The following is a 286,884-nucleotide window of genomic DNA, read 5'->3' on the forward strand; positions in this document are numbered from 1 at the left end:
CACCCAGATTTTAAAGAAACCATATTTATCCCCTAAACTCCCCTCCTTTATACACAAAAAAGGAAATTGGGTAGGGGTTGGGGTGGGGAAGAAGGGAAGTTATTTACTCCATAAAACAATTCTCTATAGGAGACTTTTGTTAGTTTTCTAGGACATGTAAAATGTGATCTAAGTGTAAATATTCAAATTACATTACATACAACTTTTGACATAAATAGCTATTTGTGGAATTAGGCAAACCCAAACTGGGAAAAAACAAACTGAAAAATACAGGGGTAAAAATGTTTTCTTCTGGGTGGGCCTTAATTGCCTTTTTTTCCCCATTCCAAATGTATTTTTATGTTGGGTAACATTTCCAAAAACAGGGGTGTTTTTTCTATTGTTGAAATGAAACAAACAAGTTCGCTTTTAGAGCCACAAAAATGCCCAACTGTTAGAAAAAAAAACAAAAAAACAAAAACACGTTTTCCACTGGCCGCCTGCCTCTCCTATCCCCATGCAATCTTTCCCATTGGCCCCTTTCTCTAGGAGTGCCCCTGAGGCTGCCTGATGGAACTGATTGTAAAACCATTTTGTGCAGTGAGAACTATTTAATAGTTTCTTCAAAATCACCCAGACCACACAGAATATGCCCAACCCTTGGAGAAGTGTACGTGTTTCCTCAGTATTGGATGAGGTGTACACTAACTGACCCAGGTTTCTGGGGTTTTATTTTAAAAAGAGATGGGGGAGTATTTTAAAACAGAAAGAGGAAGAAACTCTCTTAACGAAAATTTATTCAAAATTCATATCTGTATTTTGGGAGATAGGTTACAATCAAACTAAACCCTCCAAAATGAGAAAAGCAAATGTTGAGGAAGTAAGCATCACTCCATGAAAACCTGTCCTGCCCATCGAAAAGCTTCTCAGCATGGGAACTGTCGCGTGTGCTGCCCCCTTGGCTGGGAATCACGGAGCAGGATCCGCGAGGGCAAAGGGAGGCAGAGGCTCCTTGAGAACTGGCCCTGTCTTTGTCTTAACCTTCTGTGTTCCTCTCTTCACAGCCTACTTCTCTCACATACTAGGTGCTCAATAAATGTAGGACGCAGGAAGCGAAAAATCCGAATCTGCCCCCAATCCCCAAGGGCGAATGACAGGGAACGCAGGTTTCCTCAGAACCACCGTCTCCTCGGTGGGGCCACCTGACCTCAGCCGTTACGGCCCCAGCAGCAGGAGAGCAACCAAGAAGGTGAGCTGCCGGAGCCAAGATGGAGAAGAAACGGGAGAGGCAGGGAGGCGGCGCCGGCCCACAGCTAGTGGACCCACCTGACCGCGGCGCGGGCCACCCAGTCCCGCGCTCCCATTGACCAGAGGGCCGGAGCGGCCGGCGCGTGGGGCCGGGGCGGAGGCGGGGGCGGGGAGGGGCGCCGCGGCGCGAGCCCGGCCCCCGGCTCCGCCCCCGCTAGGCCTGCACGAGCCCACCTCAGGGAGCCTCGGGCCTTGCGGGGAGTGGGGGGAGGGGAGGCCGCGCCACGCGCGCGCCGCCGCTAGTTGACGCGGGCCCCGACGCGCGCGCCTCCCCCGCCCCCCGCCCCTCCCGGTCCCGGGGGCCCGGCGCGCGGCCCTGCTGACGTCAGCGGGCGGCTGGCGGTGCGGGGTGCGCAGAGCAGCTGGCGCACTCGCGCGCTGCGCTCGCCTGTTCCCCCCTCCCGGCCTGTGCGCGCGCGCTTGCTCGCTCGCTCTCCCTTCATTTTTTTCTCCCCTCCCTCCCAGCCTCTCTCCTGTCTCTCCCCTCGAGCTCTCGGCTGCCCGCGGCTCCCTCTCGCTCTCCCTCTCTCTCCGGTAGGCTCCGTCGAGCGATGCGAGCTCTGGGAGACAGCGACGCCGCCTCCCGCTAGAGACCTGCCCCCCGGCCCGGCCCCTTGCCCAGCCCTGCCCAGCGCGCGGGGGTCGGCGAAGGCGCCGCGGACGCACCAACGGCGGAGGATCCGCGATGCAAATGCACTAGCGGCACCCCCTAACTCACTCCCTCCACACCCCGCGCCGCCTCCTCCTCCGGCAGCAGCGGTAGAAGGACCCACCCTGCCCCCCCACCCCACCCTCCGCCGACTCCGGCTCCTGCCTCGACTATTATTTTATTTATTTTGGGTCGTGCACAAGCCTCAGTGCCTGCAGCCCGCGCCTCCTCGGACCGCGGGCGCCTCCTCCCTCGGCTCCGGAGCCCCAGACCCCAGCCACCTTCGCCTCGACACCCCCCCAGAGCCCCGCCAGCTGCCGCGAGTCTCCGCGGCTGGGAGCTTGTTAGAGGCTGTCTTTTTGGGGGGTTCTGGTTTCTCGACATTTTTGTTTTCAGCCAAGGGGAGGCTATCGTGATTTTTCCCCCTTTGAGCCCAGGTTCTGCTCTTTGGGGGGGGGGGCGCGCCGAGCCGGGGAGCCGTGCCAGCAGAGTCGTGCGGGCTGTGGCAGGGAAGGGGCCACCATGGGATGTACTCTGAGCGCAGAGGAGCGAGCCGCCCTCGAGCGGAGCAAGGCGATTGAGAAAAACCTCAAAGAGGATGGCATCAGCGCCGCCAAAGACGTGAAATTACTCCTGCTGGGTAAGGACCGGGGCTGCCACCCCCATCCCTCGACCCCGGACACTCTGCACCCCCCAACCAGTCCCCCGACCCCGCTCGCTCCTGGGGAGACCTGGCCCGCGAGTTGGCACCACGATGTGCCCACGATCGCCCACTCTTTAGCATGCCTTACCCCCTTCCCCCTGCAGCGCCCCCCCCCCCCCCCCCCCGTTCCCCTAAGCTGACACTCACCAATTTCCCCCCCCCACTGTCTGTCCCAACAGGGGCTGGAGAATCAGGAAAAAGCACCATTGTGAAGCAGATGAAGTAAGTCCCTGTGGTATTGGGATTTGTACTTTTATTAAGCGTAATTTTTAAAATGAATTTTATTACCTTGTTCACTTCACATCGCTCTCCAGGCCCGGTTTTTAATTCGTACACACACACACACGCCCCTGAATTTGACTCCCCTCTCCCAGGCCCTGCGTTGGTTCTGGGTCCTCCACCCCAACTCCCGGGGTGGGTGTTTTTTTTTTCTCCCCAAGGGGGTGGAGGGAAGGGGAGCGCCTGTAGTTGTATGAATGACAGTGTCCGCCATATTGATCAGAACATCACATTATTGGCATGATTATGGTCATTACTCTTGTTTGTGGGATGTTTCCTGTGTATCACTGCCTCCATTTCTGTTTCTGTGTCTCTGTTTCATTCTGCATATCTCTCTCTCTCTCCTTCTTCCACCCCTCCCCCCACTCCACATCCATAATCCCATTTACCCCTGCTCTTCTCCTGGGGCAGTGATTTTTGAACTTGGCAAAAACATGGGGGGGACACAGCCCTAGGCTAGGGTGGAGTATCAGGTGTCTGCTGTTCATGGATTTGGTGCTGAATTAGAGGCTGTGGTTTCTGCCCCCTCCCATCAAAAAGACGAATGTTTGGGGAAGGGGCGTGTGGTAGGGGCAGGGGTGGACTTCCAATCGAATGAGACTGGCACAGATGTATCCAAGGTAGAGGTGGAAGGTAGGACGCTGGATGAGAGGCTGAATGCCCGCCCCTTGCTGCCCCTTCCTTCTCCCCCACCTTTCCAGTCTTTGCTCTCCAGACACTGGCAGTTTTCGTTCACTCTCTGGCCTTTATCAATGTAGTTATTTACACTCTGCATAGGCTGTGTTCCATGTAATCTACCCACAATGCGGATTTCAGGCCCCACTTGCCGCACCACCCCCTTCTGCCTTTAGATATCAGTTTCCCCTCCTAATTAACTGGGGGTGGATTTGAGTGATGGTTGAAAATTAAAACAAAATGGGATATTCCTTCCCTTTCACACTTGCTCAGTAAGGAGCCTGGCCCCTCCTTGCTACTCCCAGGCTTGCTTCTTGCCCCATCCACTCCTGGTTAGCAGTTCCTGGTGAGCCCACAGGCAGCTTTGCTTGGGGAGGGGGTGGCTTTAGGAAAAGGGAACGCGCCTCGGGCCTCCTGGCCCTGCTGCTTCGTTGTCTTGTCAGTTCGGGACGGAGGAGTTCGTTAAGACCGTTTAGCGAGGATTCCACGTCGCTTTGCTGTGACACCTTCGTGCACACACAGCTCCTAATTAGGGGTTGCTGTGCAGTAAACAAAAATGATTATTTTTCAACTTGACAGAATAGCCGAAGTAATTGCATCCCGTAGGAAAATAATGGAAAATAAAAACCCCTTTCGCAGAAAGGTGGGTGGGAGACGAAGCATGCCTGCGATTTCAAAACCAATATGCAAAAAATCTTGCATGTGTAACAGGCATGACAAGCGGGTTCTAGGCGGCGCCATGATGGTAGGGAGTAGCGACTCGGAGACAATTTCTCCCGTCGGCTTGACATGTTCTTATTTTTGTTCTAGAGCTCCCTGGGGCTTTCTTTGCAGAGGCCCCTCGGCTTGCCGCACCCCACTGAGCTACGGGTAATTTGGCCTGGGGCTTCTTTGGAGCTTGTGCAACCCAAATGGATGGGGAGGCGGGGCCTGGGGAATTGCACTTTGCAACAAGGTGCATATTGCATCTGCCAGGAGCTCTTGCAGGTCGGTAAATGCAAGCAGCACCACACCTTTCTCCCAGCGGGGGACGTTTCAAAACTTCAGAACTCTGTAATCTGCAGTGACCGGCTTGAAGCCGGTTAGAAGCCCCAGCCACCGGAGCGGGGTGAGGTTTCAGGCGCTGCGAGTGGTGGACAGCGCCCAGCCGAGGCCGGAAAAGTCGATGAGGCTCAGCTCGGTGGCGCTCGGCTGGGCTCGGCTCGGCGCAGTCTGGGCGCGGGGCTCGGAGGGACTCGGCAGTGTTCGGAACCGAGCGGGGACCCCGGCGGAGAGAGCCGAGCTTCTTCGACGAGGGGACCGAAGGCTTTCGGAAACACTCGGGTGAAGGGAGCGGGGATGAAGTGCGGGGTAGGCTCCAGCCTGGAAATTAACTTTGCATCTGCCAAAGCAACTCCTTACCTGCTTTTCCTGAACAAGCCTCATAAACTAGGCTGATTTAATAAGTGTAAAAATATATACCGACTCCCCTGAAGGGTACCTTTCTTTTTTAATCAAAGAGAGCCACGCTTTCCAAGGAGATAGGTGTGCCATTTTAGAATGAAAATTCCTAATTGTGTAATGAAGGCTGTATTTAGACTTCCCCGGAAAAGTCTTAAGGGACTTATGGTTGGTTACACGGAAGATGGAGAGAAAAACAATTTAAAAAAAATAAAGCGTTAGATGTTTCGGATGGTTAAATCAGACGACCTGGCACTTTTTCTCTTTTCCCTGCTCTCCCCCGGTCCCCCCCCACCCCCACCCCCCCCCCCCATCATCCCACAGGACGCCTTTTTGGAGAAAGATTATCAGGCAAAGTTGAGATTGGTGTAGGTAAAACTGAATATATTTTCTAAAATACATCAGTTCTGTCTAGAAAGTGAGCAGTTTGCTCACAAAAGGTCAGTCAGAAAGATTTCTGGCCCATGTAAATTTTGCAGCTAGGGTCCCTGCGTCGTCGTGTCCTGCTGAAGCATTCATGAATGGCTGCTCTTCCTATGAGCCCTCCAGCTCGGCTTGAAATAAATCAGATCAGGGCCTTGTGCCAAGCTGGATGCAGAACTTGTTTTATTAACCACAAAATGTGGGATTGGTGTCACTGTATCCTAGTGACAAATTCCTGTGAGTCCTCCCTCGAAGAGGTGATTTTCCAGATCACCACTTGGCTGAGCATCAGTTGAGTCAGGAGAACTGTACTGTTCTCTGGGTGGGGCTGGCCCTGAAAATCTAGGTGGCGTTTACAGAACGCAATTTTGGACTTGCCTGGGCAGCACAATGGGTGACCAACTTATCAGACCATACTTAGGAGTTAATCTGGATGCTGTTTATTTCACCTGGGCAAATGCAATTAGCGCGTTCTCCGTGGGTGATGTCCTGTGAGAACTTGATGACTTCCTAACAGGGACTAGGCTTTAATGGCTCAGCCTTTTGCATTGAGAAGAAGACTATTGATAGAGAAACATCTCTAGATCCTTTGAAGTCAGCGTTTCCAAAAGAGCAAAGAGCCACTCCATTCAGCCTACCTTCTTATCCATGTTATGGCATGCTGATTATAAGAAGGACGAGACTTCCATGTATGCCCCTACTAACTGAAAGTATATGGAAAAGCCTGACTGGCAGATGCTGCTTAGAACAAAGTGTTAACACCCATATCAGCCTAGGATATCAGTACAGGGAGACTGATCTTTGAAATTCTTTTGCCTGACACATTTTGCAGTGGGAAATGTGCATCCATCAAGAGATGCCACGGGTTAAATTGTCATTGAAAACCCTGATTCCTAATACTTTCTTAAAATTTTCATTCGAACATAGCTCGCTAGGTTTTATTCCCCCCCACCTCCCACTTTCATGTGTGGGCTTCTCTGGCAACTCAGCTGGTAAAGAATCCGCCTGCAATGCAAGAGACCCAGGTTTGATTCCTGGGTCAGGAAGATCCCCTGGAGAAGGGATAGGCTACCCACTCCAATATTCTTGAGCTTCCCTGGTGGCTCAGATGGTAAAGAATCTGCCTGCATTGTGGGAGATCTAGGTTTGATCCCTGGGTTGGGAAGATCCCCTGGAGAAAGGCATAGCAATCCACTCCAGTATTCTTGCCTGGAGAATCCCCATGGACAGAGGAGCCTGGCAGGCTGCTGTCCATGGGGTCACAAAGAGTCAAACACAACTGAGCGACTAAGCGCAGCAGAACACATGTGATTGTGAACTAGTGTTTCGTAGTTCAATGTCGGATAATCCAAAACATTTCTGTACTGAGAAATAAGCAGTGATCATCGAGACAGCAAAATATAATTTTATACATACCATGAGTAATCAGTGACTTTTGTGTGTGCAGCATTTTAAATAATTTTGCTTGTTAGGAGGTCATGACCTCACCTGTGATACAGCCTCGTCATTTTTGCAGCTTCCCTGGTGGCTTAGACGGTAAAGCGTCTGTCTACAATGCGGGAGACCCGGGTTTGATTCCTGGGTCAGGAAGATCCCTTGGAGAAGGAAATGGCAATCCACTCCAACACTCTTGCCTGGAAGATCCCATGGACGGAGGAGCCTGATAGGCTGCAGCCCATGGGGTCACAAAGAGTCGGATACGACTGAGCGACTTCACTTTCACTTTCAAAGTTTTAACAATAAGTGTTAACTTTAGTTAATCACCAAACCCTCCCAAAGAACTCTCTCAGGGCATTATATGTGGAATCAACATAATCCCTTTAAGCGACTTCCCATTCTGAACAAATAGTGACAACTACTTGGACTGTCTACCTGATGAAAATGTAAAATGAACCGTGAAGTTGCTGCGGGCACCACAGTTTGTCCTCATTTGAGGTGTTGAGTTTTCTTTGATGTCCTGTTCGGGCTATCTGTTGTCTCTGGTGCATTTGGTTAATTTTTAGGGAGCTAGAGAGTCCGAAGGTGGCAATGAGGCATGGCTTGCTAGCTGGTAAGCTTTATGTAGATGGATGCGGTAAAGTGGAACACTTTGGATGTGTGTTCTTTTCCAAGTACTTGCTCAGTGCCATTAGTAAATCAAAACTTCTGGATTTGCCCGGTAAGGACGTCATTGCTCATACAAATTAGCCCTGCCCTTCCAGTAGGAAACGATTCTGAGAACAGACCCTACCAGACAGGGAAGGCGATTTTAAGATTGCCGAAAGCTGGTAGTTTCCTCCTACCAGATGACTCTGACTTTGTGATTGGGGTGTGGATTGTTTGGCTTGAGTTCAGGGCAAGCCTGTGTTCATTCAACACACTGCTGTTTGGCACCTGCTAAGTGGTAGGCATGAGTGGAGATGAGTAGCAACTTGGAACCATTACTCGGTAAAAGTACAGTGGTCTGGAAGGGTGTTTCCTGCACATCCCCAACGGGTCCCATGTTGAGGCAGCGTTCCCCTGAGAGCTGCTCTTCTAGATCTGTGGACTTGTTTCTGCAATCATCTCTTTGGCTGCTCTGCTCGCCCTCCCCTTCCTCCTGTCTCCATGTTTATCCAAATGGATGCACCTTGCTCTCTGGAGACATTGTGAGTGCAAACAGAATGTCAGATCAAGTAGCAGAAGCATTCTCTTTTGCTGATGGATGGTGCTCTCTTCCTCCTTACTGTTCACTGAGCTGTAAACACCAGCAGACCTTCCTGCCAGAAGAGTAGCCCAGAGTCCACCTGATCTCCTCAGGAATCAGCTGTGGAATTCTTGAACCTCTGTCACCTGTCGGATTCTGAAATTGAACCCATGTGCTTATTGAAAGGGTGTTGCTGATGAGATTAAATGGATGAAACTTCATACAAGATTGACAAGACTCCAGAGAAATCCAGAATTTCTAGTCTCTATTGTAGGGCTAGATTAGGTTTATAGTGCCCAGAGTTAGAGGACTGTCTTTTTTTTTTTTTTTTTTTAAGTGCTTGGAGCTCCCCAGATTATTTTGTGCATTTAGCCACACCTGCTAAAGATGGGACAGGATCACTTAGATTTTTCAGCGGCTCACAGTGCCTGTTAACACTGGAGATTTAATATGAGCAGAGGAAGGTCTTATTTTTCTGATGTATGTTCCATCCATCTAATTCAGGGACTTGGTTCCCTCTCTCCGAGGTGTTTTCAGTCTCACATTCCTTAGAAATCTAGACAGACCATGATCACAAGAGCACATTTTGATCCAAAAGACAGTAGACAAACTGCTGAGATGATTTCAAACTGAAAAAAAAAAATTTTTTTTGAAAGGATTACTCCAAAATTTGACACTAGCAAAGAACAAATTTTGACTTTGAAAAAAAAAAAGTTTTTTAAATTTTTGAATATATTTAAACATGTACTGCATGGATTTTAAAATGGCTAGCAGATGCTATACAAAGAGCACTTCACCTCACTTTATTGATTGCATTGCCATAAAAAGCTTGAAAGTGCTCAAACTCCATTCTAAGAATTTATTCCAACCAGTATCACATTCTTATTTTATTTTGTGTCTCTCATTCATGCACAATAGTGGATAGAAAAGAAATCGCCTGAGAAATGGCAGGAGGAAGGAGCAGTGGCCTTCTACTGTTTCAAAGAGATAGGTAAGGTTCCTATTGAGAGAAGTGGTTTAGTTTGTTTTTAAAACTGAGAGGTGGTTAGCAGCTTGGACTCTGTAACCAGGCTGCTTGACTTCATATCTTGACTGTACCACTCACTAGATGCCTGCTCTTAAACTTCAGTTTTTGTGCCTCAGTTTTCTTACATATGAAATGGGGTGGACGGTAAAAATAACTAACAGGGTTGTGCGCATTAAGGGATGTAATATATGAAATGCCCTCATAACAGTTTTCTAGAAATCATTTTACAATTGTCAGCTACAGTCTTGATTCCTTTGACTGATTAGTGGGTGTTCCTTCCCATATGGAATTCTGAAGGATGTGGGCCATAGCTTGCCAGAGAGCCAGAAGGGGGGCGCTGTGGTCCACGCTCAGGTCTTTTCCCCCTTGCCTGCTCTGCAGCATCAGTTATATAACTAACTGTGTTGTCATAAGTGATGTGACATTTTTGATGGCGCAGCTGCTTCAGCCCAGGAGGCTGGAGTGATGTTACAGGGAGTGGGAGAGAGCACTGGACCAGGAGTCGAGACAAGTTGCTCTGCTCCTGCCTCTCTGGGGGGCCCCGTTTCGTGGAGTAGTTGTCCTGGGGCTGCCCCAAGCTGCTTTTCTGTTCTAAGTGGTCAAGGAAACTGGGAATTACCTTCAAGTTCAGGGTCTTGAGGTCTTTGATGCAAGGTTCTAAACATAGAAGAATCAATTCTGGCTCCCTCCTGAGGGGGTTTGGGGGTACCCATGAAAGCTTTCTTAAGGCCAAGATAATTGCAGAATAGCAACCTCAACCACAAAGCTTTGTTAGCCAGGAAAGTCAGAGTCCTGAAAGGCATTTAAAGAAAACCACCTCTAACCAAACTTTTCATGCAGACATGCTTCTCAAACCAAAGAGGAGGATCTGAAAGTATCCTGTGATTGAGAAACAAGATGTTTATGGGAGGAGGGACCCAGTGACATGTTAGAGGAAGAAGTGGTTTGTCTGTGGCTTCCAGGATGCTTAGCAAAAGAGACAGCCCTGGCTTCTACCCGAGATGGGATGGCTGCACAGACAAGAAGGAACCTGCCCAAGTTCAGGTGCCCAAGCTCTATGAAGTTGGGGGATATGCAGAATGGGTAAAGGGGAGAATCAGGAGGGCTGTGTTTTAATTTTGGTTCCTTCTCTAACTTGACTTTGGGCAAGTCATTTAGCCCCCTGAGTCTGTCTGTTCATCTCTTCCTTAGGATATGGGCTGGACTTCCTCAGGCCTCTTTCAGGTTTCTAGCTCAGTAACTGCAAAGAGAAACCTGGAAGCCTGAAATGCAGGGGGACAATAGTGGGAGTATTTACCACCCACAGCTTTTTATCTGCGGAGCCATCTTTAGTTCTAATTTTCTCTACAGAAAAGAGGGAAAACATTGTGCTTTTCATAGCACCAAAAAAATTAAAATAAAATCCTGCAAGGCTAATAGTCAGTACCCTGATTTTGTCCCCCTGCTCACTTGATTTCTCAACCAAGAATGGAGAAAAGGGGAATAATATATATAAGGATAGAGCTCCATGGTCAAGAATTTACCCCGGATTCTCTGCTGATGGCTTGACCAGCAGATAGGTTTTCTGTGGAAAATTGTTACTTATAGGAACAACTTTGCCATGCTATAAGATCAACCTGGGCCGCCTGCCTTCAGAATCGTAGAGCACTAATATTTATCACACATTAATTAGATGTTGATGTGTCTGTCTCCCTTCCTAGTCTGGGTGTCCCCTCCCTACCAGAGCTCCCTAAGAGAAGGAATGGTGACTTATTTTTGCCCATCATACAGCACTGAGCCCAGTGATGCTTAATAAATGTTAATTGAAGAAAGAGAAAGAACTGAGGCATGCAAAGAATGCAGACTCATTTCTACATAGGACTGAATAATAGTATTGAAAGCCTTTGGTCTTAAACTGTGTTCATCATTTTCAGTCCCATCTGTTATCTTCATTTGTTTCTTCTCATCAACCCATCATGAAATAGTCATCAGTCCCATCTTACAGATGAGGAAGCGAGGCATAGAGAAGCTAGGTGACTTACTCAAGGTCACACAGCTTAGTAGGTGACAGCAATATGTTAAGATCATGATTTGTCTAACTCCCAAACCTGTATCCATTCTATTCTAACCCTGCACAGCTGTTACTAGATCACCACTTGCGTGGGCAATAGAGAGCTGGCAGTCTGGGACCTAGTACCATCAGCAAACGGGGTGGCACGAGCCTTGGTTGAGGTCAGTGGCTGAGAGAAGAGCAGGTGCTTGGTTGGTGCTGGGTCCCTTCTGGAGGTGGTGGTCACCATCGCGTATCACATTGATTCTCAGTGTTCCCTAACCACCATCTGGACAGCTCCTGAAATAATTTCCATTCCAGCCTCAGAAGTGTGGGCCATTAGTAGGTGACAGCAGAGAGGACCTGCCACTGAAGGCTCTGACTCTGTTGGAAGGAAGTGGTCAGAGAAGAGAAACAGGATAATAGGATATCCATCCATCCATCTGCTCACTCATAAGCATTTACTGAGCACCAGGTGTGCGTTAGACATATGTACGGAGGTATGGAGGAAGGTCTTAGTCCCTGCTCTTGCGGAACTCAGCCTAAAGGCAGATACATGTAAAACACACTTCTACTTCAGAGCAGGAAGTGTCAGGAGGCTGAGGGAGAACAGAGGGTACCTTCTCTATGTGTGAGGTTCAGGGACATTGGCCAAGAGAAATGCCATGTGGGCTCAGTCTTGATGAGTGGTCGTTAGCAGGTGGAGGACAAGAATGGCAGGCAGATGGACCAGAGTGTAAGAAGATACTGAGCTATGTCGCCACGTGGAACATGTTGGGATGTGGAATAATTTGGTGTGATTAGAGCACCATATATGAAAGGAGTGTCAAGAGATGGAGGATGAAAGATAAGACAGATCTGTCATGAAGTTCCTCGTACCAAGGACTTTGGATTTTATTCTCAATATAATGAGATGCCACTAAAGGGTGTTTTTTTTTGTTTTTTTTTTAATTGAAGTTTAACTGACATGACATTATACTAGTTTCAACTATACAGTGAAATGATTCAGTATTTGTATGTATTGCAAAATGATCACCACAATAAGTCTATTTAACATCCATCACCACGCAGAGTTAGTTTTTGTTTTTTTTTAACCTTGTGATGAGAACTTTCGAGAACCAGAAGGTTTTAAGGAAATGGGTGGCAGGGTGACTTTGCACGTTAGAAAGATCACCTGTGTGACTGGAAGGAGTCAGGTTCTAAGGTTGGGAGACCAGATGGAAAGTTATTTCTGTGACTGTTTTTCCAGGAGGGAAAAGTTTAAACTAAAGCAGTGGTAGCAGGAGGTGAGAAAAGGAGACAGATTTAAGAGCCATTTGCACAGTGGAATAATTGAATTTTTTTGGATGATCAATTGGAATGGTATTGAGGGGGCTGTACATTTTAAAGATTGTACACAAAAATGAGTCCAGGATTCCTGGCTTGGGCCACTGGTGGGATGTAGTGCCAGTCCCTGAGATGGAGAAATGAAGGAGGAAGAGGGAAGGCTCCAGAAGAAAAATGCTGACTTATTTGGTCATCTTGATGATTGTTGTGGATAGGCTAAGTGGAGATCCCTGGCAGGCAGGCGGTTGGATAGTGGGTGAGGAAATAGGGTGCACCTGAGGAGGGGGGTCAGTTTGAAATTCTGTGGTGCTTGCGGGCAGTGAGAGCCACAGGGGCCGAGTGAGAGAGGGAGAGAAGGCACAGGATGCGCACAGAGCGCTCCCCACACAGTTCCAGAAACGGAGGACCATCTAGGGAGAGGAGCCTGTGAAACTAGCAAGGAGGGAGCCAAGAGATGGAAAAGAAAAAACCAAGAGAAAGCGGTATCATGGGAGCCAAGGAAGAAAAAAATTTCAAGAAGGCTCGGAAGTGGTTAGTTGAGTCAGATACTGCCACAGTCAAATACGAGGAAGACCGTCAGATGCCCTCTGGGTCTGGAAAGTTGGCAGTGACCATGGCAAGAACAGTTTCAACAGAATGGTGGGAGAAAAGCCAAAATGCAGTAGGGTTAAGCAAGTGGGACTGAGGAAGTTGAGGCCAGAAGTGGAGTCTCCTGGAAAAGAAATTGGAGCTATATAAGGAAAGGCAGAGACAGAAGGGAGGAGAGAGGTAGTGGGGCTCAGGGAGGGTTTATTTGACTTCATTTGGCTCCCGTGGAGGGACTTGGATCCACCGAGAAGCTGTAAAGAAAGAGCCCAGACTGAGGGGGGTGTGGAAGGTAGAGGAAGGAGGAAGTGGTAGGAGGAGCAGAGCCCAGAGAGGATGGTCAGGGAGGAAGTGCAGAGTCAGGATGAGCAACTTGATCTGGACATGAACGCGCATCCCTTCTCCTGAGACTGGCAGAAAGATCATAAGCACAAGGATTGTATACAGAAATTTGGGCGTGGGATGGTGGGTACAAAAAGTTGGAGTTCCTGCCTTGTCATTTGTTTTTCTCTGTAAAGTAGGGAGAATTAAAAAGCAGCTGTGCTCATTTAACAAATACCAAAGGCTGGTAATCTCTGTTCAAACCACTCATTTGTTCGTTTACTCAATATTTATCCAGCACTGGTTGTGTTAGGCACTGTTTTAGGTGCTTGGAGATTTGGTAGTGAGCAAGTCTGCCCCAGCGGAATCAGGCCACCACTTCATAAGCAAATAATTGGACATAGTAATTGCAGACTGTGAAAGTTTTCTGGAGTCACACCTTTGAGTGAGGTCTTAAACTGTTCGCCTAGGGATCCAATTCCTGCCCTCAGAGAGTGGAGGAGACAAGTCAGTACACAGAAGAGGCAGAAGTGGAGTTTGATTCGGACAAGGGCTCAGGATGAAGCCTAGAGGCACCAGGTAGAGAAATGAGAGCTGCTATCACTGCTGATAGAAATGGGCATGTGACCAGACCTTGCCATTGACAAAATCCCATACCCCTGGCCCAGAGGATGGGGTGTGACTCAGTCCAGGTCGGCCAGAGTCCTTCTCTGGGATTTTACAGTCCTTGTGAGAAAGGAGCTCTTCCTCTGGGGCCCCAGCAAGGTCCTCACCGGATTGAATTGATGGTAGCGCGGAGCTATCTGCGGCCATGTTTCCACGTCTGCATTACTCTCTGCAGAAAGGAAGCTTACCTATTGTGGGAGAGACTTCAGGATATGGGGGAATGGAGAGGAAAGAGAAAAGGAGAGAGGGGAAGCCAGAAAGACATTTGACTATTTGGAAGGAGTGATGTTAAAGCTGAAACTCCAGTACTTTGGCCACCTCATGCAAAGAGTTGACTCATTGGAAAAGACTCTGATGCTGGGAGGGATTGGGAGCAGGAGGAGAAGAGGACAACAGAGGATGAGATGGCTGGATGGCATCACTGACTCGATGGACGTGAGTCTGAGTGAACTCTGGGAGTTGGTGATGGATAGGGAGGCCTGGCGTGCTGTGATTCATGGGGTCGCAAAGAGTCAGACACAACTGAGTGACTGAACTGAACTGATTGCAGTCTCTGAAGCAGGCTCTATGCACCGGACAGTTATGTGAACCAATAAATCCCTTCTTCTTTATATAGACTAATTTGAGCTGGAATCCTCTCCTTTACAACCAAAATCATTTTGAAAATGGATAAGGCCTTCCAGGAAGACAAAATAGTATGAGAACATAAAAGCACAGCTCGAGCAATCAGGCTGCCGTCATGGGGGTGGGGCAGTCCTGTGTGACTGGAATTAGGGTTGAGGGGTATATGAGGAGAAGTGTGTAAAGGATGAGTGGAGCTGGGTTGTAGGCTTCCCTGCACATTTGGTTTCAGGATACACTGAACCCATGGTAGGGACACTAATCTTCTCCCTACATGGTAGGATAGTAGGGTGCCAAGTTGGGAGAGCTTGAAGAGGGAGACCATAGAAGAGGCTTAAGAGCAGAGAGAGAAAAATTCTGTAGTCTGTACTAGAGGATCGCTAGGAGAGGCAATGAGGAATTGGGTGCGGGAGAGATTTTGGCAGAATAGTTGAGACCTGGTGTCCAGTTGAACATGGGGAGAGAAGAATAGATCAGAGAAGTCCCCCCAGTTTGGAACCTGGATGATAGAACTTAGTTATGCCATCAAGTTAGGAGGCATAGGAGTAGGGAGGGAAGTGGTAGGAGAAAGATGGCAAGTCAGACCACTGGTACAAATTTCAGGTCCTTCCCAGATGACTTTTGTGTTCACAGTGTTCTTGGGGAAGTCATTCTGCCATTTAGAAGAGAGGTCAGTTCTAGAAGGAGATGGGGCTGGGCTGTCCTGTGTGGTAAGACCATGAGAGTCAGTGGGTGTACTGTCCCTGGAGAGAGTCTGCAGATGGAGAGGAGGGCTCTCAGGGAAGGAGCCTCCCCTGTTGTGGAGGTGAAGCCTTTGACAGATGCAGAGGCACCTGCCTTTGATAGACACAGAAGTAGCTCACCTGGGAAAAGGGGCTGGAGGTCAGAGGAGCGCAAGGAGACCACGCCATGTGTGCTGCAGGAAGTTCTCTGTGTGTGTTCTGTTCATGGCATTGCCCCATTAGATGAAGACTGAAAACAGACCATTGTATTGGGTGGGCCAAAAAGTTCGTTTGAGTTTTTCCATAAGATGTAAAGGAAAAAGGCGATTGAACTTTTTGGCCAACCCGGAATTTGTTGATTGAGGCTATTTCTGCTGCTGCTGCTGCTAAGTCGCTTCAGTCATGTCCGACTCTGTGCAACCCCATAGATGGCAGGCCATCAGGCTCCCCCGTCCCTGGGATTCTCCAGGCAAGAACACTGGAGTGGGTTGCCATTTCCTCTCCAATGCGTGAAAGTGAAAAGTGAAAGTGAAGTCGCTCAGTCGTGTCCAACTCTTAGCTACCCCATGGACTGCAACCCACCAGGCTCCTCTGTCCTGGGATTTTCCAGGAAAGAGTACTGGAGTGGGGTGCCATTGCCTTCTCTGGATTGAGGCTGTTACTGGCCTTGGAAAGAGCAGTTTCAGTGGAGGGGAAGGGATAAACACCAAATTGAAAGAACATTTTTTGGGTGGAGATAAAGCTGAACTGGGATTAAAGACCAGTTTGACCCCAGCTCTGTCCCTGTTTGGCTTGGTGGCCTCAGGCAAGTTCCTTCACGTCTCTGGGACTTAGTACCTTCATATATAAAATTAGGAAACTGGGGCTTCCCTGGTGGTCCAGTGGTTTAGAAACCACCTTGCAATGCAAGGGACGTGGGCTTGATCCCTTGTCTGGGAAGATCCCACATGCCGAGGAGCAGCTAAGCCTGTGCAAACAGCTGTGGAGCCTGTGCTCTAGATCCTGGGAGCCGCAACTGCTGAGCCCACAAGCCGCAACTGCTGAAGCCCGCCCACCCTAGATAGAGCCTGTGCTCTGCAACAAGAGAAGCCCCCGCAATGAGAAGCCCACGCACCGCAACCAGAGAGTGGTCCCCGGTTGCCGCAACTAGAGAAAGCCCATGCAGAGCAGTGAAGACCCAGAGCAGCCAAAACATAAGTAAATCTTAAAAAAATAATAAAATTAGGAAACTGGACGGAATGATCTGTAAGCTTCTGCTCAAGTCTCGAGGTTATAATTTAAATTTTGCTGTCCAGCAGAACAGATGTTCTTGTGGTGAGGAATTCCCCGCCTTCTCCCTTGGCCATCCTCAACTGAGATAATAAATTATAACGAAATCAAGCTCTCAGAACTGCAGCGCTAATTGAGAATGAAAACTGGGACATCAGCTCAGGGAACTGTGGCACCAGGGCGTGTTGCACCCACGTGTGCACTCCACTGAGAGTGTGGGGCCCTGCGAGGCAGGGATTTGTCTCATAATACTGTCAGGGTTTGTAGGACCAGGGTCCTGTGAGGCTCTTCCGAAGGGAAGAGTGTAAGACAGAATAACCCCTGGGTTCCCCGTCTCTTTGAATGCACATGGGTGGGAGAAAAAAGGACCATGAGTCTGAGCTGGCTGCGGGGGGCTGTTCCAGCCAAGTAGGCAAAGAGGAGTTGGAGGGACCCTCAGCCTCAGGAGAGGAACAAGCCTGAGGGAACCAGAGGGCCAGAATGGGAGAGGCCTGGCTCTGTGTCCCAGGCACATTGTGACTTCATCACTGGAAAATGGCAGTAGGGAGACCCTGGTTCGGAGTTGTGGCCAGCCCTCCTACCAAATAGAAAGCCTGTTTCTTCTTTGAATCTTCTTAGAGTTTCAGCCACACAGACCTCACCAGTCCCTATTTCTTCAGCACACGTGTTCATTCTGTGAATACCAGTGGGAGACCAATCAGGGGTTGGCGTTTTCTAAGTTTCTAAGAACAGAGCTCTTAACTCTGTTCTCTAAAATCGACAGTCTCCCTGTCTTTAAGGCTCTTGCAGCTTTAGAGAAGGGGGATAGACAAGTAAGTGAATAAGCAAGGTCGTTTCATGTAGTGATATATTCCAGTAGAAGAAGCTGGGCTTGAACAGTGTGGGGTAGTTAGAGGAGATAAGGGAAAGAGAGCTGGTCAGGAAAGAGCTGAGGAAGCGGGAAGAGCATATGCAAAGGCCCTGGGGCAGAAATGAGCAAAAAGGCAGCCAGGGAGGCTGGACCTCAGGGAAGAAAAAATGTCACAAAATGGGATTAAAGAAGCTGAGAAGAGCCACCATGCAACCCAGGGAGAGACATTTGGGTTTCAGAATGCCCTAGGGGCCTTAAAACGTGGGACAACTTGACATGATGTACATATTTTAAAAAATTCCTCTGCATTCTGGAAAAAGCAAAACCATAGGGATAGAAATCACATCAGTGGTTTCTAGGGATGATAGGAGAGAAAGATTGACTATGAGGGGAAACAAGGGAACTTTGGGAGGTGAGAGAAAATACTCTCTCTCTTAATTGATGGTTACACAATTGTATATGTTTACCAAAACTCATCCAACTATCTACCCCAAAAGAGTGAATTTACTGTAAGTAAGTTATGCTTCAGTAAATCTGACTTGTAAAACGTCCATTTTTTTTAGGAATCCACCGGCCGTGCAGTGGTTAGGATTCCGTACTTCCACTGCAGGGGGCATGGGTTTAATCCCTGGTCAGGGAACTAAGATCTGGCATGCTACATGGCACAGTCAAAAAAAAAAAAATTATTAATTAAGGGGGAAAAAGAATTGCAGTAAGCTGTAACAAAATCCGTCTGTCTGCATTGCTCTGTGGCTGTTGAACGACAGAGCCAGCCTTGCGCAGCGCAAGCAGTACACCCACTGCTGGTCTTACAATTGAGCCTGTATTGTGTGCTGTTCCTGAAGGCTTCCGTAAGTCAGTTTATTGATGTGTATTCCTAGTTTTCCTGTTCACACAGTTTTCCTTTAGAACTGGTTTGAAAGCTCAGTGTGGGTGGAAAGCATCTGCTTCTTCTGTGTGGGCCCATGGTAAATGCTTACTACCTATTACATTCCTTACCTTTGAGTGGTGCTCTAGAGTGTAAACTGCTGCTTCTACACTCGCCATCACCTTTGAGCCTTACAACAGTCTTGTCAGGCTGCACAGACATTCCCGTATCCCCATTTTACAGATGAAAAAACTGAGGTGAAAGTATAGCACTATCAGGAAAGCGTGAATTTTGGAGATCTTGGCTTTGCCATTTGTTGGCGATCATGTACTTTGGGGGAAATTATTTAACCTTAGTGTCTGAATCATTAAAAAGAGATTAAAAAAATTAAACACATTGCAGATGTACTGTGAGGATTAAATACAGCAACACAGCTAAAAGCATTTAGCATAATGCTGAAGTTCCTTAGATGGTCATAGTATTTTTACTATCAGTGAGAGAGGCGAGGCGAGAGATCCCATATAGGCCATTAGTGCACGTGTGCTCAGTTGTGTCCGACTTTGCGACCCCATGAACTGAAGTCCGCCAGGCTCCTCTGTCCATGGAATTTTCCAGGCAAGAATACTGGAGTAGGTTGTCATTTACTACCCCAGGGCATCTTCTCGACCCAGGGATCAAACCCGAGTCTCTTGTGTCTCCTTCATTGGCAGGTGATTCTTTACCACTAGTGCCTCATGAAAAAAGTGATTTATTTAAGACGATGTGGCCAGGACACAATAGAGCCAGAGCCTGGTTTTTCTCACTCCAGGTGTGCCTCTCCTTCCATCACATGAGTATATTCTTCCTGGTTTTTAGTTGGTTTGTCCAGAGCTAATTACTTTTTTAATTTTTTACATTTATTTTTTTAACTGGTGGAAAATTAGTTTACAATTTTGTGTTGGTTTCTGCCATACAACACTCGAATCAGTCATAATTATATGTTTATCCCCTCTTTCGCTCCCTTCCCCCTATCCTACCCCTCTAGTCAATACAGAGTGCCAGACTGGACTTCCTGTGTTATTTAGCAACTTCCCAGTGTTTTACACACGATGACGTATATATGTCAGTGCTGCTTTCTCAGTCCCTCCTACCCTCATCTTCCCCCACTGTGTCCACAAGTTTGTTCTTGACTCAGTTCATCGGTACCATTTTTCTAGATGCCATATATATGCGTTAATATACAATACTTGTTTTTCTCTTTCTGACTGACTTCACTCTGAATAAGAGGCTTTAGGTTCATCCACCTCACTTCAACTGACTCAGATTTATTCCTTTTTAATGACTGAGTAATATTCCATTGTATAAATGTACCACAACTCCCTTATCCATTCATCTTTCGATGGACATCTAGGTTGCTTCCATGTCCTGGCTATTATAAATATTGTTGATCATTGGAGTGCATGTGTCTTTTAGAATTATGGTTTTCTCATGGCATATGCCCAGTAGTGGGGTTGTAGGATCATATAGTAGGTTTATTCCTAGTTTTTTAAGGAATCTCCACATTGTTTTCCATAATGGCTATATCAGTTTACATTCCCACCAACAGTGAAGGAGGGAGGTAATTAGTTTTTTACCAACACAGATCCTTTAGTGCAGTCATTGGTTAAGTTCGCAAATATTTATTGAGCATGCACTGCATGCTCCATGTATGCACGGGATACAATGGTGAGCCAAGACAGGCTCCATGGTTGCCCTCAAGGGCAGAGATGCCCTTAAGTTTCATTGGCATCACAGCCAACTGAGAAGTGAAGAGTGCTGAGGGAGCACCAAAGTAGATTTGGAGTATGGAAAGGCTTCTGGAGGATGTAACGTTGAATTACTTTCTTTCTTTAGCAAAAACACTTTTGTCATGACATAGATCAATACATATGCAAAATATGCATTAATCTTTCATGTTTAACAAGCTTTTGCAAAGCATGCACTCGTGTAAAGAAGATCCCCCAATATACCTTCTCAGTCATAGCTCTCTCTCCCTCACTCCCCACTGCCTGAATTTTCACGATGTTTCCTTGCTTTTCTGTATAGTTTGTCACCCTACATGCATCTTCTTATCGTAAAGTTTATTCTTATCTGCTTTTGACCTAGTCGGAATCCTAACTGTTATGTATTAAGTTGTAGTTTTCCTTCAACATTGTGTTTGTAATGTTTACTCAAGTTGTTGTACATAGCTGTAGTTCATTTTTATTGCTGTGTAGTATTTTATAGCATTTTCTCCCAAATATTTATAATTTTTCTGTGTAGCATTCACAGATATTTGTGTATACTCATGAATTTGCCAGATATTATTCAGTTCTCTGCTGTACAACATACACCATTCTATACCAGCTCTGAAGACCCTGAGTTTATTTACCCATTCTACTGTCGATGAGCCTTTGGGTTATTTTGAGTTTGGGGCATTTGTGAAGGATGCTGCTATGAATACCCATGTAGATTTATATCCTGAGGCACCTACGTTTGTAAATGGTTATTTGAAGTGGAGTTGCTGGGAATCTTCAGCGATGTTAGATAATGCCACAGTGGTTTCCACAGTGGTCACTCCATTTTACATTTGCACTAGCAGGGAGAATTCCTGTTGTTCTAAATCCTTGCCAGTATTTGGTATTGTCAAACTTTTAAATTTTTGCCTAATTGATAGTATTTCTTTGTGGTTTTACTTTACATGCTCTACTAATGAGGTTGAACAGCTTTTCATATATTTATTGGACATTGGATTTCCTTTTCTGTGAGGCACCTATTCTGTTTCTTTTTTAAAAATTAGGTTGTACTTTTCTCATTAATTTGTAGGAGTTCTTTATATGTTCTTGAGAGTAGTCCTTTTCCAGTTTTATTCATGTAAATTTTACCTCCCTTTGTCCTTTCACTTTGTTAATGATGTATTATGAGTTTTTAGAAAGGTTCTTTTTAAAAATAACTTGTTTATTCTTGGCTGTGCTACGTCGTCATTGTTACGTGGGCTTTTGTCTAGTTGTAGGGAGCAGGGGCTGCTCTCTAGCTGCAGTGTGCGGGCTTCTCATTGTGGTGCTGCTCTTGTTGCAGAGCATGAGCTCAGTAGTTAAGGCTCCTGGGCTCTAGAACACAGGCTCAGTAGTTGTGGTACATGGGCTTAGTTGCTCCTGGGGATTTGGGATCTTCCTGGATCACAGATCAAGCCTGTGTCTCTTCCACTGGCAGGTGGATTCTTAAGCACTGAGCTCCTAGGGCTCAGTGGTAAAAGAAGAAGCCTCAAAATTCTTATTTTTAATGTTAGATTTTTCAGTCTTCCCCTTTTTGGTTAGTATTTTTTGTGTCTTGTTTAAGAGATCTGTGTTTTACCTATTGATGACAAAACTTACTCTTTCTCTTCCTTTTCAAGAAGCTTGGAAGCTTTTTCCTCCCATATTTTGGTGCTCAATTCATCTGTAATTGATGTTTGTATATGGTATAAGATAGGGTTCCAGTTTCATTTTTTTCCCCCTGAATGGATACCCATTTGTCCTAGCAACACTTATTGAAAAAGAGAGGTTTTTTTGGTCACGGATCTGAATAACCACCTCTGTCATATGTCAGATGTTTGTGTACACAGGGGCCTGTTTCTTGACTCTCTGTTCCAGTCCATCAGACTCTCTATTCCTAGGTCGTTGCCACACTATCTTGATTACTGTAGCTTTATAGCAAGTCTGGATATTTGGTTTAGTAAATCCCCCCACCTTGGTCTTTGTGAGTGGTTTGGCTGTTCTCAGTCCTTTGTGTTTGCATGTAAATGTTAAAATCAATTTATGTAACACACACACATACTGCTATTGGAATTTTGATTTGTATTTCTTGCTTTCTTTCTATTCTGGGTAGAATTGATGTCTTTACATCTTGAGTCCTCCTGATCTATGAGTGTGTGACATTTCACCACTTATTTAGATTATCATAATTTCTCCTAAAATATTTATAACGTTTCCCATAGAGGGCTTACATACTTTCTGTTAAATTTATAGCTAGATACTTGATATTTACAATGGTCTTCTCCCCTTTCCTCAGTCCCAGACTCTCCGTACTCCAGATAGGAATACAGCTCAGCTGACGTGTTTTTAGCAGCAACCATAGCAAGTCTGGTCTTTTGATTGGAAAGGCTTCCTTCCTAAGGTGATGGTAGAAGCGTTTGAATTGCATTTTGTATCTGTTGCTGGTGTACGGAAATAACAGTTGGTTTTGTGTATTGATTTTGTATTCATCAACCTTACTTAATTTTTATGTAAATTATAATGTTTTCTTGTAGATTGTAAGGCCTAGAGAAGGGAGTGACTGTCCAGGTTCCTGTGGCTAGCTAATATCAGAGCAAGAATGAGTGTGCTCCCATTTCTCCCTTAACTTCTCCAGAGAGAATATTCCAAGGAAGGGTTGGGAGAAGCCAATGGGGAGAAGGAAATAATGTTTCTTGAACATTTATTATTTAAGACGTTTAATAAACATGATCGGACTTCCCTGGTGGCACAGATGGTAAAGAATCTGCCTGCAGTGCAGGAGGCCTGCATTGGATCCCTGGGTCAGGAAGATTCCCTGGAGAAGGAAATGGCAACCCACCCCAGTATTCTTGCCTGAAGAATCCCTTGGACAGAGGAGCCTGGTGGGCTAAGTCCATGGGGTCACAGAGAATTGGACACGACTGAGCAACTAATCCAGTATAGGAGCAGCTTAACTCTCCCTGGAAACAGGTTACTGGTTATCCCTATTTTAATTCTTTTTTTTTTTTTTAATTCGGCTGCTCCCAGTTGTCATTGTGGCATGCAGGATCTTTAGTTGTGGCATGTGGGATCTAGTCCCCTGACCAGGGGTGGAATCCGGGCCCCTTGCATTGGGAGCACAAAGTCTTATTCGACATTGGACCACTTAGAGAAGTCCCTGGTTATCCCCATTTTGGAGTTGAAGAAAGTGAGACTCAGAGGTTATCTGAAAGACTTGTACAGGGTCACACCTTGGTTCATAACTGAGCAGACATTCCAGAGGTGGAGGGGTCCTGTTGCTCTGTCATGTGTATACCAGTCGGCACACCTTCTACATTCGGGGTTAGAACTCTCTGGGCCTCCCATCCCTGCCATGCTGTCTTCCAGAGCCCAGCCCTTGCAGATCTGCGCTGCCACTAATGAGGCCGTCCTAGCGTCTTTGGACTCAGGCAGGCCTGCTTTTTGTCAGCTCTTGGGTTACATTCCTACCCAAAGTCCTAAAATCAGTTTCCACCTCTGCCCCACTACATAGTTCCGTCTCAACTGAGAAAATGAGTTCACAGCTTGTTGGGTTCTAGGAACCAAATTAGGTGTTGCCCTGGGCCTCTCGTTTCAGTCCTGGCTTGAAAATACGATTGTGGTTTTTATGAGCCTGCTTTGTTATACAGTGAAGTAGAGAGAATTTATGGTCGAAGTCCTTCCCAGCACCCCTGCCCCCAATCTCGCCCATTGGCAGGGGCTGCCTGCAGGCAAGGAGGTTTGCTGTTGCTGGCTGTGCAAAGGAATTGTGCAATGCTCTGTTTGTGAACGCAGCCCAGCCGCGCTCTATTCAGTGTGACAGCTTCCTACTCGGGAACACACGGCCCTTCATGGGGTGACTGTAAATTATGCAACCCCAGAGCTAAACAATGAGGAGTCGTGGGGAAAAGGAAGGGACCAGCTGGATTGTAGCCTGGACCTGAGATGAGAGCGTGCAGACTTCGGCTGCTTGGCGATGGATGGGAGGAAGGTCTTTGGCAATTGAGAAAAGCCAGGAAGTCCTGTCACAGTGCTACTTGTGAAAGCGAGTTTTACTTTGTAAAAAAAAAGTCAATGTTCCTTTCAAGCTCTATTTATCAATTCAGGGAGAGGTTTAGAAACTAGGAGGGACATTTGCAAAAGAAAGTGGTCATATGGTGTTACCAAAAGTAACTGAATGCTGAACACTGTATTTAACCTTTGTCCTGGTGGCCCCAAGTCATCACTTTTTGCTATCGCTTTGGTGCTAAAAACCAGCAGTGCCCCTGAGGGCAATTGATGGGCAGACTGTTTCCTCCCTACCCGCCCTCCCACACCCTGCAAATGGTCCTGGAATATAATTATTTCTGCTTTGATATGCTTTATATAACTTTCCCATCTCTTCACTTGCTGTCATCTGTCCCTTCTTGCTCTTTCAGCGTTCCTACCTCAGATGTTATTTCCCTTGCTTCTTCTACCCTGAATCTGCAGTGGCCTGGAATGAAATGACTGGCTTTGTCACAGTCGTGTGTAGGGCAGGAAGAAATAGGATATAAGCGAGGCCCCGAGGAACTCTTGTAGAGTGCTTATGCTGTGGTACTTGGACTTTCCGCGTTTCTGCTTGCTTATGACATGGGATTAGTATGTAAAAATGAATTGACAGCCATGAAATGCTTTACAAATGTATACAACGATGACAAGGTTCCTATTGTACAATCTGCTGCTCGGCGTTCCTTGTTGTCCGTCGTGGCTCCTAGCAAGGTTTTGACTCATGGAGATTGCTGGACATGTGGCTCCCAGATAAGAGCGATGTCCTGTCGTCTGTTGTCGCAGATGTTGGCCTGACTGCAGCGGCAAGGAGGCTAATGCGAAGAATCTCTGTAGCAGAAGTGCTCTGCTTGGCCCTTTCTGTAAAATGGCATGGGTGCCATACAGGGTCAGACTGTATGGGAGGGTTCCTGGGGAGCCCTCCCCAGTGGTGGGCACCACGGCCGTATGCTCACCTGCATGAGAACTTAAGGTCTCTCAGCTCAGCCAGGCCAGATGTATTTGCTACCTTCTGGTCAAGATCCGCACTAGCAGTTCTTCCAGGGAAGAGGGAGTGTGAATGGCTATTTTCAGATGTTTGTGGTCTTTGCCCTGAAGTGTGTGAAACCAATTGGTTAAAAAGCTTTCCACCAACGTTATCGTTCATTCATGTTTTTACTCTGCAGGTCTTTATTGTGCTCATACCTTGTAGGGAAGGGGGATAAATGTGGAGGGGTTTTTCAAAGAGGTCAGGAAGGTCACACCAAGAAGATGAAATTGGAGTAAAGACTTGGTGGAGGGGAGGGAGCCAGCCGTGTACAGTGGGGGAAGAGTGTTGTTCAGTCCAGTTGCTCAGTCGTGTCCAGCTCATTGCGACCCCATGGACCGCAGCACCCCAGGCTCCCCTGTCCATCACCAACTCTGGAGCTTGCTCAAACTCATGTCCATCAGGTTGGTGATGCCACCCAACCATCTCATCCTCTGTCATCCCCTTCTCCTGCCTTCAATCTTTCCCAGCATCAGGGTCTTTTCCAATGAGTCAGTTCTTCATATCAAGTGGCCAGAGTATTGGAGCTTCAGCTTCAGAGTGTTGTAGGCACAGGGAATAGGAAGTGCGGAGGTGCTAGGCCAGGAGTGTGCCTGTGTGTGGGAGGGAACCACAAGGAAGTTTCCATAGCTAGAGTCACAGATGAACCAGGAAAATGGGTGCCAAGTGGTTACTTGGAATGTGGTCTGATCTAAAGGCGAGGTCAGAAAGAAAGCTCCCTGACAGACCCTTGCGGACCCTTGTTTGTGGATATGAGGACTGTTATTCCCCAGCAAGACCTGGTGCCTGGGGGTGGGGAGCCTTGGTGATCTGTGCACGTGTGTGTGTGTGTGTGTGTGGTGTGTGTGTGTGTCCTGACAGAGGAGGGATGAAAGAGGGAAGGAGCCCTCCCAGGGATGAAGTGGGTGGACTCTACATGGCCTCGGAAGGACAGTCATTTCTGGCTGGCCTTTAGGAGACAAGCACAGGGTCAAGGTGCAGATCCCTGGCAGTCAGACGCTCAGGGCAATCTTCTCCAAGTGTAGCCCAAACGCTTAGTGGTGTGCAGGTGAACACATATGTTAATATGTTTACTTTCATGTGTTTTAGGACCAAAGTCCCTAATACATCAAAACCACGGTCTTATAGATAATTATAGTGTAGAATGACGTTTAAGCAGAATTTTTTTTAAAAAAGAGAATAAAAATCATGCAGTGGCCAAAAAACAAAAACGATGCTGACTCTGAGCAGCAGTTCCACCCTCTTGAGGCTGGGGGTACCTGGGCAGAGCTCCTCCATGTCATCTTGGGAGCAGCAGCAGTGTCTCTTGTCCCCACCTAGGTCCGTGAGCCACCACCTTCTCCCCAGCACCTGCCTGCAGGTGTGTCTGTCCCACTGCCTGCGCCTAGCCAGGGCCCCTCACGGCCATCTCTGGCTCAGCCTTTCTCTGAGTCTGGTGCCTGGAGTCTTCTCTCACTGCCCTGTGCAGCCACCTCAAGTGGGTCTGAAACCCTACCCGCCACCCAGATCTCGAGCCCACTCTGGGATGCCCACCTCTGGCATTCCTCCATCTCTCCATCTGTGCTGGAGGCCCAGGCAGTCCCCTGCTGTCTTCTGTGTGTGTAGGTCCGGCCTCTGAGGACCAGCTCACTCTCTTCTGCTCCACAGGCCGTTGCTCTGTACGTTCGTTCACCCATGCCAGGATCTCTGTTCTCCAGATTGTCTTGTGCATGAATCCGCACCATACTGTGCAGCATCTTAATATACTGTCATGGTCGTGTAGAGATTCCCCGTTTACCTGGGCGTCATTCATGCATGGTGCACGCACGTGCAGTGTTCCTAGAGCAGCCCTGCTCCCGTGAGCCTAGTGGGGCGCACTGCACCTGAGCTGTGCGCAGGAGGTCGCGTGGGCGGGAGGGCACATGTGCCTGCTTTGCTGCCAGCCCTGCCTGGGTGGCATCCTGACTGTGCCACCTTCCAGTGAGTAGGTTGGAGGCATGTAGGAAGCAGAGAAGAAGGTATGTAACCCAGCCCCGAAAAAAAAGTGAAGGTGTGGTCGCTCAGTTGTGTCCGGCTCTCTGTGACCCCAGGGACTGTAGCCTTCCAGGCTCCTCTGTCCATGGCATTCTCCAGGCAAGAATACTGGAGTGGGTTGCCATGCCCTCCTACAGGGGATCTTTCCGACCCAGGGATCGAAGCCAGGTCTCCTGCATTGCAGGTAGATCTTTACTGTCTGAACTACCAGGGAAGGCATATAATAATAATTATAGTTGTTATTGTTTACCAGTTGCAAACATTTGGTACATTTAGGACTTGTTTCCTCATCAAGGTTGTAACCTTCCTGTGGAGGGAATCTCAATTCCTACTTTTTTCTACCCCACTAGCCAAATAGGTCCATGGTGTGCACTGAATATTTGGGGCCGATTTACACCATCAGTAGAGCAGCAAATTTACATTGCTGTGGGTTTTCTTGTAAATCACCTATTGGGCCTGGAAGAAGTGTTCACAACTCTTATATGAAACTCCACTATACATGTGTGCTATGTATTATTTGTGTATGTGGGTCCCCAGTGAATTAAGGCTGGCTGAGCATATGAAGGCACAGCTTTTTATTGAGCACTTACTGTATGCAGTGGGAGGGAAGGGCTTTGCTGCCCCTACTTCTTTGGAGGAGACTTCCTCTCTGGTTGCCCTGTCTCCTCTCTCCAGAGCCTAGGCTGGCTCTTTGCTCCTTTTCCCTACAGATCTTGAAATTTTCAATTCCTTCCTGCAGATGCTAGAACCAGGTCCAAGCAGTAGAAGAGTTTGCGGCAGGGCTCCGGTGCTAAGCCCTTCCTTCCTACACTAGGGGCCCAAAAAAAAAAAAAAAATCTAAAATAATATCTTGATCTAGGCAGTGGTTACACAGGTTATAATTGATAGAAATTATGGAGCTGTATACCTAGGATTTTATGTCTTGAATGAATGCAAATCATTCAGTCCTGTCCAACGCTTTGCAACCCCATGGACTGTAGAGTCCATGGAATTCTCCAGGCCAGAATACTGGAGTGGGTAGCCTTTCCCTTCTCCAGGGGATCTTCCCAACCCAGGGATCGAACCCAGGTTTCCCACATTGCAGGCTGATTCTTTACCAGCTGAGCCACATTACTATATGTAAATTACATGTCAGTTTCTTAGGACTTCCCTGGAAGTCCAGTGGTTAAGACTTTGCCTTCCAATGCAGGGGTTGTGGGTACTATCCCTGATCGGAAAGCTAAGATCCCACATCCTCGTGGCCAAAAAACCCAAACAGAAAACAGAAACCATGTGGTAACAAATTCAATAAAGATTTTAAAAATGGTTCACATCAAAAAAAATTTTGTTTCTTGAAAGGTAATAATAGTGCATTCTATTAAGCAAAGGAAGGTCCAGGAAACTAAGTGATGCTCCTTTGAGTCTATCAGCCTCAGGAGAATCTAATGCTGGGGGGAGCAGGGAGCAGTACTCTGTGGGGGACGTGTTTGAGTACTCAAAAGAGAAAGGCATGCCCCATACTGCCTAGATTTCCCCCCTCACTGCTGGCGTCAGCCATCTGTGAACCCCCCTCATCCCCCACGTTTGCAGCTGGAGGTGCAGAGCTGGAAGGAGATACCCCAGCACCCACTGTAGAGTCCGTGAACCGCCAGCACGTGCGTTCCCGGGCACAGCCCACTCTTGTGCACAAACCTCCTGCCACTGGGAAGTGCAGGCACTCAAGTCCTGTCTCTGCGCCTTGCCAGGCTAGAAATCAGCAAGTCTGGACCCTCAGTAAGCCCCTCGGAGGGTGAGGGGGTCATCCCCTGTAAAATGGTCATAAGACATGTTATTTCATATGGTTGTCAGGAGCAACAAACGAGATCCTGAATGTGGAAGTTTCTGATAGACTCTATAAGCAAAGTGGACTCCCAAGCCCAGCTTCATTCCTGGGTTTTGAGGGGCAGTAAAGCCCAGTGGTTCAGTGTGCAGGTGCTGGAGGTGGACTGGCCTGCCTGGCCCAGCCGCTTACTACCTGCGTGACCTTGGCAAGCTGTGCACCCTCCTGGTACCTCAGTTTCCTCAGATGTGAAAGGGGAGTAGTGACAGCACTTGGCCCACATCGTTGAGCAAAGGATTAGACAAGTAAATCCAGGTAAAGCACTTGGATCAGGGCTCAGTTACGCAGTTCATGTTACCATAGGGCAAGATTCTCTGGTAAGCCTCGAGAGGACATCTTTAGTGGCCAGAAAAAAAAAAACAAAACAAAAACCAGAACAGGTCTTATTTGAATATAACTGTTTCATGCACTAGCTATATTTTGCATGATTAGGGAACTTGAGATTATTTGCTATATTTGGTAACTTTTTCATCCTGGAAAACCTTTAATCTTTCTAGTTTGTCTAATAAATAAAGGTCCCCTGTGACGTGTCCTTGCTTCAAGAGTTTCTGCTGCAGCATCAGTTGTGAGCACTCTGATTTACAATTCAGCAAAAAGTGACGGACTGGGGATTCTTGTTCAATTCAAGGTGATTGCTGCTTAGTCATTTTTAACAGGACACCAGATTTAGCTAAATGCTTGCAGTGAGGGAGTGTGCATATCAGCTCAGGACGCTGCTTACACAGGCCGAGCCTCTGCAGCATTGTGTTGTGTGAGCCTGGCTTCTAGAAGCTCATACACGGCTGACGCAGTGGCCTCTGTGTTGCCCAAGGGGGCGAGGGACCCCTAGCACTAGAGTCGCATCGTTGACTCTCTCTTCACCCAGGTTTTTGGTGAGTATTTGTGAAGGCCCAGGCTGGGGACTGTAGGAAAATGCAGAGAAGGAGTAAGAAGGCCAGGTTCCCTGAAGGTCTGCCAAGTGGCAGGTGTTGTATATGCATTAAGATTATTTAGTCATCAGGCATTACACCGAGACTTAGGTATTATGACTCCCTTTTTACAGACGAGAAGACTAAAGCAAGGTTAAGTCAGTTGTCCAGGGTCACTGTCTTGCGGTGTAGCCCAGGCGCTGAACTCAAGAGCTTTCCTAGGACCCTCGGTTGTACTGTCCCAGGGCTGCCATTCCCCTCGTGTTATGTATGCGTGACATCCCCAGGATCTTATTCCTGAGTAAACATAAAAATCAAGTAGCAGGGGACTTCCCTGGTGGTCCAATGGTTAAGAATCCACCTGCCAGTGCAGGGGACCCAGGTTCAATCCCTGGTCCGGGAAGATCCTACACGTCGTGGGGCAACTAAGGCCGTGCATTGCAGTGACTGAAGCCTGTGCGCCGTACAGCCCATGCTCTGTAACAGGAAGAGCCACCACAACGAGAAGCCCTCGCACCACAGCTGGAGCGTAGCCCCTCCTCGCCACCCCTGGAAGAAAACCTGCAGACAGTAACGAAGACCCAGTGCAGCCACCAATAACTTCTTACTCTTTAAAAATAAAAAATGAAGTAGGCGAGATAAAACATAAATAATTCAACCACAACACATGACATAAGTCCAGTAAGGGACAGAGCTGTTTGTGTGCCGTGGAGGGCAGAGGCTCTTACTCAGGGGGAGGCAGAGGAGATGCCAAACAACTCGTGATCCGAAATCAGTTCTGTTGTGCTTTGTGCTCTGATCCAGATGTCCAAGTGTGTCTTTCTGATACTCTTGGAATTGCCGTAAAACAGCTATCAAGCTGTGCCTGGCCCCAGGTGGGCTCGGAAAGTCTCTCAAACGTCCCACTTCTTCGTTTCCTCCCTATGCTCTGCGGGAGATGGGCGTTGCCCTACTGTGCTAAGGAGAGCTGCTCCCCCCTGAAAACTGGATGCCGGGCCGGCTCACACTTTCTCGAGCAAGGAGGTGATTTGTTTGTGGGCCTCAAATGTCTTTCCTGGTAGGTGGGGACAGACCATCACCCACCCTTTGGGTGCTCCCCGGGGTGTTGAGTTGTAGGGAAGGGTAGGAAATGAGGTGTCAACATCAGTGGAGAAAAGGGATAATGTTCTCCTGTGGTGATAAGTTGGCAAGAAGGGTCCCAGCATAAAGCTCTGCACAAAATGAGGGCTTCCTTGTGGTCCAGTGGTTAAGAATCTGCCTACCAATGCAGGGGACATGGGTTCGATCCCAGTTCCGATTTGATCCCACAGCTGTGCGGTAACTAAGCCCATGCGCCCCAGCAAGAGAAACCACCACAACGGGAAGCCAGAGCACCGAAACGAAGGGTAGTCCCCGCACACAGCAATGAGGAGCCCAGCACAGCCAAGATGAATAAATTAAAAAGCTACACAGAATGAGAGATGATGAGACCTGATGGTGAACTTGGGGCGTAACCATGCTATCCACCGTGATAACTGACTCCGTGGGCTGGCTCAAGAGGAGCATTTGCTGGGCACCCATGACAGCTCAGCAGTGACTCACGGCTCCCCGTGGCCTGATTCCCTAGGTCAGGCTCCAGGTTATGCATGATCTGGCCCTTCCCGCCCCTCCAGCCTCTTTCCTTGCCTTTCCTCCTTGTCTGCTGAAACCACGCTGATCTTTCCTCGGTTGCTGTGACAGATTCTGCTTGCTCACTTTCATCTCCAGGCCTTTGTCCATCCTGGGCCTTATTCCTGGAGCCCCTTTTACCCTGCTCTTTGCCTGGCCAATTCCTACTCCCCATCCAGGCCTCAGCAGAGACATAACTTCACAGAAGCCTTCTCTGAACCGTGGGCCACTGGCGTTTCCCTCGCACATGGAACAGAGCGACTTTTCTCTTGTGTCCGATAATGAGATCTTTCCTTCTGCCATCTTCTGCCCTGTCTCCAGATAAAGGAAGGAGAGGAAATCTAACTTGTCATAGGTCAAGGAATGCCCCAGAAGTGAAGACTGGAGCCAGTACCTCTTGACTCTTGACGCAGGACCGTGTCCACTGCCGCCTTCTGCTTTTCTGTGTGGCTCTGATTTCCTGGGTTCTCTGGAAGAATCCTGAAAACCCCCGACCTGTGAAATAGCCCCTGAGAGAGAAGCATCTGGAAGTGTGTACTACGCCTGGAGCAGCCGGAAAGAACCCTGCCCCATGGCTCCTGTCGATAGGGAAGTCCCTAGTGCCTTGGGCTGTCCAAGATCTGAGAATTTGAATCAACGGAACTCGAGGAGGCCTGGTCAGTCCAAACATCCAACAGAACAGAGAAAAGTATATGTCAGCCTGATGCTGAGAAACAACGGGTCTGGGCTGTTTGCTCCAGAAACACGACAGGAGAGGTAGAAAATGACAAAGCTCCCCATAGCTCTTTGGACAGCCCTGCAGGACAGATGGTTCTGGCCTCTTTTTGCTGGTGAAGAAACTGAAATTGGAGGCAGACCTGGTACCAGGACTAAGATCGCCTAGCCTGGGGATCTGCCAGGATACCCATCCGACTGCAAAAATTCATCCTCTATCTCCCCCACGTCCTTTTCCTCCTCTCCACCCCCCTGCCTCTCCCATGAAGAAATCACCTCAGGTGGTGCTTTCAAAATCATTCTTTTAAAAATAGTTTACCAAGAACCTACTATGGCCGGGTTCCATGACAAGTTCCCGGCTTTCAGAACAAAGTGGTACTTGAACTTACCAAGTATTTCTCAGAGGCTCCAGGAGGAGTTTAGGTCCTAAAACCAGCATTCTTAATGTCTTTTGGGTCTCAGGTTGCTTTGAGAAACTGATGGAAGCTGTGAAGAGTATCCTCAGAAAAAACAGAATCTCTTCAGTCTCCTGCATTGTTTTGAGTTGGTAAAAACAGTATTTGTCTATCGGGGTTAATAGTCTCCCAAAGGCAGGCTGTGGGTCTGCCACACCTGGGCTTGATTGCAGATTAAGAAACTGGACCAGATAAATGGGATTATAGCCTTGTTCTTTGAGAACAGCTATTGGTTCTCCCAAGGCAGCTTGTCACAGTGAACAGAGGCTGGGGGCACGGCTGTGACTTTGTAGTCATGGTTCTCGTTTTGGCAAAGTTGTACACGTGCCAGTGTCCCATGGTCTTTAATTTTTCCTCTCCTCAGGGTGCGGGAGGCAACCGAGGCAGAGAGAAGGATAACCGGCATGAGAGCCAACAATGGTGCTCAGAGAGAATGCAGCCATTGGACCCGAGCCTTCAGGGGGTGCGGGAGGCTGGGGGGTGGGGGAGGAGGCCAGGTGGGGTGTGGGAGAAACTTAGGAAAAAAGCACAGAAGTTTTGCAATGGGATTTAACAGCGTTTTAAAGAGAGCTCAACTTTGAGATGAACAGGAGGCTGAGAAAGCCTTTATAAGGTCTTCCTAAATGATGCTGACAGCTAAGAGTGGCATGCCCCTGAGAGTCTATGATTATCTCGAAGGAATGATCTTTATGGGAGCCTTATTAAGCACAGAGCGTGTCAGTGGGAGGAGCAGCACAGTGTTCACAGCTCTAGAGGGCAAGTGAGGCAGCCTCCTCGATTTGCAGTGAGCTTTGCAGCCCTTTCCCATTATTTCCTTAGCAGACTGTGGGGCTGGTAGAAGACCCCCTTGCTCCCTAGAAACCAAAGAACACTAGGGTTGTTAGCGCAGGACATGGTGGGCTTCCCGTCTAAAGGTATCCTTAAACCCTCAAAAGAAAAATAATAACATAAAATAAGCCCTTCCTTGGGCCTGGAGTTTGCCCCTCTACAACCAGGGTGATGTGACACTCTAGAATGCCCACCCCCTCCCCCAAGCTCTGGGGCCCTGGGATTCCCTGGATCAGTGGCCTCCAAGAAAAAGCAGGAAAGCCATGGCCTGGTGAGGTCTTCTCCCCATTCACGTGTGTAGGGAATCTGCCAGCCCTGCCAAAGGCTTACCCTGGAGCCCGGCAGCCTGTGCGTCCATCTCAGGTGGAAATGCAGACATGGAGTGAGCAGAGGATAAACCCAGAGGAGATAGGTCTGGGGAGGGCAGGAGAGCGTGGAGTCCAGTCCCTTTTTGATAACACAGGGAAGCAGTGCAGCGTCACTTAGCTGCTAGACGGTAGCGGCTGATGAGCAGGGTGACAGTAGGATCATATTTTGAGGGCTTGCTGTGCACCAGGCGTACTGAACTGATGTCATCTCGCACTCTCCAGGGGCTTCCCAGGTGGCTCAGTGGTAAAGAATCTGCCTGCTAATGCAGGAACGCAAGAGATGTGGGTTCAGTCCCTGGGTTGGGAAGGTCCCCTGGAGGAGGAAGTGGCAACCCACTCCAGTATTCTCACCTGTAAAAATCCCATGGACAGAGGAGCCTGGCAGGCTACAGTCCATGGCGTCACAAAAGAGTCAGACACAACAGAGCAACTGAGCACCCATAGACACACATCCTCTAACATCACAGCGTGGCTGAGTGTCCATGTATGCACAAGGTCCTCCATAGAATGCAAACCTTGAAGCCCCAGCACCTGGCTCCAGTGCCTGCTGAGTGTGTAGCAACTGTAATAGTTCTCAATGACTGCTGCCCACATATCACCACAAAGTGTCATGACTTAAAGCAGGACACAGTTATTCTGTTAGCAAGTTCTAGGTCAGAAGTCTGGTACAGGTCTCACCAGTCTAAAATCAAGGTACTGGCAGTCTGTGTTCCTTTCTGGAGTCTGCAGGGAGAATCCAGTTCTTGCTCTTTCTGAATTATTGGTGCAATTCAATTCCTTGCAGTTGTAGGAGTCCCACTCCTCCTCTTGAATGAAACTGAGGGCTGTCCCTAACTTCTGGAGGCCACTGCGCTCATTGGCTCGTGGCCCCTTTCCTCCACTTTCAGAGCCAGACGTGGCTAGTTGAACCCTTCTTCATTGCGTCTCTCTGATCCCTCTTCTAGCTCTGCATCTCTCTCTGACCCAATTGGGAGAGCTCCTCTGCTTTTAAGGACCCATGTGATTAGATTGGGCCTATCTGGATAATCCAGGATAATCTCCTCTTCTCAGTGTCCATAACCTTAATGACATCTGCAAAGCCCCTGCAAAGGTTCCAGGGATTAGGGTGTGACTGTCTTTGTCACAGTGACTTAGGGAAAAGGGCTTGTCTTCCTGCTTTTGTTTGCCATTTCCCCTGGAGAAGGAAATGGCCACCCACTCCCATATTCTGGTCTAGAGAATCCCATGGACAGAGGAGCCTGGCGGGCTATAGTCCATGGTGTTGCAAAGAGTTGGACACAACCAAGCGACTATCACTCACTCACTCCTGGTTTTGTGCGGTGAGGAAGGTGATGGTGCTTGCCTCTGGGTTGTGATACTCAGTCCAGGCACCTTGGTAAATGCTTTGTTGGTCTTTGTTGTGGGAATTGTCACCAAATCTGTTTTGTATTGAAGAAACTGAGACTTAAGAGATGTTAAGTATCTTAACTATGAAGAAGATTCAAAATTCCTTGAGGGAAAGGACTACATTTTATTCATCTCTGACATCCTCCATGGTACCTAACACAGCACCTGGCCCAGAAAAGATGTTCAGGGAAGGTAGGTTGGATGAATGACTGAGGACCAGAAAGAATGAATTGTATGAGCACCTTCAGACGCAGAGTGTCACAGATGGAGGGACTCTTAGAGGTCACCAGTCCCAGCCCCTCATGCATAGCTGGGGATCCAAGGCTTCGTGGGGAAGGGCCCTCCCTCCCGTGATGCCTCAGGGAATGGCAGAGCCCAAAACGGAGCCTGTGCCTCCGTGACTAGTGCATCCTCCTCTGTGCCAGGCTGTGTCCACTTCTGTTGGGCTTTCTAGACCCTGTGGTCTCAGCTAGGCTGGCAGCCAGTCCTGTGGGATAGAGGTGTTGACTCTGACCCCTGGTCCAGCCTTGGAGGGAGGATCTGACACAGATGAGTGAGAGCCCCCATTCTTTCTTCCTGGAGGTGGCCTGTGGCAAGGCATTTCTGTAGTTTGTTCCTCAGGCTTCAGTAGATTCCCTAGGCAGTGACGCAGTAGGATAGCAAGCAGATGCCTCACGCTTCATCAGTGCCCCTTGCTTTGATATAAACTGCACGGCAGAGTCAAGGAACCTGAGTTCAGGCTGCTCACTTAGAGTGTTATGAGACCAGGGACCATTTGGCTCTTTGGGGTTCGGCTGCACCATCTCTAACCCATGTGGACACCTCCAGGGTCCCAGGTGACGACCCTGGGTTTCAAGACCCTTTCAGAGAGATGGTTTGAAAACACTCACATCAGACTCCAGGACTGAGATGCAGTGTTGTTCCCAGGGCCCCCTGGCTCTGCTCAGGCTGAGGGCAGCTCAGCAGCCAATGAGATCTTTCCGGGCAGCTGGTGGTGTCCCCTGTCTCCATGAGAGCCAGCTCAGGCAGGCTGGGTGGTGCCCAGTATCTCCGGGCTCTCGGCTGTGCCAGGCTGCCCCTGACACGGGGCAGCCACGGGAAAAGCCGCTAACATCTCTCTAGAGCAGAATGTGGCATTTATGCTGTCTCACTGGAATGAGGGCTTTGTCATCGTGTCTGGTTGTTGGAGGAGAGTTGAGCAAAGTCAGAACTCTTCTTTCTTGAGCAGCCCGTGTCAAGTGTTACAGTGTCAGCAGTAGCAGGAGGAACGGAAGGTGCTGTGGGTGGGACCAGGAAAGGGGTACTAATGTGTATTCCTACTGGGTGCCAGGCCTGGGCTCAGCGCTCACTTTGACAATGGTCCCTTGAGGCAGGTATGATTTTCCTAGTCTTACAGGTGGGGAGATGAAGGTGGGGAGGTGGCGACTCCCTGGTCCCTCGGCGGGTAGCAGTTATTTGGGCTCTAACTAGTTGAATCCGAGCTTCACTTGGTTGTCAGATCAACACCAAGGTGTGTGCCTGCTCTCCAGATCTGATGGGCCTGGAGCATCTTCCCCCCCTTCTGATGGGAGGCTGGAGTCCATTCTAGCAGAGAGGGGCCGGGCAAAACAGCAGGTTCATTACCACAGCCCCACTTACCAGTGATGCTGTATGTGCTGTGTGTAGTGCTCCAGCACTGGTAACGGGGCTCTAAGAGGAAGAGTCAGGGTCCTCAGCCTCAGGGAGCTGCCATTCTGGTTTCAGCAAGACAGACAAACACACAGACAGGAAGTTGCGGGTACCCAGGGCCAACCAGAGGATAAGAGAGGGAAGTGTGATGGTGGATAGCTGGGGAGTGGCTTTAGCTAAGGTGGTCAGGGAGGCCTTCCTGAAGGAGTGAAACCTGAGCTTAGACTCCAGTGGTGAGAAAGGGGCAGCCCTGCAGAGACCTGGGGAGAGAACTTTCCAAACAGAAGGAACAGGACAGAGGTGAGCATGATGACCTGGAGACGGGAAGACTGCCAGGACTGAAGCCCAGTGAGTGAGGGAGAGGGCAGAGGGAAGGGCCCTCAGGAAGTTTCTCTGAGCATGATGAGAAGCTGTTGGAGGGAGTTAATTAGAAGAGAGATGCTCTGATTGGTACTTGGAAAGTTCACCCTAGCTGCTCTGGGGAGGATGGTGGTGGAGAGGCACAGAAGAGAGCAGGGTGACAGGAAATGGGCCATTACGGTCTTCCAGGTGGCCAAGAGTGGGTGGCGACTGGGACCTGGGGTGTGGTGGTGGACCGTGAGACATTACTGGAATCAGGCTATTTGGGAGGTAGAGTCAATTGGGCTTACGTATAATGAGGACGATGGGATGCCAGAAAGCCAGCTGGGGTGGGAGGGAAGCCCACACTAGCAGTGGGCTGGTCTCTGCAGTGTAATATCCCCACCGTGGTTGATTTCAGGCTCCCAGTTTCACAGTTAGCTCTGTGAGCCCATCCTTGCCAGCTCCAGCACACTCCTGGGTTCGGCCTTAGGAGGGTGAGGAGGTGGGAACTGCTGAGAAGCATCCCGAGGTCTTTGGTCTGAGTGTCTGGGTGGCAGTGATGCCGTCCATGGAGCTGGGAAAGACCAGAGGTCAAGAGAAAGAGGCTGGGACAGCAGTGGGGTAGTGGTTCTTCTCTGGCCATGTTACATTTTAGATGCATGCTTTAGATCAGACCAGCTTCCCTGGTGGCTCAGTGGTAAAGAGTCTGCCTGCAATGCCAAAGATCCAGGTTTGATCCCTGAGTTGGGAAGATCCTCTGGAGAAGGGAATGGCTACCCACTCCAGTATTCTTGCCTGGAGAATCCCAAGGACAGAGGAGCCTGGCGAGCTACAGTGCATGGGGTCCCAAAGAGTCAGACAGAAATTAGTTACTAAAAAACAACATCATATTAGTTTTGTAAGTTCTGGGCAGTTGCATGCTTTATCTCATTTTAATGCTAGTCCTTCCAGTACCTATCTATGAGTTTGCTGGTTTCTTCTCCATGTACAGAACAACAAAAGGGGCCAAAAAAATTGAAGTGAGGTTGCACAGCCAGTGAATGGCAGAGCTGAGTTTGAACTGAACTGGTTTGATGCTGCCCCAAGAGTCTAACCACTGCAGAAACCACTCCATCCTCAGCTCTATGCTGCTCTTCTTAGGATGTTGCAAGTGGGTCTTTAGAATGTTTTGCAACAGTCTTCAGGCTAGAGATTACAGTAGGGTTGACCACGCCCACCTTTGGCTGTGTTGTGTGGGATGGGGTTTTTTGACAAGGGGGAGCTTTTCCTGTTTGAATCATTTTGTTTTATTGGCCTAAAAAAAAATAGGAGAAAGATGTAATTGCCTTAGATGAGAGTGTATTCTCCCCTGCCACCCCCACGCTCCTCCATTCCCTCCTGTGTCACCACCTGCCTGCTCTGCCCATTACTGGCTTGGCCCAGGAGGCATTGAGGTGTCCCTAGCTCAGGAGGAACGCAGCTGTGGTGGCCTGCACAGGGGCTCTTGGTTTGGTCCTTGCACATCAGGGAGTGAGCCGCCAGGCTCCTGTCCCGACCCCCATACCTGAGCCTGCCCCCAGGGTGTCAGGGGTGTTTGATTTGCACGTTCAGTGGCTCCCTTCCAGAGCCAGCCACCAAAGTCACCCTGTTCTTGAGCACTGAGAATTGTGATCGTTTGAGTCAGTAAAACCTGAAATTGTCCCATCCCAGCAATATTGCTGTTATTAATTTGCTAACAAAATGAGGCATGGGGGCCTTGTTTGTCTCTGTTCACAGCCTTATGGCCTGTCTTGCTGGTGATATAATCAATGACATGGTGCACTTGAGCATCACCCAGCTCGGCTGGCACTGAGTGAAGCTCCAGGGAGGAGCTGAGAGGCACGCACAGCCAGCTGCTGTGGCTGCATCTGCCTGGCTCCCTTGGATCGAGAGGGCCGTGCTGGGCTGGGTTACCCGAGCGGCATAGCAGGGTTGATGGGAAGGCGCCACCCCAGAGCTGGCATGACCAGGTCGCCCCGCACACTGCTCTGGAGCCGACGGCACTTGCCTGAGCCAGGGAGGGAGGCCAGCCTGCCTCCATCTGGGCAGGTTCTTGCATTCCAAGTGCAACCGGAGGCGAGAGATCCTGGGCTTGGTCAGAGCCCCAGGCAGGCTGGACCGAGGGTAGGTGGAGGCTGACCTCTCGAGCAGCAGGACTCTGCAGGCATTTCAGATTCGGCCTGCAGAAAAACATCTTTTTAGTACAAGGTGTTTAAGTCTGTATTCCCAGTAGGTGTATTTTAATATTATGTAAATTAAGATACTTAAGGACAAATAGAAAAGTTAAGTAAAAATGATAACACTTTCTCCTATGCCCCCATAGGTCCTGGCAGTGGGTGTATTTTTATATTATGTATATTAAGATACTTGAGGACACATAGAAAAGTTAAGTAAAAATGATAACACTTTCTCCTATGCCCCCATGGGTCCTGGCAGTGGGTGTATTTTTATATTATGTATATTAAGATGCTTCAGGACAAATAGAAGAATTAAGTATCAATGATAACTGGAAGTGATAACACTTTCTCCTATGCCCCTATGGGTCCTGGCGGTATCCTCCCCTCCCTCTTGCTGACCTAGAGCTCATGCAGCCGGAAGAGCATCAGGGCGTCAGAATCCTGGGTGCCGAGTCTCAGGTCTACTTATTAATCACCTGCATGCTGTGCACACGTCTCCTCGCCTCACTGGCTCCTGTCCTTCAGGTCTGTGCAAATGTCACTCTCTCAGTCCTTTTCAGAACCTCCCCCCAACATCCTATGGTAGATCCCAGCCCACTTTGTAGTTCCTAGAAGTCCTTACTGCTACCTACGGTGTTTATATATTGTGTTTGTTTGCTGTCTGTCTTCCCCCACGTATGCTCCAGGGGAGCGGGGCTTGCCTGTTCTGTGGTGTGCCTGGCACACAGTAGAAACTCAATAAATATTTGTTGGTTGAATGAATTAACCTCCTCTATGTAATGTAATGCTGCTTAGTGTACTTTTGTGATGGAGGAGAAAGAACCAATAACTTTAATGCTTGAAAAGAGGATTTAGAGGGTGGAAGTGGAATTGTCCTAAGGGGTATCTGCTTTGATGGAAAACATCACTGTTGCCTTTAACCATGGTTGAGGGTCAAGAGCTGCAAGTAATTGAATCTCTGCTGACTACCAGGTGCTGTTCTAGGAGAAGATGGCTAGCTAGGTAGGTAGATAAAAAGAAATAATTTAATCTTAATAATAACCCATTGCGGCAAATTCATTATCTGCATTTTACAGATTTTAAACTTGAGATTCTGGGCCTCAAGTTTGTTTTGGGGTTAGAGTGATTCTGCTCTGAGCCCACCTCCAAATTGTTCTCAGTCAGTCGCCTTGGGTTTCAGAGTGTCAGGACCTGGCCACAAAGAGGTCTAAATAGAATCTCAAGCACAACTAACTCCAGAATGCCTAAACCCATGGGGCACAGTTCAGACACCCAGTGAGTACCAGTGGAATGAAAGATAGCCCAGGCATTTATACCCCTAAAGCTTGTTAAGGTTTTCTACCAAGTAGCCTGTGTGATGGAGAAGGCACTGGTGACCCACTCCAGTACTCTTGCCTGGAAAATCCCATGGGTGGAGGAGCCTGGTAGGCTGCAGTCCACGGGGTCTCGAAGAGTCGGACATGACTGAACAACTTCACTTTCACTTTTCACTATCATGCATTGGAGAAGGAAATGGCAACCCACTCCAGTGTTCTTGCCTGGAGAATCCCAGGGACGGGAGCCTGGTGGGCTGCCGTCCATGGGGTCGCACAGAGTCGGACACGACTGACGTGAGTTAGCAGCAGCAGCAGCAGCCTTTGTGGTAAAGAACCATGCCAGGTGGTACTAGTGGTGCCATCCCAGGTGGTGCTAGAGGTAAAGAACCTGCCTACCAATACAGGAGATTTAAGAGGCACAGGTTCGATTCCTGGGTCAGGAAGATCCCCTGGAGGAGGGCATGGCAATCCACTCCAGTATTTTTGCCTGGAGACTCCATGGACAGAGGAGCCTGGCAGGCTACAGTCCATAGGGTCACAAAGAGTCGGACCTGACTGAAGCGACTTAGCAGCAGCCCTTGTGGAAAAGGCTGGCGAGTGTGCACACAGGAAGGTCAAAGGGCAGCACCTGAAGCAAGCTCAGAGATTCTTTGATGTCTAGCTTTTCATTTTAAAAATTTAATGTGAATTTTTGTATTGCCTTTATATTGTAAAACAAACTCCCCTTTTTACTATAAAAATGATGCTTTTCATTATTTAGCAACCTCCATTTTGTAATTTTTTAAAAATTCCAATTAAAACTGCTGCTCTGTGTTCAGCTCGTTCAGGTGGTACGCTCCTGGTGTGAGTTTTGTGCACCCAGGGGACGTTCAGCCCAGTGTGCGGGGGCCCCAGTGGCACCTGGTGTGGAGCCTGGTCTCTGGCACAGCCCTCAGCAGGCTCTCATGCCACTTGTCCCTGGGTAAACACGGCCTGTCCAGAGGAGACGGCATGTTCGCTTCCAAGCCCGGGCCATCTGTTGTTTCAGACCTGCATGGTGGCTGCACCCAGTCGGACGGGGCCTTCAGCAAACAGTGCCTTGGCAGCCCCCTGATAAGGGGTTGCCTCTCAAGCAGATTTTATAGCTCTGCCCTTCATCCCCAATCAGAGAGTGGGCGGAGAGAGAATGAAATATCCCTGAAGCTGTCGGAATAATCTTTAGAGTCTGTTTTATATAAACCAGAGGTCCAGAGCACGGTACATGAAATGGACCGCTGAGACTCGGCCCACAAGACTTTGATGTCGGAGAGCCGAGGGCCTCCCAGAAGAACCTCTTTGTGGGTTAATGCTTCAGCGACTGCGTTTCCGATCGTCCTCTCCGGTGTGGGAGTGATGGCGTTCCCCTGACTCTTAGAGGTTTCTCCACTCTCTGGGTCTTTGCCTCTTCCTAGAAACTCAGTCCGTGCCAGTTCAGAGCCACACAGTGGTTTAGGACTGGAAGGCCTCTTAGAGACCCTTTAGGCCTCGCATTTCACAGATGGAAAACTGAGACCCGGAGACAGACAAGGAGGCCCCACCCCACTGTCATCTGCCAGTCTGCAATCCCACAGTCCAGGGCTGTGGACTAGGGGCCCTGAGTATATGTCTCTGCTGGGAAAGAGCTGACACTGTTCTCTTTTCCTCTCTGGTTAACCTCCGCCCCATGGATCCATCACAAAGCCAGGTCCCAGAGACACAGTGAGAGGGGAGGAGAATGGGATGTTCAGGTCCATAAAGAGGATGTTGCTATGACCTGGGCAGTTTGACTTACTCTCTCTCTGTGAAGGGCTCGGTTGGTCCCTGTTCAGACCTCTCCATGGCCAGGCAGGTCTCCTCACACTCTGAAACCCAGGGCGACTGGCTTTGTGAACAGTCTGGAGGTGGGCTCAGAGCAGAGTCACTCGCTGCTCCAGAATGACTCCCTTCATTCAGGTCTCTGCCCAAATGTCACCTCCTCCAAGAGGCCTTCCATGATACTCTACCTTTTAAAAGAGCATTCTTCATCTCCCACTGTTCCCATACCCTGCTTTAATTCCTCACTATGACCACCTCTCGCGTGCTTGTTTGTCATTTTCTGTTTTCCTTCTCTAGAACATAGATTCCTGAGAGCCCAGTGCAGGTCTGTTTTGTTCTCTGCCGTATCCCCACAGCCTGGAAGAGTACCTGGCATGCTCTGTTGCTTACTAAGTATTTGTTGACTGAGGAAAAGAAGGAGTACGGGAATAGGAAGGACGGGGTACAGTGCGAGGGTGCTGCGAAGGTGGGAACAGAGGGGAAGGCAGTGTGCGGGCCCTAGGGGCTTTGCGGGCCGTGGAGCACCCGAAGGCGCTGATGGACTGGGAGGGGGCAGGGGGGCGTGGGGGAGGAGAGGCAGCGACAGGGGTGGGGACTGGGGCCAGACCCTGGGAGATAGAGGGCGTGCCGTGCCCTCTGAACCACCTAGACAACCCCGAACACAGAACGCTCAGAGCTGCTTCAAGGCGGTCGTCTGTGATTCTTTCCAGAATCACCAGGCTCAGTGCTGGGTGCTGGCACATGAGGTTGAGTGTTTTAGGTTCCCTACTGGCCCAGCCTGTATTTCTGCAGGAGCCTCTGCTCCTTTTAGGCGTGATGTCCTTCCCACTCTGTAGGGCAGGGCCCCTGGCGAGAAGGTACCTGGTCTCAGGGGACACGTGTGTCTCAGCTACTGTGTCATCCCCAGCACTGTCCACCAGTACTTCTGGTGACAGGTCAGAGGGAGAACTACAACATGGGAGTTGGAGGGGCCCCCAGACCATCTGGTCCTTCCCCATCTGTTGCAGAAGGGCGAGTGGGGCCCGATGCCCAGTGTGTAAAGACCCTATGTAAAGGGCACACAGCAAGACACTTGCAGAACCCAGACGAGAACCTTCTCCCTCACTTTTTTTAAAGTTCTATAGTATTGCTGATCTTTTGATGTTCCCTCCCTCCTATAGCCTCCCCTGTTTAAAAACATCCCCCAAACCCTGGCAAGGACCTCCTGCTGTCTACTCTAACATGCTTGACCCACTGAAGACTTGTAACTCTGGGGTAGTTGCTGGAGGAAATTCATGCATCTTCAAAAATTGTGCCCAGTAAGAAAAATGGGACTTCTGGCAGAGAAAGTGGTTTCAGTGAGTCAGGTGTTTCCCAGGTTCATATTCCCTGGAATTCTGGTTTCCTGAGCCTTGAGCCTTTATTCTACACCTCCCCCCAAATAGTTGTACAGTCAAGTGAGAAAATGCTACCTCCTGCATCCCTGTCTTGGAGAGACACAGTGGTCTTTAACATATTAGATGCTCTGAGAAGTTCTGTAGTTTAAAAAAAAAAAAAACCAGCAGCTCTTTGTGTATAATTCAGAGTTTCCCACACTTGTTTGACCTCAGAACTCTTTCTGCATGAAAAACTGCTGGCCTGTCTCAGAGCTGGTCTTCATCCAACCACAGACTAACTAGATCACTCACACAAGGTGGTGTCCAGCTTTTGCTGTTTATACACTCCTGGGTTTTTTTTTTTTTTTTCCAGCTTTAATAGTAAAAATATATTTTCAAAAATAGGTCATAAGGCCTTTTCAAAAGGGGTGGGGTCCCCTCCGATCAGCCTTTCACTGATTCTAACTAGAAGGATGGAAGAAAGCTTCACAAAGATATCCCCTCTTCTTTATATCCTGTGATTCTGTTTTTATTGTCCTAAGAAAGCCCACAGGCACTTTCCATTTCGTGAGTAAAACATGTTCTCTACACTAATGGCTTTCAAGACAGGCCAAAAAGGATTCCCCGTTGGGAAATGGCATCAGTGATGCTCACATAGCTCAGGAGTCAGAGCGTCAGAGCGTTAAGTGGGTCTCAGTCCTGCCTTCCCCATGGGATGTTAACTTCTGTCTTTCTGTTTCCTCCCCTGTTAAGTGGGATGCTCTTGGTAGGGTCTGTGAGCCTTTGGTTGTCTTGAGGGTTACACAGGATCCATGTCCAGCATTTAGGTGGTATCCAGCGCAAAGCCAGGGCTTACTGAGAGTGCCCCTGTTAATAATCACCCCTGCATTGAGGGCTCTGCTTCAGCCGGAGCTGTGTTCTGTTAACTCCTATACCCCCGGTGTCTAGAACAGGGGCCGGCACATAGTTGATGCTTATTTGGTAAAGATGCTGGTTGAATGCCTGAGAAAATGAACAGATGGCCTGCCCTGTGTGGAAAGCAGAGCACCTTTCTGAGAGTCAGATTCCAGCAGAGCAGGCCCCTGGGTACAAGTGAATGACCTTCCGTTGGGCAGGGCGGTGGTCTCCTCTGCCTCGTCCTTCCGGCCCACAAATGAGAGGATGCAGGTCACAGCGGGGAACCCAGAAGCGGGAGGTGATTTCCTGGAAGGTAGTGGTGTCATCTGAACGTTGCGGGCTTCGAGGTTCCAAGCCTCGTGGATTTCTGTTCTTGGTGACTACTCGAGGTCTGTGTTTCTCCCAACAGGAGAGTGTTCAGCAGGAGAACTGCTTACCTAGGGAGGGCCTTCGCCAGAAATTTGCTGCCAGGTGTGGAGTGTGGGGTGGGCTGCTTTGGGAGGCAAAGCACCCCCGGCTGTCCAAGGGGGCCCCAAAGTCCCTTAGCCCGTTTGACATCCTAGCCCCCAAAGGTGCCACGTTTGTTCCTTCCTCTGTGAGTTGGCACCACAAAGTGGCATGCGAACCCTTGGCCTGCTGGTGTTGACTTTACCCTCTCTTGAGAAAACAAAACCGAGGCACTGGACCAAAACAAGCAGTGCAGACTCTGTGCCGACCAGGCTCTGGTGGGAAGTGTGTTATTGATTTGCCCCTGGCTGCTCTTTGCCTTCAGTTACCCAAGCTCTGCCTGTCTCCTGGGCTGGGACATTAACTCCACTCATTCCATCCAGACACCTATACCCGCTTTGTTGTTACTCCTGACGGAGCCAGGGTTCTTCTCCCAGAGTTAGGGGCTTCTGAGGACTGTGAGTGGCCCAACCCCCTAGGTCTCTGCTCCGGCTGGACGTGAGTGGTCACACCCCTGGCCCACCCTCTCTGGCTGGAGGACCCAGTAGCAACCAGTCTGTTCAGGGAGAGGCAAAGGCCTGAGTCATACTTGTATGCTCTGCCAGGTCCATGGCCTTGGCCCCTGGCCCAGAATTGTCCTCAGGTTGGGGAGACTTATGGCCCAGTCTTATGGGTGCAGGTCTCCGTGGAGGGGGTGGCCTGCAGCTGAGTGCCGTCTCTCAGGAAGTGTAGCTGGAAAGAGAGGTTACTGTGATTCAACCAGGCCTGAAGTTCCTCGGGCCCTCCCATGGGGTTCTGATGTCCAGTTTAGGGCGCTCTCACCAAAGACGGACGCCTGGATGCACCTGTGAGCCATTTCAGCGCTGACTCAGCTCTCAGCTCTGCAGCTTCCATTTTCCCAGTCCTGGGCTCAGTTGCTTCTCGAACCCAGAGGGTGTTCTGTGAGGGGCTAGGAGTTCTCAGGTCCAGACTTAACCAGCCCTCTCCTCTACCCTCCCCACAAGACTCCTGCTCTAGTGACCTCCAGGGATGTGCAGGGGGCCCTTTCCAAACTCACAGATTCTCCAGTAGAGTACCCCAGCCTTAGTAGCCAAGGAAACCACCTTGCTCTCTCCCCACTGTTGTCTGTCTGAGTCAGAGACCTGTCTCCCTTGGGGTGGCGAGCACACAGCCATCTGCAGCTGGCCTGCACCTGGCTAGCTAATGTTCAGCCACCTGCTTGCCCAGAAAATGTGATTTGTGTCTCTCCCCCAATACCCCACACCCGACCCATCAGAGAGTTTAAATGTGGTGCCAGTGCTTGAGTTCTAGAAATGACACCATTCTCTGACCAGGCAGAGATGCCTCACCACAACTCACAGCTCTCAGGGTGGTTTGGAGGTGGGGGAGAAGGTATTAAGCTCAGCCTTCTGAAGGCTGATGATGGAGGTACATCCTTTGTCCTATCATCTGGCTCCCTCAGAGAAATTCAGTACTTCCCTCTGATCACAGGGGGGGCTTTAGGATGTTACTGAAAGCTCAGTCTGTGTAGATCATCCAGAAACTTGAGATAGATTGAGACTTACTCTTAGACAAGATGGAGCTTAGAAGAGCATGCAGCCTGGCCCGTTTACAGATGAGGAAGCTGATGCCCACAGAGACCACAAGGATGTAGAGAGCGCTAGGGCACCTGGAGGGTGGCCTGAGTGAGCAGCCCCCGCTCTCACAGCCTCTGCCCACACCCCATTTCCCCTCGGCTCATTTAGCATATTGTTGTTATTTAGTTGCTAAGTCATGTCCAACTCTTTGTGATCTGGCTCTTTGTGGACAGTATAGCCTGCCAGGATCCTCTGTCCATGGAATTTCCCAGGCCAGAATACTGGAGTGGGTTGCCATTTCCTTCTCCAGGGGATCGTCCCAACCCAGGAATCAAACCCTGCATTGTAGGCAGATTCTTTACCACTGGGCCACCTGGGAAGCTCCCTTTACAGCATGCACCAATCTAAAGCTTGTCTCCAAAGGTAGTGCTTATGGTGAGTTACTTACTAGGAGAGAACTGTCTATTTCCATAGGATTTTGATGGAAATGTGTGTAGAGTATGCCCCACCCTCCTCTGGCCTCCCTGGCTATTCTTCTGTGGAGACTGCAACCTCTGTGTCCTTTCACCCTCTGCCCCAGCACCCAGCTGTCTGCTGGGGAACCTCACCTTACAGCTAGGCACTTGCCCTGTTGGACTAAGATGAATATGCATTGATTCTGGTGGGAGGTTAGGTATTTATGTTCATCACTTGACCTGTGTGGATCTCATGGTCATATGTAAAATAAGAGGAGAAAGGGAGTGGCACTTTATGTGCGTGACTTGAGTGAGTCTCTTTCATTTGAAATAATCACAAAGGCAGATCAAGACTGCCCTGTTTAGGACTTCCTGGTGGTTCAGTGGCTAAGACTGTGCTTTCAATGCAGGTAGCACAGGTTCAATCCCTGGTTGGGAAACTAACATCCCACATGCCAAACGGTGCATGGTCAAAAAAAAAAAAAAAAAATCATCTTGTTTTTTATCTGAGATGGTGACTCTTGAGTCATAGCACATTTTGACACAGGGAAGCTAAACATCAGTCTTAAGATATAGATGTTGTCAGCCCAAGTCTCCCCTTGATTTGAGGCAGTCAATCTTTACTTCTCAAGTAAAGTGGAAACAGTGTTCTCCCATCACTGCTTCCTAGATCTTTCCTGAAGTTGCCAAACTGATGGACCTTTACTGGCAAATCCACATTGATCTACTTTAAGGAGAAGAAGTTAAGGGTATGGGAATACTCACTGTAGTATAAATTGAAGAATCTCACCATAGGCAGGACTTGCAAGATGGATCATGTTGGAGAAAAGGGAGACTCTGTTAAATTGTATCTTTTTTATTTCCCCACCACACACACACAAGTATACACACGCTCACAGCATTCAGTTTCAGCCACGGAACTCACTGTCAGTAGTAGTTTGGAAGAAAAGAAGGGCAAGTAGAGGTGCCCTTCCTAGGGGCCTTAGAGATTCCGAGCAGTGACTGCCCAATATGTCTGAACAGCATTGATTCAGGCCAGCCTGGTCACTTTAATTGGCTAAGGTCAGAGAAATGAAGTATTAGGCTTTGGTTCTCCTGCAAACAAACCTCCTAATTCCCAGTCGAGTGCTGTGTTTCACTATAATGTGTTACTTCTCTCCTGGAGTGACCTTTCCAAGCTGGTTCATGACTCACCAGAGCAAACTGGGTCTCCTGGCGCTGTAGTCACACAAGCAGCTTTGTTCCCAAACTCAGTGGTCCTCTGTGATCATCACACACCTTATGGTTTTGAATGATTTATCTTTGTTTCTCAAAGTTAGCCTCATCAATGGAGACTCAAGTTTTAACACCATTAAATATTTTCAGATTCTGGAAAAGGCAGTCAGAAGTACTTTGTTGTTGTTCAGTCACTCAGTCATGTCTGACTCTTGACCTCATGAACTGCAGCACGCAAGGCTTCCCTGTCCTTCACCATCTCCCTGAGTTTGTCAAACGCATGTCCATTGAGTCGGTGATGCTATCTAACCACCTCAGTCTCTGTATCCTCCTCCTCCTCCTCCTCCTCCTTCCTTCAGTCTTTCCCAGCATCAGGGTCTTTTCCAGTGAGTCAGCTATTTGTATCAGGTGGCCAAAGTATTGGAGTTTCAGCTTCAGCATCAGTCCTTCCAATGAATATTCAGGGTTGATTTCCTTTAGGATTGACTGGTTTGACCTCCTTGCTGTCCAAGGGACTCTCAAGAGTCTTCTCCAGAAGTGCTTTAGCCAACGGCAGTGTTGGTGGAGTATGTGGGCTTGTGCATTTGGGTGTCTGTGTCTAGTTCTACCACTTACTGCTGGGTGATCTTGGAGAAGTTTATATACTTTATCTGGGCCTCAGTTTTTTCATCCAAAAAATGGGAGCAATAATAGGACCTAATTTATAGAGTTGTTGTGAGAACTGAGTTGTATGCTGTACATAAAGTGTTCATTAGCATGTTGCTGGCACATAGAGAGCACTCACAGAATATTTGCTATCATCATCATCATTTTATTCTTTGCTCTCTTGTGTTTAGATTGGTCTCTCTTATAGCTGTAGACATTATCACCCAATGCAGATAAATATGAAGAATCAAAGAACTAAAGAGTAGTGACATTAGCCTAGTGGGGTGTGTGCAGTCTTCCAACAGACATTTATTAAGCACTTACCTGTGTGCAAGGCATAGAGTGCACGTTGGGATGAATAAGACAGATGTGATCCTACTTTCATGAATCCTACCCTCTTGGCGGGGAGACAGGCATTTAATGGGTACTTAACAGTGTGCAGAGTGTTACAACACGGATGCCCTGTTTCTGACAGAGGAGGGAGAGGGGAGAAATCACACATCCTGGTGGCCACCGCCACTCTGCCAGCCAGGAGAATGCAACAGTCTCCCTGGAAATCCATCTGGGTAAATTTAACTCTAGGGGGAAAAACACAGCCGTTCCATTTCCAAACTGGAATTCTCCCCCATGTGTTTTTGGGAAGCGCAGATGCCTTGGCATTTCCCTCTAACAATAACAGAGATTGTTCACAATTATGAATGGTTTTGGTTGACTTCAGCTCCAACAAAACCATGAATCATTTCATAACTCCTGAAATTGCAAAGAAATAACAGACACTCTGGCTCTAGAAGAAAAAAAAAGAAAGGACAAGTTATAGAGCACAGATTCGTCTAATTAAATGTGAATTCTTTTTTGTTTGTTTGTTTGTTTAACAGCTGCATATAGCAGGGCCAGCTGGCAATGGATAAAAAAAGCCAGTTCAGTGTCTGGGTACCTGGGGTACCACTTGCACAGTCTCGTGTGTGTAATCCGTGACTGGCTATCCATAACCTCCTCTCTCCATCCTTCTTAAAGCTTTAGGCCAGAAGCATTATTTCATACATTTTACCATGTTCTAAGGAATTGAGGGTAAAAGGAAATACATGGGCTGAGGCTCGTGTGACAGGGACTCTCCATCATGAATTCCAATCCCAGATCCCCATTGCACAGACACCCTTAGGTGGGACCACCTTTTCGAGCAGGTTTTTTGACTCCTCCTGATACCAGGCCATAAGATGAAATTTTCTAAAGATGGGGTAATGAGGGTCAGGCTTTCCCAATTTGTGACAGTCTTATGAAGTGCCATTTGAGGGACAGGCTAGCAGCTTCTTCTCTTCCCTCCTAATCTAGAAAGGTGCATCTTTTCTTTAAAAAAAAAAAAAAGAAAAAAGGTGCATCTTGGCCGTAACCACCCTGACGCCCTTGCCCATGCATGCATTCAGAGGCACAGCTGGGTTCTAATATCCCAGAACTGAGACCAGATGGAGAGTGGGGGCAAAAACATGAGAACAGTGTCCCAGTCTCCAAATCTTGCCTTCCATTGTATTGACATTCTTTTTTGATGTTAGTAATGTTAAATGCTGTAAGAATTTCTTGAAAAGGTGCTTCTTTTGGAAAACAGGTTCAGGGGTGCCAACTCTGCTTCCAACCCCTGGTCCATTTCCACCCTGGAGAGTACAAAACAGACCACAGTAGACTCAGACTCATTGGCATAGCATATCCTAACACACACATTTATCCTTAATAACACAATTAATACTTTATTGTCGCAGATAAATTAGAGTATTACAGACGTCAAAATGGAAGAAAATTAATATAACCTGTATTCCCACTATGCAAGGAAGCCACAGTTGGCATTTTGGGATATGTAGTTTCAGACTTCTTTCAGTGCAGGAATATGTGTCTTTAAACAAAAATTAATATCAAACTGAACACATAATTTTGTTACCCCTCTTTACATTCAGTATACATGCTGAACATTTACCCATGTCAACAAAAATAATGGCATATCCCTTTGTACTGCACTCTTGGCAAATCTTCCTTTTATTTCTCTCTTCTTGCTGTCAGAGACAGAGACAAGAAAAAAACACACTTCACTGTTGGGTTGCAGACTCACATCTTCAGCACCTCTAAAAGTTTGCACTGACCCATCACAGACACTCTACCTAAGACCCTTCCCTCTCTGAATTGTAATTATGAGCATGCTCAATCCATCCATCAGTATCAAGGTAAAATGCACCTGCATCTTTGGCACCATGGAGACGGCAGGAAGTTGCCTTGGGTACCACTTAGAAAACCTACTCAGATTTTCTTAACAAAGGGGACTACATTTTGATAGAACTCTCTTTGGTGATTAGATACTTATAAAAAGAAGCCAGGTCAGCATTCCCCTTCCCAGCATAGGCTTCCTGCAGCTGGAAAAACCCTTCCATGGACAGAGAGGGTCCTAGTGACATAGTGAACAGGCTTCTCCAGCTGCCGAGCCCACAGGGTCTGGTAAGACACCACTAGATAAGAATATCTGTCCCCTTTGGAGCCTAAATCCAGAGGTGCTGAGGCATCACATTCTTCAGGTTTTAATGAAGAATTGTTTCAGTGATGAGTTCTATAGATAATTGCTGAATGTGTATTATTCTGGGAGAAAAAGAAGTTAAGAATTTCCATATTTAGAACAAACTGGTTAATGTGGGAACTACACACGTAATCCAGGTGCCTAGACCCTTGTAAATGTCATTCATTATCACTGGATCCTTCAGCCCTGGCTCTGTTTTCCAGAGTAGATGAATAAGATTGCCATTTATTCATTGAAAGATAGAACAGATAGCATACAGCATCTGGGGAAGGTCGCTCTGCAGATGCTGTGATAGTGCCTTTAAGGGGTTTGGTGGGGGAGGGTTTCAGTAAGTGTCCTTGAGCTACTCAAAGAGGGAGTCCTGTCTCCACAAAGGTGCTTGCAGGTCAAGCTTTTTAAATCAGAAGAACAACTTGCCATTGTCCCCTTGGACCACAGAAGATGGAAACGTGGATGGTCTGGAAAGTTCAAGAGGAGGCTTCATACAACACAATCTGGATTCAGGGCAGGGGCCCGGCCAGCTCCTGATGTCTGAGGAAGGCATGGGGCCTCTTCTCCAAGTGCATCTGAAAGCCACCTCATAGCCCCTGGAGAAGTGTCATCTTGTTGCTTTCAGCTCAGTCTGTGCGGGGCTCACGAAAGGCAGAGGCAGACTTGGAGACCCTTTCTCTTGTGGACACCATTCCCTGGACCCTCTTTGTCCACTGAGTTATGGAAGGCATTGTGCTGCCCTCCATATCCAAACCGTCATTGGGCGCCCCTTCTGTGGCCTCGCCTCCAAGTGTCTACAGATGTGAACACCTGTAACTTCACCGCCTGGGGTGGTATCAGTTTTCAACCACTTCCCTAAAATGTCCTGTCAATCCATCATGGCCCTGTGTAATGCTCTTAGTAGGTGGTGGGTCCCATATGTATATCCATTTAAGCATGTCAGTTTGGTGGCATTTCTTCTGTCATCCTGAGCTTTGATCTGCATCTCATATTGGAATCTCATTTTCCCCATTTCTGTAAACTTGCCAATTCCTTCATGGATCCCTATTCAAGGTCCTAAATGGAGCTCCATGACTTTGTTTAATTGATTGGTCTTAGATTGTGATTACCTCTCTCAAGGCTCAGGGCTATTCATAGCCAGGTGCTCAGGATGACAAGATTGTGAGCTGTGAAGTCAGCCAGGGTGTTCTCCTGGAGTGGGGGCATCCTTCAGAGCCCAGGTGTGGGACGGGTATTTGGAAAGTTTAATAGGACAAGTTCTCTATGGGCTCTGCTTTGATTCAGCTCAGCTCAGGGAGGCCAACCTTTGTGTGGAGGGACAGCGCAGGTGAGAGTCAAGGTCAGGGTGCCTCCAGAGGAAGGGTGCGCCTTCCAAAGGGCGGCGTTGGCATCATCCAGCTCTCTCTAGGGCTCTGCGCTCCATGTGCTCTGTGCGCTTGGTGGTCTTGGGGAGCAGGGGCAGGCCTTGAGCACCAAGCAGTCCCTTGACTGCATCCCAATAGGAGCCATGCAGGACTCTCCGGTGATCCTCCTGAGCTCTGATGCTGGTCCTGCAGAGTTTTTCAGGGTGAGTTCAAAGCACTTTGGGTGGGTGGCAGTGCCTGGTGCCTGTGTTGTGACTCTCAGCATTAGAGAATGCCAGGATGGTTGAGCAGTAGAGTTGGAGGGTGAAGCGTCCTTTCTTGAGCCCCTTCCTCAGCCTGGTGTGCAGCATTGGAGATTCAGGGGTGATGGTACCTAGCACAGCACTCCGTCACTGAGTGGAGGGAAGTGAGCCTCCTTCCCATTCTCTTTCAGGCCTCCTGATCAAGTTGAGAGAGTTTCAGCTGGGCACTAGGATGTCTTTAAATCCCTCCAAGTCTTGCTAATCTTCTTTTTTTTTTTTAACAAAGAGCATTTTATTCTATGATCTTAAATTTTGCGGTTTTGTTTCTACTATTTGCTTTCATCATTATCTCCTACTTAAAGCCTGTGATACTGGTTTTTTCATTTAAGGCAGTCATATAAAATTTCTTTTTTAAATAATAAGATACATCTGTTTCCAGTGTGCAGAATTAAACTACTGGACTAATCAAGTAGGATGGTATGTGGCTATGGCCAGAAATCATGAGGGTGGCCCTTGAGTGACTCAAGTTGGAGAAATGCTAAATAAGAGCTACTCTTTTCCTTACCACGCCACCCAATGTCCCTTTCTTGCCAAGGCAGCTCAGAAGGCATTTCAGTTTGAGTGTGTGTGGTTTATGTCACTCACGGGAGCTCCCGATTATAGGCCTGTGCGAGCTGAAGGGAGTAGAGGTCGTGCTGTCCTCTGGCAGAGACTTCAACCTTGAGCCTCACTAGGAAGCCCCACTTGGGAAAAAGCAAAGTCCTGGACTCAGGAGTCCCTGTAGCAAACCTGACGGCAGCCTGCATTCTAGCGTGGTTGCCAGCAGAGTTAGGGGTGCTGTGGAGGTCACTCAGCCTGCTCTCCTGCCAGCCTCTGGGGCCCAACCAAAAGCACTTAAGCAAACGTGTATTGAACCCTTATTATGGGCTGGCACGTCACATGAGTTGTCTTATTTACTTCTCATAATGGTAAAAGGTAATAGTAATAATAGTAGTAATAAGAAGAGGAGAAGGAAGAAAAAGATGGGGAAAAGGTTAATATTTATTGAGCACTCTACCCCAGATGATCTACAGATTCAGTGCTGGGCCTTTCAGGATCTCAGATGCCTTCTTTGTGGAAACTGACAAGCCTATTCTAAAATTCATGTAGAATTTCAAGGGACCCAGGATAGCCAAGACAACCCTGAAAAAGAAAAAGAAAGTATGACCTGTACCTCCCAATGCTACAAAGCAACAGTGATCAAGACAGCATGGTCCTGGCGCAGGATGGACATATGGGTCGACGGAATAGAAACAAGAGTCCAGAAATAAACATACGCATGTGTGGTCAACTGGGTTTTACAAGGGTGCCTCATTCAGTGAAGAAATAGTCTTTTCAGCAAATGGTGCTGAAACTGAATAGCCACATACAAAAGAATGAAGTTGGACCCTTACCTCACACCATGTATGAAAATTAACTTAAAATGAATCAAAGACCAAAACATAAAAGCCAAAAGTATAAATAAATAAAGAAAGAAATAAATCTTCATGAGTTTAGTAAAGAGTTCATAGACATGACAGCCAAAACACAAACAATAGAAGAAAATATAAACTGGACTTTATAAAAATTATAATTTTTGTGCTTCAAAGTACATCATCAAGAAAGTGCAAAGACAACTCAAAGGGTCGGAGAGCATATTTGTAACTCATGTATCCAAAAAGGGATTTGTATCCAAAATATATAAAGAACTCTTAAAACTCAATCATAAAATGGCAGATATCCCAATTTAAAAATGGTCAAAGGCTCTGAATAGATAGCTCTCCAAAGATAACATATGAGTGGCCAATAAGCACATGAAAAGATGCTTAACATCATTAGCCATCAGTAAAAGGCAAATCAAAACCATTTAACACTCGCTAGGATGGCTAGAATCAAAAAGATAACAGCTAGTGTTGGTCAAGGATGTGGAGCAGCTGGGACCCTCATACACCACTGATGGGAATGTAAAGTGATGCAGCTGGAAAGCAACCTGGCAGCTCCTCCAGTGATTAAACATAGAGTTACCTTATGACTGTACAGCGTGACTTTATGACTTCATGGTTGGAGAACAACCCAAGTAGACAAATGGATAAGCAGAATGCAGTATATCCATACAACAGACTGTTATTCAACTATAAAAAGAAATGAGGTACTTACACATGATACCAATGGATGAACATTGAAAGCCTTATGCTCAGTGAAAAAAGCCAGTCATAAAAGAGCACATATTATATGATTCTGTTCATGTGGAGGTCCCGAATAGAGAAATTGATAGAGACAGAAGGTAGATTACTGGTTTCTCAGATGTGGGGAAGGGTGTGGGGGAAGTGGGGGAGGAAGAGGGGTGGTAACTAAAGGCTTCAAGGTTTCTTTTTTAAGTAATAAAAATGTTCCAGAATTGACTATGGTGATGGTTTGCACCTATCTGTGAACATACCAAGAATCCTTGAACTATATGTTTTAAATAGGTGAATTGAATGATATGCTAATTATATCTCAATACAGCTGTTAAAAACATTTATTGAGTCTTACTAGGTGCCAGGCAGAGTTCTAAGCATTTGTGCCCACATTAACTCATTTTGTTCTCACGATCACCCAATGAGGTAGGCCCTGTGGTATGGATATATTCCCCCACTTTACAGCTGAGGAAACTGAGGCAGAGTTGCCCCGGGAACTGTTCTCAGCTTAGCAAATAAGGAAAATGAAGCACAGGGTTCAGTGCTGCATCTCTGCCCATGCAGCGAGTGCAGAGTGAAGAATTGCAATCGGGTACCAGACTCCTGCTCTCAGCCACTCACCATGCGGTACTAGAGATAAAGGAGGGGGGGTCACTATCCCAGTGGGTTACAAAGAGAAAGAAGCCCCAGAAACACTGTCTGGACGACCATCCGCACTAATTCACTCTGCGACTTTGGTTAAGGCAGAGCATTACTGGGCCTCCGTGCCTTCATCCCTTCAACCGTGTCTTAGGCTCGATGCAAGGAGGGGTTCTTGAAGGTACTAATGAGGATCTGTGGACAACCTTTAGCATTAAAAAAAAACAATTCTAGCAGGATCCTATCTATTATCAGGCCTTGCCGGCTAACGAGACCACAGAGCGTCTTTGCTCTTGGCTGGAATTACATCCAACCAGGGCGGTAACCCTGGTTACCTCCGGCTGATGAGAAGCTCTGATTAGCAGTTACATATCTGACTCTGCTTAGCAAGAACAAGAAACTGAATCATGCATTGCTTGAGAAGTGCCGTGAGGTGGGATAAGCCTGATTCAGAGCCCATTTGGGGCCCCTGGGTGGGGACGGCCAGTTGCAGGTCAGAGAGCTTCCACCTTTCTGTCAGACAGTGACTCTCCAAGGTCATTGGATCCCCATGGGACTTGTCCTGTGCTGGACCCCCAGCTTTCTAGTCACTCAGATCCTAACGAAAGAAGCATTCTCTTACTACCCAGGAATTCCCTGTGGAAGATGGGAGCCCAGGTGGGCAGGAGTGGGGTGGGGAAGCAACCGCTGTAGCCAGGCTGGGCGAGCACTTTGCTGTGAGGAAGAAAGGCAGGGCCCTCCGTGCTCTGAACCACCAGTTTTTCTCTTACTGTAGGCAGAGGGCAAGGCCCGGGCACTGCTCATCAGCGCCGTCCTCCGCCGTGCCTGGAGGGCTCTGAAAGTAAGCCAGGTTGGGAGTAATGGCCTCGCGTTGGCTCCAGCACTAGTGTTCTCTGGCACTAAGTTTCCCAACACGGTCTACTAAAATGTTCTCCATTTACTAAAGTAGTGCCTGTAGGATCGGCCTGGGCTAGAGCCTTAGGACAACTGAGGCAGGAAGGAGCCCTCAAACAACATTTATGTTATAGATGAAGAAGCCCTTCGGGTTTGTTTAAAGAGCTGCCTCGACCACCACTGTTGGCCTGGAGAGAGGTGGTGGCCTGCCGTCGCTGCTGCTGCTGATCCGATAGTCAGGATCATTTTTATCCATTTGCAGGAATCAGCAAGGACTGCTGCTGCTCCCTGCAACTGCTAGACTCAGTTTGGGTGGAATTTATCACAGCCTTGGTGTTCCACTTGATTCAGCTTGGCTGGGGTGATGCTCAGGTCTTTTGTAGAAGAGTGCATGGCCCTGGCCAGTTAAAGAGTGGCCTGCCCTAGAGTGGCCAGAAAATGTTGCTCACTGACTCATTCGTTAACTCACGGACGTAGCAGACCTTGCCCCAGGAACTTGGGGAAGTACCAAAGCAGTTCTTGTGAATGTGTTCCTGACCCAGAAAGAACTGACGGGTGTACTGAGGAAGGTAAACGCATGTACTCATTAAGGCAGAAAATATTTGGACCAGTGGGAGGGCTGGGGCACTTGAACAAAGAAGGAGCAGCTATGGGATTGCTAGAGGCCCACGGGAGGTTTTCTGGAGGAGATCTCATTTGAGCTGCCCCTGAGGGATAAGTAAGATTTGGGAACTGATATGGTGTACTTTCTCTGTCAAAACACGGCCCACTGAGAACAAAAAAACAAAGCAGTTGAGACATTCCCAGTGCCAAGACTGGAAGCTGGAGCTGGACAGGGAGGCAGGAGGGGGGTCCTTGAAGGTTTCCAGGATAATCACTCCCCTCTTCCCCTCTCAGTGCTGGGTTTCCCATCCTCCAAATGGTGGGGCTGATGAGACAGATGGTCAGCCACTTCCTGCTCTGACTTCTGAAAATCCAGTCCAGGCTGCTTGTTTTTTAGGAGCACTCTGTGTGCAGCTACACGCATTAGGTGCTGAGCATGACCACGCGCTGTGCTGAGTGCTTTGTTTGCACCAGCAACACCCAGTGAGGCTTAGAGATCAAGTCGCTTGCTCACCAGGTTCATCCAGCCACTTAGCAAATAATGAAACGTCTGCGTGCCAGATACTGCCCTAGGCATAAAATGTTGAGCAGCGCAAACACACCCTGTGCACCTGTGGGGCTTATAAAGTTTTATGGAGGAGAGGGACACTAAACACATGAACGGATGTTCTTAAAAACTGCGGAAAACCAATAGGTCTGTAACAGATTTGGCGTGTTCTGGTAAGGGGCAGTCGGACTCAGATGCAGATCGTTCAGAGCCTCTTCTATATAGATTGCCCAGCCTCTTACCAGCTGGGTAGTCTTTGCAGGGCCCCTGCACAGTCAGGGACAGAAGTCAGGTCTCCACCCTCCTAGGTCACTGGCTCCCTGCCACTCGGGTTACTGTCTCAGGATACACACCTGTCCGCACGACTGATGGGAAAACATGGCTGACTCCTACATGCCCTCTTTGAGGGGAGGTTGGTCCTAATACCCAACTCTCCTTTCCATCCACCTTCTAGGAGCTCCCAAGTCCCAGGTCTTGCTAACACAGTTGATAAGCTTTCCTCAAATGTCATGTCATGGAAAACTCCTGCTGAAATCTGCCGGCTGCAATCACAAAGGGCATCAGCGAGAAAACCTCTTCCATGGAGTGTCTATGTTCATGGTAACGTACCAGGGTTACAATCCAAGACATTGGAGTCCGGTACACACAGGCCAGGATCCTGTTGCAGGCGTCCCTGGGCCCTGCCACTGCCTGCAACAAGAGGATGCTGGATGTCCAAGTTCAGTGTCTCTGGCTAAAAGCAGCTCTAGGAAACTTCCCAGCTGGGGGCCAATAAGGACAGGGAGCCAATGTGTTCAAGAACCAAAGGCGCTTTTCTCTGCTGGGATTGTGCTCAGGGAGAAGCTCATGGCACTGCAGCCCCCCAAACCTCTGCTGTGCACCTTGCCCCCCAAACCCCTGCCGTGCACCTTGCCGCCCAAAGCCCTGCCGTGCACCTTGTTCTCTGTGCTTCTATGTTCTCCCTCATGTGACAGTCCCTCTGTGGCCAGTCCGCTGGCCTTTCTTCCCTACTCACCCTCCTTTCCTTGCCTACAGCCCCTCCCCCTAGTACAGCCCTCTCATCTCTCTGCCCTGGACATCAGCGTCTTCAAAAAGATTTTCTAAAGAGCAAAACTGTAATTTATGTTTGTTAACTAAATGAATTAATCACTGAAGCCTTTTTATTATGTAATGTTTTGCCCATAAAAAGAATATATGACATCAATATAAGGTATTAATAAAATGCCCATTCTCCTGAGTTAAATCTCCTGTGCGGCCCTTCCCCAGAGTAACAGCCTCTCTAACTGGCAATGTTCCCTCTTCCCAGTCTTTACAAAGAGGTCCCACTTGGTCATATGGTTCTAGAAACACTTCGAAAGCATTTCTTATCAGAGATAATCTTAGGTAATGACTCCTCCTCATCACACGCACGCACACACACACACACACACACACACTACACTGTCCAGAGTACACAGGCTGGCCATCCTGAGTAGAGCAGAAGCCCCTGAACTCTGCTTGCCTGCCTGCCTGCGGTGCATGGTTTCCCTTACCTGGAATAACCTCTGCCCACACAGCCCACGTCTCTGCCTGTCACGCCCACCTCTTGTTCTAGGCCCCGGAGTGTCATGGTTTTCCAGAAGCCTCACCTGATTTCTCCAAGCTCTGCTCCCTCCTCCTCTGAGCCTCTTTAGAACATGGCTGGTTTTTCCTTTTCTCTTGAGGCAACTGACATATTGCTGCTTTCTATTAAGGTTGGTTTTTCCCGATCTTATCTCACACAGTGCATTATAAGCTCCTTGTGGACAGCCCTGTGCTGAGTTTGCAGGGCCCAGCAGAGCGCCTTGCACATAATGGATGCTCAGTGCGTAACTGGAACAGTCCTCCTCCAAAGCCCACCTCTCACCCTCTTCCCTGAAATCCTATAAAAATAGGTACCTCTGTGTCTCCCTCGGAAGTTAGGGGCTCCTTAAGTAGGAATGTGGTCAATTCTTGAAATATGCTGGCTGGGTAAATGAATATTTGTAATTATTCTGCCCAAGATTGAGAATTACACTCAGTGCTTCCTAAGGCCAAAAGCCATTTAACCTATATCACTTCTTGATAATTAACCCCCACTTGATAATTAACGCCCATGTAGTGATATTCAGAATTAGAAATGAAATAGCATGTAAAGTTAAAGCAATTTTGATGAAAAATGTGCATTTTCACAAGCACCAATTGAAGATTGTGGTTCTCTGTTATTCATAAAGTTTTTTTGTTGTTGTTGAAGTATATTTGATTTACCATGTTTTGTTAATTACTGCTATACAGCAAAGTGATTCAGTTATACATATGTGTGTGTGTGTATGTACACATTCTTTTTTCAATATTCTTTTCTATTATGGTTTATCATGCTGCTGCTGCTAAGTCACTTCAGTCGTGTCCTACTCTGTGTGACCCCATAGACGGCAGCCCACCAGGCTCCCCCATCCCTGGGATTCTCCAGGCAAGAACACTGGAGTGGGTTGCCATTTCCTTCTCCAATGCATGAAAGTGGAAAGTGAAAGTGAAGTCGCTCAGTCGTATCGCAGCCCACCAGGCTACTGAATATAGTTCTCTATGCTATACAGTAGGACCTTGTTGTTTATCCACTCTGTATATAAAAGCTTACATCTGCTACCCCAGTCTCCCACTCCATCCCTTCCCCACCCCCCTTCCCCTTGGCTATCACCAGTCTGCTACCTGAGTCCGTGATTTCATTTCTGTTTGATAGATGTGCTCATCTGTGTCATAGTTTAGATCCCACATCTAAGTGATACCATATGGTAGTTGTCTTTCTCTCAGACTGACTTTGCTTAGTGTGATCATCTCTAGGCCCATCCATGTTGCTGCAGATGGCATTATCTCATTCTTTTCTGTGGCTGAGTAGTATTCCTCTGTGTGTGTGTATATGTATAGATATAGATATATTGGTTGGCCAAAACGTTCATTTGGGTTTTTCCATAGCATCCTGTGGAAAAACCCTGATGAGCTTTTTGACCAACCCAATATGTGCCACATCTTCTTTAGCCATTCATCTGTCAGTGGCCAGTTAGGTGGTTTCCATGTCTTGTCTGTTGTGAATAGCACTGCTATGAACATAGGGGTACATGTATCTTTTGAATTACAGTTTTGTCTGGATATATGCCCAGGAATGGGATTGCTGGATCATATGGTAACTCTATTTTTAGTTTTTTGAGGAACCTCCATACTGTTCTCCACAGTGGCTGCATCAACGTACATTTTCACCAACAGTGTAGGAGGGTTCCTGTTTATAAGGGTCTGAAGTCTCCCTGTAGATATCTTTGGTGATAAGGGGTTCTGAAGGAGATTTTGTCTGCACGTCTCACTTGTTGGCACCTTTAACAAAACACCAGCTGCTTTGTTTTAAATGACACTGCTAAGAAGAACATGTTCAGTTCTTTGAAATGGTTATTGACCTTTTGGTCAAAAGGGTTATACCTTTAAATTGGACCGTCATTAACAGTGGTTAGAGAGTTTAACATACAAAAGCTTCCACCACCCATAACTGCTGTTTCTGTTTTTCTCTGATACTTTCCAACCCTTGTCCATATGTAGCAAAGAAACTTTCATTTCTGCCAGGAATGAAATTGAAGCGGTGATGTGATCACATTGTAGACAAGCTTTCTGAATACCTACAAAATCCTGTGCTGAGAGTGGTGTGTGCTCAGTTACTCTGTGTGACCCCATAGACCGTAGCCCACTAGGCTCCTCCATCCATGGGATTTTCTAGGCAAGAATATTGGAGTGGGTTGCCTGTTCCTCCTCCAGGGGATCTTCCTGATCCAGGGATCAAACTTGCATCTCTTGCATTTCCTGCATTAGCAGGTGGGTTCTTTTACCACTGAGCCACCGGTTCAGGATACAAAAAAGAGATTGTCCCCTGAACAGATGTCTACTTGGTGTCTGCTCTGTGACTGGAGCTGCTCTGGTTCCCAGGGTGCCACAATGAATAAGGCGGAGCCCCAGCTCTCAGAGATGGGGAGGCAGGCACCAAAGAGATTAAAAAAAAAAAAAATAGCACGTTGCCTGTGAAGAAAGATAAAGCCAAGTAAGAGAGATAGAAGGAGTTGCTATTCTAGGTGGATTGTCAGAGACATCCCCTCCAAGGTAGCTTTGAAGCAGAGATTTGAAAGACATCTGGGAGTGAGGGAAATGTTTTTGGCAGAAGGAGCAGCCAATACAAAGTGCAAAGGCCCTGAGGTGGGAGCATTTCTGATGCGTTTCAGGAACCAACAGAGGCTTGGGTGGCTGGAGAGTGGTGGGCATGGGATGGGGAAATAGGAGGTCAGGTGAAGATGCAGGAGGCTGGGGTTGGCCATGTTGGAGGCTGCAGTAAGGACTTGGACTTTTATTCTGGTGTGATGGTGCCTTTGCAAAGCACGAACTTCACTGTGGAGAACAACCCAGGGAAAAGGAGTGGGCCCAGGGAGATTACTGGGGGCCTGAAGGAGTTGTTTGAGAAAGAGGCTCTGGTGGCCTGGACCAGGGCGATGGTGATCTAGGGCTAAGGCAGTAGAGTGGTCAGGTTCTGAGGGTGTTTTGAAGGTGAAGCCAACAAGATTTCCTTTCCTACTGAATGTGAGTGTGCAAGAGAGAGGAGTTGAGGGTGAATTCAAGATTTTGACCTGAGTAACTGATAAGATGGAGACGCTGCTAAATAAGAACACAGGAGAAACTGGTTTGGGCAGCAAAATCAGGAGTTTTGTGTGGTAATGAGAAGCTGGGTGAGCCTCCTCCTAAGTTTGTGGCAGACAACCCCCAAGTGTGGCGTCAGCATCTCCTTGACACTGTGCTTCAACCCACACCCAGGAGGAAGACTTTTGCTTTCCTGATGTTGACAGAGAATCCAGTGAGGGTGTGCTGATTAGGGCAGTGCTGGGGGACAGGTGGGATCTGGGAAGGTTCCAAGGAGGAGAGGAGCTTGAAGTGAGCTTTCATATCAGGTGGCTGTGGTTGCAGGTGACAGAAAACCCAACTCGAAATGTCTTAAACCACATAGGAAATGACTAGCTCACATATCAAGAAGTCTGGAGAGCAAGCTATCCCAAGGTTGCCCAGTGCCGCCGTCAGGGACCTACGTCTTTCTGTCTTTTTGTTCCGCTAGCCTTAGCACTTAGCTGGCACTCTCACAGCTCCAGGCATCCTGGCCTCTCACACCTATATCCAAGGGCATTCCAAGGAAGGAATTCTTGAAGAACTCAGAGGCAGTTAGAATAGCAGGTGCACTTATGCAGAGGGCGGACCGTCCTCAGCTTAAACCCTGTGCTGGGGCCAGGTGTCGTCGATGGCTCTTGGGTAGAAGATGGAGCACACAGGACAGTGTCTTCCTTTGGAAAACACATCCTGAAACTGTTTTTGTCATTCCCGCCTTCATTCAGGTTGTGCATCAGACTCTTTGAGTTGCAAATGATAGACATGCCTACCCATCACTGAAAACTGTGGCTCCAAGGACTTGAAAGATACCGTCAGCACTAGTGTCTGTCTTCTCTGCCTTCCTCTCTGTTAACTTTGCTCTCAGATGGGCTCACCCCTCAGGGCCATGAGATGTGGCCTCAGCTTCGAATCCCGTGGGAACTGTGTTTCCTTACTGGACATCCCCGGAAAAGGCTTACTACTTATGCCTCTGACTGGCTTGTGTTCCTATCCTTGAATGAACCATCATGGCTCTGGGGAGTGCAGTGTGCCCAGACCCCACCTTAACGACACTGAACAGGAGTGAGTGAAAGGTAGCACTCCAAACTCTTGATGATAGAACAGTCGGTAGTCCCAAGCCACAAACATCAACCCAAGATTCTACCTCCAGGTTCAAGATGTGTCTCACATGTTTTGTTTTGACATCCCCTTGTGTGTTTACAGTCTACAGCAGGCTATCTCAGACATGTCAGTCAGTCCTCACAATACCCCTATAAAGGTGGCGGGGAGAGATTTGGGGACTATCCCACGTTACAGGATGGGGTCAGAGAACTTAATGACTTACTCTGAGTTTTCCAGGTAGTAAAGACCTTTGAACCCAGGTCTTCTGACCCCAGGTTCAGTGTTCTAATCTACTCTGCCAGCAAAATTGCCCATTACATCGAAGACTCACTGTGAATCTGTGTGCATATTTGATGAAAGAAGTTCTTTAAACTGCACAAATGAGATCAAGTTGAAGAGTCAACTCAAGGAGTCCCTGTCACTTGAAGGCTCAGGATATGTAAATGGTAAAAGAAAGAATGTCATTAAGTTCAAGGGCATGTTTTAATGACACTTAATTAACTTCTTTAAAATAGCAATTCTTTTCCCCTTCTGCTGAGATAGGTCCTGGGAAGAAGGATTGTAATATCCCCAGGTGGCTAAGCACCAGGAGAATTTTCCTCACAGCCTCCTCTGTAAAGAAAAGCTTGGGGACTTCCATGGTGGTCCCGTGGTTAAGAATCCACCTGTCAGTGCAAGGACATGGATTTGATCCCTGGTCCAGGAAGATGCCACATGCCATGGAGGAACTAAGCCCATGTGCCACAACTGCTGAGCCTGCGAGCTGCAGTTACTGAAGCCCGTGAGCCCAGAGCCGACGCTCCTCAACGAGGGAAGCCACTGCCAGGAGAAGCCCGCGCACCACAAGGAGTAACCCCCGCTCGCCGCAACTAGAGCAAAGCCTGTGCAGTGACAAAGACCCAGCACAGCCAAAAATAAATAAATACATGAAGTTATTTAAAAGCTAAAAAAACTTGGCTGTAGCTGAGTCTCCTCTCACTCCCCAGCCTCGCCCTCCCCTGGCCAACATGCAAACCATTGTCAGCTGAGGGTGCTACAGCTCGTGGGCCAGAATTCAGTCTGTCCCCAAGGTTGGCACCCCGAGCTTTTTCCTGCAGGAGTCGATTCCATGCCAAGTGGGGCTGTCTGCCCACCCCTATCTCTCTCTGAGCTCCAACTGCAGTCCATTAGCCAAGCCGCCACTTTCTCTCATGAACAAGTGGCTCCAGGGTGGATTCTCAGGCACCCCGTTAGATTTCTGGGTGTTTGGAAGTATTTTTCTGGGATCTTAGACGGAACCAGAAGGCTTCAGGCTTCAATTCTCTGAGGCCCTGTTGTACAGACAACAAGTTAGACTTGTTCTCTCCAGGAGGAGCAGTGGGCAGATAAGTTACAGAGAGGGTAAGGAATCATCCTCCCACTTGCACAATAGGGTCACGCGGGGGATAGAGGGAATTCTCGCATCAGACGAGCTGAACAGGCTGGAAATGTGTTCATGATTCACTGAGCACATAAATGAAGGCCCAAGGTAATTGTAGGTCCTCCACTGGCTCCCCACTGGTTATTACCCTCCGGATGACAGAGCAGCAGCGGGACCAGGTCTTCTGACTCCTCGTCCCCAGGTTGGCCCCCCGATGCCAGGCTGCTGGCAGGACCCCCTCAGATGAGGGTTAGGGGAAGCCGCGAGTCCTGTGCTGGGCTGGCAGCCTCAGGCTGCTAGGCCCTGGGGGAGCGGGCGAGCTGGGCTGGCAGTGCCTTGGTAAGAGCGCAGGCTTTGGGGTGAAACAGAAGCCGGCACCTGCCGCCTACTACCTGTGTGACCTTGAGCGAGTGAGCTCATCTCTCTCAGCCGCCACTTCGTCCTCTCTGACATGGGGGTAATCATCGTACCCTCCTCAGGAGTTGTGGTGAGGATGAAATGAGATGGTGCATGTGAACCACCGAGCACAAGGTTTGGCACAGAGTAAATTCCTCAGTGTGTTCAGGCAGTGAGACGCTGACCTCTCCCATCCCGTGTCCAAGTCCTGCCCAGGGTCTCGGGAGCAATGCCCGGGTACTAGCCCTCTCTGAGGAGCGTGGCATCACCTAGCCGGCCATGCTCATCCGCGTGCCCGCATCAGGGATACTCAGGCGGGCTCCCAGATGCCCGCCTCACCTTCCTCCTGGCCCCAGCCCCGGCCCACTGTACCTTCTTCTCAGGGGCAGCTTGGTGGGCCCTGTGTTCACGGGGGAGGGACGCCCAGCCGCTTTGCTGAACGGTCCTCCCACAGCCCCCAGGGCCTGTGTGGCGGGTGGAATCAGAGGAGGCGCTGTGCTGGAGCCAGTTTCTGAGGTGGCAGTGGGGCTTCCGGGGATGGGCCCACCTGCTTGCCTCGCTGGCCTCACGCCAGGAGTGTAGCTAAGGAGTTGCTCCTGTCTGACCTCTGAGTGGCCGATGAGCCAGCAGCAGCTGCTGCATCTGGAGCCAAGTGTTGGAGCCTGGAACAGCGTCACCCCCCGCTTGGGGGCCCTCTAGCCTGGCCCAGATTTTGGCCAGCTCTCTCGAAAAGGCTCCCTGGAGGACCCTGGGTCTGGTGCCAGGACCCATCACCCCCGCCCTCTCTCCCCCTGGCCTGCCCGCAGCAGCGTGTGACTCCTCTTATCACAGAGATTAGCGGGGAGGAAGCCGGCATGTGGAGACAGAAGGCCGAAGGTGAGCCCCGCCGCGGCCGCCTGCCCGCTGCTGACCTTGAGAAAGTCACATTTGCTTTCCAAACATGCTTTTTTGCCTGGAAGAGAGGGAGAAGAGAACAGCTATCCTTTCTCTGTAATAGGGTATGTGTGAATGTCACATAAAATAACCATAAAGCAGCACTTGGTTGTTTGAGAAGATAGATGTTAAAGAAAGTCAGAGGTGAATCTGAGAAATGAAAAGACTCTTTCCAGCCCAGTTAAGCAGATGCTGACCACTCTTTTCATCTATTCGGAGTGAAAGCAGGCACTCTCCCTGGACCACCCTGCTAGTTTCAAGGCTGAAACTGCAACTGCTGGGTCTCGCTCAATTGACCCTCCAGTGGGAGGTCTGCACAGGCCTGGGATGTCTCGGAGGCCTGGCCCTGACCTAGTGGGCTACATGTTTCTGTTCTCCTGTGAAAGTGGAGCTGAGGGATGCGTGGGTGACTAAGTGGGATAGGGAAGCCAGCACTGAGGCCCTACCTCCTCCCTAGCCTGGGTAGGGGTGGGAGGGAGGTGTCAGGTCTTCCTGGAATTCAGCTTCCAGTGAAAAACGCAAAACAAAACAACCTTGTTGAAATTTTAACTGAAATTTGTATTAAATTTCAATATATAAAGGAAGAGATTTTAAAAATAATACCTATTCCCATTCAAGAACATATATATTTTCTTCAAATCTGGTTTTATAGCCTTTAGTAAAAAAATTTTTTACTATTATTATTTTTTAGTAATTTAAAAAAAATTTCCTTTTGGCCGCTTTGGGTCTCCCTTGCTGCCTTCAGGTTTTCCCTAGCTGTGGAGAGTGGGGGCTGCTCTCCTGTTGTGGTGCGTGGGCTTCTCATTGCACTGGCTTGTCTTGCTGCAGAGCACAGGCTCGAAGGCACGGAGGCTTTAGTAGTTGTGCCCCATGGGTTTAATTGCCCTGTGGCATATGGGGTCTTCCTAGACCAGGGATCAAACCTATGTTTCCTGTGTTGGCAGGTGGATTCCGAACCACTGGAGCACCAAGAAAATCCCCAAATGTCTTTTTTTGAAGTATATCATACCTAGTGCGGGCGTGCTAAGTTGCTTTAATTGTGTCCCACTCTTTTCAACCCAAAGGACTATAGTCCGCCAGGTTCCTCTGTCCATGGGATTCTCCAGGCAAGAATACTGGAGTGGGTTGCCATGCCTTCCTCCAGGGGATCTTCCCGACCCAGGGGTCAAACTGCCAGTTCTTTGCCACTAGCTCCACCTGGGAAAAGACACAAGCCCTAATGTACAGCTTGATGGATTTTCACAGGGTGAACACACCGGCGCCCGGCTTGGCCTGCACTCCTCTCTTCACCATTGCCTCCATGTCCTTGACTTCCAGCAGCTTAGGTCGGTTTGCCTGTTGTTGCCTATTCTGCAAATGGAACCATTCAGTGTGTGCTCTTCTGTTTTTGTCTTTTACTTCACAGTTGAGACTTATCCACACTGTTGGGTACAGTTGCTGTTTCTTCTCGCTGCGTATATTATTACGTTGTGTGACTAACCTCAGTTCTTTTCATTCCTTCTCCAAGTGATGGGGATGACTTCTAGTTCTGCCCTATCACCAGCCATGCTGCTAGGATCATTTGTGTTCATAGCTCTGGGTGAACTTAGGCATGCATTTCTCTTGGGTACTTGCCTAGGAATAGAACTGGTGGGCAGTAAGATTTTTATAGTTTTCTTCATGTAGGTTCTGTAAGTTTCTTGTATAATTTATTCTTAGGTATTTATAATTTTGTCACTATTGTAGATAGGCTATTTTTTAATGTTCTCTTTTTGGTATTTATGACTAGGAAAAAAATATTAATTTTTGAATATTTATCTTGGATCCAGCCACCTTACCAATTCTCTTATTAATTGTAGGAGACTTTTTTTTTTCTTCTTTTTTGCAGTAGTCTCTTAGATTTTCTGGCTATCCAAATATGATCAAAGAAATTATTTTAGTTCTTATTTGATAACATTGATACCGCTTTCTTGCTATACTACTTTAGATAGTAGTGGTAGATCATGATAAATAATAATGCTGATTACACTCATCCTTATCTAGTTGTACATTTTAGTTAAAATCATTTAAAAATATCCCTGTTAATAATCATGTTTGCTACTGGATTTTGATTAATAGTTTCTATTTTGTATAAATCATTAGCTTCTATTCCTGATTTGTAATGAGAAATTATCTAAATTTTACCAAATACCTTTTCAGCATTTGTTAATGTGACTTTCCCATCTTTGTGGTTGCCATGGATAATGATGTTGGACCATTTTACATTTCTGGGTTTAGTTGTAACATGTTTTTTTTCTTTTGATACTTAACTAGATTCAATTATGTAGATAATTTTTGCATCAAGTTTAATAAATGAGAATGGTTTATAGTTTTCTTTCTTGTGCTATCTTCTTATTTTTAATAGAGTTCAGTGGCTTCATAGCACTAATTGGGGAACTCTCCATCTTTTAGTATGACCTAGAATCCTTGACGGAGAAGGCAATGGCACCCCACTCCAGTACTCTTGCTTGGAAAATCCCATGGATGGAGGAGCCTGGTAGGCTGCAGTCCATGGGGTCGCTAAGAGTCGGACATGACTGAGCGACTTCACTTTCACCTTTCACTTTCATGCATTGGAGAAGGAAATGGCAACCCACTCCAGTGTTCTTGCCTGGAGAATCCCAGGGGTGGTGGAGCCTGGCGGGCTGCCGTCTATGGGGTCACACAGAGTCGGACACAACTGAAGCAACTTAGCAGCAGCAGCAGAATCCTTGAAATGATGTTGCAATTATCTGCCATTTAAAGACTGGATAAAATTAATTGACTCTATCTGGCACTAAATACCTAGCACCATTTTCAATAGTAGATCTTTGATCATTTTCCAGTTTTTCTATGATAATTTGTCTTTTCAAATGTTCCTTTTCCTCTTGGGTCAATTTTAGTAATGTACGTTTGTCTATGCAATTACCAGATTTTCAGGTTTGTGGCCACGTGGTATTCTTTTATGGTTTTGCTTTTCTCTTCTGTCGCTTTGGTTGGATCTTCTTTCTCATTTCTGATCCTTGTAAGTTTACTCTTTTCCTCTTAGTCTCATGAAAGTTTTATTTTACTTATTTTCAGTTTTGGCAGTTATTTATACTCTCCACTCTTCTACTATATTTTAATCTTACTAATTCCAGCTTTTAACTTACTAGTTTATAATCATGTTTCTTCCATTTTGGTTTGTTCTTTTTGTAATCTCTTAAGAAGAGGACCAAATTTCTTTATTTTTCATATTCCTTCTTTAATCATAGAGGCTTTGAATTTCGCTCTGAGCGTGACTTTTGCTCTGTCCCATGGGAATTGATATGAACTACCTTCTAGCTACTTTGTCATTTCCCTTATGATTTTCTCTTCAACTAGATTTTATCTAGGAATGAGCTCCTTAATTTCTAAGTCAATATTTTTCTTCTCACTTTTTTCAATTTCTAGGTTTATTGATTGTGATTAGATATTGTGATGTATAAAAGCTCTCCTTTGTAAAATTTATTAAGGTGTTATCTCTTCAACCTAACATGTAATCAATTTTTGTAAACGATCCAGTCCATTAGAATAGTTTATTTTGTGTTTTAAGGGGTGTAGGTCCTGCATATTTCTAGAAATTCAAATTATATAATTCGTTTTCCTTAGTTAATATTTGCCTATAAGATTTGTCCATTTCTGAAATAGACATTTTTTAAATTTTCCATCAGCTTTTTGTTTATTCCATTTCTGATACATGTTTTATATATTTAGTTTCTCTGTTGTCTAATGCATACAAGTTTCTGATGGTTGTTAACTTTTTCATAAAGTATTCCTTTTATCATTCCAAATACCTTCATCCTCTGCATTATTTTTCAGCTAAAATTCCCCTTTATGTAATTAATTTTGACACTCATGCTTTCCTTTTGTTTGCATTTGCCTGGTATCTATTTGTCTTTGAATTTATTTTCAACATTTTTACATACCTTTATTTAGATTCTTAAAAACATTGTGTACCTGGGTTTTGTTTTTTGTTCTGATTTTTCAATCCAATCTAACATCGTCTTCATTAACTGATGTACTTGATTTTATTCCTTCCATCTTATGGTATGTTTTTAATTTCCTTCCATCACTGTTTCCATGTTTTCTTTTCTCTTGTTTGTGCTGGTTTGATGTATTAATAGTTGCTTTGCATTTCCCTTGTCAGTTTGGATGTTCTCTACTTTTCCATCTTATTAAAGGTTACATTCTTTCCCCCTTGATTCATAATCAAATGCATATTGCCCTACTATTATTTGAAAGCAAGAGAACACAAATAACCATTTCTCCTTGGGAGTTGCTCCATTTCTTCTCTCATTTTGTCCACTTCAGTGGGATGAGACCTTAGAGTCACGTCCCTGACCCCTGCTTAAGATGAGACCTTGGAAGACTTTTACTCCCTTCCTTTTCAACCCTTTGATTTTGTTAGGATAATTTAATATTTTTAGCCGTGGGCTGTGGTTGGAATTTCCCTGATAGTATGTCCCTTCTATTTTCAGAGTCCTCATTTATTGGCTCTGTTCCCAGAGAGTCCACCTTTCTCCATTCAGATTGAGGAGAAAGGGGAGGGAGCAAGCGTGTGAGCAAACATCCATATCCATCATGCTTTCCTGACCTGTTCACTTTCCCCATGTTGAGTTCTGTTCTGGTGCATATATGTTGCCTTAAATATTTTCCATAGGTGGGATGTGTGGGTGATAAACTCCATGGACTCTTCAGTTCAGTTCAGTTCAGTCACTCAGTCATGTCCGACTCTTTGTGACCCCATGAACCGCAGCATGCCAGGCCTCCCTGTCCATCACCAACTCCTGGAGTCTACCCAAACCTATGTCCATCGAGTCTGTGATGCCATCCAGCCATCTCATCCTCTTTCGTCCCCTTCTCCTCCTGCCTCTATCTTTCCCAGCATCAGGGTCTTTTCCAATGAGTCAGCTCTTCGCATCAGGTGGCCAAAGTATTGGAGTTTCAGCTTCAACATCAGTCCTTCCAATGAACACCCAGGACTGATCTCCTTTAAGATGGACTGGTTGGATCTCCTTGCAGTTCAAGGGACTCTCAAGAGTCTTCTCCAACACCACAGTTCAAAAGCATCAATTCTTTGGTGCTCAGCTTTCTTTGTAGTCCAACTCTCACATCTATACATGACCACTGGAAAAACCATATCCTTGACTAGATGGACCTTTGTTGGCAAAGTAATGCCTCTGCTTTTTAATGTGCTGTCTAGGTTAGTCATAACTTTCCTTCCAAGGAGTCAGCATCTTTTAATTTCATGGCTGCAATCACCACCTGCAGTGATTTTGGAACCCAGAAAAATAAAGTCAGCCATTGTTTCCATTGTTTCCCCATCTATTTCCCATGAAGTGGTGGGACCAGCTGCCATGATCTTAGTTTTCTGAATGTTGAGCTTTAAGCCAACGTTTTCACTCTCCTCTTTCAGTTTCATCAAGAGGCTCTTTAGTTCTTCTTCACTTTCTGCCATAAGGGTGGTATCATTTACATATCTGGGGTTATTGATATTTCTCCTGGCAGTCTTGATTCCAGCTTGTGCTTCTTCCAGCCCAGCGTTTCTCATGACGTACTCTGCATATAAGTTAAATAAGCAGGGTGACAATATATAACCTTGACGTACTCCTTTTCCTATTTGGAACCAGTCTGTTGTTCCATGTCCAGTGCTAACTGTTGCTTCCTGACCTGCATACAGGTTTCTCAAGAGGCAGGTCAGGTGGTCTGGTATCCCCATCTCTTTCAGAATTTTCCACAGTTTATTGTGATCCACACAGTCAAAGGCTTTGGCATAGTCAATAAAGCAGAAATAGACGGTTTTCTGGAACTCTCTTGCTTTTTCGATGATCCAGCAGATGTTGGCAATTTGATCTCTGGTTCCTCTGCCTTTTCTAAAACCAGCTTGAACATCTGGAAGTTCATGGTTCATGTATTGCTGAAGCCTGGCTTGGAGAATTTTAAGCATTACTCTTGCATATCTGCAATTATCTTTTGCCTTGAAAAATATACAGAGTATTTGAAGGGCTTTGCTTCTCTTTTCTGAATGGTTGGTAGATGGTACTCTACTCTTTCAGTTCGTAGTGTTTCAGAGGAGAAGTCAGATGTGTTATGTTTTTTTCTTTATAGGTAATATGTTCTTTCTGTCTAGAAGCTTTTAGGGTTTTGTGTTCATCCTCAAAGTTGAATTTTGCCAGGGTAACCTGTTGTATACATCTCTTCTGGCCACCCTTCCTGGAACTCTGAGTCCTTTCGGTCTGTAGACTCTGGTTTTTTTCTTGGCTCCAGGAAATTATCTTCTGTGTCAATAGAATTATCTTCTGTTGTTTCTTAATTACTGGCTCTCCTCCATCCATTCCATTTCTTTCTTCTAGAACTCCTAATATTCTCAAGTTAGATCTCCCTGGGTCTGTCCTCCAGGTCTTTTATATACGTTGTTGTTGTTCAGTTGCCAAGTTGTGTCCAACTCTCTGAGACCCCATGAACTGCAGCACGCCAGGCTTCCCTGTCCTTCACTATCTCTCTGAGTTTGCTCAAACTCATGTCCATTGAGTCAGTGATGACATCCAAGCGTCTTATTCTCTGTCACACACTTCTCCTCTTGCCCTCAATCTTTCCCAGTATCAGGGTCTTTTCCATTGAGTCAGTTCATCACATCAGGTGGCCAAAGTATTGGAGTTTCAGCTTTAGCATCCGTCCTTCCAGTGAATATCCAGGATTGATTTCCTTTAGGATTGACTGGTTTGATATCCTTGCAGTCCAAGAGACTCTCAAGAGTCTTCTCCAACACCACAGTTCAAAAGCATCAATTCTTCAGCGCTCAGCCTCCTTTATGGTCCAACTCTCACATCCATACATGACTACTGAAAAAACTATAGCTTTGACTATACGGACCTTTGTCAGTAAAGTGATGTATCTGCTTTTTAATACGCTGTCTAGGTTTGTCATAGCTTTTCTTCCAAGGAGCAAGCGTCTTTAATTTCATGGCTGCAGCCACCATCCGTGCATTGGGTTGTGGCATGCAGGCTTTTCTCTACTGTGGTGTGTGGGCTCTAGAGCACAGGCTCGGTAGTTGCAGCACATGAGCTAGTTGCCCTTTGGCATGTGGGATCTTAGTTCCTTGACCAGGGATCCAACCCACGACCCCTGTGTTGAAAAGCAGATTCTTAACCACTGGACCTCCAGGCACATCCCCGTCCTCCAGGTCTTTTATCTTTTCCCTCATGAACCCTGTCTCTCTCTACTTTTGTTCTGTACTTGAAGATGCTTTTTCCTTTTGGTCTTCCAGGCCACTAATTCACGTCTCAACAGGGACTCGCCTACTATAGTTGGAAAGTCGTTTATGTCTTCCCTGACTTGCTTTAGGACACGTGTGATTTTCTTTTTGACCTGTCATTTGTCTCTTGGAGCACGTGCACTGTTTATTCTGACTGGTCTTTTTCTGCTGGACTTTGAACATGTTGTGAACTTTTCATTGTTTCTGGTTGTAGAGTCCAGAGTCAGAGCTCTCCCCTGTAGAGTGCAGCTGCCCTTGCCCTCTGGGCCAGTGGTGTCCAGAAAGGCAAGCCAGTGGTCTGCTCCTGGGATACCTGAGAGGAATCTCTTCCCCCCGGGCTCCCTGTTCTCCTTCAGCCCCAGGGGCAAGGGGAGTGTAGCCCACTTATTCGGCTCCTTCTGTTCCTGAGGTCCAAGAGACCTGGGCCAACCAGGCAAAGCCAATTTCAAACTCCCCATCCCTACCCCCAGATTACCCCACACAGGCCAGTTCCACAGGTCTCTCATGGCCAGTCTCTTCCCAGTACCTACAGCTTTTGATTCTTTTTTTAAAACTTTTTATTTTGTATTGGGGTGGTACTAGTGGTAAAGAACCCACCTGCCAATGCAGGAGATGTAAGAGACGTGGGTTGGACCCAGGGTGGGGAAGATCCCTTGGAGGAGGCCATGGCAACCCATTCTAGTATTCTTGCCTGGAGAATCCCATAGACAGAGGAATCTGGCAGGCTATAGTCCAGGGGGGGTCTCACAGTGAAGCAACTTAGCATGCATGCATAGCCAGTTAACAATGTTCTGATAGTTTCAGGAAAATAGCAAAGGGACTCAACCGTACATATACATGTATCCATCTATTCTCTGCTAACCCCCCCTCCCATCCAGGGTACCATATAACATTGAGCAGAGTTCCCTGTGCTATACACTAGGTCCTTGTTGGTTATCTATTTTAAATATCAGCTTTTGATTCTTGCTCCAAAGCTCTCTTAAACAGCTCTTGAGGTAAAAGAGAGACCCTCACCCCAGTGTTTCACTTTTATCTCCCCCATGTACCCCCATCCACCCAAAGCCCTCAGCAGTTCTCTGGTTCAGGATCGGCAGAGAGATTAGAGATGCTGGTCTCTTTCAGGATATCCTGGCTATCCACTCTCAGTTTCCAGTAGGTCTGCTGAGACTGGATCACCCCTTCGCCTCCCCTTCCCCTGAGCAGGCTCTTGTTGTGAGTGGCCCCTGGCACCCTAGCATCCCTCCACACTCTAAAGCCCCCTCCACTCCTTTGTCCACTTGAATCACGTCAGATGCTGGACTAGATTCCAGAATCATATGCTCCAGGGTCCCTTGCATTGTAGACTGGGTAGTGCTAATGCTCCCAAGATGATTTACGATAGGAAGAAGGACCCAATTTCTCTAGCACTGAATTCATGACTGAAAAAAAATTTTTTTTTTCTCAATTCTCTTTCATTTCTTCTTGAGTTGGATGTTACTATGTCTGTGACACCTCTTTAACACTTACACATCTTCCTTTTAACAAAAAGGAGAGCATGCTCAGAGTCATTGGTAGGCAGCAGGATTTGCCTTAAGCTGGGGTGGGAGGAGGAGAGATTTGGTGGGAAAACCAGTAGTTCAGTAAGGAATCCATTTAGTCTCTAACGCCAGTGTAGATGTTTGGTTGGCAGGCCAAGGTCTGAGCCCTGGGGCACCCCGGTGTTTAGAGACTAGATTCCTTCCTCCCTGCCATCCCATGCATAGATAACTTTCCCACTGGTTGGCTAAGTGCCTTCTTATTGGCTCGCTCGAGAGATTTGCTTCCCATCACTTCTGAAGCACTTCTCGGCAGCCAAAGCCACGTGATTGTCATTAGTGCTCCATGTGTCTGACCACGCAGCACTTAAGTGCAGCCATGGACTGTGGCCAAGCTTCCAGCTGTGCAGACCCTCCTGGTTGGCCGTGCATCTTGTCAGATCCTTGGCATGTGTCATACCCTTCAATGAGGCGGCATTGAAAGATGGGAGCAAGCTGGACCTGTTTCACAAACTGGAACGTGGTTCCCCATAAACTCCAGGTTCCTCGGGCCTGTCAAATTCCTGGCCATATTTGTTATTATTATTCCCACCCATATTTATTAGGATAACAAAAAAATCGGCCATTAGTTTAGCACTTTTCCTCCCTAGCAACATGCTGGTAATGTTTAGTCTACCAGAACCGTGACTAACACCACCAACTGGGGTCATAGTGCCCACAGGGCCAGCAGGCAGTCCACCGAGGGCTGCGGATCACTCAAGAGCTCTGGTCCTGCCCGCCACAGGAGCCACAGTCAGGTCCCACCTGACAAGGCAGATCAGCATGTCCAGTTTTTTTGTGGAGAAACTGGAAATTAATATCTCTTAGAATTCTCCTGATTTATAAACATTCGCTCCAATTAAAAAAAAAAAAAACTAAGCTAAACAAAAAACAAAACCACTGCGGGCCAAACAAAACATCTCTCTCTCTGGCCCAAATCCAGGGTGCAGATGGCTAGTTGCAGGCCTCTGCTCTGGGACAGTGGGCCAGATAGTCACTTCGATTCTCATGCCTGCCCCATTACTGTGAAACGGGACCACTACCAGGGTATTAGGTTGGAGGTAATAATCAGGACCCTGCTTCCACCTGCGGCTCTGCTGCTAACCAGCTTCAAGACTGGCCAAGCAGTAGGTTAACCTCCCTAAGCCTCAGTTTCCTTATATGTAAAACAGGGATAACTGTGTTCCTTATCCCTGAGATGTTTTTGTTACAAGGATTAAATGAAATATTATATATAGATGCCTAGTACAAAGCCGGTGTTAAGTCAATAGGAACTATTAGTATTGTTCAAATAGTACCTGTAAAAATGCTTGGAAAACCCAAAAGGGAGCGCTGGGTCACTTGTCAGTGTTCTGTGTCGTGACTCGCCAGCCAGCTCAGAAAGCCCCTTGCCATGTCTTGACAGCAGGGCTGGCCTGAGAACGGCCTCGTTCAGGCCTTGCTCCTTTGTTTTGTTCAGGGTCATGATGGTAATGATAAGATTTCTGAAGCCCTGAGACTTGCTGTCGATGAAGGCCCAGCGCCACATCCCCACAGCTTCCCCTGGGGCTGGTGTCAGAGGCTCGCTGCCCACCACACCCCGGCTCTGACCCACACTAGGTCTCTGAGCGGCCCCCTCCCGTCCCAGGATCGAGGGGTGCTGAGGAGACAGAGGGAGAGCGTCTGTCATCTCTTTGGGGAGGAGTGAGGGGTTGGGCCGGGTGTGGTGAAGGTTTAGTCTGACGTTGCGCATGGGAGTCCCACACAACCCTGGGCTCCAGAGCCCTGCTGGGGCCGCTCCTTTCCCTGTGGACCTCACGGTCCAGGCTGTGCCCGCACGAGCACTGCCGGGCACGTGTCTGGCTTCAGACGATCCTTGATCTTAGCCTTAGAGCATGGTGATGGCCTTGAAGCAACACACCCCACTCCAGGAAGCAGGACATTTGCTTATACATTCTTGCATGATCAACCAAAGAGTCCCAGGGACGTTTGGTGATCCCCATGAGCTGGCCAGTCTGTGTCGGAGCTGGGGATGCTGGAGCCAGTGCGGGAGGAATGGCCTGGCTTTCAAGGGCATGGGCAGCGCCACTGCCTGGCACTGCAGCCATTGCCCTGGAATAGGACCTGGTACACCATCAGCTTCACACATGCTGGGAATGCTGCCTCCTCGTTGCAGGGCATGATCTGCACTAAAGGGGCAAAGGCTGTGCCTTGCACTAAGGAGATATTGGGGAAGTGCTCACTGAATTGAAGACCATTCTTGGGAGCCCTGTTTGGGTTCACATTAGATGCTGGAAAACCGTGTGTCTTCTCTGCCTCTTCTCACCATCCTTCCGGGGCTCTAATCACCCCTGCACCCAGACCATGCTGACCAACATGTGTGTGGGAGCTTAAGCTCTTTGAATGCAAAAGTGTCTTAGAACAGCTATCTCAGCAGTCAGCTCTGGTGCTAATAAACAAAAATAAATTTGGTGGGGACACACAGTGTCAGGGCCTCCCAGGACAGACCCATTCATTCATTCACTGTTCACTGCTTCAGCACCCAGGGGTCTGGCTCTGGGGCAGGAGGAAGAATCTGAGCTGGATTCTGCCTTTGAGAGGCTTTCCATCCAGTGAGAGGGGCTGAGATGTGTCATAAGCAATAGGAACATCAGGTAGAGAGCGGTGAGTAGAGCAGACGCAGTGCTGTGAGGGGCCAGCAGAAGGGTCAGGGCAGGGCATTCATTTGATGAGGATTAAGCTGTGACACTGCAAAGGGTTAAAGACGTATAGACTAAGGGGCCAGTGTGGTCATAGTCCTAGAGAAGGGCATGGCAACCCACTCCAGTATTCTTGCCTGGAAAACCCCATGGACAGAGGAGCCTGGAGGGCTACAGTCTATGCACTCATATAGAGTTGGACATGACTGAGCAACCAACACTTTCATTTTTCATATGGTTATAGTAACCTCCTGATTGTGGGGACCCCTTCCCAATGCCTTTCCCCTCCTTTCCAGTTGGTCAGAAGTCTTGCCCCTCACTAGTCTGGTCTCCTTCCTCTGAATGTGCTTGATGACATCAGTATTCCTTGGAAATTGTGGTCCACAGGCTGTCCATACCATAGTTAGGAGCTTGGGCTTTTGGAAACACCCGCCTTTACCTGCTGCAGGACCTTGAGAAAGTGCATGAACCTGGCTGTGAGCCAGTTTCCTCATCCGTAAGATGGAGCTGACATGAAGATTCACGCAGCTGTGCTGAACTGGATACTGAGAGCTGAGGTCCCAAGGGTGTTGGGAGGATTGAATTCGTGAGTGTCCAGCCCTTCCTTGGCACAGTGCTGGCACCTGGGGGGTTGGCAGGTGCTGGCCATCCATGGTCTTTCCTAGGACCCGGCTCCTTGCTCCTGGTATGGCTGCTGCTGCTAAATCACTTCAGTCGTGTCCGACTCTGTGTGACCCCATAGACGGCAGCCCACCAGGCTCCACCGTCCCTGGGATTCTCCAGGCATAGAACACTGGAGTGGGTTGCCATTTCCCTCTCCAATGCAGGAAAGTGAAAGGAAAGTCACTCAGTCATGTCTCACTCTTTGCTACCCCATGGACTGCAGCCCACCAGGCTCCTCCGTCCATGGGATTTTCCAGGCTGGAGTAGGGTGCCATTGCCTTCTCTGCCTGGTATGGCTGAGCAGTGCAATTCCAGTGGGCTTCGAAGATAGGGAGTGTGCATTTTTCTTTTGTCTCTACCTGAAATCCTAATGAGGAGAGCCTGACCAAGTGGACATATTCTCAGGATGGCAGCTTGTGAGGCATCCCAATGCACTGCTTGATTTCAGTGTGAGCCCATGTGGGGCTTAATTCACATTTAAATCCCTCAGCTGCCAGCCTCTGGACTAGGCAGGAGCAGGTCTGCTCCTCAGCAGCAGCTCAGAGATCACGATGAAGCACTAGGCTCTACTTACCCTCCTGCAGGCCTCACAGACGAGCAGAAGAACCATCAGCTGAGCCCCAACTCCACGACCTGCCAGCCCCAGCCGTGGCCAAGACAAGGCCAAGAGGGTACAGCTCCGCCCCACCTGCAACCCAAGTGGGTGCCTTCGACCTCAGGAGGAGAACACACGGCCCCACCCCAGATCCCTGGAGAGGAGAGCTGAAGTGGGAGCTTGCAAAGTGCTGTTTGCAGACTTTGTCTTTTGTGTCATATGCTAGTGGTTTTGCATTAGGATCTTGGGTCTGCCTGAGAAAGTCTGGGGTGGGAAACCTGGACTGTTTGAATTCACTGGCATCCTCTCTGGGCCACATCCACCGCCAGGGAAGAAAGGCTGGCTGGGCTGGGCTGGGCTGCACGTTTCTTGGACTATATTTCTCTGTCTGGCAAGACAGGCCCTCACTTGGAAATTACCTCACTTTCTTTCAAAGACTCAACAAATGGGTGACACAGGGAACCAGAAGAACATAGCTCACGTGGTACCATCAGAAAAGTTCAGGGGCCCAAGGACAGATGGGTTCCTTTGTCTGGGAAGCTGGTGTGGCTGCTGACTACTGCCGTTAGGTTAGGTCTGGGGGAGACACGTGAGTTACTCTGGAGAGGAATGTGAATTCAGACTGCCATTTGGCTGGCTTCACCACGACCGTTTCCCTGGAGGGCAGGAGAAATGCAGTTTCCCCAGGGAGCCCTGTCTCAGTGACCTGTTCCTTTTGCCTTGAAGTCTCCTCTTTGGCGGGGAGCTGAGAAGGGCCTTTTTGTTTGTCTCTTTGTCTCAGAACAAACGCTCACCTAGCACGGTCCACCATCTGGGGCAGTGCTTGGGAGGCTCCATGGAGGATCTCAAAAGCTGCCCGCTGTGTGCGGGCCAGGCAGCCCAAACCAGAGAACAGGAGGTGCTTTCCATGCCCTCTTTGTCTCTGCCGGTTGATGGTGGTGTTTTGGTGTCCTTCCTGCCTGATCAGTGGGAAACAGGGAAAGCAGAACAAGTCCTCACCTAAAAAGAACAGTAAGGGAAAAACCAAGAGCCTTTTAAAAGTCTTTTCCAGGCTGCCTGGGTCTGTGATCTAGAAGAGAAGCAAGGAGAGTGAAGTTCCTGATTTTAGGTGGGGTTGGGGGACAGCAGAGTGTGCTTTGGGAGCTGCTGGTCCCTGGAACATGTAGGAAAGAAAGTGATCCCCACGTTGGCTTAGCCACTGTAAGGTGGGATGGGGCAGAGACTTTCCTGCAGGGCTGTAGCCCGCAGAGCCCCCAGAAGTTACCAGTTACCAGCAGTGTGCAGTCACTGCGCCCTCTTTCACATCATTGAGTCTCTGTGGCTGGTCCCGTGTCCTGCTGCCATCCTTCCAAACAAACTCCCAAGGGCTAGACAGTATATCTGCCGTCATCACAATTTCTGGTTGCTAAGAATCAAAACCTACCTCTCAGTGACTGAAGCGCTGAAACACGTTGGCTCATGTCACTGAGTAGCCTAGGGATATACTAGCATCAGGCACGGCTGGATCCAGGTGCACTCAGCACTGACTGGCCAGGTGTGAATCAGAGGCCCACCTCTGGAACTTAGGCTTGGGACAGGGAGATTCTGCAAAGTGGGAGGAAGGATGGTTCTCCAAAGAGAAGGAGAATAGAAGCTGGGCGAGCAAAACCAGCAGCCACCACACCAGCCCTCATTAGCTGTTTACAAAGCTCACTGTTGCTCACAGGCGTTTTCCACAGTGAGTCACCCGTGCACCCCACAGCGAGTGGTGAGGGAGCCAGGAGGAACCCAGAGAGGAGCCCTCCCACGGACTGTCAGAGTCCAACCTGGTCTCCTTAGACCACAGAGCCTTCCGGGTGTGTCAGAAAGGGAGATGTTCTAGGTGGCCATCTCATCTGTGAGCTGGCGGCCAGCGACTGCGGGCTCTGGTGGTCTTTGCTGTCTTCTCTGGGGTTCATGAGACTGCGTCCCAGGGCTAATGAGCGAGGTCATAAATGATAAATGAACATGCTGGAGGCAGGAAGGGTTTCTTCCCCAAGGATTGAACAAGAAGAGCAAAGCACTGCAGCTTCACTCACGCTTTCTCCACAAAACACAAGCAGAAAGCTGTGCAAACTGCCCCCTGGCGTATAACATTATCCATAGACTAGACATAACGCACTAATAAGAATACTTCATTTCATTATCTCAGAGGAGGAGGAAAGGGCAATCCAGCAGCTGCCCTCATCAAGCAGATGGGAAACCAGAAGCGTTGCTTAGATTCAGGCAGTAAAATCGACATTGAGCCAATTTGCCTTACTTGCAGGCTTTTACTGTGTTTAACGAAAACTCACGTCTTTACATAAGGCATCATAAAGCGGGCTTGGGAGCCACGAAGCTCTCTGTCATCTTTGTAGCACAACCAGTGAGTGTCACAGCTGGGCTTCAAAACACGACTGGATTTTCCCAGAAACGATGTGGAGTGGGCAGTCTAAGGTGTCTGTCCGTCCTCACCCTTCCTTAGAAAACCTACAAGAACCGGGATATTAATGTTCAAGGGGGGTGGGCCCCTGCTGGTGAGGAAGGGAGGGGTTCTGGTTAATCACTAGGAAAAGGGCCACAGTTTCTGGGTCCTCAGGAAAAAAACTGTTCAGCACCCAAAGTGGCAAAGCTGGGTGGAACGCTATGAGGTGGCGCTGGGCCAGGGAGGAACGCCTGTTTCCTGGCTCACAATTTAAAGCCTGTGTCCCTTTGCAGAGAGGAGTCATGTGTAGAACCTGCTGTCTTAGAGCTGCCAAGGTCCTAGGCTCTCACTTGTTTCATTCAGCTCTTCAGCCAGCGTTTATTGGTCTCTCACTGTGTGCCCAGCGCTGCTGATGGTGCTGTGGTCAGTGAGACCGATGGGGTCCCTGCCCTGAGGGAGCTCACCGGTATGTGATGAAACAGATAACATACATGTAAATCTATGTTATATGAGGTGATGGGGCGATTTTGACTGTTTTGAAGGGAAGTAAGATGAAGACAGGAAACTATGGAGGGCCTCTTAGTGGATGGAGGAGGTGACCTCTGAGCAGACCTTAAACTCAGCGAGAGATGCAGCCCCCTATTTCACAGCTCCTTGATATTGTATCCACCAGGAGCTGCTTGGATTGTTTGCCTCCCCCGTTTTGTGATTTGTTTTACCCCTAGAAGACAGAGAGGTGACCACAGAGCTTGGTTAACCTGAGTGAAGCAGGGTGACCACAGGGAGTTGACTCTACCCAGGCCCGAAGCTGGCATCTGACCAGTCCTGGAGGCTAGGGCAGCACACGTGGAAAGTGAATCCAGTGGTTAGGAATGCACTTTGCAGTGCAGGGGACACAAGTTTGATTCCTGGTCAGGGAACTAAGATCCCACATGCCGTGGAGCAACTGAGGCCTGACTCAGCTAAATAAATAAATACTTTTTATAAAATGGACCTGGAGCCCCAGGGACTCACTCCAGCTGGTCAGTAGCAGAGCTACAACCAGACCCCCAGCATCCTGAGTTACCAAACTGGGGTCGAAGCTGCCACAAGAAATGCCGGTGCTTTCTAACAACACAAGCATGGCAAGAGCCAGGGGCTGAAATCTGAGGGTGGGTTAGGGGGCCAAAGGTGTCCTCACAGGAGGCTGGCAGAACTTCCTCGAAGGACTTCCTCGGACCCCACGGTGGCGTCCCAGGCCAGGGTGGATGGGGCTGGCCAGAGGCCCCAGCTCTCTGGGGCCTCTTTCCTCCCACTTCACCTGAGGTCACAGTGCTTGTTAGTGACCAAACTGCATAAGAACCCAGGTCTTCTGCCTCCAAGTTCAAGACATGATGATGTCTCTAACCCAAGGCTGGGGTCCCAGGAATCAGACCACCCATGCTACCCAAAGGAGGAAAAGGAACAGCCCCGTGAAGGCAGTGCTGAGAGCATCACGCCCCCCACCCCACTCCAGTGAGAGCCCCTGTGCCCACCCCACCCCGCCCCCCGCACCGGGAGGCTTGGGAGAGGGCAAGGTCCACACTGTTTTCCAGATAATGGCTGCAGAGGCTGTGTGCTGGAAGCACAACAAGTCCCGGCCTTGCCCCTGGCTCTGTCTGGTGACAGTTGGCAGCTGACATCTTTGCTCCTGGCCCGAGTTCCCCCTCATTAAAAATGGCATCTTTATAACAGATTTCTGCAAGTCACTGTCAATAGGACGGACCCCTTGTCTTGTGCCAGTCATTCCCCTGGGGGATTGGTCTGCCTGATACTATTCTTTTTGCATTCCCTCCTCTTCTATGTTATTCTAATATTAGAATATCAAGTTTTAAATCTAACCTTAATTACTAAGGGATCTTATTTATTTTTTTAGATAATTTTTCTCATACCATACAACGTCACCCCACAGTTACATGGATGGGTTTCCAATCAAGTCTTGCATGTCTTCTTTACAAACAGCTGAAAGACCCCATGGTGCTCACATGCTTCACTCGAGCCCGGCCTGGAAGGCCAGGAGTCGCTCAGCCTTTGGCTTGTTCTGTGCAGGTTTCGTAGCTTTCTGCCTTCCCTGTGAGGGGTAGGCTCACAAGCAGCCCAAATGGCCCCTGATAGGGGTTTGGTTGAATGACACAGGGCCCATTCAGATGATGGGACCCCAAGCAGCCAGACAACTCCTGGTTTTCTCTGGGGAAACAGTAAGCAGATGGACTCCTGGGTGAGAGGACTGAAATTTACACTCACCTGTGGATGGGCCTTCCCTCCAGGTGATGGGATGATGGCTGAGTTTTTCCTTCTTGTTTTCCTAGCTGTGTGAGTTGGACTCTATGAGTGTTCCAAGAATAGGCCTTTCAGGCAGGACTGGAGAATTCAGGGAAAGAGAAGGGAAAGCTGCTGCTTTAAAGTGACTTTTCTGGTGGTCCAGTGGTTAAGACTCTTCTGTTTGGTTGCAGATGGCTCAAGCTCAATCCCTGGTTGAGAAACTAAGATCCCTGTATGCCATGCAGTACAGCCAAAAAATAAAGTGGTCTATGCTTAGAGCAGAACTGGTGGAAGTCAAGATGGCTCAGGGCGGTACACAGATGAACTTTTTAAAAGAATTTTAATAGGTGACTGCGTAACGTATTTTTTAAAAATTTAAGTAGTACATTAGCCTTACATATCAGGACCCCACTTGTTCTCTCTGACCTCATCCCCGCTACTTTCCTGGCTACTTACTTCATTCCAGCCCAACTGGCTCCTCACCATCCTTCTAACACACAGGGTGCCCCAAGACATTTGCACAAGCCTGAAATGCTCTTCCTCACATATATGCAAGATCCACTCCATCTCATCCTTCAGGTCTCAGTTCCACATGTCACCTCATTTCCTGGCTCCTAACTCTTGACTCCCGTTTTGTGTTTATCACTGTGATGTTTATTTGTTTGTTTACCAGACTGTGCGTCCATTGAAATTAGGGCTATGTGTGACCTGGTACCCACTGCCTTGTGGGTGCAGTGTGAACGTCACCTGGCACCTAGTGTTCATCTCTGCAGGTGAGAGGAGGAGGAAGAGGTGGGAGACTGGACGCAATAATCCCGAGGTGGCTCCAGCTCGGCCAGTCAAGGAAACAGCCTTTACGCCTAAAGTAGAGCAAAACTTCCAGCCTCCCATGAGGGGCTTCCAGGTCTTAGCGCCTTTACACTCTTGGGACTCTGGGAAATCAGAGTCAAGGACCCAGCATCATTACTTAGTAAGACACATGCGTCATGCCTCTGCCCAGCTGGTGGCCTCTGAGCCAGTCATTCACATCATGGATACCCTCTGGCTCCAGTCCCTCACTCATTTAGGCCAGGGCACTGCTGCCCTGGATGGGTGGGAGACCTATGGCCTGGGAGGCAAGGCACGTGGTCTACCTGGCACTGGTTAGTCTGTGACTTTTAAATAATACTAGCGACTGGCAGTTACTAGGCCCAACTGTGTGCCAGACCTTCCCCACACGTGCTTTTGTACTATGGACAGCCCTGCACAGACAGGCATCATCCCCGTTTTTAGAGGCGAGACCTAGGCCCACGATGGTTAACTTGCCTGTGGTCCATAGGGCTAATGAGGAGGAGAGTCAGGTGTACCCGTCTCCTAACGGGTGCTCAGTGTCCATTGTAGAATGCATGAAATGAATGACTAGTGTGCTCCAGGGGATTTGGCTGCTGTGGGTCCTGGAAACACCACCCCCACCCCCACGCCCCTACCCCTGCCCTCCCCAGTCCCTCTGGACCACTGCCGACTGCCCTGCTTCATCTTCAGTCTTGGTGGCATCCACCAAACTGGGGGCCAGAGTCTGTCCTGCAAGTCACACCTCATTGGGCACCAGACTTCATCAATGAGAGTATGTACAAGAACAGAGTCAGTGGGGCTCCAACGGAGGGGTGGTTTCAGTGTGGCCAGCCCCACCCCCCATACAAATACACACATCAGCTTGGGTGCTTCCCCTCTGCCCTGCCAACCGCAACCTGCTCTGCTGGTCCTGCCAGTGCCCGTAGCCTGCCTGGTGTTCATGGTGCTTCCCCATTGAGTTAACTTGCTGTTTGTAGTTCACTATGAGACACAATGAAATCCTCCCTCCAAGGGAGCATCAGCCCTGTGCCAGCACCAGACCCAGACTGGCCCTCCTGACTGGGCTCTCTGGCTTCTAGTCCCACCTGCCGGTCCATGAAGTGCCTTCTGTCCATTTAGCACAATTTCCTGGCACCCCATGTGCCAGCCAGGGGCTCTGGAAGACATGCAGAACGCACACTGACCCTCCACGGTGCCGCCTCTGCCTGTGCCATGTCTACCCCCCACCCCCACCCTAAAGTCCCGTCTCCCTCCCTGTCTCTCCCACCAGCTCCTGCTCCACTTGGAATGCTGCTTCCCCAAGAGGTGGGCCCTGCACCCACCCCGCACCACTGCTAGGTCCTCCTTTTGTAGCTCTTCATAGTTTTATTTTTTTCTTGGGTAGCACTTACTCCGGTTATAATTTAGATAACCATTTTTAAAAGTATCTCTTGGATATCTTACCTTCCACATTCGAGCTCCACAAGGGCAGAGCTTCACATTGATCGGGTCACTCTTACATCCCCAGTACTTACCTGGTACATACATGTATGTATGACGTCCATACATACGTCGGTCCCTGAAAAATATGTGAAAAGTGAATTAGGGACAGGATGAAGAAGCTTACAAAGTACCCTCTGAGAAGCCTCAAAGATGGGAACTAGAGCTTTTAAGACAGAAGGGGAAAAAAAAAATCTTTCCGTTTTACAGTTGATTGATGTTTTTCTCACCTGGTATCACCCATCACCTCGCCTGTCTCAGGGGTGCACTAAGGTAGGCAACAGGCCTGTGACACTGTGTAAGAGTCTCTGGAAATTTTGTCCCTCCTCTACCACGAGCTCACCACGTGACTGTAGGCATGTCTATCCTCTCTAAGTCACAGTCACCGACCCAGGCAGGGGGCATCATGGTGGGAGCATGACCTTTGTCATCAGACTGTCTCAGGGTTGATTCAACAGTTCTGCAGCGTTACTAGGAATGTTCTATATCCCTCTGACCTGCCATCCTTAGGGTGGTGGCATTTAACCTCATGGGCACAACATGGCTGCCATGGCTCCAGTATTTACTTCTTCACACAACCACATATAAAGGCAGGAAGCCACAGAATGGCTGGTTGAGGGACAGCCAGGAGAGGGGGACAGTGGAAAAGTGAGTGGACCGGAAAGCAGTTCTCAAAGGCCTCTCACTGGAATAAGAAGAGAAACTCTTTCTCAGGGACATTTCTAGCTAACTCCGCTTCAATCTTACTCACTTGAGCTGGTTCACATGGTCACTTTTAGCCGCAAGAGAGAAACGGAAGGGGACGCACCATGATAAGTTTTCCTTATGACTGTTGGGTGGCAGTCAGCATGTCTTGACACACACACCCTTCAGTTAGTTCAGTTCAGTCACTCAGTCGTGTCCAACTCTTTGCGACTCCATGGACTGCAGCACACCAGGCTTCCCTGTCCATCACCAACTCCCAGAGCTTGCTGAAACTCACATCCATCGAGTCAGTGATGCCATCCAACTATCTCAGCTTCTGTCATCCCCTTCTCCACCTTCAGTCCTTCCCAGCATCAAGGTCTTTTCCAGTGAGTCAGTTCTTCATCAGGTGGCCAAAGTATTGGAGTTTCAGGTTCAGCATCAGTCCTTCCAATGAAAATTCAGGACTGATTTCCTTTAGGATGGACTGGTTGGATCTCCTTGCAGATCAAGGGATTCTCAAGAGTCTTCTCCAACACCACAGTTCAAAAGCATCAATTCTTCAGTGCTCAGCTTTCTTTGTAGTCCAATTCTCACATCCGTACATGACTACTGGAAAAACCATAGCTTTGACTAGACGGACCTTTGTTGGCAAAGTAATGTCTCTGGTTTTTAATATGCTGTCTAGGTTGGTCATAGCTTTTCTTCCAAGGAACAAGTGTCTTAATTTCATGGCTGCAGTCACCATCTGCAGTGATTTTGAAGCTCCCCAAAATAAAGTCTCTCACTGTTTCCATCGTTTCCCCATCTATTTGCCATGAAGCGATGGGACTGGATGCCATGATCTTCGTTTTCTGAATGTTGACCTTTAAGCCAACTTTTTCACTCTCCTCTTTCACTTTTATCCAGAGGCTGTTTAGTTCTTTGCTTTCTGCCATAAATGTGGTATCATCTGTGTATCTGAGGTTATTGGTATTTCTCCTGGCAATCTTGATTTCAGCCTTTGCTTCATCCAACCCAGCATTTCTCATGATGTACTCTGCATATAAGTTAAAAAAGCAGGGTGACAATATACAGCCTTGATGTACTCTTTTCCCGATCTGGAACCAGTCTGCTGTTCCATGTCCAGTTCTAACTGTTGCTTCTTGATCTGCATACAGTTTTCTCAGGCAGGTCAGATGGTCTGGTATTCCCATCTCTTTAAGAATTTTCTAGTTTGTTGTGATCCACACAGTCAAAGGCTTTGGCATAGTCAATAAAGCAGAAATAGATGTTTTTCTGGAACTCTTGCTTTTTCGATGATCCAGTGGATGTTGGCAATTTGATCTCTGGTTCCCCTGCCTTTTCTAAATCCAGCTTGAACATCTGAAAGTTCATGGTTCACATACTGTTGAAGACTGGCTTGGAGAATTTTGAGTGTTACTTTGCTAGCGTGTGAGATGAGTACAATTGTGCCAAAGTGAACATTCTTTGGCATTGCCTTTCTTTGGGATTGGAATGAAAACTGACCTTTTCCAGTCCTGTGGCCACTGCTGAGTTTTCCAAATTTGCTGGCATATTGAATGCAGCGCTTTCACAGCATCATCTTTTAGGATTTGAAATAGCTCAACTGGAATTCCATCACCTCCACTAGCTTTGTTCTTCATAGTGATGCTTCCTAAGGCCCACTTGACTTTGTATTCCAGGATGTCTGACTCTAGGTGAGTGATCACACCATTGTGGTTATCTGGGTCATGAAGATCTTTTTTGTTTAGTTCTTCTGTGTATTCTTGCCACCTCTTCTTAATATCTTCTGCTTTTGTTAGGTCCGTACCATTTCTGTCTTCTATTGTGCCCATCTTTGCATGCAATGTTCCCTTGGTGTCTCTGATTTTCTTAAAGAGATCTCTAGTCTTTCCCATCCTATTGTTTCCTCTATTTGTTTGCATTGATCACTCAGGAAGGTTTTCTTATCTCTCTCTGCTGTTCTTTGGAACTCTGCATTCAAATGGCTATATCTTTCCTTTTCTCTTTTGCCTTTCACTTCTCTTCTTTTCTCAGCTATTTGTAAGGCCTCCTCAGACAACCATTTTGCCTTTTTGCATTTCTTTTTCTAGGGGATGATCTTGATCCCTGTCTCCTGTACAATGTCATGAACCTCCGTCCATAGTTCTTCAGGCACTCTATCAGATCTAACCCCTTGAATCTATTTGTCACTTCCACTGTATAATTGTAAGGGATTTGATTTAGGTCATACCTAAATGGTCTGGTGGTGTTCCCAACTTTCTTCAACTTAAGTCTGAATTTGGCAGTAAGGAGTTCATGATGTGAGCCACAGTCAGCTCCCAGTCTTGTTTTTGCTGACTGTATCGAGCTTCTCCATCTTTAGCTGCAAAGAATATAATCTGATTTCGGTATTGACCATCTGGTGATGTCCATGTGTAGAGTTTTCTCTTGTGTTGTTGGAAGAGGGTGCTTGCTGTGACCAGTGCGTTCTCTTGGCAAAACTCTGTTAGCCTTTGCCCTGCTTCGTTTTGTACTCCAAGGCCAAATTTGCCTGTTACTCCAGGTATCTCTTGACTTCCCACTTTTGCATTCCAGTCCCCTATGATGAAAAAGACATCTTTTTTGGGTGTTAGTTCCAGAAGGTCTTATAGGTCTTCACAGAACTGTTCGACTTCAGCTTCATTCAGTATTACTGGTCGGGGGATAAACTTGGATTACCATGATATTGAATGGTTTGCCTTGGAAATGAATAGAGATCATTCTGTCATTTCTGAGATTGCATCCAGGTACTGCATTTCAGACTCTTTTTTTGACTATGACAGCTACTCCATTTCTTCAAACAGATTCTTGCCCACAGTAGTAGATATAGTAGTCATTTGAGTTAAATTCACCCATTCCAGTCCATCCTAAAATGTCGATGATCACTCTTGCCGTCTCCTGTTTGACCACTTCCAATTTGCCTTGATTCATGGACCTAACATTCCAGATTGCTATGCAGTATTGCTCTTTACAGCATCGGACTTTACTTCCATTACCAGTCACATCCACAGATGGGTGTTGTTTTTTGCTTTGGCTCTGTCTCTTCATTCTTTCTGGAGTTATTTCTCCACCAATCTCCAGTAGCATATTGGGCACCTACTGACTGGGGAATTCATCTTGCAGTGTCCTATCTTTTTACCTTTTCATACTGTTCATGGAGTTCTCAAGGCAAGAATACTGAAGTGGTTTGCCATTCCCTTCTCCAGTGGACCATGTTTTGTCAGAACTCTCCACCATGACCCATCCGTCTTGGGTGGCCCTACACGTTATGGCTCATAGTTTCATTGAGTTAGACAAGCCTGTGGTCCATGTGATCAGATTGGTTAGTTTTCTGTGATTGTGGTTTTCATTCTGTCTGCTCTCTGATGGATAAGGATAAGAGACTTATGGAAGCTTCCTGATGGGAGAGACTGACTGAGGGGGAAACTGGGTCTTGTTCTGCTGGGCAGGGCCATGCTCAGTAAATCTCTAATCCAATTTTCTGTTGATGAGTGGGGCAGTGTTCCCTCCCTGTTGTTTGACCTGAGGCCAAACTATGGTGGAGAAGGCAATGGCACCCCACTCCAGTACTCTTGCCTGGAAAATCCCATGGGCGGAGGAGCCTGGTAGGCTGCAGTCCATGGGGTTGCTAAGAGTCGGACACGGCTGAGCGACTTCACTTTCACTTTTCACTTTCCTGCATTGGAGAAGGAAATGGCAACCCACTCCAGTGTTCTTGCCTGGAGAATCCCAGGGACGGTGGAGCCTGGTAGGCTGCCGTCTATGGGGTTGCACAGAGTTGGACACGACTGAAGTGACTTAGCAGCAGCAGTAAACTATGGTGGAGGTAATGAAGATATTGGTGACCTCCTTCGAAAGGTCCCATGCATGCACTGCTGCACTCAGTGCCCCCTGCCTGTAGCAGGCCACCACCAACCCACGCCTCTGCCAGAGACTCCTGGACACTCACGGCCAGGTCTGGGTCAGTCTCTTGTGGTGTTACTGCTCCTTTCTCTTGGGTCCTGGTGTGAACAGACTTTTGTTTGTGCCCTCCAAGAGTCTGTTTACGCAGCCCTGTGTAAGTTCTGGCGGCTCTATGGTGGGGTTAATGGCGACCTCTCCAAGAGGGCTTATGCCATACCCAGGTCTACTGCACCCAGGGCCCCTGCCCCTGCAGCAGTCCACGGCTGGCCTGTACCTCCACAGGAGACACTCAAACACAGTTCTGACTCAGTCTCTGTGGGTTCTCTGGGTCCTGGTGCAGACAAGGTTTGTTTGAACCATCTACTCTGCCATCTTGTAGAATGTCAACCCTTCAGTTGGCCCTTGGCAAATGCCACTTGTTACTGTTAACTCTCATGTTCTCAGCACCAGCTTTCTCACTTGGCCTGGAACAGAAGTCCTAGGCAGGCAGGGACCAGGCTGAACCCAAGTGAAACACGTCAGGAAATTCCTAATGATTGATGACTACCCCTTGTTACTCGATTCTTCTCTTCTGTAAAACACTGTTAAATAGTGTCTGTCTCCCACTGAACATGATTTGTTGTTCTTTCAAATAACAAACACACATTTTTAATGAAACAAAACATAAGAAAGTAAAAAAAAAAATCAAAAGTGATCTTGGTGATAACCATGTTAAGCATCCTCCTGTGTCATCTTTTCTCTCCCCCGCCTTCTCCCATCTCTTACCAACATCATCACACACAAATCTAGCTTTACACAGATGGCTGTGCAGGGTACACTTTGGGCTATACCTGGTGTTTTCATCTTATAGTCTTGTTCAGATCCAGTGCTCCGGTGGGTTCTTTGAAGCCCCTAATTGCTGGTATGTGGTTCATTAACTCACTAGTATCTCACTGCTGACTGTTTGCTTAAAGCTGCGTTCTCTGGAGCCAGGGTGGTCACTTCCCCCCTTCACTGGGGAGGGCGGTGGCTCCAGGACCAGAGCCCTGTTACACATCAGGTCTCCGTGACAAAGGGAAACCCTCCTCAGTGGTCACAGCAGTGAAGCTCTGAGCACCAAGTCTAACCCAGGCAGCCTGCTTATGATCAGAAGCACCTTCTGTCACCTCATGAAGCAGTCCCCATTCAGGAAGCTCAGCCTTTCACTTCACTGCTGCTCCTGTGATGTTCAGTAGGTGAGTAAGCAGATTCTCCGCTCCAGTCTGGTCAGGGCCCCCTCCCCCCTGCCTAGGCTTCCTTCTCCCAGGGGGCAGGGGTTCTCCCATAGTGTCCGACCTCCCTGCTGCCCTGCAGCCCCTGGTCACTTTCTGTCCTCAGGAAGACAGACACAGGACACCCTGTCCTTTCTCCCTCAGTCCCACTCACCAAATACAATAATAACAGTCCTAGTAACAGCTGCACTGACTGCTTCCTGTGCTGGGCCCTCTTCTCTACATCCACAACCCAGTGAGGATACTTACTGTTGATTACCAAGCCCCTCTCCATGGAAAGTTAAGGAAACTGAAGCACCAGGCAGTGAAGGAAATTGCCCAGTCACACAGCTCAAGTCTGGCTCCAAAAGCACCCCCTTCGTCTGAACTCCTAAGGGGATTATCGTGGAGGATGGAGTGACAGTCCCAATGCAGGGGAAAGGGTGCCGAGAAAAGGAGGCAGAGAAGGGGCATTTAATCCACCGTGGAGATGGAGTGAAAAATCGTGTTCCAGCAGCTTAGCGTCTGTGAGTCTGTGAATCTCCAGAAGTTGGGCGGAGGGGTGTGTGTGGTAAAACTGTGTGTCTTGGTGCATTTGTCACAGTGTCAGAGGCATCTGTGATTCAGAGAGGGGGGATGGCTGCCAGGCCAGATGATCTTCCAGGGTCCCTTCCAGCTCCCAAGCCTGTGATTCTGTGACCATATAAGGCCGTGGTGCCTGGGGAGCCTCAGTGCTGCGGAGTGCAGTCCTGTGTGGAGAAGGGGAAGCAGAGAGCAAAGGGAGCCCCAGCCCAGGCCCCCTGAGGGTCCCCAAGACAGCAGAGAGAGGAGCAGGGTAGGGAAGGCTGGGGGACCCTCCCTGGTCGCCTCTTCCCAGAAACCTCACGTGAGCTCACTGCTGCCCTCCCGTGCTCTCCCCGTCTCCACGTGGGTTCTCCTCCCTCGGATGCGTTGCCAGGTTTCCAGAGTCCTGCCAGCAGGTCCCATCCAGAGTCGGACACTCAGGGCTGCAGAGTTAGCCTTGCTTGCTCCTAGGTTTCTTCTGCTCTGGCAGCTTGGAAAACCCCTCAGAGTCCCTGATTCCTAGTACAAGTATACTAGGAGATGACCTAGTATGGAGTGGGCACCAATGCTGCATCTAGCCTGGTCTACCTTTGTGATGCTAGCTCTGCAGATGTAAGGAATCCAGTGGGTTCCCACTCCACCCCACCCCACCACACACACACACACACACACACCTACCTGTCTTTTTTGGCGAGCTCCTTGGAGAGGGGCAGATCTTGTGCCCCAGTGTAATCTTGCTTGTGGAGTTACATCCCACGTTCTGAGTTCATAGAACCACCCTGTGTCAGTCTATTCAGAGCCTACCCTGTGTCAGCTGATAAGGATAGCGGGAACTGAGATGGAGGGGATGTGGTACCTGACCTCCCAGGACCGACAGACAGGCTGCTGGTATGGACAGAAAGTTAATAAACAAGTGTACTAGGAGATGGCCTCCCAAAGTGTGAAACATGTTTTGGTCATGACTGTGTTGGTGTAAGTGACAGAAACCCAAATCAAATGAGTTTATGCAAAAATAAGAGGGAGTCAAAGAGCTCGTGTCACTCAAAAGTGTCAGGACAGGTCGCACTTCAGGAACAGCTGGATCCAGTGACTCAGCTGCTCTCTGGGGCTTGATTCTGTGCCTCTGTCACTCAGCGGTGCAGATGGACCTCAGTTTGTCTGAGGCTGCTGCAGCGTGAGATGCTGGAGCTGCCACTGACTGTTACTAAGGTGCCCCCGGCAGACTCATTCCTGCTTTCCAGATCCCATCCTCATCTCTTCCAGGGCTAGACTTGGGCTGCCACAGGAAACCCGACTTCCCCAGGCTACCTCTCCAACCCCTGTGCCTCCTATCCTCCCTTCCTTGCTCCACACTCCTTGGACTGATATAGGAGGTGTTTTGATGCTAACTTTGTGTGTGAAATCTCTGGGTTCTCAGGGAACCTGGATATAGGAATCCTAGCAGAAGAAGCAGTCCTGCATCTCAGCATCCACTTGGTGGGCACAAGCACGGCCTCAAATGCCACTGTCACCCTTACCAGCTGTGTGACCTCGGGTAACTGGGTTAACCTCTCTGAGCCTTTGTTTCCTTTCTCTGTTGAGCGGAGATAAAAATAATCTCCTAGGATTGTTTTGAAGATTAGATGTGATAGTACATGCAAAGCACTTGGCACGGAGAGTAAACCCTTGAACATTAGTGGCTATTGTGGTTCTGCTTCTCTTATACCACCAGTGAAGGAAATTCTCTTTAAGGGACTTTGACTTTAGAATGAAGGTATCATTACTAATAGCTACTATATATTATTGTTGTTGCTGTTTGTTGTTGCTAAGCTGTGCCCGACTCTTTGTGACCCCATTATAGCCCGCCAGGCCCCTCTGTCCGTGGATCCCAGGTGAGAATACTAGAGTGGGTTGCCATTTCCTTCTCCAGGAGATCTTCTCAAACCAGGGGTCAAACCTGCATCTCCTGCATTGGCAGGTGGATTCTTTCCTGCTGAGCCACCAGAGAAGCCCACCATATATTATATACTTACTATGCAGTGAAGTGAAGTGAAACTCGCTCAGTCATGTCCAACTCTCTGCGACCCCATGAACTGTATAGTCCATGGAATTCTCTAGGCCAGAATACTGGAGTGGGTAGCCTTTCCCTTCTCCAGAGGATCTTCCCAACCCAGGGATCAAACTCAGGTCTCCTGCCTTGCAGGCAGATTCTTTACCAGCTGAGCCACAAGGGAAGCCCAAGAATACTGGAGTGGGTAGCCTATCCTTTCTCCAGGGGATTTTCCCAAACCAGGAACCAAACTGGGGTCTCTCCTGCATTGCAGGTGGATTCTTTACCAACTGAGCTATGAGGGAAGCCCTAGTATACAATAGGCACTTTACATTTATTTCTCACAATGACTTCTTGAGTTGGAGAAACCAAAGCCTGAGTAGTTAAATCCTTTCCTAGCAACACACAGCTCACGAGTGATGGAGTTGGCGTCACCCACATTTTTCTGACTCCTCAGATCTGACCACTGCTCTACTCTTTTCTCCCCGGAATGAGACGGGAAATAGAAACAAAAGGGGCCTTAAGTGATACTTTTAAGGATAAATGATTCAAATCAATGCTGAGGCAGAGTTGGGGGAGAAGAATGTGGCATGAAAGAAATACTAAAGGACTTTTACTAAAAATGTGCAGCGTTTTTCTCTGAATAGTAGCATTATGAATGTTACTTACTTTCGGTGTTGTTATGCATGGTGCAGCTTTTCTAGGGTTGAGTCAGTGGGAACGGAAGGTATAAAATTCTACCCTGAAGCAAGAAGCCCAATTTTAAGCTAGTATAAGCCAGCGTGAACAAGTTATGCAACCAGTAATCATGATGTGAGCAGTTTTTGCCCAAATTGCATCATTTTTGTAAGCCCCAAATGAAGCTTTCTTATTTTGGGCTGCCCCAGGCACCTGTGAGGCCTTCCAGGCAGTATTTGGTCTAGTCTACGCCGGTGGTTAGAGACCCAGGTTCTGTTCCGGCGTTTGGCTCTTACTGTTTTTGCTGACAGCCGTTAGGCCAGTTACTCAATCTTACTCAGTCTCAATACAGATGGATAGAATAAAAATTACCCTCCCTACCTTGTCAGGTGGTGTAAAGGTTAATACTAACAGGTGTGAAAAAACAACCCTAGTGGAAGGAAATCCTGTAGGCAGCCAAGGGGATAGAGAGCATTCCCAGGAGAGTAGCAAGGCTGGCTGGTCCAAAGCAAAGCGTGGGAAACTCCTGGTGCCGGCTTCTCGCGAGAGTATGTCATGGGAACCAGCAAATCCAGGCTGCACCTCTCGGGGCACCCAGAGTTCCCACCCTCTGAGGAGAGTCGGCCATGAAGGCTTTTGAGTGATGGCTCTAGAGTTTACAGTATGTATCGTATCAGGCTTTCTTTTCAAGTAACACTATGCTTTGTTGTTGTTGTTTAGTCACTAAGTCACGTTTGACTCTTTGTGACCCCAGGGACTGTGTGCAGCCCCCCAGGCCCCTCTGTCCATGGGATTTCCCAGGCAAGAATACTGGAATGGGTTGCCATTTCCTTCTCCAAAGATCTTTCCGACCCAGGGATTGAACCTGTGCCTCCTGCATTGACAGACATTGGCATACAGATTCTTTACCACTAAGCCACGAGAGAAGCAATATGACGCTACTTCTTGTATAATATAAGAATTGTTCAGCAGTATATTTCCATTTTACCCCTCCCATCCTTTGTGCTATCATTGCATAGATTTTCCTTCTACATGTTATCCTATGTATGTCACAATACATCTTTCAGCCTTTTTCCTCTCTCTGCTTCAGTTTAGATGGTTATTTCTATTGCTGTGTCTTCAAGTTCACTATTCTTTGGGGTGTCTCATCTGCTGTTAGTCCCCGTCAGTGAAATTTTTATTTCAGATATTGCATTTTCATCTCCAGATACTGTTTTATTCTTTTTTATATCTTCCATTTCTCTACTCATTACGTTCATGTTTTCCTTTAGTTTCTTGAGAATGTTTTTTTTTTTTTTTATTTTTAAACTTTACAATATTGTATTGGTTCTGCCATATATCGAAATGAATCCGCCACAGGCATACATGTGTTCCCCATCCTGAACCCTCCTCCCTCCTCCCTCCCCATACCATCCCTCTGGGTTGTCCCCAAGCATGCACCAGCCCCAAGCATCCAGTACAGTGCATCGAATCTGGACTGGCGACTCGTTTCATATATTATATTATACATATTTCAATGCCATTCTCCCAAATCATCCCAAGATAGCTGTTTTTGAGGTCTTGTTTGTTAATGCCATCATCTCTGACACTTCTGAGTTTGCTTCTGTTGACTAATTTGTCTCCTGGTTATGGATCACACTTTCCTCCCCCTTTGCATATCCAGAAATGTTTTTGTTGGATGCTGGATACTATGAATATTAGATTGTTAAGGGTCTGGATTTCACCGTCCTCATTTAAAGAGTGTTAGATTTTATTCTGTCACGCAGTTATTGACTTGTGGGTCAATTTGGGTTTTTCTTTGAGGCTCATTTTTAAGTTCTGTCAGGGCAGGTCTAAAAGTAGCCCTTACTACCGAGGAGTGAGCCTTCTGGGGTCTCTGCCAAGTGCCCTAGGTGTCTAACTCTCCATTCTGACTAGTGGGGACTTGCACCACGCTCAGCCTCGGGTGAGCTTTGGGACGGGTCTATCTTAGAAGCTCCCTGACGCATGTTTCTTCTCAAGTTTGTAGAGTCTCACTCGATTCAGCCAAAGCCTCAGAAAGACCCGCAGTCAGATACGTGGAGCTCTCTGTCTCGCTGTCTCTCTCTCCTCTCCTCTCTTTCCTCTCAGGTACCCTGCACCTCAGCCTTCCAGAACTTTTCCCTTTACCCCATGCGCTCAGGAAGGCGGCTGTGATGTGTGCGGGTCCTCCCTCCCCGAGCTGAGGTCTGGCGGATGCCTCCAGGCAGAAAGCCAAGGCGATCACAGGACTCATCCCTCACAGGTCTCGCCACGCTCCCTTCCCTTCCATCCCAGATCACAAGTCCTGCACTGCTTATTCTCCAATGTCTGAAAGCCCTTGTTTCACATATTTTGTCCAGATCTCTAGCTGTTTACAGTGGGAACTAACAATTCCCTTTGAGATTCCCTCCAGGGTAGTACACATCCATGATGCAGACTGGATGTACGCTCGAGAAACTTGTACAAAGCCGGATTTAGGGCTAATAAAAGACAGTGAAAAGGCAGTGGGGTCATTTTGATCTGCTTCTTAGAGAAGCTCAGGATAAAGACTCAACCCAGCACCAAGTCACATTTTATAATAGAAACTGTTAATATCCATCAGCTGACCTGGGGATAAGTAAAACATGGTATATCTGTATATGAAATCTGGTTTGACAATAAAAAGAAAGGGAGTACTAATGGATGCTTCAGCACGGATGAACACAGATGAACACGCCAAGTGAAGGAAACTAGTCACAAAAGACGACACTTGGTCTGCATATATGTGAAATGTCTACAGCAGACAAATTTGTAAAAACATAAAGCAGATCAGATGAGTGGTTGCTTCCTGCTGGGGGTGGGAGATTGAGTGACTGCTAATGGGTACAGGATTTCTCTTGGGGAGGGCAAAAACATTCTGAAATTAGACTTAGAGATCACTGCCCAACCTTGTGAATATACTAAGGAATGTTGAATCTCACATTTTCCACGGGTAGATTATATGGTCTGTGAACTCTATCTCAGTAAAACTGTTTATAGAGAGAGAGACTCATTAGCAGTGTTCTCCAGTACCGAAGGACACAAAAGGCTGGAGGAGGGCTGCAGAGGTAGTAAGGGAGTCTGAGCTTTCACACAGGTGGATGTACACGTCGCAGGTGGTCTTCAGTCTTGGACTGAAAAACGTGACCACAGGAGAGTTTGCAGTTTATTGGCAGATGACTAATGTTGGATGTGTGTGTGTGTGTACGTGTGCATGCGTGCTCAATTGTGTCCGACTCTTCATGACCCTATGGACTGTAGTCCCCCGGGCTCCTCTGTCCATGGGATTCTCCAGGCAAGAATACTGGAGTGGGTTGCCATTCCCTTCTCCAGGGGATCCTCCCAACCCAGGGACCAAACCCACGTCTCTTGCATTTCCTGCATTGGCAGGTGGATTCTTTGCCACTGTGTCGCCTGGGAAGCCCCTAATGTTGGGTGTTAGTCTTAAAATCCAATTGTCTTTTCTTAATTACCTCAACCGTGAGCAGATTCTTGCAGAGTCTCAGTTTTACCCCCTTTCTAGTTTTCTCTGGTCCCTGGGCCCTTGTCAGCAACGGGCACCATCTGCAGGGCACAGGAGCCTCAGGGCATGTCTGGCCTCAGCCTTGACCCCAGCCAAGCCTGAGCACAGAAGGGTGCTGAGTGTCGCGTGGCCTCCAGGAGCTGCAGTGTCACCTCTGTGTCCTCCGTGTCAGGTTCAGAGCCACCAGAACAAGGGCGACACAGTGCTCACATCCCAACCGAGGGTGGAGAACAGGCCCCTCCTTCTGCTGGCTCTCCTGTTGTCAAAGATGAAGGTGGTTCGTTTGAAGTGAGTGACCTTAAGCAGTGGAAGTTTGCTGTGAGAGAAAAATGTGTTCTTCATCTGCAGGCTTCTTTCAGGGGTCTTCAACAGTATGCTCCTGAGTGGATATTTAAGCTAAAACCCTGAGCTTTGCTTAAAAATACTATTGGCAGGACTTCCGTGGTGGCTTACTGGTTGAGAAATCTGCCTGCTGATACAGGGGACAGAGGTTCAATCCCTGGCCTGGGAAGATTCCATACGCCTCGGGACAGCCAAGCCCGTGTGCCACAGCTACTAAGGCTGCACCCTCGAGGCCTTACCCCACAACAACAGAAGCCGCGCATTGCAACTGGAGAGTAGCCGCACTCACTGCGACCAGAGAAAGCCCACACACAGCACCACAGACCTAGAGCAGCCAAAAATAAATAGTAAAATATTCATGACAAGCATATATTGAGTGCTCAATGTGTATTCTGAGTGCTTTCAAGTGTTATTAACCCCTTGACTGATCTTGCTTCCACGGTATGTAGGGAGTATAAAGAGACTGCATTTCTTTTTTTCCACAATTCTGTGTTTCAAATTAATTTTCGGTAATTCAGGTAGATTTACCCTTCAGATATTGTGGTGTGACCATAGCAGCTCAGTAACTCAGCATCCAGGTTGGACCAGGCCCTCAGCCAGCTAAGCCAGGAGGTTGGCCAGGGACCGGCGGGGAGAAGGGAAGAAGAGAGGGGAGGGGAGGGCTCCCATGTCTGACGGCGCTCGTTGCCAGGTGAGGCCAGCGCGCTCATCATACGTGCTGTGTGTGGTTTCTCTCTAGGATCATCCACGAAGACGGCTTCTCTGGCGAAGACGTGAAGCAGTACAAGCCCGTGGTCTACAGCAACACCATCCAGTCCCTGGCAGCCATCGTCCGGGCCATGGACACTCTGGGCATCGAGTACGGTGACAAGGAGCGAAAGGTAGGCCGCTGCGCCCATGGGCGCGGGGAGGAGACGGCCTGTCCCTGCTCCCCGCCATGTCCTCTCTCTGAGGCCGGGCTGCCGTACGGGGACAGGACGAGACTGTGCTGTGTCACCAGCCAGGGCACCTGTCCATCTGGCCAGTACAGCCCAACAGGGGGCTCCAGTGGTGGGCAAACCGCCATAGCATGATTGCCGATGGAGATGACAGACCCAGAATTCCAGGGTTTATTGTGTAGATGAGAAAGGGTTGGTGATACTGCCCTAAATCGTGACCCTCACAACATTGTCCAAGTACATGCCCTTGGGCAACTCACTTGAACAGAAAAATATATTTTTTAGGCACTACAAGCCCTACCTGGCCACCATCTGCCCTCCTTAGGGGAGCTTTCCTTTCCTTGCCAGTGGTGGGGGCAGCTGTTTGAATCCACTCTCTTCCTCCTTTGCACCAGGGGGCTGTGTTTTCTGCCCCTCCAAGGTGAGTCTGAGGACCAGGCGCACTCTCCTTCCTGCAGGAAGTTGACATCCTAGAACAGGGATAGTTTTCAGTTGAGTTTCCAGGCTTCTGATAGGTGGTGAATGGAATAAGTCATAAAAACTCTTATTTGCAAATGTCTGTGTTCACTGAACCTTACACAGCTATACTGCTGCTGAGTCACTTCAGTCGTGTCCGACTCTGTGCAACCCCATAGACGGCAGCCCACCAGGGTGCCCCGTCCCTGGGATTCTCCAGGCAAGAACACTGGAGTAGGTTGCCATTTCCTTCTCCAATGCATGAAAGTGAAAAGTGAAAGTGAAGTAGCTCAGTAGTGTCCGACCCTCAGCAACCCCATGGACTGCAGCGTTCCAGGCTCCTCCATCTATGGGATTTTCCAGGCAAGAGTACTGGAGTGGGGTGCCATTGCCTTAAGCCGAATAAAAGGGGCAAGGGAAAACAGCCTTGGAAAATTCTCTAGAGGAGTGGCTCTTTATCTCCTGCTGGGACGCTGAATCCCAACCGTCCTCTCCCTATGACCTGGAGTGTGAGGTGGGGAGCAGGTGGAGGCCACCGAGTGCCTGGGCCCCTCGTTGAAGCCTCTGGATAGAGAGCGTTAAGCTCCGATTCCCGTGTGGTGTTGTTGTGCACTGTGTATACATCCTTTCTTTGCCAAAAAATCACCTCCCTCACAGAGGAAAACCATCCTCACCTTCACTGGGTATGATAAATCATCTGTGACAGATAGCTTTAAATGTAAAATTCAATATTTTACGCACAAAATCCTAATTCTCTGCGACAGTCATCCCAGCTCAGGCATTGCCTCCCCCCGGAGGAGGGGAAATTGAGTGACGGAGGATGTCCAGGGCCAGCCTGGGGTGGGGAAGCCAGGCGCTGCCCCTCAGGGAGGAAACCCTTCTCCCTGGGGATGGGCTTTGGTTTTGGTCACAGAGCCAGGGCCGTGGAATGAGGGACACTGTGAGGTCTTCAGTTCTGTTTGCACTAAGAATTCATTGAGACAGTGTGCCAGGCCTTGCTGGAGATGTGTGTGTATGAGTCACTCATTCGTGTCCAACTCTTAGGACCCTGTGAACTATAGCCTGCCAGGCGGCTCTGTCCATGCGATTCTCCAGGCATGAATGCTGGAGTGAGTTGCCATTTCCTTCTCCAGGATAGTAGAGCTGGAAGACCAGTCAGCAAAGAGCAGCTCAGATCATCAGATGTAGCCAAGACAGGTTATCAGTAGCCAGACAGCTTACGGGACTTCATTCATTTTAATAATAATGGTCACAACAGTAACACCAATAGCTCTCTTGTACTGAGCACCTACTAGAGGCCAGGCATTGTGCCATAAGCACTTTGCAAGTATTAACTCACTTTTGTCAACTTGGGCGGGTGTTAAAGCAGAAAATGCCCGGTCTGATCTTCAGACATGGGACAGGCCTTTGGTCTCTCTATCTGCCTTTCAGCCAAAGAAAGCTTGGTGCCTGAATCTCAGTTAACCAGGTGACAGACACAGTGCAGAAGGCTCACATGTCCATAGCACACACTTTACACAAACACACACACCCACCACAGCAAGCGAGACCTTCCAAGAGCGTGTGTGTTCACTGCCACGCCCACCTCTCAAGCAACTCTTCCTTCCTCAGAACCTCCTGCCCTGATTATAACCCAAAACAGCGTGACTTTGAAATGCTTTTCTCCTTTGGTTTTGGAAAACATTTGTTGTTCCTGGAGGATTTTGTTTTCCCAGTTTATTATCCTGAGTAGAGAGATGGTTGCTTGGGTATTGCTAGGAACATAATGTGTTAAGGTCTATACTGGGAGAAGGCAATGGCACCCCACTCCAGTAATCCTGCCTGGAAAATCCCATGGACGGAGGAGCCTGGTAGGCTGCAGTCCATGGGGTCTCTGAGGGTCGGACAAGACTGAGCGGCTTTACTTTCACTTTTCACTTTCATGCATTGGAGAAGGAAATGGCAACCCACTCCAGTGTTCTTGCCTGGAGAATCCCAGGGACGGGGGAGCCTGGTGGGCTGCCGTCTATGGGATAACACAGAGTCGGACACGACTGAAGTGACTTAGCAGTAGCAAGGTCTATACTGTGGGCCCCTTGGCCTCTGTGGCTGTTTCTTGTGTGGTGGAGACAGCCCTCAAGTAGAGGATTGGGAAAAGGTCCACTGAGAAGGGAGACCAAGAACAGAACGGGTACTCCCTGGAGAGTCCCCTGGACACGGAGGAGCTGGAGCCCAGTCCTCTGTCGGCAGGTGGCACCACGGCACTCAGGCTTGTCAGGAAGTCCTCCAGGCCCTGGGGCGTCTCCTCCTGTTTTATTTCACCTTAGGCCACAGTGAGCTGGGCAGCTGGAGAAGGTGTTTCCTGGGAGTGGCCTAGTGTGGCTTTGCTGTCTAGGAGCTGCTGCAGGGACCGCCCCCCCCTCCCCGCCCCCAGCCTGCCTATGTATCAGCTGTGGGGGGTTTGAGGGATGAGGTGGAAGGGGGCAGCTACTTCACACTAGGTGGCCAGGGAAGGTTCCCCTGAACCTGAAAGGGATATTTGTGATGAAACGACCTGAGAAGGAGCCGTGGGAGGAAGAGAGACAGAGGCTCCAAGCAGACACCACCAGGCCCTAAGAGAAAGTGAGCCTGGTGAGTTGGGAGTGAGAAGTGGAAAAGAAAAAAATGAGGCACAGAGAGGCAAAGTGATTTATCCAAGGTCATTCAGCACAGAATCCGTATTTATAGATTTGTAACCCTAAGGAAGCTATGATCCATGTGGCTCAGGTCCAGGGCAGAGTCCCATTTAAAGAGGCACAGTACAGCCAGGCAACATAAAGCTTCAGAACCCTGTTCTTCGGAGTCTCTCCCAAAACATGGAAAGGCACTCAGAGGACAGCCCCCACTGCTCTTCTCACAGGGCCTTTCCTGTCTTCCTCGGGTCTGTCCCAGTCCTGCTCTCTTGAACTGCTTTCTTCCTAAGTGCCCCGGACACCGTCTCTCTACCCACCCCCACAAGCCTGCCAGGCTTTCCCCTCCTGTCCTCTTTCGTCTTCTCGCTTGTCCGTCTCTGCCTCCTGCCGCCTTCTTCCCTCTCCCCCTCTCCCTCCGTCCCCGTCTCCAGCTGTCTCTCGGTTGCTCCTTCTCCCTAGGTCTCTCTTCCCTTGCTCCACCTCCTTCCTCCGCCTCCTCCCCCTGCCTCCTCCCCGCCTCTCTGCATCTCCATCTCCCTCCTTCCTCCCCCCTCTCCCTACTCACCCCAGCTCATTGTCATGTAAATTGTCCTAAACTTTTGAGAGGATCTTCCCCCTCCCTCTTCTCCCTCCATCCTCAGGCCCAGGGCCTGCATCTGCATCACAAAAGCAGAGTAGCTTGTCTGGCAGAACTGGCCTCAACCCTGACACTGGAACAAAGTCTGGGGGAAACTGGACGACTAGAGGATTAGGAGGTTCGTTTGGGCAAGCTGAGGATGGGGAAAGTCTATGAACACTCCCTTGTGATAAATTTGATCACACCCACGTGTATATAGAAATACACACAAAATTTATGTGCATATGCAATATATACTTGCATATGTAAAGCACATTATAATGGGACAATAGCAAAGAAATAATGCTTTGAACTTGTGTGAGGCTTTATTAAATTGAAAAACCCTCTCATTTTCATTTTTTCTTTGTGCACATGCCTATTTCTCCCACTAAATTTTAAACTCCCTATGGGGAGAATATAGGTCTTATCCATCTAGTACAGTGCCTGACACAAGAAGTACTGGATAAACTGTGTTCCAATCCCGGTTCAACCACCAACTGTATGGCCCTGGGTACACTATTTAGCTTCCTCAGTATTTCTGTCTGTAAGATGGGCATAATTCTAATACTGTCTCCTTTCCTCTGGTGTTAAGGTTAGATGAGGTGATGCACATGAAACGCTGGGACAGTGCCTGACACGTACAGCACCTAACCTGCAGTCCGTGGCCAGTGCCCTAAGCGGGACTAAAGATCAGTGCTGGTGCTGGAATTGCCACCCAGCCTCTGACGGTTCACCAAGGGGCTTCGTTGGAATGCCCCCTCCCTGCCCTGAGATGAGACATGGTACTCTTTGGGGAGGCAGAATCAGATTTCACACTTAGATTCCAGAATGTCATCGGATCTCCTCTGGTAAGAGAAATCTTGCCGTTTAAGTCACACAGTGGAGCGCTGAACACGGTCTCCTTTTTAATCAGGGAAATGCTGTGATGCCGTCTCCACGGTGCAGGGCTGTTTACCCTGCAGTTCACAAGAATTCTGAAAGAGACGAAAACAAGGATGCTGTCTAGTCTGTATCTGCCTGAGTTCCTTGGGGTCTGGAGAAACCTCAGCGGTCGTTGTCAGGTCTGATGGGGGGCTGGGGAGGTGACAAAGGCCCAAACCTGAGGCCGGAAAGAGGCTTCCTCCAGGCAGCAGCGTGTATACCACCATGCGTTGGACGCCGCCACTCTTCAGCTGTAGCAGGCCAACCCCGGCCCAGCTCTGACCCTTTGCCCACCCAGGCTACAGAGCTCAAAACTCCTCCGTTTAAGACCGTCTAAGTCTGCTGCTCCATTTTGCAGATGAGGGCCCCACCTGGCCCCAACAGGAAAGAGACTTACTCCAGGGATGACGTGGCAGGCCCGGGACTAGAACTTGAGGTTTTCTGAATCTCTGCTCAGTTCTCTTTCCATCTCAGCAGCCTGCCCAAAATCACTCAGCCAACCTGGGGCCTCATTGTCTTTCGTTTGGTGGGTCAGCCAGTCATCCCACAAATACTCAGTGAGCAGTCACAACACCCCAGGCAGACAGTGCACAGGAAGGCAGGGTTAGATGCAAAAATGAAGGAGGGAGCCCACCCTTTGATTTGCAAGGCCTCCTCAGCTCTGCAGGGTTCAGTGCAGCCAGGTTGGCTTGCTTCCTGTCATCTAAGACTGGATCGGGCAGGCCCTGGGTTTGGGGCAAGTGTCTGTTTTTTAAGCTCTGCCGTAAAGAGTGCCACACCTGGCTGCTAGTACCTTGGCCCAGATTGGCAACACAAGTGGCTCTTCCTGGCCCTCCTCCAAAAAGACCAGCTCAGAGGAACGGCAGGTTTTAAGATGGGAAAGGAAGAAACGGGGGATTAAAATGCCAGGTTTTGAGATGGCGCTCCAATGCCTCTCCTCCTTAGCCTCTTCTTGGGTTTCCACAGCTGAAGATGGTCGCTCCCTCTTCTGAATGTGGTCATTCTGGAGCTCCAGCCCCAGCCGTCCCCTGGCACTCTGCAGCCGGACAGGGAAGGAGAGGAGCCTGAGGGCCAGAATGGTCTTATCTACCTGTACATTCACCCATTCATTCATCCACATAGGTGTTCCTGCAGGGGTGGGCAAGACCCAGTCCCTGCCACCAGGGCGTAGGCAAGGAGGACAGATGCTTCGGTAGGCAATGGTGTTTTCTTTTGATTTGTTTTAAATTTTTATTTATTTGTTGGCTGTGCTGGGTCTTTGTTGCTGTGCACAGGCTTTCGCTAGTTCCGTCAAGCTTGTGGTGTGGGGGCTTCTCCTTGCGGTGGCTTCTCTTGTTGCAGAGCACGGGCTCTAGGGCACTCGGGTTTTAGTGGTTGTGGCACACAGGCTTAGTTGCTCCACAGCATTAAGCCACAGCACGTGGAATCTTCCTGGACCAGGGGTCGAACCTGCAGCCCCTGCATCGGCAGGTGGATTCTCAACCCCTGGACCACCAGGGAAGTCTGGTAGACAGTGTTTTTTCTTTTCATCAAAATGTGGTGATAATGATGCTCCTCAGGGGGTTGTCTTGAGGACTAAATGACTACTAGGTGCAAGATCTTAGAGTAGAGCCCGGCACCCAGTAGGTACTCAGGAAAGCTTAGCTGTTATTAGCATTGTGTGCCTTGAAGCAGAGTGACAACTACTCCAGTTTTCAAAGGCAGCCCCCTGGCAGAGGGCAGGGATCTGAGCGCTCATGGGAGGAGCCCTGCCTTTGCCTGGGTTTTGTCCTGCTGTCAATGCCCATCCTCAAGAATCAGGAAAGCTGGAGCCAACTTGGGCTTCTCTGTGTGATTGGCATTTAATGAAGGGGTGCTCATGAGAAGAGGATGGTTCTCCTCCAGAGAGCTTTGAGGGCTAAACAGAAAACCATTTTTCTGAATCTTGATAAAATGCTGAGCCCTTCCCTGCCTTCATAAGTCAAGTGTTGAGAACACATGAGGATATTTCCTTGTCAATGGAGGGTCATAGTGGGCCTCAAGGTTCTCTCCATGGACGTCAGAGATTGTGGTCCAGGCCCAGAGACAAAGGACATTCCAGTAGAATGTTGGGCCTAATATGCTACCCCAGGACATTCGTATAGACACCTTCCTTTGAGCAAGTCATAGAGCTCCTCTGAGTTGCACTGTGTAAGTTAGGATGTATTTGGCTGCTAGTGAAGACCGCCCAACTGTTGGTGTCTTTGACGGTAGGGACACCGTCAATTCCTGGACAGGGACTCGCGAGAGATGGCAGCCCCGGGGCTCCTTGCAGCATCAGGCCTGGGTCCACCCTGCAGGGCCCTCTGGGTGCTCGTGGCTCCAGGTAACACCTCCCACAGGGACTCCAGGGCAGGAGGAGAATGCTGGGTTGCCTAACTTCGAACCACACATCAGCCTAGTGGGGAGGGAGCTGAGGAAAACAAAAACATGGCTTTTTTTGGGGGTCTAGTAGGACACAGAGGCAAGAGAGAAGGGGGCTGGGGGATGGCACCGGTCACCGCCGGCCACTCTGCCTGTGAGCTGTCATGGGGATCTGTAAGAACGTGGAAGCAGATGTGCTGAGTCGGTGGGAAGTCCAGTCTGGAGGCTAGAAATGGGGGTACGATGGGGGAGCTACTCTGGGGAACGTGTGCTCCTCCAAGCTGGGACAGAGGTGGTAGTAGCTTCTTCTCTGGTTTCTGCCTTTGTTTGCCCATTTTAGTCTTTTCTGGCCAATACATCAACAAGACCATAGATGGGTGGCTTAAACAACAGGAATATGTTTCTCACAGTTCTGGAGGCTGCGAAGTCCAAGGTCAGGGTGGCAGCAGATGAGATGTCTGGGGAGGACCCCTTACTAGTTCACAGACAGCCATCTTCTCTCCGTGTCCTCTTGAGACGGAAAGACTGGGATTGATCTCTGGAGTCTCTTATAAAGGCACTCGTCCCCTAATCCCCTCCCAGACGCCCCGCCTCCCAATATCAGGACACTGGGGATTAGGTTTCTACATAGGAATTTTGAGAGGACACAGTCGGTCTATAGCACCCATGTCAGAAGCTGGAATGTTGTCCTGAGGGGCACTGGGGACGAGAAGATGGTTGGTGGCAGGTAAATCTCCTGGCAGCGCAAAGCTGTGGCAGAGTGTCTGGGAGGAATGTCCGTGTAGAGGAGCCTGGGGTGGGGCTCGCTGAAGAGAGCAGGGCAGTCCACCCCGAGACCACCACCCACCCGGCCTGGCGCCCCAGCTTCCCTGGGCGGGCTGGGTGACTGCCGCGCCTGGCCTCCATCCGGCCCCTCCACGTCATGGCTCGTGGAATGGGTGGGTGTTCCGGCCTGCGCCTCGGCCAGGCTCCGCACGTTCATCATCTGTAGAAAGAGGTGTGGAATTTTAGAAAGAAAAAAGGAAACCTAACGACTCCAACTAACAGTAAATGAAAACCACAGGCAGTGATGTCTTGCGCTTGTGTCTCCTCCCTCCCTCCCTTTCTCTTTCTCTTTCTCTCTCTCACAATCTCTCTCTCTCTCTCACAGTAGCGTACACTCCCCTCATCTGTCTCTCCCTGTAAGCCCTCTAATGGGGAAAAAAATGTTATGACTGTGAAAAAAATAGTGAAAAAAATGTTATGACTGTGCAAGTGAACATTTCCGAGCATCAGGATAGGGGGTCCCCACTAGTGGCCTTTCCCTTGAGTATATGGGGGGCCCACATGATGGCCCTCAGTCTACCGTTATCCCCTGCATTTCCACCAGCTACCCACAGGAAAGCCAAGAGCCTCCTCTTTGGAGCAGGAGCGTAGGGGGCACATCTTTTGGGCTCAAGGTGGCAAACAAGCTGCCAAGGATCTTGCCCAGCCTTGGAAGACATAGAGGACAGCTCAGAGAGGCCTGCCTGGCCAATGCTCATGTGTTAAGGCTCCTGGCATGTTGAAAAATAAAGAATTCTTAAAATAAGGCCACAAAATTGTATATTTTAAATGGGCTTCCTCTGGTGGCTCAGACGGAAAAGAATTTGTCTACAATGCAAGAGAACCCGGTTCCATCCCTGGGTTGGGAAGATCCCCTGGAGAAGGAAGTGGCAACCCACTCCAGTACTCTTGCCTGGAGAATTCCATGGACAGAGGAGTCTGGCGGGCTATAGTCCATGGGGTCACAAAGAGTTGGACACGACTGAGCGACTAACATTTCTAAATGTATACTTAACAAATTAATACTTTGGACCCACCATTAATGCAATGCAGTATAATTTTGCTACCCAGAACATGGTCAGAGGATCTATAAAAATGTTAGTGCACAGTGCAGGGCTGGTTGCACGGCCCCATAGGGGACACAGGTTCAAGCCTTGTGGTGAGCACTGTCACTGTTCACCCCGGAGGGTGGTCTCTCCCTGACCATATCTGTTGCCTAATTTGATCCAAACCCCACATTGGAGCCCCTTGTGGATGACGGACCCTTTCTGAGGGACCCGGTGTTTTACAGAGGAGCCAGGGGGACCCAGAGGTGGACTTTGGCTCATTGTGGGGTGTCATGGGTGTGTCGAGGCAGCCGTGTGGGTGAGATCGAGAGGGTGGCCGCGGAGTGGTGTCTGGGTCCCTCCCCAGCTAGAAGGCCCCGCGCTCTGCCTGCCTGGGCCGGAGGGGTGTAGTCCCACACAGGCAGGGTGGTGGTGGCTTCCCCAGGAAAACCAGCGCCTGTCTGCCCTTGTCATAACCACACACACCCATCTTCCTCTTTGCTCAGCTCCTTCCCCTCTTATTTATTTACGCCTCCACAACCTACCAGGGTCTTGCACCACTGCTGAAGACCCTCTCTGGATAAGATAGGACACTCTTGGTCACCAAAAATAAGAAATACAATCAAACTGGCTTGTGAAAGCAAAAAAACACTCCCCGGGGCCAGGGAGGAAGAAGTCCAGAGGGCCCGCTGCAGGAGAGGCTCCGCCAGCAGCTCTGATGAGCTGCCCTGGCTCCTCTTCATCTCCTCTGGCCCCCGCAGCCTTCCTGTTGGACCCACAAAATCACTTCTCATCCTGCAAGAAAATGGCTGTCACAGTTACATCACCACTTCCTCCCGCTCCCCCCTGCCCCGACCCTTGAGCATCCCTGAATGTGCAGAGCAGAGGGTGTACCCTTGTACACCCTTCCCTGAGAAGCCACTTAGATCCTGGGAGTTGCCCTCTCTCCTTGGCCCCACTGAGATCATATGTGCATCCCTGAACATGCCTGAGCCAGTCACTGTGACCAAGGAGATGTGGTACTCTGATTGCCTGAAGGGTTCCTGGGACCAGAGTGAATTCCCCAGGAGCTCATGAAACAGGAAATGGAAGCAGAAGAAAGAGATGCTGGGGAGGCCACCGTAGTCATCCTGAATACTCTCCTTGACTTCAGCGCTGCCCACTGTGCCTGATTCATATCGTATTGGTGGATGGCCAGCCACGCTCAAGCTACTATAGCAGGATTATGACGCAACCCAGTTTGGCTGGAGCCAGAGCTACTCCTCCCCCGGTGGCCTCTCCCTCAGTGGCCAGCCAGGATTCCGGGTGTAGCCCCCAGCCCACCACTTACCCTTCCTTTCTCACCTTTCCGCTGGGGCTGCGGCAGGGGGTGATGGCAGAATGGGAGATGAAGGCAAGTGGAAGACATGGGCCCATGTGTGGGAATATCTCCTGGGAAGACTCCGGTTTCCCTGAGCCAGCAGGGACCTTAGCCATGTGCTAGTCAAGGCTTAATTTAGAGCCACACCAGTGCAGTTGCAGAGGGCCATGCCCAGGGGGAGGCAGCTCGGCAGGGGTCAGAGCCAGGGCTCGGAGTCAGAGATATAACCTTGAGTCTTGGCCTTGCCTGTCATCAGCTTTGGACTTTAGGGTGGTCACTTGGCTCACTCAGCCTCAGATTCCCCATCTGGAAACCGAAGGTAGTAATAACAATGACCTACTCACAGGGCTGTTACGGTTGAAGAATTCATATATGTTGAGGGCTAAGCATGGGGCCTGGCACGCAGTAAGTGTGCAGTAAACAGCTCTTGTTTTCATCTTCCTCTCACCCACACATCACCCCCTGGCTGGTGAAGGGAGAGCCAGGACTAGAAGCCCGGCTGTGACCATTGTTCCAGGCCGGGGAGCAAGGTGTGTGCCCTGGCCCCTGTCCCTCTTCCTGGCTTTGCAGGAGTGGAGCTGAGGAAGGCTGCTCCTGAACCGGGGTCCTGCAAGGCCCAAGACAGAAGCCAAAAGAGGTAGACCCAGGGAGAGAGGAGGCAGGACCCCAGAGAGGAGAGAGGCGGTTGGCTCTGGGTGACAGTCCCCCAGAAACACTTGAGATGGTTCTTCCTGAGTAGGAAGGTTGAGCCCCATCAGGTGTCCCAGCGTCAGTGGGGCGCCTGGGCCAGAGCACATGCTCCCTAAACGGTCGCTGCTTTGTTTCTTTGTATTAAGGCTGTCCCTGATCTGAGAACACCATTCCCACCATAAACCCTACCTAGTCCCTGTGGCTGTTAAGTATCTTTTCCATCTCCTGGGCACCTTCAGCTTCTCTCTCCCTCTCTGTCTTTCATTGGTTGTCTCACTTGTTCTTTTTTTTAAGTCCTTATTGAATTTATTAGAGTATTTCTTCTATCTTATGTTTTGGTTTTTTGGCCGTGAGGCATGTGGGGTCTTAGCTCCCAAACCAGAGATCGTACCTGCACACCCTGCATTGAAAGGTGAAGTCTTAACCACTGGACAGCTAGGGAAGTCCCCTCACTTGTTCATTTGAGAAACGTGCTGTGGCCTTCTGTGCACTAGCAGTGTGTCAGGCACTGGGTGAACAGAAATGAGCAGAGATGAGCAGACTGGCCTCAGTTTCCTCATCTGTAAAATAGGGGTGTTTTTTTTGGGGGGGGGGTGTTTTTATACTTAGGACAGCACATGCCACAGACAGGGAGTCCTGCCATGTCACGTGCTTGTCCAGGCACAGCGTGAGCATGTTTCTAGCTCTGATGGGCACAGACCCTTCTGGCTCAGACAGCAAACACGCATCACCCAGCGCAAGCGCTGGCCGTCAGCCCCTCTACGTCCTCGCTCCCGAGTGAGCCCAGGAGCAGCTGACGGCCCTAGAGGAGCTGCAGATTAGGAGCGTTTGCACAACCAGACTCTCCTCCCCCGGTGTCTCTGGTCCGAGGTCCCCGGGGCACAGTCCTGAAATAGCTCACTGCCAAATTAGGTCCCGCTTTTCCAGCTCTGTGGGCACCCTCCCCCTTCTTGCCCAGGCCTCGGTCTTCCTTCCCTTCTTCCTGCCTTACTTCCCTGCCGGGTGCTTGGACCAGCTGGTGCCCTTGATGACAACCAGCCGAGGAGAGGAAGGCGGCTCTCTGTGCCCAGCTCTGCAGACCAGGGTGACTGCTGGGGGCCCAGGTGTCCCCCACCCCAACCGCAGCTCTTCTCAGGGTCCGGGTTGTGCACCTGAGTGAGCAGTACCTTGATTCCCGGTTACGGCCCTCGCTGGGGCCACATCCAAGCGTCCCCTCTGCAGCAGGGAGCCTCATGATAAGGCCTCAGCCTCTCGTGTCTTCTCATGTGGAACCACAGCGTGCATCCTCTGAGTGAGGTTCTGTGTGTCATGGGGCACAGAGCACATGCTCAGGAGTCAGGCAAGTGCAAGGTCAGCACTGGATCCTTTTATCTTTGTGGCCTCAGGCAGGTTCCTTAAGTACCCTGAATTTGAACCTCAGTTTTCTCCTCTGTAAAATGGAAATAATATCAGTGTATATCAGCCAGGGTGCAGGTTTCCCTGCTGTTACAAAGACCCCTAAGTAACAGTGGCATAAATAAGATGAATACACATTTCTCTCCTGCCTGAGCAGCCCGGATGTGGCACTGGTCAGGCCCTTCTGCCCAGTTGCTCTGTTACACTCAGCGTCTCTGCCTCCGTTCCAGGCCTGAGGTGCTGCCCCTGCTACCCCTCCTAGCCTGTGTTGTGCTGTGTGCTGTGCTTAGTTGCTCAGTCGTGTTCCATTCTTTGCGACCCCATGGACTGCAGCCTGCCAGGCTCCTCTGTCTATGGGGATTCTCCAGGCAAGAACACTGGAGTGGGTTGCCATGCCCTCCTCCAGGGGACCTTCCCAACCCAGTGATCAAACCCAGGCCTTCCTCATTGCAGACCATGGGGAAAAGGGTGGGTTTGGCTTAGGGAAGGTCCTGAGTGTCAGGGTGAGGAGTATGGATGCTCATGGCCTGGACCGGGGGATGTTTGCATTGGGGGAAGAGCCTGCGGCCAGCAAGGGCTCCATGGAGACCGCCTGGCGGGCAGGAGAGGTGCAGGCCCCTCCCTGGACTGTGTTGCGTCATGTCAGTGTGCTTCTGGTTTACTTCTTCTCCAAGACCCAGTGGTATGGAAGGTCCTGGCCCAACACATCAGAATCTCAGATCCTCTTCCACCAGCCACTCAGGGGCAAGCCTCCCTGCAGTATGAGAGTCCCATGGTGCCCAGCGCCTCCTGCTGGACCTGCAAAGGGCGTCCTGTCCCTGGAGGCCCCTTCTCTTCCCGCGATGCTTCCCTTGTCTGTGTATCCACATCTCTCACTGTCTGCAGCAGCCCTACTAGAGTTTGATCCCAGCTTTCTCAGTGCACACTTCGCTGTGAACCTACAGTTTTGTGCTGGAGGAATCGTTGACACTCCTCTGGCTGGGATTCCTCAGACAGTCATCCTTCGATGTGATGGAGCAACACTCTTTCTCATTGAGTAAGTTTGGGGGCACGGACTGTGTCTGCTCTTGGAAAGCCACGAAGGCACTCAGAGCCCAGCAGAAAGGAGGCTTGTTGTCGTGGGTCTCATCCAGAGTTTCCTAAACTTTTGGGGTTTTTTGGAGTAATCCTATGAAGTTTTTGGTTCACGTACTGTTGAAGTTTAGCTTGAAGGATTTTGAGCATTACCTTGCTAGCATGTGAAGTGAGTGCAGTTGTATAGTAGTTTGAGCATTCCTTGGCATTGCCCTTCTTTGGGATTTGAATGAAAACTCACCTTTTCCAGTCCTGTGGCCCCTGCTGAGTTTTCCAAATTTGCTGGCATATTGAGTGCAGCACTTTCACAGTATCATCTTTTATGATTTGAAATAGCTCAGCTGGAATTCGATCACCTCCACTAGCTTTGTTGGTAGTAATACTTCCTTGGCCAGCTCCTGGGGGCTTGCCAGCCATAGGGGTGAGCAGGTGGAAAGACCACTCTAAGCGTCGTCATCTTCCGGAGTGTGCAAGGAAGCAAGGCCCGTTATCCTTGGGCTATAAGTCCTAGACATTTCGAAGCTGGATGGGGAGAAGAGAATCAGATCTAGCCTTTGTGTGGAGGCTGTTTCTCCTGGAAAAGCTGGGGAGGTGGGAGATCACAGCCTCCCCCCTCCATCCCAGCCCTTCTCTTACCCGCCACCCAGCTGGATGGGGAGAACACCCAGCATGGGGACCCATCTTCCCTCTCTGTGACTCTCTGGCACATGGAGGGGCAGGAGCCCAGTCCTTCTGGGCCCCCCAGGAATTTAGGGAGAGGCCAGGGTCTTTGTCAGATTAGGGTCAGACTTGAGCTGGAGGTGTAGCAGGCCTCAGCTCATGGCAACCCACTCCAGTATTCTTGCCTGGAGAATCCCATGAATAGAGGAGCCTGGCGGGCTGTAGTCCATGGGGTCGCACAGAGTTGGACACGACTGAAGCGACTTAGCATGCACACACGCAGGCCTCAGCTTATGGCAGAAGAACACTGATGCTTCAAGGAAAGCTGGGCTTCGGGCCCTGCCCCCAGCCTACTCTGTGGCCTCAGGCAAGTCCTTCATCCTACAGTTGCTACTGAGGAGCCAGAGGGCCTCTAGATCTCCCCTCTACCTTGCCCCCTCATTTCAGTTCCATAACTTCCAGAAAGTTCTGTAAATGCTTCTGGCAAAACTTAAATGCTCAGCTTAGGTGATTGCCAAGCCCCCTCTTCCCTTGTATCCAAAAGAGAAAGAATCCCCTGTGTTGCAAAGGTGGCACAAATTAAAGGCTGACTTGTCTAGGGGAGGAAGTGGTGCTGGACAGTTGGCAGGCAGTAGTCAGCGGTGGAGGCGGCCCCACTGTGGGCACCAGGATGCACAGCTTGGGGCCAGGGCCTGGGGCTGTAGATATGGGTGCAATGCCAGCCTAGGAGGAGCCTGGTGTGGGGTGACACGTGGGCCACCAAACCACGGGCATAAAGCCATTAAATCAAGCAGAAAAACACTTTTTCTGCTTGATTTAAGTCAGGTATCACTGTCGCCGCATCTGTGTCAAGGGTAAACCGTGTTGGAGGACTGTGGGGGGAGATGAACACGAATGGCCCTGGGAAGCTGTCAGCTTCCCTCTGATCACTAGGGCAGGCTCCCTGGGGGCCAGAGAGTGGACGGTGGATTTCGGGAGCCATTTGCTTGACGAAAATGAGATGGCAGAACATACAGAGCCGGTTCAGGGTTGGGGCATGAGGCCAGCAATGCTTCTGGGCTTCATCACAAACGTCGTGCACACAATTCATTGACTGACCCACGCCCTCAACCCAGACCTCACGGTTTATGAACACAAGGAGCTCACAAACTTGCATAGTGCTTAGGCTCACTCTCTGTAGCCAGCCTGTCCACTCGTGGAGCCCAGTGCTGCTTTCTGTACCCGACGTGACCTGGGGGAAGGTACCCATCTGCTCTGTGCTGCTTATTTTTAATCTGTAGAATTGGGATAATACCAGTTCTTAACCTCATGCCTGGGACAACAACGTGAAGGGCTTGAACAGTGCCTAAAACACTAGTATGCAAAAGCCCTTTGTAGTCAGCTCAGACTGCCATAACTAAACATAGACTGGGCAGATTGAACAACAGAAATGTATTTCTCACAGCTCTGAAGGCCAGAAGCCCAATATTGAGGTTCTGGTCCAAATAGTTTCTGGTGAGAGCTCTCCTTCTAGCTTGCAAACAGCCACTTTCTTACTGTCTCCCCATGTGACCTTCTCTAGGTAAACACACCTGCAGAGAGGGCAGGGAGTGAGAGCTTTCTGAGATCTCTGATAAGGGTACTAACCCTATCAGGTCAGGGCCCATCCTTATGATCCCATTTAACCTTCATTCCTTACTCTTAAGTACAGCCACACTGGGGGTTAGGGCTTCAGCATACGAATTTTTGGTGGACACATACACTCAGTCTATAACACTCTTACCTAGAAGATTTAGCCTTTATGATCTACTACCGTGATTTGGCCCTTGGTAATGAAGTTGCCTGGCATATATGAGGTCTTTAGCAATTACACAGCTCTGTGATGAGCCCCTTAAGGGGAGGAATCCTTTGTTTCTCAGCTCCAAGCCCTGTGTTTGGCACAGAGGTAAACCCGTTTTACTACCGCCATCTTTGTGCTCTGGACCTCCCACCTGTGGGGCAGGTATAACAGGTGTTCACACATGAGGAAACTGAGGCTCAGAGAATTCAGATGACTGGCCCAGAGTCAAGCAGCTAGTCAGTGGCAGAGCTGTTCTTGGGCCCAGATATCTCAGAACCTGGCCCACTGCCCTTTCTGCTGTGGATATGACCCCCATGAGTTCAGAGGCAAAAATCGGATTGTGGAAGACCAGAATGGATTTGGATCCTGACTTGTAGAGCCACCTTCTTCATAGACCATCTCTCAGGCCTGAGTTTTCTCAGCTACTGAATGAAAAGCACACATCCCCCCTCTGGAGTCTGTGCAGCAAGGAGAGCAGGTCACACGGGGGACACGTGCGAGAGGCGATACCTACTAGGAGCTGGCTCTGTGCATCTTCCCCTGGAACATGGACCCTCTTCAGACAGGACACAGAGGACAGGCACCCAAAAAAGAAACCTCATACCCGAGCAGCCACCCTCAGCCCCTGGCCACCCCAGTCTCCTTTCTGTCCCTGTGGATTTGCCTGTTCTGGACATTTAATTGGAGTGAAATCATATGGTGTGTCCTCTTTTGTGTCCGCCTTCTTTTCACCCAGCATTATATTTGCAAGGGGCATCCAATGTTATACATCGAATAATATCCCATTGTATTGGAATTTGGATATATCAGACTTTGTTCATGTGCGTATTATTTGATGGACCTTTGGCTTGTTTCCACTTTTGGGCTATCCTAGCAATCATGCTGCTGTGAACATTCATGCAAAAGTTACTGTGTGGTCACACTTTTATTTCTTTTGGGTGTATACCTAGGAGTGGAACTCATGGGCCATATGTGAAGTCTGTTTTTCTGTTTTAACTTTCCAAGGAAGTATATAACTGTTTTTCAAAGTGGCCACACCATTTTTTATCACCATAAGCAATATGTGAGTGTTTCAGTTTCTCCACATTCTCACTTACATTTGTTATTTGTCCATCTTTTTTATTGTAGCCATACTATCGGGTGTAAAGTAGTGTCACAGAGTGGTTTTAATTTGTGTTTCCCTAATGACTAAGGCTGCTATTCATGGGGTCGCAAAGAGTCGGACACGACTGAGCGACTGAACCGAACTGAATGACTAAGGATGTTGAGCATCTTTTCATGTTATTAGCTATCTATATATCTTCTTTGGAGAAATGTCTATTCAGAATCTTTGTCCACTTTTTAATTGGGCTGTTTGTCTTACTGTTGAGTTGTAAGAGTTCTTTATACATTCTGGATACCAGTCCTGTATCAGATGATTTGCAAATATTTTCTCCCCGTCTGTAGGTTATCTTTCCCCTCCCTGGATGATACCCCTTCAAGTCTACCCACTTCTTCCCCTAAACCTTATTTGGGCGTCTTTCTTTCTTTTTTTTCCCCTAATATTTATTTATTTGTTTAGTTGCACCAGGTCTTCATGTGGAATCTGCAGTCTTCATTGCAGCATGTGGGCTCTTTGGTCTGGATTGAACCCAGACCATCTGAATTGGGAGTGTGCATTCTTAGCCACTGGACTGCCAGGGAAGTCCTGGTCCTCCTTCTTTTCTGGTCTTACTCATCTTTTTCACCAGCTCACCTGGAGCTACAGGAACTGCCTCTTCCTTGCTTTGTGGACAACGTTCCCAGCAGGTTCTCACCCAGTCAGCAGCCCCAGCCGCACCCAGACTGTGGTTGCCCTGGGTTTGAGGGCTCTGTGTTGGTCAGACGAGTGCTGCCCACAGGCCCACAGGGTGAGAGTGGCAGAGTAGAGAGACCACCATATGCTAAGCATCCACTGGGCACTTGATGCTTTGCTCACATCATCCCACCGCATCTGTAAACAATCTTGAAAGATGCTAGTATTTTGTCTTCCCTGCACAAACTGGTGCCAGGGTTTGCTCTTTGGGTTGTGTGGCTGCAGAGCATGTGTGTGGCTCACAGGCAGCAAGTTTGCCTCTGCTGTCCTATTTGGTAAATGTCAACTCCAAGAGGAGCCCAGTGTTGTTCAAAAATCCTAGAGGATGTATTGGTCCCTTCCTAATACTAAGTCCCAGGATAGTAGCAGCAGAGTTTCCGTGACATTCTGAAAAACGCCTGACTTCACCTGCTGTACCAACCAACCCCTAAATCTCAATGGTTCAACACAGTAATGTTTCTTGTTCACATCACTACCTAATGTGAAAGGTGAGGGTGCTCTGGCTGCCCTCTGCTCAGTGGCTCTGCCAGACCCCCAGCCTTGGGGTCTCCTGATACGAGGCCAAGCAGACAGGGAAAGGAAACACATGGATGGTTGTAAGGAAGGTTAGGGTTGAGGTAGGGACAGGTCACATTCCATTGGCTAGAACTTGGTCATCTAGTCACACCCTGCTGCCATGGGATCTGGACAGTGTCTAGCTGTGACCTCAGGAAGAAAAGCCAAAATGCTCTTGTCACAGGAAGCCAGTGTCTGGCACAGCCTGTGGATGGGGATTTTAGCTCAATCGCCTCCAGCTAGTAGAAGCCCCACCTCTCCTCTGGTGAGAGGTGCATGTTCCTGGCTCTCCTGGCCCTGTTTATCTCCTCCTCAGTGGGGACCCAGCAGAGTTGGGGCCACACAGTGAAAGAGCAGCGCTTCTCTGTGACCCGATGGAGTAAACCTGGACTTGGCTCTTGGTGGTGGCTGTGATAAAGCCTCCCTGTCTCCTCTGTCCCAGCTCCGTAGAAGCGGGCTGCCTTCCAACACCTACATGCATGATAGCCCTGGAACTCTGATTCCATATGCTATGTTCTAGGAGCTTCTGTTAATGTCATTTCTCGAGCTGTTGTCTCTCAAGTCTCATACACACACTTTGGTGGATGTGAGCTACATATAAACCTTTGATTTTTACTGTCATTCTATGTCTGTTGTAATGGGTACTAGAAAAAAGTCACATCAAACTCATAATTTCACACAAATAACCATTGAAGATGAGGCTGCTATCAGGGCTCTACTGGCATGGAAAAAGAAGTGACTCATGAAGGACTGAGTTTGGGAACATGGCATAGAGTGAAAAGGCTCAGGTGCTAGACTGCCAGCTGGAACTGTGGTTCCAGGGCTGGCCAGCTGTGTGACCACCCCGCACCGAGTGTGTTCATGCAATGTAGACAGAGCCTAGGGTGGTTAAGGTGTCAGACAACGGACAGCAGTATCTGGCGTGTGTTACGAGTTTAGTATGTGTTAGGCATTAGGACACATTGCATCGTGTCACTGACTGTGCCCCAAATCCTGTAGTAGCTGTTATTACTGCCATTTTAGAGATGAGCAAAGAAAGGCTAAGTCACGTGCCCAACTAGCAGCAGAGCCAGGCTCTGTCCCCCAGTGTGGCTGACTCCCAGGCTGGTTTCTGGGGGGGCGTCCAGTCATGGCCCCGGCTCTGGCACTAACTTAGGAGTCCGTGTCTGCAGGCCTCATCCCTCTCTGAGCCCCTGTATGCACGGGGCAGGAGGTCCGCTTAGTGGCTTGTGCAGCACCCGGCTCACAGAATGTAGGGCTCTGTCCTCACTTCACCCACAGCAGAAGCCTTTGCCTAAAACAAATAAAAATAAAACAGAGCTGGACCAGATGCGATCTCGATGCCTACAGACTTTGCCCGTTCCTGACCCCCTGCCTGACTGTGGATTCTTGCTGTTGTCTCTTTCCACAACACCTGGGCACTTTATTGTGACCAAACTTGAGGTGTAACCCAACTATGAATGCTCAGTTGTGTCCAACTCTTTGCAATCCTATGGACCATAGCCCGCCAGGCTCCTCTGTCCATGGCATTCTCCAGGCAAGCATACTAGAGTGGGTTGCCATTTCCTCCTCCAACCCAAGTAGAGGCCATCATTTATCCACCTAATTATCTGTTGATGGATATTTGAATTATTTCTCTTCTAGGGCTAATGTGAATTAATACTGCTAGAACACTGATGTACAGGTTTTTATGTGGACATATATTTTCACTTCTCTTGCTACTTACTTATGAATGGAATTGCCCGGTCATCTGGTAAGGATATGTTAACTTTATAAGAAGCTTCCTAACTGGTTTCTGAAACGGTTGTACTCTTTAAACCACGAGCATTGTAGGAGAGAGTTCCTGTTGCCCAGTACTCTCACCAACACTTGGAATTGTCAGTCCTTTTATATTGTAGCTATACTAGTTTGTCGGAGAATGCGATGGCACCCCACTCCAGTACTCTTGCCTGGAAAATCCCATGGGCGGAGGAGCCTGGTAGGCTGCAGTCCATGGGGTCGCTGAGGGTCCGACACGACTGAGCGACTTCCCTTTCACTTTTCACCTTCATGCATTGGAGAAGGAAATGGCAACCCACTCCAGTGTTCTTGCCTGGAGAATCCCAGGTTCAGGGGAGCCTGGTGGGCTGCCGTCTATGGGGTTGCACAGAGTCAGACACGACTGAAGCGACTTAGCAGCAGCAGCATGATAGTTTGTATGTAGTAGTATTTCATTGTACCTTTAATTTTCATTTCCCTGATGACTAGTGGTATTTGGCACCATTTGTATATCTTCTTTATAAACTATCTGTTCATACCCTTTTATTCTTCCCTTTTCATGGGTTGTTAGTTGTCTTATTAATGAGTTGTAAGAGGTTTTTATTTTTTATTTTTTGGTGGGGGTGGGGGATACATTTTTATGCTTAACATGTTTTCTGCTAGTCAGCAATTGTAAAGAGTTTTAAAAAAAAATCTCTCCTGGATGCAAATGCTCTGTTGGATATATGTATTGTGACTATTTTCTCCAGTCTGTGGCCTCCCTTTATCATGAACATTTTTAAGTGGATTAATTAATAAATGTTGATTCGTTGACTCTCAGGTTTCCATCTCTAGCTCATACCTCTCTTTTGAGCTTGAGGGACCCTTTTCTTATTCCTTTGGCTGCAAGGTCCCTTTATCTGCAGGTGAAGAGGCAGTGTGGCGTTAGGGGTAGACCTGTGGACTTTGGGGTCAGGCCGTCCTGGGTCCAAGTCCCGGCTCCAGGCCTCACGAGCAGGCAGATCTTACCCTCTGCTCTGAGCCTTGCTTTCCTGGCTTGGAAAAAGGGGGACAATAAACGATCATTCCCTTGGGCTGTTGTGAAACTTAAGCATGATGATGATGGTAAAGCACCAAATGAAGGCCCAGAAAGGCTGAGCTATACCTGTTGGCATGCCTATCGTCAGGGGGGCGATGTGCCCTCAACACTTGGGCTCCAGCCCAGACCAGTCCAGGTGGCAGAGCCAGCTGTCTCTGTCCTCCTCCTCTATGTTGAAAACACCACGCTCCTCACCATTACCCAGGGCTGGACACCTCAGACCTCTCTGTTTCCTCCTGTGCCCCACTTCCCTTTCCAGAAGGGTTCTTGCACCAGCCCCTTCCCCTCTCTGCCCAGCCTCTGCCCCAGGCAGGCCTCCTTCGCAGTCTGCATAGCTCTGGGAAAAGCTCCTTACCTAGACGGTCTCCCTGCCTTCTGCCTCCCCCATCTCCCACCCTGCGTCGCCAAAGGCTCCTTTTCTGAATCTGAACCCTGAGGCCCCAGGGTGCATGTTTGGGGGAGACCACTTTGTGAGGGTGGGGCTCAGCGGTCACCAGCTTCTTCTCTGGTTATAAATAACAGGCTCTATTCTTAGGCTACCGCGAGTTCTTTCTCCTCCTCTACCTCCCAGCAGAGCCTCCATCGGAGACCTTGGCCGTCCTTCCTGGAGACAAGCCATTCCTTGGCCTTTGGCAGGACCCATTCCTTTGATACGTGATCAGAAAATTCAATTATAAAACCAATTACCAATTTCCTGAGCTTCACAAGGGAGACATGAAGGTTTGATTAAGTTTGAGTTCCTGTTGGGCTGATTGCCAGCAGAGGCCACATGGGCTTGTGGGAAATTTTCTTGTTGATTCTGTTTTGTTTTGTGGCTGCACTCTTGGGGAGAGAGGGGCCCACTAGTTTTGTGTGGTGGGGTTTTTTGTTTTTTTTTTTTAACCACCCCTCCAACTTGCTAAATGGCTTTTCCCCTGTTGTGATGCATGAGATGTAAATCCCCCAAAGACCCGTTGCCAGGGTGACAGGCTCTGGAATTGAGCTCAGCTAAACAAAGTCCTTTAGCATTGAAGGTTGAAGCACTCATTTCTCATGCAGAGTTGGGTTCTAGGGGCCCTCAACGAGGCTGCGTTCAAAGTCGCCCAACAGGGACAGAGAAGGGGTTGTCTCACTGGTCACTGTGGAGTAGCTTCAGCAGTGTAGCTGGGCTGTCTGCTTCCAGCCTCTGCCCAGGGAACACACAGATGCTGAGGCCAAGGATCGGGGGCCAAAGCCCTGGAGCCCCCGAGCTGCTTCTACCCAGCTGATAACGTCTCCCCAGAACCTGCAGGGTCCTAACAGCCAGGGTCAAGGGCAGGTGGGGACTAGAAAGCAGATCTTCATCTCTAGCCAAAGCACCTGGTGTTTTCAATACTTCTGGGCACCTGAATGGAGCCTGCGATGGGGGCTGACCAGGAGTCCAGGTCAGAGTCTTGAGTTGGTTCTAGGGTCCAGGTTCCCTCCCTAGGAACAAACAAGAGGATTCAGTGTTTGGAAGCTGGAGCCATCCCAGGACTCTTCCTACAAGAAACTCATTATCCCGAACTGGGAATGAGGCCCCATTCAAAACTGTCTGCCCCGGACCTGAAGTGCTCCAATTAGAGATGCAGCCCTCTGGGTTTTAAAGACTGTTAAGTCTCTAGGAAGCCTGGTTGAAGTACTGATACCCCTCGAGAGAAGATCATCTCCCAGTGGGGACTGCTAAGCTAAGTCACTTCAGTCATGTTCGACTCTGTGTGACCCCATAGACGGCAGCCCACCAGGCTACCCCGTCCCTGGGATTCTCCAGGCAAGAACTCTGGAGTGGGTTGCCATTTCCTTCTCCAACGCATGAAAGTGAAAAGTGAAAGTGAAGTCGCTCAGTAGTGTCCGACCCTCAGCGACCCCATGGACTGCAGCCTTCCAGGCTCCTCCATCCATGGGATTTTCCAGGCAAGAGTACTGGAGTAGGGTGCCATTGCTCTCTCCACCCAGTGGTGACTAGCCATCAGCAAACTGAGAAAACGGCCCTCTGGGAGTAGGATATGGGATTCCCTAGGCCCAGGGCAGAGTTGGGTGACCTCCACCTGCCTCCCTCAAGTCCAGGCCCACAGGTGACCCCTCAGACGGAAAATGCTCGCACCTCTGCTGTCCACACGGTACCCCACACCTCACAAAGCACTCCCAGCCCACCTCACCACACAGCGGCTTCATGAGCCAGCCACCCTGACCCCGCCGTTGCACTGGGGTTCCGAGGGGTCAAGTGCTGTCCAGCCCCACGCTGCTGGTGAATGCAGACTCTGCCCTGGCCCTGGGACTTCGCGTCCTGCCTGCTCCTCTGCACTTGCAGCCTCCAGCCGCGCTGAGGCCACCGACACAGCGCACCTGCTTTGTTTGACTGGTTTGCTTTGTGTGTGTGTTTGTTTTTACAAGGTGAGAATTTTTTGTAAGGCTTGAATTTGGGCTTTCCCCCCCCCCCCCGCCCCCGTCTCTCTCTTTCTCTTTTAATGAAACTGTTACAGCTTCCCAGTGGAGTGGTAATTAGGAAATTCTGGGTTAGTCAGCTAGGCAGAATTGACAAATAACCAGGCAGTGCTAGATGGAGGACTCTTTCCCCTCCTTTGAAATTTAAGTTTTGCCAGATTGAGGGGGGACAGGAGAGAAGTTGCAAAGATGGGAAATTGTGTGTAGCTGGGCTGGACCATTGAGCGTGGACTCTCTCCTTTATGGAGAACTAGACAAGAAGAAAAAGTCAGTTATCATTGCATATAGCATGATTGTTTGAAAGGCGCAGATGTGAGTAGGGTGGGAAGGGCAGGGGAGCAGGTAAGGGAGGAACCCAGGTTGGGGTCTAGGCTTTGACAGGAGACTGGCACCCCACCTTACACTGGTGGGGTAAGGGCTCCTGAGCAGGTCCCTGGAGGGACCCCGCCTTTGCCCCTATGCCACTTGTACTTCTGAGTGACAGTGATGCCAGCAGGACGGTAGCCGCCGTGTCATGTAAGGAGCACATGCAGGCAGGCCCCAGGCCAGACGCTGTTTGTTTATGATGTCCTTCATTTCCATTCTTCATTCTAATAGTGACATGTTTATTATAATATGAATCCAAAAAGTATGTAGCCCGTTTAGCTCATAATTACCCAGATATTAGAGTAAGGCCAGTGTAGGGACTTAACTTTTTTAAAAAGTGAGTCAAATGAAATACATACTACACAGCTAAGGCCAGGAGTATTACACAGATTGGGAAGACATGATGAAAGCAGAACAGAAGGGAGTGAAGTTGGGGAAAGCGTGCCTGAATCTGTGGGTGCTAGGTAGGTGATGTGATTATGCTCGTTTTACAGCTAGGAAACTGAGGCTCAGCAAGGTTGAGTGACTTGCCCACAGTCACACAGCTGATTGGTGGCAGAGCCAGGACCAAGCCCCAGGCCTGCCTGACTCCAGAGATAGGTGAGCAGCCCCAGCAAGGCTCAGAGCCCACAGCCCAGGTGAGTATTCTTGTCTCGGTGCTCCAGGTGAAGCCCCCAACGTAGGGCCCCGAGCCAGCTTTCCTGGGACTGTGGCTGGAGAAAGAAAGCTTTTCTAGCTTCTCGTTCAAGGGCTGATGGAGATGAATTCCACTTGAAAGGGGGCTCTAGGCTTGCTTCCTCCAATCAGTCGCATTTAATCCTCTCAAATAAAAGCCTTTTCAGAAAGCACCTGGCACACTGCTGCATGTGACTGGCAGAGCTGCGATGCCCAGGACCGTCTGTGCCTGCGCCAGCCCCAGCCCAGCTCCACCCAACCCCGAGGGCCCTACTGGTCTCCCTGTCCTTTCTTCCCTGGCCTCTCCCAGCCCTTCCTTTCCTTCTTTCTTTCTTGTCTCTGAATTACTTTTTCCAATAAGTCGCATACTCAGTATATCAAGTAACTACCTGAATGATCTCTGAAAGACTCCTGGGGACTGAAGGAGTCTTTATAAATATAAGTGCATTTGTATTGATGTGGGGCCGAGATTTCAGAGCAGTATGAAGTTCGCAGGGGGAGCTGGCCGAATAGCCTCCTCCATGCAATCTAGATGGTGATGAAACAGCAGCTTCAGCAGGGTGAAAACTGTCACACGAGCAACTTTGCAAAGTCTGTTACTCCCCTGGGAAAAACCAGCCCAGTTCACCCAGGCCTGGGGCAGCTGCAGTCAGACAATCAGAACAGATCTTGTGGCTCAGAAACCATTGTGGTTCCCATGTTGTATGGTCAACTGGGCTCCTAACTGGGGATTCTGGGGCTGCCGCCCTAGAAATAAAAGGCAGGCAGTTGGTTTGTGTGTGTGCTTGTGTGTGTTTAACCAGGTTCTTTCTCTAAAGAAAGAGCTCTTTGCTTTTGTCACCTCTCAAAGGGGCCTCCTACAATCCTAAAAAGGTTACACTAAAGACCCACTATATGCCAGGCACATAAGCTGCTAGCTGAGGCCTGTGGAGAGAGTAATTCTCACTGAACTTAAAGAGTTGCATGGAAACATATACACTGACATGTGTAAAATAGATAGCCAGTGGGAATTTACTGTATGACACAGGGAACTCAAACCAGGGCTCGGTGACAGCCAAGAGTTTAGAGATAGGAAGTGAATATGTAAACAAGAAGAGTTGAGAGAAGAGACACCAACAAGTAAACAGGAAAAGCCAGATAGTGCTCAAGCAGTGCAGAAGATTTAAATAAGAAGGTTCCATGAATGGGTGGTACTGGAAGTCAAGGGGGTAACCCGCCAGCTCCTTGCTGCAGCTTGTGCTGTGTGACACAGTGACAGCTGCCACCCACCGACAGCTCATCATGTGCCGGGCTCTGTCCTAAAGGGCTTACGTTATTTCCTTTAACCCTCCCAACACTCTAAGAGGTTGGGACTGTTGCACAGATTTAGGTGGTAAGGCTTGGTGAGGTTACACAGACATCTAGTAAGAGAGCCAGACCAAAATCTAACGTTCAGTTCAGTTCAGTCACTCAGTCGTGTCTTACTCTTTGAGACCCTATGCACTGTAGCACGCCAGGCTTCCCTGTCCATCACCAAGTCCCAGAGCTTACTCAAACACATGTCCATTGAGTCGATGATGCCATCCAAACATCTCATCCTGTCGTCCCCTACTCCTCCCACCTTCAGTCTTTCCCAGCATCAGGGTCTTTTCCAGTGAGTCAGTTCTTTGAATCAGATGGCCAAAATATTAGAGTTTTAGCTTCAACCAGTCCTTCCAATGAATATTCAGGACTGATTTCCTTTAGGATGGACTTGGTGGACCTCCTTGCAGTCCAGAGGACTCTCAAGAGTCTTCTCCAACACAATTCAAAGCATCAGTTCTTCGGTGCTCAGCTTTCTTTATAGTCCAGCTCTCACATCCATACATGACTACTGGAAAAACCATAGCTTTGACTAGATGAGCCTTTGTTGGCAAAGTAATGTCTCTGCTGTTTAATATGCTGTCTGCTGCTAAGTCGCTTCAGTTGTGTCCAACTCTGTGCGACCCCATAAATGGCAGCCCACCAGGCTCCACCATCCCTGGGATTCTCCAGGCAAGAACACCAAAGTGGGTTGCCATTTCCTTCTCCAATGCATGAAAGTGAAAAGGGAAAGTGAAGTCGCTCAGTCATGTCCGACTCTTAGCGACCCCATGGACTGCAGCCTACCAGGCTCCTCTGCCCATGGGATTTTCCAGGCAAGAGTACTAGTGTGGGTTGCCATTGCCTTCTCCGAATATATGCTCTCTAGGTTGGTCATAGCTTGTCTTCCAAGGAGCAAGTATCTTTTAATTTCATGGCTGCAGTCACCACCTGCAGTGATTTTGGAGCCCAGAAAACTAGTCTCTCACTGTTTCCATTATTTCCCCATTTATATGCTATGAAGTGATGGGACCTGATGCCATGATCTTAGTTTTCTGAATGTTGAGTTTTCAGCCAACTTTTTCACTGTCCTCTTTCACTTTCATCAAGCTCTTTAGCTTTTCTTTGTTTTCTGCCATAAGGGTGGTGTCATCTGCATATCTGAAGTTACTGATATTTCTCCCGGAAATCTTGATTCTAGCTTGTGCTTCATCGAGCTCAGCGTTTCTCATGACGTACTCTGCATATAAGTTGAATAAGCAGGGTGACAATATACAGCCTTGATGTACTCCTTTCCCGATTTGGAACCAGTCTGCTGTCCCATGTCCGGTTCTAACTGTTGCTTCTTGACCGACATACAGATTTCTCAGGAGGCAGGTCAGGTGGTCTGGTATTCCCATCTCTTTAAGAATTTTCCAGTTTGTTGTGATCCACACAGTCAAAGGCTTTGGCGTAGTCAGTAAAGCAGTAGATGTTTTTCTGGAATTCTCTTGCTTTTTCGATGATCCAGCAATTTGATCTCTGGTTCCCTTGCCATTTCTTGAACATCTGGAAGTTCGCCGTTCACGTTGAAGCCTGGCTTGGAGAATTTTGAACGTTATTTTGCTAGCATGTGAGATGAGTGAAATTGCATGTTAGTTTGACCATTCTTTGGCATTGCCTTTCTTTGGGATTAGAATGGAAACTGACCTTTTCCAGTCCTGTGGCCACTGCTGAGTTTCCCAAATTTGCTGGCATATTGAGTGCAGCACTTTCACAGCATCATCGTTTAGGATTTGAAAAAGCTCGACTGGAATTCCATCACCTCCACTAGTTTTGTTCATAGTGATGCTTCCTAAGGCCCACTTGACTTGCATTCCAGGATGTCTGGCTCTAGGTGAGTGATCACACCATCATGGTTATCTGGGTCATGAAGATCTTTTCTGTATAGTTCTTCTGTGTATTCTTGCCACCTCTTCTTAATATCTTCTACTTCTGTTAGGTCCATACCATTTCTGTCCTTTATTGTGCCCATCTTTGAATGAAATGTTCCCTTGGTGTCTCTAATTTTCTTGAAGAGATCTCTAGTCTTTCTCATTCTGTTGGGAAATCTAAGGCTGCCCATGTCCAAATGCTTCAGTGGGTAAAATGCCTCCCTCTCCAGATCTCATTTTTCTCATCCATAAAAATGGGACGATTCTGTCCTCAGCTTATCCCTGAGAAGCAAAGAGAGCAGTTTTTAAAATATAAATTTCTGTACAATAGACCTGAAGGTGCCCTAGATGGAGCTGATGGCATGTCTGTGGTTTTACAGATGTTCGGGAGTTTTCTGAGACCCTGTCAGGGCTTCCAGTGGAACCGCCAGTGTGAGGAGTTTCCCTGAAACCTCACCTCACTTAGCTAAAGTTAGCCTTGTCTCCCACTCCCCTGTCAGAGTTCCAGGGAACAGCACTTCTAGTTCCAGAAACCTGACACCCGCAGCCACTGGTCCCTGAGGTTGCGGTTCTCACTGCTCACTCGCTGCCAAGAGGCCGCAGGCTCACCTCTCTCAGCCCAGTGCCAGGTCTCATCCCTTGGACCTCTGGGAGCACCAGCGTTTGCCCGCGTGGCCAATGTGAGCACAGGCTGACCCGCGTGGCCAGTGTAAACACAGGCCGACAGCAGGTGCTGACAGCGGCTGATGCTTAGCCACAGGCTGATGGCATCGGATAGTTACAGTGACCTAGAACGCTGAGTCTGGGCCCCCTTAACCCTGCCACTGATGGAGGGTTTTTGATGTTAGCCCCCTGAGAGTATTAATGGAAAGTGTAACCCACTTCATCAAGTACCTTGGGGTGACTTGGATGTGCTTCTAAGGATCAGAGCCCTTACAGACGGGGTGCGGTAGAGCCAAGAGCACAGGTTTTGGGAGTGAGAAAGATCTAGACACACCCCACTCTAGCTTCCAGGTTTGGGACCATGCCATTTATTTGCGTCTTCATCTTCCTCTGCCCTGTTCTCATTTATCCAAGGGCTGTAGGAGGTAGGGCCATTCTTCGCTTAACCCTCTAAGCACTTACTAATCAGAAAGTAGATAATTTTGTTCATTATTACCATGTGTGTGCATCTGTGCACAGGGAGACTGGTTTTTTGTTTTGTTTTTCCGTATTTGTTTGTGGTTTCTTATTTTGTTTTGGTGAGTTATTTTTAACCAGCACCCTGACTTGTACATGTTTTACTGTGCATTCCTTCCAAGTGGGACACAGCCCTACCGCTCTGCTTGATTGAGGGGTTCAGTCACAGCAGCCCTAGGTATTCGTGACTCATAGACCACAGTGGCCATTATGTTGCATTCTTACTCTGTCAGGCCAACTGCCTGACTGCGCTAATGTTGAAAACACCCAGAGTCCTATGCCATTGTAATCCCATGTCACAGAAGCCAATACTGAGGCTCAGAGAGGCTGTTGGCTTGGTCCCAGAATCCAGGGGGTCTCGCCACGTTGCTGTCTGGAAACATGACTGTAGCTGAAAGTTCTGGGGCCCTGAGTGCCCCCACCCAAGGGTCCCCTTACCCCATCCAGACTGTGGCACCTGCATCCCATCTCACTTTGATGTGAGCTGTCTTATGCATGTGTAGCTCAAAATCTGCCCCTTCAAGCTCCACTGACAGCCCCATCCCATCCTCAGGATTCAGTTCTTAGAGACTCCAGTGCCAGCCCTGAAGTTCCCTGGGCCCCAGCTACTTGGCAGTTCAGACAGTGGCATCTCCCTAATGGGCTTCACCCACACATCCACACCTTCTCTACCTGGATGGGCCCCACGTCCCAGCCAGCCTGAGCTGAGTCCTACCTCCTTGCTGGGAGCCACCAGCTGGACCAGAGAGGACCCTGCAGCCCTTCCCCTCTGTGTCTCCTGTGTACGTTTTCCAACTTGTAAAATGACAGGCGTGGAGACGGCATCACTTCTGAGGGTCTCTCCAGTTCTACATTACACACCCACACCGTCCCTCATCTGCTGACGGTGGTGGCCTCCTTGGGGTTCTCTCTATGGCCACCGGCCGAGCTCTCCCACACCCCACCTGGCTGCACAGAGCAGCCAGAGTGAGCTTTCAAAACCAGAATAACCTTTCTCACCCCTCCATTAAGCCATCCCATGGTTTCCCACCAAACTTGGGATGAAAGTCAGACCCCTTGTTGTAGTTGGCAGCGCCCAATGGTGGCTGGGGGCTGGCATGCTGGCCGCTGCTCAGAAGGCGCCTGGAGCACAGGCGGCCTGCTGGCCCACCTGCTGTTAGGCCCTGGTACCCACGTCACCGATAGCGTCCCTCTGTGTCCTAATCCCTCACCCAGCCCGTGTCCTCAGCTTGGTGCTCAGTGCTTGCCCTGACATTTCCCTTTTCTTACGTGTCCCAAATTATTAAAAACAGGTGCTTTACAGTTAATTGAATGAATCATGGGAAAATCATTTTTTCTCTGTCTATAAATAATTCCACCTTAGATTTTTCTGGGAGGATACAGTGCTGTGACGAGCCCCCAGCGTGCACCCGATGCGCACCAGCGTGCTCACAGCCTCAGCTTGCGCATGTCCTAGTGTCACTGGAACTCCCTCTGGCCCGCATATGGGGTCCTCCAGGGTCCCTCGAGGTGCGGGGGTGGAGAAGGCCCACGGGAGTCACAAGCTGCCTTCCAGTGCAAATGCTGCCTCTTCTCGACAGTGAAACCACCCCCAGAGGGATCAAAGTCTTGTTTTCAAGACCGACACACAGAAGCCCATTCGGCAACTCACTGGTGCGACTCACAGCTGCCGAGTGTCGGCCCTCAGGGGAGAGGCAGGCGTGGGAGCTGGTGCAGCACCTTCCCAGAGCAGAGACTTCCCCCCCTCGCCCCAGCATGTCCTGGAGCAGGTGGGTTACAGGTGTACCCAGGGAATCCCCTCCTGCGTGTGCAGGAGGTGCTATACAGATCATCATTCTCCACTGGACCCTGTCATGTTGAGGGACCAGCCCACAGGAGGCAGAGCCTGAGTGGGCATCGTAGGTGGTGAGCTCTTGGGGAGAGATTTCAACGTTAGGGGCAGGGGAGCCCCTCACGACTGCTGGACGTGTTAAGCACTTGCACGCTTGTGCAGCGTCACACAGTGTGATGGTTTCAGCCGCCTCAGGGTCACGTCCAAGGAGAGGCACAGAGGCAGCCTGTGTGCTGCACTGACCCCCGGCCCTCTTCATGCCTGGCGTCCCTGCCAGTCAGTCCCAGCACTGAGCCTGGCCCCGGCGTCCTGTCTAGATGACTGTGCGTCAGGCGGCCCTCGAGTTGAAGCCAGCTCCCAGCTCTGGTCTGCCCGGTTGTTGTTTAGTCGCTAGATCATGTCTGACTCTTTGCGACCCCGTGGACTGTAGCCCGCCAGGCTCCTCTGTCCATGGATACTGGCATGGGTTGCCATTTTCTTCTCCAGGGGATCTTCCTGACCCAGGGATTGAACCTGCATCTCCTGCATTGTAGGTGGATACCATTGAGCCACCAGGGAAGCCTGGTCTGCCCAGTGCTGGTCCCTTATTTCAGAGCCTGGCAAGGGAGAGTGAACTGGAAGGCCACATGGGAAAACACCCATCTTACACCGCAAGTTTGTAACCCTGGCTGTAGCGCTCATTGGCTCCTTCCCTAGCAAGTTCACTAGTCCCACCAGTGTTAACCGAGCACCTGCTGTGTGCCCTGCTCAGTGGTAGCTCCTGAATGCACGAGGGAGCCAGACTTAGGCGCTCAGGATCCAGAGAGAGGAAACACATGCCCTGGAGGGTGGTGATAACCACCCTCATCCGGGGGAGCAAGACTCGACAGCCCCAGGCTTCGGTGGGGCCCTTGTCTCTGCCCCAGGTCATCCTCAGGGGCTTTGCTGGCCATTCTGGATGCCTGTGTTCTGTCACTGCTTGCTGGAATCCTTGCCCCAAATTCCAGCCTCGTCTCCAGGGCTGACCAAGACCCATGACATTGAGGCAGGCAGATCCTCATCAAGCCAGTATTTTGGGGATATCATTTATCATTTATTTAGGGAGTTCATGGAAACCCTGGTTTTCTAGGTTTTCTATTAATGGGCATTTTTTTTCTACACTGTTCCAAATCAGGGATATATTACCTGCACCAAACATAGCCTCGTGTTTCACTTTGGGGAGCTGGCTTTCATGTCCATCATCTGTAACAAGAGAACCCTGGTTCCTCGTAGTCCCTGAGGGGAGAAGGGGCCCATCTGGATGTCATTACACAGTTAGGCTCAGAAGTCAATTTACAAGTTCCATTTTGTTTTTCTCTTCTTTCTCCACTTTTCTGCAGTTCAGTTTTCATTTGCAGGACTCCCAGCTAGACAACTTCTTGGAAGGAATATGAGAGGATTCGAAATGTAGACAATAAAACAAATCCCCTCTTCCCTGAAAACAGCCCTACACCATGCACAGCTCAGTTTTAGAATTCCACGGACCACCCAACTTGGCCTGGCAGGGAGCCGGTCCCCGCGTGTGTGCCCCGCACGTGTGTGGTTGTATCCCTATTCAGCTGGCGGAGCTGGGCACCCAGGAAGGACACTGTCCAGCACTGCTAGACCTGAGCCCGCTCGTTCCCCTGTGGTTGCTCTGGAGGCATCCAGGACACGGGGGCTTCTGTCCACACCTGTGGCATTGCAGCTCCTCTCATGACTAGTCTGCCCCGTAACTGCTCTCCCCAGTTTCCTGTTGAGGTGCGCAGAGACCTTGAGACCAGGCAGTCCCTCGTCTGCTTCCCAACCCCGTCTTTGGTTCACCCTGGTGCTGCCAAGCCTTCCAAGGACAAGGAGGCAACGGCACCTGGTTCCCAGCTCCATGTATGTCCTGGAATTCATTTATTTCTTCATCCCATAGGCAGCACCTTGTCAGTGAACAAACTAGTCAGCAAAGCAGATGCAAGCCCTGCTGGTAGGGAGCTCACAGTCTCTCTGGGAAGGTAAATAGCCAGTAAATGAATGAATTCTAGTACGTAAATAAATGTATCTACTTACACACTGCAGTAAGCTCTGTTAAAGGGAATAATGTTGGCATGAGAACAGTAGGAAGCACCTGCTTGAGATAGGGTTGGGGGTCATCAGGGGACGATCTCTGGGTGGGGGAAGTTGGGGGAATGTTACTTTTAAACTGAGAGTGGAAAATAAGAGCTGGTCTCTCAAAGTCTTAAGGAAGCAGGAGGAACCGTGCAGAGGCCCTGGGGTGGAAATGAGCTTGGCAGCTGTGTTGCAAAGCTGAGAGGTAGGGAAGGGTGGCCAGGAGGTTCAGGGAAATGAGGGCAGGGGAGCCTTGGGATAAGGTTCAAGGGGAGGCAGGTCCCAGATCCTCGTGGCCTTGTAGGTAGGGTTTGGAATGGTGGACAGAGAACCACCACTCCCATCCCCAGGAGACCCCATCTTGGGTGCTGTATTTGTTTGCTTGGGCTGTCACAGCAAGGGGGAGGCTTAAGCAACAGTGCCTTTTCTCATGGTTCTGTAGGCTGGAAGTCTGAGATCCAGATGCCAGCAGAGCTGGTTTCTCCTGTGGCCTCTCTGATGGGCTTGTAGGTATCTGTCTTCTCCGGGTATCCTCACATGGCCTTCCCTCTGTGTGTCCCTGTCTCCTTATGAGGACACCAGTCATGATGGATTAGGGTCCACTCGAATTACCTCATTTTAACTTGTTGTTCAGTCACTAAGTCGTGTCCGACTCTCAGCAACCTCATGGACTGAAGCACGCCAGGCTTCCCTGTCCATCACCATCTCCCAGAGCTTGCTCAAACTCATGTCCATTGAGTTGGTGATGCCATCCAACCATCTCATCCTCTGTCGCCCCCTTCTCCTCAGGGCCCTCAGTCTTTCCCAGCATCAGGGTCTTTTCCAATGACCTCAGCTCTTTGCATCAGGTGGCCAAAGTATTGGAGCTTCAGCATCAGTCCTTCCAGTGAATCTTCAGGGTTGATTTCTTTTACAATGGACTGATTTGATCTCCTTGCAGTCCAAGGGACTCTTAAAAGAGTCGCAGCACCATGATTTGAAAGCATCAATTCTTTGGCACTTAGCCTTTATGGTGCAACTCTCACATCCACACATGTGGAAAAATCATGGCTTTGACTATACAGACCTTTATCGACAAAGTGATGTCTCTTCTTTTTAATATGCTGTCTAGATTTATCGTAGCTTTTCTTCCAAGGAGCAAGCATCTTTTAATTTCGTGGCTGCAGTCACTATCTGCAGTGATTTTGGAGCCCCCCAAAATAAAATCTGTCATTGTTTCTACTTCTTCCCCTTCTATTGGCCATGAAGTGATGGGACCAGATGCCATGGTCTTCGTTTTTTGAATGCAGAGTTTTAAGCCAGGTTTTAGTCTCTTTAAAGACCTGAGGTACTGAGTGTTTAGGGCTTTAACATGTGAATTTGGAAGGACACCATGAAGCTCATAACCTGACCCCGTCTTTGAGGACTGGGTTTGGTTGGGGAACAGCATAGTCAAATGCCCCCAAGGCAGAGGAGATAGTCCTAGGCCGCCCACAGTCTCTTTGTTGAAAGAGCTAATTAGCAAATGTTTAGGGGCATCAAAGACTTAATGGCACCAAACAGACGTTCTTATCCTCGGTTAATCAGAGTCTTTGAGAGTTGGAATGGGAGTGATTCAGTGGTTATTACTGCAGGTCCCCAGTAGCTTACACTTGGGGGGACATTGCCAGGCAGGGCAGAGTCTAGGCAGGGAAGTAGGTGACAGACTGGATTAAGGAAGGTGGCTAGGGCTAGCTAAGCCCACGCAGGCACCTTCGTGTTTTCTCCCAACCCCTAGCATAGCCCCATTGCCTAGGTGAGAGGCCCAGACGGCCTGGTGCTGAATTAACTGGAGGGAACTGAATTAACAACAGACCTCAGGACCTGCCTTCCTCAGACCCCTCAGGTCAGTGAGTTCTCAGCTTCCAGAGCCAGGGGGGCAGCTGAACCCCAGCTGCCAGAGAATTGGGCATGTGCAGGTGTCTGCAGACTCACAGATTAGCCTTGGTGAGACTCACAGACTCGCTTTATGCCAAAGATAAAAATAAGCAAAAGGAGGGAAACATCCTAGAGAAATTACCTTGAAATTCAGAAAACATGAAGCCAGGCTTCATCTAATTAAGATGACATTTTAAAAGGGGGTAGGGGGGACAGGGGACGCCTCGGTGGCATTTTAAATTGCAAGCTGATTGTGTGGCCTCTGATTTTGGTTCTGAGCCATTTCCAGTTGGAACAGAGGACCCGACTTCAAAGGTACCGCCTACCGCTGGTAGGGGGAAGAGGGTGAAAAGAGCAGCGGGGGGCCTGGGGCACACTCTGACTGAGACTCTGGCAAAGGCTTGCAGGCTGGGCCGGGCCCCGCCTACAACCCTGGAGGACCTGCTGTGCCTTTTAGGGGATCAGTGGAGCCGCTCCTGGGAGGACAGCTAATTGAGGCACTGGCCTTGTCCTTGGAGAGTGAGCTTTTGTCCAGCCTGGGCCAGCCTGGGGGCGCCCACCAGGCAGAGCTCTGGCCTGGGCTGGCCGCAGGTCTCCCCACTACTCCAGTCTCTCCCTGGTACCATAGAAACAAACAGGCTTGGTTCTCAAGTAACAGTCCCTAGCGCCCTCGTGGGAGGGGTCTACTCCCTCCAGGGGACTTCTTTCTGCCAGCCTTTAAGGCCTAGCAGGTGGAGAAGGCCTGCTCCCTCCTCCCAGAATCCTGGGAGCGGCAGGCCCAGTCCCTTTTAACTTAGAAGGCAGGTGGGTGGATCTCTGAGTTGGAGGAAGTTGTCTGACTGGCCCTTCCCCAGACACAAGATAACTGCTCCCCGGCTCTCAGGACACGGCGGCCTCAGGTGTGTGCGGAGGCAGCTGCCCTTGGGGGCTTCTGCATGTCCTCCCTGCTTCTGTCCTCCCCGAGTCACCTCAAAAGATAGCATTACTCAGCAGACTTACTGTAGCTCAGACTACTAGCATTGGTCTGTACACATGCTCACATGAATGCACTCCATGGCTGAAGCATTTCACAGTTCAGAGAGCACATGCCCCCAGACCCTGGGTTCTCACAGAAACCCTGGGGGGAGAACATGACATGGAGACCACCACCACTCAGAGCCAAGGAGTCACAGACTGTCGAAGTGATGTGCCCCCATCTTTGGAGGCCAGATCCTTGCATTTGCTACAAATCTCATGTGGACTCATGTCACTTGCTCCACTGGACTCCCCTGCTCCCTGCCCCCACTGCCCCCAGCTTGTGACCCACCTGCTAGCTCTCTGTTCCACACCCTCCCTCTGGTCTCCATCTCGCTGTCTCAGCCAAGGTCTTTATCCAGTTCCTCTGCAGGGAGATGGGTTGGCGAGGCGGCTGATGAGCCAGAGTTGGGTAACAGATGGAAGGAGTTCTAGTATGTGGGCGGGTGACGTGGCCTTGGTCACACCATAGTCTGGGGCTGTGGAGGGTTTCGTGATGGTGATTAAGTGCTCTGGGAAGTAGACTAATTAAAGGGAGGGAGACCTGGAGACTCATGGGACCCCTAAGGTCCTCCATACTGGAGAGGGGGTGTGGCCTTGGAGGGGAGTCAGACCTTTCTGGGGAAACATGACAGTTCTTGGGGATCAGTTGCTGCAGGAGCAAAAGAAGTGAAGAGGATGGAGCTGGCCTTGGGGCCTCCATCTTGTGTGATGGAAACACAGAGTTGCCTTTGAAAGGCAATGTGTCCCCAGAGTGGTACAGGTGCTCCTGAGGGGGTTGGGGTTGGGGGGGGGGTCACACATGTTCACCTAGGGCTTCCTGCAGACCACTACCTTCTGTTTGAATAGTTTTGTTTTTTCCCTTCACAATTATTTTTCCTTTTTAATTTTTATTGGAGTATAGTTGATTTACAACTTGTGTTTCAGGTATACAGCAAAGTGATTCAGTTATACACTGTAGATTTTTTTCCAATATAGACCATTACAGAATATTGAATAGAGTTCCCTATGCTACATAGTAGATTCTTACTAGTTGATCGATTTTGTATATGATAGTGTATATATGTCAGCCCCAGTCTCCCAATGTATCCCTCCCCTCCCCCATCCCCTGGTAACCATACATTTGTTTTCTACATCTGTAACGTTTGAGTAGTTTTGTGTGTTTTAACATATATTAGAAAAATTAGCACACCAACCTCTGAGTTCGTGGATTATTGTTGAGGATAAGATTTTTTTAAATGTATTGATTTTGGTTGATTTACAATGTTGTGTTAGTTTCATGGGTACAGCACTATGACTCAATTATACCTATGTACGTATATATGTTTTTTTGTTTGTTATTTATGGCTGTGCTGGGTCTTTGTTGCTATGCGCATGTTTTCTCCAGCTGCGGTGAGCAGGGTCTGCTCTCTGGTTGCGGCGTGTGCGCTTTTCATTGCAGTGGTTTCTCTCGTTGCAGAACGTGGGCTCTAGAGCACAGGCCTCAGTAGTTGTGGCACGCGGGCTTAGCTGCCTTGATGCACGCGGAGTCTTCCTGGCCAGGGGTCAAACCCATGTCCCGGCTTTGGCAGGTGGATTCTTAACCCCTGGACCACCAGAGAAGTCATATATATATATATATATATATATATATATATATATATATATATTTTTTTTTTTATTCTTTTCCATTATAGATTATTACAAGATGTTGAGTGTAGTTCCCTGTTCTATACAGTAGGTCCTTGTCGGATACTATTTTGTATATTGTACTGTGTATATTTTAATCCCAAAGTGCTAATTTGTCCCTCCCCAGCACCCCCCTTTGATAACCATATGTTTGTTTTCGGTGTCTGTCGCTCTGTTTCTGTTTTGTAAACAAGTTCATTTGTTTCATACTTTAGATTCTGCATATAAGTGATATCATGTGATATTTATCTTTCTCTGATTTACTTCACTAAGTATGATCATCTCTCTGGGTTCATCCATGTTGCTGCAAATGGCATTATTTCATTCTTTTTAATGGCTGAATAATATTACATCTCTTTTATAGGATAAGCTGGGTTTTTTTTTAATGAGTTTATTTAATGTCACTTTTAAAAATGAAATAAGCAGCAGTGGTCATTTGCTGGTGCAGCAGGAATCTTGAGCCTGAGGTGGGCAGGAAGGCCATGATGGAGACAGTGAGATGGGAAACCAGAAGTCCGGGCGAGGGCTGGACTGACCAGGAATGTGCTGAATGGAGTAGAGGAGACAGTGAACCCAGGGTCACTGCACAGAGGAGGGGCTGGCGCTATCTGGCCCACCAAGAAGGTGATTTGTGAGAGTAAGAAGAGTTTTGAGGACTGAAGAACTTAAGTGTCCGGTGGAAGGACAGGAGCCCACAAGGGAGGCAGGGGAGCTCTCTGCCCAGGAAGCAGCATGCACAGGACCCAGAGCTCCAAGAGAAGGGCGTGAGCAGAGGGCAGGCAGTGGGGGAGGCACTGAGAGCGCTGGTGGGAGAGGAGACAGAGGCAGCGGGACGGCAGGAGGAGTGGGGACCGGAGGACAGCAGCCTGGGGGGCAGGGCCAGAGCAAGGTCAGCGTGCGAGTGCCGCGGGAAGGTGAGAAAGAAGGCCCCAGAGAGGGAGTGAATGGGAGATGTGGGTGGGGCGCGGATGAAACATCCACAGAAATGGCCTGAGAGGACTGATGTGGGATGCAGGGCACTGTGACTTCCCTTTCAGGGTTTGGCTGAAGTTCATGTGGAGGCTGGGTGGAGTCCCAGAGGCCTGAGAGGGGGCAGTCCTGGGTGTGGATTCAGTGGTCCCGGGGACTGGGTCCTTCTGGCCTCCCCACAGGCAGGCAGAGAGGACAGCCCCCCTCACTGGAGGGCAAGTGCCCACTCAGCCACGGGGATGCTGGAGACAGGTGGGCAGGGTGGGTGCCCTCCCTCCTTCATTCTGTCCGCTCTGCAGGCCTGGGGGTTGGGCACACACCATCCGCTCCCTACTCCCTTCCAAGAGAACGTTGGCAGCTAGGAGACCGGAAGTCACCATGACAACAGAGCTCCTTACTTACTGGGCCAGAGCCCCTGGTTCTTCTGCATCTGTATCCAGGCTGTTTGAGGCGATCATCTCTTAACAAAGGTGAAGCCTCAAGTGGGCTGCTGATGGTGGGGAGCCAGGGCAGAGGGGGTAGACTCACTACTGCCACCTCCCCACCAGGAAGGCAAAGACACTCCTCCATCCCCCGAGAACATGCTACATGCCTCTTACAAGCTGGGACTGCCAGGGAGCTCATTCCTGTTGGAAACTAAAACCAGGGAACCAAGGAGGGAGGCAGGGACAGAGAAGGAAATAGGAGGCCTGCAGCTGGTGGAAGCTGGAGCCTGTGGCCCGCCCCTAGTCCTGTGATCCCTGCCAGCCAACAGCGACACACCCGGTAAATCAGGGTGGCTCTCCAGGCTTCATGGGACCTGCCAGCGAGGCCCTGATGGTGGGAGGAGGGTCCGGGCCAGCAGAACTGTAAGTGAAGTAAGCTGTACCCAGCCTCCCTGCCCAGGGCCTGCAGCCGGCCTCCCCGCTCCAGGGCTTGCTTCTTCTGCTTCGTGTCCTGAGGACACACTGGCTGTGTGCCCATTTTGTGCTGGGCACTGTGGGATGGCCCTTCCCAGTGAGTGGACACATTTGAGCTCACATGATGGACAAACATTGATTTTTATCTCAGTTGGACACGACTAACACTGAGCAACTCACGCTTTCACTTTTTGTCACTTCAGTCTCATGGAGAGGGTGGTGTCTTGCTCACTGAAGCAATAAAAGAGGGATTCAGTTCAGTTCAGTCGCTCAATCGTGTCCGACTCTTTGCGACCCCATGAATTGCAGCACACCAGGCCTCCCTGTTCATCACCAACTCCAGTGTTTACTCAAACTCATGTGCATTGAGTCAGTGATGCCATCCAGCCATCTTATCCTCTGTCGTCCCCTTCTCCTCCTGCCCCCAGTCCCTCCCAGCATCAGGGTCTTTTCCAGTGAGTCAACTCTTCACATGAGGCGGCCAGAGTATTAGAGTTTCAGCTGTAGCATCAGTCCTTCCAATGAACACCTAGGACTAATCTCCTTTAGAATGGACTGGTTGGATCTCCTTGCAGTCCAAGGGACTCTCAAGAGTCTTCTCCAACACCACAGTTCAAAAGCATCAATTCTTTGGCACTCAGCTTTCTTCACAGTCCAACTCTCACATCCATACATGACCACTGGAAAAACCATAGCCTTGACTAGATGAACCTTTGTTGGCAAAGTGATGTCTCTGCTTTTGAATATGCTATCTAGGTTGGTCATAACTTTCCTTCCAAGGAGTCAACGTCTTATAATTTCATGGCTGCAGTCACCATCTGCAGTGATTTTGGAGCCCCCAAAAATAAAGTCTGACACTGTTTCCACTGTTTCCTCATCTATTTCCCATGAAGTGATGGGACCAGATGCCATGATCTTCATTTTCTGAATATTGAGCTTTAAGCCAACTTTTTCAACTCTCCTCTTTCACTTTCATCAAGAGGCTTTTTAGTTCCTCTTCACTTTCTGCCATAAGGGTGGTGTCATCTGCATATCCGAGGTTATTGATATTTCTCCTGGCAATCTTGATTCCAGCTTGTGCTTCTTCCAGCCCAGCGTTTCTCATGATGTACTCTGCATATAAGTTAAATAAGCAGGGTGACAATATACAGCCTTGACATACTCCTTTTCCTAAAGTACCAGGTAATTCATAACTGAGGGCTGAACAGAGGTCAGAAGTCATGTAGGGAGCAACAGCCAGGAGAGGAAGAACACTGGAGCTTGTATTGGTCAGAGTACCACTAGCTGCTGCAACAAGTATGCCCCAGGGGCTTCGTGCGTCAAGTGCGACAGGCTATGTCTTGCTCATCTAATAGTCTAGGCAGCTGCTCTCAGTGGGTGCGTGGCTCTCCGCATGGTATTCATGACACCGAATCTTCCGTCTTAGGGCTCTGTACCCCCCCTAGTCTTTGTCACCCTCTGCATTCAGGGGCAGGAGGCTCACGTGCACACGAGGGGCCAGGCCCACGAGTGGCACGCTGTGCCTTTACCCTCCACCGACTCCTGCGCATCTGGGAGGCAGGCTGTAGCCCGCAGGAGAGTCCCACAAGAGGGCCGAAATGCAGCCCACCTTCTTCTCACTGAGCCCTGTGTGTTATCACTCAGTCGTGTTTGACTCTTTGTGACCCCATGGACTGTAGCCTGCCAGGCTCCTCTGTCCATGGGATTCTCCAGGCGAGAATACTGGACTGGATTGCCACTTCCTTCTCCATCACTGAGCCGTGAGGCCTGAAGAAAACTTCCTTTTTCTGACCCCAAGGAAGGTGCCATGTGGACGGGCCTCTACCCTGGCCAGGGATGGGGGCACAGGGCATGGAAAGGGGTGAGAGGGGAGGGATGGGGGCACAGGGCATGGAAAGGGGTGAGAGGGGAGAGAGCAACCTGAGCCCGGGCGGCACTTTTGGCGCCCCCTTTGGCACCCTGCCACTTCAGAGAGTGAGGCCAGACCCTGGGGGTGCGGGGGCCGTGGCTGCCCCTCTTGCTCAGGGAGCCCTGTGCTGCTGCTCCTCAGCATCGGGTTGAGCTGAGGCCTGGACACTGCCCGGTGGGCACCTGACCACCTTGCCATGCCCAGGTCTGTGCAGCCTTGTCCCACCCCCCATTGTGGTGCCCATGACCCCCCGGTGTTCACATCAGGTGGTGAGACTGGCAGGGGCTACGCGGAGAGGGGAGGCCTCCCACCCTGATCCCCGCCTCAGAGGAGGCGCCGAGGTGGTGGCCCTGGGCTGAGCAGCTCCCTCTGGGCCAACTTCACATGAGAGTCAGACCCCCCGGGGCTTCACTCAGCCCCCAGCCTCCCCCATCCCTGCACTCCTCTTGTGGTTAGGTCTGGGCATCCAGGGAGCTGGCAGCCAGCCTGGCCCCACTGTGACCTCCCCCTCCTGCCCGCCCAGGGTGGCCCCCTGGACCCTCTGCTGGGGCACAGCGGCGGGCGCCACCCTGCCTCGCCATGTTTTGGTCGACCCGCCTATTTGTTACCCTTGTTTTTTACACCTGTTGCCATCCCACCTACCTCATGTAAACACTGCAGCATCAACAGGCTGACGCCAGTCCCCAGGGTGGGCACCAGCCGGGCCCCCAGGGAGCTCCAGCCCCTTAGCAGCAGGGCAGGGCAGGTGATGGCAGCAAGTGTGAAAGTATGAAACTCCGAGAAGGTAACATAAGAGGCAATCTCGATGGCCTTGGGTGTGATGATGCCTCTACATACGGCACCAGACACAATCCATGAAAGAATTGATAAACCAGACTTCAGAAAAATTAAAAACTGTTCCGTGAAAGGCGAAAGTCAAGAGTATAAGAAAACAAGCCTTGGACTGGGACAAAATATTTGCCCCCCCTAAAAAAATATATATGTGTGTGTGTGTGTGTGTGTGTGTGTGTGTGTGTGTTCAATAAAGAGCTTTTATCCAAAGTATACAAAGAACTCTTAAAATTCAACAAGAAAGCAAACAATCTGATTTTAAGATGAGCCCCAAACCTTAACAGACACCTCACCAAAGAAGGTCTATGGATAGCCAATAAGCGTATGAAAAGGTCCTCCACATCATATGTTGTCAGAGAAATGCAAATGAAAGCAAGAGGGAGACCCCACGACACACCTACGAGTGACCAAAGCCTGGAACAGTGACCACACCAGGTGCTGGTGAGGGTGTCATGCAGTAGCAACCCTCAGGCCTTGCCGGTGGTCCAGTCACGCTGGAAGAGCTTGGTGGTTTCTTACAAAACTAAACATACTCCTACCATACAAGCCAGCCATCGTGTTCCTTTATATTTACCCAAAAGATTTGAAAGCTTATGTCCACGCAGAAAGCCTGCACACAGATGTTTACAGCAGCTTTATTGATAATTGCCCAAACTTGGAAGCAACCAAAAAGTCCTTCAGTAGGTAAACTGGGGTACACCCAGACATGAAATATTATTCAGCACTAAAAAGAAACGAGCGATCAAGTCATGAAAAGACGTGGAAGAACCTGAAAAGCATATCATTAAAGGGGAATAACCTAATCTGAAATGGATCCATCAAATTATACTGTATGATTCCAACTACATGACTTTCTCTAAACGGTAAAACAGTGGAGACAGTAAAAAGATCAGTGGCTGCCAGGGGCTGGGGAGGAACAAATGAATAGGTAGAGCACAGAGGAGTTTTAGGGCAGTCAAAATACACTGTATGATACCACGGTTATAGATACACGTCATTATGCATTTGTCTACACCCATGGAATGTGAGTTGGATCAAACTCCGGGAGATAGTGAAGTTCAAGGAAGCCTGGTATGCTGCAGTCCATGGGGTTGCAAAGAGTCAGACTCGACTTAACAACTGAACAACAAGAAGAGTGAAACCAAAGGTTAACAACAGGCTTTGGGTGATTATAATATGTTGGTATCGGGTCATCTTTTTTTGTTTGTTTAATTAAGTATACCATTGTGAGTGATGTCAGTAATGGGGGAGGCTCTAGGGTTATATGGGAAATCTCTGTACCCTCTTCTCAATTAAGTCTTTTTAAAAAATCCATTGGTTTACTTTGCTCTTTGAATGGGTCAGCCATGCCAGATTTTTGACATCATTTTGATCATTTGGAAAATAGTGGTTCAGAATTATGCACATCTTCCAAACAGTGACACTTTTCAATGGAGAATATAAGAAACTCGCATTTGTTAACATCAGTGTCTGTCTTACCAGAAAAGTCTTCAGGTGTTGGAAAGCTGTCAAACTTATGGTATTAAATACAAGCTTTCCAAAATTCTGGTTCTTCCCTTGGAAGCTGGAATTTTTTCATTTTGGTAGCAAATTTGTTAGGTGTTTTCCTTGAAGCGATAGGCTAGCTTGATATTTTAGAAACTTGTCTTCCAGAGACCAAGTCTGAATTACCTATATTTGTCTGTCGGTCATTCTTTCAAGTTCAAGTGGTGTCTTGTGAGAAAAAGGAAGCATTTTGGCTGGCGGGGCAGCCTTTCGCGTGCCTTCCCTCAAGACAAGCACCACCTGCAATTTGCAGGACCCTCCCCGTTTCATCAGAGAATATGAAAAAGACATGTGTGCCACAGGAGGGCTTTCAATTCCCAATTTTGACTACTTCCTCAGGGACAGTCTTTGTTTCTTAATGCTTGTTTGTTTTTGGCTGTGCCAGGTCTTAGCTGCTGCACGTGGGCTTCCCTCCAGTTGTGATGAGAAGGCTCCAGAGCACAGGAACTGCGTCACAGCAGCGCACGAGCTCCATGGCCCCTGGGGCATGTGGGATCTTAGTTCTCCGACCAGGGATCAAACCCACACACCCTGCATTGGAAGCACAGAATCTTAACCCGCTGGCCCACCAGGGAATTCCCGCGGACATTCTTAAATGTCTTGGGAAACCAGCACTGGTTTTACTGTGACTGCGCGGTGGCAAAGAATAGAATGGCAGTTCGTATCATTTGGTGCCACTACTTCCTGCTGAAGGGTGCTGTCTTGTCTCTCATCAGTTTAGGCATTAATACCTTCGGAGAGGCCAGTAACATCGTCTAAGAGTTAGGAAAACAGTTTTGATCTTAGGGACCCCTCAGAGGTCCCCAGGGGTGTGAGAACCACTGATCCAGCCAACCCTGTCCTTGTGCCTTTGAGGACAGAGCCTCCAAAAACAGATGAGACCTGCCCAGGGTCAGAGCATGGACGCCTGATGACGTGCTCCTTGTCAAACAAAAACATCATCTCATCACTTTAATGGATGGTGCGGGGACTTTCGTCCCCAGTGAGGAGACAAGGAAAGAGAAGGGGGTGTCAGCAAATAAGCCTGAGGAGAGGACCCACCCACCAAGCTTGCTGTCCCCAGGGCCCGCCAGCCTACTGTCACCCCTGCCATCTGCACATTGCTCCAGCTTCCATCTTTTCTCTTCCATAATTGTGTGTTAATATCTCACAGCCGAGGTGGCTCTAATTAAACTCCTCAGCATCGTCACAGTGTGTTCTGAAGAGCCGAGCTTGGCCGTTATCACTTGTCTTTCCCTTTGACTGCGCTCTGTGTGGGTAATTTCATTCTGCCCTTGTTCGTTTCTTAGAAACTTAGCCTATCCAATTTTAGTTCTTTTCTCCTGTCTTAGAACATTGAGCTCAGGAGACAGAGGGTGAGGCTGTGGGAATGTCTGCCCTGCTCACCTTAAGGTTTATTTTGGCCTGATAGAGCCTGCTGTCCTCCATGCACCCCTCACTCCGGCCCCCACCCAGGGGGGAAGGGCAGCAGGAGAAAGTGGCACCACATGAGGTGGTAATTAGGGTCTTGGACAAGCGTGCATGCCCACTCCATCCTCGGAATCTGAGGAGGTCAGAATCCGTGGTGACATGAACACACCGCCACCCTTGGGCAGCTAGGACAGCCGCCATCCTACACCCCCTGCCTGTGCCAGGACACCCCCCTGCGCTTGGGCCAGCTGTCACCTCTGCAGTCCCTGCTCCCGCCATCTACACTGGCCTCGGTGTTACCCTGCCCCATACCCGCCAGTCTCCCTGCCCCGAACCTCTGTCAGGGTGGCTTTAGGAGACGCACATAGCAGCTTCACCTAAGACCGCAAAGCTGGCGAGAGGACTGGGGGCCCGAAAATGTCCCTGGTCCCACCCTCTGGGAGTGTTAGCATCCGCTCAGTAAGGCTTCCTCCCCGAGCTACCAGTCGATGGCCCAGGCTGCCCCCAGCCTCTCCCCTGGGGGTGGGAGGTCCACAGTTCATGCTGGGCTCAGTCTGTGTGCGGGCTCCTGAACCACCTGTGTGGGCTTGGGTGCCATTCTTCATTTCATGTCTAAGGGCTGCATGGACTCTGAACCCACCATTGTCCACAGGCCCTGTTGATGGCCCAAGGGGTGTCTGATGCCCCCTGGCAAGACCCTTAGCTTCTCCTTTAATTCCCCCCTCAGGGAAGGCCAGTCTCTGAACGGTGCCTGCCTTGTGGGCACAGCCAACCTACGACTGCCTGTCTTCCAGATGGACCCCTCTCACCTCCCCTGCCCGCAGCAGTGTGTCCTTGAGGAGTGGCCCTCACTCAGCGGCTGCCTCCTTGGAGGAGCCTCCCTGACTCCAGAGCTTGGTTAATGTGTCTGAGCCCCCATCGGACAGCAGGCTCCGGGCGGGGAGCGGGGAGGCAGTTTCCATACCCTGCTGTCCGCCATGTCCCCTGCGCCCAGTCCTGGGCTCAGCCAGCCTGCTGAGCCGACATTTGCTGCTGTAGCACTGGTCCTTCTGCTGAGCTTGGGCCAGGGCCAGGGGTGGGAAACCACACCAGTTACAGAAGCTGCCACAAAGCTTCTGAGTGGAAACTTTTAGGTGTGTGAGAGCTAGAACTCAGATCAAAGTCATCCCCACCCCCACAACCCCTGGTTCTTGAAGATACATAGTAAACCAGCGGGAAAAGCTGCTTCTATAAACAATTGGAAGATCCAAGGGTTTTGAGACTGAAAAGGGTGTGATCCTTCAGAAAGTAAGATTCTTGGGACTTACCTAGTGGCCCAGTGGTAAAGAATCTGCCTGCCAATACAGGAGTCATGGGTTTGATCCCTAGTCCACATGCTTCAGGGCAGCTAAGCTTATGCACCCCACAGCTGTTGAGCCTGCATGCTCTAGAGCCCACACTCAGCAACGATGAGAAGCCCACACACAGCAGTGAAGACCCAGCACAGCCAAAAATAAATTAAAAATTTTTAAAGATTCATTAAAAATAAAATAAGTGAGTTTCTTTAGAAAATCCAGTCTTCCCCTCGCCCCTTCAGAGGCAGCCTGGGCCCCAAACAGAGAAAGCTCATAGAGGGGCTTAGGACAAACACATCCCTGAGGAGCCCGGTGGACCCAGCTGGAGGCCTTAGGAGAGTCTTCCTTTACAAGGCCCTGGGCTCCTCCTGACAAAGACCAGACCTGGGGACAGAGTGAGGGGCCATCAAGGGGGCAGCTCTCCCCTGATGTGTTCAGGGCTGGGGAGAGGCAGGCTGTCTCTCCCTATGCCTAAAGATTTCTCTTTCTGGCGAACATGAAAGTTCCTAAGGTGGGGACCTCACTGGGTAGTCGGTGTACGTACAGTGGATAAGTGAGTGACTGGGTGGATGGACAGTTGTATGGCTACACAGATCAAAGAGGAGTGAAAGGGATGAAGAGGGTGCACACGTGAAGAACGAAGGGATGGACAGACGCTATGAAAAGACAGATGGGAGGCGAGGGGTGACCGGGTGGGTATGGGAGTGAGTTGATAGATGAACAGGGTGGCTGATGGGCGATGATGTCATGGGTGGGTGGACGCATGACGTTGAGGAGGTAGGTACCCTGGATGGGGCCGTGGGATGTGTGGATGGATGGATGGCTGGAGAAGGGATGGGCACAGCCGAAAGGAGGCAAGATTAGAAACAGCAGCAAATCCTTGGATCTGCTGTTGCATCTTTCCAGGGAGACAGGAAGGTTCCCTTCACTGAGACAAATGGTAGACCCGTGGGGTCCTCCAGCTCTCCTAGAGACCCTGTCTGCCTGACAGCGTGCTCCAGGTACAGGCCTCACTAAGACAGCGTTTTCCAGGTACAGGCCTTTGCTAAGTCTCAGCAAAGAAAGAGCCCCATGCGTGCTCAGCTCCCAACTGCTAATTGCCTATAGTGCCCCAGGTTTTGCCACCAACAAAAAAAAAACCCTCACGAATGTCTGAAGTACCCCTGGGGGGACCACGTCCACTGAGAGTCACAGCTCGGGAGCCATCTGCCAGCCCAGGGCCAGGGAAGCAGGGATGAGGGAGTGCACCCCTCTCTTTCTCACCCCAGCGGCAGCAAGGAAGGGAGAGACCAGGACCACAGCGTTTCCTGAGATGCTGAGATCTGGGTGACATGAACAAAGTGCCTGGAAAGGTGCCCCCTGCCATTCTCCACCTGCTGACCTTGCAGCGCACAGGCTGGGCCTCCAGCAGCAGGGGTCTCTCGGCCCCTTTCACTTGAGGAACAGAGTTGGCAACCATGCTCCCGGCCTGGCCCAGCCCTACCTGGTCTCTTGGGCTGGGCTTGTGCAGCAGCCCTGCGTCTCCTGTTGGCCTGTGCACTCCTGCCCCCTGGCGGGAGCTGAAGCTACTGCAATGCACGTGGCAGGACAGGGCAGGATGGCGATTTCCTTTGCAACCAGAGGACTGTGCGTGTGTGTATGTACGTGTGTGCGTGTACATACATGCACACACTCACACTTCACCGGGCCTAAAAGATTAGAGGAAGAAAACTCTGAAAGATCCAAAGCAGCTACTCAAACGGAAGGGGTTATTATTATAATTACTATGGTTATTGTTATCAAGATTATCCTGCTTGCCTGAGAAGTCTTGTACAAAGCAGGCTAATTTTATGTCAGCTTGTTGTTTGTGTCTCAGGGACCTCATCTTTGCTTATAATAACTAACATTTGCAGGGCTCTTTATGTTGCAGAGCTGTGTCACATCGATTTAGCCTTTCATCTGCGCAAACAGCCCCGCGAGGTGGGAACTAATGAGAGCAGAGGCTCAGGGAGGTTAAGTGGTCTGTCCAAGGTCACAAGTCTGAAAAGCAGCGGAGCTGGGATTGAACCTGGGTCACCTGACTGAAAATCCCTGTTCGCTTCCCTCCCATATCCTTTGCATTTTGTCTCTTGAGAGGGAAAGGCTCTTGTTCATACTTTAGCTCTAAGCCCCTTTGCTCTGAAGAGAGGGGAGGAGTTATGCAGACGCAAGTGCTTATCATGCACTCGGCCGTCCCAGTTTCAGACGATGCGTCCACAGTGGGCCGGGGGCGGCGGCGGCAGCAAGGACTGGCAAGGCCCTGCAGTTTCTGACATGTGAGCAGATGTGTGTGGTATTGGTTGCCAGTGGCTCAGCCAGCTGATTCCCACTTCCCTTGGTCACCACTCACCCTGCAATCACCCCCGGTGAGGCACAGAACAGACAGGCACCAGCCACATCTCTGAGAAGGGTGAACAGGAGACATTAGGCAAGAGGAGTGGGTGCGGGGGGCTCTCTTGTGGTCCAGGAAGTGGGAGACGGGCAGGGCCATGGGAGCCTCCAGCCCTCCTCATAGTATGGAGATGGCTTTCAGGAAGGAGAGCCCCTCAGCTATGGACGCCAATGGGCAGCCCCACCAACTGGCCCCTGCATCATGGGCGCTGCTTTCCAAGTACACTTATGGCCAGTCCCCAGGAGCCCATGTCCTCCTGGTGCAGGGGGCCTGGCCTGTCTGCTGCAGGAGGGACCCCTGTGTGCTGCCAGTTCAGGGGGGCAGCTGTCCCCATCACCTCCCCGGGCACCCTGCTCCCCAGAACTGACCCAGAGCAAGACTACTTCTGGGAGGCACCCTGGCAGAGCTCCCCACCCCCCTCAAATGCTGGAGGTGCCCCCTGTCTCCAGGCACTGCTTCCTCTCCCTGCCCACCCCTTCCTCCAGCTGCTTATGGATGCGGTGTCCACAGGAGCATCTCCACCATTGTGGAGCTTTCCAAAAATATCTCACCTCCACCTAGGGCAGCTTCAGAGCATGTGTATGTCAACATTCATGTGTGAACATTAAGATATCATTTAGCCAGAAGCCTTGTACCGGCTCTGATGAAAAGAAGTGTCAATGCTGATTTTAAATCACTGACCTGGTGAGGAGAATCCTGCAGGTGGCCCTGAGAGTTAGTCACAGACTCTCCTGTGCCCCAAGCCTCCTGATCCAAAACCCATCAGAATGGCGTCTTGCCTGCAGTTCACAGTTCGAAATTCAGGGTCCCAGACACGCGTTTCTCAACGTCTCACCCCTTCCTGTGGCCCCGGCCCGCAGGCATCCCGAGGGCGGCAGGTTGGCCTCCTCATCTCCTCTGGTCCCCAGGCGGCTGGGGTGGTGGGGCCCGGCCCGGCCCGCCCCTCAGGCCATCCTGTGCTAGTGCACTATCTGCTCCCACGACAAGAGGGAGCCCTGTGAAGAAAGCGATGAGACTGCCACCCTGGTTTTCAGGGGAGGACGCTGAGCCTCAGAGAGGTTAAGACCCCACTCAAGCCAGGAGCCCAGGTGTGGATGGAGCCTTGAGCCTGTGGCCTGAGCCCCCCAAAGTCCACATGGAACAAACTAGAAGCCCAGGGCAGGAGTGACCAAAGGGGGCTGTGGGAAAAGGAGGGAGACTTGTTGGGGGTCAGGGGGCATGGGAACCGGATGTCACAGCATGGGCAGCCCCAGCAGGTGGACAGCGGCGGCCGTGGAGGGCCGGGCACACTGGGCACATTGTACCTGCTGGACCCACGCCACGGGCACGTGTGTCTGAGGAAACGCGGCATCTCGCACATTCACTGGGAGCGCCCCTCCGTCCCTGGAGGCCATGGAGGAGAGAAAGGCCCACTCCCTCACCACTGTTTCCCTGGCCCTGGGCCAGCAGATAGCTCCCTGACTGTGACCCTCAGTGGGCGTGGTGCCCCACAGGGGCATGTTAGACACTTGTCTGTAGCAGTGGCAATAATTGGCCCGAGGCTGCGTTGTGTGACAGAGCCCGCAGTGACGAATGTCCTGCACTCAGCCCACCACGCAGGGACCACTGGGCACGGCGTCAGTGGACAGCCTCCCTCAACTCCTGTGTAAAACTGTCTCCAGGAGCCCAGCAGACAGCCCCTGGGACGTGCCCAGTGCCCCCAACCCGTCTTGGTGCTCCCCCAACAGGAACTAGCGCAGCATGTGGGCCTGTGCATGTGCCCAGGGCATGGTCCAGACAGGAAGAGGGGAAGGGAGTCAGATGCCAGAGGAACTGTGTGGACCGCAGTAATGGGAGGGGTCTGCCTGGAGGAGGTGAGCCTGGTATTGGTCTCGACACACCAGGAAGTGTAGCACTCTTTGAGGTTATTGTACAAAAGTACACCAACCAAACAAAAACACGTCTTCAGGGTTAACAAAGAGTCAGAGGACTGATTGATGGAGGTAGCTGGAAAGCCAGAGATGCGTGTGGCTGCAGGTGCAGCTGGATCCGGGTGTTGACGTGTCATTGGGACTCGGGGTGCCTCCCTCTCTCAGCCCTGCTTTCCTCAGGGACGGCTCCACATTCAGGTGGGCCCTTCCTTGGAGGGTCTCTCCTGATAGTTTATGCAGGTGTCCTGGGGCTGGTCAGGTTAGTCTCACTTGACGGATTGGGATTCTTTATCCACCCGGAACTGCTCACTAAGGGCAGAGGGATGGATTGGCCAGGCCCAGACTGTGTGTCCATGCCAAGACTGTGGGACAGAGGCCACCCTACCTGGACTGCTCAGGCTGAGTTGGGGAGGAGTGCTCCCCTTCAGGGGAGCAGAGGCTCTGGTATCAGAAAAGGAGGGACTGGAAGCCCCACCAGTGGAGGAGGCAGCCGTCCAGCAGAGAAGGGTGCAGATCAGAGGGACTGGGCCCTCTGCAGCCACCTCGAACCTGGTCACCACCAGCAGTGGGAGCACAGGGTGTGTTTTCTACAGAAGCTTGCCCCAGCATCCTCCACTGAGCAAATCTGCACAGGTGGGGCTGCCCCAGTCCATGCATTTTCTGTGTCACACCCCCTGCTGCCAGGACAGCTGGGCATGCTCTGACCAGTGCCATGGGGACTGTAGCTGAGAGCAAGGTGTGGGAAAATGCGCCCCCCACCACCACTGGCCCAGGAGGGGACTCGGACAGGAAGGTCAGGCCCAGTGTGAGCCCCACTCTCCCAGGGCCCCAAAGGCAGGAAAACAAAGGGATAAGGGGCCCCCTCTGGCTCTATTAATTGCTTGTTAGCTTGACCCCCACAGGGCTGGCCAGGCCTGGCAGCCACCATAGTCCTCCAGGTGCATTGGCATGACCCCTCCTTCCCGCCACCCTCACCCTTCCTTCTCTCTTACCCATTGCCCACACCTTTGCTCAGGGTGGTGAGGTGAGGGGTTGGGCTGGGTACCAGTGTCTGAGATGCAAGTCAGGGCTGTCCCCTGGAGCACAGTGGGGATAACCCTGGGTCCAGGCAAGTCCAGGGCTGTCCCCTGGAGCACAGTAGGGATTAACCCTGGGTCCAGGCAAGTTCGGGGCTGTCCCCTGGAGCACAGTAGGGATTAACCCTGGATCCAGGCAAGCCCAGGGCTGTCCCCTGGAGCACAGTAGGGCTTTACCCTGGGTCCAGGCAAGCCCAGGGCTGTCCCCTGGAGCACAGTGGGGGTAACCCTGGGTCCAGGCAAGCCCAGGGCTGTCCCCTGGAGCACAGTAGGGATTAACCCTGGGTCCAGGCAAGCCCAGGGCTGTCCCCTGGAGCACAGTAGGGATTAACCCTGGGTCCAGGCAAGTCCAGGGCTGTCCCCTGGAGCACAGTGGGGGTAACCCTGGGTCCAGGCAAGTCCAGGGCTCTCCCCTGGAGCACAGTAGGGATTAACCCTGGATCCAGGCAAGCCCAGGGCTGTCCCCTGGAGCACAGTAGGGATTAACCCTGGGTCCAGGCAAGTCCAGGGCTGTCCCCTGGAGCACAGTAGGGATTAACCCTGGGTCCAGGCAAGTCCAGGGCTCTCCCCTGGAGCACAGTAGGGATTAACCCTGGATCCAAGCAAGCTCAGGGCTGTCCACTGGAGCACAGTGGGGGTAACCCTGGGCCCAGGCTCTCCCACTTGCAGCATGTGACCTTGAGCCTCAGTCTCCCCATCTGCTAAACAGGATGGCTCCCCAGCAGAGCTGTTGCTGTGGTTGACCTAGACACACTGTTGTTGAAATGGACGAGATTAGAAGACTTGGGAGACGTAGTGGATGGAGTGAGAAACTGGGGTCGTGCCTGGTAGTAAGATGCCGAGGACCCGTTCATCTCACAAATAACTGCAGAGCACCAACTGTGTACAGAGCATTGTGAGATGGGGGTGCCCTGAATAATCGGAAAACCGAGGGACAGGCACACGCAACACCAGCTGTGACACATGGTATGGTCGGTGCACCGTGGGGGCAGACTCTACGTGGGGGCATAGAGGAGGGCTTCCCTGAGGAAGTGACGTTATGATGGAGAAGGGCAGAGCCAGGGAAGGATGATCTGGCTGGGTGGAGCACCCTGAGGTGAGATGACCCTGACTGCTTGGGGAACAGAGGAAAGGCTGTGTGCTTAGAGGACCAGGAGAGGGAAAAGGTGGGAGGAGGGTAGAGCAGACAGCAGTCAGGCCGGGGCTTTGGAGGTCATGGTAAGGAGTTTGAATTTAGAAATAATGGGAAGCTATTGAGAGTTTAAACAGAGAGAGTTATTGTATCCGTTAGAATTAGGTTTGACTGTGAATATCTGAGACCTAGAAAACAGTGATTTAAATGAGCTAGAAGTTTAAAAAAAAAGTAAAAGTGAAAAAAAGAAAAATGCAGAAGGTATGGAGTGTCTACAGAGCTGTCAAGGACCTGACTGTTTTTAGATCGCCAGTCCACTGTCCCTCGGGTGTAGATCTTATCTTCATGATCCATGATGGCTGCTAGAGCTCAGCCATCACAGGTTTCAGGAAGGAAGAAGTGAGAGAAAAGGGGTGCATCTTCCCTTTACAAAGCCTTTTGCAAAGACCTCACTACACTTGGGCTGATCTCTCCATGGGTAGAACTGGTCACATGGTCACATTTTTGCCTCAAGCAAAACAAGGAGATGCCATCTTTAAGTTGGATATCAGTGTCCCCAGTTGGAAAAATGGGGAGTTCTTTTTCTACAGCCTCCCTGCTGACTGTGGTGTGGAAGACAGACTGAAGAGAAGCAAGAGGGAGGCAAGGAACCCTTGGGAGGGGGTCCAGGAACAGCCAGGAAAAGACAGGGAGTGGCTTGGACTCAGGGGTGTCCCGGAGGAGATGGGGAGAAGTGGATATGGGGATGGAGGTGGGTGACTTGAGTCTTAGTGGTTGGGCCAATGGTGGTGCCATGCACTGAGCTGGGCAGACGGGAGAGAGACAGAGCAAGGGCCCATCGAGAGGTGTCGCCAGCACAAGACCCGCCACCACCACACCTCGGTGATGGGGTGCAGCCGGGAGGACAGCTCCAGGCTGCCCTTCCCCAAACCGTGTATCATATCCCCCTGGAGTGCAGTTCCCAGGATTCCACATCAGACATAGAGGAGCACCAAGTGGCTCTGGAAGGCCCAGGTTTCTAAACCACACCCTCTAGTGGCCTGGCTGAGGCATAACATGGCTCTAGGTGGGAGGGTGTCTCCCTCTAGCAGGAAGTCTGGCCCTGCCCACCACCCTCAGGTCCCAACTCCCTTCTCTCAGGATCAGGCAGAAACCTTGACAGTGGGGTCCAAAGGAAGAAGTTTGGGAAACTGGCCAGGTTTTTCCCAATCATTCCTCACACGGGTGAGCCTTCCCGAGGTCATGCGGGCACACAGAGCAGCATCAGCGTGTGGGCCCTGACTCACAGGCCTGTTTTTAGCCCCGGGTGGAGGCACCACCCCTGCTCACCCACCCCTGTCTCCCTGAGTCACCGCCTGCTTAAGGCACTCAGCGCCTGGGTCCCAGAGCCAGCTTTCTGGTGGCTGCCCGCAGGAGAGGCTCGGGTCCTGGAGAGGGGCCGGGACCCAGGCTCTCCTGGTGGGAGACTTGGGAATCCGAGGGCTGGGGTCTGTGGGACACTCACCCTAGGGAGCTGGGTCTGGGCTGGCATCATGGGCATGGCCTGCTGGCCTCCAAGCTAGTTACAGCTTCCTTCCCAGGGCAGGCAGGCAGGAGGGGACACAGTGCCTGCACCTTCACTTTGACCTGCTGCATTAGGCCCTGACGTGCGAATAGCTACTGAGCTGGACAGCTCGATACTGAAAGTTTCCACGGAAGGCTTTGCCCCCGACATACCTTGGTAGAGACCCATGGACAGAGAAGCCTGGCAGGCTGCAGTCCGTGGGGTTGCACAGTCAGACACAACTGAAGCAGCTTAGCACACAAGCACCTTGGTAGAGAATCTTTTGTCAGCCATGCGCCGTCCAGGTGTTGACCTTGCCCCCTTCCTTCGTGTCTTTCCCACCCCAAAGGCCACCTGCAGATTGCTGCCTCCTGCTCACTTCCTGAGCCGTGACCTGGGGCGGGGGGGTGGGTGTCTGTCTCTCTTGCTCTCTTGGAGGGTGGTGGGGTTCAAAGGACTCGAGAGTGGGGTCACCGACCAGTGATCATTGTTGTGCCCACAAATAAAAGACTCTGTCCGTGTCCTCGTCTCCTCACAGGCCGACGCCAAGATGGTGTGTGACGTGGTGAGTCGGATGGAAGACACGGAGCCCTTCTCTCCAGAGCTGCTCTCTGCCATGATGCGACTCTGGGGCGACTCGGGGATCCAGGAGTGCTTCAACAGGTCCCGGGAATATCAGCTCAACGACTCTGCCAAATAGTGAGTGTCCTGGGCAGGCGGGAGGCCACCAGCAGGGCAGCGATGCGGCGTGGAAGGGGCTGGGGGTGGGGGCGGTGGGGCAAGGAGGCGTCCTGGGCTGAGGCTGCAGCCTATGTGAGATGCTTTGCCTTGTGTGTCAGGAAGGAAGGAGAAGGGGCATCTCCTCCTGCCCGTCCCCCGACCCCAGGATGAGGAGGAGGCCAGGGAAGTCGGGGGCACAAGAGACAGCTAACAGCAGGGCTCCCGGAGGGCCAGGGCCATCACCCGCCTGCCCTGGAGTGGGCTGGGCCCCCCCAGAAGGAAGGTTTTCAGTGCAGCAACATTTTTTTTCCCCTGGAGAATCCTTGACCCCGTAAGTACTAATCAAAGGCAACATAGGCAGAAAATAACTTACGTGGTTTTCTTTTTGAGAAAACAATAAGCTTTCCATTCCTCTATCTTTAAAAATAAGGAATATGTAACCCATCAGATAAGTGAAATAGTCAGGCATACACTTTAATACTGCATTACAACTAATAAGGAAAAGTAGAGGACAGAGGGGAGAGATCGACCCCAGGGCAGGAAAGAAGTGGGGGTGAAGCACTGAAGGCCAGAGAGAGTGGGTGGGCAAGAGAGGAGAGGGCAGAGAGGTGGGCCTTCCAGTGACCACGGGGCCACATGACTGCCCACTGCAGCCTAGTCACTCCAGGCGTCTGGAGGTTTACATGTCCTTGGCCCCTGGATCGGGGGCTCCAGGGAATGGTCCTTAGTGGTCAGGGATGCGTCTTCTGTTTGAAGACACTGGGATTGCATTCCAGCTTTCAGAACACGCACTCACATTTAGACTCGTGCCCAGGTTTTCAGTGGGCACCTCTGGGCTTAAACCCCGCTGCGTTAGGACACATGCGCTCTGACACTGATCTGCTCAGCCTCCTCTCAGCCGGGGCCTCTTGCCCCCCAGGACACACCAGCAGTGGTCTGGAGAGGTTTTCAGTTGTCCTGACGAGGGTGGTGCTACCGGCATGTAGTGAGTAGAGGCCAGGGATGCTGCTGACTTCCTAGAGACACATCGTACAGCCCTCCACAGCAATATCACACCCACAGTGTCAGTAGCGCCCAGAGTAAGAAACGGTGGTCTCCCTGATGCTGATGTAGAGGAGGCCAGCGCTGAGAAGGCAGCCTCCACTAACAGACACTGGAACGTGGCCACTCTGCACACCTAGACTGTCCCGGGGGCAAGCGCTCGTGTCCTGTGAGTCCCAGGTGGTGGTGAGCTAGGCTCCAGTCCCTGAGGAGCCCCCAGGACACCTTGGTGGCAGGGATGTGAGCCCAGAGGCTCAAGTCCACACCTCTCTCTGTGCACGCAAATCATAGATTCTGACCCAGATGTCCCCTCAACCCCCAGCCAGTCAGGCCTGGAGAGGGTGCCCCCTTCCTCTCCCACTCCCTGCGCCCTGCTCAGCCTTAGTCCAGACCCTTCCCATCCCCCCACTGCCCTCAGGGGCTGCTGCTGCTGCTGCTGCTAAGTCGCTTCAGTCCTGTCCGACTCTGTGCGACCCTATAGACGGCAGCCCACCAGGCTCCGGGGCACCTCAGGACATCAAATCGTGCTCCCCACTTAAATGAGCACCACTTAACTGATCATAATATCAATCCATTGCAAAAAAAAATTCTTTTTAACAGTATGGAAAGATATAAAATTCATAGTGGACTCCTCCTCCCAGGCCCGTCCCCGTCCCACTGTTAACTATCTCTGTTTGTCCCGGTGATGTCCAGAAAACCTGACCTGCCAGCTCTCAGTGGTGTTTAATGGCTGCAGCTGTGAAAGCTGAGGAATTTAGCTCCCCTCCCTCCCTCCCGTTTTTCCTTCCTTCCTTCACTCTTCTCCACTTCCACCCCCAGTTTTTGGCTAGTTACAGGGTTATTTTTAGTTCTTCTGGTGGTTACCTTGATAAGTCAAAAGGAGCGACTTGAGTGAGCACTTGTCAACTCCCCCAGGTGAGCCGAGGAGACGGCCCTCTGCTCTCTGGGAGGGGCTCTGCCGAGGGCAGGGGGGCCCACAGGCAGGTTCCCAAGGCCCTCGAACACTTTCTGGTCCAGGGTGGCTTTGCTGTTGTAGTTTTAGCTGCTAGCCTTTGTCTTCTGACAGAATCTGGGGCCTGAAGTAGATTTATTGTGATGGAAGGGAGAGAGAGCCCTAACAGGGCTGTCGCCTGGCACAACTCTGGGTGACATACACACCTCACACTCCCCTCACACACACACATTCTCACATACACCTCACACACAGCTCACACTCACCTCACACACACACATTCTCACATACACCTCACACACACACACACACACACACACACATTCACACACACAAATTCTCACACCCTAACAGACACCACATACTCTCACACTCACCTCACACACACACATTCTCACATACACCTCACACAGACACACACACACATTCACACACACATTCTCACATAACCTCACACACACACATTCTCACATACACCTCACACACACCTCACACACACACATTCTCACATACACCTCACACACACACACACACACACATTCACACACACAAATTCTCACACCCTAGACAGATACCACATACTCTCACACTCACCTCACACACACACACACACATTCACATACACATTCTCACATAACCTCACACACACACACATTCTCACATACACCTCACACACACACCTCACACACACACATTCTCACATACACCTCACACACACACACACTCACACACACAAATTCTCACACCCTAACAGACACCACATACTCTCACACTCACCTCACACACACACATTCTCACATACACCTCACACAGACACACACACACATTCACACACACATTCTCACATAACCTCACACACACATTCTCACATACACCTCACACACACCTCACACACACACATTCTCACATACACCTCACACACACACACACACACATTCACACACACAAATTCTCACACCCTAGACAGATACCACATACTCTCACACTCACCTCACACACACACACACACATTCACATACACATTCTCACATAACCTCACACACACACACATTCTCACATACACCTCACACACACACCTCACACACACACATTCTCACATACACCTCACACACACACACACATTCACACACACAAATTCTCACACCCTAACAGACACCACATACTCTCACACTCACCTCACACACACACATTCTCACATACACCTCACACAGACACACACACACATTCACACACACATTCTCACATAACCTCACACACACACATTCTCACATACACCTCACACACACCTCACACACACACATTCTCACATACACCTCACACACACACACACACACATTCACACACACAAATTCTCACACCCTAGACAGATACCACATACTCTCACACTCACCTCACACACACACACACACATTCACACACACATTCTCACATAACCTCACACACACACACATTCTCACATACACCTCACACACACACCTCACACACACACATTCTCACATACACCTCACACACACACATTCTCACATACACCTCACACACACACACACATTCACACACGCAAATTCTCACACCCTAGACAGACACCACATACTCTCACACTCACCTCACACACACACATTCTTACATACACCTCACAAACACCTCACACACACACATTCACACACACAAATTCTCACACCTTAGACACCACATACTCTCACACTCACCTCACACACACACATTCTCACATACACCTCACACACACCTCACACACACATTCTCACATACACCTCACACACATTCTCACATACACCTCATACACACACACATTCACACACACAAATTCTCACACCCTAGACAGACACCACATACTCTCACACTCACCTCACACACACACATTCTCACATACACCTCACACTCACCTCACACACACACATTCACACACACAAATTCTCACACCCAAAGACACCACACACTCTCCTCACGCACACACACTCACACCCGACCTACACACCACAGACACACTGTCACATACACCTCACACACACACCACTCACACACACACACACACACCTCACACACATATACACACATATACCTCACACACACACACACCCCTCACTCACACATACACACACACTCTCACACCCTAGACATACACCCCACACACACACACACCTCACACACACACACACACACACACACACACCTCACACACACACATATTCTCTTTCACACCCTAGACATATACACCCCCCACACACACACACACTCTCTCACACCCTAGACAGTGTGAGCGGCTCCCCAAGGCCCAGAGCCCAGTCGCCACATGTCCCCACCCAGCCGTGGGGGGCAGGCCAGCCGGCCTCTCACGTTGCTGGGAGGCTCCAGGGCTCAGGGCGAGGGGACGCCATCTGGCCTAGGTCTCCCTCTGTCGTGGGTCTTTGAACATGGCCGGCACTCCATCTCCCCTCTGAACGATGGCTCCAAGACGGGTCCCGGAAGCCCAGAAACCCCAGCACCCGCCAGCCAGGGCTGTAAAAGGTAGTTATTTCCATAGTTTGGGAGGATCATTGTTCCCCAGACCCGGGTCCCCACTAGAGGTGTGACTGGCAAAGCACCCTTCTGGTCAGAGCCCTCCAGAGTGAAAGCCCAGGCACTCACACTGAGCTCAGGGGCCCGCTTGCTGTGCCATCACCTCCGTCACCCTCTGCAGCCTCACTGCTCGCTGCCTGCCCTGCCCTGCCCCGTGCACAGCCTCTCCCTGACTCCTGTCCAACGCCTGCAGGCCTGGCTCCTCCTCCAGGTGTGGCCTCTGCACCAACTGGTCCTTCTGCTGGACCACGAGAGGCTCATCCCCTCACTGCCCTCCGTCTCCTCTCGAATGTTGTCCTGCTCCACGAACCTTCACCAGCCACCTGATACCAAACAGCGGCCCCCAGGCGGCCTTCCCCTACTGATAGTCTGAGTCTTCCCTCCTGACACTTACCACCTCCTGACGTGTTGTACAGCTTAAGTCGCTCAGTCGTGTCCAACTCTTTGTGACCCCGTGGACTGTAGCCTACCAGGCTCCTCCATCCATGGGATTCTCCAGGCAAGAATACTGGAGTGGGTTGCCATTTCCTTCTCCTTACTTCTCTGCTAATTACCTCATGCACACACAACCCCAGAAACAGAGGCTCCGGGAGGGCCCCAAAGCACCCGGGACAGTCGGCAGGCAGTAGACACAGTAGGCACACAGTCCCCTGAGCGCAGCCTCCACCCTCCCATGGCTGCCACCCTGCATGAGGCTCACCCAGCAGAGAGAGGGAGGGCCAGGCTGTCTGCCTAAAGGAGGGTTCCCGAGCTGGGATGGGGCCAAGACCAGAGGCTCCCAGCCCAGGTCTCCAGCTGGGGATGAGAGGAGGAGGCTCCTGAAACTGGTACCACTTCTGGGCAAAGGCAGTGTGGGCAGGGGAGAGACACATACAGAGAGGTTGGGAGGACCTGCTCCAGGCTGAGGTTGAAGGCCACCCACATGCCCATGGGCCTGGCGAGGAGGCTCCATGGTGGCCAGGGCTTTTAGGTCTGCTCTGCCATCTCAGCCTCCCTCCTTCCACGGCAGAGAGGAGGCCTGGAGGCCTGTGTAAGAGCACTGGCTCTGGAGTCGGGCAGACCCAGCCTTGACCCCCGTAGCAGTGTCGTCCCCTTTCTAGGAGTGTGGCTTCAAGCTCACCTTCCTGAACCTGGGACCAGCATCAGCTATGTTTACTTAGGGAGAATTCTCATAAGGATTTGAGGCAGCTTGGATTGTTGGTTTACCAGTGGACACCCTCCTTGGTGAGGCGTCTGCCCTTCCCAGCCCCGCCCTGCCAGCAGGTCTAGAGTGGGTGCTTACGAAGCTGGCCCCTCTTGCACAACCTGGGACTCCCACATCACGCCATGACTCAGACGCTCGTGGTTGCTCCCTGTGGGCTGCGTGGGACTCTCCCTGCACAGGCGTGGGTAGCCCAGCTGGCCCTGGGGGTCACTGAATCTTCCTGCCAGTCTGAGCGAGCTCCCTCCTTCCTAGTTTCCTGGATCCTAACCTGGCTTAGGGTTCAAACCTTAACCCATACCAACCCCTAAAGCCTTCCCAGCGTGTGGCCTTGGAGGACCAAATGCACAGGCCGGGTCTGTCTCCAGGGCAAGTGATGGCATGGCAGGAGCCATGATGCCTAAGGTCCCAGTGAGGCCCTGCCCCTGCCTGTCTGTGTGGCTTCTGGTGCTTCTGTGATGCTTCCCAGGAGCATCAGATGGGAAGATGTGACAGCCCCCTGGTAAACCTGAGGAGTGCGAGAGGCGGGTGGAGGCGCAGAGGGCCTCTGGGAAGCACTGCAGGGTATGGTTAGGAAGTGGGATCCCAAACCCTGACTCAGGGCTGGGCAGGCACTCACCTTCATTAGAAAACCTGAGTTTTCTAATCTAGGAAATAATACATTTACCTTAAGAAATTAAGGGTGGAACATGATAATGCACAAAAAGACTAAAACCTAACTTTAGCCCGTTGTTATTTTAAGATGAAGAAATGACAGTGTTAGAAACACATGTGTGCATGCTGGGTTGCTTCATTCATGTCCGACTCTTTGAGCCTATGGGCCCACCAGGCTTCCACGGGGTTCTCCAGGCAGGAATACTAGGATGGGCTGCCACGCCCTCCTCCAGGGGATCTTCCCAACCCAGGAACAAACCCAAGTCTCTTACATCTCCTGCATTGGCAGGTAGGTTCTTTACCACTAGCACTGCCTGGGAAGCCCATAAACATGTTAGTCTCATTGAAAAGTCTGACCTTGTCTGAGCGAGCCTGGAACCGTGCACGAAGCCCTTGGTCTGAGTCAGAGGCTCTGAGTACCTGAGGCCGGTTCATGAGCATCTCTTCCTCAGCTCCACCCCATGCCTGGCCCTGGACGGGTGATGCCATCCCTCCCTGGCTTGGGTCGGGGCTGGCGCTCTGGGAGGGCAATGCCCACACCTGGTCCACGGTCCCCGTGTGCTGCCGTCCCCAGCTACCTGGACAGCCTGGACCGGATCGGGGCCGCCGACTACCAGCCCACCGAGCAGGACATCCTCCGAACCAGGGTCAAAACCACCGGCATCGTAGAAACCCACTTCACATTCAAGAACCTCCACTTCAGGTGAGGCCCAGGGAGACTCCCCAGCCCTGGAGAGGGTGCCGAGACACGGGCGACCCCTGCCTCGGCCTCAGCTCATCTGGAGCATTCCTGTCTCGGGGAGCTCTCAAGTTGGGACAAGCATTGGATGCGAGAAGGGACCTGTGTGTGCGCCTCTTTGCCACCAAGGTCGGGGGCTGCGGTGAGCAGGGAGGCTTCCTGGCAGAAGCGTCCTGGAGGGGGGCTCTGAGGAACAGGGAGGATTCAAAAGGACAAAAGAAGGGAGTCCTGTCCCTGCGTGACTTCCGAGGGGGAGGATGGTGGATCACCCAGGTGGTCTTTGAAGGCGTAGAGGCATGGGGAATAAGGGCGGGAGAACCTAAGCGACGTGTTTTGTGTGACCCAAGGACCCATGTCATCTCACAGCTGGAAAGGGCTTGGAGATCTGCTGGCCCACCCTGTCCAGGTATATAGGGGAAACTGAGGCCTGGAGGAGCAAGTCTGTTCCCCAGCACAGAACACAGCTCAGGCCCAGGGTCTGAGCACCATAGGGGTCATAGCACCACCTGGGGCAGCTTGCATGCCCTGAGGCCTGGGTGCCCCTAGCTGCCTCCAGCTGCCTCCCAGGTGTGGTTTCTGGGTGTTGGGTGGAGCAGGAGGAGAGGCCAGAATGGCTGGGACAGTAGACCAGTAGACCCGTGTGGGGCCGCTGCCTGGCCCTGCCCAGCCTGAGGCCCAGCCCCTGCCTGCTCGCACACAGACAAAGGGCTGGGGTTCTGTCTCCATCCCCGTGAGGCTGCCTGAGGCCTCCCCTGAACCCGAGGAAGGCAGGGATGGGCCAGGCAGCCCCACGAGATGCCCCTGTGCTCTAGTCCCTCGGTCTCTCCCACTCACCGCTCTGGGCAGAAGGTGTAGAGCTGGGGTCTCCCTACCCCCACCCGCAGCTCTCCTGTCTTCCCAACAGGCTGTTCGACGTCGGGGGCCAGCGGTCTGAGCGCAAGAAGTGGATTCACTGCTTCGAGGACGTCACGGCCATCATCTTCTGTGTCGCGCTCAGCGGCTATGACCAGGTGCTCCACGAAGACGAGACCACGGTGAGTGGCCCCCGCCCGCCCGGCCTCAGCAGCCCACGGTGGCTCTCGGGTGGAGCCGGCTGTGGCGGTAGGGGGCTCCTTTTTTGGCTAGGTTGTTCCCACCTCTCTCCTGACTTCAGCCAGTTGCCTCATGATGCCAGTGCAGTGAAGGCAGCCGTGGGCCCCATGCTCAGAGGCTGTGTGCAGATGCCAGGGGTCGGGCAGCAAGAGCCTCTTCAGTAAACACAGCAGAGTCACAGAAGCCGTCAGGTCAGAACCAAGTTAAGCAAATCCTAAATGAAACCAGGGTGCAGTCAAGCAAGAATGTATGTAAGACAGAAATAGCAGTTCTTAGCCCCGACAGCCCTCCCTGAGCAGTGGACGGGGCTGGCAGAGGGTTGGGCCATGGACCAGGGCTCATGGTGAGTGACGGGGTCGGGGGGCACAGGCCCCTCCCCTGGAGGGCGCCAGCCCGGGTTCCCACCTTCCGTCACTGCGTCTTCAGTCTGGGCCTCGGTGAACTGCCAGGCTGGGGGGAACTTCAGAGGGGGGCCCTCTCTGCAGGGGTGCTGTCTTTCTCTGGGCCTGGCCCTGGTTTGCTGCTGGATTCAGGGAGCACCCTCTCTGTCTTAGGGGTGTAACCATTATACCCGCCTGGTGGGGTGTGGGCAGTGGGGTGAGAATCTTCAAGGATTTGGAACCGTCTCTGGCTTAGCAGCCCTGGGCTGGTATTCGTGTCGTCCGTGGGGGTTGTCCTGAGCTGGGGGCCCACTGAGCTGCCCACAGAGAGGTGGGCCTGGTGGGGTCTCAGGAGACAAGCACCCGCTGAGGTGGGGCTTCTGGGCCGTGGGGTCACATCCTTGGCAATCATGAGCTCTTGTGTGTGATGCAGGCAGGCACAGAGCCCTGGCGCTGAGGTTTTGGGACTGGGGTCATCACGGTGGGCCTTGAGCAAGGCTGTCTTCTTTCCGGGTCTGTCTCATCGTCGGTCCTGCCTGCTGGTCCCACGGGGCTGCTACTAAGGTCTGCTGGGCTATGGGAGGAGGCGCCGCCGTTCTGAGAGGTCGGGGTTATGCAGTGACGGTGCTGTGGTTAGATGGGGCCGGAGCCACTGGCCGGGTGGGCCGTCAGGACTCGCGCTGCATGCTGGCCTGTCCCCCTTGCCCTTTCTTCTTTGGTCCCTGGAACACGTCTGAGCGGGGCATCAGCGGAGCCCCACAAACCCTGCCGTGTTCTGGGGCGAGGCTCTGGGACCCCAGCTGTGCGGCTCTTTCCAACGCCAGCACTGTTCTCAGTGGCCTCAGGAGCTGTGGTGGGTAAGACCCCCAGACCTGGACCCACTGACTATCCTGAAGGCCAGGTCGGCTCCCGCTGCCCGCATAAGGCACCGCGCACAGAGACCACCCCAGCACATCTCTCACTGATCCACTGTTGACCCTGCTTCTGGACCCACTGTTCACAGTCCACCTGGCCACCGTGTGGTCTGAGCTCCATTTGGTTCATCTCTTCTCCTTGCTATGCCTGGGAGTGGGAAGCAGGGCTGGTGCAGGAAGCCAATTCTGCCCTGAATTTGAAAGAAAACCAAGCAGTGGAGTGTCGAGGGCCCCAGGCCTCTTCCTGGGGACCCGTCTGGCTCAATCCCAAGCCCCAAGTCCCTCTCAGGAAGGGGCGCGCGCTGGCCTCCGGAGCATGGGCAGAGCGGAGGACCTCGGAGCAGATCTGGCAGCCACGGAGTCCCAAGCTCTGTGGCCCACAGGCCTCAGGTGAACCCGGCAGGTACGGGGCCTCACGCTCAGACGGCCCTCCCGGTCTGCCGGCCTGCCAGCCCTCGCTCTGGATCAGGGCCTGTTCTGGAGCGCCTTCCTCCTCGCCTTCCTACTTTCACTGTCTCTCTCCCATCCTCTCCCTCGGCTCCTTCTCCCCCGTTTCCCTGCCCTTCTTCACAAAGGCTGGGTCCGAGGACCTTGGGGAAGCCACAGCGTGTGGGGTCGCGAATGGGCTCTTCCTGGGTTCCTTTCCACCCGGGAGAGAACAGCAGCCTCTCCAGAGCTTGGGCGTTGGCATCACCACTCGACAAGAGCCCGCAGAGGCGGCTCCTTGCCATGGTGCCAGTGAGAATAGCGCCCTGCCTGTGTGTCCAGGGCCTGGTGGACATAGCCCGGGGTCTAGCGCCACCGCTGGCACCGTGGGAGCGTGGCGGCTGCTCCACCTGCTCCTCTGTAAAGTGGAGCCCACGGCGAGCGGCCTCTGGGCGGCTCTGAGGACCCCTGGGGCTGGGGGCTGTAAGAGTGCCTGCGCTCGCTCGGGACCCTTCGCGTAGCAGATGGCAACTGCAACACAACTCTGCCCAGGAGCTCCACTTGAGGCCAAGTGGTGGGACTCGCACGTGCTGCCCCCGGGAGCAAGAGCTCCAGCCGCTGACCCATCCTTAGTCATCCACCTTTCTCTTTGGTCAGCCCTGCTCCGCCCTCTCAGCCCAGACTGGCCGGGGTGAGAATTGGGGCTGCCTGAGAAAAAGGTGTCTGGGGGCTCCTGGAGCTTGGCCAGGAGCCATGGGGCTGGTGGCTGCCCGCCCACCAGCCGGCCACCCTGCCCGCCACAGCCCGGACCCCCGCGGCCCTGGGCCTCACTTGCCACAACTTCTCAGCAGCAGCACCGTCACCGCCGCCTGCAGGGCCTTAACTTGGCAAACCAAGGCCAAACCCATGAGCAGATTCTGAGAGACGCTGCAAGTCGGGCAGGTATGAAGCGCCTCCTTCCAGCTGAGACCGTCAGCTAAGAGTTGAAAGCAGCAGGTTCCCAGGGCACCGCCGGGTGACTTTGCTGTGAAGCCTGCCCCTACTCCCGCGTCCCACCCTCCTCACCGGCCGGCCTAGGCTGGTGCGCCTTACCTTGCATTCCATCTCCAGGCACACGATCCACAGCCCCGGGGCGGCCGTGGTCTCTGGAGCCTGCCCTGGGGGCCCAGACGGATCAGCTTGGACTTCCTGGCCTGAGACTGGTTGAACTAATTTGGAGTTTTGGGGGTTTTTTTCCCCTCTTTCCTTCTCATGTTTTCTGGGTTTTTTATCTTCCTCTCTGTTTTAATCTGTTTTGTTGGCTTTCATCTTGGGGTTCTTCTGGCCCCTCTACTGGGAAAACAGTCTCGATAAGCAGCTCACACAGAGCTGCCCCCAGCCCAGCCACGGCCCAGGCAACCCACCCGGTCCCCAACCAGACCAAGGCCACAGCAAGAGCACTCCCCCGACGCTGTCCCCCTGGTGTCTGCTTCCAACTCTGGATTAATGCGAGGATGCCTCAGTCCTCGGTTAATGTTCCCCAGCTGAACGCGTGCATCCTCCCGCCCCTGCTGGTGGAGCCGAGTGCGACCCCCTGTAGTGCCGTCTGCATGCCCCGGGGTCCCACGTGGGCTGTGGAGGGTGGCGGGGTCCTGCCCCCGCGTGCATGGTGCATGTCCCCTCCGTGGTGGGCTGGAGTCCTCCGGCGACCTCACTGCCCCCGCCCGGGTCAGCCCTCTCTGGGGAAGGGGCAGTGTTCCCCTGCCCTGCCCTGCTCCTTGCTCCACCCCCACCCCACCCGCGTGTCGAATGCAGCAGGGACCAGGTCCTTGTCCTTGTGGGTCCTCGCGTCTGTGTTCCTGGTGGTGCGTTCAGCTGTGTTGGCAGACCGTCCCTTTGCTTGTCCCGCTGTGTCACTGGCCGCGGTGGGTCAGGGCCCCGGGCGCCGCATGGGCCTCACTCGCCTCTCCTCCGTTCTGTTGCAGAACCGCATGCACGAGTCACTGAAGCTCTTCGACAGCATCTGCAACAACAAATGGTTCACGGACACGTCCATCATCCTATTTCTTAACAAGAAAGACATATTCGAAGAGAAGATCAAGAAGTCCCCGCTCACCATCTGCTTTCCGGAGTACACAGGTAGAGATGGCCGCTTCCCACAGGGGCTGCAGGGGCCTCTCAGTCCCCCTTCACCATGTGCTGCAGATGCACCAGGCTCTGCCCCAGAGGATCCAGCACAGAGCCGAAGGCGGGTCCCCTGCCTCCCTGTAATGTGCTGTAGCAAGGGGCCCGGGGCAGCCAGCTGGGCTTCCTAGTCAGTGGAAGCAGGGCTGAAATCCTGGCGTGGCCACTTACAAGCCCTTGACCCTGGCAGCCTCTGGACCTCAGCTCGGTCGTCTGTATGTAGAGGCTGTCAGTACAGTGGTAATACCAAGATGATGCTGGGGTGAAAATGGGGCTTTGAGCTAGACAGCCCAGGGTTCCTGCCCCCACTCTGCCACTCACAGCAGGTTATACAACCTCTCAGAGCCTCAGTTTCCACATCTGTGAGATGGGTAATCACCGTGATTATCGATCCCTTCCTCCCAGAGTTGCCAGGAGGACAAAGTGAGCAGGAATGAGCTTATTAGCATCGCAGTGGGCGCATAGTAAGCGCTCACTGAACACACTTTTGTGACCGTGATTACAACTGAGAAGTACCCTGAGGGCACCCCCACATGGGTAGTTATGAGTCAAAAAGCCTACTGGATGCGAGAGCCTCATGAACGGTCCTGCTCACACCTCCCTGCAGAGGACGCCGTGGCCGGCAGAGGCCACCTTTGTCACAGTTGTGGCAGGGTCACCTGGCTGTGGGTGGGCGGGCAGCCTGACCAGGCCCCTGTGGAGCAGCAGCGTGGCTGGAGTAGCCCACAGGCCCACTGGCTCTTCAGGATGGCCAGGGCCTGGTCAGAGAGACAAGTGGAAGCAGAAGTGGGCATCTCCAGCCTGCCCAGCCCCCAGCCTGGAGAGCACAAAGGGAGTCAGAGTCCCAGCTTGGTGTAGGGGAGCCTCCAGGCTGAACCCCAACTCCCCAGGAGTGGACGTGGGGGCCACGGCTCAGAGCTGGGCAAGTGGTGCAGCTCACTGTCTCTCCCCTCCCTTGAGATTCGGCTGACAGCCCCCCGGGCCAGACCCCAGCAGCACACGGCCAGAGGCGGGCTGGGCTCAGTACCCTGTGCATACACCAGTCGGCCTCTGTTTAGTCACATACGAATTGTGGAGGGTCCGTGCATCCAGCCCTAGGTGGCCGAGACTGTGACCCACAGGGCAGCAAGAAGCAAGGGAGTCAGTCACCAAGGCCAGTTTGGGGCTGATGAGGTCCCAGGGACCCTCTCCCTCACCTCCAGCACAGATTTAGGAAAGAGCTGTGGTCTAGAAGGCCCTCCAGGCCAGGCCTGGTGGTCTGTGCCCCTATGCCGAGGGGCTAGGTACCCCCCATCCCCGCAGACGTGCCCCTCCCGGGTTTCCGGTCTGCACTGCGGCTCCAAACCAGCCCGTTCCTTCCCTCCCTCCCTCCCTTGGTGGGTCTGGCAACACTGCCTGGGCCTGTGGAGGCTTCAGGCAAAGCCAGGAGTCCCTTCTGTTCCTCCCTGAACAGCAGCTGCTCTCCTGAAACCCCACAGAGCAGTGTGGCAGCAAGTCGGGGGGCCAGACAGTTCTTCAGCCCTGGAAGGTGGACGTGACAAGGAGGCAGGAGGGGATGAGAGGAAAGAGGCCAGGGCAGCTCGCAGGTGCTGCTGAGTGTCCACCGGCTTGCCCAGCAGTGGCCAAGGGCATACCCATCTGCTCCAAGGAGTGGCCATTGGCAGAAGACAGCCTGCAGGGGCTGGCAGACTTCTGATCCCCTGTGAGCGCTGGTTCAGGCTTCTTTGGGCAGGACCCCCAGGAAGGAAGCCTGTTTGCGTCAGGAACCTGTAGGTGCATCTATAAAAGTTGAAACAGGAGTTCCCTGAAACAGCACCCGAGCCTTAGTGCCGGTGAGGCCCACTGAGGTCTGCGCTCTCGCTTCCTTCATTGTTTTTAAACTGGACATGAGCTGCAGACTGGATTTCATAACCCGCTGTTGATTGCGCTGAGCTGTCGTTAGGTTCCTCCTGCAAGGGAGTCACTAAGGGGCCCCCGGTGTCCACTCCCTGGCCTGTGGCCTGACTGGCACCTGGGTGGGGGCCTCGCCTCACCAGCTGCCGACCTGGTCTCTCCCGCAGGCCCCAACTCCTTCACAGAAGCCGTGGCTTATATCCAGGCCCAGTATGAGAGCAAGAACAAGTCCGCCCACAAGGAGATCTACACCCACGTCACCTGTGCCACCGACACCAACAACATCCAGTTTGTCTTTGACGCCGTGACGGACGTCATCATCGCCAAAAACCTTCGGGGCTGTGGCCTCTACTGAGCCCCGGCCCGCTGCCCAGCCGCCTGCCGCCCTGCTGCCCCAGCCCACCCTGGAGCCCACGCTCCGCCACCTCCCAGCCCACTCTCTGCCCTTGACAAGGAAGCGCCAGCGGCTGGCACCAGGGGGGCTGGACAGGAAGCGCCCTCTGGCCACCCTGGCCCCAGACGCCAGAACACGTGGTAACGGGGCCGGTCGGGAGGCCGAGTGCCCACACCTGCCGCGATGGGCGACTCGCCAGCCTCTGCTTCGTCGCCGGGTCTTTTCCCTGGGGGACAGGGCTGTGGGGTCAAGGCCGCCGGAGTGGGTGTGTGCTCTGTGCGATGATTCACGCTCGAAGTCTTGGGGTCTCCTCCTATCATCTGAGGCTGTGCAGAGGTGGGGGCGGTGGGAGCCACTGCTCAGCTTTTCTTGGGGTCTCTCTGGTTGAGGGCAGCTCCGTCACCAAAAAGCCAGGGTGGGACCAGGCCACCAGCCGTGTGTGGGTCTGAGGGTGCTCAGGCCTCAGCCACTGCCTCCCTCCTCCTCCCCTTGGATCTCTGCCCCCTGGACGCCAGCCCTTCCTTCTCTGGGCTCCCCAGCACCCTCCTGGGGAACCCCCACCCCCGACTCTTGTAGGTCTGCAAATGCTCCTGAGACTGACTTCTTGCAGAGGTGTGTGGGGGGTGGTGGGAAGGTCGAGTCCCGCGGTGCCTGGACAGAGGTCGGTGGAGGAAGGCCGTGGGGAGGGGAGGCCCAGGGGAAGTGGCATTTGTGTTGACTGCCGTGGGGGCCTCACAGCCCACCTTTGCAGGCCCAGGGTGGTTCCTCTACTTCTGCCCTCAGCCAGGTCTCGGGCAGCCACTCTGGAGTGTGAGCGGATATGCTTTTTTGCCTTGAATTCAGGATGAATCCAGTGCAAACCTGCCGGGGTCCCAGGAGGCCTGGGGTGGAGGAGGCCCGGGAGAGGTATGGACACAGCCCCTGTGGCCAGTGTCCCAGCCTCCTCCTGTCTTGGTGAAGAAAAGGAGAGTCTGTTTGCAGCCTTTGGGGTCCTGCCAGCTCAGGGGGCAGAGGAAGGCACGTGGACAGGCTCACCACACTGGAGTGCCCTGTGAGGGGTACAGCCTGGCCCACACACACCCAGTCCCCTCCTCTGGACCAAGAGTCCTCAGAGCCCTTGGAGGAGCTTTGCTCCTGAGATACCTGAGCAGAAAAGGGTGGGGTGACTCCTCCTGCTGACTCAGGCCCTGGCTTGCCTGGGATGGTGAACACACCACCCCCTCTCTCCTGGGCGCGCCTCGCTGGCTGATGCTGCCAACCCACAGCCTGGCAGACACCCCATGTGCTTGGGTGGTGGCTCTGTGCCTTGAACGATGGCTCTGCCTAGGGAGACATATGTGCCTATGGGAAGAGAGGGGCTACCCCTCGAGGGGGCTCCAGCTCCTCCCTCCTCAGGCCCTCTGCTCCTCCAGACCCCACACGGGCTCTGCTCGGTCCCAGGTCAGGCAGGACCCCTGAACTCCCAGCGCAGCCCCCGACTGCCCTGCAGCCAGGAGCCCTGGGCTTCTTATTTCCCACAGGCAGAGCTCTGGGTGGTACATGGGAGAGCCAGGGCACCTGCCCTAGTGCCAAATGCCCGCAGGGGTGGCTGAGCCCCGTCCCCCACCTGGCTCTCCATTGCTGCCCCTGGTCTCATGGAACTCGCCAAGCATCCAGGCCACAGGAGCCACCCTGCCAGCCCAGGTCCGTTTCGGTCTTGTCTGCCTTGCTGTGTGCTGTGCCTTGTACCGGGTGCTGGGTCGTGGCAAAGATCAGGCCCCTGGAACCAAATGCCTCCGTATCCCGTGTGGGCAGCCCAGCCCTGTCAGGCCATCTTGCCCAGTGCTGAATACGTCACTGTTATTTCCGGGCACCACCACCCTGGGTATGACCAACTGTGCCCCTCAGTCTGCCCTATGACCCCCAGGCTCAAAAACAGCTGACAAGCCCCATCTCTAAGGCCGTCATCCTAGAGATGGCGGTCACCAGCTGTCCTGGGCAGCAGGCAGGTGGGAGGGCCCCAGACCCCAGCCCACCCTGCCTGCAGCATTAGGAAGCTGGGGAGTAGGCTGCTTGGGGCCTTCCTGCCCCTCTGTCCCCTGGGCGGCCTCCCCTGTCTCTACCCTGCTCAGCTTCTTGTGCTGTTCCTGCCCTCTGACCCTGGCCTGCCCAGGGGTCCCTGGCTGTCTAGTCACAGCCCCCACGAAGCAGGTGTCTAGGGCTGAAATTCCCTCCTGTCCACTGCATCTCCCATCCGCATCGTTACAGGCAGCTCCACCCTGTGGAGGAGCAGCTGAGGTGACAGATGAGTTTTGGCTCCGTCGTGGGTGTGGGGGTGCTGGGGGGCGGTGTTACGAGTGACCAGACTGGGTGGCCCCATGTGTGCCCCACCAGAGGCCATGCTTCAGACCTCTGAGGGCCTCTGGTCATCAGGCCAAAGATAACCTGATTTTGGGAGGGGTGCCCTCGCCGAGCCCGTGAAGGCTGCACCTGCCGTCTGGATTTGTAGGCAGCATCTGTGTCCTGCGCCGATTGCCCCGGAAAGAGCGGGCGCTTGGCCTTCCCACAGAGAGCAGGGAGAGGCCCCAAGGCGCTCTGGCCTGACTGGAGGAGGCAGTGCCTGAGGCCCGCGGATGGGCTCGGTGGAGCCTGTGGGCTCTGCCCTGAGGAGGGGGCAGGGTTGCCCCAGCCCTGAGCAGACAGCACGGCTCGGGGCCTCTCGCCAACAGCTCGGACAATACGGTTCTGGGGCGTCCTTCCATGGAGCACTAGAGGCCTAGCACCCTGGCTCCTGTCCTGTCTGGCTGCAGCAGAGCCTGGGGGCCCATGGCCAGATGGGGGTAGAGGCACAGCTCGGGCAGACAGCCACCCTGGTATCTGGTGCTGGGATACCCTGGTATCTGGGCCTCCCAGCGCCCCCCCCCACCATACCCAGCTCCACGCCCCAGTGACAGAAACTGGAGGCACCCCGCCCCCACAACGGTCCTCTGTGACTCCACAAGTGCCCTCCCTACCTGGAGCCCCCACAACAAGGCTGTCCTTAAACAGCCTTGTCCTTAAACAGCCCTCCCCAGCGGGGAGGACCCAGGCATCACCTTGCCCAGGCCCTTCCTTTCTGCCGGGGAGAGTCCTGCAAGGGGAGAGGTTATCCCCTGGCTTCACCCCTCCCTGCCCTGGGACAGTTTCTGCCTGGTGCATGATCCTGCCGGTTCTCCACTCTGGCCCACATCTCTCCTGGCCCCTCCCTCTTCTCTGGCCTGACCCAGGGCAGGCCAAGCACATGCCTCTTGGTGAGTAAATCCACTGCAGTCCGGGCCCCAGCCTTTTCTCCAGACCAGGCAGTGTCCTGCCCCGTCTCTGCGAGTAGGGCACACGGAGCCTCCGTGGGTGGCCCCTGCCCTTTCCTGAGCCTTCTGGATGCCTTCGGGCACAGCCTGGCAGTTCTCAGGAACTGAGGCCCGAGGCTCCAGCTCCAGGGCCACCAGAGATTCAACCTGGGGTGCCAGAAGCCAGCATCCCCCAGATAGTCCCCCCGACATCAACCCACAGGCCTACAGAGAGAAGGGTCCAGCTGCCCACGGCAATGAGACCAGACAGGACAGCCAGATCAGGAACAGGGTCTGTGAGCTGCTGCCCCGACTGCACCCCCACCCCCAGAAAGGCAAGTCTCAGCCCTCTGGGCCAGAAGCAAAGTAAGGCCTTCCCTTGGGGGCTCCAGGCAGACCCCACCCCAACAGGTGAAGGCCCCTGTCAGGGGAGAGCCTGGCCTGGGCAGAAGCAGAGAAGGCCCACCCAGACCCTGTGCACTCAGACCACCAGCCTGAACACACAGCCCGTTCCCTGCAGAGCCAGCGGCTCACAAGCACCGCTGTCCTGTGGCCTGTCCTCTCCTTGCCCCCCACGCCCCTGCACCCCCATACCTGCCACCTCCCCTAGCAGCCAGGCCCTTCACCTCCCTGTCTCCTCTGCCTTGGTCCCCCTGCATCCTCCCCTCCTGTGCCCGGCAGAGGTGGACCTGGGCACCCCCTTCCTTCCTTAGCAAACCTCCTATCTTAGGTACAGTGGTCCCACCTCCCAGCCCCACCCCCACCCCCCCCTTATTAACTGTAATTTTGTAAGAAGAGTGACTCTTTGGTTTAATAAATCTCTAGTCATTGTAATAATTTATTGGCTGCCGTAATGTATTTATTAGTCACCTACCATTAATAAAAAGTGCCAGCTTTTTCTAGTGTGAGTGTGGTGTGTTGTATCAGTGCCCAAGTTGCTTCCGCCGGGCACCGCCCCGCACACCCCATGTCCTGGGGCTGGACTGTGGGCCACCCGGCAGAGGGCACAGTGGGACAGGGCAGGGGGATTCCAGGCGCCAGGGGGTATGGTGAGGGCAGAGGCTGCCCTGTCTATCCAGAGGGCTTGGCGCCGGCCACTGGCCACACTCTGCTGGTGAGTGGGAGAGACAGGAAGATGACACTGAGCTGGGGTGGGTGCTGTTGCCTGGCTGTGACCCCTGGCTTCCTTCTCTTCTCTCAAATGTTGACATCTCTTCTGAATGTGTTCTGGCATCCATGTTCTCTGGGCAAGCATGTACGCACAGGCTGGGCTCTTGGTTCCTTGGCAGTGGGTTCCAGTGTGTTCAGAATGATGAGTGGTGAGGCCTGTGGGGTGAGGAGAGGGTCTCAGCGCCGGCGCCTCCCCTCCCCACCACCGTCCCTGCATCTCCCTCCGTCCAGGCTCACTCCCCAGGTCTGACGGGGAGCCTCACTGCCTGCGGGCCCCTCTCCTGCTCTGTGCCGCTCGCTCGCTCGCTCGCTCGGAACCGGGACCTCTTCACGTGTGTGCACTTTCTCTCCGCGACTAGACTGCCCTCTCTGCGAGCAGGAGCCTGTGCTGGTCATTCCTGCAGCCCCACAGAGGGCTGCGCACAGACCCCGCTGGTGTGAGCGGGAAGAGCGCCCTCTCTGCAGCCCCGGAGCGGGGAGAGGCCGAGCCTTAGCCGAGTGGGACTTGAAGCCGGGAGCTGGCCTGAATTGTTCCTTTGGACCAACGCTTGGCGGCCTCCAGACCTTTCAGCCCAGCCCATGTGCGTTATGCTCAGAGTCCCCACTCTCAGCTCAGGTCTCCCTGGTGGCCTCTTCTGTTCCTGGGAGTGCCATGGGCATGTGTCCCCAACATGCCCCCCCGCCACGTCTATAGATCAAGTTGAGCTAGTTGGGCAGCGAGGTGGGAACTTGCCTCTGGCCGTGGGCTTCCAGCTTGTGGTTGAGCAGCTGTAGGCCCAGGTGCTGCTGTGTGGTGGGGAGGCATTTCCTGTTGAATCCTTGGCTTGGAGCGGCTCTGCTCTGTTTCCCTGGTGGTCTGGGGACCCTGGGTGTTCCCAGCCCTGGCCCCGCGCAGCATCCGCATGACCTCCCAGGAAGCCTCCGCCTGCCCCCTTCTGAACAGGCTCCACTGAAATGGCACCAGGTGGAGGTGTCACATTTTCTCCACTCGAGTGTGACTGTGCAGTGACCAACCGGCAGAAACCGGGTGGGGGATTGAGTAGGAAATGGACTGGTTGAGGCCAGGAGGGTAGTAAGACCATAGGAGTCTGCTGGATTTGTGTGGCGCGTCCCAGAGGCTACAGTAAAACTGTTGTCTAGGGGCCCCTGAGGGGCAGCTGAGACCCGAGACTGCCCCCTCCACCAACTGGCTTTGGCTGTAAGAACAAGGGTTTGGTGCCAATACCCCTTCCAGGTCACCAGGATAATAACCCAGCCATGCAAGAGATGACCAAAGACACACAGGGCCGGCCGTTTATTCTGACCATTTATTCTGGAGCCCACAGGCTACTCACACTGGCCAGAGAGACCCATTGTGTTGCAGAAGCTGTGGTCTGGCCCAGAGTTGGGGGCACGTCTCTGTCCTTCCCAGTCCCAGCCCTGTCACCTCTGTGTCCCCTAAGGATTAATGGGGTTAAATGACATGAGGCAGGGAAGAGCTGGCAGAGTGGGACTCGGTGACAGGTGGTGGTCACTTCACATTCAAGCAGCCCATTCAGCTCCACTGCCTGCTCGTCTATCTCCGGGGATAACGCCCAAGGACGCCCACACCACTGCTCTGCTCTCCGGTCATTTGCTTCAGTCGTCTTACTTCAGAGGGAGCATGCAGCCAGGAATTACTCCTGGGCTTGAGCTGCAGACCCACGGAGCTGGGCTTGCGGATCGGACAGGGGTCCCCCTTCCCCTGGAGAAGTAGTTCACGAGGGAGCCACCTTCCCGTGCATAAATGGGTTAGTTCATAGAGAAGGGGCTGCTGAGAAACAGGTTAGAATAAGGCCATCCTTGCCCAGGGCAGAAGGCTGTCCCCAGGGTCCTGCTTGATTGGGAGTGCACAGCCTTTTGGTTCATTTGCTAAACAAACTCCTGTGTGCAAAGCAGTTCTGCACGGCTTTCAGCTCTCGTGACCCAACCTGTGGTTGAGTTTGACCCAGCCCGAGGGAGTGCAGCCATCCCCCAGGCATGTCTGCAGGCAGCCTGGGCAGTAGCATCTCCCCAGTCCCTGGAGGATGCTGGCAGGAGTCTGGCATGACCCTTAGACCACAGGAGAGGCCTAGAGCCCCTCTCCGCTCCCGGAGGACACCCCCACCCACAGGTTAGGCCCAGCAGGAAAGGTGTGGACCGGAATGCCAGAGCACAGATCTCACGCTCTTGTCCAGCAATCCCCCCAACACACACACATGCCTGGAGACCACACACATGCACATACAAATACATGCATGCACTTGCACAGACCCACCTGGAGGCCACACAGACGCAGGGAGACCCTCTCATGGCTTCGGACTCTGCAGGGGGAGGGTTGGTCTCCCTGTCCTCAGCCTCTCCCAGGGAGCCCTGGTTGGTTCCCAGTCCTCTCTCTGCCACCGGCCCTGAGACGGGGGTATGGGTTGCTCTGAACACTGGACACAAGAAGCACCGTGCTGTGCAGGACGTTCTACCTGTCAGCCTTCCAAGGAGCCGTGGGGGCCCAGCAGCCCCTCCTGAGCTGCCAGGTAGCCCTGATCCTCCCTTTCCTGCCTAACTGTCGTCTTCTCTTTCCCTGTCTCTCTGTCTGTCCCTCTCGCTGTCTGTCTGACTCTCTCCCCCTCCCCGCCTGGGGCTGCAGAACCGCATGCACGAGTCTCTCATGCTCTTCGACTCCATCTGTAACAACAAGTTCTTCATCGATACCTCCATCATTCTCTTCCTCAACAAGAAAGATCTCTTTGGGGAGAAGATCAAGAAGTCACCTCTGACCATCTGCTTTCCCGAGTACACAGGTGGGTGCCGCGTGGGCCTGCCAGGGACCCACGTCTCCCGGGCATCTGGCAGGTGGGGTGGGGCTAGAAGAGGCGAGGGTGCTGCCCTGGGCGTGGTGGGAAATGAACCTTCATGATGCACGCATGTTGAGACCAGATGACTCGGAGGGACATGGCAGGATCGGGAGGCCGGACCGACCCCGATTCCCCTTCTGCTTTCGTCCTGGCCTCCCATCTCCCCAGCACCCCTCCTTAACTCCTGCCCTAGGCCTCTGCTGGGCCACACAGCCCATTTGCCTGCACTAGAGAGGGTGCACGCGTGCCTGAGGAGCGGGGCCTGGGCCGCCTCAGCCCTGCTCCCCACCTCCACCAGCATCCCACCTACCCTCTCCTGCTCTCCCTCCATCCTGGGCTTTTCCCCAATCAAACCACCCCGACTCTGCAGGCCTCCTCCCGCCCCTCCTGTCTGCCTCTCTTCCACGCCTTCTCGGGGGCTTTTCCTTCCCAGCTGGCTCCAGGGGAGTGTGTCACACACCCCTGTGATAAGGCTGTCTCTGGCAGCTGATGGAGGCTGGCTGTGTAGGGTGGCCCAGCTCTGAGCTGCTGCTTAAAGGCTGGAGCAGCATTGATGGGAGGCCAGAGCCCAGCCTTTGTCACCCTGGGGACTGGCAAGCTTCTAGAGGCTCCTCAGGAGGCAGCAGAGGATGTGTCTCGTGGGGCTCAGTCGGGAACCCTCTCCCTGCCAGCCCCAGGGCAGAGGCTCAGCTCCCAGGGTGACGTGGGTCCTCAAACCCAGCCCTATTCCAGGAGCAGTGGATGCTGCCCCCAACCCCCGCCAACCTTTTCCCTTACTGGGGCGAGTCCGCCCTCACCCTTGGGTGTGGAGGAGGGTGCACTGTTCTGAGCTCTGCCCGTCTCCCTGTGTGAACCTGCCGGCTACCCGCCCTCCCCAGGCTGTAGGGAGGCTGAAGCAGCCTCTGGAGCCAGACCACAACCTGGGGCAGGTTAATCGCCGGTGTGTGTGTCATCATCAGGGCCCCACAGTAGACAGGAACCCCCACCGCTTGGGGGGAGCGTGGGGAGGAATGGAGAGGATGGCACCCAGTGCCAGGCCTGCTCCACGCCTGCCATCAGCACCTCAGTACCATCCAGAGGATGGACACCACGAATGGGGGGACTGGCCGTGTTTGAGGTGCCCTCTGCGGGCGGGCCAAGTCCAGGAGGGCACAGGGCAGGGCCAGGGTGGGGTGAGCCAGGCCGTATCCCCTCTTGGCAGCCACCTCTCCCAGCCCCAGCGAGGACCTTCAGGACTGCTTGGGTCTTCAGAAAGTTGTGGTCACTAGATGGGGCTCGGCAGGCCCTCTCAAGCCAGTGCCACCTCCGAGGGCTCTTCCTTGTCCCCAGGGACCAGGTGCCCCTGGAGCCCAATTCAGGACACAGCCTGAGGAGTGGTCAGGCTCATTGCCGGGTTGTGTGGGGCTCTGGGCACACCCAGGTGAAGTCAGTCTGACTCTGGGAAACACTTGAGTGCTTCAGGATCTCCAGAGGGATCCAGCTTGAGTTCGGAGAACATGACAGGTGACAAATGGTCAATGAGGTGGCCCCTGGGGGTGCCTAGGCCTGTGGGGACAAAACCAGCTGGTGTTGGGATATGTCTCGGGAGCTCTGAGGGATCGTCGGGCTGTGTAAGGGCACGGACTCAGTGGACGCTGAGAAGGGAGGAACGGGCACCCTCAGAGTCACTCCTGGGCACTTTTCACCTTGACGGGTGCCGTCTTGGCCCCCTCTGCATGGGAGGGCCCTTGGTGGGGTCCTCCCTGGGGCTGTCTAGTCCCTGAGCTGCCCCCAACTTAACGCTTCACTGGTGGCCAGCCAGTGGTGGAGTTGAGGCTCTCTGCCCTGTGGGCTGTCTGGAGCTGGTCTCCGCCCTGACCCCCACCCAGGGGTGTCCCCACCCCTTAGCCCTGACCCCTCACATTTAATTATCTGGCTGCAGACACTTGCCAGCGCCCAAGTTGCAGATCCCCCTGTGACTCACTGGAGACTAGAGCAGCTGAAGGCGGGTGGAGGAGGTGTAGCCGCCCACCCTTAACGTCAGACTGTATCCTTTCCATGCTGGCCAGCTCCTAGGGGCACTGAAGAAAATGGGGCAACTATACTTGGACAGGCTTTTAGGCAGTTCTGGGTTGGTCCATGTTTTTTTTTTAATGTTGATAGAAAACTACAGAATAGAGACATGGGGCTTGGGTTGCAGCTCGTGGGCAAACTGTCCTTACGTCACCCAGATACCCCCACCAGACCCTGGCCAGGACCGAAGGAGCATCCGAGGAATTGGGGGGCCAGTGGGGCCCCAGTTAGTATTATAATACCACCAGCCCCTCAAACTTCCCAACTTGGGGATGGAGGGTACCCATGCCCCCGTCCTGGTCACTCACTTTAAGCATGGGGACTGCTTAAAGACAGTCCCTGCCCTACCGGTGGAGGAAGCATTGAGGAAAGTGTAGGCATGGCACCCCGCACGCCCAGAGCCCCCACCCCACCCGGAACAGCTGCAGCAGGAGCAGCAGGACTGGTTTGGACCAGGGCTGAGTGCTGTGAAAGGCAGACCTGCAGGCCTCAGAGTGCTCCTCTAGAGGGTGGAGGGCTAGCCTGTGGCCACTGTCTGCCCAGGGCCCGTGGGGGGACCGCTTGTGAACACAGAGGGAAAGACCTGGGAAAGCCAGGCGATCGCTCAGCTGTGTGTGGTTTTTAACGTGAGCTGCAACTCTGCCTTGGAGGAGGGCCCCAGGCAGCCTCCTGGAGAAGGTCACGGCTGAGTCTCTAGCCCACCCACCCCCAAGCCTGCTCTCACCAGGCCCTCCCCCCACCCCGCTGTGTCTCCTTACAGGCTCCAACACCTATGAAGACGCCGCCGCCTACATCCAAGCACAATTTGAAAGCAAAAACCGCTCACCCAACAAAGAAATTTATTGTCACATGACTTGTGCCACAGACACAAATAATATCCAGGTGGTATTCGACGCCGTCACCGACATCATCATTGCCAACAACCTCCGGGGCTGCGGCTTGTACTGACCTCTTGTCCTGTATAGCAACCTATTTGGTAATGATTCCAGCACTCACAGAAAAGCTTGCACACATACACACACACCCCACCCCTCCCCACTAACAAATGCAAGTTGGTAAACAAATTCCAAAAAGGCATAACAAACCTTATATATATAGACAAATATATATATTAAAGTTTTTTTAGTCTGTACTAGAAAGAGCTTCAGACAGAACTGACCACCATTCCATTGCTCATCAATTTCCTGGGACAGCACCTGAGCGTGCGCTTACGCACGTACACACACATAGACACGCACTGCGATACAAGTCCTGATTTGGGAGTCCGTCCTTTTAAGAATAGCCACATGCTTTCACGCTCTGAGACCCACCCATTTCTGTGAGCAGGGGGAGGGCAAGGAAAGCCCTGGCCTCAGTCCAGCCTTTTCTCTGCTTCCACCTGCTCAGGCTGTGTGCTCTTGGTTCTGTCCTGCACTTGTGTGAATTCCAAAACTGTTTTTTTTAAAAATGGCCCGCACCCCAAATGTCTCCCTGCCCCATACTTTGCAACAAGAGAAAACTTTAGGATGCTTCTCTTTTGGGTGGCGGAGGTTGTTAACTTCAAGAATTTAGAAGAATCATTGCTCCGACAAATCCACTGTCTCCTGAGTTTTCTTTATTCATGTTAACAAGGCAAGAGTCAGAGAAAAGGGAGACTTGGTCTGCTTCCCACATGCAGCTGAGCGGAGGGGCCGTCACAGCACAGGGTCACCTGCAGAGCTGAAGCCTCTCCTCAGACTCCCCCTCCAAGACGGCTGGGGCAAGGTCCCTGGGCTGAGGCCTCCCAGGGGGGCCCGGGCAAGGCTTCCCTTGGGTTCTGGATCCCCCCTGCAATGCTGCCCCATCCTGCCCCCACCCCCACGTCATTAAACACGCTGGAGGGTTTTTCGGTCGGTTGGTTGGTTGGTGTTCTAAATCAAGGAAAATGGTCCGACTGGACCCCTTGTCTCTCTCTCTACAGACTGCTTCACGGACTCTTTGCTGTTGACGATCTCCTGGTAGCATGACATTTTGGCCTTTGTTAAGACACACAGCCTTTCTGTATCAAGCCCCCTGTCTAACCTACGACCCAGAGTGACTGACGGCTGTGTACTTCTCTAGAATGCTATAGAATCCGGCTTTAGTTTGAGTCTTTACATTTAGAATTTGAAAGGAAAGGAAGAACATTTCTCACATGCTTTGTAGTGTTAAAAAAAAAAAAAGGATAAAGGAAAACTCACCATCTCATCCATCTTTTTTTTTTTCCTTTGTGAAATAAACACACGCCTGCAGCCTCGCCCACCCCACCCACCTGCAGAGGTGCCGCCTGTCCACACCCTGGGCGCTGGTTCCCGGGTGTGTGCTCAGGCCTGCTTTCCCAGTGCAGCCTCCACGCCCACAGCACCCCGCTGCCCAGCCCCGAGCCACTCAGACCACACGCTCACTCGGGGTTTGTACAGATAAAGCACAGCTCTCACTGGCCAGTAGCCGCCCCCAAAGGATACAGAACATATACATAACTAGAGCCCAGTAGAAAACAGTTTTCCCCTCACTCCCTTCCTACAGAGTCCCTTTATCATTTTTTATTTTTAGTTGTTCTAGGTTTTGGTTTTCTTTTTGTCCTGATGAGCACTATGCATTACACACCAGATCAGCTTTCGTAGTCTTTGGGAACCGGGTTGTGGTTTTTCCTGCTGACACGTTCGCTTCTCCGTCTCTCAGATGGATGCTCCGTGTGTGTGTGTGTGTGTGTGTGCACATGCGCACACCCCTCCACCTTTTCCTTTGTTTCAGTGACCTGTGTTCGCTCTTTCTCATGTGGGGATGTTTGTGCTGCAGATAAAAAAAACAAAAATTTTTAAATACCACAAGATGGAAAAAACAAAAACAAAAAAAATAAAAAAAAAAAGATGGAATGTAATGTTTACATGAAAGCCACAGTTCTCATGATCAGTCCAATGTCATTTCTACTTTGACTAGTATCCAAACCCCAAACCTCTTCACGGTTCACTTTTAAGACAATATTTGCTGAAGAAGACCAGTCACAGCCATTTCAGATAAAGAGGCAAAAAGACAAAATACAAAAAATTTAAAATGCAGAAAAAAAAAAAACTTGGAAAAAAAAAAAAGGAAAAAAAAAGCCCACGGGTCTTTCTAAGCCTTTCTATTCCCAATCGGTGAGGTTTCTGTGATATCTTACACACTGCCAGTCTACTTCTCTGACTAATGGAAAATTCATGTGTAGCTCAATAAAGAGAATGTTTGTCTGTATTCCTGAGTCTCACCCTTGGGCTTCATTCTGACAGGAAAGGGAAGGAGGGACTTGACTGGGCCACAGACACTGGGAGGCTGGTGCGTAGGGCTTGTGAGTGCCAGATTAAGTACCCTTCATCCTGGACCTTCCCCATGCCTGTGCCAGTGTTGCCATCAAGGGGGAACCGGCTGAGCGCAGCTACCTGAGAGCAGGGCAGGTAGAGGAATGGGCCACTCTAGCCTGCAGTGCCCCCTTCCTCCTGGTCCAGCACCCCCTCATTGGAAGGGCAGGTAATCCCAAGTCTCCTAATACGTGATCCTGTACCCCGGGCTCCACCACAGCATAATGGGTGGTCCCAAGGATGAGGCCAAACTGCCCCAGCCCTCTGCACCCAAAGGGTCATGTGCACTCAGTCAGTTCAGCCTCCCCTGTTGTATCTGGATGCCAGCAGTCCCCAGCAGGCCTAACACGGGACGACTGAGACCAGCACAGCCTGGCGCACGGAGTCGGTTCTCGATTCCTCTGGGTTGCCACGTTTCTGCTGCAATTAAACTGCAAGTCAGTTGAGGCCGGGACCTGGAGGGAACACAGCTCAGCAAAATCCTTGTGTCATGTCCTTGGATCACTTAGTAGCCAAGCAGTCAAGCACTCCACCCAGGAGATGGCAGGGGCTGGGTGAGGTCAGTTAAGCAGAATCCTCCACACACCAGCAGCCCAGGAAGGCCTCTCCCTGGCACTGCCAGTGGCCTTTTAAATCTGGTGAGGATGGAGGGTAGGGGCTGATACTGACTGCTGCAGAGATCGTGGAGTAATAAGAGGCTAGTCCCCTTCTGTTACAAAGAATGGATCCAGGAGCTCCTGAGCCAGGACAAGCCTGCTGGTGAGCCAGCCAGGCCCGGCCCTCCCCCAGGGCTTTTCCCACCAGCTTCCCTCAACACAACTTATCTGCAGAAGGAGGCGCACCATCTCAGTTGATGGGAACCCTGTGCTGTCAGGACTTGACTGAGAAGCTTGACTTCAGGACACTGGTCTGGGGGGTGGGGGGTGCGTTACAGATGAAAGGCTGAAGGATACCATGATTTCTACACGTGGCATCACCTGAATTTCTCAAAAAAGGAGCCATAGGGTAACAGGGTCCTTGCCCAATTTGCTTGTGAATTCTGTAGCTAAAAACAACAGACGTTTCTTTGCCCTTACTTAAAATGGAATCCAGAAGCATTTTGCTATGAAAGGGTGCAGGGAAAGACCAATTCAATTATTAGAACAAGACACGTGGGGGTGGAGCCTATGCGTCATGGTTTCCAGATGCTCCCCAAGTGACTCTAATGTGCAGTCAGGTTCAGAACCACTCCTAAGAAAAAGAAGGGGTGAGGAGACAGGAGATGAAGGTGTCCAGAGGCAGGCAGGCTGAGTTGTCCCTTGACCTAGCTGGGCAGCAGGGCCAGGGCTCCTTGTGCATGCGAGGCCCTGCTCCACAGAGCTCTCAGCTTTACCAGAGAGGACCAAATCTGCTGGCCAAAGATCGAAGAGCACACGATCTACCCAGCTCAAGTGGGAAGCCAGGTCCATGCGGCCACCTGCACACCCAGAATTCACATTAACAGAACTAAAATATCCACGAAGATCATGGATCTCTATGGTACATAAAAGCCTCAAAATTAGAGAGGAAAAAAACCAAACTGGGAACCCAAGATGTCAAAAGGGTCAAAAGAAAATGAAGGGAGTGAGGGAGACCACTTCCAGAAGAGCCCAGAGAGGGCAAGGGCACCTCCACCACCATTCACAGAGCACCCAAACGCCCTCTGCTTACAAACCTGAACCAGCTGCCTGGCCTCCACTGCGAGCACGCTGGAGAAGCTGGCACAGCCAAGGGGCTGGGGGCGGGGGGCCACCCCATGGAACTGGGGGGCTGGCCTAGCATCCTGCCCTTGCCTTTAGTCTGTCCCAGATATCCCCAAGAAGTGACAGAAGCCAAGAGGCAGTAAGTACACAGAATCCTTTCCTATGCAGGTATAAAATCTCAGGGTGAGTTTAGGACTTCTCTTTTGGGCTCGTTTTAAAGGTATGTCTCTCCTGTGATCACTGTCATGCTGTTGTATTCCATTGTTTCAGGACTCTCTAAAATTGACTCCAAAACATTCTCTTTTCACACATCTGAAACATAAGAACACATGGAACTGGTGTCATCTTTAAAGGTGCACATCACACACACATAAAATTATAAAGAAAAACCCACCAACCAAAACAGAACACACGAAATCAAAACACGACCTAATTTCTGCACTTCTGAAGAAAACTGCCTGAGCTCCAAGCCACACACAACACCACACTAGGACAGTTTGCTTTTTATTATTATTATTGTTGTTGTTTTACAGTAAAAACAAATAGCTATGCTCTCAGCAAAACAAATTTAAAAAGAAAAAAAATCACAGAAATTTACTAACAGCATTTCAAGATAAGGCTTTTGAAAGATTTATTGAAATAAATTATCTCAGCCTAAACACGTACTCATCGCTCTATTTTCAGTTACTTCTCAACATCCTAAAAACTTTGTTATGTAAAATACATTTAACTTTGCCAATTTTAGGTAATACTGGATTCTTCCCAAAAGGACTACCATAAAACTATGCTTTCAAACATTAAAAAAAAAAAACCTTAATCCAGTAGGACATAAAACTGAACTATGTAAGCTATGATTGCGTGTTTCAAACCCTTCAAGTGAAATTTGTCAAGGATTTGAAAAAGTTCAGATCTGGGTCTGCTCCAAGGCAGGTGGACGCAACACCTTACCTTTTAACCAACACAGTTATGAAAATGAAGGGTTCCAGGGAAGAAAGATACAAAAGGTATCATTTATTTCTTCAATGAAGCCCTCCAAGAAGTACTCTCCCATCCCCCAAAGACCAAACCCACAGCCTTTGGCACTGCCTAATTGACTTCACCAAGGAATTAAAACCACGAACCAAAGCTTGCTGCTTAACCCTGTCAGTGCTGACCTTCCCCATGTCTGGGAGCAGGTGGGCAGGGGACATTGAAATACAGAGAGGAGAGGATGGACACACAGGGCATACTCATAGATGGAGGAGCACCAGCATTAACTGAAGTAAAGCCAGCTCTGGACAGGGCTCGGAAAGTCCCGGATATCCTGGGACACAACTGTCACCTCCTCACACCACATCCCTGGGCTTTCCCCTGCTCTGCTCCAGGTATTGAACCAAACACGGTTTTTCCATGATGCCCCGCCGGCCCAGGGGTCCAGAAGCCCGTAGCTCTGGCCTCACTCTGACATTCTGAATGCCTCCTCACTAAGAACAGCAGCTGGACAGCAGAAATTCCCCAGCGGTGTGGAGTCAGGCTCTGGCTGTCCATCTGCACGCTGCTTTGTATGGATCCCCCTGCCTCCAACCCCCATCTGCTGCACCACGCTTCCTGCCACGTTTGGAGCTAAAGACACCGGCATCTGTTATGACTTCTGCATAAGGCAGTCATGGACATTGCCCGCTTCAGGTCTTTGGTTGCCCACTTCCTCCTGATCCTCCCCACCCCTCCAAAGTCCAGTCAATGCAGAAGAGATCATGCCTAGAGTTAAAATGTGCAGTGTTTCTAAGGGAAGAGAAATGTCACATAGAAAGTATTACAAAAAAGGATTAAATCTGTCAGCTGTCCAAACACTATTAAGACCACATGCTTTATACAGCGGTGATGCAGTCAAGCCCGCTTCTTCACACAGCAGGCACAACTGGGGACAGGCCTCTTCAGCAGGCCGGGCACGCGGCTCTGGCGGAGGCAGCCGAGGAAGGCAAGGCAGCGCTAGGAGGCCTGCTGCTTCTGAAGTCTCCGCTCGGCAGCAGCAGCCAGCATCCTTCGACGCAAGGTCACAGGGTCAGAGGTTGTCCCTTCTGAGGGCAGGCAGCTCTCTGAGGCTGAGTCATCTTCAGAGCTTCTGTTCAAGAAACGCCTACCAAAAACCAAAGGTGCACGTGAGGGACCCAGGGAGCTCTGGAAGGCAGGCATACAAAAACACACAACATGCTTCGGTAATTCCCCCTTCCCCGTCAGGCTACGAAGCTGCCACTCAGCACCACCCCATAAACGAGACACCCCGCCCTGAACGGAGGGGCAGAAGGTCTCTGCCGTGGAGGCTGCTCAGCCCCTCCCTCTCCTCCGGCCCCCCACCGTCCCCACAACTAACACACAGCGTGAAGTCTCTACTCACCAGCCTGGCGCTGGGCACCAAACCCACCCACGGGAACAAAACCCCAGCCCTGTCACCAAATGTTTAACTACCGAGTGCCTGCCAAGTCAAGAGAACACTCTCCCTCTGGCTGCCCCTACCCGGTGCTGGGCCTTGTGGGGATGTGGCCGGTGCTCCGGGGCTGGCCATGCACAGAGTGGCCAAGACGGAGGACTCGGGAGCTGGGCACCAGGCTGGCATGAGGCCCTCAAGGCCTTGGTTTCTTCAGCTTTAAGTCTGTTTAATGGGGATAATCACCGTGCTCCCTCTTAGAATTAAGAGGAAGAGAGAGTAGCTAACATAAAGGGTCTAGACCACGCTGGCACAGAAGTGCTAACCACGGGAGTGTGGGTGAAAGTGCCCACCGGGGACGCTGGCAGCGCTGGCCAGAGGCTATCGGGTGGCCCAGTATTACCAGATCCTCTGGCTGGTGAAAGTGCCCATCGGGGACGCTGGCAGCGCTGGCCAGAGGTTACTGGGTGGCCCAGTATTACCAGATCCTCTGGCTTTTCAACAGAGACTTGAAATTGGAAACTGTAGGGAACAGGCGCTAGCTCTCCAAACCCAGCATCTATGGCAAGGGCTTTCAGGCCCCGGGCCTGGACGGCAGGTGCCCCCCAATGGCACCGCAGACCTGCTCACCTCCGCGCCTGCTGCAGGAGGTCATCCTTGCGTTGCACCAGCATGCGCTGCCTCTCGTCTGCGGACTTGGAGAAGCGGCTGCCCCGGGCCTCAAAATCCTCCCCCTCACTGGGCTCCGCTTCCAGCTCGCCGAAGTCCAACGCCTCCTCCAGCCGAGGACTGAGGTCCAGCGGCACCCGCTCGGTCTGGACACAGGAAGCAAGGGGTTGCCATGAGCAATCCAGTCCCCACCTGATTGGAGCCCCTCGTGATGCTCTTCTAGACCCCAAAGGAGACAGGCTGCCAGGCAGGGACCGACAAACACATGTCAGCAGACAGGGGTTCTTGATGGGCAGGGCCTGACTCACCACGGCATGTTTAACATTGGGGAGTAAGTGAAGGATTACTATATAGAAAACAGAAGCACCTTGAAACTGTACTCTCGGAAGACACACAAGTTAACTACTAATTTGTTCTGGGAATTTTCTGTTCACCACTACTTACAGCTTTAAAATTTCAACAAGTTACCACATGTACTACACAAATTTTATACCCTCATTTGACTCTGAGAACAGCTAGGCAGATAAGAAGGGTAAATTCTTAGTATCTTTTTTAAAACAGACATGAGATACTGTGCTTGAGTCACAGGATGTGATAATGGGGCTCTCTCCATTATAGCTGCAGCTGTGAAGGTCAGGACAGTGCCCAAGGCCCTCCGCAGGCTCGGTTAGGGGCCGTCTGTGTTGCTCGGGCTTCCAGACCCAGGCTGGCCAGCATCAGCCCAAGGTGAAGACAGAGTTGAGGAGCAAGCGGCTGAAAGGCCTATTTTTAAGAGTTTCGGGTGGGAGCGCTTCTCCAGCTTCTCAGATCAGCAAGGGAGGAACTTCAAGAGAATCCTGGGGCCTGACTTACATGCCCTAGATGTTGGGGGACATGGGGGCCGGTGATGACTAACACGCACCTGAGAAGCCTAACAGGAAGAAACTGGTTTGTAGCAGATTTTAAAAAGGCTTTGATGGGAGCAACTTTAAGGTCCGCCAACCATAAGGCACTGCTGTGTGTGCTCTGGGGAGGAGACATGGGTCCTACGGGAGGATCCAGCCCAAGGCTGCTGAAAGACTGCCCAAGAGGGCCACTGGAAGGGGTGAGGGGGCCCCATGAAGTAAGGGCTGGCTGTTGAAAGACAGTCCAAGTTCAAAGGAAGAATACTCAAGGTTTCTGGTGCTAGACAGGACAGAAAGATCTCTAAAGTAACAGCTGTAACACACCCACCCACCCACCCACCCTGGGGTCACATGGCCCATCCTAACCCTCTCCCCTCCTGAGTCTGATCCTAGAGGAGTTGGGAAGAAGAGCCAATGAGTGGAGGTGGAGGCAGAGATGGAAGGAAGGGCATGGAAGCCCACCCCCAGGCCCCCACAGGCCTCCAAGCCTGACCCATGCAGGCCTGAGCTTGGGCAGAGGGAAGGCCTCGAATTAATGGGCAGAGCTGATCGGCTGACTGGGCTAAATCGAGGTGTTTATTAAATGACTGTCTGTTTTCCAAGAACTTATTATTTCCTGAGAACAGCCAAAAGTGTTATATAGCAAGCTTCTTTGTGAAACAAGTACTTTCCTTTCACTACATTAAAAAAAAAAAAAAGTCAGAAACCTTCAGGCTCGCTCTGAAAAGAAAGTTGGGAAATCAAGACAAATTGAATGTGCTGTACCCACCCACAAGGCCACCCAGTAAGCCCAGCCTCTAAATCAGAGCTAAGCCAGCTACAAAACCTGGAAAAGCAATGATCCCCTTCTTCAGAAGCCAGACACTATTTTACAAATACTGCACAACCCAGCTACAGATTCGGACATGAACATTTTAACTCAGCAACAGATCTGAAGAAGTCTTAGGAGTGTTTAGTGTTTCTTGTTTGTAGGGAAAGACACGTGAGGTGAAAGCGGCTGCTCCCAGAGCCCTGACTCCCACTGGAGGGAAGGCGGTGCTGTCCTCGGACCTCTTCCCTGTGTGGGGAGTCCCACACATCTCACGCACACAAGGAAATGCAAAGACAAGGTTGCTTGGGGATTTTCAGTCCCTTAAGAAAGTTTCCAGCATGTATGGTCATTGATAAGCAAATGAGAATTACAGAAAACGAATGTGAACTGGCACCCCCAGGCTGTAGGGTGAAGAGCTCGGGGTGGAGGTACCTCTGCCCTGCACCCCGGACAAGGGAGCTGTTTTCGGTTGGGGGCACTCACCCCAGGTCACCCAGAGTGGTTATCTAGACAGAGTTGGTTCCCAAGATAACCATGCTTCCCCCCATCCCAGGGGTCTCCTGTTTGTGAAATGTGTGGAAGTTCCTGCAAATGCTGAGCTCAACAAGAGAGGTGTAGGGGAGAATAACCTGATGACCTCGGCTCTGGAGAGTGGGCCCGCGTGGTCACCCCAAGTCCTGGGCCCAGCCCCACCACACCCTTCCTAGAGCTACACTCAAGTTCATGGTGGCAGGCCCGGCCAGGAGAGCATGGCCCCTTTCTCCTCCAGGTCCTGAGGACAGTCCCCAGGGAGTGGGCTGCCGGCCACACCCGGGCACAGTGAGGTCTGTTAGCCTCACATGCTGAGATAGGACTGGCACACGGCCTGCTCACTACTCGAGCGCTGTCACACCAACATCAGAGGTGGATGAAGCCCACCGCCAGGTGCCCACCCCACTCCTCCACGCTGTCTAGGGCACAGGCCTTACCTGAACAGAGGCTTCTCCGTCCTCCTGCTCGCCGTTTGGCCTTTCCACAGGGCTGTTCAACGCGGGCCTGATGCTCTCTGACCGCTGAAAGAGAGACAGAAGCACAGACAATGCAGAGCCGCTCTGAACTCAAGGAACAGGTACAGGTGGGGCTGGGGGTGGCGGGGAGGAGCTACAGCCCCAGCAGGCTGAGTTCAACTAATCCCCGGCATCCAAGACATGAGAATGCTGGATTAATGACCCGACAAAGGAGTCCGAGGCCTAAGTCCGAGAGTTATCAGTGTTTAATTTCCCTTTCAGTAATAACAACTGCATGACAACAGCAAACGCAACAGCAGGACAGACAGGACACTGGAAAAGCCCTGCACGGTCATCTCATCCGCCTCGACGTCCTGCCAACCGGTGTCGCTGTCCTCACACTCAGCCAGGCTGAGCCCCCGGCCAACACGGCAGACGCCTCGGGACCTGCCCTCACCCCTGCAGGCCTGTCCCCTCGGTGCTGGCTGGCCGCTTTCTGTATTTCATCGCCCAAGGACTCACTCTGGCTGTGTGAGGGAACTCTGCGCTCCTCAGAGGAAGCCCTCTGCCGACAACTGATGGGAACTGGTGTATAGTGAATTCTGCACTGGATCCCAGAAGGCTCCAGCGGCCCCGAGCTCTAGACACCCTCGATGCTGACCTGCTGGACAACAAATCCTTAACCCACCTCACGGTCCCACCTGCTGCCTGTGTTTCCTAGACTCCTTCCCATGGTTCCCAGAAAATGTTAGTCACTCAGTCATGTCCAACTTTACGATCCCATGGACTACAGTCCGCCAGGCTCCTATGCCTATGGAATTCTCCAGGCAGGAATACTGGAGTGGGTAGCCATTGTCTTCCCCAGGGGATCTTCTCAACCCAGGGACTGAACCCAGGTCCCCTGCATTGCAGGCAGATTCTTTACCATCTGAGCCACCAGGGAAGTACTGCATGGTTCCCAGAACACTTCTCAAATTAACTACTGGCATCCAAATCCTTCTCAGAGTCTGCTCCCAGAGCCACAGCCAGTTCCTACAGGTAAGGAACATACAGCCACCTCTAATACCTCAACCCCTTCGACTACCAATTCCAGGCTTATTCCCTCTTCAAAGATTCTCACATTTTAAGATTTTTACTAACAGATTTCCATGTTTTGGTATATAAAAACTGAGTAATTTTTTGGTATATGATAGCCTGCATGTGGCTCAACCACTTAGTCGTGTCTGACTCTTTGTGACCCCATGGACTGTAGCCCGCCAGGCTCCTCTGGCCATGGGATTCTCTAGGCAAGAATACCAGAGTGAGTTGCTGTTTCCTCCTCCAGGGGATCTTCCTGACCCAGGGATGCAACCCACATCTCCTGCATTGGCAGGTGGATTCTTTACCACTGAGCCACTTGGGAAGCTCTTATGATACTCTAATCACATATTCATTCCTTGGTCCTGCTGGAAAGCTTGTCTTTAAAATGTCAATACTTCTTGTACCCATCAAAGAGGTTTTATGATGGGCCAGGAGACAGGACCTTTTTTTAAAAAGTCAAAACTACAAGCCTCACACAGAGAGGAACTATACCAGTGGAAAGCTACACTGATGTGCAAAGCCAGCTGAGGACAAAGGGTGCTGTCTCCCACGCCAGGGCTGGCAAACCGCAGCCGATAGGACAAGTTACTCCAATGGTTTCTGTAAATAAAGTTTGACTGGAACACAGTCGCATACATTCATTTCCATATTGTCCACGGCTACTTCAGCACTGCAGCATGGAATTAAGAAGTTACAACAGATAATGCATGGCTTGCAAGGCCTAAAATACTTCAATCTGCTAGAAAAAGACTGCCAATCCTTGCCGAAAAGTGAACTGATACTATGACTGGTGAGGGCAAACTGGTTTGGGGTATACATCTGCATAAAAAATCAGCCAAATGTTTGTGTCCTTGTCTTCAGCCAAGCCTCCTGGATGAGTCTGTTCTCAATCATAATTTGGAAAGTTAGGGAATTTACAGAAACCCTTCATCAAGTCATAAATGATACTCAGCTGTTAAGTAACTAAAAAGTTAATTTAGAAGATTAAACCTTGGTAAGGACAGAATTCACTTGTCATGCCTGAACCCTCAGTTTACCTGTGTGGGAAAAGGTACTTGAATCCGTCCTTCCAGAATGTTGTCTGTTGTTATTTCAACTGAGCGTGTCAGCTGGAGGTCTTGTAGTACCAGGTGGTATGGCACCTGGGGAAACATCTCTTGAATCTGATGAGCCTGGAGGGAAACAAAGAGGCCACAGAAGCGGTCACTCCCAACAGTTACTCCCTGAGGTCACGGGGTGAGGCAGGCTCTGGGCAATGAACCCGGTGACCTGCCGTGAAAACACAAGGACGGGGGCCACTGCCGTGCTGCAGATCACCCTCACACTTAGGACTCCTCCAGAAGGCCAAACAGAAAAGTTGGTGACGGCATCAACTCCAAATAAAAAAAGCACAGAAATACGACTCTGAGGCAGACTGAATTATAATATTTAGCTTTAAAAAGTGTTCATTTTATTCAATCCTGGGTTTTGGCACCAAAAAAAAAAAAAAGCTCAGTAACAGGATACAAACATATTCTCCTTAAAGTTATATATTCCTAGAAGGAACAATAGATGAAATTCAAATGTGTTATGTGAAAGATGTTCCACTCAAAAGGCTATGCGCTGTAAAACAGTGACAGTGTTAGTTGCTCAGTCGTGTCCGACTCTTTGCGACCCCACAGACTCTAGCCTGTCAGGCTCCTCTTTTCCTGGGATTCTCCAGGCAAGAATACTGCAATGGGTTGCCATTCCCTTCTCCAGGGGAATCTTCCCAACCCAGGGATCGAACCTGGGTCTCCCACATTGCAGGCAGATTCTTTACAATCCAAGGATTCCATTTCTATGACACTCCAGACTAAGCAAAATTATAAGGGTAGAAAACTTATAGGTGGTTCCGAAAGGCTGGGGGTAGAAGCAGAAGTGATTACAAAGGGGCACAATGGAATCTGAGGGGAGGGGGAATGGAGCTGCCCTGCACTTTGATTATGGTGCTGTTACACCACTGAATGGGTCTGACGAAACTCATAGAGATGGTTACTAAAAACTCTGAACTTACCATATGGGAGTTACACTTTGCCCAGCAGGGGCGGCGGGGGTGGGGAGGGGGTGAGGTGCAGCTAAGATTCTAAAGAATGTAATTGCTAATACTGCTCAAGAGCTAAAGTTCTCAAACTGCACTCTAGAAATGTCAGAGGCCATCAGGGCTCTAGGTTGGCCACACGTACAGAGGGGAGCAGGCGGAGATCTTGCACGCCACCACCTGGACTTTCATTTGAGCAGCTCCACATTTTTTTCTCATGCATGTATATTTATTTTATAAACACTTATATTCAGGGTTTTATATGTGGAAAAAGTCCCAATGATCAAAAGAAAAAATGAGGAGGAAAAATATAACTGCCTCGGGGAGACAAGAAAGTCTACTGTTGGGAGAGGACCATGTTGTCGTAACTGTAGAAAGAGGGGGAATGTGTCTCAACGTCAGACCGAGAGAGGAAAGACCAGGCTGAAACCTGCTTAAAGTTTTGCTTGGGTCACTGTTGGGGCAGAGAGGGCAAGACACGTGTGTAGCACAGAAGGACCTGGTGCTCTGCTGTCCTGGGATCCCTGTATTGTTTCTATGAACATGAGTTGATAATCTTTCAAAACCCAGGTCAAGTCAAAGCTAACTGGGCAACAGTCCACAACAACCTGGATAATCAAATAACATTCTTCTCTATTCATAAACAGCTCCCTCTTCATTTCCCAAATTAAGTAAGTCCAAAGCATTTCTCCCAGAAAATGCAGCAAACGATACATTAGATCTTTATAAAAAATATATTGTGCCAGTAAATTAGTTGTGCTAAAAATAGACTATTCCAATCCACTGTGGATGGGGAGGAAGAACACCAAGACCTGTCTGTCTAGAATTCTAAACACATCAACTTCAAGGTAATTCTCATTCCTGGGAGGTTTATGCGCCCATGGATTCTGACTTTTTTTAAGGGGGCAGGTGAGGTGATCAGCCTGAAGAGCTTCAACAGCTGACTGAGCCTTAAGTACCCACGCAGAGCATCGGGGCGGCCACATTCCCAGGCCATCTGCCCTCACGACGTTACTCTCTCTCTCTCCGCTGATGACCTGACTGAGCGCTTCACTGAGACAGCAGAAGCCAGCAGGAAGCCTGGTCTTTTGTAATGGTCAAAATAATATACAATCACCCATCTTAACCATTTTTAAGTGTACAGCAGTGTTAACTACACACACACTGCTGTGCAAGACATCTCCAGATGCCTTCATCTTGGCAAGACCACAACTCTAACACCCACTTAATGGCAACTCCCCACTCCCCCTTCCCCAGGCAGCCATTCTACTTCCTGTTTCTAAGAGTCTGAGTAATTTAGATACCTCATGTGAGTGGAATCATGCAGTATTTGTCTTTTTTGGTAATTAGCTGATTTCACTTAGCACAATATCCTCAAAGTTTTTTGGCTGGCTGAATCATACTCCCATTGTGTGAACAGACCATTTTCATAATCCATTCATTTCTTATGGACACGTAGGTTGCTTCTACCTAAATGGTTACTATGAGCCATGCCTTTAAAAAAAAAACTGTTTCTCAAAATGACATGCCTGCAGCCATGTCCATTCGTCCCCCAACCAAGGTGAATGAATGCCTCTCTCCTGGCTCTGGCGCCCACCCCATCCTCCACCTCAAGAACTGTGCCTTCAGTTAACTTTGTTCTGTACCATCAATCTCTCCCCGTCTAGTGATCATTCCTATTTGCAAACCAAGCATGCTTTAGAATCTTTTTAAAAAGACTCTTGGGTACAGAAAAGAACTAAAAACAGGGTCTCAAAGAGAGATTTATTTGTACACCCATATTCGTAGTCCCATTACTCACGATAGCTAACACATGGAAGCAACCCAAGTGTCCACTGACAGATGAATGGACAAGCCAAATGTGGTCTATCCATACAAGCGGATATTTATTCAGCCTTAAGAAGGAAGGAAACTGACACATGCTACATCACAGCTGAACCTTGAGGACACAAAGCTTAGTAAAATAAGCCAGTCACACACACAAAAAATTTATGATTCTGTTTAAATGAGGTCCTTAAAGTCAAATTCATAAAGAAAGGAGAATGGTGGTTGCCAGGGGCTAGGAAGGAGGGAATGGAGAGTTACTGCTTATTGGGTTAGGGCTTCAGTTTTGTAAGATGAAGAGTTCTGGAAATGGATGGTGGTGAGAGTTGCATAAAAACATGAATATATTTAATACCATTGAACTGTACACTTAAAAGTGGTTAAGGGTATGGTATGTGACTCACTGGAAAAGACTCTGATGCTAGGAAGGATTCAGGGCATGAGGAGAAGGGGGCAACAGAGGATGAGATGGTTGGATGGCATCACTGACTCAATGGATATGAGTTTGAGCAAACTCCAGGAGACAGTGAAGAACAGGGAAGCCCGGTATGCTGCAGTTCATGGGGTTTCAGAGAATCAGACACGACTGAGCAGCTGAACAACAAACAACAAAAAGTAGAAGAAAAAAGATGGCCCGTGGGGAAAAGAAAAAGAATACACACTTCGCGCTTGCTTCTGTGTGTATGTAAACACTGTGAAAGAACACAACACAGAAAAAACTAATCAAAATTGTTATTCCCTGAGAGGAGGGAGTCTGGGCAGATGGCGGCAAGGACAGGAGTGTGACTTCACCAGATACTCTACAGGTTTTGTTTTTTGATTTTGGGGGTGTTTTTGGTCATGGCTCAAAGCAAGTGGGATCTTATTTCACTGACCAGGGACGGAACCTATGCCCCTTGCAGTGGAAGTGGAAGCATGGAGTCCTAACCACTGAACCACCAGGGAAATTCCCTACAGGTTCTGAAATTTGTGGATCAATGAATGGCCTGCTCAAAATCTTAAAGAAAAAAAAAATCAACCAAAACTCCTCTGATGGCACACCCCTATTAAGCAACCACCTTACTTCTTTGTACCATCTTGTAACACACTGCCAGCTACTGAGTGTCTTCAGCTCCCACTCATTTTCCCATCCAACAATCTAGAATTCAACCCCTCAAGCCATGGAAACTGCTTGTTCCTCTCCAGCTGATAACCACCTCCACTCTGCCACACTCAAGATGCATCTCTGACTTCATCTGCTAAGAACTACCACACACCTGACCTGCCTCTTCTCCTGCGGTTTCCTTCCTTCCCAATCGCCGCCACAGCTCCTCTCTCTCTGCCAGACCTCAGCCCTGAGCCCTCTTCTCTTTGTGAGCCACCTTCTTTCCCCTGAAGAGATCCAGTCCCCTACGACGTAAAGCTCCCAAATGTTTCTCTCCAGCTGGATCTCTTTCTTGAGGTCCACAACTGTCTACCTGACATCTCTACTTGGCTGACTCACGGACACCCCAACATCCCCAGCCAAACAGAAGGCTGAGGTCCTTCACCTGCTCCTCCCTCAGTCCTGCCCATCTCAATACCTGGTACAACTGTCTGCTCGGTTGCTTAACGAAAACCAACCCTCCCCTCGCCCCACTACCCTACATCCAAACCAAAAGCACTGTCAAGTCCTATCAGTTCATTTTCAAAAAGCCTTCAATCTGCCATTTCTTTTCATCTTAATTCCCAAAACCCTGGTCCAAGCCACCATCCTTTTTTGCCTGAACTACTGCAACAGCCTCCTAACTGGTCTTGCTGGTTCCATTTCCACCCCATAAATGTCATTCTCTCAGAAGTAAATTATCCTCTGCTAACGGTCCTATCAGTCACAGTCACCTGGGGGAGGGGAAAAAAAGCCCCAAATGGCCCACTAACAGTCATTTCATTACAGAATCCAAACTGCACTGTGGCCTACACATCCCCAAATGACCTGCTCTGCAACCTCGATTATGTCACAGTCTTGCTTTTGATCCACACGCTCCAACCACAATCACTTCCCTTAGTTTCCAGAACATTGTCACCTCATGGCCATGCACCTGTTTCCTCTACCTCCTTTTCACCGTTCCTGTCTCAGCTTAAATATCACCTCTTGAGTCTTCTCTGAATGTCTCTTCTAGAACAGTCTGTGCTCACCACTCAACATGACCTGCCCTACAGCCTGCAAAGCCCTCATCCCCACTGGCAATGACCTCGTCTATGTTTACAGTCGGTCTCCCTCTCTCCCCACATGAAGAAGTCACACTTCTCGAAAGTAGGACTCCTGTCCACCCTGTTGACACTCCAGGTGCTACGCAATTTGTTGAAACAGCACAGAGCCCATCTTAGGAACAGGCTTTCACTACACATTTGTTGAATAAATACACTAAGATAAGTTAATGGACAAACAAATGAACCAATGACTTTCTAAAGTACTGGCCAGGCCTGCCCATGTCAACCAGAGGCCCTATTCGGGCAGGAATAACACAGTTTAGATTTTTAAGACTCTTGCATTTATCATCATAATGAACACTAAATTTCATTAGTGAATTAGTGAATCAGTGAAGATCAGATGACAAAGCTTTAGAAAATACACAGAATCTTGAAGTATTTGGACAATATCCTTGAATGAGCCAAGAGCATGCGCAGCATCTCATGGTGTGTGTGTTTGTGTGTACAAACACACACACTTACGTCCACAGCCATATATGCATGTATAACGGTGTGTGTTAATGTATACTCAGTTATTTATTTGGGGAAGGGAGGAGATGGAGTCAAAATAACACATATGGTAGGCCTACTACAATTTTTAACAAAAATCATATCATTCACTCAAGTCAGTAACTCCCCAAATACTGGTGGTGAAAATTAAGAGGCGTCCCAAGACTAGCGAAGATCACAAGAGTGCCCCTAGCAGTGCTCAGAAAAGGGCACATTATCTGCCACATCAGTAAAACGAAGGCTCGCTTCCAAACCAGTTTCAATTTTTTTTCTTGGTAATTATTTAAATTTTGTTTTAAAGTTTTTACAACGTTATATCAATTTCTGCCATACAGCCACGCAAATCAGCCATAATTATACATACGCCCTCCTCTCCTAGCCTCCTTCCGCTCCTCCCGTCCCATCCCTCCGGGTGGTCACAGAGCGCCACACTGGGCTCCCCGGGCTGCACAGTAACCTCTCAGCAGCTCTCCACCTTACACCTCTGAGCGAACATGTGCTGATGCTGCTTTCCCCACTCGTCCCACCCTCTCCCTCTACATCTGTGTCTCCATTCCTTCCCTGCAAGTCAGTCAGTTTCAATTTTAGAACACAGGCATTGAAGTGGTCCCGATGAATACGATGCCCCTGAAAACCCTGTCATTTTGCCAGAGCAGAGTGAGACCAGCCAGGTCACGCACATGGCACACGCTCTCCAGCATCTCCTTCCCTCCTGATTAATAAGCTCCATCTAAAAGCAGCGAGCGCTCCTTACCATTGCATTGAGCTGGGAATTGCTTGCCTGTGTAATGCCTAGAATGTTGGTGGTGTGCATCACTTCGACTGAGAAACTCGGCAGCCAACTCGCGATCCGGGACCCTGAAACAAACGAGAATCCAGGGCAGGTTTTAGAGGCCTCCCTCCTCACGTTAGCTACCACGTGAGTGTCACTACTAGCCGGGCTTCCTTTACACCAGGCCTCTGACCAAGTGTCAATTCTCACTAAAACCCCACCTGGGTTTATTATTATTATTCCTATTTTACTCTTCTCAGGGATTTGACTCCAGTGCTCCTGTTGGTCCCCAAGGCACTCAGAAGTTAGGTAACTTGTCCAAGATCCAGCATCTAGTTATGGTGGCCAGGACCTGAAGCCACACAGTCAGGTTCCAGGACACTTCACTGCCGGGCTTGCCCACGCCCCAGTGGCCCTGGACCCACACAACACGCCATCCCTCCCACAGCCCGCACCGTCAGGAAGGTGCTCAGGGCTGCAAAGTTGCTACAGGAGCCGACCTTTCACTCTTCTCTTCACACTACTCATAAACACTACTCATCAGGGGACATCATTTTCATGAAGTAGTTTCTACTTAATAATCTGGTTTAAAGACTTTATTTTTCTCATTCAAAATGCTTCTCCAACAGCACTACAACACAGGCTGTTGGACTAAGAAGTCTGCTGCTGCTGCCATGGCCCTAAGGAAGGGGAACCTAAGCTATAAGATCATGGGTGTCGGCACGAAAACAGTCCCATATCAAGCCACACATTTAAGTAGGATTCCCCTCTCCTTCAGAAAGGAGCACTGAGGCCAGCAGTGTAGAACAAGCTCAAGGGCCACTCAAAAGTCTTGCCTGGACAGTTTGTGCCCAAGAAAAAGCTGGATACCTATTTCATGTACTTACTAAGGAGAAATAAAGTTGCCTTTATCAATTTAGACTAGGTTTTCAGTAATAATTCACAAAAAATAGCTTACATAGCCAGAACCCATGTCCAAGATCCGCTTGTCTATTTCAGAAGTCTGACAAGGAAGAGGCCTTGATTAGCAGCCACAAAGCAGCCCCTCTACACCTGCTCAGCCAGCCGGCGGTCACCATCCCCTCTTCTCAGAGATGGACTCCGCTCCTCTGGTCCTTCCTATCAGGGATTTCAACGTGTTGCCACTCCTGCTGTGCCCCACCCTTGGAAACTCAAATCAGAGATGGGAAGAGCAATCTTCCTAAACAAATAGTCTAGGGATACCTACTTTAGAGTAGGAAATATGAACTCAGCATTTAGTGGTATTGAAACTGATGAAAAGCAGCAATGGGCCAATGTAATGTGAATTAAGGAATGATAAACCAGTTCCTGATATGGTGCCCATGATCTTAGAATTTTAAGTGTCGTTTTATCACGAATACAACTCTTTCCAACATTCTGGAAGACTGAACATTCATATCTCATGGACAAAGCAAGAGGCTTCCAGCTCTGATTCTCCTCCTAGTACTCACTGGAATGACTGTTCAGTGACCCTTCATTATAGGCTTAAGTATTATACCAGTGTAATAAATTATTAGCAACGGTTAACTATTAAAGTGATTAAGCTCACTCCTGCAGGCACGGCTGATTCAACTGTAACTGCTTTCACCTCCCTGGACCCCCTTCCCCGCAATTCGCACAGAATCTAGCGAAGTGCCTGGTATAGACTACCCTCAGTGTTACCCATACTCACTGAACACTGTCAATTCAAACTGAAACGTGTTATTAAACTAGCCCGTACAGGACAAGTTATAATGAAAACAGTGTCCCCTAAGAGGAGAACACCCTGTGGGGGGTTTTAGAGGTTGAAACCAACTAACCGTCGAAGTGGAAGAAGTGATTGTGTTGGTTTAAGCGAGGTCTGCCTTCGGCTGCCGCCACAGGAACCAAATTCTCATCCAGGTTCTCTCCTGGATGGTCTTCCCGGACACGATTATTGTCAGCAATGTTAAGAGACATCCTGCATGTGGGGCAAGAGGTGTCTTGTTCTAGCCAGGAACGAAGACAGGAGCTACCAAAAAGTCCAAAATAAGATATTCTTAGCATATTTTGCAAGAATTCACCAGAAGTATTCTGAATATATCAGTGAGTTGTAATTTTACTTTCTATTCACCATTAGCAAGATTTAAACGTTGAGAAACACTTGCTGACATTACTTCTGGCCCTGCTTCACCCTAATGTACTTCTGGTGTATCCTGCTCTGAACATCAATTTGTTAACGTACATGGTCATCTACAAGTTCCCAGGCATGACCCCTTTTCAGTAAGACTTCCTCATACAGCTCACCATTTTCCTCTCCAGCTCAATCTGACTAACTTCCAATCCAACACCCTTGCCTCTCACGTCTTTGAATCCTCTATTCCAATGATCTGTTCTCTTACTCTACTTTAGCTACGCATTAACCCAGACTTTATTTTTCTGGGCTCCAAAATCACTACAGATGGTGACTGCAGCCATGAAATTAAAAGACGCTTACTCCTTGGAAGGAAACTTATGACCAACCTAGATAGCATATTCAAAAGCAGAGACATTACTTTGCCAACAAAGGTTCGTCTAGTCAAGGCTATGGTTTTTCCTGTGGTCATGTATGGATGTGAGAGTTGGACTGTGAAGAAGGCTGAGCGCCGAAGAATTGATGCTTTTGAACTGTGGTGTTGGAGAAGACTCTTGAGAGTCCCTTGGACTGCAAGGAGGTCCAACCAGTCCATTCTGAAGGAGATCAGCCCTGGGATTTCTTTGGAAGGAATGATGCTAAAGCTGAAACTCCAGTACTTTGGCCACCTCATGCGAAGAGTTGACTCACTGGAAAAGACCCTGATGCTGGGAGGGATTGGGGGCAGGAGGAGAAGGGGACGACAGAGGATGAGATGGCTGGATGGCATCACTGACTCGATGGACGTGAGTCTGAGTGAACTCCAGGAGTTGGTGATGGACAGGGAGGCCTGGCATGCTGAGATTCATGGGGTCGCAAAGAGTCGGACACGACTGAGTAACTGATCTGATCTGATCTGGTCATAACCTTGGCCTTCTCATTAAATTTGTGACTTCAAAGCTCTTATTCCCCAGCTTACTCTCTCTCTGCCAGAAGAGTGTATGACAGTAATGTTCCAAAATAATAAATGTGGAAATTCAACTCTATCACATTTTGAAATAATAAAGTACCTATAATTCCTGTTTGTGATCATGCAACTATTAGCCAAATAAATTATATTTTTAAAAGTTCACGTCCCTTTAATCAATACCCTTAAATCACACTTCTAGTTATACCAGCCTTGTGTGGGGCTCCAAAAGTACGTAAAATCCTTGCCTTTCAATAATGCTACAGGTGAAACACATTTTCATAAGCAAATCTAATTTTACTTCATACTTCCAGCTCAAAGGGATCAGTGACCTAAAGGTAAGGGATAAAACCATAAAACTATTAAAAAAAACTATCATGAACTCAGATTTGGCAAAGGATTCTTAGATCTGACACTCAAAATGTGAGCTACAAAAGAAAGAATGGGTAAATTGGATTTCATTAGAAAATTAAAAGGTACACATCAGAGGCTATTACCAAGAAAGTGAGAAGACAAGCTATCAAATGGGAGAAAATATTTGCAAATCATACATCTGATAAGGGTTTAGTATCCAGAATACATAAAGAACTCTTACAACTCATCAACAGAAAGAAAAACAACCCAAATAAAATAGGATAATCTGACTTCAACAGACATTCTCCAAAGAGAATGCACAAACACACCAATAAGCATGTGAAACAATGATCAGCATCACTGGTTAATAAAGAAAAGAAATGCAAATCAAACCACAACGAGAAACCACTTTACAACCTTTAAGATGGCTATTATCTAATGTAAAATGTAAACAGGTATACTAGCTATAGAAAACAGTACGATAGTTCCTCAAAAGCACAGAATTATCACATGACCCAGCAATTCCACCTCTGGGTGTATACCCTAAAGAACTGAAAGCAGGGTCTTTTTTATTTATTTTTTTTTTTAATTTTTATTTATTTTTAGTTATTTAGTTGCAATGGGTTTTCTCTGTGGCATGTGGGATCTAGTCCCCTGAAAAGGGACTGAACCCAGGTTCCCTGCATTGGGAGCTCAATGTCTTATCCACTGGACCACCAGGGAAGTCCCTGAAAGCAGGGTCTTGAAAAGAAATGTGTACCCCCATGTTCGCAGCAGCATTATTCATGATAGCCTGAGAAGGCAGAAACCACCTAAATGTCTGTTGACAGATGAATGGAGAAACACAATGTGATACACACACACAATGGAATATTGTTCAGCTTTAGAAAAGAATGAAATTCTGACACGTGTTACAACATGGATGAACCTTGAAGACATTTAGTTCAGTCGCTCAGTCGTGTCCTACTCTTTGTGACCCTATGAATCGCAGCACGCCTGTCCATGGACAGGCCTCCCTGTCCATCACCAACTCCCAGAGTTCACTCAAACTCATGTCCATCGAGTCAGTGATGCCATCCACCCATCTCATCCTGTCGTCCCCTTCTCCTCCTGCCCCCAATCCATCCCAGCATCAGGGTCTTTTCCAATGAGTCAACACTTCGCATGAGTTGGCCAAAGTACTGGAGTTTCAGCTTTAGCATCATTCCTTCCAAAGAAATCCCAGGGCTGATCTCCTTCAGAATGGACTGGTTGGACCTCCTTGCAGTCCAAGGGACTCTCAAGAGTCTTCTCCAACACCACAGTTCAAAAGCATCAATTCTTCGGTGCTCAGCTTTCTTCACAGTCCAACTCTCACATCCATACATGACCACAGGAAAAACCATAGCCTTGACTAGACGAACCTTTGTTGGCAAAGTAATGTCTCTGCTTTGAATATGCTATCTAGGTTGGTCATAACTTTCCTTCCAAGGAGTAAGCATCTTTTAATTTCACGGCTGCAGTGACCATCTGCAGTGATTTTGGAGCCCAAAAAAATAAAGTCTGACACTGTTTCCACTGTTTCCCCATCTATTTCCCATGAAGTGATGGGACTGGATGCCATGATCTTAGTTTTCTGAATGTTGAGCTTTAAGCCAACTTTTCCACTCTCCTCTTTCACTTTTATCAAGAGGCTCTTTAGTTCCTCTTCACTTTCTGCCATTACGCTAAGTGAAAAAAGCCAGACATAAAAGGACAACTATTGTGCGATGTGCTATTGTGTGATAGCTGACAGAAAATAGAAAGGTAGTTGCCAAGGACTGAGGAGAAGGGGAGACTATGGAGTTATTGTTTGATGGGTATAGAGTTTCAGTCTGGGAAGGTGAAAATGTTCTGGAGGTGGATGGTCGTTGCCCGACAATGTGAATGTACTCAATGTCACTAAACTGGTACACTTAAAAATAGTTAAATTGTAAAATTTATGTTAGGTAAACATTTTCGAGGGTTTCCCTGGTGGCTCAGACGGTAAAGTATCTGCCTGCAATGCAAGAGACCTGGGTTCAATCCCTAGCTCAGGAAGATCCCCTGGAGAAGGGAATGGCCACCCACTCCAGGATTCTTACCTGGAAAATGCCACGGACAGAGGAGCCTAGTGGGCTACAATCCATGAGGTCACAAAGAGTTGGACACAACCGAGCAACTAACACTTTCACTTCATACATTTTTTACCACAACAAAAACATCACATTTGAGAACTATCATTAAAAAAAACCCCACCATAATGAGATACCACTTCCAACCAAAATGGCTATAATAAGAAAAAACAGAAAACAAGTATTGTTGAGGATCTGAAGAAACTGGAACCCTCATACGTTGCTGATAGGATGTAAAATGGTGCAGCTGCTGTGGGAAAATCTGCTGGTTCTTCACGGAGTTAAACATAGAATCACCCTATGACTCAGCAATTTCACTCCTAAGTATATACTAAAAAGAATTAAAAACAGGTACTCCAACAGATACAGACATCTGTTCACAAATGCTTATGTTAGTAACAGCGTCATTTGGAAGAGTAAAAAGTGGAAGAATGGAGGGCCCATCAATGGAAGAATGGATAAATAGGCTGTTCAGTTATTACAAAAAGGTTTAACTCAGTCATAAAAAGGAGTGACGCACTGAAATGTGCTACAACTTGGGTGACTGAAAATTTTATGCTTAGTAAAAGAAGGCAGTCACAAGAAGTCACATATTGTATGATTCCTTTCATACGGACTTTCCAGAAAAGGCAAACCCACAGAGACAGGGAGCGGATTACTGGCTGCCAGGTAATGAGGAGAGGAAGGAATGGGGAGTGACTTACTGTAACGGATATGGGGGCTATTCTGGGGTGATGAACAAGTTTTGAACTTGCAGAGGAGTGGTGGCTGTACCACACTGTGAATGCACTAAATGCCACTGAATTGTATGCTTTAGGACTGCTGATTGTATGTTATATGAATTTTGCCTCAATTTTAAAAACTAAATCCTAAAATTAATCTAATTAAATGCTTGAAAACATTTCTTCTGGAGTGAAATATACTCTTTTGAGTTATTCTTCCAAACTTTCTCCAAGCTCCTTAGGAACTATCTGAAAGTTTTTGAGAAATGCGTGTGTCTCTGGTCTTTCAACCTCATCAATCAGCACCACCATCCATCCAGTCGCTCAGCCGCAAAACTAGAAGACTCCTCGACACCTTACATCCCCACTCTCTCACAGCCAGTCTGCACCAGGCGCCTCCTGCTCCTCCTCACGCCTGTCCACCCGCTCCTGCCCCTCTTCCACCGCTGTAGCTCACACGCCTCTCGGAGCCCATCTGAACCCCAGCAGCCCTTACTAACTGGCCTCCCTGATCTTCCCCAGCTGCATATCTGACCCTGAACCCCTACTTTAAAACCTTCCACTGCCCTCAGTTCCCTGCAAGGTGACTCAGGCCTGTGTCTTCTGCCTCAGGGCAAACACCACTGCCTCCTCTGACATTCTGAGCTCCTGGCACATGGGTTCTCTTTCACTCCTTGGATACTCCCTTTTGCTTCAGTAATGTTCCCTCTGTCTCAAAGGCTCTTCCACCTGATCCCTTCTTCTGATGCCTTCACACCTACTCACTGTCAGAGTCACCTTCTCCAGGTGTCAGATTGCTTTGTCACAAGCTCTCAAGGACCACATTCCCTTTCTTTAGAGCACTTGTCTCAATTTATCCTTACATGCTCATAAACACTCCTGCTTAATTCATGTCTGTCTCCTCCATTAGGCTGAACGCCTTGTGAAACAAAGACCACCTCTGTCATTTTAACATTATTTCCCAGAAGCCAACTCAGTAGCCAGCACATTAAAAAAAAAAAAATCAATAAATTTGTTGAGTCATTGATACTCCAGCTCCAAAGTCTTTCTAACATTAAAAAGGAGAAGAAAAACTATTTGGGAATACAAAATAAAGAAAGGAAGATTTAAAGATGTAAAGATTATAACTTTCTCAATATGCAAGACTGATCATAGATACAAAAGGTCAAGAGATACCTCAAGGTCTGTCAACATGAAAAACATCCAATCTACAAACAGAATAATTTAGGATTTAGGTTGAACAGTCACAGTCCATATGAGAGCTCTAAAAATGAACAACATTAGGAGGTGAGGACCGCAACAGCGAGAGACAAGGGCTCACAGGGGACAGAAGAGCCTGTACTGCACACAGATCTAGTCCAGCCGTGGAGGTGTTGTAATCCCTGATGATAGTCACAGTTCCGGGCTGCTCACTGTCTCTGGTCTGATCCCCATCCCATCACACCACCCTGGTGTGTGTTTCTATGTTGCTTCTGGGCATGCGTGAAATGCACAAATAAATATTCTCACCCCAAAAAAGGTGAGAAAAGGGAATAAGCTATTGGAAAGCGAGGATTCCTCCACCCCCTTTGTTTTAAGTCTTAGGGGCCTATGTGTTATACCTCAGAGCTTACACAGAGAAGGAATGTGAAGACAGCTAACACATCCAGAAATTGAGATGGCAAACTGAGTAGGGAACAATCCTGCCGTGTAGGGAAGAGGCTGAGAAACAAGGCAGACACCCCCAGGCCCCCCACCTGACTCAGTACCAGCACCTTGGCCAGTCTGAGGGAACGCGCCCACTCTTCAGCTAAGGTTGGTCTTAAGCCCCGGCACAAGAAGCATCCTCGTGGCCTGGACAGAACACCAGTCCCATGTGGCCCCTGCCAAGCTCCTACTTGTGGAAAAGATGTCCACAGGGCAGTTTCCTCGCAGCCTGCATGGAGTCCCAGCAGATGGCGCAGTCATCGTTATTGACAGCCAGCTCCTCTGGAGTTGCCACTGCAAACCTGTAAGGAAAAAAACGGAAACCATCGCAGAGGGCACCTGGCAGGGATCTCTGTCAATCCCACAAATACTGAGCATCACTTGCGTCACAGATTTCACCTTTCTAGCAGCACACTTACAGAGGAATCATGTTCACCATGAAATCTCCACCCACGGAAACCATGACAACCATGCTCTCTCCAGAGATCATCAAACAGCAAGAAACCAATACACAGAAACCGACTGTGTCGTAACACGACGGCCCTCGTTAGTGATGACATGAGCGCACATTTCTGGGTAGATTAGAGGAGTTAAGACACCTCAGAGAGCCAAACTGCTCCCCTGGACACAAAAAGGATGCCTGTTAAGCTCACACCATTCAGGCTTGGTTTAGCCTCAGGATGCCAAGTGAACAACCTCAGTGAGGTTAAGAGTGTGAGAGACAGAATGTGTGTTTGTGTGTGTCTGTGTGTGTATGTAAGCATGCATGTGTAAGGAATAAAAAGAGCAGAAGCCCAAGGAGACTTCCATTTAATAATAATGATGATAAAAATAACAATGTAATAAAAGAACCTAATATTTACCCAGTACTGTTCTCAGTATATTATGTTCATTATCCCACTGAATCCACCCAACATTCCAGGAAGAAGGTATTGTTATTATCCCTAGGCTTAAGCAACCCAGGCACAGGGAGGTAAGTAAATTGTCCAGAGTCACACGGTAACTAAGTGGGCTTCACATCTAGGCAGTCTGACTCCCGAGCCTGCACTTTTCACGATTCCATTAACAGCTGAAAAAAGCGGGGATATAACCCGGGATCTGTTATTATTAAAGATCGCAAATGTGTCAACATGGGCGGCATCAACCTGCTGACTCACCTGGCTTCCATGTTTCCGACCACTCGCAAATAGTTCTTGTGCCGGCGGATGCGACGCTGTACTTCATGAAACAGGTAACGCAGCTGCATGAAGATGACCAAGCTGGCCATGGACAACCAGATGTTGCCAAATAACTTGATGAGAGGGACAGAGAATAAAATGTACAATAAAGGTCAACGCGAACTGGCTAGCACCAAGGGCCAAGGCAAGCAACGGAAGGTCTGAGTCGTGGGTAAAGGTGAGCAGGAGCAGCCACTGGGGAAGCAAATGCGCATATTCCTCTCACGACTCTCAACACTGCCCATGCTCTGGGGCCTAGTCATTCCATCCACAGCCATCTGTTCTGAGGAGCTCATCAGAAAGTTTAAAGCTTTATGCCAAATGATGTACATTCATGCAATTATAAAACAGAAAACCAGGAAACAGACCAAATGCCCAGTAGGGGAACAGTTATACTGTGAACTCACATAATGTAATATTGTATACTCATTATATGTATCATAAAATATAATTATATCCTATTATATTTTATATATAACATTTTGAAGATTAATAATATGGGTAAATAATATTTTAAGTGAAAAGAGGAAAAAAGTACTTCAAAAAAAACTAACATGTGACCAAAAAATTATGTAAAGATGTGAAGAGGCAAACAACTGAATAAAATCTAAATACCCTTATTATGGGAGCAGGGTGTTCAATGGCTAGGGGTCGGGGACTGAAGGAAGGAAAGTGGTCAAAACGTACAAACTTCCAGTTGTAAGATAAAAACTTAGTGGGGATATAACATACGACATGATAACGAGTTATAACAGTGCTGTATGCTGCATTTCAATCAAATCATCATACCCTGTCGTGGAATTTTTATCTTAAAGGTATCAAAATGATTGAGAAGAAATGTTGCTAGCACAGGAAGATGCACATAATACAACAGCTACAAAAACCTAAGCTATAGGCCCGATACATGATGAATACATGGCTCTGAATAAATAAAGAAGCAGTAACCACAAAAAAAAGTCAACACTTAACTTTTGACATTTGTTGGGGGGGGCTTTTTTTTTTTTAAAGTACGTTTTCAAAGTCATTTTTAAAAAGTACACTTAGAAATGTGCTATGTTCAACTCTCAAATTTTTAAATGCTACTTTGACCGGCTTATGATATAAACAAATTGCCCACCAAACATGTTGATTCTCACCATTCTGAGATCACTGAAGTGCTAACCAGGGAAGCAGGTTTTCAACATGGTGATTTCTTGCACACCAAAATAAAATGCAAACAATGAAGTAGGAGAAATTAAGAATAAAGACTTTGCTTTTAATTACAAAGATGGAACATTTACGCATCCATGAAGCAGCTAACACTGTGGGAGTCCCCTTTACCACCTACAAAGTAACTGCTAAATATCAGAAGCCACAGAATCTATGAGGAGAGGAATTCTCTTAATACCATGCTAAAAGAATTATCTACTGACTTGGTCAGCAGAGTGAGTTAAGTCTCCTGGGAGGACAGCAAACACCTCTTGAGCTGGGCACCAAAGCTGTTCCACACTGTTTTACACCCGTTGGCCAGAAAGAAAAAAAAAGGGGAGGGGCACAGTTGCATCATTTTTATAGTCTTTTAAGTGGGTCATCCACAAATGTTTCACTTATTAAACTCTGTACAAAACAGAGTTCCTGATTCTAAAAAACTTAGCTCTCTCTGTTGGAGTTCCCTCTGGGAAACTTACCAACATGTGAATATGGTGCATGAGGTCCAAGGACAAGAGAGTGAGCTCCATGACAAAATCTGTGTAATAGACATACGTCCCCTTTCCTTCCCATGTCCCTTCATGGTTGAGGTCCCAGAGGTGAATTACGTATCTGCCATGGACAGAGGAGAGTCATGTTAATGATTTACTGTCACAACTGAATTTGTTTTAAATAGGATACACTAGAGTCATATTTTTACAAATTTTTTACATGTTATACTTTAAAATCAACTGTACGAGTAGACCTCCATCACCTCCCTCCCAAATTTCTACTCACCGTAAAATCACATGAGCAGTCCTCACTGTCACAAGAAGAGACTATTTTAAAAAGAGAGATTTTTTTCCTTTTAGTAAAGTTTAGGATTGTTCAGACCAAATTAATTTTTGCAAAATGATAAAAGACAAACATTTCTCAGTTCAATTAAAAAGCAGGTTGTTCAATGGCTGGGGAGGGGTGAGGGGGACTTGGAGGATGGTAGTCACAAGCTACCAGTTATAAGGTAAACAAGTACGGGGATGTAACGTGTAACATGACTACAGGCAATAGCGCTGTATCGTGTACTTCAAAGTTATGCAGAGAGGACGCCCAAAAAGTTTCATCACAGGGGAAAAAACATTTTGGGGGAATTAAGAGGATACTTATTGTGGTAATAATCATTTCACAAATTATTATCATCATTATGTTGTACACCTTAAACTTATACAGACTGTATATCTCATTAAAACTGAAAGAAAAAAAAAGCAAGTTACCAACCATTTTAGTTCATGTGCTTCAAATTTCCATGCAATATTCTCATGACCTAGAAACTCAACTTTTATTGAGCCTTTTCCTGTTAATAGGTGACAACCAACTACACCTGTCCAGCTCCTGGGGATGCCTTCCACAATCTTGAGGTCACTGAGTTTGACAATCACTTCCATTTTGTACAGCACCGAGTCACTGTAATTGATAACCCGAAGAGGCTGTCTGAAGACCTGGTGACCATATACCCAAGGTGAGGTTTAGACCCTACTATCCTAGACAATCTGCGAGTCCCTGCTTGCTGCAAAATGCCTTCTGCACCCTGTTCACTGACACAGAAGAAAACCGAAAGCAGGAAATCAATAACAAAATAAGACCTTCATAGTATTCTGTATTATAGAAACTGATGCTAAGAAAAGTTTCCTCTTAATCTAGGAGAATTAAACATAAACATTCTTAGAGATTGGAAAACTTTCATTTACAAATAGAAAATATTCTGCACAGAAGAGAAACACTATAAAAAAATTATTTAGTTCAAAATATCAAATCTATAACATGATAATGTATCTTAAGAACTTAATGACCTAAAATAAAAATATGTACATGACCCAATAGACCTATTTTAAGCATCTTTATTTTTAGGTATACCTTTTTTAAAGTTTGGCCTAGTAGTAATTAAAAGCTCAAGAAACAAAAAAGGAAAACAATGTACTTACACTACATTATACTCCAAAATGAACACTATTAAGCAAAATAAATTTTAATCCTATTCTAACAAATTCCCAATTAGCAGTTTAAACTCACAGTTTTGATATTAGCCATCTATTGATAGTGATACTAGATATCTATTATTTCATTCTTTCATTAATAGCAATTATGGACAAGATAAAAGTGTTTTTCCTTTGGCCTGAAAAAAAAGCAAATATAGCCACTGAAAAGAAAGAACATTCAAATAATCTGATTTCTACTGAATAGAAATTGGTATTTTCAGAAAGGTTTTTAAAAGTACATTTTAAATATACATGAATATCTCAGATTATTCTCTGAAAATAATATAGTTTCCATATTTATTGTATTATTCTGTAAAATCTTAATTTATGGCCTATCTAAACTAACCAATTACAGGTGGTAGTTAAGTCACTAAGCCAAGTCCAACTCTTTGCAACCCCCTGGACTGTAGCAGGTCAGGCCCCTCTGTCCACGGGATTTCCCAGGCAGGATTACTGGAGTGAGTTGCCATTTCCTCCTCCAAACCAATTACAGGGTATTTCCCTATTGTTACCAAGCACTGCTTCTTAAGGAGAAAATCTTTCCCACTTTGAAGTCATAGACCTTGGATTATGCTAATTTGACCACTTTGGAACTTTTAGCAGTTCAGCTGCCATGCCATTTTCCCATCCATAAACAGGCATGTAAGTTATTTACAACAATCCCCAGTGTACAGTAAGCACTATGTATAACCGCTGGCAAAAATAATTACAGCTGACCCTTGGGCAACAGAGGAGTGTGTAATTTATCGTTGGCCCTCCATATCCAGTTCCTCTGCATCTGTGGATTCAACCACCCAGGGACCGGGTAGTATTTCCTCCTGAAAAATATCCACATATAAGTGGACCCACACAGTTCACACGTTGTTCAAGGGTCAACTGTACTTTTTATTAGGTTGTAGCAAGGATTACATGAAAGAACATACATAGAAGCATTCAGTACCAGAACCCAATCTAAAACAAAGGAACTCCAAAAATGTTTGTTAAAATCAAAGACCAGCTATCCATCATGGGTGAAAAGTAATCTGTCAACCGCCCTCTAGCTTCCTTGGAAATACACGGGAACACAACCAGAGCAAAGGCCTATGTCCGTATCTTACCTCTGCAGCCATGAAAGCTAACGTGTGCATCCCATGGGTGTAGCCTGTGACGCAACAGACGACTGCTAACCCGCAGCAGGAAAGCAGCATAGCGACCAGGAGGGACAGAACTCGGCCATGGCTACTCATGGGGGTGGTGGGAGAAAAAGAAAGCTGGAAGGACAAAACAGAAGACAGAAGCTCATTCTTCAGCATGGCAGGGTTAAACCTGACTGAGAAACTCAAGGTTAATCTTGGTGTCTTTGTTGGGACGTCTGCACAGAACCATTACCATTACCAGATGGCCAGAATTCTCCAGCCAACCTCAATATGAGTATGCGCTGATACCTTGAGATCTTCACCATTTAATTTAGGGACCATAACAATATACATGATATTTTCATCTCAGATTCTCAAGAATCCTCCTACCGGTGGGGTTACAAGCCTCTAGAAGCACCTTGCCAGAGTTCTGTCATTCTCCCTCTGGCTTCAACAGGACTCTGGGCAACACCATGTTCTGTAGTGCTCTTTCTCAATCTTGCTCTAATCCTAATCCCTCAAAGTCACCTGGGGGGACATTCCTAGCCTGTTCACAGCTGGGACAACTGAAGTGTACTCCACGTGAAGATGGACCACTATCGTCGTGCTACATTAACGGCACACAAGCAGAGGCAACAGCTTGGAGGGGAGGTCTGGAGCTGTGACTCCTGAGCAGGAAACTGTAGATACCAAACCAGCTGGGGAGACAAGCAGCACCGTTCATGGCCCGGGATGGGGGCTGAATTCTCAAACAGCTCAAGGCTGTGGAACTGAGATCAGCTCACAGAGAGGTGCAAGGACCACCATGGTCCATGAAGACTGTGTAAAGAAGGGGGCAAAGAGCACTGTGCGGTGGGCTGCACAGAGCAGTAGGATCACAGGTGCCCACTGGCTCTGGATCTATGAGATTAGTTAGGGAGCACTCAGGAATGAAGATTCTCCCGCACAACTCTGTAGCCAAAAGGCAGAACTTGTACCCAGACAGAAAAGGATGCACTTCTCCAGGGACCAAGGGAGCAAAGGGAGCTATTTCAGCACTGGCCCGGGGGTGGAAACAACATAAACTAGTCAGAAAGAGTAGCCCCAGGGGCCAGAGTAAGAAGGGAGAAAACGGAAGGAGATTAGAAAGCATCTGGAAGAGATCAGCTATTTTTTCAGTTTAAGCTTCCCTTTCACTCCGATCAAAACAGTTTGTGTTAGGTGAACTGACCCTACATGGGCTGTCATGTAACACTACTGGGGAGGGAAGAAAGCCTCCTGAGGGGACACTGCCCCTGCATGCCTTGGCTGCTGCAGAAAATTCCTCAAGAAACAGGCAGGAGGTGCCTGAGCCAGGAGCCTTCCGTGGGACAGCCGTCCTGCACACGCATGTCACGGCTCATTCGTATGACACCACTCAGACCTGCCATGTGTATGCCTAAGCAGGAAAAGAAGAGCTTGGGTAAAAACTCACATATTCAAACCGGTCCTTGCAGAGCTGAACCATCAGGTGCAGAAATACTAGTCCAGCAAACCACAGGCACCACATGACCACTTCTTCCACTGTTTGGACATTCAGCACCCCGAAAATGAAAATGAACTTGTAGAAAATAAAATTCCAAAACTTGTCTTTGAGGTGCTAAAAAGAAAAATATTTGTAAAGGTGAGTCCCATTACACCTAATCCGTTCTAGAGACAGTAAGCTGGCTTTTAAGGAGGAGAGAATATTCTATTCTGTTTTCTAACGCTTGTCCATGACAAAACCAAAGGCAAAGAGAGAAATGAGCCCTGTGAAGAACAAAGGTAAGACATCTACGAAGTAATCTATGGATTCTGGATTGAATTCCTCAGTCAGTTATGGAATTTTAGACATTTAAGAGTGTAATAATATTAGTTTAGTATAATATTATGTGTTATATAACAAAATAAAACACAGAATAAAAAAGAATGGTGACAGCTACAAGTATCATTTTTACTACTTCTGCTCTCTGAATTCTTAAAACAAAAGATTAGACATTCTTTTTTTTTTAAACATCCTTCAGGTTCAAAAATAACATATGCTAATTTTCCAGCCATAATCAATAATGTATGAAAAAGTACAAAGGTAAAACAAAAATGATGACTTAAGATTTTCATGCAATTTTCTTCCTAAATGTAAAACACTGATGCCAATGAGCACTGTCTGAATGGACCACTTTAGGGTTACAGATGGTCACTGAAATGTTTTCTCACCATTCAAAAAATATTGCAATGAATATCTTTGTACAAGATTCTATTTTCTCAGCAATCAAAGGTTATGGATGTTGTTATGGTTTCTAATTATAAATGTACACGCCCACATAAGTGTATCTGCTTCACTGTACTCTTTCTTACACTGAGAATGTCCAGTTTTAAAAATATTTACCGTCCTGAAAAAAAAGAAGGGCAACAAGGAGCATCAACCCAACAGATATTAAAAAGCACCATCAAGCACAGTGGTGGAACTGAGTGCAGAGAAGGATGAAAACACGGCTCCTGAGTTTACTTTTATATAAAGTTTTTAAACTGTGTAAACGTTTCACAAATTCAAAATTTTAAACAGAAAGAAAAGCAAAATTGAAAAAAAAAAAAAAAACAGAAATAATTGAACCCATGTGTGGAACACATTGATAACAAGACTATTTAAAAATAAGAGTTATTTTGAGAACTTTAAAACACTGTACTGTGCCTAGATACCCTTTGTTCAGAGAACAAAATAAACTAGGAATCCTTAGTGAATGTCTGTTTCCAGATCTGGGGCAGGAAGCATGAGGTGAAGCTAGAACATTCTGTGCCCTGGTTCTGAACCTTCAATCCACCATCTATTTCCTATGTGGCTTTGGTTTCCATCCCCATGCTTTGGTTTCCCATCTATAAGACAGATCTTATAACAATAGCATATATCTCATAGAATTGTTGGGGGAACTAAGTGAGTTAATACATATTTTGTGCTTAGACAAATGCCACAGTAGGCATTAAGTGCATTAAAAAAACATCCTTGCTCTACACTGCCACTTAACAGTTTAATATTTGTCCCATTTTAGGTATTCAATGTCTTTGTGCCTAGTATTTACTTTACTTCTTCAACTTTAAGCACCCAGAGAGTAAACCCATGTCAACTCTGTAGTGTTCTAACTCAAAACAGTGCTTAGTAAATACTGCAGGGTGACACTGGTCAAAATGGTCATCACAGAACAACATGAAAGACGTGATCTATACAGAAAAAAGAGATGAGTGACAAATGTGCCGATTATGATTACCGCCAGGTATTTAAAAAATCTCTGTAATACCTCAAGGTGAATTTTCTGCAAATTCTGAACTGGTAGTTAGCATTTTAGGAGACATAAAGTGGTACATAAGGCCCACTGGTGCCAGAACAATCCACCAACAATTGGATGGCTTGCTTGGCCTGACTGATTTCTGGCCCACAAGTCAAAGTTTTACTTGAAAACAGAAGCATCAAAGAAAGCTTTTGGGGACTTCCCTGGCGGTCCAATGGCTGGGGGCCCAAGTTTGATCCCTGGTCAGGGAACTAGATCCCACATGCCACAACTAAGACCTGGTGCAGCCAAATACGCAAATTAAATAAAATTTTTTTTTTTTAAGTTTTTGTATGCTACCAAAAAAAAATGTTCTATTAATCCCATCTGGGAGACCTCTGGAGTTGATATTTTGCAGAAAGTGCTCAATACTCACTAATGAAAAATTGGGGGGAAAATAAACAGCCCTGCTCTTCACAGCATCCAAGGGATCAATCACACAGTAACTGCATTTTAACTCTGCCCAGGACCTCAGCTGACTTGATAACAAGAGATTTGGGTTGAAAAGGATATGTAAGGGCTGAGGCCACTGTGTACTGTTAATGTATGGACAGTAGGTTTTTGTGTCTTACCACTGGAATAAGACAAAGTACAACATAGTTCTGTTCATGTTATTGTTGTAAAGGCCAGTTCTAAAGTCTTACTTTAAAACACACCATTCTACACTCTATCCACTAAAATCCTTTGGGGAACTGCCAATCTGCACAGTATGTTCGTGGCATTAATTCTTTAATGAAAGCACATCCTGCTCATACATACATTCTGAGAATAATGTTCAAATGTCAGACTATCTCACCTGAACATTGATTTGCAAAATGAGGAATCTTAATATTCCTTTCCAAAGGGGAAAACTAAAATCTCTCAGTAAATTCCTTTGGAAAAGTACCCATATTCTAAAGAATGATATATATACGATTATTCAAACAAAAAAAGTCAGAGCTTCTTTCAGAATTACCTCATAAATGTCATGGCGAAATAGCAATCAAGAACAATACTGGGACAGCCTGGTTACACTGAATACAGACTGTGGACTACATGAGGTATTTTACCAATGCTGAATTTCCTGATGTTGATCCTATGGTTATGTAAGAAAAGCTCCTTGCTCTTAGGAAACATATACTGTACTATTTGAGGTTCTATATGATGCCCCAGTTTACTTTCAAACAGATCAGAAAAAAACATACAGATAAAAGGTGAATAGATACAGATATTTATATGTAGATAAAAGGTGAATGTATATAGATATAAATACTTATATATAGATAAAAGGTGAATATATATATAGATATAGATATTTATATATAGATAAAAGGTGAATGTTAGAATAGATGGGGCAAAAAGTTAATAACTGAATCTGGATAAAATCTATATGGGAGTTCTTCATACTATTTGTGCAACTTTTCTGTAAGTTTGAAATTATACCCAAGAAAGTTTTTGTTTTTTTAATCTAGTCACAAGAATGCATCCTTGCTGTGTGGACTTACCTGTCTTTCGCTCACTCGGAGAGGGCCAAACACGATACACTGGATTAGCTTAGCCACCAACATCAAGATGCAGCAAGCAGTATTTACTAGAACCTGTACACAAACCAAAGAAAGGAAGTTTATTTCCTCTTGTTGCAAAATAAATGCAGCTCTAAAAATTTTCTATTGGGAATTCAGCCAACATTTCTAATGACTGAACCTTTCCAGTTTTCTACCAGTACAAGATCAGTAGCATGTGAAGAGGCACATTTTCATGGGTGGTGGGGGTATGGATGAGGAGTGGGGAGGGAAAGTGCCAGCTTGGTGGTTAACTCACAGAGCCTGTCCCAATGTGTACCCTTCGAAGGCCAGCATCCCCTTCAGTCTTAACTGAATCGAGCGTAAACTCTGTACTATATGTGTAGAACTGTATATACCTTAGAAAACCGTATCTCCAAGGCATATCAATTCTCACATTAAGGTTTTGAACAATCTAGAAGAAAACTTTTCCAGAAAATGTTGTTATCTTGAACAGTAAAAGTCCAGCACCCAAACCTCCTACACTGCTCTGTTCAAAAACAGGAAATAGGGAGAAGAGGGTGAATGGTCACAAAGAGTCCACAAAGATCATGGAGAACTGAGAATCAAAAACATACACATTTTCAAATACACTGCAATGGGACAAAAAATACCTGTGCTTGGTGTTGGCCTTGAAGGAAAGGTTCTGGGGCATTCGAGGGGGAGCAAAATCAAGAAAGCAGGAAGAAAACCGGCAGGAGGAGCTGAGAACTGCGACCATGAGACGCCAGAGACAGTGCAAGGCCTTCTTCACCAGCAAGCGGAAAACTTCCTTAGTGATGAAGAAAGCCCTCACGCCTAAACAACAGACCTAATGCTCACAAATGAAACTGCGGGCTGCCCCAACTCAGAAGTTAGTCTGGCACACCACCTTACTGATGCTCCAGTGATTTTTAAAACCAAAGAATCTGAAAAAGCCAAAAGGACCTTGATGCAGAACTGTACAGGGGACTTTTAGAGCAGATGAAAATGAACACCAACGACAGGAAAGACTACTTCAATCTTTTTTTGACTAAGTGTACAGGAAGGTGGAGGTCCCAGATTCCTCTTCCCAGGCCATCCGTCCCTCTACTTCTAAAAGAAGCAAACGATGTTTTAAAAATGAGTAAATAAAGGAAGGTGACAGAAGAGGGTAATATAAGGAAGGAAACTCCCTAGGACCTCTTCAGGTTCCTCTTTGTACGTGACATTACCCAGCCCTTTGGTAACCCTGATGCATTATGTATCATGAATGGTAGCCCTGATTCATTACAAAAGAATAAATTATGTTTAGTTACATTCTGCCTGTCTAATGGGACAAGGAAGTATGGGATGTATTTTCAAAGAACTAAAACAAAAATAGTGCTGAAAAATGAAACTGTTCCAGTAATTAATTTCTTCAGATAACCAGAAAAAAACCCGAAATTAGCTATCCAAAACATCCTAACCTCCTTAAGTATTGTGGAACAGCCCTATTCAAAACATTCCAACAAACTGGATGGAATACTAAATTTTAAGGGATGAAATAGATGTTTAAAAGGCTCATCTTCCTTGTGCTCTAAATCCGTCAGTGGGAACCCCAATCATGTCAGTTAAGGAAAAAATGCTGTAAGACAAAACTACAACCACAGTCCCTCATGCCATATGCCCCAGCCGAACTGGATTTTTAAAATCAGCCAAACACCCATTCTCAGCCTAATCACAACACAATTTTTTAAAAAGTCTTCCTGTTTTTGCAGGTAGGCATATGAAATGCAGAAATAAATTCAACATATTTAGCACCTACATGTTAAAGGTATGTGGGAGGTTAAAAGAAAGGAGGTTGATTTAGACCCTGCACTCAAAGAGCTGTTAGGATCTACAGGACACAGAACTTGGTTAACATCTAACAGGCCAAGCCAGCTGCTCTCCTGAGGACAACAGGAGAAATCAAATTTAGGGTCACTCAACCATTTCTCTAACCTAAACAGCTTTCTCACATACCCTGGGGTACAAAATAAGCAATAAAGTATTACTTCTCAGTTAAAACTTTTTTTTTCAGTTTTCCTAAGTTCAAAAATAAGGTATAAAAACTCTGTAACTCTGATTTACCAAAAAAAAAAAAAAAAAGGCGAAAGTCTCTGATAGTTCCATCAACAGTAGATAATCAATTCTATTTTAAATATAAATGGAAGATTTGAAAATTAGCATGGCTAAGAAGGGGAAAAGAGACTGATACTAGTAAACTGATATTAGGAAGAGATTTTACATAAAAAAGAAAAAGATAATATTTTGTGAACTTGATATGAAAGTGAAAGCTATACAAGATTGGAAGTAACTAAAGATTTTAAGATCATGAAAAAGGGCTTTTAAAACACCTCGGTTCAGTTCAGTTGCTCAGTCGTGTCTGACTCTTTGTGACCCCATGGACTGCAGCACGCCAGGCCTCCCTGTCCATCACCAACTCCCAGAGTTTACCCAAACTCATGCCCATTGAGTCAGTGATGCCATCCAACCATCTCATCCTCTGTCGTCCCCTTCACCTTCAATCTTTCCCAGCATCAGGGTCTTTTCAAATGAGTCAGTTCTTTGCATCAGGTGGCCAAAGTATTGGAGTTTCAGCTTCAACATCAGTCCTTCTAATGAACACTTAGGACTGATCTACTTTAGGATGGACTGGCTGGATCTCCTTGCAGTCCAAGGGACTCTCAAGAATCTTCTCCAACACCACAGTTCAAAAGCATCAATTCTTCAGCACTCAGCTTTCTTTATAGTCCAACTCTCACATTCACACATGACCACTGGAAAAACCATAGCCTTGACTAGACAGACCCTTTGTTGGCAAAGTAATGTCTCTGCTTTTTAATATGCTGTCTAGGTTGGTCGCAAAGAGTTGGACACGACTGAGTGACTTCACTTTCACTTTTCACTTTCATGCATTGCAGAAGGAAATGGCAACCCACTCCAGTGGTTGCCTCCACTCTTGCCTGGAGAATCCCAGGGACAGGGGAGCCTGGTGGGCTGCTGTCTATGGGGTCGCACAGAGTCAGACACGACTGAAGTGATTTAGCAGCAGCAGCAGCAGGTTGGTCATAACTTTCCTTCCAAGGAGTAAGCGTCTTTCAATTTCATGGCTGCAGTCACCATCCGCAGTGATTCTGGAGCCCCCAAAAATAAAGTCTGACACTGTTTCCACTGTTTCTCCATCTATTTGCCATGAAGTGATGGGACTGGATGCCATGATCTTAGTTTTCTGGATGTTGAGTTTTCAGCCAACTTTTTCACTCTCCTCTTTCGCTTTCATCAAGAGGCTCTTAGTTCCTCTTTGCTTTCTGCCATAAGGGTGGTGTCCTCTGCATATCTGAGGTTATTGATATTTCTCCCGGCAATCTTGATTCCAGCTTGTGCTTCATCCAGCTCAGCATTTGGCATGATGTACTCTGCATATAAGTTAAATAAGCAAGCAGGGTGACAATATGCAGCCTTGATGTACTCCTTTCGCAATTTGGAACCAGTCTGTTTTTCCATGTCCACTTCTAACTGTTGCTTCTTGACCTGCATACAGATATCTCAGAAGGCAGGTCAGGTGGTCTGGTATGCCTGGCTCTTGAAGAATTCTCTTCTACTTACAGAAAAAAATGTCAATTTCACACATACTGTCATTCCAATACAGATAAAAATTTCAAAACTGACAGAGCCTTGAAAATCTGAAAATACAGGAAGAAACATAATTCAAGCTGTCTTCATTTAAAAGTAAATCCCTGGATTAACATATAAACACTACCATATATAAAGTGCTTCCCTGATAGCTCAGTTGAGGTAAAGAATCCGCCTGCAATGCAGGAGATTCCAGTTCAATTCTTGGGTCAGAAAGATCCAATGGAGAAGGGACAGGCTACCCACTCCAGTGTTCTGGCCTGGAGAATTCCACGGACCGTATAGTCTCGCAAAGAGTTGGACATGACTGAGTGACTTTCAATTTCACTATATATAAAACAGATTAGCAACAAGGACCTACTGCATAGCACAGGGAACTCTACTCAATATTCTGTAATAACCTATATGAGAACAGAATATGAAAAAAGGGATATATGTAATGTATAACAACCACTTAGCTGTACACATGAAACACAGCGCTGTACATCAGCTATATTCCCATATGAAATTAAAAGCAAACTGCAAATCAGATCCCACTAGGTCATCAGTGATATTCTTACAGGAACAACACTCCAGTCCATATTTAAACCAATAAAACCATGACAAACCTTCTCACCTTCAAGAATCAAAATGAGACTCACTTTCAACAGGCCTAGTCTGAACTTCTTCCTTACAGACCACAGTAAAAGCACTAACCTCCTTCTACAATCTTCCCTTGTGGGCAGAATCCAAACTTCCACGTAAGTAAGTTTAAGGAGCTCACCGGAACACTGTTTATAACACCAGAAAAACGGAAAACAATTACATGGCCATTAGGCAGAACAGTTCAATAAAGTGTACAAACAGCCATTCAATGGAATACAATGAAGCCAGGAAAACTAACTCAGCAGTTCTACATTTACTAGCATTATACAGAACCTTCAGGATAACTTGCTCACTGTAAAAAAGCAAAGTGTAGAAATGTGATTACTATGCTACTTTCTTACTGTGCTATGACTTAGTGACTAAACAACAACATATATACCATATTGTATACATACTATATATATGTGTATAATATGTTAATGCGAACTGTGTCAAGGACTTGATCAATCTGGGTATTTCTTAATTTTCTACTTAACACCAGCACTAATTACAAGAAACTGGTAAGGGCCACTTTCAGGGGAGGGAGGCAGGTAAGAGGGAGAGGGAGATTTACTTTTCTTTGTACACATCACTTGTGCACCTTCTGCCTTCTGTACCATGAGCATACATCATTTATTAACTTTTTTAAGTTAAAAATCTATTGAAAAAAAATAATCTATTCAAGTTTAGAATCTAACCTGATCAGTTCTGAAGTTTCACATTACTTTTCTCATTGTACCATGGGAGACAGACAAGTAACAAACCCAAATTGGGCAGCCTAAGTCACAAGTTAACCTGGTATAACACACTGTATTTCTACTATATTAAAATACTTCAGAAAAGATTCTATCTATAGCAGTGTTAAAAAAAAAAAAAAAAACTTATTATTTTTTGAAAATCTCACCAAATGCCTTTATTTTTTCTTGTCTATACAAAATAAAAACAAGTTTTGCTAGTCCTTGAGTAGTCTTAACCAAACAGACCAGGAAGTTATGACCCAAGGAACCCCTACTGAATCAAGCTTAACGTAATTCCCTTTGCTCTAAAGGCCCCCTAAGAAAACTTTTCTCCCAGAACGGCTCTACTGTTCACCTAGAAGAAACAGAAACTGAGTCATGAGGCAGGCTGGTCTGCGAGGAAGAGAAGAGGTGCTAAGAGACAGCCTGGCCACGTTTATCACTGTGTGACCCTGCGGGTGTTTCTGATTCTATAAAATGCTGGCTACCAATGGGTGCATTCCTGGTGGCTCAGACGGTAAAGCGTCTGCCCACAATGCAGGAGACCCAGGTTCGATCCCTGGGTTGGGAAGATCCTTTGGAGAAGGAAATGGCAACCCACTCCAGTATTCTTGCCTAGAAAACTCCATGGATGGAGGAACCTGGTGGGCTACAGTCCATGGGGTTGCAAAGAGTTGGACACAACTGAGCGACTTCACTTAATGGGGCATTATTTATGACCTTGTGACAAAATGCCATTCAACTCCCAGGAACCATTTCAAGGATACAACAGATATGGATGTTACCTAGTCTCCTACTTAACACCAAAAACTACCTACCTCCCATCCCCACCCCGCCACATACACACAAACACATCTTTTATCAGTGTCCTCTTTTAGGACACTCAGTTCAGTTCAGTTGCTCAGTCATGTCCGACTCCTTGCAACCCCATGAATCACAGCACGCCAGGCCTCCCTGTCCATCACCAACTCCTGAAGTTTACTCAAACTCATGTCCATCGAGGTGGTGATGCCATGCAGCCATCTCATCCTCTGTCGCCCCCTTCTCCTCCTGCCCCCAATCCCTCCCAGCATCACAGTCTTTCCCAATGAGTCAACTCTTCACATCAGGTGGCCAAAGTATTGACTTTCAGCTTTAGCATCAGTCCTTCCAGTGAACACCCAGGACTGATTTCCTTTAGGATGGACTGGTTGGATCTCCTGGCAGTCCAAGGGACTCCCAAAACTGACAGAGCCTTGAAAATTTGAAAATACAGGAAGAAACATAATTCAAGCTGTCTTCATTTAAAAGTAAATCCCTGGATTAACATATAAACACTACCATATATAAAGTGCTTCCCTGATAGCTCAGTTGAGGTAAAGAATCCGCCTGCAATGCAGGAGATTCCAGTTCAATTCTTGGGTCAGAAAGATCCAATGGAGAAGGGACAGGCTACCCACTCCAGTGTTCTGGCCTGGAGAATTCCACGGACCGTATAGTCTCGCAAGAGTTGGACATGACTGAGTGACTTTCAATTTCACTATATATAAAACAGATTAGCAACAAGGACCTACTGCATAGCACAGGGGAACTCTACTCAATATTCTGTAATAACCTATATGAGAACAGAATATGAAAAAAGGGATATATGTAATGTATAACAACCACTTAGCTGTACACATGAAACACAGCGCTGTACATCAGCTATATTCCCATATGAAATTAAAAGCAAACTGCAAATCAGATCCCACTAGGTCATCAGTGATATTCTTACAGGAACAACACTCCAGTCCATATTTAAACCAATAAAACCATGACAAACCTTCTCACCTTCAAGAATCAAAATGAGACTCACTTTCAACAGGCCTAGTCTGAACTTCTTCCTTACAGACCACAGTAAAAGCACTAACCTCCTTCTACAATCTTCCCTTGTGGGCAGAATCCAAACTTCCACGTAAGTAAGTTTAAGGAGCTCACCGGAACACTGTTTATAACACCAGAAAAACGGAAAACAATTACATGGCCATTAGGCAGAACAGTTCAATAAAGTGTACAAACAGCCATTCAATGGAATACAATGAAGCCAGGAAAACTAACTCAGCAGTTCTACATTTACTAGCATTATACAGAACCTTCAGGATAACTTGCTCACTGTAAAAAGCAAAGTGTAGAAATGTGATTACTATGCTACTTTCTTACTGTGCTATGACTTAGTGACTAAACAACAACATATATACCATATTGTATACATACTATATATATGTGTATAATATGTTAATCTGAACTGTGTCAAGGACTTGATCAATCTGGGTATTTCTTAATTTTCTACTTAACACCAGCACTAATTACAAGAAACTGGTAAGGGCCACTTTCAGGAGGGAGGCAGGTAAGAGGGAGAGGGAGATTTACTTTTCTTTGTACACATCACTTGTGCACCTTCTGCCTTCTGTACCATGAGCATACATCATTTATTAACTTTTTTAAGTTAAAAATCTATTGAAAAAAAATAATCTATTCAAGTTTAGAATCTAACCTGATCAGTTCTGAAGTTTCACATTACTTTTCTCATTGTACCATGGGAGACAGACAAGTAACAAACCCAAATTGGGCAGCCTAAGTCACAAGTTAACCTGGTATAACACACTGTATTTCTACTATATTAAAATACTTCAGAAAAGATTCTATCTATAGCAGTGTTAAAAAAAAAAAAAAAACTTACTATTTTTGAAAATCTCACCAAATGCCTTTATTTTTTCTTGTCTATACAAAATAAAAACAAGTTTTGCTAGTCCTTGAGTAGTCTTAACCAAACAGACCAGGAAGTTATGACCCAAGGAACCCCTACTGAATCAAGCTTAACGTAATTCCCTTTGCTCTAAAGGCCCCCTAAGAAAACTTTTCTCCCAGAACGGCTCTACTGTTCACCTAGAAGAAACAGAAACTGAGTCATGAGGCAGGCTGGTCTGCGAGGAAGAGAAGAGGTGCTAAGAGACAGCCTGGCCACGTTTATCACTGTGTGACCCTGCGGGTGTTTCTGATTCTATAAAATGCTGGCTACCAATGGGTGCATTCCTGGTGGCTCAGACGGTAAAGCGTCTGCCCACAATGCAGGAGACCCAGGTTCGATCCCTGGGTTGGGAAGATCCTTTGGAGAAGGAAATGGCAACCCACTCCAGTATTCTTGCCTAGAAAACTCCATGGATGGAGGAACCTGGTGGGCTACAGTCCATGGGGTTGCAAAGAGTTGGACACAACTGAGCGACTTCACTTAATGGGGCATTATTTATGACCTTGTGACAAAATGCCATTCAACTCCCAGGAACCATTTCAAGGATACAACAGATATGGATGTTACCTAGTCTCCTACTTAACACCAAAAACTACCTACCTCCCATCCCCCACCCCGGCCACATACACACAAACACATCTTTTATCAGTGTCCTCTTTTAAGGACACTCAGTTCAGTTCAGTTGCTCAGTCATGTCCGACTCCTTGCAACCCCATGAATCACAGCACGCCAGGCCTCCCTGTCCATCACCAACTCCTGAAGTTTACTCAAACTCATGTCCATCGAGGTGGTGATGCCATGCAGCCATCTCATCCTCTGTCGTCCCCTTCTCCTCCTGCCCCCAATCCCTCCCAGCATCACAGTCTTTCCCAATGAGTCAACTCTTCACATCAGGTGGCCAAAGTATTGGACTTTCAGCTTTAGCATCAGTCCTTCCAGTGAACACCCAGGACTGATTTCCTTTAGGATGGACTGGTTGGATCTCCTGGCAGTCCAAGGGACTCCCAAGAGTCTTCTCCAACACCACAGTTCAAAAGCATCAATTCTTCGGCACTCAGCTTTCTTCACAGTCCAGCTCTCACATCCATACCTGACCACTGGAAAAGCCATAGCCTTGACTAGATGGACCTTTGTTGACAAAGTAATGTCTCTGCTTTTGAATATGCTATCTAGGTTGGTCATAACTTTCCTTCCAAGGAGTTAAGCGTCTTTGAATTTTATGCCTGCAATCACCATCTGCAGTGATTTTGGAGCCCCAAAAAATAAAGTCTGACACTGTTTCCACTGTTTCCCCATCTATTTGCCATGAAGTGATGGGACCAGTTGCCATGATCTTAGTATTCTGAATGTTGAGCTTTAAGCTCAACTTTTTCACTCTCTTATTTCACTTTCATCAAGAGGCTTTTTAGTTTCTCTTCATTTTCTGCCATAAGGGTGGTGTCATCTGCATATCTGAGGTTATTGATATTTCTCCCAGCAATCTTGATTCCAGCTTGTGCTTCTTCCAGCCCAGCGTTTCTCATGATGTACTCTGCATATAAGTTAAATAAGCAGGGTGACAATATACAGCCTTGACGTACTCCTTTTCCTATTAGGAACCAGTCTGTTGTTCCATGTCCAGTTCTAACTGTTGCTTCCTGACCTATACGTAGGTTTCTCAAGAGGCAGGTCAGGTGGTCTGGTATTCCCATCTCTTTCAGAATTTTCCAGTTTATTGTGATCCACACAGTCAAAGGCTTTGGCATAGTCAATAAAGCAGAAATAGATGTTTTTCTGGAACTCTCTTGCTTTTTCCATGATCCAGTGGATGTTGGCAATTTGATCTCTGGTTCCTCTGCCTTTTCTAAATCCACCTTGAACATGTGGAAGTTCATGGTTCACGTATTGCTGAAGCCTGGCTTGGAGAATTTTGAGCATTACTTTACTAGCGTGTGAGATGAGTGCAATTGTGCGGTAGTTTGAGCATTCTTTGGCATTAGAATGAAAACTGACCTTTTCCAGTCCTGTGGCCACTGCTGAGTTTTCCAAATTTGCTGGCATATTGAGTGCAGCACTTTCACAGAGTCATTTTTCAGGATTTGAAATAGCTCCACTGGAATTCCATCACCTCCACTAGCTTTGTTCATAGTGATGCTTTCTAAGGCCCACTTGACTTCACATTCCAGGATGTCTGGCTTTAGGTGAGTGATCACACCACTGTGATTATCTTGGTCATGAAGATCTTTTTTGTACAGTTCTTCTGTGTATTCTTGCCACCTCTTCTTAATATCTTCTGCTTCTGTTAGGTCCATACCATTTCTGTCCTTTATTGAGCCCATCTTTGCATGAAATGTTCCCTAGGTATCTCTAATTTTCTTGAAGAGATCTCTAGTCTTTCCCATTCTGTTGTTTTCCTCTATTTCTTTGCATTGATCGCTGAGGAAGGCTTTCTTATTTCTTCTTGCTATTCTTTGGAACTCTGCATTCAGATGCTTGTATCTTTCCTTTTCTCTTTTGCTTTTCACTTCTCTTCTTTTCACAGCTATTTGTAAGGCCTCCCCAGTCAGTCATTTTGTTTTTTTGCACTTCTTTTCCATGGGGATGGTCTTGATCCCTGTCTCCTGTACAATGTCACGAACCTCAGTCCATAATTCATCAGGCTCTATCAGATCTAGGCCCTTAAATCCATTTCTCACTTCCACTGTATAATCATAAGGGATTTGATTTAGGTCATACCTGAATGGTCTAGTGGTTTTCCCCACTTTCTTTAAGTCTGAATTTGGCAATAAGGAGTTCATGATCTGAGCCACAGTCAGCTCCTGGTCTTGTTTTTGCTGACTGTATAGAGCTTCTCCATCCTTGGCTGCAAAGAATATAATCAATCTGATTTCAGTGTTGACCATCTGGTGATGTCCATGTGTAGAGTCTTCTCTTGTGTTGTTGCAAGAGGGTGTTTGCTATGACCGGTGTGTTCTCTTGGCAAAACTCTATTAGTCTTTGCCCTGGTCCATTCTGTATTCCAAGGCCAAATTTGCCTGTTACTCAGGTGTTTCTTGACTTCCTACTTTTGCATTCCAGTCCCCTATAATGAAAAGGACATCTTTTTGGGGTGTTAGTTCTAAAAGGTCTTGTAGATCTTCATAGAACCGTTCAACTTCAGCTTCTTCAGTGTTACTGGTTGGGGCATAGTCTTGGATTACCATGATACTGAATGGTTTGCCTTGGAAACGAACAGAGATCATTCTGTCGTTTTTGAGATTGCCTCCAAGTACTGCATTTCAGACTCTTTTGTTGACCATGATGGCTACTCCATTTCTTCTAAGGGATTCCTGCCCACAGTAGTAGATATAATGGTCATCTGAGTTAAATGCACCCATTCCAGTCCATTTTAGTTCACTGATTCCTAGAATGTCGACGTTCACTCTTGCCATCTCCTGTTTGACCACTTCCAATTTGCCTTGATTCATGGACCTAACATTCCAGGTTCCTATGCAATATTGCTTTTTACAGCATCGGACCTTGCTTCTATCACCAGTCACATCCACAACTGGGTATTGTTTTTGCTTTGGCTCCATCCTTTCATTCTTTCCGGAGTTATTTCTCCACTGATCTCCTGTAAAATATTGGGCACCTACCGACCTGGGAGTTCCCCTTTCAGTATCCTATCATTTTGCCTTTTCATACTGTTCATGGGGTTCTCAAGGCAAGAATACTGAAGTGGTTTGCCATTCCCTTCTCCAGTGGACCACATTCTGTCACACCTCTCCACCATGACCCGCCTGTCTTGGGTGGCCCCACATGGCATGGCTTAGTTTCATTGAGTTAGACGAGGCTGTGGTCTGTGTGATCAGATTGACTAGTTTTCTGTGAGTATGGTTTCAGTGTGTCTGCCCTCTGATGCCCTCTCACAACACCTACCATCTTACTTGGGTTTCTCTTACCTTGGACGTGGGGTAAGAGACGGACCACGACACTGGGATGTTACTTTTCTGCAGGCCCCCAGTGACAAGTATAAAATGCCAATAATGCATTCCCCTCCTTATTACACTGATAACTGTGTTCCTCTTTTCACAACATCGAGGAAATAAATGAGATTACATATATAAAGCACATAGCACACATCTAACAAGCAATTAAACAGCTATCTCCTCCCCCTCACTCTAGAGATTTTTCCTGTATTTTTGGGTTGTTTATTTAGGCTTATGTCCTATCATTTACAAGTTTAGTCTTTTTCTTAAGTTGCCCCAAACATTTCTAGAGCTAACATTTTTCTCTCGTCTTTGGAATATTCATCTTATCAACACTCAAACCTAGCAAATTACTTTCAGTTCTCAAAGTGTATAATTATGTGAAGATGGGCTCTTTAAGGCAAGAGTCAGAAACTTTTTCTCTAATGGGCTATTAGACAGCAAATATTTTAGGCTTTGTAGGCCACATGCTCTCAGTCACATACTCTTCCTTTAAAAAAAATTTTTTTTAATGTAAAAACCAATATTAGCTAATAGGCCAAATAGGCAAACAAGGTTTGCTAATCTCTGCTCTCAGTGACCAGTTCTCTTTTATCCATTTTCATTTTCGATGACTTTTTCCTTTGACATTTCTATTTCAGCTATTCTATTTGCATCTAATTAAATCGTCAGAACCTTAAAATTTGTTCCATGTTTCTATTTCTCTATTTTATCACTTCCTGCTCTTACCATTTTAAAAGCAAAAATAAAAGTGGAAGAAAAAAAAAACAGAACGGAACAGGAAAAAACAAAAAAACCAGGAGAAAGTAATGAAACTAATGAGTAAGATTAGCAAAGTTGAAAAGCCAGAGACACCTGAACAATTCAAACGAGGACGGAAAAGGATCAGGAGATGCTTTAATGGAATGGACATCTGAACAACGTAAAATTAGCCTAGAAATAAATAACAAAACGAAACCTAATCTGGAATGGAAGTTCTAGAAAGACATAGAGAAAAAAACAATCAAGACAAATCTGAGTATTTGTTAGAGTAACAACACTGAGAACCTCCCCTCAAACCTGTTCTCAATATCCATGCCAGAGGGCCACCGGGAGAGCTCTGCTCAGAGTTGGAGTCTTTGGTCACTACATCTCCTAGCCTCTTCCCATTCTACATAAATCCATCTTCCCCACTGCTGCCATAGGTCCCCCCCTGAAGAAATCGTCTCATCATGACAGCCCCTTCTCCCCTCCACTCCCACTGAAACCCTTCTGCCCATGAAATAATGTTCACACTCCTTAATAGAGCAGGCAAGGTTTACATAACCTGACCTTCACCCCCTACCCCATCCTCTCCCTGATCACCCCATCCTCTCCCTGATCAGTTTCTCAACCATTAACGAGCAGAAAATCACTAGGACATTAATTAGAATGAAGACATATTCCTAGCTATATTCATCTAAACTGTGCCCTATGAAAATAAGTTTTAGAGATGAATATGCAAAATAATAGCTAGCAGGATTTTACAAACTGGCAGAAAGATCAACTGATTGTTTTTGTCTTGCTTGGTTTTTAAAAACTCAATGAGTGTCCTTGGGCAGGGCAAAAAAAAAAAAAAACCAGGGTCCATTTTAATAAAGACTCCACCTTGTATTCACTTAATTATGCTATCTGGCAGGTCTCAGAGGAAGGCTTTTGAGATTGCAACTCCTATTCCGCTACTAGAGCAGAAACTTAAGTAATGGACGATGAGGAAAACTGATAATGCACACATGGAAGGTCTGAGGAACCAAGGAAAGCCAAGATGAAAGTGTGAAAACCACAGAGGAAAGATGGAAGACCAGCAGCAAGACCAACTGAGAAAGGAAAAAAAATCATCCACAGAGAGGAAGAAATCATAAACTCACTGGAGGCAAGATCTCTGTTGAAAAAGCTGGGAAGAAAAGGAAATTTTCTTAAAAATCATAATTTTCACAGAAAATCAACAGGCTTTAATGTTTTATGTTTATGTAATGTTTTATGAAGAGGTGCTAACCTTGGAACTGGAATGAGTTTTGTACAAAGAGACTGGGGCGGGGGGCGGGGAAAGGGGGAGTAATCATTAAACAATACTGCTGCTGCTGCTAAGTCACTTCAGTAGTGTCTGACTCTGTGCGACCCCACAGACGGCAGCCCACTAGGCTCCTCTGTCCCTGGGATTCTCCAGACAAGAATACTGGAATGGGTTGCCATTTCCTTCTCCAGTGCATGAAAGTGAAAAGTGAATGTGAAGTCACTCAGTCCTGCAGGACTCTTAGCGACCCCATGGACTGCAGGCCACCAGGCTGCTCTGTCCATGGGATTTTCCAGGCAAGAGTACTGGAGTGGGGTGCATTGCCTTCTCTGATTAAGCAATACTAGTAGTTGTTAAACACTATAGCAGTTCCATCTCAAAGGCTTACTTGTATCTTATACTTAAATATATATATATATCAAAGACTATATTATAATCTCAACATTTGACAAAAGCACTCTTCACATTACTTTGTTTATCTGCCAATTAAAATGCAAAAAACAGATTTTTAATAATCTAGGTTTAACAGACATTAAACAAGAGACATGGGTTGAGTTTCTTCTCTTCTCCCTTCTTCCCTACTGTAAGGTTCAGCTTTACACAGCAGTGCAAGAAGGGAACCTCACCCTTCCCTGCCTTCTACTAATCTCATCAGAAGGACCAAGAGACTTAATCTACACCCACAGAATTCATAAATCCCACTGCTTCCTGATGAGGCACAGTGGGATTAATTACAACAAATGAGCTGTATATCATTCTGTATATTTGTAATATTAATCCCAGTCATTTACAGCCAACTCTCAACCGAAATGGGAACTTAGAGGAGACAAGACTCAAGACACCACAGCAAACCCTAGGGACAGACTTTAGTCCCAGAACAACTTTTTCTGATCACTGTGGGATTTCTATGAGGCATTCAAAGGCCAAGGTGGAAACCAAGTTCTTTAGCCAAAATACTGTTGATCTGCCCGCCTGCAATTATCTGTTCTAATAAGTGAAACTAGCATTTATGCCTCCTAAACGCTGCTTATCTTACACTGGCAGACAAACTGGAAACCTTGTTTTAACATGGATCACTAGCAGGAGAAACCTTGAGTTAAAATGAAGAGACATCTCTCGACTCCAGATGTTTTGGCTGCCTTCAGACATCAAAGGAAACTTTCATGAAATCACCAGGTAAAAGCAGCAGGAAAGGAAGCACAGTCTGTATTTGTTGTACGTCCACTCAAAGAGGACAGTCACATAACAAAGAACAAAAAAAAAAAAAAAAAAACGCTGTGGGAGACGGTCTCTCTCCAAACAACGTCCAAACACACCCAGATGCCCAAAATTCTCCTATGCTCAACATCTGAAATTCTGTCTCTACACGTGAAACGCGTCTCCCTGCCTGACCGCGTCCGAAAAGCCTTCCCAACTCCGGGTAACTGACTGCTCTTTGAGGTCTTCCAGTTCACTTCCTGGTGGTCCCTCCGCAACCCCAACTCGGCCCCCCATATTTTACTTTCCCCCCTGATTCCCAACCCTCCCCCACCTCCCTCCCCCACCTCCTCCCCCCGCCCGTCCCTGGCCGGCAGCCGCGTTCCCTTGCGCCCCGCCCCCTGCGCCTCCCCAACCCCGTCCCAAAGTCCCTTCCTCAGGCCCTCAAAGACGACCCGCCCCCGGGGACCCGGTCCCCCTCACGACCCCACCGCCACACCCCAACCCTCACCGGGTCCCACGGAAGCGCGTACGCGGGCGGGGCCCCGCCCCACCCGGCCTCACACTCCGGGGTCCCGGAGGGAGGGGACCCCGGCCCCAGCCACGCCCCCCACAGATAATGGGTGACATGGCGGCCCCCACCCCTGGCCCCGCTCCGCTCGCTCCTCCTCGGCGGCCCGGCATCCTCGCTCACCCACACGAACAGGCTGTCCGAGAGCAGGTACTGGGCCACGTCGCGGGCCCGGGGTCCCCCGGCGCTCGGCCGGACGAGCGCGGCCGGATCTGGCTGCACCGGGGCCGTTACCGGCTCCGCCTCTGTGGGCCCGGGCCCGGCCTCGGGCTGACTGAGAGCGCGGTAGGCGCTGACGATGGTGCCGAGCAAGGCCAGGCCGCTGAGGCCCGTGTAGGTGCGGAGGCTGGGCCAGGGGAAGCGCTCGAGAAAGAGCAGCGGCATGGCGGCAGCGGCGGCTTCCAGCCCCCAGGCCTCCCTGCGCTGCGGCCGGGTCCCGGCGGCCTCGCGAACGGCGCCCACGAGCTCTGGCGTCGCTGCCGCCGCCGCCGCCGCCACCGCGCCGGGCCGGGCCGGGCCGCTCCTGGCCGCTCCGCCCCGCGCCGCTCCCGCTGCTGCCCCTGCCGGCGCGGAAGAGCCTCGGCTGGCTCGGGGCTGGCCGCCGCCCCCAGCAGGGTGCGGGCGGGACGGGCGCGGGGGCGCGGCCTCGGTCCCCCGCCCCCAGCGGTCGCGCTGCCGCCTAGCTGGCGGAGGCCCCGGCCGCAGGCCCTGCGGCCCAGCACCCAGCATTATCTTCCGCCGACACTCTAGCTCGGCCTGGCCCGCGGACGCTCAGGGCACCCGCCCTGGGCCGGGGCCAAGCGTCACTCAGGCCCGACGGCGCTGACGGGCGGTCGAGCGCTGGCCGCGTGGGCCCATCCGCGGGACGCGGGGACCCGGGCCACCGAGCGTCCGGCCACTTGTCCTGTTTCCTTACCTCCCCGTAAGCAGGTTACCCCAGAGCCTCCCTGTGGGCCTGGGAGCTTCCCAAGTGGTGAAAGAAGAGACAGTGCTTAGGGAATAACAGAGGCCCTGGCCCCATGGAAGGACAATCAATCAACACTCTTAAATTCCTCGCAAATAAAATTTCTGCTGTTCACTAGTAACACCCGGCGAAGTCTAAAGTGAACCTGATTTCAGTTCAGATCAGTCGCTCAGTCGTGTCCGACTCATTGCGACCCCATGAACCGCAGCACGCCAGGCCTCCCGGTCCATCACCAACTCGCGGAGTCCATCCAAACCCAAGTCCATTGTGTCGATGCCATCCAACCGTCTCATCTCATCCTCCGTCGTCCCCCTCTCCTCCTGCCCTCAATCTTTCCCAGCATCAGGGTCTTTTCAAATGAGTCAGCTCTTCGCATCAAGTGGCCAAAGTATTGGAGCTTCAGCTTCAACATTAGGAAATAAAAATGTGTTCCCTCATACATCAGGTAGGAATGTAACATAGTGCGGATACTTTGGAAAGTGATGTCAGCGCTTCAAAAAGTTTAAACCTAAGAGTGACCATTTGACCTTGCAATTCCATTCCTAGGTGGTATACCCAAGGGAAATGAAAACACACTACCACACAAAACGTCCACACAAATGTCAATAACAACGTTATTCAGTCAAAGTTAGAAACCACCCTAATGTCACTCAAGGGATGAATAGATAAATAAGGGATAATCCCCTAAAATGGAATAGTAGTCAGCCATGAAAATGAAGTAGGGAAACATGCTGCAAGCACAAAGCTTGAAAATGTGCTGAGTGTAAGCATACACACAAATGGTTGCATAGTGCGAGTCCATTTATATGAAATGTCCAGCATAGGCAAAAGCATAAAGTAAGTTAATGACTGATGAGCAATAGGGCGATGAGGAAACAGGTATAAAAGCTAAACATGGATTTTTTTTGAGGTGATGAAAATGTTCTAAAATTTTGGTGACTGTAGCAGAACTCTGAATATACTAAAAATCTTTATTTGTATAGTTATATGGTGAATTATGTAAATTATAGCCCAACAAGGCTGTAACAACAAAAAAGACAGGAAAAAAAAAAAAAGAGCTACGGAACAAAACTGTTACCTTGGGGGCTCTTATTCCTTGTTGTATCTCCAAGGCCTTTACAAGTGCCTGATGCAGAGTAGGTGTTCAGCAAATATTTGTCGAATCTTACAAACTTTCAAAGGCAAAAGACTAAATTATGTTCAAGGTCTCTTTCATGCCTAATCTAATGCTAAACGTTTATTAGTTAGAAAACAAAAGATGGTTCAGCTCAAGGGTATTACTATCCAATTTGCAATATTTAGAAACATTCTATTAAAGGCCTTGTGATGAACACAACAGTTTGGCTTTTACCAGGGAGGCAGGATGAGTGCCTACGCGCGCGCGCACACACACACACACACACTTTTTTATATGAGATCTGTATGATTATACTTTCAATGCCCTTTGATTCTCTATCTGCAGCCATTTGACTAAAATGCTAAACTTCCAATTGTATTGGTAAATTAAAATTTCATTTTGAAAAAGGGATTGTAATTTTCCACAGAAGTAAATGTTCTACTTTATCTGAGCCCCCATAAATTTTAAACCACACTATCCTACAATCCACCTTCAATCTAAGTCACAATACAGTTACAAAATATACACCAAACTTGTCAAATCTTAATGGGCTATTAAGATACGCTGATGACAGCACCCTTATGGCAGAAAGTGAAGAGGAACTAAAAAGCCTCTTGATGAAAGTGAAAGTGGAGAGTGAAAAAGTTGGCTTAAAGCTCAACATTCAGAAAACTAAGATCATGCCATCTGGTTCCATCACTTCATGGGAAATAGATGGGGAAACAGTGGAAACAGTGTCAGACTTCTATTTTTGGGGGCTCCAAAATCACTGCAGATTGGTGATTGCAGCCATGAAATTAAAAGACGCTTACTCCTTGGAAGCAAAGTTATGACCAACCTAGATAGCATATTCAAAAGCAGAGACATTACTTTGCCAACAAAGGTCCGTCTAGTCAAGGCTATGGTTTTTCCTGTGGTCATGTATGGATGTTGGACGGTGAAGGCTGAGCACTGAAGAACTGATGCTTTTGAACTGTGGTGTGGGAAGACTCAAGAGTCCCTTGGACTGCAAAGAGATCCAACCAGTCCATTCTAAAGGAGATCAGTCTTGGGTGTTCTTTGGAAGGAATGATGCTAAAGCTGAAACTCCAATACTTTGGCCACCTCATGCGAAGAGCTGACTAATGCATTGGGAAAGACTCTGATGCTGGGAGAGATTGGGGGCAGGAGAAGGGGATGACAGAGGATGAGATGGCTGGATGGCATCACCAACTTGATGGACGTTGAGTTTGAATGAACTCCGGGAGTTGGTGATGGACAGGGAGGCCTGGTGTGCTGCAATTCATGGGGTCCCAAAGAGTCGGACACGACTGAGTGACTAAACTGAACTGAAGGTACAATATTCTACCATCTTGAATTCAAAGTGCTATACTCTGAATTGTATTTTGAGAGAAGCATTACTAAGTGTTAAAACTAGGCAACCTGTTTTCTGGAATGACATTGTGTTTAATAGTAGCTTTTAACATTTGATTCTGACTATATAATAAGCATGGCTTCCTTGGTGGCTCAGTGGTAAAGAATCTGCCTGCAATGCAGGATAAGCAGGTTCAATCCCTGGCTCAGGAAGATACCCTGGAGAAGGAAATGGCAACTCACTCCAGTATTCTTGCCTGGGAATCCCATGCACAGAGGAGCCTGGCAGGCTACAGTCTATTGGGTCACAAGAATCGGATGTGATTTAGTGACTAAACAAAATTTTATAAAGTCTAAATATTAAGCTTTCAGAAGCTTGAAATTTCTGAAGATTCAATGAGAATATGTGACATTAACCCAACTAAATAAGGTTATTTTTTGTTTGCATTTTAAGATTTTAGATGTTGGTGTCTGGACATTTTACTAGGGTAATAATTAGTATTTGTTCTACCAACATTTTATCCTCACCCACTCCAAGTAGGTAGCCAGGCTTTGCACATCCTTCCCTCAAGGATTTTTTTTTTCCCCAAGGATAGAACCCATTTTCTAAAGTCAACCAATGCTCTTGGTTCTTGGTGCTGCTTCCTGCATCATCACAGGAGCAGGAAAGGAAACAAGACTCAGAGGGATGAATACCAGTGTGCCTTGGAAGGTTGGACCATAAGCATAGGGGCCACTTGCATCATCTGGTTCTAAGGCCTGTGTGACAGGGAGCCAATTGGATGAATATTCATGGAGTCCATGATGGTAGCTAGTGGTCTCCCCACCTCCACCTTCATTTCAGACTATCATTTATCCTTCCTGGATTCTTATGACTTTGGGGAGGCCCCTACTCCCAATAATGACTGAGACTGAATTCCTTGCCATCTTTATGGGATGGGGGCTCTGATCTGGTTTGATTTAAAGGAAATAAATGTAGCATTTAGATAAACCAGAGTTGTGAGGATTCATTATTTAGATATATTATTGTTTTCATTTTTTTTAATATCCAAAATCCTTCTATATCCATGACCTCATTTGAATTTCACCCTGCCATGAGAAAGGCTGAGTAGTTTTCGTGTTAAGGTTCTGAACAGCCTAGGAAACGAACCTCATCTAATCCAGTAGCCTTCAGTGTTTGCCCACAGAATTCTGTTGGTGTTTTCATTAGCTTGACCAATGTGTTCCACTACTGAATCCAGCAGAGGGGAAAAAATAACCAAGTCAAGTTTGTAGGGAAAAAAAGTAAGCTAATGGGAATATTACAACGTGTAGCTTTTGTTTCATAATTTTTCATAGCTCTATGGTGCCTGCTGTAAAATATACAAGTAGTAAAATTTTCAGAAAAACTTCACAATAAGTTTATCAGGTTTGTTCAACCTTTGTTCAAGGCTATGGTTTTATTACACATATTCTCAAGTTCTGAGTTACTATTACAATGATGGAATTAAATTACAAAGTGTTACAGAAGTAGCAAGCATGGTGTCACAGACCATCATGACCTTCAAGCAAATCTGATTAAAAGAAAAAAAAAACAAAAACTGAAGTCAATACTCTATGGAAACTGAGACCTCCAATGATATAACACAGTTAGCAAAATTGTATGTCTACTTATAAATGCCAGTCTTCAAGTTCCAAGTCCTTAAACATTGCAGAAAATGACCCTTTCACCTCACAGGAAACTGAATCTGCCTAAGACCACTGCCAACACACAAGGGAGGAATGTGAGCGGAGGGCAACACAGACGTCCCAGGTCTCCAGGTCCCTGCTGTTACGCAAGTTGTCTCTTACCTAATGTAATGGCCCCTGGCCAATGATACTGAAAAAGAATCACGCAGGATTTCTCATGGCACACTATGGTTAGTAGCCACACACAAAAGTCAGAGTCATTCTGTTTTAATTTTTTTATTGAAATGACAATAAAATAAAATAAAATAAGAACAGTGAACATTTTAATCAAACTTTAACTTTACAATTATAAAAATATAACCAAAACTTCAGTTTCTTTTATACATTTTTCTATAAACCTAACGCCAGAATAATTCTCAAAGCCAAACTATAAATGATTCTTGTACACTATGATGTGAACACAGCAACCAAAGTTTAAGTTTTTAAAGCACTGATCTTTCCCTTAACAGAACATGATACATTTTCCCAACTTAACTCTAGTCTCACAATACAATCCAACACTAAAATACAATTACATCTTAACTGGCTTAATCTAGACTTAGGTTTTAGTTTTCTTTTTCCCCAAAACAAGCTAGATAAATACAATACAAGCTAATATTAAAGTGTGTTTTATGGCTCAAGTCAAATTATAGTATTATGCTTTGCATTATGTATTTAACAAAAGCAAATAGCTTCAAATGAGTCCAGTTTAACCCAAATAATGAGTGATGTAAAACATGTGGAGTAATTATGGGAAGCCGAACCTTACACTTATAAAAGCTGACCCATATCAAAGTCAAAGCCCACTAAGCCTCTTCTGGCAAATGCAATATGCAAAATCTCACGCTCTCAGAAGTGGTCTTACTGAGGGGCATAAACTGTTCCAAACACTATGAATGAGTGAAAACATCAAGTTTGAGGAACTCCAAGGAGGAAAAGGTACTCCAAGCATTTCATCTCAAGTGACTAAGCAGGTACTTTAAAGAAGAGGCATTAAAAAACTGAAAGCATAAGAGTCACACTATTTAAGGGAATTTTAAGTGAATGACTAGCTGGTTTGCTGAATCTGAGCAACTCCACCTCTCACTTCTGACTAAACATATAAGAAAACAGACTGACTAGTTTGGTTATGTTTGATCCAAATAAAATACTAATTCAACAAAACCCTTAAACATAAAAAAGGAATTACTGCAACACAAAATGCTGTAATAATTACAAGGGAAGACAACAATAAAAAGTAAAAAAATCTTTTAACTGTTGTCAAAAGATGGATTCAAACACAGAACTGTCATTATGCTATTTTAAGTATCATCCACTTATTAAAAAAACCATAAGTCTTCATCACATAGAAAAAAACACAAATTTCGCTTTTCTTCAAAGGGATGTCAATCCTAAATATGATTTATAACATTTGAGTAAAACTTTATTTTTTTCCCCTCAATCTATTGAATACTTTCCAATGCCATTTAGTAGTTTTATATAGGATATGCACTACTTACTCAGGGAAAAGATCATGACATATATTGTAATTATACAATGCAAAAGAAGGCTTTCATTTACAAACAAACCTGGAAAACAAGGCATTCAAACATATAAGTCATTTAAAACTAGTCAGTATTGATTATGTAAAGAATTGGAATGAACATTTTAAGACTGTTAGTTCTTGAAGAAATGATAAGAACTTACATATCAAAGTGTTAATTAAACAGTACCCTGTACCCTCTTTCTAATGGACTACATCAAATTTGAACTTCCCCAGTTCTATTTTCATCAGGAAACCTAACGAGAGCACTGGGATACAACTATAACAAGTTCAAAAACAAGTTTTAAAATGTGTTTGAATTATGAATTTTAACTCAAAATCAGATCTTATATATTCCAGGTTAGTAACTCCAGCTTACCATTTTTCTCACGTAAGCCCCAAAGTATGGATGACTCAAGCACTTATATTACTGGAAGTAATGATCAAGAAAGGATTTCTAGGTCAAAGCTTGAGTTACAAAAGAACATGAGTGGCCTCGAATCGGATGACATTTCAACTCTAACACTCCTTACTGACAACACTTCAAATCACACCACAAAAAAGTCTGCCTCTCTTCACCTTCCCCAAAGGGCATGAGCTAACACACCTCAAAGTGGTCACCATAGCTTTCCAATTGGAGGCCAGAAATTTGGAGGCCAAAAAATTATGGAAGGTAGGCTGGAGACTGAGCCATGTCCATCTCTGCCTTCCCCAATCTTGTAGGATGCATCAGTGAGCTCAACAGTAAAATTACAGTTAGCTAGAAACATGTGAATGTGAAGCAGAACAGCAGAACTGTTACACTTGAAGGAGGGGGACTATCCATAGAAACAGGCTCTTTCAAAGGCGATCCCTGGTCATTTTTGGTCCGGGAGACAGATGCTCACCTATTAGTAGGCACAGTTATAGCCACTATTAGATTCACAACCGTGTGAAGGTTTCTTAGGACCTCACCTAGTTGAATGTTTAAAATTGCTCAGTTGCTCTCGGTCTAAATAGGAAGCCTATTTTCTCAAGCCTAAATAGGAAGAATATAGGATGTATCTTTCACGTCACCCAATATTTAGGAGACTAGCTCTGTCATCAGTACCATAAAGATGCACAACTAACCAAAAGTTCATTTCTATCTATGAAAAACATAACTAGCAATCTATTTTAGTAGCTGCATCTTATAAGACTTCCTTTACATTAAACCTACAATCAACCGTTTATAATAAGGCATACACAATGTACTATTAAGAAATAACAAGGCCAATTCTTTTGCCTTAAGAATTTTTTTTTATTCCCTCAAATTTGATCCTAATTTAACTGTGCTTTTAGGATTCTTAAATTTGGTATTTTTCTCTTAGGCTGACAAAATCTAATTCTGATTATTCCAAAATATTTTTGAAAAGGCTTTATGTCACTTTTTAAAACCAAACTTTCATCTCATTGGCTATAACTCCACATTAATTGAAATAACAAACTTTATAATCCAAGAGTTCAAAACCTAACAGACCCACTTTTAGAAACTTCCTTCACAGATCACCATTTCACCACAGCCATAAAAATAATTAAGACACATAATTTCACAAGAGCACAGATAATGAATACTTCCCTTATTGGGGGGGGGGGGTGTTTAATTGAGCCCTGGACCTCTTTTTATACCAACTCCCAGGTCAATCTTAACAGTTTCCTGTATGGTTAACGTCTGTTGCTTGTGAAATAAGGTCTAGCTACGCTGGTACAAAATGTACTCATCAATAATACACTTGGAGTTCTGCTGTGATATAACTCGTAGAGAGTGTAAAATTGGTATAGCAGTTGCACCTTGGATTCAATCAAACAAATGCAGTTCCCCAAAGTAACAGACAATCCTCATCACAAAAATCTACAACATGGTCTTGGGAGTATACCCCCAAGAATGGTATCAGAGCAAAGAGTCCCACTTAAGCCTTCGCTTAAGGCTTGACTGACCTTAATCAGCCATTATATCTTAACATTCACCTGTCTAGTTGGGGAAAAGGAATCCTCACCTGTAAGAATTTTACAAGTTTAATGTGAAATTAAAAAACAAAACAATAACAAAAAAACAAATAGAAAGAAGTCCACTTTCTTTAATGTTGTACAAAAAATATTTGTGTAGAACCAAAAGTAAACTAAACAATATCACATTTGTTTACAGCACAATCTAGCTTTTCATATTAACTTTACTATTCAGACAATAGAAAGTAGGTGCTAATTTCAGGACTGGGAAAGAGATAACATCAAAAAAACTTCAGGGACGTTTATTCTACACTGTGTATAGCTGTGCTCACAGAGACGGCTTCTCTTACTTCTCTGCTGTGCAGCAACTCAGTTGTATATAAAATTGAACCTGAATTTTAAAAAGAACAATATCTTTATTAAAAACAATATTATTTACATTTTTTCTACATTAGATAAATTTATCTGGACATTTAAACTCTCCCTTGATATTTTGGGCATTTTCTACATAGACACCCTTTTCTTCCACTTGTCATATCTTACATTCAATGCTGCTGAATACTTATAACTTAAAAAAATTCTAATAGTGTAAGTTTGATTATCCACTTTCCTTGAAGTAAACATTTTTATACCTCATTGTATTCTGACCACCCAGCACAATTACTGTTACCTTACAGTGTTTAAATAAATGAGTAACATGACTCTTTTTTCATATCCCATACTTCAATGTATAACCCATCAACAGACCAAAGCACAGGAACAAAAGATGAAGTCTGACTTCAGTGCCAGAACAGAAAGACCAATTTCACACTTAACACGCTTTCACAGAAGGCCAAGATCACAACTGAAATTGTTTTTAAAGTAACATTTGTTAAGCATTTACCAGGTGCCTGGCATTATTCTGAGCACTTTATTATATGTTATTTCACCTAGTCCTTATAAATCTTTGAAGCTGGGTCTACCACCCCCTTTACAGGTGAAGAAATAGGTATAATAATTTGTTAGAGACCACACTGCCCGGAAGCAATGATAGTGGAATTCAAATCCACACACAGACTGTAGAATCCATATTATTAACCACTATGTTATTCTGTGAGTCCTATCTGTTACTGACAAGGACCTCAACCAGCATAAGTCAATTTAAAAAACAAAACAACACACATTTCTCATCACTCCATCTGCCTTAAAAAAATAAATAAATAAACTCCATGTAAAAATTCAGGACTCAATCCTACATGCCCCAACTTGGACCTGAATAGATTTCCCAATGAGTAATGAGAATACTCATTACGACAAGAGATTCAATTCTCCACAGTTTCATATACATAACTCCCATCACATTTATTATACATTGTCGACTACGATTTTACCATCTCTTCTTTTATGATGATTTCAAACTTACCTGTAGAAAATACCAGATTTGGAAAAGAACAGAAGCACCAATACCAGAATGTCATGCTGCAACTTAAGGTCTGAGGACACAGTCATCTTTGGCTTAATCTACATAAGACCTAGGGATCCATCTACTGTCTTAGTGTCCTTGAAGACCAAAATTTATGAACTATCCCTCCTCAAGTGGCTTCAATTATTTTAAATCCGCCAGTTTAGATGAAGCAAACACAAAAAGCCCAACTTTCCATACCTGCTCAAAAGCTGGGGGAGACTAGAAATGATGGGTCCATATCCAGGTGCATTGTCATACAGTTCAAATAGCGGTGCAGCTACCAGCTTGTAATTTTTAGGGACTGCAAACAAGGCTAAAACAAAAACAGTGTTTACTGGCTAAAACAAAAACAGTGTTTATTGGCTAAAATAAAAACAGTATTCATTTTCTATACTTCCTTGTATAATCACTGCTTCTGCTTCACTAGTAATCACCAATTTTACATTTGAGAAACTTCTGAGGAAAAAAATAATTCTCATTAACACATTTTGATTGTGTCTTTTAAGAGAAGGTCAGTCACAGCTTTGAAATGGACTCTAAAGAAATCCATGCTGTTAACAACCAAGAGCACCTTATGAGTGCTGGCTCTGGGAGAAAGGAGAAGAGACTCTTGATATTCTAATTTATTTTGAATTCCATTTTAAAAGTACCAAAAATCAGAGTAATTAGTTGTTAATGTGCACAACAGAGCTAAAGACTCTATTATAAAAAAATCAATTCATCTGTCTCCTAAAATTTTATCACAATGTGAAATTAATACCAGCAGCTAAAGTTATTAAAAATACTATAACCTGATATTTTTGGCTCCAGTTATTTACTCTTCCCCGGTAACATAACTGGCATATCCAAGAAAAACTAGGTAATTGTGGATAAAAATGGTATGTGTTTTTAGTTTTACAATAAATTCCCAAATTCAAGTAACTTGAGGAAAAACCACAAATAGAGGTATCCTTGAAATTACACTATAGAAGTTTTTAGATGGCTGCCTTCAAAAACAAAGTAACTTACCTTTCTCTTGAAGCTGAACCAGAAACAACTTCTTATGTTCCTTAGGTTTTGTAATATGTGCAGGAATATATGGATACTAAAATAATAAGAGAATAATTTGTAGTTGCCAAGCCATCCCTGACACCTCCCATGCCTCCACTGACCAACTTCTCCCATTTCAGACTTTAAGCTCAAGTATCAGGCCTGAAGACCAACTTCTTTATAACCCCAATAGAATTTGAACGTGTACACCATGGCTTCATCTATTTATTACGTGTTTATCCCCTAATACAGTGTAAACTCCCTGAAGAAGAACCCTTTCTAGTTTTCCCTTTACCTAACAGATCTGGTACCTAACAGATGAACTAATAAATATATGCTTTAATAAATATAAAATATCAAGCAGTAAATGATTCAGTCACAGAAACAATTATAGGTTGACAAGTTTAAACACAATGAAGTCTGACATAAATAATTATAATAAAAGTTGTCTTTTAAAAACATATCATTACAAATTTAAATTTGCTAGAATCCTGATGCAGACCATGTTTACTAAATAAAAAGTTTAAATACAATAAGGTGCTCGACAGGAAATTTCTCCCCACAATTGCCACACACCCCACATGTGACAATGCTGCAAGAACACTGGATGAGCGGTCTCTGTCAGCTGAACAAAGTCAAATTGTTTGTGAAAATGGAGAAAATATTTTGAAGAATGCAAAGGAAAAAGAGAAGTACAGAGGGAAGGTTGCTACCTGAGAATGAAGAATTTTACACAAAGAATTCTAAAAGCCTAAGATAAGCTTTCTTCTGCTGCTGCTGTGCACACATAATGAAACCTCTCCTGCATCTCCCCATAATATATTCAGAGAAGCCTACTTTCCTTTTTGAAGTATTTGAGGGCAGGGGAATTTAAAAAGTGCTAAAAACAGGCATAATGGGAAAGGAGGATAAAAACAGAGGCTGCCTAAAGGAGGTTATCAGCATTCCCATTTCTGTAAGAAACTTGTGCAGAGACTAAGTATCCTTCCCAGAATGATACAGTTAAGCAATGATGCCAGGATTCAGTTGAGTCTGTCCAACTCTTACCTAACTGGAAAAGCCTATTCCCACTGTGCCATCCCAATGGGACCTAAACAGTCCTCCGACTACAGTAATCCCTAGGGTATAATGAATCAAGACAGCTAGCTGTCTCAGGCTTTGGAGGTACCATACATGATCATGAAAACCATGCACACTGGCATCAGAGAGATCCAATGAGGAGAGCGTGCTTCAAAACAACAAAAGGGTGGACAGCAGGGATGGAGCAGTCAAAAGGAATAGGACTGCTGAAGTATGACCATGAGCTAATTGGTGGGGGTGAGTGACAGCTAATGGGATTTGTTCACTTTTACTATGCTATTTTGGTACATATTTGAAATTTTCCTTTAAAAGAAAAAATGCTTGGCTTTTATTTTTTAATTTAAATTAATGAGAGAAAAAAGGAAATCTCAAGTCAAATTCTCTTACAAACTTTCTAAATGGCTAGAATTAAATCAGTTTCCTACTTCCCCAAATGTCCAGCAAATATAACTGAACACTGACCTGAGGAGGCTCAAAATTTGGTCTCCACCAGTTGCCAATGCAGTCATCGATAACCCAGTCTTGCAGGACTCCATCTTGACGACCCAATATCTGTCAAAAAGAAATGTCAGAGCCGGTAAACTAAATATACATACCAATGAATATCCTTCTTCAGTGAAGAAGGTATTTTTCACAGCACTCCTAATAGAGATGAATAGCTAATATGCTCCCATATAAATTTCCTTTCTACAATTTATCTGTGTCATTCTGCCCAAGACATAAACTATTAGTTCAAAACTGGCAAGCTAGCATCAACATAATGATGGAGGACCAACCCATCTGTTCTATGCCTTGGCACTGAAAATCAAAGATTAACTACCTATATCAACCAACGGCATAGAACAGTTTTCTAGAATCAACTATAGCTTTTTTAAACCACCCACCTAACCAAGCTATAGAAATAAGTATGCAAAATTCAGTTTTCATTTCCATAAATCTGTATAAGATTAAACGTAACTTAATCAGAGTTATGCTCTACACATTTTAATTGGCCAAAAATGGTTTTACAAAGTTCATGATGAGAAAAAGCAGTTAACTGTCCCATTTTACCATTCCCACTGGCTACAACTTTCAACTCTTAGCCATTTCCCCCCCTGATATTTGCCTCGTTTTTAAAAGCATTCTTCTTGTTTTTAAATAAGCTGTTTATCTCAGTTTTAGGTTTACAGAAAAGTTGAAGCCTAGAACTAAGGAAGCCCTAGAACTCCAGCTGTGAATCAGAGCTGAGAGCATCTACAGATTGAAGAGACTTCCCAAATGTCCCACAGCCAGTTTTCCTACTATTAATATCTTACATTAAGATAGCGTATTTGTCACAACCAAGGAACCAACACTGATAACCTTATTATTAACCGAAGTGCATATTTTCATCAGATAACCTTCATTTTTACCTAATGTCTTTTTTTCAGTTCCAGAATCCCACCCAGGATATTACACTATATTTGCATTTCTCCTCAGGCTTCTCTAAGACTGACAGTTTCTCAGACTTTCCTTATTTTTGATAACCTTCACAGTTTCGAGGAGTAGGAGTTAGGTATTTTGTTTTCTAGAATGCCCCCTATTAGACCGAGATTTCAGATTTCAGGGAATTGGGGAAGGAAAATCACAGAGGTAAAGTTTCATTCTCATCACATCATTGCAAGGGGGTACATTCCATTAACATGATTTATCATTGATATTAAATATTAACCTTGATCACCTGGCTGAGGTAGTATCTGTCAAGCTCTCTACTATACTTTTTAATAGTTACATTTTTAATATTCTTTTATGACCATTTCTTGATTGCTTTTCATTTTTAAAAACCTTTAAAAAAATTTAACACCCTCTACTGTGGAACAAGAATTTAGATCTTAAAACCATATTCCTCACTCATACTTTCTCTTCTACCATGCTCCCATTGTCGGTATTTAAATCAACATTCAGTATTTAATATGACTTGGTGAATCAGCAGAGCATTTATTAAACTATAATTACACACCCCTATTTGAACAACTATCCTTTCCTTCAGAGACAATACTCATTTCATTCACTATCACTAATTCATTCCCCACATTCTCCACAAGTTTAAATTTCTTCTCAATTCAAATATTATTCTATTTTCCTAAGAGACATTTTTCTATCATCCTGCTTCAATCTGTAGTTGCTCTCAGCCCTGATTCACAGCTGGAATTCTAGGGCTTCCCTTGTTTTCTCTCCTGTGTTATTAGATCCTCTCTATATTCTTAACCCTGTCCCTTCTTTCTTTCTTCATTCTTTCATTTAGTGGTGAATATCCTCCATCCACTAGCTTCCTAAAAAAAGGTATAAAAGACATCACCTTTATAGAAACTCTGCTGGGCTGGAAATAACTTTATCTGCACACTTGACTTATAGTTTGATTAGATAAAAAAGTCTCAGATGGACACTACGTACTTTCAGATTTATGAAGGTATGCTCCATGACTTAACTTCTGGTATTGTTTCTGGGAGGCTGATGCCATTTCTGACTTTAATGTTTTTGCATTTAACCCAGGTCTACCCATTCCTTGTCCCCAACTTTGGAAACTTTCAGGATTTTTCTCTTTACCCTTTTTCTAGAGAGAAGGCCAGTAGGTCTTTTCAATCTGAAAACTAATGATTAGGTTTGGGAAACTTTCTTGAATTATTGTTTTGCTAATTCCTTTTCCTCTGTTTTATTTATCCAGGTTAGATTTTATTTTTTAATTGAATTATAGTTGCTTAACAATGTTTCAGGTGTACAGCAACATGATTCAGTTATACATATACATATATATATAGCCTTTTTCAGATTCTTTTCCATTATAGGTTATTACAAGATACTGAATATAGCTTTCTGTGCTATACAGTAGGTCCTTATTGTTTCTACAGTTTATACTGATCCTTTTCTCTTACCTATGTTCTTTTTGTTCTACTTTCTGAGAGATTTCAACTCAATTTTTTAACTTATTACTCAATTTTTAATTCTGCCTTTAAAAAAAAATTACTCATGAGTCCTTTTTTGTTGGCTATATAGTCTTTTCTAATGGCACACTGTTCTACAGATACAATGTCTCCTTTTATCATATCAATAATACTAATTATAATTCTACTGATAACTGAATTTTCTGTTTCTGCTAAGTTCCCTTTGCTTCTTTTGCTCTTTCCTGTTTAGAAGTTTCCCCAAAAGCCTGGTGATACTGGATACCTGCTCGCAATTAAGGGTAAAATAAGCTGCCTAACTGACAACTCTGTGTACATGAGTGACAAGGCTACCCTAGTTCTTTGGGGAGATTCCCAAATATTATCTATCATCAAAGTATTCTTTGGAACTCTCCATTTTCTCCAGGGCGGTGGGGAAACCCTCTAATTTTCAACCTGGGGTATATAAACTAGCTGTTAACACTATCAGCCTAGTAGAAGTCTCACTATCCAGGCTGTAACTTCACTTATTCTCCCCACCTCCTTAACTTTTTCATTGCTTAGTGTTTTCCAATTCAATCTCTACCAAGAATTAATCAGCAGCAGTCTTTGCCTAAAAGTAAAGTAGGGAAGATGATCTAGGTACATCAATAATCCTATGCAGACTGCCAGTCAATTCAGCTTTCAGTCCATGCACACCCCCTCTTTCACAAGTACCCCCAATTCCTAAGCTTTTCTGATGTTCTAGAGTGCTGGGTCCTTGACTGCCCTTCTGGGAGACTGAGGTTTTGGCTAAGTCGATTATGATTCGCTCATCTGCCTTCTACCTTCAAACACTTTTTCCTTGTTACCGTCTCATTTTACAATCCATCAACCTACTGGACTTTTATCTTTCTAAAACCCCTTTAATGTTTTTTTTGGTGGAGTTATAAGAAAAAGCTTAGGTAAGCAGGTAGGTTCAATCTACCGTATATAAATGAAAGTTCAAACACAGCACAAAATTTAAGACTAACACTGCATTTTAGAAATACTAAAAAACAAGTCAAAGTGGAAGAAATACAGGTTTTAGTTTTGTCTCCTTTCTGTATTTGCCAAGGATTTTGCACAGAATATGTACTAGTTTTGTAACTAAGGGGGGTTGCATGCTAAGAAAGAAAACTATTTATTAATGAAACAGCCTACAATCTCAAAAACCTCCGGCATCTATATGCATCTAGCCCCAAGTCTTTAGAGACAGACATTAGAACAGCTTCTAAAAAGTAGCACAACCTGGGCAAAGCCTAAAAGGTATGTGCAAAAATGAAAATAGGTATGTAACAGGAATCATTCTCCTGTCAAAATTCCAACACCTACTCTGGAATAAAATTACCTGCATTCAAATCTCCAACTTCACCACACACTAGCTGTAAAATATCAAGGAAGCTACTTGCACTTTCTGTGCCCTAATTTATCAGTAAAACAGGATTAACAGCACCCACTTCCTAATGCTATTATGATGTTTAAACAAATTATTGCATGTAAAGCACTTAGAACACTGCTTAGCAATCAATACTCAGTAAATGTTGTTTTATTAACCATTATTGCTACATCAACTATTTCAATGGAAAATAATGCTATGACAAAGTATAAGTTCAACTTACAGAAAATAAACATTGTACTAACACTCTAAGATTTATGTTTTATTTACAGAAAACTAAATATTTAAAATAAACTCATCCTTTTCAAGGCATAAAAAAATCTGACTATGCATTAAGTTGACGGTATTTAGATGAGCATTAATGAAATCATCAAAGTGGTTAAACAGAAAAATACCTCTGTCATTAAGCGTTTTAGTCCTTCAACTTCATCTTCTCCTGGATTAAGCTCACCACCAGGTCTGTATAAAGGTTAAAATTTCAGCTTTCAACTTGTATTAACAATTTTGGTTAACAGGAAAAACACAATAATTACTACTTCTATCAAGTAACTTCGTAACACATTTCGGTGTCACGTAAGGCAATTAAAGCAAACAAATGTCAAATGGAGGGGGAAGAATGTGCTAGAAAACGGAATTCATGTCCATTCACGAGATTCACAGTACACAAACCCTAGTCTTAAAATATGTACCACAACATAAACATCACATAGTTGCTGGAAACCAGTACATCCCGATTTTTTCTCTCTGGAAGTTATCTAGTGATAATGGAGTCTAGAAATGCTGAGAGAGCAGTGGACCCACATTCTCTAGATCTGAAGAATGCAGCATTTTTTAAGAATTCCAAACTAAGTATATGAGAACACTCTTTTTGGTATAATCTAGTCAAACAGTTGTGGACTAAACATACTGAGAGATTTATAAACTTAAATGAGAAAACTAAATAATCATCTATAAAAATGTAAAGCATTTTAAGAATAGGAAACACTATTGATCCTAAGCAAGAAATAAAATCAGTTGTTCTCAGTAATGCTACAAAGACATCTAGAAATTGAACTTGGACTCGTTTGTTTCATAGGGCTTGTCTCAAGCTCAGTCATTAGCATCAACAATACACAGAAACATGAAGATTTCTAGTTAGGCCATTCTAGTTAGACCATAGTTCATAAATGAACACTGCAATGGAGGAAAAAAAATGCTTTTGAGTTTCTCTTCCAAGACTCCAATAACAGCCGTGTTTGTTGAGACAAATGACTAAAAGCTAAAGCTGTATTTTAAAGCTGCATAAAACAGCCATCTTACTCAAAGTTGTTCATTTCCAATGACACTTACAATTTGAAGAACGTTGTTCCCAGCTGTAGCAGTAACACATGGGGTAGCCGGTGCTCATGGACAATCAAAACCCCTTCTACAGTCCTCCTCATGCCAATTTTATCAAATTCCTCCCTCATGCGCTGAAATCTGGCTGCAACAGAGCTGTCCTTCTCATAGAGGGGTTCTTTTGTACCAAAAGTGTAATTGGTAAGAGGGTACCTGTGATCCAAAGACAGATATCTGAGAACTGTAGACAATAAATTACTAGGACAGACACCAATCATAGAAAAGAAACCTTGGTAAAAAGTGTATATATATATTGCACTTAGAGACAAAGAATTTGAAAAAAGTTAAACAACTAGTTAATAAGACAGCAGAGAAGGAAATGGCAACCCACTCGTGTTCTTGCCTGGAGAATCCCAGGGACGGGGGAGCCTGGTGGGCTGCCGTCTCTGGGGTCACAGAGAGTCGGTCACGACTGAAGTGACTTAGCAGCAGCAGCAGCAGAGATTAGAATCTAGCTCTCTGGACTCTAAAGCCAGAGTTTTCATTAGCTCAATGCTGTTACTTCCTACTTGAACTCTCAAGTATAGATGAAGGGAAGTGAAGTTTCGTCCGACTCTTTGCGACCCTGTAGACTGTAGCCTACCAGGCTCCTCTGTCCATGGGATTTCCAGGCAGTAGTACTGGAGTGGATTGCCATTTCCTTCTCCAGGGGATCTTTCCAACCCAGGGTTCAAACCCGGGTCTTCGACATTGTAGACAGATGCTTTACCGCTTGAGCCACCAGAGAAGTCGAGGTCAAGTATAGATGACAATATCCTTAAAGCTCTTAAATGCATAGAGGAGTGGCTATCTGAATAACTGGCTGCTGCTGCTAAGTCGCTTCAGTCGTGTCCAACTCTGTGTGACCCCATAGATGGCAGCCCACCAGGCTCCCCCATCCCTGGGATTCTCCAGGCAAGAACACTGGAGCGGGTTGCTATTTCCTTCTCCAATGCATGAAAGTGAAAAGTAAAATTGAAGTCGCTCAGTCGTGTCCGACTCTTCACGATCCCATGGACTGCAGCCCACTAGGCTCCTCCGTCCATGGGATTTTCCAAGCAAGAGTACTGGAGTGGGGTGCTATTGCCTTCTTCGAGAAACTGGCAATCCTCTGGTATTAGATGCTAACATTGTCAACCTGGCTAATGTGCCCTTGGGCTCCTCTACCAATCTAATCATAAATTCTATTAATTATGGGTGCTAATGCCTGATGTCTTTTTCTACAAACTGAGCCACCACTTTCCATCATCTCCTCATTTATTTTCTATTTGTCCCGTCAACTATTGTCAGAGTTTTCTGGTACCTTTCTTCAGATGAGCTTTTCTTTCCCTTATAAGATGTTGAGCCTTCTGCATTTCTTCTATTCAGTATCTTTATTCTTCCTTTCTCTTCATTTGAATCTTTTGCTGACTAGATGTAATTATAAACATTCTCTACTTCTTTAGCAAGAATTCAAAATACAACATATTGAAAAGTTTTCTTCTTGCCTAGTAAATATTTCTTCCTTAAAAATAGTTTAAAAACTCATTTCATCACAGGTACCACCTTGCAACCCTTTGATCGTAAGACTTACAGAAAGCAGCCTTTGATTATAAACCTTTGGGTAAGAATGCCTTGGCCACATTTGCCTGTCCCCAGCATATCTTGTCTACCAAAACACCTTGTGTTAGAAGTCAACAACTACCTAACTAATCCACTAAGCTATTCTTAGAAGGGGAACAAATCAAGGTTGCCAAAATGTAAAAAAAAAAAATTAATCCCAGAAGCCAAATTCCAGGCCTAAGTGAAGCAGCGCTAAAGTAACTAAAATAAACTATTTCCAAGGTGCTCTAAAGATTTTAGGACCTTCCCCAGTACACTCAATTCTAAATCTAACACCTTCATCATGAGTAGCAGCAACCCCACATAGCACTTTGTGCCCTGCAATTAAAAAAAAAAAAAAAAGCTTTGTATACATTAACATTCAGTTCTCATCACCTGAATTAGAATTAAAGATAGCTCTAATACATCTCGATTGCAAACCCAGCTCTCATATCAAAAGATGCCATTAAGATGAAATATAAGACTGTTCAGCTGTGAAGTCAGTGCCAGCCCAGACACATCTGTAGTACTCCCATCCTACTGTGAGCTTTGTAAAGCAGGGACTACACCTGACTTCCTCACCACTGTCTACGCAGCATTAATCCTAGTGCCTGCTACAAACTAAGCATTCATGCAATATTTCCTCATAAAATATACTGGAGGAGAGAGAACTTATTTTCAATTTAGGCCATTACTCAACCAGGTGAACTGAATTCACAACAATTCTTTCTGAATACTGTGATTATACAGGAGAGGCAAAGTACTGCGAATCCATTAACTCATAACTTTAATGGAGCAAAAATTGAAACATTTCCACCAAGTTAGTTCAGAGAAGGCAATGGCACCCCACTCCAGTACTCTTGCCTGGGAAATCCCATGGATGGAGGAGCCTGGAAGGCTGCAGTCCATGGGGTCTCTGAGGGTCGGACACGACTGAGCGACTTCACTTTCACTTTTCACTTTCATGCACTGGAGAAGGAAATAGCAACCCACTCCAGTGTTCTTGCCTGGAGAGTCCCAGGGACCGGGGAGCCTGGTGGGTTGCCGTCTACGGGGTCGCACAGAGTCAGATACGACTGAAGTGACTTAGCAGTAGCAGTAGCAGTTCGACATAATGGCTTGATGCAAAACGATCGAATAATCAAGGTAAAGTAAGGTAAAACTGTGAGCACTAACAATAGTAACCAATGAAAGTAATACAGAAGCTGTGCTTTCGCATTTAAAACAAAAACATTTAGCCTTTTCCGTTTCATGGGAATACTATGAGGATTTTTCTAAAGATGTGATGTGAAATTAAAATGCTATTATGTTAGTGTAATAGCTAGAGATATTAACTTGTATGTGTATGCTCAGTCGCTCAGTCATATCCAACTCTTTGCCACCCCATGGACCACAGCCCAACAGGCTCCCCTGTCCATGGGATTTTCAAGGCAAGAATACTGGAGGGGTTGCCACTTCCTCCTCCAGGTGATCTTCCTGACCCAGGGATCAAAATGGTGTCTCCTGTTCTGCCCTGGCTGGTGGATTCCCTACCGCTAGTGCCACCTGGGAAGTCTGTTAATATATATAGTATCTACTACTTGTATGAAGTTAAGTGAAGTCCCTTTGTCGTGTCCGACTCTTTGCCACCCCATGAACTGTAGCCTACCAGGCTCCTCTGTCCGTGGGATTCTCCGGGCAAGAATACGGAGTAGTTTGCCATATCCTTCTCCAGGGGATCTTCCCAACCCAAGGACTGAAACTAGTTCTCCCGCACTGCGGGTAGACTTTTACTGTTTGAGCCACTGCTGCTGCTGCTAAGGCGCTTCAGTCGTGTCCAACTCTGTGCGACCCAATAGACAGCAGCCCACCAGGCTCCCCCGTCCCTGGGATTCTCTAGGCAAGAACACTGGAGTAGGTTGCCATTTCCTTCTCCAATGCATGAAAGTGAAAAGTGAAAGTGAAGTCGCTCAGTCGTGTCCGACTCTTAGCGACCCCACGGACTGCAGCCTACCAGGCTCCTCCATCCATGGGATTTTCCAGGCAAGAGTACTGGAGTGGGGTGCCATCGCCTTCTCTGGTCTGAGCCACTAGGGAATTCCTATTACTTGTATGCTTGTATAGTTCCAGATTTCATAAACCCAACATTTTTATTACCTGAATTTCCATCACCTGTTCTGTCAAATAAAACAAAACCATCTTTTCAATTCAAATCCCTTTTGAGCAAATTTCATTTGTTTGAAGATAAAGTAGAGAAACACCTAATGTTCCCTACCAAAACACCAGTATCAGTAAATCCTTGCATCCTTTAAATACTGACCAACATAAACTGCTCATTTTCCTCCATTAGCTTGGCACCATGGTGCCTCTCAAACTCTCAGAAATGATTTTTTTTTTTTTTTTAAAAGAAAAAGCATACTGATAAATTTCTTGAGCAAGACATAGCCCAAATTTCAATTCCCTGCCACAGATTACTTCTGAGAGTGGCTTCGAAATGCAATGGCTTTAAGCGCTTAAACAATAAGATGTTAAAAGTAAAACGCAGCCCACAATGGGTTCTCTGGACTACATTTTGGTCCTCTCCAAGGACAGAAAAGGCTTCCCAGGTGGCTCAGTGGTAAAGAATCCGCCTGCCTGGCAAGAGACCCGGGTTCGATCCCTGGGTCGGGAAGATCCTCCGGAGAATTGCAACCCACTCTAGTATTCTGGCGTGGAAAATCCCATGGACAGAGGAGCCTGGACGTCTGCAGTCCCTGGGACGCCGAAGAGTCAGACACGTCTTAGAGCCTGAACTACCACCTCCAAGGTCTGAAAGCCCATCTACAGTGAAAGCCCCAGCCCCCTCCCAAGCTGGGGCCTCCTGGCAGCTCGGATGCTGTCGCTGCGGCGGCGAAAACATGTAACGGAACATGGGGGAAGTCAGACAGCCCTAAGCAGATGAATAAAAGTCAGACAGCCCTAAGCAGATAAATAAAATGTATTCAGGAGCCCACACTCAATAAAGCAACAGAGGAAAAGACTAAGCCTGCGCATTATAGCTAGATCTCGAAAGCTTACTATTAAAGCAAAGCCTAAACGGCAAAAACGATATACTACGTTATACTGCTGCTGCTGCGTGTCTGACTCTGTGCGACCCCATAGACGGCAGCCCACCAGGCTTCCCCATCCCTGGGATTCTCCAGGCAAGAATACTGGAGTGGCTTGCCATTTCCTTCTCCAGTGCATGAAAGTAAAAAGTGAAAGTGAAGTCGCTCAGTCATGTCCGACTCTTAGCGACCCCATGGACTACAGCCTACCAGGCTCCTCCATCCATGGATTTTCAGGCAAGAGTACTGGAGTGGGGTGCCATTGCCTTCTCCTACGTTATACTACTCACAACAAATAAAAACACACAAAATGCCATATACGCGCCGTTAAAGGATAAACACCACGGTTTGCGGCTGATTATCTCCACAGACGTGGGGAAAGAATGAGTTCAAAGCATTTTCTACATTGAATGCAGGGACATGGAAACAAGCCATCTTTCCAGGAAAGGGAAAACCCTCTCAAGTAGGGCTCTACTCTGTGGCGCTGGAAGGTGAGGAAGGGAAGGCCGCTCCAGAAGACTGGAGTCTTTAGGGGCGCTCACGACCAAGGGGATGCAGACAGAACCGCGCGCGAGGAACAGGCCGCACTTACAGGTTGATGGTGCGCTCCAGGGTGAGGGGCTTGGTCTGCTGGATATACTTGTTGCCGAACTGGGTGACTCCCCGGGGCCAGCCGGTCTGCGAGCGATTGGGCGGCACCACGGACATGCTGGAGAGCTCGGGCACTAGCAGCGAGCGGGAAACGGGAGGCAGGGAGACTTTCCCTGTGTGAGCAGCGGTTGTCTGCGTCCCAGTCAGCAGCCGCCGGCGGCCATTAACAAGGGAACGCCGAAAGAGGCATACGGACGCCGGAAGTGCACCCGGAGCCTCTGGCGGCAGGAAGTAGAAAGGCGGTGTCCTATCCCCGAACGATCCAATCACTGCTGGGATGTCTGCAGTATCTGGGGCTCCCATTGGTAAATCAGGTACTGGTTCCACCTTCCTTTACCTCGGTGCTTTCTATTGGGTAGCAGTAGGGAAACACCGGAAAGGAGGCATTCTGGGAATTATAGTCTCCTTAGGAAAAGAGCTGCTACTTCAGCGTGCCGTGGATCTTGTAGCTAGCGAAGAGATGAACGGAAAGCGGCCTGCTGAGCCGGGTTCTGACCGGGCGGGGAAAAAAGTAAAGAAGGAGGTGATGGCGAAGTTTTCGGATGCTGTCACAGAGGAAACTTTGAAAAAGCAAGTGGCTGAGGCCTGGAGTCGCAGGACGCCATTCCGCCACGGTAAGCGGGCGCTGTGAAGAGGGAGGCGCAGCGCCGGGTTGGGGGGCCTCTGAAAAAGTCCTGGCAGTCGAGCAGCAAAGCTACAGTACAAGAGGCTCTTGGAGAGAACGTGACTTTGGCCACCTCCGACTCTCCTGCCTGGCCTGCTGTTCCTTTTTAATCCAAGTTCATTTGGCTTTAGAAACCCAGTAGAGAAAGAAATGAAGGCCAGGAAGTTTCAGGAAGTAGAGGGCATGCAAGTTGGTGGAAATTGTGGATTTAGAGATTAGCGAGTTAGCATCATCTTCACTCTTTGTGCGGCATTGGGCAATGGGTTCAGCTCCTTACTGTGTAAACTAAGATCGGTTCAGTAGCTCAGTCGTGTCCGACTTTTTGCGACCCCATGGACTACAGCACGCCAGGCTTCCCTGTCCATCACCAACTCCCGGAGCTTACTCAAACTCATGTCCATCGAGTTGGTGATGCCCTCCAACCATCTCATTCTCTGTCGCCCCCTTCTCCTCCCGCCTTCAGTCTTTCCCAGCATCAGGGTCTTTTCCAATGAGTCAGTTCTTCGTATCAGGTGGCCAAAGTATTGGAGTTTGAGCCTCAGCATCAGTCCTTCCAATGAATATTCAGGACTGATTTTCCTTAGGATGGACTGGTTGGATCTTCTTGCAGTCCAAGAGACTCTCAGGAGTCTTCTCCAAACCACAATTCAAAATCATCAATTCTTTGGCGCTCAACTTTCTTTATAGTCCAACTTTCACATCCATACATGACTACTGGAAAAACCATAGCTTTGGCTAGACGGACCTTTGTTGGCAAAGTAATGTCTCTGCTTTTCAATATGCTGTCTAGGTTGGTCATAACTTTCTTCCACGAAGCAAGCGTCTTTTAATTTCATGGCTACAGTCACCATCTGCAGTGGTTTTGGAACCTCAGAAAATAAAGTCTCACTGTTTCTATTGTTTCTCCATCTATTTGCTGTGAAGTGATGGGACCGGATGCCATGATCTTAGTTTTCTAAATGTTGAGTTTTAAGCCAACTTTTGCACCCTCCTCTTTCACTTTCATCAAAAGGTTCTTTAGTTCTTCTTCACTTTCTCCCATAAGGGTGGTGTCATCTGCGTATCTGAGATTATTGATATTTCTCCTGGCAATGTTGATTCCAGCTTGTGCTTCATCCAGCCCGGCGTTTGGCATGATGTACTCTGCATATAAGTTAAAAAAGCAGGGTGACAATATACAGCCTTGATGTACTCCTTTTCTTATCTGGAACCAATCTGTTGTTCCATGTCCAGTTCTAACTGTTGCTTCTTGACCTGCATACAGATTTCTCAGGAGACAGGGAAGGTGGTCTAATATTCCCATCTCTTTTAAGAATTTTCCACAGTTTGTTGTGATTCACACAGTCAGAGGCTTTGGCATAGTCAATAAAGCAGAAGTAGATGTTTTTCTGGGACACTCTTGCTTTTTCGATGATCCAGCAGATGTTGGCAATTTGATCTCTGGTTCCTCTGCCTTTTCTAAATCCACCTTGAACATCTGGAAGTTCATGGTTCACATGCTGTTGAAGCCTGGCTTGGAGAATTTTGAGCATTACTTTGCTAGTGTGTGAGATGAGTGCAATTGTGTGGTATTTTGAGTATTCTTTGGCATTGCCTTTCTTTGGGATTGGAATGAATATTGACCTTTTCCAGTCCTGTGACCAGTGCTGAATTTTCCAAATTTGCTGGCATATTGAGTGCAGCACTTTCACAGCATCATCTTTTAGGATTTGAAATAGCTCCACTGGAATTCCATCACCTCCACTAGCTTTGTTCATAGTGATGCTTCCTGAGGCCCACTTGACTTCACATTCCAGGATGTCTGGCTCTAGGTGAGTGATCACACCATCGTAATTATCTGGATCGTGAAGATTTTTTTTGTATAGTTCTTCTGTGTATTCTTGCCACCTCTTCTTAATATCTTCTGCTTCTGTTAGGTCCATACCATTTCTGTTCTTATGATGCTTCTGTTAGGTCCATACCATTTCTGTTTTTATGGTGCCCATCTTTGCATAAAATGTTCCCTTGGTGTCTCTAATTTTCTTGAAGAGATCTCTAGTCTTTCGCATTCTGATGTTTTCCTCTATTTGTTTGCATTGATCACTGATAAGGCTTTCTTATCTCTCCTTCCTGTTCTTTGGAACTGCATTCAAATGGGTCTGTCCTTCCTTTTCTCCTTACCCTTTCATGTCTTTTCTTTTCTCAGCTATTTGTAAGACCTCCTTGGACAACCATTTTGCCTTTTAATCTATAATATTTCTCTGGGAAAGATGAGAGTGATTAATGAGCTAATGCCTGCATGTATCAATACATATTTTTCTGAGTAAGGACCAGTAAGCATTTGGACACCTAGTCGAGTGGCTTTTGCAGGTTTTTCCTCTGAAGGTGATGCTTGTTTGTCCTGTGATCGCGTAGCCAGAGCATGTGTTGAGAGCTGCCTGACTGTAGGCACCTGGGCTTACTCAGTTTTGCTGGCCTGTAGTTCAACAGCATGACCCACGGAAGTAAACATGGTTTGAACAAAAGAAGGAACCTGCCTCAAATGATTTCATCCTCAGCTTCAAATATCACCTTGTAAGATAAGGACTCTGCTTAATGCATCATACTTTCACTTCTAAAGTTTGCCAGGTTTTTTTTTCTTTTTTTCTTTTTCCATATATAGCTAATGCAGCCAAATCTAACAAAAGTATTATATTCTTTGTGGGCATGGCTATCAGCGTGTTCTAATATTTTTTTATTATTTTTATTTTATTTTTTTACTTTGCAATATTGTATTGGTTTTGCCATACATAAAAATATGGAATACTTCAAGAATTTGTGTGTCATCCTTGCGCAGGGGCCGTGCTAATCTTCTCTGTATCATTCCAATTTTAGTATAAGTGCTGCCGAATCGAGCACTGGTTTTTTGTTTCATTGGTTAGGTGCTTTAAGAAGATGAGTCTTGGGTGTTCCGGATCACGTGTAAAGCGATGGCTTCATGCTGAAGCTCTGTACACCAGGGATTTTGTAGTTTCCTTCTGTGTGGGATAGAGATAGTGATGGGGTCTACCTTAAAACTGTTGAAAAGACTAAACAAGATAAAACCTGTAAGCTTTAACACTATGAAGCCCCACTGTGCCTGGCACCTGGTGCGTGGTGGTGGCCGTGAGTTTTATTAGAGGGGTACATAATCTCTCCCACCAGCTTTAGTGGGTAAAACGTTGAGATAAAACTCAAGGAGTTAGAGGAGGTCATGACTGACCCAGTTTAAAAAATATATATATGTATTTTATGACTTTCTCGAGCAGTACCTTAGGGAAAGAAAAAGGACTGAAAAAAAATTGCCAGCCAGTATTGCTATTCTTTTTTTAATTTGCTGCTTTCATTTGAAGTTTGGGGGGAAATGAATTAAGACTAAAATGCATTCAGCTGAGTAAGCAATCAGTGAACTAAAAAACTCTCCAAAACAGCAGGAGTCTTAATTTAGTGACATCACCTATACTCATCTTAAGGCCTAACATTGTTAAGCACAATACCTTTGAAAAGTAGTATTGAGTGGGAAGAGAAAAGAAAAAGAACTTATAGTTCTTCCCCAAAATCTTTGACTTTAGGTACTAAGTTTCCAAAAATTCATCACCATCCCTTTTGTATTCTCTCTGCTGTGCTGTTCATGAGTCAAAAATACAAGAAGGAAAAGTCACAGATAACACTTTCTTCCCAACAGAAGCCATTGTCATGGACATGGACCCCTTTCTTCACTGCGTGATCCCAAACTTCATCCAAAGCCAAAACTTCTTGGAAGGACTTCAGAAGGAACTTTTGAACTTGGACTTCCATGAAAAGTATAATGATTTATATAAATTCCAGCAGGTATTTATGCCCCTTTCACATTAGCTTTTCCACTTCAGAAAGTCATTGTCTATAAAAATCATTCAATACCTTATCAATTTGAGGTTTTAGTTTGGGTTTGCCACTGGGGGTCCTGGTCTGGTCTTGACGTTGTTAAAAGCATTCATTTATTTAACATAACCTGAGTGTTTACTATGTGTTCAGTTCAGTTCAGTCACTCAGTCGTGTCTGACTCTTTGTGACCCCGGGAACCGCAGCACGCCAGGCCTCCCTGTCCATCACCAACTCCCAGAGTTCACTCAAACTCATGTCCATCGAGTCGGTAATGCCATCCAGCCATCTTATCCTCTGTCGTTCCCTTCTCCTCCTTCCCCCAATCCCTCCCAGCATCAGGGTCTTTTCCAATGAGTCAACTCTTCACGTGAGGTGGCCTAAGTGTTGGAGTTTCAGCCTCAGCATCAGTCCTTCCAATGAACACCCAGGACTGATCTCCTTTAGGATGGACTGATTGGATCTCCTTGCAGTCCAAGGGACTTGCAAGAGTCTTCTCTAGCACCACAGTTCAAAAGCATCAATTCTTCAGGGCTCAGCTTTCTTCACAGTCCAACTCTCACATCCATACATGACCACTGGAAAAACCATAGCCTTGACAAGACGGACCTTTGTTGGCAAAGTAATATCTCTGCTTTTTAATATACTATCTAGGTTATGTGTTAGGTGTTAATAATTATTATGGGGGAGTCTTTGCCAGTTCCTGCCCTGAAAGCCTTTAAAATTTAAAATTATAGAGGTGGTAGTGATGGTGAAAGATAGTCAAGAAGTACAGAAAGCTGATAAGTACATTTTGGGGAGTGATATAATAGAGAGTAGTACATTGGAAGATGCTGTGTTAGTTGCTCAGTCGTATCTGACTCTTCTGCGACCCCATGGACTGTAGCCTGCCAGGCTCCTCTGTCCATGGGATTTCCCAGGCAAGAATACTGGAGTAGCCATTTCCTTCTCCAGGAGATCTTCCTGACTTAGGGATTGAACCTGGGTCTCCTTCGTTGCAGGCAGATTCTTTACTGTCTGAGCCACTAACCAATTAAAATTTTGAGTTTGTGTCTTTTGTTTAGGTGGATTTATGTATTGTCATATGTCTTGTAGAGAGTTAGATCTAGTCTTTTTAAATGGGTGGACAATTGAATTTGACAGAAGACTAACTCAAAATCAAGGCTTGTTTTCCTGCTGTTAGAAGCGAGGCCCATGCTAGGTTTAAAAATATATAGGTCATTGGTTTCCCCAGTTTGGAGGGATATTTTTCATTGCAGGGTGTACATCACTCTTGGAGATCTTTCTAAAACAAAGACAGCCCTTAAAATCACAAAAAAGTGAGGATGAAGAACTATCTTGTTTTCTTTCCATTTTCCCTTTTATTTGTTCTTATCTAAGGTAAAAGTAACAAATTCCTCTGTCTTGTGTTTAGTCTTTTGCACTCGAGCTGGTTGTTTCCCCCAATCTGTCTATCTTTGGGCCTTTTATATGTATGATTTAATCTGGTTAAATACACAAATGATGTTCTCCTCTTAATTCTGGAGATCTAATGAAAAATAGCTTGTATCCATAGTGAAGTTGTATAAGTTAATAAAAATCATAGTCATCTGTTTTTGTAATTATATCAGCTTTGATAACACTAGGCCTCTTTTGTTAATTTAGGGCTATATGCATATCCGATTACTGAAGTTGAGAAGCCAAACTGGTTTTTACTTAATGCAATTCGGTAGATGGAAAATACTTCTGTGAAGTCCACGAGAGGCAAAATAGTAAAAACTGCCCTAAGGTAGTGAGGGAAAAAGAAGAAACCATTACGTTAGATCCCAGTGGTGCTTAATGGAACTTCTGTGAATAATTTTTCTCTGTGCTCACTGTGGGGCTTCTTCACTCGAAGACAGTGAACGTAAACCTGCTTCCCATCTCCTGTCCCATCAAACTTCACTCGTAGCCCTTTTTCTTTACTTGTGCTATGAATTGACTTGATAATTGGTTCTATAACAACTTCCCGTTCTCCTGACCAAGTTAGTCATTAGGAGTAGCCTGGTTTTTCTTTTGTTTTTCACTTTACATTCAGGATACTTTACGTTCACACTCATTTTCCTTCTGCCTCACCGGCAAGTCCTTCTTAGTTCCCTTCGGCAGGTCTTCCTTTGGTACCTGGCTTCTTAATGACAGAGTACTCTAGGACTTCGCCCTTGGAGACTCCAGGGAGTCTCATGGCTTTGCCTCCACTTTTGGATATGTTAAGTGTTTCACACTTTCAAAAACTAAACTGCTTGTCTTCTTACCCTAAATCTGCTCCACCTACAATTTCCCCCCATCTCAGTTGATGAGCGTCAATCTTTCTAGTAACCCAGGCCAGAAACCTTGAGGTTATCCTTCATTCCTCGCTCACACCTCTTCTCCATTCCAGTGGAAAATTCTGTTGGATCTACTGTCAGAATATATTCAGAAAAACACACTTTTCACTTCCACTGCTAATAGCTGTTACCTGACCCAAGCCTTTTCTCTTACCAGGATTATCCTGTTGGTGGATTAACTACTCTCCTTGCTTCTGCCCTTGGCCCACGTACAGCCATTGTGTTTGTTTAAAATGTTAATGGACTCAAGAAAATTGAAATCATTTGCTCACATAAAAATTTGTACTCAGATTTCAAAGCAGCAGTATTTATAATAGCCAAAAAGTAGAAACACCCAGTATCCATCAACTGATATTGAATGGATAGATCAAAGTGGTATGTCTATACAGTGGAGTATTATTCAGCCAGAAAAAGGAATGAAGTACTAAATACTGCTGCAACATGGGTAAACTTTGAAAACAAGCTCAGTGAAAGAAGCTAGACACAGAAGGCCACATATAGTGTGATTCCATTTATAGGTAATAACCAGCAAAATGTAGAGAGTACATCAGTGGTTGCCAGGAGCTGGGGGTGGGGATGGGGAATGACTGCCTAATAGGTAAAGGGTTTATTTTTGGTGTGATGAAAATATTCTAGAATTAGATAGTGGGAGTAGGAAATGGCAACCCACTCCAGTTTTCTTGCCTAGAGAATTCCATGGACAGAGGAGCCTGGCAGGCTACAGTCCGCAGGGTTGCAAAGAGCCGGATACAACTGAGCGTGCGTGCATGATAGTTGCACATGTGAAAACACTGTAAGTCCCCTGAATTACATTCTTGGAGATGTTAAAATAGTAAATTTTATGTTAAGTGAATTTCATCTCAGTTCTAAAAAGTTTTGCTCAAAATCTCCTATGGTTCTCATTTGTCTGAGCAAAAACCAGAGTGGTTGTGTGTCTCCCATTACATCTTTGGCCCCACTATCTGCTGCTTCCCTCCAACTCACTAAGCCACATCCTCTGATTTCTTCAACAGGCCAGGCATTCTCCCTACTCAGGACACTGAATCTGCTTTGCTGAGATCTTCCCTGGGTACACTTCCCAGCTTCCTTCAGGCCTCTGCTGCACGTGCATGGTCTAACCTGGCCACCAAATTTATATTGCAAGCCCTTCCCTGCTCTTAGCACTCCTGGTCCCTCGTACTCTGCTTTATTTTCCCTTGACATTTCTCACCTTTTTTATTCTAATAATCAACTTTTAATGTTTATTGTCTTTCCCCCACAAGAATATATAAGCTCTGCTGTAATGCCTTTGTAAGTATTTGTGGAGTGAATAAGGCACCGAGAGGCTAAGCAGCGTGCCCAAGTCACAGAGCTGCCAAATGGAGGGGGCCACGTGTCAACCCCAGGCAATTCGGCTTCAGAGTCCAGGCTGTTAATGACAGCGCTGGACTGCCAGCATGCTCCCGTCCTAAACTGCTCTGCTCTGTGTGTCTTATTTATGAAGGAAATCCTTTTTTTGTTTTTTCATGGTCAAGTCTGATGATCTGAAGAAGAGAAGAGAGCCCCACATCTGTGCTTTAAGGTAAAGGAGTACTCATACTTGTTGGGTGCCTAGTATGTGCCAGGCAAAGGAGTAAGTGCTTTAAATGTTACATCATGCCATCTTTGTTGGCATTATTGTCCCCTTTTGTAGAGGAGGAAACAGAAAGTAAGTAATTTCTTCAAAGTTATCTAGGGAAAATGGAGCTGAGATACAGATCCATGTCTGTCTGATTCCATGGCCAAGGTTTTCAGTGATAAAATGACTGTGTTAGTAACCAGGAAAACAAATTAACACTGGCGGTACCGTCTTTCACATCGTCAGGTTGACATATGTTTAAAACAAAAGCCCCAGCGTTGACAGAAGTGTAGATATACAATGCTGCAATTTTTCTTAGAAGATGGTTTTGAAAAATGTATCAAAACACTTAAAATTGTGCTTGCTTTTTGTAGTATAATTCCACATACAAGAATTTGTCCTGTGAAAATAAGGATGTGCTCAGATTCCATACAAGATTGTTTATTATAATAGTGAATAATTACATACAAATTAAATGGCCGTCCATCAAGAGTTATACAGATAATGGTACAGAACAAAGTGGAAAACTATACCATTAAATGAGCAACCTCCAGGATGGACAGGGAAGCCTGGTGTGCTGCAGTCCATGGGGTCTCAAAGAGTCAGACACAACTAAGTGACTGAACTGAACTAATACCATTAAATACTCAGCACATGAGTATGGTAGTTGTTTCATCAATTCCAAGACGCTTTTTTTTTTTTTACATTTTAATTTTTCTGAGACTCAGTATCTCACACAATTACTATTTTGTCCCAGTTAAATTTGCAGTGTTTTTTGAAGTGATTTATAAAATGTGATACTGCTGGCAAAGGCACAGGCTAGAAAAATATAAAGAGAAAAGAAGTTAAAAATAGCACACAAGGTGTGATCTCATTTGGAAAAAAGAAACGTTTATCTGTATACCTATGTGTATACAAAGAAAAAGACTTGTAAGAATGGTATGTTTAAATCTGGCTAATAGGATTATAGGTTTTTAAAATTTCTTTTTACTTATTATAGGATTTTTTCCCCTAGTTTTGCTACACTAGACACATGTTACTTCGTAAAAGCTGTTTATTTTTCATCTATACAAGTTATTTTTTTCTCATCCTGTTCTTTTTCCATCCCCCCCCCCATGATAATTCCAAAAATAATGGCAGTCTGCACAGATTCTTTATTCTAAAACCTGAAGTATTTGTTAACTGTACTCGTAACAGTTCACAGATATTTAGACCTTTTTTCCCCCAAGGCCATACTTTTAGGGCATTGTCTCATTAGTTCACACCACGCCTCTGATCAGCATTTCTTTCCTCTGGGATTGAGTTACATTCTGTACCCAAATGGTAAAAGCCAGATGGTGTGAGAGATGGAATTCCTTGTCTTTACAGAAAGGTGACCTTTTTATTTCCCCGTTAGGTTCTGTGATTTCTCTCATGAGTACTGTTAACAAATAAGAATGATGGCAGAAAATAGCCCTATAATTGTGACAGCTTCGTGGGATGACCGGAGGAAGAGCTTTCTATGGAATAAATTTGTGGCAGCTGATGTTACCAGTAAAAGAGGGATGGAAGGCTTTGATAATATCAGTTGCATAAACGTTTAAGACCCAAGACTTTGACCACCCACTTTACCTGAAGCCTGGTTTGCAGTTTGCTTTGCTGGTCTGTTCTAATTTGCAACTCTGCCTGTAAAAGTTACATGGCACTTATGGTTGGACTAACAAATACAATATATTCTGGAACGTTCTGGATTGGGTAGTATACAGTATAAAAAGATATTTGGTAATAAAATTTCAGGGGATCAACCTGGAGCTTGATCTTTAGTTATTAACAGCACAATTGCATTTTATGGGGATTTCAGTTATGTACATTTGGATTAAGATGATTGAAACAGTGTTATCTCTTCATGTGCAAAATTTGAACTCACATAAACCCTTTAAAAATATTTTTTTTAATATTTTCCCCAATTTTATGGAGATAAAATTGACATAAAAATGTTGATCCATCAAAGTTAACCTAATTTCAGAGTTTAGTGAGTCTTAAATTGTGTTAGAGTTCTATACAGAGCCACTTTAGCTGTAAATGGAAATGTTCAACCATCTTTTCTTTGGTATCATCTTAGTATCAGAACTTATATGAAAAAAGTTTATTGATTGTTACACAATTAACATAGTAGTCACCATTACTGTAGTTTAAAGTTTTTAATCCTCAACAGTGCTACCCACCCAAGTGTTCATTAAATAATAGAGCTAGTGTTAGTGCTGAAAAGCATGTCTAGAAGTCAGTAACTTTGGACTAGAACATTGGTATTCTGCTGTCAAAGGCCAGACCGCTATCATGATAGGGCAATACTATAAATTTAAGAGGAAGAAAATAAGCTAAAACATTAGAACAAAATATATTACAGTAGAGAGGTTTGCATTTATTTCCCTGGGAATACTAGTCTTAAACTTGGCAAGTTTAAAGTGAAGAACATTCTCAAGAATGGCTCTTCAATTAACCAAAACCTGCAGGGAAAAACAGTTATGTCATAGATCGAAATGAAGCCCCCATCATGGTATAACAAGTTATCTTTTGTTTACATTTCTAGGAAAATTCTGTTTGAACATTTCCGGTCTTGGATTTCAGACATTTCCAAGATTGACCTGGAGTCAACCATTGACATGTCCTGTGCTAAGTACGAATTCTCAGGTAAGAGAGATAAAACCTTGTTGTCGCTGAGATTTAACAGCTTTAACTAAAGGATTATGGGAAGACAGTGTCAGTGTTGCAAATTCTAGACTTGTGTATCCCTTCATAATGTTAGTATCTTAGTGAGGATGGTCTGACCCAGCTCAGATAGAGAAATGTCCATCTTGGAAGGTATAAGGCAGGGTTCTCTTTGGGAGTGTGATGAGAGCTATGACTGTGTTGTAACCAAGCAAGGTTAGTGTTCCCACTAAACACAAAGCCACACTTTCTGTCTTTCTTTCGTTGGTTGTGTTGGGTCTTTATTGCTGTGCCTGGGCTTTCTCTAGTTGCTGTAAGTGGGGGCTACTGTCTAGTTTTGATGTGTGGGCTTCTCATTTTGGTGGCTTCTCTTGTTGCAGGACACAGGCCCTAGAGCATGAGGGCTTAGTTGCTCCATGGCATGTGGGATCTTCCTGGACCAGGGATTGAACGATGTCTCCTGCATTGGCAGGTGGATTCTTAACCACTGGACCACCAGGGAAGTCCCATAAAGCCAAACTCTTGACAGTAGTCTTTGCAGCAAAATAAAAATGCCAAGCAAGGAGAAAGGGCAGCTCACACTCAAAAAAGAAAATCTCAACTTCCCAGTAGCTTTCAAGGAAGGATTTTTAAAGACAAGGCAGAGGGTTTTCAGATGCATAATAGCTCGTGGACCTTCTGATCGGTTAGTGGTGAGGTAGCTGTGAAATGTTGGGAATCTCAGTCATCGACCTTCTGGTTCCAACCAGTCTAGGGGCTCTGTGTTGCTTGTGGTCAGCCTGATGTTACCATCCTCCACCTGGGTGGTGAGGGGGTTGTCTTAGTTTCTGAAGGATAGCTCAGAAATGTGCATCAAATTCTTACCTCTGTCCCTTCAGAAGGAATTAGGAGTCCGTGACTGTTGTGTCCTAATCATTAACTGCTTGAGCCTGCTCTTTGGAACTTGGGGATGCCTAGGAGACAAGCCTTTTTTTTTTTTTCATAAGCAAGAAATGGAGGACACAGAAAGGCTTTTGTGTCCAGGAGGGCCCTGCAGGGTCCTGCTCCGTTTCAGTATTTTCAGAAAAATGCTAATAATGCATATACATGTAAGCTTTGCATATGGCATCAGGAAATTCAAAGGTGATATTGTAAACTCACTCTTACACTTCCTAGGAAACAAGTGTCCCCTCAATGCCTTTTTTTTCTTCTGAAGGTAATAAATGAACATATTCTTTTTTTTTTAATTTCTGTTGGAGTATATATGTTATTTACAATGTTGTGTTACTTTCAGCTATACAGCAAAGTGTATGACTTATACATATACATATATCCACTCTGTTTTTTAGATTCTGTTCCCTTATAGGCCATTACAGGGCACTGAGTAGAGTTCCTGGTTCTTTATAGTAGGTCTTTTATTAGTTATCTGTTCTGTATATATAGTGCGTATATGTCAGTCCCAGTCACCCAGTTTATCCCTCTCTGAATATATTCTTAAGGAGAAAAAGTCAAACAATATAGCATTTAATTCACGATAGTCCCCCTCACTTTCTTTCTCTTTGTCCTCCTTTCTCTTCAGACATGTCTACTGTCACCAGTTTGGAATGCATCCTTCCAGCTCCCTTTCTGAGCATGTACATGTCCTTTTGAAAGCGTGTTTGATTTTCAGCTGGAAGGATAAGCGTTTTGGGTTGTTTTTACTGAATAAAATTCTGATTTGGGTTTACTCTCATACATTGTCCTGGGGAAGTACAAATTGGTAACAACATTTTGAGGATAACTTAGACATAGAGCTATGTCACATCCCTTTTTTAAAAACAATTATTTATCTGGTTGTGCTAGGTGTTGGTAGTGGCATGTGGGATCTAGTTCTCTGACCAGGGATGAAACCTGGTCTCCCTGCATTGGGAGTATGGAGTCTTAGCCGCTGGACCACCAGGGAAGTTTCTCATATGCCCCTTATTCTGGGGGTCGGGGGATAATTTGAAGTAGTTTCAAACAGATAAGTGGTGAGAATAATACAAATGAATTTTTTCTATTTTATTTAAGAATAGGTTGCCTTTAGGATGCTCTGTGACCCCCTGAATACTTCAGTAACTCCTGCAACAAGGACCTTCTCCTACATGATAGTAATAAATGATCAGAACCAGGAATTAGGTTTGATATGTTACTCCCATCTAATCCACAGACTCCATTCAGGTTCTGTGGTTTGGTCCTTTATTAGCAAAAGGGTCCTGTCCAGGGTTGTGCATAGCATTTAGTTCTCATGTCTTCTTAGTCTCCTTAAGTCTACAACAGTTCCTTAGTCTTTCCTTGACTTTTATAATCTTGATGCTTCTGACAATTTACAGATGAGTTATATCGTAAAACTTCCCTCAGTTTGGGTTTGTCTGCTGATTTCTCATGTGTGCTTATTACTGCATCTTATCATGCAGTAGATAGTATGTCATATTACCAGTGCTTAATGAAGTGATTACTTAATTACGGTGGTAGCTGACATCAGGTTTTTCCACTGTAAACTTGTTCTTGTCTTTAAGGTAATAAATATTTTGTAGGGAGACACTTTATGTAAATATCCCATTTCTCATTAAAATTTGATTCACTTGTTTTAGCATCCACTGATTTTTTTTCTTAATATATTTTATTGAAGTATATCTGACAATGTTTCAGGTACACAGCAAGGTGATTAATTCAGTTATACATATGTAATTTTTGAAATTATTTTCCATTAGAGCTTATTACAAGATATTTATTGACTGTAGTTCCCTGTGCTGTGGGCTTCCCTTGTGGCCCCACTAGTAAAGAACCCGCCTGCAATGCAGGAGACCTGGGTTCAATCCCTGGGTTGGGAACATCCCCTGGAGAGGGAAAGGCTACTCACTCCAGTATTTTGGCTTGGAGAATTCCATGGACTGTATAGTCCATGGGGTCGCAAAGAGTTGGGCATGACTGAGCGACTTGCGCTTCGCTTCCCTGTGCTAGATATAGTAAACCTTTGTAGTTTGTTGCATATCTATTTTTTAAATTAGGAATATAGCATTCTGTAAAAGTGGAATCAAAATGTCATACATTTTTTAGTTAGGCAAAAATTCATAAGTTTTTTAAAATATGTATATTATACATATTTATATATATGTATACAAAAGCTTTTCTACTATGCTTGATAAAGGCTTGAAAAAGGACATCAAAAAAAAAGAGGTGGAGAAACTGGAAAACATAACCTAAATGAAATGGCAGCACTGAATATGAAATAGAAAAAGTGAAACAAAACTAGATAAAAGTGAAAGATCATCATATAGTCCAGTTGTTTTTAAACATGGCTGCTCTTTAAAAATATACCTGGAGCTCTGGAGGAAAAAAGTAATACCTGGTCATTTGTATTTTTCAAAAAATTCCAAGATCATTTTGACATACATCTGGATTTTAAAAAGTGATTATAGGTTCTTCTATTAAATCATAGTGGTACAGAGTTCTATTATTTTTCTGTTGATCGATCATGATACAATGGTATTAAGTAATAGTTACATAATCACAATAGTAAAAGATGCTTTTCAGTTTTCACAATCAATAACCAGATAAAAAAATGAAAGATAATTACAGTTGCAGGCCATAGTGGGAACATGATTAACCTAACAGTATAAAGTAATTACATACGGTTTGGGGAGTCAAGCAGAGTGATGTGGTAAGTGGAAATGCATACACGCAGGTGTTTTCGTCTCCCAGCCAGTCTTTGTCTTTTGATCAGTGCATTTGATCCTGTTACCATTTCTTAATTGTTCTGGGTTTACTTTCTGTAGGTCTTTTCCTTCTTTTGTGTTTCTTGCCTAGAGAAGTTCCTTTAGCATTTGTCGTAAAGCTGGTTTGGTGGTGCTGAATTCTCTTAACTTTTGCTTGTCTTTAAAGCTATTGATTTCTCCATCAAATCTAATTGAGAGTCTTGCTGGGCAGAGTATTCTTGGTTGTAGGTTCTTCCCTTTCATCACTTTAAATATATCCTGCCATTCTCTTCTGGTTTGTAGCGTTTCTGTTGAGAAATCAGCTGATAGCCTGGTGGGAGTTCCCTTGTATGTTGTTTGTTGTTTTTCCTTTGTTGCTTTTAATATTTTGTCTCTGTCTTTAAGTTTTGTCAGTTTGATCACTGTGTCTCGGTGTGTTCCTCCTTGAGTTTATCCTGCCTGGGACTCCGTGCTTCCTGGACTTGGTTGACTGTTTCCTTTCCGACATTAGGGAAGGTTTCAGCTATTACCTCTTCAAATATTTTTTCAGGTCCTTTCTCTCTCTCTTCTCCTTTTGGGGCCTCTATAATTCGAATGTTGGTGCATTTAGTGTTGTCCCAGAGGTCTCTTAGGCTGTCTTCATTTCTTTTCATACTTTTTTCTATATTTTGCTCTGTGGCAGTGATTTCCACCATTCTGTCCTCCAGGTAATTTATCCGTTCTTTTGCCTCCGTTATTCTGCTATTGATTCCTTCTAGTGTATTATTCATCTCTGTTTGTTTGTTCTTTATTTCTTCTAGGTCTTTGGCAGACATTTCTTGCATCTTCTCCATTGTTTTCCTGAGATCCTGGAACATCTTCACTATCATTATTCTGAATTCTTTTTCTGTCAGGTTGACTATCTCCACTTCATTTAGTTGTTTTTGTAGGGTTTTATCTTCTCCCTTCATCTGGGATTCCCTGGTGGCTCAGACAATAAAGTGTCTGCCTGCAATGCGGGAGACCCGGGTTCGATTCCTGGGTTGGGAAGATCCCCTGGAGAAGGAAATGGCAATCCACTCCAGCACTCTTGCCTGGAAAATCCCATGGTCGGAGGAGCCTGATAGGCTACAGTCCATGGGGTTGCAAAGAGTCGGACACAACTGATCGACTTCACTTCCTTCATCTGGGACATAACTTTGTACTTTCTCCTCCTGGATGTAATGTGGTTTTTGTTCTGCTAAGTCGCTTCAGTCGTGTCCGACTCTGTGTGACCCCATAGACGGAAGCCCACTAGGCTCCCCTGTCCCTGGGATTCTAGCTGTGGGATTGTGGTTCTTCTTGCTTCTTCTGTCTGCCCTCTGATGGAGGAGGCTAAGAGGCTTGTATAAGCCTCTTGATGGGAGGGACTGGGAAAAACTGGGTCTTGCTCTGGTGGGCAGGGCCTTGCTCAGTAAAGCTGTAATCCAATTATCTGCTGATGGGTGGGGTTTCGATCCCTCTCTGTTGTTTGGGCTGAGGCAACACTGCCCTGGGGTCTACAGGCTCTATGGTAGGGTTAATGATGACCTCCAAGAGGGCTTATGCCAAGGGGGGCCTTCCCAGACTGCTACTGCCAGTGCCTTCATCCCTGTGGTGAGCCCCTGGCAACCCACGCCTCCACAGGAGACCCTTCAACACCAGCAGGTAGTTTTGGTTTAGTCTCCTGTGGGGTCCGTGCTCCTTTCCTCTAGGTCCTGGTGTATACATGGTTTTGTTTAAGACTGGAGTCTGTTTCCCCCAGTCCTGTGGAAATACTATAATTAAATCCCATTGGCCTTAAAGGTCAGATGCCCTGGGGCTTCCCAGTCCCTTTGTCAGATCTCCAGGCTGAGAAGCCCGATGTGGGGTTCCGACGCTTCACAACAGTGAGAGAACTTCTTTAGTAGTAGTGTTCTTCAGTTTGTGGGTCACCCATCCGCTGGGTGTGGGATTTGATTTCATTGTGATTGCGCCCCTGCTACCATATCACTGTGGCTTCTTCTTTTGACGTGGGGTATTGTTTTTTGGTGGGTCCAGCTTCCTCCTGTCAATGGTTGTTCAACAGCTAGTTGCAATTTTGGTGCTCGCAGGAGGGGATGAGCGCATGTCCTTCTACTCCACCATCTTGAACTGGAAGCCCGATATTTCTTTTCATTACATTATTACTATGCAGGTTGCCAGATGGTGGTTTTTCTAATAAAATAATTTCTTTTCTATTATTAATTGTTATTTTGTAAAGAAAACATTGCCATCTCCCCAGTTATTTACTCATTAAAAAATATATATATTTATTTGGCTGCATCTGGTCTTAGTTGTGGCACGTGGAATCTTTTGTTGCAGTGCTTGGGCTCAGGAGTTTCAGTGTGTGGAGCCCTCAGGGAATGTGGGATCCTCATTTCCTGACCAAGGGTTGAACCAACATCCCATGCATTGCAAGATGGATTCTTAACCACTGGGCCACCGGGGAAGTCCCTACCCATTTATTTATGTCAGTGTGGATTTAAGAGTTACTATTTATGTAATGGTTCCTGTCATTATGTTGATGCCCATATTGTCCTTGATTTGATCAAGGGGAACCCCTTTAAGCGGACCTTTGTGTCCTTTTAATATGTCCTTACGTCACTCAACGAAATGTAGGCTGCTCGCAGTGCACAGCAAAGCCAGTGTGCTGGCTCCGGGTTGTGTGAGGAAAAGTACAGCATTTATTCCAGGGCACCAGACAAGGGCACAGGTGGCTTGTCCACAAAACATCCAAGCTCCCCGATGGAGTTTAGTGGAGGGTTGTTTTTTTTTTTTTAGTGGAGGGTTTTTAAAGGCAAGGTGGGAAAAAAAATAAAGGCAAGGTGGGTGAGAGGGTCACAGGGTGTGTCAGCTTATGCACGGTTCTCTGATTGGTGCAAGGTGAAGTAACAGGGTGAGATCACAGGTTGGCATCATCTGTCTTCAGGTTGCAGCCGATCTGGGGGCTACATATAAACAGCTTAGGAATGTGTGTCAGACTTACCTTTACCTTTGAAGCAGAGCTGGGAGTTCCTTGTGACTGATGTATTAAGTTACAGCTGCCCTCCTGTCTGCCTGCCCTGTCTTTGTTTCTGTGTTCTGTATTTCTCAGTCCTGCTGGGGCCTGCTGTTCGCTTCACGTGGGGGAGCGTAGGAGATCACAGTTTATTTCCAGAGCCCTTTTTCTCAATCAGCAATAAGCAGGGGACACCAAGAGGTGGGTTGCCGGGAGGGCCAATACGTGGGTTTGCTCAGTTTCATACATCATCCTTATTGTATCTTACTTTCTAGCAAAACAAGATTTTCCAAGCTTATCTTACTTTCCTGTGCTCTTGATCTGGAGCTGGCTGTACTTCCAAAGAATGTGGGTTCTTTCATATATATAATTTTATATATATATATAGTGTGTATGTATATTTTTATATATATATATATATGAAAGAATGAAATTAAATTCACATTGATTCCTCCAGTTTCATTTCCACACTGTAGGGTTCATTCTATATTTCTTTTTCCAAATTTATAAATCTGTTCTTCAACTTTGAGAAATCTGTTTTCCATTAATTTCAATATGCTTCTGTATTAAAATAGTCCCTCTGTGTGGAAGGATCTCACTTCACCAATAGCACCCACTCGCCTCACCCACCTTGCATGGATTCCTGCCTTGTTCAGTCGTACCTAATGGCTTTTAGAAGTTTAGCTCAAGAAATGGTACTGTATAACTCAGGGAACTCTACTCAGTGCTCTGTGGTGACTTAAAAGGGAAGGAAATTCAAAAAAGAGGAGGTATATGTATATATATAGCTGATTCACTTTGCTGTACGGCAGAAATGAATACAACATTGTAAAACATCTATATTGTTGTTGTTGTTCAGTTGCTAAGTTGACTGAACAGTGTCCAGCTCTTTGCGACCCCAAGGACTACAGCATGCCAGGGCTTCCCTGTCCTTCACTGTCTCCCAGAGTTTGCTCAAACTCATGTCTGTTGAGTCGGTGATGCCATCCCACCATCCTCTGCCGCCCTCCTCTCCTTTTGCCCTCAATCTTTCCCAGCATCAGCGTCTTTTCCAGTGAGTCGGCTCTTCTCATCGGGTAGCCAAAGTACGGGAGCTTCAGCATCAGTCATGCCAGTGAATATTCAGGGTTGATTTCCTTTAGGATTGACTGGTTGGATCTCCTTGTAGTCCAAGGGACTCTCGAGTCGTCTTCAGCACCACATTTCAAAAGCATCGATTCTTCGGCACTCAGCCTTCTTTATGGTCCAACTCTCACATCCATACATGACTACAGGAAAAACCATAGCTTTGACTGGACGGACCTTTGTGATAAAGTAATGTCTCTGCTTTTTAAAATGCTTAGTTTATCATAGCTTTTCTTCCAAGGAACAAGCGGCTTTTAATTTTGTGGCTGCAGTCACTGACCGCAGTGATTTTGAAGCCCAAGAAAATAAAACCTGTCGCTTGTTTCCATTGTTTCCCCGTCTATTTGCCATGAAGGGACCGGATGCCATGATCTTAGTTTTTCGAATGTTGAGTTTTAAGCCAGCTTTTTCACTCTTTGTTACCTTCATCAAGAGGCTCTTTAGTTCCTGTTCACGTTCTTCCATAAGGGTGGTGTCATCTGCATGTCTGAGGTTATTGATATTTCTCCTAGCAATCTTGATTCCAGCTTGTGCTTCATCCAGCCTGGCATTTAACATGCTATACTCTGCGTATAAGTTAAATAAGCAGGGTGACAATATACAGCCTAGATGTACTCCTTTCCCTATTGGGAAGCAGTCTGTTGTTCCATGTCCGGATCTAACTGTTGCTTGTTATCACGCATACAGGTTTTTCAGGAGACAGGGCAGGTGGTCTGATATTCCCATCTCTTTCAGAATTTTCCACAGTTTCTTGTGATCCACACAGTAAAAAGCTTTATCATAGTCAATGAAGCAGAAGTATATGTTTTTTTGGAATTCCCTTGCTTTTTCTATGATCCAGTAGGTGTTGGCAGTTTGATCTCTGGTTCCTCTGCCTTTTCTAAATCCGGCTTGTACATCTGAAAGTTTTTGGTTCATGTACTGCTGAAGCCTAGCCTGAAGGATTTGAACATATATTTTTTTAATTTATTTGTTTTTTAATTGACAGATAATTGCTTTACAAAATTTTGTTGAGTCAGTGATGCCATCCAACCATCTCATCCTCTGCCGCCCTCTCCTTTTGCCCTCGATCTTTCCCAGCATCAGCATCTTTTCCAGTGAGTCAGATCTTCTCATCAGGTAGCAAAAGTATGGGAGCTTCAGTATCAGTCCTTCCAGTGCATATTCAGGGTTGATTTCCTTTAGGATTGACTGGTTGGATCTCCTGTTTTCTGTCAAACATCAACATGAATCAGCCATAGGTATACATATGTCCCCTCCCTCTTGAACCTCCTTCCCATTGCCCTCCCAATCCCACCCCTCTAGGTTGATAGAGAGCCCGTTTAAGTTCCCTGAGACATACAGCAAATTCCCATTGGCTATCTATTTTACATATGGTACAAGTTTCCATGTTACTTTTGCCATACATCTCACCCTCTCTCCTTCCCTCTCCCCGTGTCCATAAGTCTGTTCTCTATTTCTTCATTGCTGCCTTCCAAATAAATTCATCAGTATCATCTTTGTAGATTCCATGTATATTTGTTAGTATGTGATATTTATCTTTCTCTTTCTTATATACTTCACTCTCTATAATAGGCTCTAGGTTCATGCACCTCATTAGAACTGACTCAAATGTGTTCCTTTTTATGGCTGAGTAATATTCCACTGTTATGTACCACAACTTCTTTATCCATTCATCTGTTTATGCACATCTAGGTTGCTTCCATGTTCTAACTACTGTTAATAGCACTGCAGTGAACCTTAGGGTACATGTATCTCTTTCAGTTTTGGCTTCCTCAGGGTATATGCCTAGGAGTGGGATTGCTCAGTCATATGGTGGTTTTATTCCTAGTCTTTTAAGGAATCTCTATACCATCTTCCACTGTGGCTGTATATTCCCACCAGCAGTGCAAGAGGGTTCCCTTTTCTCCACACCCTCTCCAGCATTTATTGTTTGTAGACTTGATGATGGCCATTCTGACAGGTGTGAGGTGATATCTCATTGTAGTTTTGATTTGCATTTCTCTAATGAGCGATGTTGAGCATCTTTTCATGTGTTTGTTAGCCATTTGGGATTTTGAGCATAATCTTGCTGGCATGTTTAATAAGTGCAGTTATATGATTATCTGAACATTCTTTGGCATAGCCTTTCTTTGGGATTGGAATGAAAACTGACCTTTTCTAGTCTTGTGGCCACTGCTGAGCCTTCCAAACTTACTGGCATGTTGAGCACAATGCTTTAACAGCATCATCTTTTAAGATTTGAAATAGCTCAGCTGAAATTCCATCACCTCTACTAGCTCTGTTTGTAGTTATACTTCCTGAGGCCCACATTACTTCATACTCTAGAGTGACTGGCTCTAGGTGAGTGACTGCACCATCACGGTTATCTGGGTCATTAAGACCATTTTTATACAGTTCTTCTGTGTATTCTTGCCACATCTTCTGCTTCTCTTAGGTCCATACCATTTTTGTCCTTTATTGTGTCCATCTTCACATGAAATGTTCCCTTGGTATCTCCAATTTTCTTGAAGAAATCTCTATAGTCTTTCCCATTTTATTGCTTTCCTCTATTTCTTAGTATCGTTCACTTCAGAAGTCTTTCTTACCTCTCCTTGCTATTCTCTAGATCTCTGCATTCAGTTTGGTATATCTTTCCCTTTCTCCTTTGTCTTTTACTTCTTTTCTTTTCTTAGTAAGGCCTCCTCAGACAGCCACTTTGCCATCTTGCCTTTCCTTTTTTGGGGGATGGTTTTGGTCACCACCTCCTATACAGCGTTAAGAACCTCTGTCCTTAGTTCTTCAAGCACTCTACCAGATCTAATCCCTTGAATCTAATTTGTCACTTCCACTGTATAATCATCAGTTCAGTTCAGTTACTCAGACATGTCCGACTCTTTGCGACCCCATGGACTGCAGCACACCAGGTCTCCTTGTCCACACCAACTCCCAGAGTTTACTCAAACTCATGTCCATTGAGTCAGTGATGCTATCCAACCATCTCATCTTCTGTCATCCCCTTCTCCTGCCTTCAATCTTTCCCAGCATCAGGGTGCTTTCAAATGAGTCAGCTCTTCGAATCAGGTGGCCAAAGTATTGTAGTTTCAGCTTCAATATCATTCCTTCCAATGAACATTGAGGACTGATTTCCTTTAGGATGGACTGGTTGGATCTCCTTGCAGTCCAGAGGAACCAGAGGTCAAATTGCCAACATCCACTGGATCATCGAAAAAGCAAGAGAGTTCCAGAAAAACGTCTATTTCTGCTTTATTGACTATGCCAAAGCCTTTGACTGTGTGGGTCACAAGAAACTGAAAAATTCTGAAAGAGGTCAGAATACCAGACCACCTTACCTGCCTCTTGAGAAATCTATATGCAGGTCACGAAGCAACAGTTAGAACTGGACATGGAACAACAGACTGGTTCCAGATAAGGAAAGGAGTAGGCTGTATATTGTCACCCTGCTTATTTAACTTATATGCAGAGTACATCATGAGAAACACTGGGCTGGATGAAGCACAAGCTGGAATCAAGATTGCTGGGCGAAATATCAATAACCTCAGATATGCAGATGACACCACCCTTATGGGAGAAAGTGAAGAAGAACTAAAGAGCCTCTTGATGAAAGTGAAAGAGGAGAGTGAAAAAGCTGGCTTAAAACTCAACATTCAGAAAACTAAGATCATGGCAACCAGTCCCATCACTTCATGGAAAATAGATGGGGAAACAGTGGCAGACTTTATTTTTGGGGGCTCCAAAATCACTGCAGATGGTGACTGCAGCCATGAAATTAAAAGACGCTTATTCCTTATAAGAAAAGTTATGACCAACCTAGACAGCATGTTAAAAAGCAGAGATATTACTTTGTCAACAAAGGTCCGTCTAGTCAAGACTATGGTTTTTCCAGTAGTTATATATGGATGTGAGAGTTGTATAATCATAAGGGATTTGATATTGGTCATATCTGAGTAGCCTAGTGATTTTCCCTACTTTCTTCAATTTGAGCCTGAATTTTTCAGTAAGGAGCTGATGATCTGAGCCACAGTCAGCTCCTGGTCTTGTTTTTCTTGACTGTATAGAACTTATCTATCTTCTCTGCAAAGAATTATAATCAGTCTGATTTCGGTATTGACCATCTGGTGATGTCCATGTGTAGAGTTGTCTCTTGTGTTGTTGGAAGAGGGTTTTTGCTATGACCGTGTATTCACTTGTCAAAACTGTTAGCTTTTGCCCTGCCTCACTTTGTACTCCAGGGCCAAACTTTCCTGTTGCTCCAGATATCTCTTCACTTTCCACTTTTGCATTCCGGTCCCCTATGATGAAAAGGACATCTTTGTGTGTGGATGTATGTGTTCTAGAAGATCTTATAGGTCTTCATAGAATCATTCAGCTTCTTCAGCATTAGTGGTTGGCGTGTAGACTTGGATTAATGTGATGTTGCATGGTTTGTCTTGGAAGAGATGACAGGTGTTTATAGTGATATGGAAAAGACATTTGCCATGTAATTAAAAAAAAAAAGTTGACAAAAGAACCACTGTAGGATACTATTTTTAAAAGGCAAATACATATATGTTGGAAAAGTACTGGACGTGACCATCCCTGAGTCTGTGTGTTCTTCTGTGTTTTTAGAGTTTTCTACATTGACAGTTTTATTTCTGTAATTATAAAAGGAGAATTAGTGTTGTTGTAAAGCTGGAGGAGCTGCCATTACGGAGGACCAGCAGATGGACTGATAATAAGCACAGAGGCAGGCAGCTGTTCATTGCCCATGCGGGGACATCATGGTGTTCGCTCATCTGTTACAGATGCCCTGCTCTGTCACGATGATGAGCTGGAAGGGCGCCGGATCGCCTTCATTCTTTACCTGGTTCCTCCCTGGGATGTGAGCTTGGGGGGCACCCTGGACCTGTTCAGCGTTGATGGTAAGACAGAGGCGTGCACTTCAACACCAGCAGACACTTTTGAGTTCTTAGACGCAATGTCTGTTCTCGTCAGAGGAGGTGGAAGCCATCCGTTACCCTGACAACCACAGGGGGATCGAATGCCAGCCCTGACAGCCACCTCTCTGGGTTGTGCTTAAAATAATCGGTCCTCCAGAGATAAACTGGGGTTAATTTAAGATGAGCAACAGTCAGACCCTGGTTCTGAATGCTGGCCATGGGAGTGTAGAGCACATGTACAGCCGCCCTTGGTTATGAATCTCCAGGACCAGTCCATCTGCCAGGAGGTCCTTTTTTGTTTGTTTTTAATGACTGACACCAGAACTTGACTCCAGAAATCGTTCAGAACTTTTTCCAGCTTTCATCAGTAATGCATGGTGGAGTAAGAACAGATGTCGCCTAGCAGAACTGTGTTAAGAGAAACAGATGGAAGCGGGTGGCATTTGGGGATCTAAAGGGGACATCTAGCTACCCTTAGAAATTTGCGAATTGTCAAGGTGGAAATAAGGCAGCCTGGAAGTGGTTAATGATGATGAAGCTCGTTTATGGATGTGTTCTCTCCCGGCGCAGAACACTTTCAGCCGAAGCAGATTGTCAAGTCCCTTATCCCTTCGTGGAACACACTGGTTTTCTTTGAAGTGTCTCCAGTATCCTTTCACCAGGTAAAGACTGTAAGCCACAAACACATAAGTGCCAAAGAGCATGCTTTTCAGTCTCCCAGTTTCTAAACGTGGCAGCTTCCGGGTGGACTACCCAGCCAGGTGGTTTCCACACCTAGTGTGAAGGGTCCTGAAATTAGTGGGCCGTGGCTAGTAATCTTCCCCCCTTATCTTTATGTTGATGTGCTGCTGGTCTTGTCCTCTCAGGTGTCTGAGGTCTTGTCTGAAGAAAAGTCACGTTTGTCCATCAGCGGCTGGTTTCATGGTCCTTCACTGACCAGGCCTCCCACCTACTTTGAGCCTCTCATAGCTCGGAGCCCTCACATCCCGCAAGATGTAAGGATAAATTCTTGTTGCTGGGATTCTCTTCTTAGAAGCTGTGGCATATCATTTGCTTTTCTCTTTTTTATTTATTTGGCTGCACTGGGTCTTCATTGCAGCATGTGGGATATAGTACCCTGACCAGGAATTGAATCCAGGCCCCCTGAATTGGGAGTATGGAGTCTTATTTTACTGGTATGACATGGTGGCAGAACAAAAGCAGAGGGAATTATTAACTTACCCTTCACATCTGCTGCTCCTTTCCAGCATGAAATTTTGTATGATTGGATCAACCCTACTTATCTTGACATGGAATACCAAGCTCAAATTCAAGAAGAATTTGAGGAAAGCTCTGAAATTCTCCTAAAAGAATTCCTTCAGGTAGGCCAGCAAATCCTGTCTGACAATACCATGTTTGGCACATAGCCTTGCTTCTTGGGTGGGTGAACAGGCATCACTTAGAGAGCTTTTAGTTTTCGTTCTGTTCCTGGTTAGAATTTTATATCATCCTTTTCGAATGATGAAATGATACTAGCTAACATTGGTACCAGTTGCATGTTAGTAGGCTGAGTCTCTTGGGTGTTTATTCCCCAGTTCTCTACGCTCTTAATCACACACACACACTCTGTCTCACTCACACACTTGTATACTGTGGGGGAGTGGTATGTAGTTCCCACCCTATTCATTTTGATGACTGGTGCTATTACTTTTAAATAATAGAAAGATTACTAATTAACAAATTAGTAATACATGTTTGAGAATGACGAGGTGGCAGCTTACAGTGGAAAGAGACCTAGGTTAGAAGTCACAAGACTATATTCACGTCCTGGCTCTGGTTTTACTGACCTCAGCAAATCACTAAAGGTCTCAGCTTGTATTTCATCACCAGTTAAACTGGGATAATAGCTGCCTTGCCTGTCCTGAAGAGCTGTCCTGAGGGCTGAGTGAGATCATGCAGACAGGTGTGGTGCTTCCCAGGTGATCCTGGGTCCCATGGAATCACAGTCCCAAGAGTTGTCCCTCCATTAAGAAAAGGTTGAGACACACTGCATCCTGCCTCTTGGAATTATATAGCAGATAATAGCATATTAAGGAATTTGAGAAGTATTATAGTAAATTAACTTTTTTAATCCTATTTAATTCAACTTACGTAAACTTGCCTTAGGATCCTTTCTTGTTTCACAACTGATAGGATTACTGTTTGTAGAGCACTCCTTGGGAAACTGCATTTAAACAAGTACTTATGAAAGCTTCTTATGGAGATTGTTTAGATTAATTAGTTTCTTGTACTATACTGAACTTTTTAAATTTAGAATGCTGATTAAATGAAGGGAATGAGCAGAGGCCTAAAGAATCTGTATTATTACATAGACATTTTCATTATAACAGTGTATCAGTTATAATGTATAGTATATAAATTTAATTAGTTATAACTACATTAATGCAGTTTTTCTCCTCACATGAATTAAAGAATCTGCATTAGGATCCTTGTTTTATAAATGCAGGATTCCTAGAAGTCTAGTAGTTTGACATAAGACATACAGGTACATAAGGTAATGGCCCAAATTGACACTCAGGTCTCTTGGCTAAAGCATGCTGACAATTTATCCAGCCTTTGCTCTGGCTTCACCCTGTCAGGACTGGGGGATCTGATGCGAAAGGGATGAAGAAGGTCACCTGGCCCTGTTGGGAATGGGCCAGAATGATTCTGCAGAGCTGCTGTAGCTGCAGCAACCAGTGTGGGATGTAGAAAGTTCTGCTGAATGCTGCTTCATTTTCTCATTCTCCAGCCTGAGAAATTTGCAGAGGTGTGTGAGGCTTTGGAGAGAGGACGTGTGGAATGGAGCAGCCGAGGTCCCCCTAACAAAAGGTAGAACTCTTCGTTGAGGACATTTACTTCTGCATTTAGCATCTACCTGGTCTGTCTGTGAGGCTCACCTCTAATTATAGGACATTTGCCCTAATGTTTTGTTCTCAGGCACATCCAGTAGGAGACCCTAACAGAATCTGTTTTTTTAAATGTTATATGTCTTTTATACCTCAGGTTTTTAAACATTTATGTATTGGCTTTGCTGGGCCTTTGTTGCTGCACTCAGGTTTTCTCTAGTGGTGGCGCGCGGGCTACTTCCTAGTGGCATAATGGTGTCTCGTGGTGGTGGTTTCTCTTGTTGCGGAGCACGTGCTCTAGAGCACACGGGCTTCAGTAGTTGCTCCACAGCATGTGGGATCTTCCCAGACCAGGGAGTGAACCAGTGTCCCCTGCACTGCAAGGTGGATTCTTAGACAGTGGGCCACCAGGGAAGTCTAGAATCTCACTATGTAACAAATTAGGATTCAGTAAGCTATGCCAAGGTTCAGGAAGAGAGGTACCAAGCTAATGATCAGCTCTCATCCCGTGAGTGATGTTCCATCCATGTAACGTGATGAACACCTTGATGAGCACCTTGCGTTGCTGCCCTACAGGTTTTACGAGAAGGCTGAGGAGAGCCAGCTTCCTGACATCCTGAGGGACTGCATGGCGCTGTTCCGCTCCGAGGCGATGTTCCTGCTGCTCTCCAACTTCACAGGCCTGAAGCTTCACTTCCTGGCACCTTCAGAAGATGAGCCTGAGGACAAAAAGGAGCGAGATGCAGTCTCTGCTGCTGAGAACACTGAAGAAGGGACTAGTCACAGCTCTTCTGAGCCAGAGAACAGTTGGGCGGCCACCAGCGACAGCAGTCTACAGAGCGAGGGACCGACGGACCCAGAGGAAGACAAAGCAAAGAAAGGTGAGCTGCTGTTATGTTCTGTCCTTTTTTACCATTAGGTATTCACAATTCAGTGGTTTATTCATTCAACAGGTATTTCTTAAGCATGTACTCTGTGCTAGGCCCTGCTTCTGGACTTGGAGAAGCAGACAGACAAGGTCTCAGCTCTCCCTGAGCCCATATATTATAGTAGGGGAGAGGCGAGAGATTAAATGCTACACAAACAACAAAATGTTGCGGTGCAGGAAACCTGAGTAGGGCTGTGTGTGGAGGACTGACCAGGGCTCTCTCGTGGATGCAGGGCAGTCTGGATGCTCTGTCATCCGAATAAGGGCAAATAAGGGCAGTTGCGGTGCAGGAAACCTGAGTAGGGCTGTGTGTGGAGGACTGACCAGGGCTCTCTCGTGGATGCAGGGCAGTCTGGATGCTCTGTCATCCGAAGCTCGGGTCTGAATGACAAGACAGATCTGTGGGAAGCGCATTCTGGGCAGGAAGCACAGCCAGCTAACAGTTTTATTAGGCTAACAGTGGTACAGATGGTAGAGAGAAATACCATTGGTTTTGCCTAAACTTCCTCTAAAACACAAGAACAGAAAGGAGCGGAAGGTGAGTGGTTTCTTTCTGCTGAGAACCAGTATCACCCTAAGAAAAACTTGCTTGAACTTGGACAAATAGGTAGAAGGAAATTATTAAAAGCAAAGGAAGTTTAATCATCTTTTAAACAGATGGAATGGACACATGACATTAAACCAGTAAAATGTACATGCCAAGAGAGAACCCTAACTGTAAACTGTGGACATCCGTTAATACTAGTCTCTCCATACTGGTCAGCTGTAACCATCCCACTAAGACAGCATGGTAACACTAGAGGAAACTGATAGGGAGGGGCAGGGTTTGTGTGTGACAGGGATAGGGGAACTGTACTTTCTGGGAAATTTAATTTTTCTGTAAACTGCTCTAAAAAATTCTACTTAAATAATTAAACGTTATTTTAAAAAATGGAGTGGGGGGGCAACTAAAGTATATACTCCATCTGAAATTCATGGTAAAGAGAAATAAAGTCAACTTTTTTTCATAATAAGGCTGATGCATTATATATAATGTTATAATAGAGCCACAGGTCAGCTTAGGTTTATAGAAATGGTTTCTCTTTAGTGCTGTACTGCTCCTAATTATCATTCTTTTGCAATCTAGCAGTGGTATCAAGGTATTTTTTTCTGACCTCCTGTTACGATTTTCTTAGAATCAAGTGTTCCCACATGCCAGGGGGAACTGAGGCATTGGAAGACTGGTCACTACACTTTAATCCATGACAACAGCAAGACTGAATTTGCCCTGGACTTACTGCTCTATTGTGGCTGTGAAGGTAAGAGGGACAGTCGCTCCCCAGAGACCCTCTCTAACTGAACCAATTCACAAGTTATCTGCCTTGGTTATGATCTCAGATCATAGGAGCTCTATGTTGGAAGGGTCTTAAGGGTCATGAATTTCAGTCTTCCAGCTCAGAGTACTATTTGTACCTGTGACCAAGGTATAGGAGATGGACCAAATAATAATTCCTAAGGAACCCCCCAGAGCTTTTATGTAAGTGTCCTTCCAGGTATATTTTATATTTTAGTTTTCGGTTCTCAGTGTTGGTTGAATGATAAATTCAAGCTCTTAAGTCAGAGTTGGGTATGACTCAACTCCCAGATCCCCCAGTGTTAAGCAGCATGGAATCAATGATTCAAACAGATGATGTAACTCTTGCGGTGAGAGCTTTCTGAATGCTTTTTGTTTGCCCTTTGTAAGGCTGGGAGCCAGAGTATGGTGGCTTTACCTCCTACATTGCCAAAGGAGAAGACGAAGAGGTAAGTTGCTTCTGATAGCAAACCATCCTTTTTAGTTCTTAAAAATGTTTTCATTCTTCAGCGACCCAACTTTTATGACTTTCTGCCAGTGTCTTTAGCTGATAAATCCATGATGTTCTGTCTGGCAGTGGTTCTAATTTCTAGCAGAAAGTACTCAGCATGCAGTAAAGATGCTAAAGGATAATCCCTAGGCATTCTACCCAGCTGAGAAATTCCAAGTAAATGAAGAGTCAGGTGGTACATTTTCATGACTCTTTGAAGGTAGGAAAACCTAGATGCATTAGGTAAAACCTTTCTGGGGATGTACTGGAATGGGGCTTGCTGGAATACGTCTTGACAGCCAGAGCAATAGCACTAACAAAGGATCTTTTAAAAGATCCCTGTCACCAGAGTTTGAGTATTTGATATGGAAACATCTGTTTAAGAAAAGAGGTGAGAATCATCTGTGTTCTGATGTATCCTTGTATTTACCTGTTTCAGCTGCTAACAGTGAATCCAGAAAACAACTCTTTGGCACTGGTCTACAGAGACAGAGAAACTCTGAAATTCGTCAAGCACATTAACCACCGAAGCCTAGAACAAAAGAAAAGCTTCCCAAACAGAACAGGCTTCTGGGACTTTTCATTTGTCTATTACGAATGACAAAGCAGGCCAAAGCTGGAAAAAGACCTTTCCTGAGTACTGGCCCAGCTGTAAGAGTTAAGACGTTGCATGAAGGAGAGCCACAAGATGACCTGTTTGACAGCGCTCTTAAAACTGTGTATGACTGTCCTTTAGTAGGGCTCATAATGATTGTCATCGGTTTAGACCTTGAGCTTGGAGCTAGGTACTTACCTCTTGATTTTTTTTTTTTAAAGGGTTTTGTCTTTAACATTCAGTTCTTCATTTTCCATATTGGCTTCTTCAGTGATTAAAAAATGTGTGAGGTAAAATATACATAAAATGTACCATTTTAACCACTTTGAAGTGTACGTTCAGTGGCATTAAGTACGTTCACGTGGTCGTGCAGCCTTCGCCACCGTCCATCTGCTGAACTTTCCCGCCTTCCGCAGCTGCGCCTCTGTCCTGATCAAATAGTAACTCCCTGCTCCCCCTCCCCCAGCCTGTGGAAGCCACCGTTCTACTTTGTCTCTAGGTATCTACTAACTCGTGTTCCTCAGAAGACAAATAATATTTGTCTTTTTGTGACTGGCTTAACTTCACTTAGTGTAAAATCTTCAAGCTTCATCCATGTTTCCAGTGGTTGTTTTTTTAAAAGTGTGTGTGTGTTTGTGTGTGTGTGTGTGTATATATATATATAGAGAGAGAGAGTCATAAATTTATGACTAGTTTCTGTGCTTCCCAATGTCATTGGTTTAGAGGATTATAGAACCTCATACCCCCTTTGATTCTGGGCCCCTGTAGCTTCCTCCCACTGCCCATGGCTTTGTTTCACTGTGACTCTGGACTGTATAGACTTAAGACAATGTTTAATATATTCCCTTGGAAAATAGCCTGGTCTGAAACCACGTGGCCCCGAGAGACTTATGGTCAGTGACAAGGATGGCTGCTGTGCCCTGCACAGTGGTGTCCAGGTGCCCATGACTGCTCCATGCTGGAGTCGCGCCTCCAGTGTAGCCAAATGATTCTAATC

At 47.8% G+C, this 286,884-nt stretch overlaps 4 protein-coding genes and 1 non-coding gene across 7 annotated transcripts; 2 read left to right on the forward strand and 3 right to left on the reverse strand.

Annotated features, from left to right (window-relative positions):
- Positions 1-1,573: 1,573 nt before the first annotated feature.
- GNAO1 (G protein subunit alpha o1) lies at positions 1,574-182,986 on the forward strand. Of its 3 annotated transcripts, XM_005899868.3 has the most exons (9): positions 1,574-2,576; positions 2,819-2,861; positions 100,347-100,488; positions 155,549-155,709; positions 162,727-162,855; positions 163,796-163,925; positions 177,270-177,423; positions 180,290-180,505; positions 181,469-182,982. In XM_005899868.3, exons 1-8 carry the CDS (start codon positions 2,459-2,461, stop codon positions 180,475-180,477), a joined length of 1,065 nt encoding a protein of 354 aa, XP_005899930.1. In that variant the 5' UTR covers positions 1,574-2,458; the 3' UTR covers positions 180,478-180,505; positions 181,469-182,982. The 3 variants fall into 3 exon arrangements, with proteins under 3 accessions (XP_005899930.1, XP_070244508.1, XP_005899929.1); XM_070388407.1 differs by having other exon boundaries at positions 180,290-182,986; XM_005899867.3 differs by lacking the exons at positions 177,270-177,423; positions 180,290-180,505; positions 181,469-182,982 and adding exons at positions 167,668-167,821; positions 169,927-177,262 and having other exon boundaries at positions 1,584-2,576.
- Positions 182,987-185,073: 2,087 nt separating this feature from the next.
- On the reverse strand, positions 185,074-233,216 carry AMFR (autocrine motility factor receptor). Its single transcript, XM_070388406.1, has 14 exons — positions 232,746-233,216; positions 217,076-217,168; positions 213,728-213,892; positions 212,257-212,409; positions 209,925-209,965; positions 209,627-209,759; positions 207,900-208,033; positions 206,934-207,044; positions 200,610-200,800; positions 198,772-198,875; positions 192,454-192,588; positions 190,319-190,402; positions 187,617-187,801; positions 185,074-186,698 (listed from the first exon to the last, which is right to left on the reverse strand). Exons 1-14 carry the CDS (start codon positions 233,004-233,006, stop codon positions 186,551-186,553), a joined length of 1,938 nt encoding a protein of 645 aa, XP_070244507.1. The 5' UTR covers positions 233,007-233,216; the 3' UTR covers positions 185,074-186,550.
- Positions 233,217-237,981: 4,765 nt separating this feature from the next.
- NUDT21 (nudix hydrolase 21) lies at positions 237,982-255,972 on the reverse strand. Its single transcript, XM_005899866.3, has 7 exons — positions 255,712-255,972; positions 250,447-250,647; positions 249,513-249,576; positions 245,266-245,355; positions 243,703-243,778; positions 242,893-243,007; positions 237,982-241,641 (listed from the first exon to the last, which is right to left on the reverse strand). Exons 1-7 carry the CDS (start codon positions 255,825-255,827, stop codon positions 241,620-241,622), a joined length of 684 nt encoding a protein of 227 aa, XP_005899928.1. The 5' UTR covers positions 255,828-255,972; the 3' UTR covers positions 237,982-241,619.
- Positions 255,973-256,156: 184 nt separating this feature from the next.
- OGFOD1 (2-oxoglutarate and iron dependent oxygenase domain containing 1) lies at positions 256,157-286,478 on the forward strand. Its single transcript, XM_005899865.3, has 13 exons — positions 256,157-256,384; positions 260,117-260,262; positions 264,149-264,195; positions 266,801-266,901; positions 279,540-279,656; positions 280,245-280,336; positions 280,541-280,669; positions 280,922-281,035; positions 282,445-282,524; positions 283,118-283,422; positions 284,645-284,767; positions 285,193-285,251; positions 285,732-286,478. Exons 1-13 carry the CDS (start codon positions 256,231-256,233, stop codon positions 285,891-285,893), a joined length of 1,629 nt encoding a protein of 542 aa, XP_005899927.1. The 5' UTR covers positions 256,157-256,230; the 3' UTR covers positions 285,894-286,478.
- On the reverse strand, positions 259,205-259,311 carry LOC138991893 (U6 spliceosomal RNA). Its single transcript, XR_011467788.1, has one exon. It is a non-coding gene; the product is annotated as a U6 spliceosomal RNA (small nuclear RNA).
- Positions 286,479-286,884: the final 406 nt, after the last annotated feature.

Source organism: Bos mutus, chromosome 18 (assembly GCF_027580195.1).
Source record: "Bos mutus isolate GX-2022 chromosome 18, NWIPB_WYAK_1.1, whole genome shotgun sequence".
In the NCBI taxonomy this organism is placed as follows: domain Eukaryota; kingdom Metazoa; phylum Chordata; class Mammalia; order Artiodactyla; family Bovidae; genus Bos; species Bos mutus.

What these genes read in the sequence shown, in the direction of transcription:
- AMFR (XM_070388406.1), bottom strand. Translation starts at nt 233,006, where the DNA reads ATGCCGCTGCTCTTTCTCGAGCGCTTCCCCTGGCCCAGCCTCCGCACC. An exon ending in TGCACCATATTCACATGTTG is followed by an intron (nt 208,034 to 209,626) that starts GTAAGTTTCCCA and finishes CCTCTCATCAAG; the next exon opens with TTATTTGGCAACATCTGGTT. An exon ending in TGTGGACATCTTTTCCACAA is followed by an intron (nt 200,801 to 206,933) that starts GTAGGAGCTTGG and finishes ACTTTTTGGTAG; the next exon opens with CTCCTGTCTTCGTTCCTGGC.
- NUDT21 (XM_005899866.3), bottom strand. Translation starts at nt 255,827, where the DNA reads ATGTCCGTGGTGCCGCCCAATCGCTCGCAGACCGGCTGGCCCCGGGGA. An exon ending in GGAACAACGTTCTTCAAATT is followed by an intron (nt 249,577 to 250,446) that starts GTAAGTGTCATT and finishes ACCTTTATACAG; the next exon opens with ACCTGGTGGTGAGCTTAATC. An exon ending in GGTTCAGCTTCAAGAGAAAG is followed by an intron (nt 243,008 to 243,702) that starts GTAAGTTACTTT and finishes TTTTTGTTTTAG; the next exon opens with CCTTGTTTGCAGTCCCTAAA.
- GNAO1 (XM_070388407.1), top strand. Translation starts at nt 2,459, where the DNA reads ATGGGATGTACTCTGAGCGCAGAGGAGCGAGCCGCCCTCGAGCGGAGC. An exon ending in ACGGTGACAAGGAGCGAAAG is followed by an intron (nt 100,489 to 155,548) that starts GTAGGCCGCTGC and finishes GTCTCCTCACAG; the next exon opens with GCCGACGCCAAGATGGTGTG. An exon ending in CTCAACGACTCTGCCAAATA is followed by an intron (nt 155,710 to 162,726) that starts GTGAGTGTCCTG and finishes TGCCGTCCCCAG; the next exon opens with CTACCTGGACAGCCTGGACC.
- OGFOD1 (XM_005899865.3), top strand. Translation starts at nt 256,231, where the DNA reads ATGAACGGAAAGCGGCCTGCTGAGCCGGGTTCTGACCGGGCGGGGAAA. An exon ending in ATTTATATAAATTCCAGCAG is followed by an intron (nt 260,263 to 264,148) that starts GTATTTATGCCC and finishes TTCATGGTCAAG; the next exon opens with TCTGATGATCTGAAGAAGAG. An exon ending in TCCTAAAAGAATTCCTTCAG is followed by an intron (nt 281,036 to 282,444) that starts GTAGGCCAGCAA and finishes CTCATTCTCCAG; the next exon opens with CCTGAGAAATTTGCAGAGGT.